The 250,504-nt window shown below is 44.7% G+C and overlaps 2 protein-coding genes and 1 long non-coding RNA gene across 5 annotated transcripts; 2 read left to right on the top strand and 1 right to left on the bottom strand.

The window, feature by feature from the left end:
• Positions 1-16,072: 16,072 nt before the first annotated feature.
• LOC143783455 (uncharacterized) lies at positions 16,073-75,039 on the top strand. Of its 2 annotated transcripts, none has more exons than XR_013217181.1 (4): positions 16,073-16,368; positions 68,732-68,843; positions 69,070-69,203; positions 74,859-75,039. It is a non-coding gene; the product is annotated as an uncharacterized LOC143783455 (long non-coding RNA). The 2 variants fall into 2 exon arrangements; XR_013217182.1 differs by having other exon boundaries at positions 68,692-68,843.
• A 38,645-nt stretch (positions 75,040-113,684) lies between these two features.
• Positions 113,685-205,828, bottom strand: TTC21A (tetratricopeptide repeat domain 21A). 2 transcript variants are annotated; one of them, XM_077268677.1, is made up of 29 exons: positions 205,693-205,828; positions 203,631-203,760; positions 203,043-203,153; positions 202,445-202,611; positions 202,239-202,355; positions 195,650-195,807; positions 195,429-195,513; positions 194,144-194,242; positions 192,692-192,884; positions 178,523-178,620; positions 175,533-175,733; positions 167,502-167,631; positions 164,092-164,249; positions 152,465-152,680; positions 148,643-148,881; positions 147,050-147,122; positions 144,136-144,246; positions 139,404-139,542; positions 133,284-133,387; positions 132,406-132,594; positions 128,626-128,736; positions 128,169-128,250; positions 126,816-126,966; positions 123,311-123,472; positions 122,911-123,106; positions 122,106-122,330; positions 119,738-119,858; positions 113,957-114,024; positions 113,685-113,873 (listed from the first exon to the last, which is right to left on the bottom strand). In XM_077268677.1, exons 2-29 carry the CDS (start codon positions 203,716-203,718, stop codon positions 113,796-113,798), a joined length of 3,870 nt encoding a protein of 1,289 aa, XP_077124792.1. In that variant the 5' UTR covers positions 203,719-203,760; positions 205,693-205,828; the 3' UTR covers positions 113,685-113,795. The 2 variants fall into 2 exon arrangements, with proteins under 2 accessions (XP_077124792.1, XP_077124791.1); XM_077268676.1 differs by having other exon boundaries at positions 205,467-205,724.
• Positions 205,748-247,880, top strand: GORASP1 (golgi reassembly stacking protein 1). Its single transcript, XM_077268678.1, has 9 exons — positions 205,748-205,936; positions 239,069-239,149; positions 241,838-242,041; positions 242,576-242,662; positions 243,163-243,293; positions 243,635-243,770; positions 243,963-244,101; positions 244,535-244,684; positions 245,945-247,880. The coding sequence occupies exons 1-9, from the start codon at positions 205,874-205,876 to the stop codon at positions 246,184-246,186; spliced, it is 1,233 nt and encodes a 410-aa protein (XP_077124793.1). The 5' UTR covers positions 205,748-205,873; the 3' UTR covers positions 246,187-247,880.
• Positions 247,881-250,504: the final 2,624 nt, after the last annotated feature.

Here is a 250,504-nt window from a genome sequence, read left to right as displayed (position 1 = left end):
TGTCCAGCATTGCCCCCAGTGTTTCCAGCAATCTGCCCCAGTGTCCAGCATTGCCCCAGTGTCCAGCATTGCCCCAGTGTACAGCACTGCCCCCAGTGTGACCAGCAATCTGCCCCAGTGTCCAGCATTGCCCCCAGTGTGTCCAGCAATCTATCTGCCCCATTGTCCAGCAATCTGCCCCAGTGTCCAGCATTGCCCCAGTGTCCAGCATTGCCCCCAGTGTGACCAGCAATCTGCCCCAGTGTCCAGCAATCTGCCCCAGTGTCCAGCATTGCCCCCAGTGTGACCAGCAATCTGCCCCAGTGTCCAGCATTGCCCCAGTGTACAGCACTGCCCCCAGTGTGACCAGCAATCTTCCCCAGACTTACCCCCACCCGCCGCCGCCGGCTTATGTCCTCCTTCAGCCCCCAGTACCCCCGTCCTCATACTCACCTGTCCCACACACTGCACTGCCGTGCCGACATCCCTCGCGCTCTGTCCCGACTCCCGGCGGCGGCGCAGCATCGCATCTGCTTCCTGCTTGTGCGGTCATGTGATACTGTCATTAAGGTCATGAATATGCGCATATTCATGGCCTTAATGAGCGGTACCACGTGACCGCACAAGCAGGACGAGCTGCAGTGCAGACGCCGAGACCATCGCTGGAGCAGGGTCCTGGTGAGTATAGTCTTCAAGGGGGGGCTTCGGGGGGGCCCTGGAGCAGTGGGGGCCCTACCAGCAGGTGTCTGTGCCTGGGCCCACCGGAGGATCCTCCGGTTCTCCGGTGGGCCAGTCCGAGCCTGTCCGTGTCTCACATGTGGAAACCAAGCTGTGGCGCCGGCACTCCAGAGCGGAGCGTGCGGCCGCATAGGAACACATGGAGGTGCACGCTCCGCTCCCAAGTGCCGGCGCCAGAGCTTGGTTTCCACATGCGAGACACGGACGTGTTTCTCGCAAGTGGAAACAAGCCCTTAGGCTTAGTTCACACGAATATATAAAAAAAATTGTCTCCGATTTTCATTCACAAAAAAAATAAAAATTTTGCCTGTAAAGTCAAACCATATAACATCCGTTTATATGTTGTCAGGGAATAAAATGTACAAGACAAAAACAGTGTCCTAATAATGGCAATGCATTCGTAAAATTGGTGCTATGTGGTTTATCTGTATAGAATCTGGTATTTTTCTGTGCACCCATAGGCTCCGATCCATGGCAGTGTTCATGCCGGTCTTGATGAGGGGCATGATGGAGTCAGATGAGCCTAGTTCATTAAAAGGCACATGCCTCTTAGGCTTCTTTCACACTTCTGTTTTTACAATCTGCACAGGATCCGTCAAAATGTTGAAATTACGGATCCTGTGCAGATTGTAAAAAACGGGTGCACTGGGCCCGTTTTTCTGATGGACCCGTCGAGGCTATGTGCACCTGTTGTGTATGCATCTTCGCAACGGTTTTCCGCTGTGAAAACGCATACACAACAAAACCCAGGTTAAAAATAATAATAACAATTAAAAAAAAAATAGCAATATTCTCACCTTCCGGCATCCCACGCAGCATTAGTGATGCTCCCGGCAGCTAGCGTCCCCGGAAGGTGAGAATATTGCTAGTTTTTTTTATTATTTTTAACCTGGGTTTTGTTGTGTATGCGTTTTCACAGCGGAAAACCGTTGCGAAGATGCATACACAACAGGTGCACATAGCCTCGACGGGACCGTAAGGTAAGAGTATTGCGATTTTTTTTATTTTTAACATTATATCTTGTTACTATTGATGCTGCATAGGCAGCATCAATAGTAAAAAGAGAGAGATCAAGCGAGAGAGAATTTCCCTGACTGGAAATTCTTCCGCGCATGCTGAGTTTCAAAAGACGGAACCTGTTGCTGGAGTCCCGCTTTTGACAGTCAGTGACGGAAACACGACACAACTTCTGAATTTATCACCCACTCCTGGTTTTGGCTCACAAATACTGATATCAAATACTGAATGTGTGAACATGGCCGAAAGGGAGTCACTTTATACTCTTGTCTAACTCCATCACTCCGAGCAGGAAGGAGTTGTGTCGTAACTCTTTAACAAGCGTAAGAAGAGCTCGCCCTGAACAACATTAAAATAAACTAATGTGTGTGCATGAGATTTCGGAAATCTCATAGACTTTGCTGGTACTATATAAAACGCAGTTTTAAATTTGCATTAAAAAATGCACTAAAAACAGAACGTGTGAACATAGCCTAAGGCTACTTTGGTAAGTTTTTTTAAGTAACAAATTTTCTTCAGTATTTTTGTACCTATTAGGTAAATTAGGTTACTTGCCTTTTTTCCATTGTGTTTTTGTGTGCATTTTTATCACATTTTTGACTGCGTTTTTTGTCTCTTTTTGGTATGTCAGGTTTTCAATTAAGCTGCTTTGTTTTTGATATTTCCTGCTTTATTGATAGTCACACGTGATGATTTGCCTGTGGATTTTCCGCATATAAGGCTACATTCCCACGATGAGCTCTTGGTGAATTTTTGAAGTTGCAGAATTTCTGCACCTATCATTTAAATTACGTTATTTGCGGTTTTCCATTGCGTTTAGGTGACTTAGGAGGACTAATCCTACTAACAGATTTCCTTTAAAAGAAAGCTATTGTCAAAAAAGGCCTATTGTTTTAATCAGTTTTTTTTGTGTTAAATGTGAGTATTTTTTAGTTTTTGGCTATGTTTTCCCCAATATCACCATTTGTATTAAATTTTCACATATGTCACTGGAGGACACTAACCTCCTATTGTTTCACAAAACTCACATCTACATTAGCAGCAATGAAAATTCTCAGACCCTATCTTTTGTATTGAATCATCTAATGAGCATGTGCAAAGGAGAGTGTAAATTGAGGGGAAGCAGGGTCAGCTGTTCCATCACCTATTGTGATTGGTGGATCCTCTGTTATCAGCTGTGTATGGAGAGATTACCTCTAATTGTAATCCTGCCTCTGGTGATAAAGACCAATGTAGACCATATATGTAACCATCAATAAACAAAAGCCAGACAGATCAAAAGCCTAGTCCCCAAATCTTTGGCACAATATTGAAATAGGACACTCCTTGGACACCTTGAGGAATCGAATGCGAAACGCGCGTCGGTGGCGGCTTGGCACATGTTCTGCAGTAACGGCACATGGGTAAGCACCTTTAGGATATGGGGGTTTTTAGACCCAGGGTCTTCATACACACTATGTATACACATACAATGAAAATATTGATATCCACTTTACTTATTCCCAGTTGAAATAAGCAGTAAGCGCTTTACTATGTATTTGCCTGTTATAACTAGAACACTTGTGCCACTTTCTACCTGAGCCTGCTGCTTTATGTGTCTCTTGTACAGTTTATATATAATTGTTTTGATTTATGTAATCACTTTTTTGTACAAGTATATGTCAAATAAATGTATACTTTTGTATTAATTTTTGGGACTCGGTATTACAATTTTTTTCTGTTTAGTTCTCTGGTGATAAAGAGCCTGCTGAAAACTCTTCATGAAAGAGCCCCAGTGACCAGTGTAAAATTTGCAAGTTTGCTAATTTTATTCTGTATTAAAGATCAAAATTTGAGAAAAAAAAACAAACAATTTTTTTCTTTTAAATACATGTAAGAGAAAAAAACATATTTAAGCAATAGGTCATTTTCTGATGAAACTTTCCCTTTCTAGTAAATTCAGCTGTGGAATGTATTAATGATAATAAATATGCAACAAAACACATTATTCATGAAATGTCCATACATTACACACGATATAGTGTATCCAATGTATGATGTGTCATTTGAAAACATATTGCAATTTACATATTACTAGTAGATGAATCAGACATTTTGAACTATTCCAAAATTGCAGAAAAATACCTAAGTAGCTAAATTATGCAGGACAACTGCCAAACACAGGGCATTGTTCAAGAGCGCATTTTTGGATGAATTCCCACTTTGCACTAAGAAGGCAGCTTTACTCCAGGTGCAGTGGGGGAAGGGAAAGGTACAATAAAGGATTTACCAGTAATTATTCACCAGTAATTCACAGAAAACAAAGGAAGTATTCCCACAGCTCATAGAGGAAGTGTTCTAGTAGATGTCTGGTTCAATAGTCACTTACTGATGTGCACTTGATAAATAACACTTGACTGCTAATGTGTAAATGCCATTTCTGTCCTCACCAAGTACGGCCTTAACCCCGTCGGGATCATGTCCAGCTGGCCTTATGTGATTTAGACCACTTTCACATAAGCATAACATGGGCACATCTTTGTGCCGCTATTACCGTCACAAGTCCTGACCTAACCACAGTCTAATAATTGGAAGTAATAGTCCACATGATGCTGTTAGTTTGGGTCGGGCCACGACTTTCAGTCCTAATATAGATGCAAAAATATGCCTGTATTATGCTTGTGTCAAATTGGCTTTAAAGTTGAAACAGATCCAGAACTAGACACACTAAATTATGTAAATTGCAGCCCTTATCCTGGTTTTCTGAGTATTAGTTCAAGTTTCACTTGACATAAAACCACACAACACATAAGTCGTGCAAAGGATACTTGTATGTTCTGGTATTTTTTAGACCTTCAAGGAGTCGCATTTCTGTTATATTTTCCATTGCTTTGTTACAGGTGAGTGTGACTGCTACTTGATGACTGCCTCTTGGTGACTGCCCCTTAGTGACTGCGGCTTAGTAACTCCTCCTTGGTGACTTCCCTTTAGTTACTGCCTTTTGGTGACTGCCCATTAGTGACTCCTCCTTGGTGATTGCCCCTTCGTGACTCCTCCTTGGTGATTGCCCCTTTGTGACTCCCCCTTGGTGATTGCCCCTTCATGACTCCTCCTTGGTGATTGCCCCTTCATGACTCCTCCTTGGTGATTACCCCTTCATGACTCCTCCTCGGTGATTGCCCCATTGTGACTCCTCCTTGGTGATTTCCCCTTAGTAACTCCTCCTTGGTGATTGCCCCTTCGTGACTCCTCCTTGGTGATTGCCCCGTCGTGACTCCTCCTTGGTGATTGCCCCTTCGTGACTCCTCCTTGGTGATTGCCCCTTTGTGACTCCTCCTTGGTGATGGCCACTTCATGACTCCTCCTTGGTGATTGCCATTTCGTGACTTCTCGTTGGTGACTGCCTCTTCATGACTCCTCCTTCTTGATTGCTACTTCAAGACTCCTCTTTCTTGATTGCCCCTTCGTGACTACTCCTTGGTGATTGTCCCTTCGTGACTCGTCATTGGTTATTGCTTAGCGACTCTTCACTGGTCTGTATGCTGTATAAGGTATTTCAGCTTAACCACATTTATCTGAAAGGTTTGTTCAACTAAATTGGGCTCAAAAATAGTAAAAGTCTGAAAATGTCTTCATTCTCCTGTTTAGTGGCCCCAGCAGTCAGACCTCTACTGATGCCCCTACTTTCTAATTTACATAAAAAGGTTCATAATAAGTGAGAGAACAGATAGAAGGGAGTAAATAGGCCCACAATTGGTCAAACAAGTGATCATAAGAACATTCATTCCCAATTTTTAGCCTTTGTAAGCATGCTGGCAAAACTTTTGTTTATTGGCTAATTGGATTGTTTTTATGAGCCTAAAATGCATCCTTATTGGCAAGACTGCATACAAATTGCATTGATCCATGTGAAAGGGCCTTAACTGGTTAACAACCTATAAAGAACATTTTCGTCATAGGTCATTAAGCCAAGTATGAGGCCAGCTCAGGAGCTGATCACGCTACATAACAGGCATATGCTGGCTGTCTTACATAGACCTAGTAACATCTGACTGTAAATACAGAGGTCATAGCTTGCTCCAATCTCTCCAGTTATGCCAGAGCCAGTGTGTGCACACAGTAGTTCCCTTCTGCCCACCATGACGTAATCACGGGGAACTGATGGGTGAACCTGCCACCAGGGTATACTGTGGTATTGAAATAAACAGTATTAGCGATCGCAGGTACAAGTTCCAAAAAAAGAACTAAAAATATGAGTACAAATAAAATATTTTAAAAACTATTAAATAAAATAAATGTTTATATCCCCCCCCCCCATTTCTCATTTCAAAAATAAAGAAAGTAAAAAAAAATCAATATGGTTAATATGGTATCATCATTTCCAAAAAAGTCAGATTTGGCAAAATATAAATGTTTGTAAACCATTTGTTAAATGTCCAAAATCATAACGCAATAATAACCATTTTTTAGTTGCGGCTCTTCTATAAAAAAAAAGCAATAAGAAGTGAAGTGATCAAAATCTCATATGTACCCCAAAATAAATATTAAACAAAACATTGGCTCAGGGCGCCAAAATGCAAAGCATTGCACCGCTTTCTCGTCGGAAAAATTAAAAAGTTACATTTACATTTTTTTTTTCACCAATCACCACCTAAAGTAAGATTGTACAAACTTAATATTGCCTTATAGGCACTGACCTAGAAAATCATGTTGCCAGGTCATTTTTCTCACATCATGAACACTGTAAAAACAAACTAAAAAAACAATGGCGTAATTTTGGTGAGATTTTCACCGCACTTGCAATTTTTTTCCCTTTAGCTAATATATTGTATAGAAAAAAGTGATGTGTCGATCAAAACTACAACCCTAATATGGTTATTTCAAGCAAAAGCTGTTGCTCTTGGAATGGGAGAAAAGGAAAGAAAGGAAAAAATTAAATTGCAAAATAAAAACATTCACTGGTCATTAAAGAGCACTGTTCAATTATTTACACAGTAGATTAGCACTTAATATGGGTAGAAATCTGCTCGTACAAGCCTTAGGGTACTGTCACACACTGCAATTTTGATCGCTACGACGGCACGATCCGTGACGTCGCAGCGATCGTATGATTATCGCTCCAGCGTCGTAGACTGCGGTCACACGTTGCAATCACGGCGCTGGAGCGATGCCGAAGTCCCCGGGTAACCAGGGTAAACATCGGGTTACTAAGCGCAGGGCCGCGCTTAGTAACCCGATGTTTACCCTGGTTACCAGCGTAAACGTAAAAAAAACAAACAGTACATACTTACATTCCGGTGTCTGTCCCCCGGCGTTCTGCTTCTCTCCACTGTGTAAGCACCATAGCCGGAAAGCACAGCGGTGACGTCAGACGTCACCGCTGTGCTCGCTTTCCGGCCGGCGCTCACAGTGCAGAGAAGCTGAGACGCCGGAGGACAGACACCGGAATGTAAGTATGTACTGTTTGTTTTTTTTTACTTTTACGCTGGTAACCACGGTAAACATCGGGTTACTAAGCGCGGCCCTGCGCTTAGTTACCCGATGTTTACCCTGGTTACAAGCGAACACATCGCTGGATCGCTGTCACACACAACGATCCAGCAATGTCAGCGGGTGATCAAGCGACGAAAGAAAGTTCCAAACGATCTGCTACGACGTACGATTCTCAGCAGGATCCCTGATCGCTGCTGCGTGTCAGACACTGCGATATCGTAACGATATCGCTAGAACGTCACGAATCGTACCGTCGTAGCGATCGAAATTGCAGTGTGTGACAGTACCCTTAGGGTTCTCTCACACTGCCTTATAACATGGCCAAGTGCTCTCTGATGGTTTATCGGACAACATTTGGCCCAATGTTATTCTATGGGGCAGTGCAGATATGCAATAATTTTCTCATGCCGATTCGTCATGAGAAAACAATCACAGCATGCTGTGAGTGGCTCCAATATTTGGATCACACGCACTCATACTAGTCTGTGGTGCGTGTGAAACATTCGATGTCATCCAAGTGCAGTCAGATGAACTCACACAGAGACAATGGAGAAGATGAAAATAAATTACGTTCTCCATCTTCTTCACACCTGTGTTGTGAATCTTTCATGTAAGAGAATCGGTTCACAGTAAGATTATGCTCGGATCACACTCACACAGAATTTGAGCCAAGTGTCATTAGCATAATTGCCTCAATTCTCTCGCATGATGTAGGGGATGTGAAAGTATTGTTGTTCCCTCTTCTCCCCAATCCCTTTAAGAATGAAAATGTTGTATATTATTGTGTTCGTACACGGTGGTACTGCCACAGATAAAGTGTATTACCACCGTGTACAAGAGTACTGCTACACGTCACAAATGTATTGCTCTGTATATTTGATTGTTTACATGTTTTACACATTGGCACACTTTGGGATAGGGAAAGTTTGTCCCCGGGCCCAGCATAGTGATAGGGGTGTAGTGACCATAGTTGGCCATTAGAAGGGGACACTTTAGTGTATAGTTAGAGGAGCAGGGGCACAGTGGCATAAGAATAGTTAGGCTTCCTGGTTTTAGTCAGTCAGGGCCTGGGTGCCTGTGCAGCTCACTGGGCTGCCTGGCCAGGAGTCACTGTGCCCCACAAAGTTACAAGAGAAGGGGCCCAGCATAGAACAGCCACACAAAGAATTCCTCTAGGAGGAAAAGAGCATGGGAACACTGCGGACGCAGCTGAAGGAATCTGTCCCCATAGAGAGAGAAGTTTGTTCAGCCGGGCAGCACAAGCAAGATGTGGCTGGTCTTTGCCTGGGTGGCAGTACTTAGATCCAGGGCGAAGCGGTGTAGGACTCCAACATGTGAGGCGAGAATTCCGAATGAAATAGATTCTGCAGGACCGGAAGATACGGTCCGACCCGGGGCTGAGCATAGTGAAGAAAGGGACAGAAAGGAACAAATCAACTGTGATACCCGAAGTGCCTGTATTTGAACAAGTTGTGCTGAGTAAAAGAGTTAACATTTAAGTTGAGCCGGAGTGTGTCTCCTTTATTTTGGAACCATCTGTACCAGGCAAGTCCAGATGTCGCAGAGAATCAGCACACAGGTAACGCAGCAGGGAGATGCGAGCTTATGGGGTCCAGGGAGTGATACAGGGATTGCTGTCGGCCATGGCTACCTCCCTGGTTCCCCCCTCCTACATACTCTTAAGACGCAACTGCAGAATTCGCCTTTTTGGGACAGATGGGCTCAAGCAATTCGATTGAAATGTGCACTAAACCACACCAATATAGCAAGAAAGCGATTTAAAGTTTATATGTATAACATAGCACACTTTCTTAGCGCATTTGTTTCACTTTGTTTGCATGTGCTGCTTAACTTATTTTTTGGGAGACACATGGATTTAGCTGCGTACACAAATGTGAAAGATAATATATTTTTAGTAAATTTTAGGGCAAAATTGCTATAATTTGTTATTGTACGTCATTAAAATTGCTTCAATTTCAACACTTTTCCATGTATGCTATACACTCCATGATTAAAGGTTACCTCTTCTTTTAGCAATCTATTGGCAGGTCATTCATTAACGGGACTTGCTATGCAAATATAACTTGACTGACATTTATGATGCTTCCTGGTTGAAGGACTTTGTGACTATTATTTATTTATTTATTATGCTTTGCTTATATAACGCCATTAATTCCACAGTCCTTTACATACATTATCATCACTGTCCAAAATGGGGCTCACAATCTAAATTCCCTATCAGTATGTCTTTGAAGTGTGGGAGGAAACCGGAGAACCCAGAGGAAATCCACGAAAACACATGGAGAACATACAAACTCCTTGCAAATGTTGTCCTTGGTTGGATCCAGGACCCCAGCGCTGTAAGGCTACAGTGCTAACCACTGAGCCACCATGCTGCCCATCACTTAATAATCACTTAGAGTCTGACCTGTAAAGCTGACCAAACACATAAACAGGAGCGCTCTCTCAGCCAAGCGCTCCTGTGTTCTCTATGAAGAAGCAATCAGCCGACACATCAGCCGGCGACTCACAGTGCCTTGCGAAAGTATTCGGCCCCCTGGAACTTTTCAACCTTTTCCCTCATATCATGCTTCAAACATAAAGATACCAAATGTAAATTTTTGGTGAAGAATCAACAAGTGGAACACAATTGTGAAGTTGAACAAAATTTATTGGTTATTTTTAATTTTTGTGGAAATTCAAAAACTGAGAAGTGGGGCGTGTAATATTATTCGGCCCCTTTAACTTAATACTTTGTTGTGCCACCTTTTGCTGCGATTACAGCTGCAAGTCGCTTGGGGTATGTCTCTATCAGTTTTGTACATCGAGAGACTGAAATTCTTGCCCATTCTTTTTTGGCAAACAGCTCGAGCTCAGTGAGGTTTGATGGAGATCGTTTGTGAACAGCAGTTTTTAGCTCTTTCCACAGATTCTCGATTGGATTGAGGTCTGGACTTTGACTTGGCCATTCTAACACCTGGATACGTTTATTTGTGAACCATTCCATTGTAGATTTTGCTTTATGCTTGGGATCATTGTCTTGTTGGAAGACAAATCTCCATCCCAGTCTCAGGTCTTTTGCAGACTGCAACAGGTTTTCTTCAAGAATGGTCCTGTATTTGGCTCCATCCATCTTCCCATCAATTTTAACCATCTTCTCTGTCCCTGCTGAAGCAAAGCAGGCCCAAACTATGATGCTGCCACCACCGTGTTTGACAGTGGGGATGGTGTGTTCAGGGTGATGAGCTGTGTTGCCTTTAAGCCAAACATATTGATGCCAAAAAGTTCAATTTTGGTTTCATCTGATCAGAGCACCTTCTTCCACATGTTTGGTGTGTCTCACAGGTGGCTTGTTGCAAACTTTAAATGACACTTTTTATGGATATCTTTGAGAAATGGCTTTCTTCTTGCCACTCTTCCATAAAGGCCAGATTTGTGCAGTGTAGTGTCCTATGGACAGACTGACCCACCTCAGCTGTACATCTCTGCAGTTCATCCAGAGGGATCATGGGCCTCTTGGCTGCATCTCTGATCAGTCTTCTCCTGCCGGGTCTGGGTAGTTTTGCAGTGGTATGATACTCCTTCCATTTCAATATGATCGCTTGCACAATGCTCCTTGGGATGTTTAAAGTTTTGGAAATCATTATCCAAATCCGGCTTTAACCGCCTTCACGTTACGGGTATCGGAAAATGGCGCAATGTTTTGGGTTTTTTTAGCAAAGTTTGGAAAAAATTTTCACCACTTAGATAAAAAATATTCTAGACATGTTTGGTGTCTATGAACTCGTAATAACGTGGAGAATCAAAATCGCAGGTCAGTTTTGTGGGATTGCACTTTTTTTGCAATTTCACCACACTTGGAATTTTTTTCCCGCTTTCTAGTACAAGACATGGTAAAACCAATGGTGTCGTTCAAAAGTACAACTCGTCCCACATAAAATAAGCCCTCACATGGCCATATTGAGGGAAAAATAAAAAACTTATGGCTCTGAGAAGGAGAGAAGCGAAAAACGAAAACACAAAAATGAAAAAGGGCTGCATCTTGAAGGGGTTAAACTTCTCCACCACAGTATCACGGACCTGACTGTTGTGTTCCTTGGTCTTCATGATGCTCTCTGTGTTTCAAACAGAACCCTGCGACTATCACAGAGCAGGTGCATTTATACGGAGACTTGGTTACACACAGGTGGATTATATTTATCATCATTAGGCATTTAGGGCAACATTGGATCATTCAGAGATCCACAATGAACTTCTGGAGTGACTTTGCTGCATTGAAAGTAAAGGGGCCGAATAATATTGCACGCCCCACTTTTCTGTTTTTGAATTTCCACAAAAATTAAAAATAACCAATAAATTTTGTTCAACTTCACAATTGTGTTCCACTTGTTGTTGATTCTTCACCAAAAATTTACATTTGGTATCTTTATGTTTGAAGTATGATATGTGGGAAAAGGTTGAAAAGTCCCAGGGGGCCGAATACTTTCACAAGGCACTGTATCTGCAAGAGAACAATGTGGTCAGCAGTCCAAAATCGGACACATGTGTGTGATCCACATATCTCTCCCGACCATATCCCGACAGGCGCCCCATATGTATTAGACCATAAGCCAAACCCATCAATATCTGCAAGTTTGGCTGACGTGTGTAGGGGGCCCTCAAGATGATTGCAAAATTCTTTTCAGATGACTACTTTATACACCAGACCTGAGCAAAGCGAGGCTCGTGTACCACATCTAGCCCCATGGCTGTCCACTCTGGCCTGCAGACCGAGACAGGCAAAGGGCTTAAACAGTGGCCCACGGGTTGCAACACGCCCTCCCCATCCGCGGCTGACACAGCTCTCAGGATGCATACAGGATGGATACATTGGTGGAGGACAGAACCACTGGCTCCATCTTCCATCAATCAGCGTGTGATATGACAGACACGATTACGTCATTTCATTGCATCAGCTGTGCACTGCAGAAAGTCAATGCATCAGGGAGACAGAGCGCCATGGAAGCGGGAACAAGGAGAGTATGTATTGTTGTTTTTTCATGCGTATGGGATATTTGTATGTATATATGATTCTTTTTTGTTGACTCAAAAAAGAATCTTGGGGGTCTTCAATACCAAGATAGGTTCCTATACTTGGGGCTATTTAGTTTGGAAAAATGAAGACTAAGGGGTGATCTTATGTTAATGTATAAATATATGAGGGGACAGTACAAAGACCTTTCTGATGATCTTTTTAATCATAGACCTGAGACAGGGACAAGGGGGCATCCTCTACGTCTGGCAGAAAGAAGGTTTAAGCATATTAACAGATTATTTCTGTTAATCTGCGGATTCTTTACTGTAAGAGCAGTGAGACTATGGAACTCTCTGCCGCATGATGTTGTAATGAGTGATTCGTTACTTAAATTTAAGAGGGGACTGGATACCTTTCTTGAAAAATATAATGTTACAGGGTATATACACTAGATTCCTTGATAGGGCGTTGATCCAGGGAACTAGTCTGATTGCCGTATGTGGAAAAGGGGAAGGAATTTTTTTCCCCAAAGTGGAGCTTACTATTTGCCACGTTTTTTTTGCCTTCCTCTGGATCAACATGTTAGGGCATGTTAGGCTATGGGGTGAACTAGATGGACTTAAAGTCTTCCTTCAACCTTAATAACTATGTTACTATGTTACCACCACTGTTCTCTCTTTTTTGCTTGGCATATCCTCTTTATGGTCACCTCATATACATGTTTTTTGTTTTGTTTACATGACTTTTAATTTTTGTTCAACAAACTTTATTGATTTTATTTTTGAGTAATATGGGGCACATGTTGTATATCAGAGGCTATGTGGGGTGCATGCTGTATATCAGAGGCTATGTGTGGCTCATGCTGTACATGTGGGGACTCACACTGTATAGAGAGAAGCTATGTGGGGCTCATTCTGTATATTGGGAAGTTATGTCTTGACGCACGCAGTATATAGAGAGGCTATGTAGGGATCATACTATATATATAGGAGAGTATGTGGGGCTCATACTGTTAATAGGAGGATATGTGGGTCTCACCCTGTATATATGGAGGCCATGTAAGGCTCATGCTGCATATAGGAGTCAGTGTGGGGCTCATGCTGTATATAGGAGGCTATGTGGAGGCTTATACTGTGTATAAGAGGCTATGTGGAGACATATACTGTATATAGGAGGCTATGAGGGACTCATCTTGTATATAGGAGGCTATGTGGGTGTCATACTGTATATAGGAGGCTATGTGGGGGCTCATACTGTCTATAGAAGGCTATGTGGGGGCACACAGTGTACATAGAGGCTATGTGGGGCTTGTACTGTATATAGGCAACTATGTTGGAGCTCATACTGTATATAGGAGGCTATGTGGTGGCTCATACTTGTATATAGTGGGCTGTGTGTGGGCTCTTATTGTATATAGGGGTTGTCTGTGGGCTCATACAATATATAGGGGTATGTCAGCCTACTTAATGCTGATCGATATTAATTGATACAATTAATATTAATATAAAATAAATATAGTTAATATGTTAATATTGAATATTGAGCAGAATTAATTAAAGCCTATTGGTTCAGCCCTCCACAACAGTTACGATCTCTCATGTGGTTCCTTGGGAACATTAATTGCCCACTCCTGGTATAGACCATAGTTGCCCTTTGTTGTGGTACCAGTTCATACCAAGAGAGTTACATTGTTCTGTCGGTATGACTTGTGCTGTAATATCTGGAAAACATTAAAATCTCCTCAATAGTTGTCATAAGGTGCATATAATCATGGCGAGAATTGTTGAAAAAATCATTGCATTTGTAAGTACGCCCGTTACCAATTATGACTCCATTTAAGCATGCCGACATTCACCTGATGAATGAGCACAAGATTCATTAGTGATCAGATCATTTCTGCTGGTAAAAAAAAAAAATTATTGGCAGCACAACGCTGCATATGAACAAGGGATGAGCTGCCAATATCATGATGCGGTATGGGGACTTAGCCCTAAGTATTGGTGTAGCAATGAAAAAGAAGAAAATGAGGGCACTCACCAATCTTTCACGTTCTTAGTCCTTTATTGCAACACGATCCAGTTAAAACACATGGCCGGGGAAGAGAGAGAGCCGAAGCCCGTGTGAGCAGGCGAGAGACGACAGCTGTTTCGCGCTGTGCTTTGCGCTTCTACAGGTCAGCTTGTGCATAGGTGAAACAGTGGAAATGTAGTGCCGGCCATGACACCACCCACCACTGTGTCCCCTCCCACAAACCAAATGATACATACATATACTTTAAAAAGCACACTTAAAACCATTAACACAACCTTAGTTGGTAACAAAACCTTTTGGCAGAGCAGACAATTGGAGACATTTAAAGTTATTCTAGGAACCACAGTTAATCTTTAGAAAGCATAAAGGGTTAATCTTTAGAAAGCATAAAGGGTTAAACCCTCGCCGCTACCAACAGCGCACAAGACACTGCAGAATGCACAACTTCTGCCATAATATTCACAAAATTACCCCCCAACATCGGTATAAACATCAGCAAAAAGCAAAGAAACAAAAAAAAAAACAAAAAAAAAATTTATTTTCAAAAAAATTCTTTAACCCCTTCACCCCCGGAGCTTTTTCCGTTTTTCCGTTTTCGTTTTTCGCTCCCCTCCTTCCCAGAGCCATAACTTTTTTATTTTTCCGTCAATTTGGCCATGTGAGGGCTTATTTTTTGCGGGACGAGTTGTACTTTTGAACGACATCATTGGTTTTAGCATGTCGTGTACTAGAAAACGGGAAAAAAATTCCAAGTGCAGTGAAATTGCAAAAAAAGTGCAATCCCACACTTGTTTTTTGCTTGCCTATTTTGCTATGTTCACTAAATGCTAAAACTGCCATTATGATTCTCCAGGTCACTACGAGTTCATAGACACCTAACATGACTAGGTTATTTTTCACCTAAGTGGTGAAAAAAAATTCCAAACTTTGCAAAAAACAAAACAAAACAAAATTGCGCCATTTTCCGATACTCGTAGCGTCTCCATTTTTCGTGATCTGGGGTCAGGTGAGGGCTTATTTTTTGCGTGCCGAGCTGGCATTTTTAATGATAGCATTTTGGTGCAGATACGTTCTTTTGATCGCCCGTTATTGCATTTTAATGCAATGTCGTGGCGACCAAAAAAACGTAAATCTGGCGTTTCTAATTTTTTTCTCATTACGCCATTTAGCGATCAGGTTAATGCTTTTTTTATTGATAGATTGGGCGATTCTGAACGCGGCGATACCAAATATGTGTAGGTTGGGGTTTTTTTTTATTGATTTATTTTGATTGGGGCGAAAGGGGGGTGATTTAAACTTTTATATTTTTTTTATTTTTTTCACATTTTTAAAAACTTTTTTTTTTTACTTTTGCCATGCTTCTATAGCCTCCATGGGAGACTAGAAGCAGGCACAGCCCGATTGGCTCTGCTACATAACAGCGATCATCAGATCGCTGTTATGTAGGAGAATTGCAGGTGTGCTGTGAGCGCCGACCACAGGGTGGCGCTCACAGCCACCGGCGATCAGTAACCATAGAGGTCTCAAGGACCTCAAGGATAAATTTGTTTTGTTTTTTTTTGTTTTGTTTTTTAAAGAATTTTTTTGAAAAGAATTTTTTTTTTTTTTTTTGTTTCTTTGCTTTTTGCTGACGTTTATACCGATGTTGGGGGGTAATTTTGTGAATATTATGGCAGAAGTTGTGCATTCTGCAGTGTCTTGTGCGCTGTTGGTAGCGGCGAGGGTTTAACCCTTTATGCTTTCTAAAGATTAACCCTATATGCTTTCTAAAGATTAACTGTGGTTCCTAGAATAACTTTAAATGTCTCCAATTGTCTGCTCTGCCAAAAGGTTTTGTTACCAACTAAGGTTGTGTTAATGGTTTTAAGTGTGCTTTTTAAAGTATATGTATGTATCGTTTGGTTTGTGGGAGGGGACACAGTGGTGGGCGGTGTCATGGCCGGCACTACATTTCCACTGTTTCACCTATGCACAAGCTGACCTGTAGAAGCGCAAAGCACAGCACGAAACAGCTGTCGTCTCTCGCCTGCTCACACGGGCTTCGGCTCTCTCTCTTCCCCGGCCATGTGTTTTAACTGGATCGTGTTGCAATAAAGGACTAAGAACGCGAAAGATTGGTGAGTGCCCTCATTTTCTTCTTTTTCATTGCTACATATTTATGGACACATTTTCATTGAGGTGCACCACCAAGTCACCACTGTATGGTTTGTCCATCCGAAGTCTGCACAAATGCACCTTGACTAGAGCCTATGAGAAGTCGTTAAGACACATGCAGTGCCGCTCTTCTCCTTTTTTCTTTTGATTTTGGATATTTTGCCTAAGTATTGGTGTGTTCCCATCAGTTTTCATCGTTCCATAAAAATAGGCCAGTAAACTAGCTCCGATTTACTTATGTATAAGTGGCGCAACATTGGCCCCCTGATTCATCAAGCCTGGGGTTTTTCATGCTGGTCCTGATGAGGAGGCGTGGTGTTAAAGTAAGATTTGTGGAGTAAGGACTGTCACAGCTCGTCATGAATTAGACAAGCAGTGTCGTCATGCCCCGGTAGCGCCCTAGCTCCACCCATATTGGCGAAGATGGGCGCAACTGTTCTGAAAATGACAAAAGTCGCAAACCTTTTTTTGCTTTGTACCAAAATTTTGTGATTGTTCAATGTAATTTCTGCCAGTTTTCTGGTGAAAAAACATTGATGAATCAGGGCCTATGACAATGATATGAAAAACCATAGACCCCAAGATTTCCCATAGATTTACTGTGTGCATGGACCATACTGATGATAGTGTTATGAATTGTTGCAAGTATCTTAAGCTTTTACAATAAGCAGCTTTACAAAACCTGTAAGAAACAAAATAAGCAAAAACCCTGCTGTAACTAAATAAAATAAAATATATAAAAGCAAAAGTGCATCTAAATAATACAGGGTTCTTAGTAATACTGTTTTTGATCAAAAATAGCATAAAAGCCGTCCCACAGTTGCCCTTATTTACACACTGAGGTCAACTCTGACACATGGTAAGGTTTTTAATATTAGACATCGCAGGACCGTCCCGATCAGGGTCCCCTTGTTGACAGTGGGATGGCTTTTATTTTTTATCAAAAACAGTATTACTAAGAACCCTGTATTATTTAAATGCACTTTTGCTTTTTACTTATTTAGTTACAGCAGCATTTTTGCTCATTTTGCTTCTTGTAGGTTTTGTATGCTTTATGGCCAATGTCAACATGCATTTATGTGTTACATGGATACCAACATAAACCAAGCTCAATTTTTGTGGTTTTTTTTAATATGCAGCTTTAATTTATGGGAAAAGGGAAGTACAATGTCTAAATTCACAGTCCCATGTTTTAGGGTTTTTTAGTTCCTATTTTATTTTATGCATTTTAATGTTTACAACGTTAACTCACATGATTTCTATCTTGCTACCACAATCATCACAATACGGCCAAGTACTATGTGAGAAAGTGCAGCGCCCCAGAGTCCTGGTCGTTGCAGTACTGTGGCTCCGCCACTATGGGGAGCTATGGTGCGTCTGATGGCACTGAAGGGGTTCATCTGATCAGGTATCACAGACACCAATACATTTCACAGCTGGGCCTCCGGGGGGAGCTAAGGGTGCTATTCATTAGGCCACTCCCCACCATAGTGGGTAAACTGGGGGTCAGGCAGGAAGTTAGATCAGAAAGCTGACTGGGTTGGAACCAGGCAACACCTTGTGGCAGAGGGTGTTGTAGGGGAAGATACGGTAGGGTCTCTGTCAGGGGTGGGATCCTGACAGGGGCTTGGCAACAAGAACGAACGTAACGGGACCGTGCCTGCTCCGGGTAGCGGCGGTGCCCAAGAAAGGATTAGAAGAGAGATAGATTGTGCTGAGTGAGAAACGAGATCACGCAAAGGAGAAATACCAGTAGGAGTCGTGCTGTAAGACCGAAGCAACATCCTACTGAGGCGCACTACCGGTGGCCGGAACGCCGAGGGAGTAGAATAACATTCAGCTTCAAGCAATACTCCAAACAGCGGCAGGACAGTCAGTTTAAGGCGGGCTGTCTAACACATATCACCTATGCAGTCTTGGGGGGCAACTTGTGGAGAGGGGCGACTCTAGGGTCCCGGAAGAGCTCCGAGCCTACCCGTCAAACGGGTGCCGTCCCAACCAGAACACCAGGGAGGGACGGAGGATTAGCAGAACATCATCTAATTGAGTTGTGAGGGAACTTAAGAAACAGACACAACAGTTGTGAGGGACTTTCCGTAAGCACAGCAGGGAAGGACCACAACACATAGCGCTAGTAGGAAGGCACCGATTTCCACCTGTGAAGAGAACTCTGGAGGTGCCATTGGACCGGCCGGACTTGCGTAGCCTGGTGAACCGTGTTCCGGACTGAGGACTCAGAGATCTTCAGTAAAGAGGTAAAGAGACTGCAACCTGGTGTCCTCGTTATTTACCGCACTGCACCACTACAGCGTCACCACCATCATCCACACCTGTTATTCACTGAGCGCCCCACGGCAGGGTCACGGACCGGGGCCTAGCCGCCGTGACAACCCCAGAGCAGAGACTCAGAGGCCCGGTACCGGGTACCCCTCGGCCCTGCGGCGGTGGGGGCGCCGCAACTTGGCGTCACGAAAAGGATCTACTTAAGCCTGAAGAATCAGGTCATGTGTGCCTAGGAACTGTGATTTACTGTACTTTATTGAGAGACTGTGTGCTGCGCCATTTACCGCCAAAAATCCGCCGCCATTGCAGCGCTGAGGAGAGCGCAGGAGAAGAGGAGGGGCGTGAAGTGGGCGTAGGCAAGCTGGAGAGCGCGAACAGCAATGGCCGCCCAGTCTAAATATTTCTGTGTCCTGAGGACGTGTCCGTCAGCAGCTGAGGTCCGCCTCCTGATCCTATTATGGAGGGTGGAGACCATGGAGACGGGGCCGCCCACGAAAGAGACCGCGGGAAGAAGGCATTGGAGAGGAGATAAAGATGGCGACGCCGGAAGCACCGCACGGGAATGGTCGAACCCGGAGAGAGGCTGGACAGCCCGAGGTGGCCCAGGGTACGCCGTCACTGCGAGAGCTGACCCTTACAGAGCCAACGATGGGCCGACCTCCCCGGCCGCCGTCGGAAGAGTGTATGGCCGCGGCCGAAGCCCGGCGGATCGCTGCCCGCCTGGAGGCCGATGCCCGCGTGATCGCTCAGCTGGGCCAGCCCACGGAGGTCTGCTTGTCTCCAGTGTCCCCTGCTCCTCCCAACCCGGTCGCGGCTGAAAGTGCGCTGCAGATACAGGGCCTGAAGCTCATGCCTGAGGCCGAACACCTGCGGCGCTTGATGGCTGCATGGCGAGCCCGACCACAACCGGCAACCCAGGTGGATCTAACCACCGTTGCGGAGCTCCCCTTGTCCCACTGGGGTGTAGTGGTCTCCTTCAACCCTCAATATGGACGCGGGGTTATACAAGAGATTGGAGAGCCGCTACAAGTCCATGTGGACCGGGAGGAGGTGGAGCCCTGCGAAGGAAGATTCCCTCGCGACCTGGAGCCAGGTGACGCGGTAACTTATACCAGATGGAGGAGAGCCACGGGAGAGGCTGGCTGGATGGCGCGGGGCGTCCAGCGGTGCGTCGCACTACAAGCCACTGCCCGAACACCGGAGGATAAGTCTCCTACTGAAAAAGCCGCTGAACCTGGCCCTGAAGAACAGCGGAGCACCCGGACTCACCATGTACCTTGGGGGCGTGCCGGAGCTTCGGTGAAAAGAACATCCCGGCGAGGGATCCTGTCGTTGTTGGGGCGGGACCCGATCCTTGAACCAGCCGGACGACCCGTTGGTCTGGTGAGGCCCGGGAGGAAACCACCTTCTTCCCCGAAGAACGAGTAAGCATAATGCTTTAAAGATGTACATAGTTCTTAACTGTTTGTTTCCTGATTTTTGCTGCTGAACCCGTCCAGGGTTAACTCTTAAGGGGATCCTTCTGTGGACCTGGGATCCCTATTGTTTTGCTTTTGTTTGATCTTTCCAAGTTTTTGCACAAAGTTTCCAGAACTGCTGAAATCATGAACAGTGCATGATCCGAACTTCTTGTATATAGTTTGCACCTTATTAAAGGCGCCCCCTACTGGTTTTACTTAAAGAAGGACTCTTTGTAAAGATACCACACTGGAACCTTTGCTGAGTATGGACTGGTAGCTTGAGAAGGCGTGCTACCTCATAGAGACTTGGTCCCCTCTTAAAGGGGATGTTCATCTGTTACGCTTAAACCGTGATATTGCTTTAAGATAGGAAGCAATAATGTCTTGACCAAAGAAAGTGATGATAATGTTTACATGAGTGAGTTATATGTATTTGACTAGTTAAATTGTGAAGAAATACTGATGATGTTCTCTGAGAAGAAAAAGATGAAAGATAGAAGAAGGATGCAGTGGGCCCGTAGGGATAGACGTGGTGTCCAGCATGCATGATAGAAAGAAAGATAATGAGAAGGCTTAATGTTCAACAGAAAATGTTTTGATAATGTTGATAGATAGTTAGGATAGAAGGTAAACCCTGAGTCCTCATAGGAGCCATGTAGAGACGGCTCAGTGCTCTTAAACTGAAAGTAATGTTATGTTCTATACTGTGTATAGTAGTTGAAAAGGCAGTAGGCCCTGGCTGAACGGGGCGGTCCTGTAACCGAAAGGAGAGGCAGAAGGTCTGGTGCCGATAGGACAGGCGGTCCTGCAGATTTAAAGAAGGAGAATGAAAAAGTTAAATTACCTTATAATGTGATTATAGGAAGGTCTTTAGTGGATTCGGAGTGTATGTCCTTAAAGGCAATGTTAAATTATTGTTCAACAATTTTGCACTTAGTAGAATACCCGGTTGGGTAAGAAGAGTTATTTATAGCATGTTGCTATGAAATTTAACCATGTTTGTAACGTTCAAGTGTCCTTACCTCCCATAAAGGGAAGCCTGTTCAAGTATACTTATTGTTATTGCACTCAACAAAATTGTATGTCTTTTTGCTAACTTGTATTGTTGTTTTCTTCCCAGTCCCGGAGTACTGTGTTTAACCAGGGGGGAGTGCAGCGCCCCAGAGTCCTGGTCGTTGCAGTACTGTGGCTCCGCCACTATGGGGAGCTATGGTGCGTCTGATGGCACTGAAGGGGTTCATCTGATCAGGTATCACAGACACCAATACATTTCACAGCTGGGCCTCCGGGGGGAGCTAAGGGTGCTATTCATTAGGCCACTCCCCACCATAGTGGGTAAACTGGGGGTCAGGCAGGAAGTTAGATCAGAAAGCTGACTGGGTTGGAACCAGGCAACACCTTGTGGAAGAGGGTGTTGTAGGGGAAGATACAGTAGGGTCTCTGTCAGGGGTGGGATCCTTACAGGGGCTTGGCAACAAGAACGAACGTAACGGGACCGTGCCTGCTCCGGGTAGCGGCGGTGCCCAAGAAAGGATTAGAAGAGAGATAGATTGTGCTGAGTGAGAAACGAGATCACGCAAAGGAGAAATACCAGTAGGAGTCGTGCTGTAAGACCGAAGCAACATCCTACTGAGGCGCACTACCGGTGGCCGGAACGCCGAGGGAGTAGAATAACATTCAGCTTCAAGCAATACTCCAAACAGCGGCAGGACAGTCAGTTTAAGGCGGGCTGTCTAACACATATCACCTATGCAGTCTTGGGGGGCAACTTGTGGAGAGGGGCGACTCTAGGGTCCCGGAAGAGCTCCGAGCCTACCCGTCAAACGGGTGCCGTCCCAACCAGAACACCAGGACGGAGGATTAGCAGAACATCATCTAATTGAGTTGTGAGGGAACTTAAGAAACAGACACAACAGTTGTGAGGGACTTTCCGTAAGCACAGCAGGGAAGGACCACAACACATAGCGCTAGTAGGAAGTGTCATGGTTTCCAATGGCAAGGGAACGTAAGAAACATATAAGTAACGAACGAGCTCTCGGGTGATGGAAACTCGAGTTGACCGTGAGCTAAATCTACCACACAACTAACAGTAGCCAGGGAGCATACCTACGGCTTCCTATATGCCACGCGCCAGCCGGAGGACTAACTACGCCTGGTAGAGGAAGAAACAGACCTGGCTTACCTCTAGGGAAATACCCCAAAAGATGATAGCAGCCCCCCACATGTAATAACGGTGAATTAAGAGGAAAAGACATACACAGTATGAAAGTAGATTTAGCAAAGAGAGGTCCACTTACTAGATAGCAGAAGGATACAAAAGAGGACTTCACGGTCAACTAAAAACCCTTTCAAAAACCATCCTGAAATTACTTTAAGACTCCTGTGTCAACTCATGACACAGGAGTGGCAATTTCAGCCCGCAAGAGCTTCCAGCTACAGAGAATTACAAAAACTGCAAACTGGACAAAAGGTACAAAACAAAAGGACAAAGTCCACTTAGCTGATCAGCAGACTAGTAGCAGGAACATGCAACCGAAGGCTCTGGTTACAATGATGACCGGCAAGGAAATGACTGGAGAGCAAGGCTAAATAGGAAACTCCCAAACACTGATGGAAGCAGGTGAACAGAAGAAGCAAAGTGCAAACAAGTCACCAGTACCACCAGCAACCACCAGGGGAGCCCAAAAAGCGGATACACAACAAGGAAGGCACCGATTTCCACCTGTGAAGAGAACTCTGGAGGTGCCATTGGACCGGCCGGACTTGCGTAGCCTGGTGAACCGTGTTCCGGACTGAGGACTCAGAGATCTTCAGTAAAGAGGTAAAGAGACTGCAACCTGGTGTCCTCGTTATTTACCGCACTGCACCACTACAGCGTCACCACCATCATCCACACCTGTTATTCACTGAGCGCCCCACGGCAGGGTCACGGACCGGGGCCTAGCCGCCGTGACAACCCCAGAGCAGAGACTCAGAGGCCCGGTACCGGGTACCCCTCGGCCCTGCGGCGGTGGGGGCGCCGCAAAAACATCGCAAAGCACTCGGCCCAGTGTCAACCTATGGGGCAGCTCACATCAGCATTTATTTTCCCAGGCGTATTCAGCGTGCGTGTAACATGCTGCCATTGGCACCGAGGCTCGCCAATGCAAGCCTATGGGTGTGAGAAAAAAATCAAACAGCACTCACACCATGCGAGGGCTGTCCAATTTTTATGCACCAATGTCCTTTGAAAAGCCAGTAATTCATCTGCCGCATACAGTAAGATCACAGAGTGACAGGTTAGAATAGAATAAATAGAATAGATATATACACATAGAATACATATATAGATGTCAGTGACACACACACATATATATATGTATATCCAGCTCTGGCAAAAATGAAGAGACCACCACATCAAAACCCTGTCATGCGCAGCCCAATCTCCAGACCTGAACCCCATTGAAAACCTCTGGAATGTAATCAAGAGGATGATGGATAGTCACAAGCCATCAAACAAAGAAGAACTGCTTACATTTTTGCGCCAGGAGCAGTGTGAAAGACTGGTGGAAAGCATGCCAAGACGCATGAAAGCTGTAATTAAAAATCATGGTTATTCCACAAAATATTGATTTCTGAACTCTTCTTAAGTTAAAACATTAGTATTGTTGTTTCTAAATGATTATGAACTTGTTTTCTTTGCATTATTTGAGGTCTGAAAGCACTGGTTTTTTTTTCAATTTTGACCATTTTTCTTTTTCAGAAAAAAAAATACAAAATGTTTCGCTTGGAAATTCGGAGATATGTTGTCAGAAGTTTATAGAATAAATGAACAATTTACATTTTACTCAAAAATATACCTATAAAGAGAAAAATCAGACAGCCTGAACATTTTGCAGTGGTCTCTTAATTTTTGCCAGAGCTGTATATTACATAGATAGAAGAAAAGCTGGCAATTCAGCAGCCGCGTAGTGTAAAATCACAGTAGGAGTCGACAGCATAGAATAAATGAATTACAAACAGTGTATACACATAGAATAGATAGATATACAGATGACAGGGACATATACAATTTGTATAGTGTGTGTGCAGCTTACTGTACATGTATTTAATTAATAAAAGATTTATTTTTATGAAAAAAATGTTGTGGGCTGATATTAATAGCCTATGAATGGGCCGTGGATACTGCCCCACCAGGCTAAAAACATCAGCTCTCAGCCGCCCCACAAAAGGCACATCTATAAGATGTGCCAATACTGGCACTTGGCCTCACACTTCCCACTTGCGCCGGAGGTGGTGGCAAGTGGTGTGATAGTTGAGGGGGTTGATGTGTCCTTTATATTGTCAGGAAACATCAAGCCTTGAGGTTAGTAATGGAGAGCTGTCCATAAGACACCCCATTACTAACCCCATAGTCATATCGAATAAAAACACAAACATTCAGAAAAAAGTCCTTTAATTGAAAGAATGACACAGACTCCTTTAATAAATCTTAGGCTACTTTCACACATCAGGTTTTTTGCTTCAGGCACAATCCGGCAAGTTTTGAAAAAAACGGATCCATTTTTTTTACGCCAAATCCGTTTTTTTCTCATAGAGTTGTATTAACGCCGGATTGCGCCTGATGGTCAGACGTTTCATCCATTTTTTTCCAGAGCCGTCCAAATAGTCGTTTCCGGCGGATGGAGAAAACGTCCAGAGGAACGTTTTTTTGTCCGGCAAAAAAATGCACAGTGACGGAGCTGGCAAAACGTATGAAACGGACATGTGAAACGAAGAATCCGGCCTCCGGATGCAGTTTTTCATTCAAATCGTGCACACTTTCTCTCTCTCTCTCTCTCTCTCTCTCTCTCTCTCTCTCTCTCTCTCTCTCTCTCTCTCATCCCCGGGTTAAAAAACAAAAACCGGATCCAGCAGAAAAATGGATCCGGCACATCAGTTTTTCACTATTTGCGACGGATCCGTTTTTTAAAAAATTTGCCGGATTCTGCCTCAAACCAAAAAACTGATGTGTGAAAGTAGCCTTAATTAAACCATACTTACAACCTCACCCATTCCACCGATGCTCTTGTCTTCTGCAAAAGAATTTAGAAAAAAACAACAATATTCCTCAACTTTCCACAGAGATGATGATAATGCATTTGTCCCATGATGGGTCTAGCGCTGCTACATCTAGATGCCAGGCTGCATGGTTACATGATGTGACCATACACCCTTCCATCCAGCAGAGACACTGAGAGGCGTGAGAAAACTGTCAGTACACGTACCGGAGACACTGACGTGTGAAAGAGGCCTTACTGTGATCCAATTCTCTTGCATGCTAGAATCGTATCACAGGTGCCAAGAAGATGGAGAACTTAATTTCTCCATCTTCTCCATTGTCTGAGTCCGCGGATGTCCGACTGCACTCGAATGTTTCACAAGCACCTGTAGACTTTCATGGATGCGCGTGATTCGAATTCTGGAGCCACTCACAACAGGGCTGTGATTTTTTCCGCAGACCGATTCAGTATGTAGAAAAAAAAAATCACAGATCTGCACATCCCCATAGTATAACATGGATCCGAGTGCTATCTGATAAAGCATCTCATTGGATGTGATAGTGTTATACGTTAGTGTGAGAGTGCTCTCAATATCATCTCATTGGGAAAACGTATTTATTTAAGCACTAGTTAGCATAATAGTCAAAGGCTATGCAAAAAAAAAGCAAGAATGGCCATAATATTACAGAGGCTGGTGGAGCAGTGCAGAATTCTGAGTGCTATAATTGGTGGGTTGCCATGTCTCCAGCTGGAAAACCACTCAACAAATAGGTCTGCAATGTACTGTACATTACCCAGAATTACCAGTCACTCACAGATTCAAAGATAGTCCATCAAAATTGTAGACATTTTGTATTAAAGGTGTCCTTGCCTTGGTCATTATTTAAATGTTGGGGTTATTTAAAAAGAACATACAAATAGGTTATTTGGCTTCCCATAAAGGTGGTCCTAGTATGTGTTCACATATGTTTGATTTAAAGGGAACTTGTTATGCTGTATATGCAACCCGATCTGTGGACTGATGGTTATAAAGAAGGAGAAGCTGAGTAGAATGATTTATGGGTTTGTTGAAATGATTCAGTATAACTTGCATTTTATTTATTGAAATCCCTGGTGTTTGTACGTATATGGGTCTAGTGGGTGGTTCTGCACAGAAATTGACAGTCATACTGGGAAGTTTGTCAGTCACTAGTAGAACCACCCACTGGACTATGCGTATAGAGACCAGGAATTTCAATGAATAAAATACAATATTTAGGGAAACATTTCCCAAAAAAACATCTATCAGCCTGGTCAGCTCCTACAGCTCTATAACATCCTGCCTGCAGATCAGGTACCATTTTCTGCATTGAAATCTCATCCAATCCGGTGACAATCTCATTCTATATACTCAACCGATTTCCACGGGTTCTGTATGGTGTATCCCCATTGACATCACACCATCAATGGCAGAAATGTAATGCTAACATGCATGAGATTGTGTCTATGTGTCTAGAAAGGAAGATAGATGTCAAATCCCACTGGTAACTAGGAGTAATGCGTACAGCACTGCAGAAGCCACAGCTAATAAAATCATTCAATTGTCCATCCACCGGTATTCGCTGATTACATTACTACCTGTCCAAACCTTGGTTTACCCAGAAATGAGCAACTAATAACAAAACTGACAGCTCTTCCATTGATATAGTATATATGTGCAGTTCAGCCAATTAAGTCAGGGTAATATATTGTCGAGACAATAACAATGCCCCAGTGCATTAATGGCGTACCTGTGGCATGCATGCCGAAAGCAGCACTCTAATGTTTTGAGTCTAATAGAAATACGTCACCACTTCTGTATTTATCACCCACTCCTGATTTTGGCTTAGAAATACTGATGTAAAATACTGACCAAATACTGAACGTGTGAACGTGGCCTTAGAAATAGCATCATGCCTACAATAACATGGGCATACTGCAATTTAGGGGTGGATTTATTGGTGCAATATGTGCAGCCGCGCAGGGGCCCAAGAGGTAAGAGGACCACTTCCACCTCCAAAGAAGATGGACGTCTGCATTTTGGTTATCTATTGGACCACGCATTGTTCTGGCACTGGTGCCCACTCTCTTCTGTGTTCACCACTGCTACGATTACATCCTAAAAAGTCCAGATTCTCCATGCTCCATTCTCCCGCATGTTATTGTAAATCTGTGGTGTCTCAATAGAGTGAGAAGGTACTGACATTATGTTATGGGGTGCTTACCTACACAGTTCCCTCATTCAAGGGGCTCCATATAGTCATACTATGGGCCCAATTCATCATTGCCTTTGTGCGTTTTTTGGTTTTGTTTTGTACATTTTTTGCCTGTTTTTTTTATTTGAGCCATATTAACCTTTTGAACATTTATGTTTTAAAGTCACTTTTTTAGGTGTTTGTTTGTTAGAGGTTTTTTTTATAGTTTGTCATTGTGGGTAGGGTTTAGGTTTTCCAGATGTTTCCACCTGATTCATTACTTGCAACTTTTCATAAAGTTGTAAAATTGTCACATGTAAAGCGGCATGGAATAAATGGCGATTTAGTAATAAATCATAATATAATATATTTGCACTCCAGCCCCCACCCCCATCTCCCCCAAGTGATTTTATGTACAACAGGAATTTTTGTGCAGTTTTTGCAACACGTATAGCTTCTTGCACTAAAAAGTAGCAAAAAAAGTATAAAGACCATTTTGACATTACATGAACCGTGTGGAATATTTTGAAGAATTAAACGAATACTGCAAGAAAAAAAAAAAAAGAAAAAGTGCAAATGATGAATCATGGATGTCACAGACGTAGCTGGGGTTTCCTTTCCAGATCCTTGTCCTCGTCTGCACTCTTTGTACCTGGCCAAGCAGACTGGCTTGCTGGCACTGCTCCCTGGCACGCAGAATCCAGGGCACAAGGTCCGTCATCCCGACTTACCATGGCTAATTTTTTAGTATATTGAGGTATCGAACTGTATTTGTTTGTCAGTCATTTAAAACATAAAGGGCAAATCTACCGAGCTGTCTCCAGGGCTGATCTTTTCCACAGAAAAAAAAAAAGAGATATTATTATTCTGCCGACATTGCAGATAACAGACTCCTACTCAGCTGCAGAAGGAAGTTACAGTCTGTGGTTATAACACCTGCTTATGAATTAATAGACTGTGTTTTCAGTTTCAAGTGACAGACGCTATACATCTCTACAACATGGCACATTTCCAGAAGCTGTCTCTATGCTTTTCTTCTAGGCAGTTATTAAAAAAAAAAAAAAAAGTAGAAAAACCTGAAGTCTGTAGTAGAGCTCAAATATTGAGACTGGGCCATTACTAGTCCATAGGATAATTAATACATATCATGTAATGAGGAAAGACAGATTTTATTCTGTGAAAATGTCCTATCTAGTTCCTGCTGCAAATGACACTAAGTCTAAGTTCACACAGGGCATTTTTGTGTCTTTTTTATGCTAATTTTCAGCTGCTTTTACAGTACCAGCTATGTCTATGAGATTTCAAAAATCTTGTGCACACAGCTTGTTTTTTTTATCAGTATTTTGTGCATTGCTTGTTTTTTTTTGGACATAGAGCATGTCACTTCTTTCAGTGTTTTTTTTTTTCAGCATTTATCACACATTGAATTGAATGGAAAAAAAACCGCACCATAAACAAGCAAAAAAAATGCAACAAAACCTGCGTTTTTGCCGCAGCTTCTTTCCTGTCAAGCACTCAGGTTTTGCTGCAGAAAAAAAAGCAGCAAATACTCCCAGCGTGAACTTAGGCTTAAGGCCCCGTCTCACTAAGCGATTTACCAACGATCACGACCAGCGATACGACCTGGCCGTGATCGTTGGTAAGTCGCTGTGTGGTCGCTGGGGAGCTGTCACACAGACAGCTCTCCCCAGCGACCAACGATCAGGGGAACGACTTCGGCATCGTTGAAACTGTCTTCAACGATGCCGAAGTCCCCCTGCAGCACCCGGGTAACCAGGGTAAACATCGGGTTACTAAGCGCAGGGCCGCGCTTAGTAACCCGATGTTTACCCTGGTTACCAAAAAAAACAAACAGTACATACTCGCCTTTCGGTGTCCCTTGCCGTCTGCTTCCTGCTCTGACTGAGATCCGGCCGTACAGCGAGAGCGCAGCAGTGACGTCACTGCTGTGCTCTCACTTCTCACTGTACGGCCGGGAGTCAGTGAGAGCAGGAAGCAGACGGCAAGGGACACCGAAAGGCGAGTATGTACTGTTTGTTTTTTTTGGTAACCAGGGTAAACATCGGGTTACTAAGCGCGGCCCTGCGCTTAGTAACCCGATGTTTACCCTGGTTACCAGTGAAGACATCGCTGGATCGGTGTCACACACACCGATTCAGCGATGTCAGCGGGGCCTCAACGACCAAAAAAAGGTCCAGGCCATTCTGACACGACCAGCGATCTCGCAGCAGGGGCCTGATCGCTGGTACGTGTCACACATAGCGAGATCGCTATGGAGGTCGCTGTTGCGTCACAAAACTTGTGACTCAGCAGCGATCTCGCTAGCGATCTCGCTATGTGAGACGGGGCCTTTAGGCTCATTCATATTGACGCTTTTAAATGCAGTAGTCCTGTGCCACCAGTTCGAGCTTCACACTGGTTCCCAGCACAATAACTTAACCACAATGGTACAGGGTTGCTGAGGTTAAAACCTGCAGCATGGCCGCTGCGTGTGAACAGAGTCTTATGGTACTAAGGTGAAGGGTCACTTTAAATGTTTCAATTTTGCTTGAAGTGTTCCTTTAAATTGAATCTATCAGCAGAAATTGACACCCAAAACTGTTCATTTGCACATGGAGCTCTTTCAAAGAGAAGTCCATGGCATCAAGATGGCTCAGTGATTAGCACTGGATCCCACCAAAGAAAACATCTGCAAAGAGTTTGTATGTTCTCCCCGTGTTTGCATGGGCTTCCTCTGGGTTTCCTTCCACACTCCAAATATATACACTGCTCAAAAAAATAAAGGGAACACTAAAATACCACATACTAGATATCTCTATAATCCTATAAGCTTGCCAAGAGCATAATGCCCCATAAATAGACATAACGTCATCAATTTCATATAAAGTGTATAAACTTTATTAATGTGATACAAGAGATAAGTAAAACACCAATGTCAAACAGTATAAATGATGAGGATCGATAGATGAATAATAGACACCTACAGCATAAAAACACACACATTTAACAAATGTGAGGGTGCAGCCCAAAACAGCACATGAGTACTCGATTATATGGGACGGAAAAGGTGTGCACTCACTATAAAGAAATAGGAGGGGGTACTTGGATTCTAAGCTAATAGCTAATAGCAAATAGAAATAAAGGCAAATGTGCCATATCCTATTGTGACCCACCCCTATTGCACTAAGCCCATAAAATAAAAATCTATCTAGGTAAAGTGCCGTGGGTTATGCTTACCCATGTGTGGTTTCCTGCTGGGGATGCCAATCAAATAACCCCGACGCGCGTTTCGTGTGCTGAGCTTCTCTGAATGAAATATTCCAGTTGCAAATTTGTATTCATTGCATAGTGGAATGTGTTCAGAACAATAAAACATAACAGTTATCAATGTAAATCAAAATGAATATCCTATGGAAGTCTGGATTTGGAATTATACTCAAAATCAAAGTGGAAAATCAAATTACAGGCTGATCCAACTTCAGTGGAAATGCCTCATGACAAGGAAAAGATGCTCAGTAGTGTGTGTGACCTCCACGTGCCTGTATGACCTCCCTACTGTATAACGCCTGGGCATGCTCCTGATGAGGCGGCGGATGGTCTCCTGAGGGATCTCCTCCCAGACCTGGACTAAAGCATCCACCAACTCCTGGACAGTCTGTGGTGCAACGTGACGTTGGTGGATGGAGACATGATGTCCCAGATGTGCTCAATCGTATTCAGGTCTGGGGAACGGGCGGGCCAGTCCATAGCTTCAATGCCTTCATCTTGCAGGAACCGCTGACACACTACAGTCACATGAGGTCTGGCATTGTCCTGCATTAGGAGGAACCCAGGGCCAACCGCACCAGTATATGGTCTCACAAGGGGTTTGAGGATCTCATCTCGGTACCTAATGGCAGTTAGGCTACCTCTGGGGAGCACATGAAGGGCTCTGCGGCCCTCCAAAGAAATGCCACCCCATACCATTACTGACCCACTGCCAAACCGATCATGCTGAGGGATGATGCAGGCAGCAGATCGCTCTCCACGGCGTCTCCAGACTCTGTCACATCTGTCACATCTGCTTAGTGTGAACCTACTTTCATCTGTGAAGAGCACAGGGCCCCAGTGGCGAAATTGCAAATCCTGGTGTTCTGTGGCAAATGCCAAGCGTCCTGCATGGTGTTGGGCTGTGAGCATAACCCCCATCTGTGGGCGTCAGGCTCTCAGACCATCCTCATGGAGTCGGTTTCTAACCGTTTGTGCAGACACATGTGTGGCGCCCAAGGGTCCTGGTCGTCACAGTAATGTTGCTTTCCTCACGGGGAGAGTGATGTTACGTTTGGAGGCAACGAATGAGAACTTTTTGTCAGGTAACACAATGCATGCAACATGTTCACACTCCAGACCAGAAGGGGGAGCTCTAAGCCTGTTTAAGGTGAACTCCCCTATAAGAACATCCTGATCTGGAGGGAAAGGGTTCAATTCCTGTCAGAGAGACCGAGGGAAAGAAAGCAGAGGAGCCTGAAGTGCTACAGCTCCTGGAAGAAGACATATCAGAAAGCAGAATACGTTGCCAGGTCCAGTGTTCACAGGGGGATGTCAAGGTGGCTGTGACCCAGTCTGTGGCCCAGGGCGCCCATGTAAAGGGGAAATGTTTTAAAGGGAATAGAGTTTATGTTTGTGACGCCACCTGTGGCATTCGGTCAGGGTGACCGACGCTGCTTTAAGGGGTCCGCTGGGATGATGTTATGGCAGCTAGATGGTATACCTTCCCACAGGTGAAGTATATCCCCAGGGCTTCCCAGTTTGTAGATAGTAGAATGGTGAGAGGTGCAGTGAAGAACGAAGACACAGGATTGCAGTCTCTTTACCTTGTTTACTGTTGGTTTCAGCAGCCACAGTCCAGAGCACCAGATCACAGGGCAGGTAGGGTCTGGCCGGTTTGGAGGCAAGTCCAGAGACCCCTTGTCCAGGTGGAAATCAATAGCCTTCCCTTGCGCTGCAGTGGTGTAGTCCCTTACTGCTAAGCCTCTCGTAAGGTCCTCACAGATGTGGTGTCTCTCTCTCTGTCCCCCGTATAGGATAGGACAAAACCCGTATGACTGGTGACTTGAGCCTGTTTATTGGCTCTCTTAGATAACCCAGCTCTGTGTGGTGTCACCGTGCCTCCTGGGTGTAAGTGCGGACAGATAACGATAGCCAGTCTCTGAAGTAAGACATAGAGGTCCTTACTACCTCTGTGTTCCGGCTACCGGTTATCTGCACCTCAGAAGGAGGCAGTCTGCTCGGGGCTGGTCCCCCTCTGGTCTCCTCTCCCGTGCTTTGCTTTCCTGCACGCTCACTGCAACGTATTCGGCTTCCTATTTGTCTCTTTCCTGGGAGCTGCAGCTCTTAGAGCATGCACAGCTCCGTGAACCCTATATCCTCCTCAGACGGCTGTCTGGAACTGATTGACTTTCCCTGCCGACTACCAGTTATATATATATATGGGGAGTCACCTAGTAAATAGGATCAAAAGCTTCCCCTGGTGGCCTGGAGTGTGAATGTGTTGCATGTTTGTGGTACCTGGCGACAGTTATCCTTTCTTGCCTCCAAATATAACATCACTCTCCCCGTGAGGAAAGCGACATTACTGTGACAACCAGGACCCTGGGGCGCCACACCAGCTTTCTCCATGAGGCTTTAAGAATATTGGCCTTCTTGCTGAGTCCCTGTTGAACAAACGAAAGGAGGTTTCATAATCCCAGGCCAAATAACAAATGTTTGGCATGAAATTATTTATCCAATATTCTTCTATTCTTCACAAACAGTATTTGCAAGACTAAATACATTTTCTTCTATTTAGAGCTGCAATGTACCTGTAAAAAATGGAAATCTTTGGCTTGGCATGTCAATGTGAGGAGGCTTATAAGCCATGCAATGCTCCTCTGGGAAATTAAATATGCAAAAAAAGCACTATACAATTCAGAATGTATCAAAAGATCCTACCAAAAGTCTGAGAACATAGCATAAGCAGGAATTTTAAAACATAATTTTTAATGTGTTGTAAGTAAAGTAAGTAAAGTAAAATATCAAAAATGACATCACCAAAAAAGATTTTTTTTAAAAAAAAGTACTACATGGTGCAACCTATCAAAGGATCAAAGAGACATAGAGACCTGCCACCCTCTATGCTACGCCTCTGCTGCAGAGGCATAGAGGGTGGCAGGTCTCTATGTCTCTTTACATAGCAATATGTTGTGAATTAGACTTTTTGGCTCCCTCTTGTGGTTACTTGTGATTTTACTCTGGGATTGTCTTTCCTCAGTTTGGCACCCACCTGGGTCGTTAGTCCAGGGGTGTTGCTATATAAGCTTCCTGGATCCTTAGTCCAGTGCCTGGCATTGTTGTAATCAGATCCTTTCTGTTTGCTCCTGTCTGCTGGTCTTGGTTCGTGCTAAATTAAGCTAAGTCCTGCTTCTTTGTTTTTTGGTTATTTGCTTTGCTCTTATTTTTGTCCAGCTTGTACTAAATGTGATTCCTGACTTTGCTGGAAGCTCTAGGGGGCTGGTGTTCTCCCCCCGGGCCGTTAGACGGTTCGGGGGTTCTTGAATATCCAGCGTGGATATTTTGATAGGGTTTTTGCTGACCATATAAGTCATCTTACTTATTCTGCTATTAGCTAGTGGGCCTCTCTTTGCTAAATACCTAGCTCATTCTTACGTTTGTCTTTTCCTCTTACCTCACCGTTATTATTTGTTGGGGGCTTGTATCCAACTTTTGGGGTCTTTTCTCTGGAGGCAAGAAAGGTCTTTCTTTTCCCTTCTAGGGTTAGTTAGTTCTCCGGCTGGCGCGAGACGTCTAGAACCAACGTAGGCACGTTCCCCGGCTGCTGCTATTTGTGGTGCTAGGATTAGATATATGGTCAGCTCAGTTACCACTGCCCTATGAGCTGGTTTTTTGTGTTTGCAGACTTAGTAATTATTTCTGAGACCCTCTGCCATTGGGGTCATAACAGTATGCCAGGCCCAACATTGAATGTTTAATGCATTGCAGAAGTGGGATAATAAGAAAGGAAATTCTGAGTTTTTTTTTTTTTTCCTCTCTTCCTCCCCTTTACCTCTGAGTGGCTTGTGCTTGCTGCAGACATGAATGTCCAGACCTTGATTACAAGTGTAGACCAGCTTGCTGCTCGTGTGCAGGGCATACAAGATTTTGTTACCAGTAGTCCAATGTCTGAACCTAAAATACCTATTCCTGAACTGTTTTCTGGAGACCGATTTAAGTTTAGGAATTTTAGGAATAATTGTAAATTGTTTCTATCTCTGAGACCCCGTTCATCTGGAGATTCAGCTCAGCAAGTTAAAATTGTTATCTCTTTTTTACGGGGCGACCCTCAGGATTGGGCTTTCTCGCTAGCGCCAGGAGATCCGGCATTGGCAAATATTGATGCGTTTTTTCTGGCGCTCGGATTGCTTTACGAGGAAACCAATCTTGAAGTTCAGGCAGAAAAAGCCTTGCTGGCTATTTCTCAGGGCCAGGATGAAGCTGAAGTGTATTGCCAAAAATTTCGGAAATGGTCCGTGCTTATTCAGTGGAATGAGTGTGCTCTGGCCGCAAATTTCAGAAATGTCCTTTCGGAAGCCATTAAGAATGTGATGGTGGGTTTCCCCATTCCTACAAGTCTGAATGATTCCATGGCGCTGGCTATTCAAATTGACCGGCGTTTGCGGGAGCGCAAAACCGCTAATCCTCTGGTGGTGTTGTCTGAACAAACACCTGATTTAATGCAATGTGATAGAATTCAGACTAGAAATGAGCGGAAAAATCATAGACGTCAGTTGTGTTTTTGTGTGGGTTGTGTTTTTACTGTGGTGATTCTACACATGTTATATCAGCATGCTCTAAACGCCTAACAAGGGTTGTTAGTCCTGTCGCCATTGGTAATTTGCAACCTAAATTTATTTTGTCTGTGACTTTAATTTGCTCATTGTCTTCTTACCCTGTTATGGCGTTTGTGGATTCAGGTGCTGCCCTGAGTCTTATGGATCTGTCATTTGCCAAGCGCTGTGGTTTTTTTCTTGAACCGTTGGTAAATCCTATTCCTCTTAGAGGTATTGATGCTACGCCATTGGTGGAAAATAAACCGCAGTTTTGGACACAGGTAACCATGTGCATGACTCCTGAACATCGGGAGGTGATTCGTTTTCTTGTTCTGCATAAAATGCATGATTTGGTCGTTTTGGGTCTGCCATGGTTACAGACCCACAATCCAGTCTTGGATTGGAAGGCAATGTCTGTGTCAAGTTGGGGCTGTCAGGGAATTCATGCTGATTCCCCGCCGGTGTCTATTGCTTCCTCTACTCCTTCGGAAGTTCCTGAGTATTTGTCTGATTATCAGGATGTATTCAGCGAGTCCAGGTCCAGTGCTCTGCCTCCTCATAGGGACTGTGACTGCGCCATAGATTTGATTCCAGGTAGTAAATTTCCTAAGGGAAGACTGTTTAATCTGTCTGTACCTGAGCATGCCGCAATGCGTTCGTATATCAAGGAGTCTCTGGAGAAGGGGCATATCCGTCCATCCTCTTCCCCTCTTGGTGCGGGATTCTTTTTTGTGGCCAAGAAGGACGGATCTTTGAGACCTTGTATTGACTATCGGCTTCTGAATAAAATCACTGTTAAATTTCAGTATCCTTTGCCTCTGTTGTCGGACTTGTTTGCCCGGATTAAAGGTGCCAAGTGGTTCACCAAGATAGACCTTCGTGGTGCGTACAACCTTGTGCGCATTAAGCAAGGAGATGAATGGAAGACAGCATTTAATACGCCCGAAGGTCATTTTGAGTACTTGGTGATGCCTTTTGGGCTCTCTAATGCTCCCTCAGTGTTTCAGTCCTTTATGCATGATATTTTCCGGAAGTATCTGGATAAATTTATGATTGTTTATCTGGATGATATTCTGGTTTTCTCTGAAGATTGGGACTCACATGTGGAGCAGGTCAGGATGGTGTTTCAGGTTTTGCGTGAGAATGCTTTGTTTGTTAAGGGCTCAAAGTGTCTCTTTGGAGTACAGAAGGTTCCCTTTTTGGGGTTTATTTTTTCCCCTTCTGCTGTGGAGATGGACCCAGTCAAGGTCCGAGCTATTCATGATTGGACTCAACCCACGTCAGTTAAGAGTCTTCAGAAGTTCTTGGGTTTTGCTAACTTCTACCGTCGTTTTATCGCTAATTTTTCTAGCGTTGTTAAACCTTTGACGGATATGACCAAGAAAGGTTCGGATGTTGCTAACTGGGCTCCTGCAGCCGTGGAGGCGTTCCAAGAGTTGAAGCGCCGGTTTACTTCGGCGCCTGTTTTGTGCCAGCCTGATGTCTCACTTCCCTTTCAGGTCGAAGTGGATGCTTCTGAGATTGGGGCAGGGGCCGTTTTGTCGCAGAGAGGCCCTGGTTGCTCTGTAATGAGACCATGTGCTTTCTTCTCTAGGAAGTTTTCGCCTGCTGAGCGGAATTATGATGTTGGCAATCGGGAGTTGCTGGCCATGAAGTGGGCATTTGAGGAGTGGCGTCTGTTGTGAATTTGGATTCTGGGCTCCCCCGGTGGCTACTGGTGGAATTGAACTGGTGTTGTCATCTTCTCTGTTCACCTGTTCCCATCAAGATGTGGGAGTCGCTATATAACCTTGCTGCTCTGTTAGTTGCTTGCCGGTCAACAATGTTATCAGAAGCCTCTCTGTGCTTGTTCCTGCTCCTAGACAACTACTAGATAAGTTGGACTCTTGTCCATGTTTGTTTTTGCATTTTTGTTCCAGTCACAGCTGTAGTTTCGTTACTGTGTCTGGAAAGCTCTTGTGAACAGGAATTGCCACTCTGGTGTTATGAGTTAATGCCAGAGTTTTAAAGTAATTTCTGGATGGTGTTTTGATAGGGTTTTCAGCTGACCATGAAAGTGCTCTTTCTGTCTTCTGCTATGTAGTAAGTGGACCTCAAATTTGCTAAACCTATTTTCATACTACGTTTGTTATTTCATCTTGATTCACCGCCAATATATGTGGGGGGCCTCTGTCTCCTTTCGGGGTATTTCTCTAGAGGTGAGCTAGGACTAATATTTCCCTCTGCTAGCATTATTTAGTCCTCCGGCTGGTGCTGGGCATCTAGAATCAACGTAGGCATGCTACCCGGCCACTGCTAGTTGTGTGTTAGGTTTAGTTCATGGTCAGCTCAGTTCCCATCTTCCAAGAGCTAGTTCCTATATATGCTTATGCTATGTTCTCTTGCCATTGAGAACATGACAGTTTGACCGGCCTACTAAAGGGTTAAAATCCTTGGCTGAGAAAGGAGAGAAATAAGAAGTCTGCTGAGAATTTTTTTTTTTTTTTTTTTTTTCCTCCTTCTAATCTTTGAATGGCTCTGTGTCCACCTGTTTGTAATGGATCTTCAGAGTGTAACTGCAGGTTTGAATAAACTCGCCACGAAGGTACAAAATTTGCAAGACTTTGTTTGTCATGCACCTGTATCTGAGCCGAGAATTCCTTTGCCGGAATTTTTCTCGGGGAATAGATCTGGGTTTCAGAATTTTCGAAATAATTGCAAATTATTTTTGTCCCTGAAATTTCGCTCAGCCGGAGACCCTGCACAGCAGGTCAGGATTGTGATTTCCTTGCTCCGGGGCGACCCTCAAGACTGGGCTTTTTCATTGACACCAGGGGATCCTGCGTTGCTCAATGTGGATGCGTTTTTTCTGGCCTTGGGGTTGCTTTATGACGAACCTCATTTGGAGCTTCAGGCAGAAAAAACTTTGATGTCCCTATCTCAGGGGCAAGATGAAGTGGAAATTTACTGTCAAAGATTCCGTAAATGGTCTGTGCTTACTCAGTGGAATGAGTGCGCCCTGGTGGCGACTTTCAGAGAGGGTCTCTCTGATGCCATTAAGGATGTTATGGTGGGGTTCCCTGTGCCTGCGGGTCTGAATGAGTCCATGACAATGGCTATTCAGATCGATAGGCGTTTGCGGGAGCGCAAACCAGTGCACCATCTGGCGGTGTCCACTGAGAAGTCGCCAGAGAGTATGCAGTGTGATAGAATTCTGTCCCGAAGCGAGCGCCAGAATTTTAGACGGAAAAATGGGTTGTGTTTCTATTGTGGTGATTCTACTCATGTTATATCAGCATGCTCTAAGCGCACTAAAAAGCTTGATAAATCTGTTTCCATTTGCACCTTACCGTCTAAGTTTATTCTATCTGTGACCCTGATTTGCTCTTTGTCATCTATTACCACGGACGCCTATGTCGACTCTGGCGCCGCTTTGAGTCTTATGGATTGGTCCTTTGCCAAACGCTGTGGGTATGATTTAGAGCCTTTGGAGACTCTTATTCCTCTGAAGGGGATTGACTCCACCCCATTGGCTAATAATAAACCACAATACTGGACACAAGTAACTATGCGTATTAATCCGGATCACCAGGAGATTATTCGCTTTCTGGTGCTGCATAATCTACATGATGATTTGGTGCTAGGATTGCCTTGGCTGCAATCTCACAACCCAGTCCTCGACTGGAAAGCTATGTCTGTGTTGAGCTGGGGATGTAAGGGGGCTCATGGGGAGGTACCTGTGGTTTCCATTTCATCATCTATTCCCTCTGAAATTCCTGAGTTCCTGTCTGACTATCGTGACGTCTTTGAAGAATCCAAGCTTGGTTCATTACCTCCGCACCGAGAGTGCGATTGTGCCATAGATTTAATCCCGGGTAGTAAATACCCAAAGGGTCGTTTATTTAATCTGTCTGTGCCTGAACATGCTGCTATGCGAGAATATATAAAGGAGTCCTTGGAAAAGGGACATATTCGTCCATCGTCATCTCCCTTAGGAGCCGGTTTTTTCTTTGTGTCAAAAAAAGACGGCTCTTTGAGACCATGTATCGATTATCGGCTTTTGAATAAAATCACTGTAAAATATCAATACCCATTGCCGTTGCTGACTGATTTGTTTGCTCGCATAAAGGGGGCCAAGTGGTTCTCTAAGATTGACCTTCGTGGGGCGTATAATTTGGTGCGAATCAGGCAGGGGGATGAGTGGAAAACCGCATTTAATACGCCCGAGGGCCACTTTGAGTATTTAGTGATGCCTTTTGGTCTTTCAAATGCTCCGTCAGTTTTCCAGTCCTTTATGCATGATATTTTTCGCGATTATTTGGATAAATTTATGATTGTGTATCTGGATGATATTCTGATTTTTTCGGAGGACTGGGACTCTCATGTCCAGCAAGTCAGGAGGGTTTTCCAGGTTTTGCGGTCTAATTCTTTGTGTGTGAAGGGTTCTAAGTGTGTTTTTGGGGTACAGAGGATTTCCTTTTTGGGATATATTTTTTCTCCCTCTTCCATTGAAATGGATCCTGTCAAGGTTCAAGCTATTTGTGATTGGACGCAGCCCTCTTCTCTTAAGAGTCTTCAGAAATTTTTGGGCTTTGCTAACTTTTATCGTCGATTTATTGCTGGTTTTTCGGATATTGCTAAGCCGTTGACCGATTTGACTAAGAAGGGTGCTGATGTTGCTGATTGGTCCCCTGACGCTGTGGAGGCCTTTCGGGAGCTTAAGCGCCGTTTTTCCTCTGCCCCTGTGTTGCGTCAGCCTGATGTTGCTCTACCTTTTCAGGTTGAGGTCGACGCTTCTGAGATTGGAGCTGGGGCAGTGTTGTCGCAGAAAAGTTCTGACTGCTCCGTGATGAGGCCTTGTGCCTTCTTTTCCCGTAAATTTTCGCCCGCTGAGCGGAATTATGATGTTGGGAATCGGGAGCTTTTGGCCATGAAGTGGGCTTTTGAGGAGTGGCGCCATTGGCTTGAGGGGGCCAGACATCAGGTGGTGGTATTGACTGACCACAAAAACTTGATTTATCTTGAGACCGCCAGGCGCCTGAATCCTAGACAGGCGCGCTGGTCATTATTTTTCTCTCGGTTTAATTTTGTGGTGTCATACCTACCGGGTTCTAAGAATGTTAAGGCGGATGCCCTTTCTAGGAGTTTTGAGCCTGACTCGCCTGGTAACTCTGAGCCCACAGGTATCCTTAAGGATGGAGTGGTATTGTCAGCCGTTTCTCCAGACCTGCGGCGGGCCTTGCAGGAGTTTCAGGCGGATAGACCGGATCGTTGCCCACCTGATAAACTGTTTGTTCCTGATGATTGGACCAGTAGAGTCATCTCTGAGGTTCATTCTTCTGCGTTGGCAGGTCATCCTGGCATTTTTGGTACCAGGGATTTGGTGGCAAGGTCCTTCTGGTGGCCTTCCCTGTCACGAGATGTGCGAGGCTTTGTGCAGTCTTGTGACGTTTGTGCTCGGGCCAAGCCTTGTTGCTCTCGGGCTAGTGGATTATTGTTGCCCTTGCCTATTCCTAAGAGGCCTTGGACGCACATCTCGATGGATTTTATTTCAGATCTGCCTGTTTCTCAGAAGATGTCTGTCATCTGGGTGGTGTGTGACCGTTTCTCTAAGATGGTCCATTTGGTTCCTCTGCCCAAGTTGCCTTCTTCTTCCGAGTTGGTTCCTCTGTTTTTTCAAAATGTTGTTCGTTTGCATGGTATTCCTGAGAATATCATTTCTGACAGAGGGACCCAATTCGTGTCTAGATTTTGGCGGGCATTCTGTGCTAGGATGGGCATAGATTTATCTTTTTCGTCCGCTTTCCATCCTCAGACGAATGGCCAGACCGAGCGGACTAATCAGACCCTGGAGACATATCTGAGGTGTTTTGTGTCTGCTGACCAGGATGATTGGGTTGCTTTTTTGCCATTGGCGGAGTTCGCTCTCAATAATCGGGCCAGCTCTGCCACTTTGGTGTCCCCGTTTTTCTGTAATTCGGGGTTTCATCCTCGATTTTCCTCTGGTCAGGTGGAAACTTCGGATTGTCCTGGAGTGGATGCTGTGGTGGAGAGATTGCATCAGATCTGGGGGCAGGTGGTGGACAATTTGAGGTTGTCCCAGGAGAAGACTCAGCTTTTTGCCAACCGCCACCGTCGTGTTGGTCCTCGGCTTTGTGTTGGGGATTTGGTGTGGTTGTCTTCTCGTTTTGTCCCTATGAGGGTCTCTTCTCCTAAGTTTAAGCCTCGGTTCATCGGCCCGTATAAGATATTGGAGATTCTTAACCCTGTTTCCTTCCGTTTGGACCTCCCTGCATCCTTTTCTATTCATAACGTTTTTCATCGGTCGTTATTGCGCAGGTATGAGGTACCGGTTGTGCCTTCCGTTGAGCCTCCTGCTCCGGTGTTGGTTGAGGGTGAGTTGGAGTACGTTGTGGAGAAAATCTTAGACTCTCGTGTTTCCAGACGGAGACTCCAGTATCTGGTCAAGTGGAAGGGATACGGCCAGGAGGATAATTCTTGGGTGAATGCATCTGATGTTCATGCCTCTGATCTGGTTCGTGCCTTTCATAGGGCCCATCCTGATCGCCCTGGTGGTTCTGGTGAGGGTTCGGTGCCCCCTCCTTGAGGGGGGGGTACTGTTGTGAATTTGGATTCTGGGCTCCCCCGGTGGCTACTGGTGGAATTGAACTGGTGTTGTCATCTTCTCTGTTCACCTGTTCCCATCAAGATGTGGGAGTCGCTATATAACCTTGCTGCTCTGTTAGTTGCTTGCCGGTCAACAATGTTATCAGAAGCCTCTCTGTGCTTGTTCCTGCTCCTAGACAACTACTAGATAAGTTGGACTCTTGTCCATGTTTGTTTTTGCATTTTTGTTCCAGTCACAGCTGTAGTTTCGTTACTGTGTCTGGAAAGCTCTTGTGAACAGGAATTGCCACTCTGGTGTTATGAGTTAATGCCAGAGTTTTAAAGTAATTTCTGGATGGTGTTTTGATAGGGTTTTCAGCTGACCATGAAAGTGCTCTTTCTGTCTTCTGCTATGTAGTAAGTGGACCTCAAATTTGCTAAACCTATTTTCATACTACGTTTGTTATTTCATCTTGATTCACCGCCAATATATGTGGGGGGCCTCTGTCTCCTTTCGGGGTATTTCTCTAGAGGTGAGCTAGGACTAATATTTCCCTCTGCTAGCATTATTTAGTCCTCCGGCTGGTGCTGGGCATCTAGAATCAACGTAGGCATGCTACCCGGCCACTGCTAGTTGTGTGTTAGGTTTAGTTCATGGTCAGCTCAGTTCCCATCTTCCAAGAGCTAGTTCCTATATATGCTTATGCTATGTTCTCTTGCCATTGAGAACATGACAGGCGTCATTGGCTCGAGGGTGCTAAGCATCGTGTGGTGGTCTTGACTGATCACAAAAATTTGATGTATCTCGAGTCTGCTAAACGCCTGAATCCTAGACAGGCCCGCTGGTCATTGTTTTTCTCCCGTTTTGACTTTGTGGTCTCGTATTTACCAGGTTCAAAGAATGTGAAGGCTGATGCTCTTTCAAGGAGCTTTGTGCCTGACTCTCCTGGAGTCGCAGAACCAGTTGGTATTCTTAAGGAGGGAGTTATCTTGTCGGCCATTTCTCCTGATTTGCGACGTGTTTTGCAGAGATTTCAGGCTGGTAGACCTGACTCTTGTCCACCTGACAGACTGTTTGTTCCTGATAAGTGGACCAGCAGAGTCATTTCCGAGGTTCATTCCTCGGTGTTGGCAGGGCATCCGGGAATTTTTGGCACCAGAGATCTGGTGGCTAGGTCCTTTTGGTGGCCTTCCTTGTCACGGGATGTGCGGTCATTTGTGCAGTCCTGTGGGACTTGTGCTCGAGCTAAGCCTTGCTGTTCTCGTGCCAGCGGGTTGCTCTTGCCCTTGCCTGTCCCGAAGAGGCCTTGGACACACATTTCCATGGATTTCATTTCAGATCTCCCGGTGTCTCAGGGCATGTCTGTCATCTGGGTGGTATGCGATCGCTTTTCTAAAATGGTCCATTTGGTGCCTTTGCCTAAGCTGCCTTCCTCTTCCGATCTGGTTCCTGTGTTCTTTCAGAATGTGGTTCGTTTACACGGCATTCCTGAGAATATTGTGTCTGACAGAGGATCCCAGTTTGTTTCCAGGTTCTGGCGATCCTTTTGTGCTAGGATGGGCATTGATTTGTCGTTTTCGTCTGCCTTTCATCCTCAGACTAATGGACAAACGGAGCGAACTAATCAGACTCTGGAGGCTTATTTGAGGTGTTTTGTTTCGGCAGATCAGGATGATTGGGTGACCTTCTTGCCGTTGGCTGAGTTTGCCCTTAATAATCGGGCTAGTTCCGCTACTTTGGTTTCGCCATTTTTCTGCAACTCTGGTTTCCATCCTCGTTTTTCCTCGGGACATGTGGAGCCTTCTGACTGTCCTGGGGTAGATTCTGTGGTGGATAGGTTGCAGCAGATCTGGAATCATGTGGTGGACAACTTAAAGTTGTCACAGGAGAAGGCTCAGCGTTTTGCCAACCGCCGCCGCGGTGTGGGTCCCCGACTTCGTGTTGGGGATTTGGTATGGCTGTCTTCTCGATTTGTTCCTATGAAGGTCTCCTCTCCTAAATTTAAGCCTCGCTTCATTGGTCCTTACAAGATATTGGAAATCCTTAATCCTGTGTCCTTTCGCTTGGATCTTCCGGTGTCGTTTGCCATTCACAACGTGTTCCATAGGTCTTTGTTGCGGCGGTACGTTGTACCTGTGGTTCCTTCTGTTGAGCCTCCTGCTCCGGTGTTGGTTGAGGGCGAGTTGGAGTACGTGGTGGAGAAGATCTTGGATTCTCGTCTCTCCAGACGGAGGCTTCAGTATCTGGTCAAGTGGAAGGGCTATGGTCAGGAGGATAATTCCTGGGTGGTTGCTTCTGATGTGCATGCGGCCGATTTAGTTCGTGCCTTTCACGCTGCTCATCCTGATCGCCCTGGTGGTCTTGGTGAGAGTTCGGTGACCCCTCCTTAAGGGGGGGGTACTGTTGTGAATTAGACTTTTTGGCTCCCTCTTGTGGTTACTTGTAATTTTACTCTGGGATTGTCTTTCCTCAGTTTGGCACCCACCTGGGTCGTTAGTCCAGGGGTGTTGCTATATAAGCTTCCTGGATCCTTAGTCCAGTGCCTGGCATCATTGTAATCAGATCCTTTCTGTTTGCTCCTGTCTGCTGGTCTTGGTTCGTGCTAAATTAAGCTAAGTCCTGCTTCTTTGTTTTTTGGTTATTTGCTTTGCTCTTATTTTTGTCCAGCTTGTACTAAATGTGATTCCTGACTTTGCTGGAAGCTCTAGGAGGCTGGTGTTCTCCCCCCGGGCCGTTAGACGGTTCGGGGGTTCTTGAATATCCAGCGTGGATATTTTGATAGGGTTTTTGCTGACCATATAAGTCATCTTACTTATTCTGCTATTAGCTAGTGGGCCTCTCTTTGCTAAATACCTAGCTCATTCTTACGTTTGTCTTTTCCTCTTACCTCACCGTTATTATTTGTTGGGGGCTTGTATCCAACTTTTGGGGTCTTTTCTCTGGAGGCAAGAAAGGTCTTTCTTTTCCCTTCTAGGGTTAGTTAGTTCTCCGGCTGGCGCGAGACGTCTAGAACCAACGTAGGCACGTTCCCCGGCTGCTGCTATTTGTGGTGCTAGGATTAGATATATGGTCAGCTCAGTTACCACTGCCCTATGAGCTGTTTTTTTGTGTTTGCAGACTTAGTAATTATTTCTGAGACCCTCTGCCATTGGGGTCATAACAGCAATAGCACTTATGCACTTTATCTCCCACGCAAGCTAGTCCCCTGATGATCCAGCTTGAAAGAAACGCGTTGGGACATCCAAATGGGGAGAGTGCAGGGCATGTTATAACTTAAGGGTAGATGTGGACTGCCCTTGTAAGGGCGGGAGCTTGGGGATTCAGCCTTATTGATAGCCCCTTAGGGATTAACAGGGCATTGTCTCCCGACGCTGTTGTGTAATGGACTCTTTCACTCCAGCAAGCTCCGGCTCCACCTTACCTGTCTACGGCAATTGGTGAGATTGTTCCAATTTTTGATATATTTGTGATACACTTGTTATCTTACCATTTGACCCTTTTTTTCATTTCTTATGATACCTGCTGATATTTATGCTACCAAGGTTACTTGTTTATTTGTTTTTGCACCTTAGAAGTGCCGTTGCATGTATGCATCAATATATAAGGTACCTTGTGATTGAGTGATAACACACTGGGCCACTGAAAGTGTTGTCCTCATTAAGCCCTTAGGAGCACTAATGTGGATATGGTGCATCCTTTGATAGGTTGCACCATGTAGTACTTTTTAAAAAAAAAAATCTTTTTTGGTGACGTCATTTTTGATATTTTACTTTACAGCACATTAAAAGTTATGTTTTAAAATTCCTGCTTATGCTATGTTCTGAAATTAAATATGCAAATTTCCTCTCCAGAGAGTAAAGGCCCCGTCTCACACAGCGACGCTGCAGCGATACAGACAACGATGCTGATCGCTGCAGCGTCGCTGTTTTGTCGCTGTGTGGTCGCTGGGGAGCTGTCACACAGACAGCTCTCTCCAGCGACCAACGATCAGGGGAACGACTTCGGCATCGTTGAAACTGTCTTCGACGATGCCGAAGTCCCCCTGCAGCACCCGGGTAACCAGGGTAAACATCGGGTTACTAAGCGCAGGGCCGCGCTTAGTAACCCGATGTTTACCCTGGTTACCAAAAAAAACAAACAGTACATACTCACCATCTGTTGCCCGTCAGGTCCCTTGGCGTCTGCTTCCCGCTCTGTGTGCCGCCGTACAGTGAGAGCAGATCACAGCGGTGACGTCACTGCTGTGCTCTCACTTTACGGCGGCAGTCAGAGCAGGAAGCAGACGCCAAGGGACCTGACGGGCAACAGATGGTGAGTATGTACTGTTTGTTTTTTTTGGTAACCAGGGTAAACATCGGGTTACTAAGCACGGCCCTGCGCTTAGTAACCCGATGTTTACCCTGGTTACCAGTGAAGACATCGCTGGATCGGTGTCACACACACCGATTCAGCGATGTCAGCGGGACCTCAACGACCAAAAAAAGGTCCAGGCCATTCCGACACGACCAGCGATCTCGCAGCAGGGGCCTGATCGCTGGTACGTGTCACACATAGCGAGATCGCTACTGAGGTCGCTGTTGCGTCACAAAACTTGTGACTCAGCAGCGATCTCGCTAGCGATCTCGCTATGTGAGACGGGGCCTTAAGAGAACTTGAACTCTAGTGTAACTTATTGGAAGTAGCAATCCTTAAAGTCAATATTGACCCTTTGTCGAGCCTCGTCATATGACAGGATAAAATCCAAACCAGAATCTAGATTAATGGACACAGTGTTTCGGGGTGCCGTCCCTCGTCAGTGCAAAATATGAGATCTGATTTGCCTGGGTGAGAGGCTCTTAAAGGGTCGATATTGACATTTAGGATCGCTACATCCAATTGGTGAAAAGGCAATTTTCATATTTAATTTCACAGATGAGCATTTCATGGCTTATGAGCCTCCTTACACTGAGATAGCATAGCAGAAAATGTCACTTTCCTCAAGGAGAAACGTTACCCCTTAGATCCCAGTCTTAAAGCCTCTTATAATTGCGGATGTCATACTTTTCCCTGATGAGAGTCAACACCCTGAAACATTGTCGCTGCAAATTGAGATTCTGGTTTAGCTTTTATCCTAAGTCATGTGTCAACTCTCTTTAACCCCTTTCTGACATTGGACGTACTATCCCGTCGAGGTGGGGTGGGCCCGTATGACCACCGACGGGATAGTACGTCCAGCGCGATCGCGGCCGGGTGTCAGCTGACTATCGCAGCTGACATCCGGCACTATGTGCCAGGAGCGGTCACGGACCGCCCCCGGCACATTAACTCCCGGTACACCGCGATCAAACATGATCGCGGTGTGCCGGCGGTACAGGGAAGCATCGCGCAGGGAGGGGGCTCCCTGCGTGCTTCCCTGAGACCCCCGGAGCAACGCGATGTGATTGCGTTGCTCCGAGGGTCTCTTACCTCCTCTCCCTGCAGTCCCCGGATCCAAAATGGCCATGGCATCTGGGTCCTGCAGGGAGGGAGGTGGCTTACCGAGTGCCTGCTCAGAGCAGGCGCTGGTAAGCCTGCAGCACTGTAAGTCAGATCACCGATCTGACAGAGTGCTATGCAAACTGTCAGATCAGTGATCTGTGATGTCCCCCCCGGGACAAAGTAAAAATGGAAAAAAAAAAATTTCCACATGTGTAAAAAAAAATAAAAATTCCTAAATAAAGAAAAAAATATATATATATTATTCCCATAAATACATTTCTTTATCTAAATAAAAAAAAAACAATAAAAGTACACATATTTAGTATCGCCGCGTCCATAACAACCCAACCTATAAAACTGTCCCACTAGTTAACCCCTTCAGTGAACACCGTAGGAAAAACAAAAAAACAAAACGAGGCAAAAAACAACGCTTTATTATCATACCGCCGAACAAAAAGTGGAATAATACGCGATCAAAAAGACGGATATAAAAAACCATGGTACCGCTGAAAACATCATCTTGTCCCGCAAAAAACGAGCTGCCATACAGCGTCATCAAAGAAAAAATAAAAAAGTTATAGTCCTCAGAATAAAGCGATGCCAAAATAATTATTTATTCTATAAAATAGTTTTTATCGTATAAAAGCGCCAAAACATTAAAAAATGATATAAATGAGATATCGCTGTAATCGTACTGACCCGAAGAATAAAACTGCTTAATCAATTTTACCAAACGTGGAACGGTATAAACGCCTCCCCCAAAAGAAATTCATGAATAGCTGTTTTTTTGTCATTCTGCCTCACAAAAATCAGAATAAAAAGCGATCAAAAACTGTCACGTGTCTGAAAATGCTACCAATAGAAATGTAAACTCGTCCCGCAAAAAACAAGACCTCACATGACTCTGTGGACCAAAATATGGAAAAATTATAGGTCTCAAAATGTGGAGATGCAAAAACTTTTTTGCTATAAAAAGCGTCTTTTAGTGTGTGACGGCTGCCAATCATAAAAATCCGCCAAAAAAAATGCTAGAAAAGTAATTGAAACCCCCATTCATCACCCCCTTAGTTAGGGAAAAATAATAAAATTAATAAAATGTATTTATTTCCATTTTTCCATTAGGGTTAGGGCTAGGGTTAGGGTTAGGGCTAGGTTTAGGGTTAGGGCTAGGGTTAGGGCTAGGGTTAGGGCTAGGGTTAGGGTTAGGGTTAGGGCTAGGGTTAGGGCTAGGGTTAGGGTTGGGGCTAGGGTTGGAGCTAAAGTTAGGGTTAGGGTTGGGGCTAAAGTTAGGGTTAGGGTTGGGGCTAAAGTTAGGGTTAGGGTTTGGATTACATTTACGGTTGGGATTAGGGTTGGGATTAGAGTTAGGGGTGTGTCAGGGTTAGGCGTGTGGTTATGGTTACCGTTGGGATTAGGGTTAGGGGTGTGTTTGGATTAGGGTTTCAGTTAGAATTGGGGAGTTTCCACTGTTTAGGCACATCAGGGGCTCTCCAAACGCAACATGGCGTCCGATCTCAATTCCAGCCAATTCTGCATTGAAAAAGAAAAACAGTGCTCCTTCCCTTCCGAGCTTTCCCGTGCCCCAAACAGGGGTTTACCCCAATATATGGGGCATCAGCGTACTCGGGACAAATTGGACAACTTTTGGGGTCCAAGTTCTCTTGTTACCCTTGGGAAAATATAAATTTGGGGGGCTAAAAATCATTTTTGTGGGAAAAAAAAGGATTTTTTATTTTCACGGCTCTGCGAGGTAAACTGTAGTGAAACACTTGGGGGTTCAAAGTTCTCACAACACATCTATGGGAGGTCTAGTTTCCAATATGGGGTCACTTTTGGGGGTTTCTACTGTTTGGGTACATCAGGGGCTCTGCAAATGCAACGTGACGCCTGCAGACCAATCCATCTAAGTCTGCATTCCAAATGGCGCTCCTTCCCTTCCGAGCTCTGCCATGTGCCCAAACAGTGGTTCCCCCCCCCACATATAGGGTATCAGCATACTCAGGACAAATTGGACAACAACTTTTGGGGTCCAATTTATCCTGTTACCCTTGTGAAAATACAAAACTGGGGGCTAAAAAATCATTTTTGTGAAAAAAAAGGAATTTTTATTTTCACGGCTCTGCGTTATAAACTGTAGTGAAACACTTGGGGGATCAAAGCTCTCAAAACACATCTAGATAAGTTCCTTAGGGGGTCTACTTTCCAAAATGGTGTCACTTGTGGGGGGTTTAATGTTTAGGCACATCAGGGGCTCTCCAAACGCGACATGGTGTCCCAGCTCAATTCCAGTCAATTTTGCGTTGAAAAGTCAAACGGCGCTCCTTCCCTTCCGAGCTCTGCCATGCGCCAAACAGTCGTTTACCTCCACATATCGGGTATCAGCGTACTCAGGTCAAATTGCACAACAACTTTTGGGGTCCAATTTCTTCTCTTACCCTTGGGAAAAAAAAATTCGGGGCGAAAAGATCATTTTTGTGAAAAAATATGATTTTTTATTTTTACGGCTCTGCATTATAAACTTCTGTGAAGCACTTGTTGGGTCAAAGTGCTCACCACACATCTAGATAAGTTCCCTAAGGGGTCTACTTTCCAAAATGGTGTCACTTGTGGGGGGTTTCAATGATTAGGCACATCAGGGGCTCTCCAAATGCAACATGGCATCCCATCTTAATTCCAGTCAATTTTGCATTGAAAAGTCAAACGGCACTCCTTCCCTTCCGAGCTCTGGTATGCACCCAAACAGTAGTTTACCCCCACATATGGGGTATCGGCGTACTCAGCACAAATTGTAAAACAACTTTTGGGGTCCAATTTCTTCTCTTACCCTTGGGAAAATAAAAAATTGGGGGCGAAAAGATAATTTTTGTGAAAAAATATGATTTTTTATTTTTACGGCTCTGCATTATAAACTTCTGTGAAGCACTTGGTGGGTCAAAGTGCTCACCACACATCTAGATAAGTTCCTTAGGGGGTCTACTTTCCAAAATGGTGTCACTTGTGGGGGGTTTCAATGTTTAGGCACATCGGGGGCTCTCCAAACGCAACATGGCGTTCCATCTCAATTCCAGTCAATTTTGCATTGAAAAGTCAAATGGCGCTCCTTCCCTTCCGAGCTCTGCCATGCGCCCAAACAGTGGTTTACCCCCACATATGTGGTATCAGCGTACTCAGCACAAATTGTACAACAACTTTTGGGGTCCATTTTCTCCTGTTACCCTTGATAAAATAAAACAAATTGGAGCTAAAATAAATTTTGTGTAAAAAAAAGTTAAATGTTAATTTTTATTTAAACATTCCAAAAATTCCTGTGAAACACCTGAAGGGTTAATAAACTTCTTGAATGTGGTTTTGAGCACCTTGAGGGGTGCAGTTTTTAGAATGGTGTCACACTTGGGTATTTTCTATCATATAGACCCCTCAAAATGACTTCAAATGAGATGTGGTCCCTAAAAAAAAATGGTGTTGTAAAAATGAGAAATTGCTGGTCAACTTTTAACCCTAAGGCTATGTCTCCACGCTCAGGATGGCCAGCGGTATCGCCACAGCGGCGAAGCCGCTCGGCGCTAAGCCCCGCCCCCTTTCTGGGACGCGATGGTGCCGGATGTGTACAGTACACATCCGGGATCATCGCACCCCTCGCCATAGCGCCCTGTGATATGCCTTGCGGGGACGCTGCGTCCCCGCAAGGTGTACGGACATGCTGCGATCTGAAAAGACGCGCAGCATGTCCGGAGTCGCAGGGCCGCCGCGTGCGGGTTTCCACGCATAGTGGAGACGGGATTTCATAAAATCCCCTCCACTATGCTGGAACATCTGGACGCTGCTTGTTTGACGCTGCAGCGTCAAACAAGCAGCGTTTACTTACCGTGGAAACATACCCTTATAACTCCCTAACAAAAAAAAATGTGGGTTCCTAAATTGTGCTGATGTGAAGTGGACATGTGGGAAATGTTACCTATTAAGTATTTTGTGTGACATATCTCTGTGATTTAAGGGCATAAAAATTCAAAGTTGGAAAATTGTGAAATTTTCAAAATTTTTGCCAAATTTCCATTTTTTTTCACAAATAAACGCAAGTTATATCGAAGAAATTTTACCACTATCATGAAGTACAATATGTCACGAGAAAACATTGTCAGAATCGCCAAGATCCGTTGAAGCGTTCCAGAGTTATAACCTCATAAAGGGACAGTGGTCAGAATTGTAAAAATTGGCCGGTCATTAACGTGCAAACCACCCTTGGGGGTAAAGGGGTTAAAGGGTTGATATTGACTTTTAGGATCCAATAGGTGGCGCTATAGTACAAGTCCAATTTGCAGCTATTAAAAAAAACTGATGCTATATTGATGATCTGTATGAAATGTGTTTTTTTACTGTGCACCGATAGATTTGAATAGGCGAGTTTCAGCTGACATTCGAAAGAGACTAGTGCATGCTGCGATCTTTATGACGTGCAGATTTGGTCAGTTAGGCTACGTTCCCACAATGTGTTTTTGATGTTGCAGATTTTCTGCACCATTTCTGCACATATAAGGCTAAAGGTATGTGTCCACGGTCAGTTAACGCTGCGTGTTTGACGCTGCGTGGGGCCGCAGCGTCAAACACGCAGTGTCCAGATGTTCCAGCATAGTGGAGGGGATTTTTTGAAATCGTCGCCGCAAGGAATATCACAGGGCCCTATGCGAGGAGTGCGATGATCCCGGATGTGTACAATTAACACATCCGGCATCATCGCGTCCCAGAAGGGGGCGGGGCTTAGCACCGAGCGGCTTTGCCGCTCCGACGATACCGCCGGCCATCCTGAACGTGGACACGCACCCTAAGGGTATGTGTCCACGGTCAGAAAACGCTGCGTGTTTGACGCTGCGCAGAGCTGCAGCGTCAAACACGCAGCGTCCAGATGTTCCAGCATAGCGGAGGGGATTTTATGAAATCCCGTGTCCACTATGCGTGGAAACACGCATCCGACTTCCCTGCGACTCCGGACATGCTGCGCGTCTTTTCAGATCGCAGCATGTCCGTGCTACCTGCGGCGACGCTGCGTCGCCGCAAGTAATATCACAGGGCGCTATGCGAGGGTGCGATGATCCCGGATGTGTACAGTTAACACATCCGGCATCATCGCGTCCCAGAAAGGGGGCGGGGCTTAGCGCCGAGCGGCTTCGCCGCTCCGGCAATACCGCCGGCCATCCTGACCGTGGACACGTACCCATACCCTTAGTTCACACTAGGCGTTTTTGCAGCGTGTTTTTTTTATGCTAATTTTCAGCAGTGTTTATGCAGCGCCCCAGAGTCCTGGTCGTTGCAGTACTGTGGCTCCGCCACTATGGGGAGCCATGGTGCGTTCGATGGCACTGAAGGAGTTCATCTGATCAGGTATCACAGACACCAATACATTTCACCGCAGGGCCTCCGGGGGGAGCTAAGGGTGCTATTCATTAGGCCACTCCCCACCATAGTGGGTAAACCGGGGGTCAGGCAGGAAGTTAGATCAGAAAGCTGACTGGATTGAACGAAGCAACACCTTGTGGCAGAGGGTGTTGTGGAGGAAGAGACAGTAGGGTCTCTGCCAGGGGTGGGATCCTGGCAGAGGCTTGGCATTGGAAAGAACGTAACGGGACCGTGCCTGCTCAGAATAGCGGCGGTGCCCTAAGAAAGGACTAGAAGCGAGATAGATTGTGCTGAGTGAGAAACGAGATCAAGCAATAGGAGAATTCCAGTAGGGGTCGTGCTGTAAGACTGAAGCAACACCCTACTGAGGCGCACTACCGGTGGCCAGAACGCCGAGGGAGTAGAATAACATTCAGCTTCAAGCAATACTCCAAACAGCGGCAGGACAGTCAGTTTAAGGCGGGCTGTCTAACACATATCACCTATGAAGTCTTGGGAGGCAATTGCGGGAGAGGGGCGTCTCTAGGGTCCCGGAAGAACTCCAGGCCTACCCGACAAACGGGTGCCGTCCTAACCGTAACATCAGGGAGGGACGGACGATTAGAAGAACATCATTTAATCGAGTTGTGAGGGAACTTAAGAAACAGACACAACAGTTGTGGGGTACTTTCCGTAAGCACAGCAGGGGAGGACTACAACACATAGCGCTAAGAAGGAAGGCACCGATTTCCACCTGTGAAGAGAACTCTGGAAGTGCCATTGGACCGGCCGGACTTGCGCAGCCTGGTGAACCGTATTCTGGACTGAGGACTCAGAGATCTCCAGTAAAGAGGTAAAGAGACTGCAACCTGGTGTCCTCGTTATTTACCGCGACCTGCACCCCACAACTGCACCGACATCCACACCGATCATTCACTGTGCGCCCCACGGCAGGGTCACGGACCGGGGCCTAGCCGCCGTGACAACCCCAGAAGCAGAGACTCAGAGGCCCGGTACCGGGTACCCCTCGGCCCTGCGGCAGTGGGGGCGCTACAAACTTGGCGTCACGAACAGGATCTACTTAAGCCTGAAGAACCAGGTCATGTGTGCCTAGAGACTGTGATTTGTTGTGCTTGGACTGTACTTTATTGAGAGGACTGTGTGTTGTGCCATTTGCCGCCAAACTCCGCCGCCATTGTAGCGCTGAGGAGAGCGCAGGAAGAGAAGAGGGGCGTGAAGGGGGCGTAGGCAAGCTGGAGAGCGCGAACAGCAATGGCCGCCCAGTCTAAGTATTTCTGTGTCCTGAGGACGTGCCCGTCAACAGCCGAGGTCCGCCTCCTGATCCTGGTCGGAGGGTGGAGACCATGGGGACGGGGCCGCCCACGAAAGAGACCGCGGGAAGAAGACACCGCAGAAGGAGCAAAGATGGCGACACCAAGAATCCCGCGGGGGACTGATCCGATTCAGCCTGAGGCTGCACCGTCTGACACAGCCTCAGATGCACCAGCGTTGTGGGGACTGACCCTCACGGAGCTACCAATGGGCCGACCCCCCTTGCCACCATCGGAGGAGTGTGTAGCCGCAGCCGAGGCCCGCCAGATAGCGCGCCGCATGGAGGTCGATGCCCGCGTGCTTGCTCGGCTGGGTCGGCCCACGGAAGTCCACCTATCTCCGGTGTCCCCTGCTCCTTCCCACCCGGCCGCGGCTGAAGGTACGCTGCAGACACCGGGCATGAAGATCCTGCCAGAGGCTGAGCACCTGCGGCGCTTGATGGCTGCATGGCGGAACCGACCACAACCGGCAGCCCAGATCGAATTAACCGCCGTTGCGGAGCCCCCCTTGTCTCATTGGGGTGTGGTGGTCTCTTTCAACCCTCAACATGGACGCGGGGTCATCCAGGAGATTGGGGAGCCGCTGCAAATCCATGTGGAACGGGAAGAAGTGGAGCCCTGCAGCGGAAGATTTCCCCGCGACCTGGAGCCAGGTGATGCGGTGACGTACACCCGATGGAGGAGGGCTACGGGAGAAGCTGGCTGGGTGGCGCGAGGTGTTCAGCGGTGCATCGCCCTTCAGGCTGCTGCTGAAGCACCGGAAGAAGGTGATCCCAAGGGAAAAGCAGCGGAGCCCGGCCCCGCGGAACCACAAGAAACCCGACCCCGCCGTGCCCCGGAGGAACGTGTGCGCCTGCCAGTAAGAAGGGCCTCCCGGCGAGGGATTTTATCACTGCTGGGACCGGAACGGCGTCCTGGCTCACCAGTGCGATCTGTTGGCCTGGTGAGGCCGGATAGGAGACCACCTTCCGCTTCACCACAGTAAGGTTTTACTGTTTCTTTTGAAAATGTAAATAGTTCTCCTTTTAACTGTTTGTTTACTGTTTGCTGCTAAACCCGTCCAGGGTTAACTTTTTATGGATCCCTTAGTTGACCCGGGATCCTTATTGTTTGTTTTTCTACAAGTTTTACAAACTGAGAAATCATGAACAGTGCATGATCCAAACTTTCTTGTAAATAGTTTGCACCTTATTAAAGGCGCTTCCTACTGGTTTTATTTAAAGACTCTTTGCGAAGATACCGTTCTGGAACCTTTGCTGAACAAAGACTGGTAGGCTGAGAAGACGAGCTACCTCAGAAAGACTTGATCCTCTTTTAAAGGGGATGTCCAACAGCGTACTTACGAGAGATACTGTTTTAAGAACAGTAATGCCATGGTAATGTTGGAATGAGAAAAGTTGTATGTGTTTTAACTAGTTAAATGTGAAGAAATGCTGATGATGATGCTCTGGAAGAAATGTAACTGCTTTGCATATAGGAAAGTTATGTGTGTTCAATTTGTTTAAGATGTGAAACCTAGATAATGTTCTTTAAAAGGAAAGATGCAGAAAGCCCGTAGGGGTAGATTTAGAGTTCTGCTTAAGTGAAAGTAAGAAAGTAATAATGAAGGTGAGGATAGAAGGTAAACCCTGAGTCCCCATAGAAAGTTAGAAATGTGTTACTAAGGACAGAAAGTGGACCCGTAGGGGTTAGTGAGTGAGTCCTAATAGGAGCCAAGTAGAGCCGGCTCCATGTTCTCTAATTGAAAGGAATGTTATGTCTATACCATGTATAGTAGAGAAAGGCAGTAGGCCCTGGCTGAACGGGGCGGTCCTGTAAAAGAAAGGAGAGGCAGTAGGTCTGGTGCCATAGGGACAGGCGGTCCTGCAGATTCAAAGTAGGAGAATGTAAAAGTTAAAATACCTTATAATGTGATTATAGGAAGGTCTTTAGCGGATTAAGAGTGTATATCCTCAAAGGCAAAGTTAAATTATTGGTCAATAATGTTTGCACTTAGTAGAATACCCGGTTGGGTAAGAAAAGCTAATTATAGCATGTTGCTATGATATTTAATTATGTTTGTAACGTTAAAGTGTCCTCACCTCCCATAAAGGGAAGCCTGTTCAAGTATACTTATTGTTTTGCACTCAACAAAATTGTATGTCTTTTTGCTAACTTGTATTGTTGTTTTCTTCCCAGTCCCGGAGTACTGTGTTTAACCAGGGGGGAGTGCAGCGCCCCAGAGTCCTGGTCATTGCAGTACTGTGGCTCCGCCACTATGGGGAGCCATGGTGCGTTCGATGGCACTGAAGGAGTTCATCTGATCAGGTATCACAGACACCAATACATTTCACCGCAGGGCCTCCGGGGGGAGCTAAGGGTGCTATTCATTAGGCCACTCCCCACCATAGTGGGTAAACCGGGGGTCAGGCAGGAAGTTAGATCAGAAAGCTGACTGGATTGAACGAAGCAACACCTTGTGGCAGAGGGTGTTGTGGAGGAAGAGACAGTAGGGTCTCTGCCAGGGGTGGGATCCTGGCAGAGGCTTGGCATTGGAAAGAACGTAACGGGACCGTGCCTGCTCAGAATAGCGGCGGTGCCCTAAGAAAGGACTAGAAGCGAGATAGATTGTGCTGAGTGAGAAACGAGATCAAGCAATAGGAGAATTCCAGTAGGGGTCGTGCTGTAAGACCGAAGCAACACCCTACTGAGGCGCACTACCGGTGGCCGGAACGCCGAGGGAGTAGAATAACATTCAGCTTCAAGCAATACTCCAAACAGCGGCAGGACAGTCAGTTTAAGGCGGGCTGTCTAACACATATCACCTATGAAGTCTTGGGAGGCAATTGCGGGAGAGGGGCGTCTCTAGGGTCCCGGAAGAACTCCAGGCCTACCCGTCAAACGGGTGCCGTCCTAACCGTAACATCAGGGAGGGACGGACGATTAGAAGAACATCATTTAATCGAGTTGTGAGGGAACTTAAGAAACAGACACAACAGTTGTGGGGTACTTTCCGTAAGCACAGCAGGGGAGGACTACAACACATAGCGCTAAGAAGGAAGGCACCGATTTCCACCTGTGAAGAGAACTCTGGAAGTGCCATTGGACCGACCGGACTTGCGCAGCCTGGTGAACCGTATTCTGGACTGAGGACTCAGAGATCTCCAGTAAAGAGGTAAAGAGACTGCTACCTGGTGTCCTCGTTATTTACCGCGACCTGCACCCCACAACTGCACCGACATCCACACCGATCATTCACTGTGCGCCCCACGGCAGGGTCACGGACCGGGGCCTAGCCGCCGTGACAACCCCAGAAGCAGAGACTCAGAGGCCCGGTACCGGGTACCCCTCGGCCCTGCGGCAGTGGGGGCGCTACATTTACAGTACCAGCAAAGTCTATGAGATTTCAGAAATCTCATGCACACACATTGGTTTTTTTGTCATCAGGATTTTGGGCTTCTCGTGTTTTTTTGCACAATGAAGCGTGTCACTTCTTTCAGTGTTTTTTCAGTGTTTTTCACCCATTGAAATGAATGGGTGGTGAAAAAACACTGTCCATATACTTATATCTTCCCGGTATCATATACTCGGGGCAGCCGAGCTACTGAACTGCTGGACACGTCACTCTTGTAAGAGGCTGTAAGCCGATACTGCAGCACACGACAATGCTGCTACAGTAACTGTGACTACGTCCTCTGGTATTAAAGTGCGTCAAGAGCAAGTTGTTTGAAGAAACCGGGCATTTTTTACGCCATCATCACACAAGTTTATTCTTCCGAAAGGGATTACACAGATTAGCAGGGGACTCACTGAGAGAGAATGACTAGCAGCAATTACCTAGGTGTGTGTGCATGATGTGCTGCACGACATGGAAGGCGATAAAGGGTGGATCTTCTTTAAACTATCCTAAAAACACATTTTTTTTTATTATAAGGAGGTAATGATAGTATATTAATTGAGGATCTCCTCCTTTGTTATTAACAAGTGTGATTCAGGTCAGGGAGTGGAGTTTCATTGTGGAGCTTTGGAACAATCAAATAAAGCCAGGACAAATAACCTGTGTAAAAAAATAATAGGTAAAATACACAACATATATTAATCTTATCAAACCAATAATCGAAAGTGCAGTTATTGATCCAGAATTTGTTTATAATACATTGACCTCTAGGTGTCGCTCTACTCATAATTTCTACTCCAATTGCTATACATTTTATTAAAAAATAGAATATATTATACATAGGAGAGGATTTATCATCTGTTTTGCACTAATATTTTAGTGTTAAATGGAATCTGTCACTAACATAAACCCTCCAAACTGCATATATGGTCATGCTCTATGGACCCTAAATCCAACAACACCTTTATAACTTTTATCTGTTGCTGCATTCCCAAGAAATCAGCATTTTAATTTATATGCAAGTGAGGCATTAAGTGCTCTGGGTATGACAGAGCACTTAATAATCCTCTGGCTTCCGAGGTTGTTTCCCCACCTGGCATCAGTCTCTTTTGCTCGTTTGATAGCTCATTGTCTGTGTATTAACAGGAGCCAGGCAAGGAAATCAGTCAGTGAGCTGTCAGTCAAGCTAAAGAGGCTGATGCTGGGCGAGGAAACGACCCGGGAAGGCAGTGGCTCCTTAAGTGCTTTGGCAGAGCACTTAATGCCTAATTTGTATATGAATTACAATGCTGATTACTTGGAAATGTAGTTACAGATAGACGATATAAAGTGTCCATGGATTTACACTTCTAAGACCTGTAGACCCATATAGGCGGTTTGGGGGGGTGGTTGATCTTACTTACTGGTTGATCTTAATCTTAACAGCGCCATGGAATAAATGAGCGCTATAATAATAAATAATAATAATTATCATTCACAATTTGTCACTTTTTGAAAGCGAGGAAAGTTATTCCCAGTAGAAAATGTGCACGTTCAGTATTTGCTCAGTATTTCACAGCAGTATCTATAAGGCCGGCGTCACACTCAGCGTATGTAAATAAGGTCCGTTTTTTAAGGCCGTAATACGCAGAAAAGTCCCCAAAATAGTGATGCGTATGTCATCCGTAGGCAGGGTGTGTCAGCGTATTTTGCGCATGGCATCCTCCGTATGTAATCCGTATGGCATCCGTACTGCGAGATTTTCTCACAGGCTTGCAAAACCGACATCTAATGGATTTATGTGCTCAAATGTTCGTTAAAACATATATACAGTATATATATATATATATATATATATATATATATATATATATATATATATATATATATGTCATTGAGACACATATATATATATTCTGTATTTATATTTAATTCAGCGCGATATATGTGAAAAGCCGGTAATTCAATTGCCGGCTTTTCATTTCTCCTTCACAAACCCGACATGATATGAGACATGGTTTACATACAGTAAACCATCTCATATCCCTTTTTTTTTTTGCATATTCCACACTACCAATGTTAGTAGTGTGTATGTGCAAAATTTGGGTGCTGTAGCTGCTAAAATAAAGGGTTAAATCGCGTAAAAAAATTGGCGTGGGCTCCCGCGCAATTTTCTCTGCCAGAGTGGTAAAGCCAGTGACTGAGGGCAGATATTAATAGCCTAGAGAGGGTCCATGGTTATTGGCCCCCCTGGCTAAAAACATCTGCCCACAGCCAACTTTTCCAAGGCTCCAGTTCAGGAGGACATCCAGCAGAGGGCGCATCACCGCAACTCAAGGTAACTACAGATCACCCAGCTTTCCTTTCAGTACCCGGGGGTTTACAGGCATGAGCGAGTGCATTAGCGCAGCTCCTGGCTGTAAAATGATTTAACCCCTTCAGATGGATTTACATCGTGGGACATAACAACCGAAGGTATGGAATATTGTTGTTTGTTTTTTTTACTTTGTTTCAGGACGATGGTCTTCAGGTGGATTAAGAGTCTAATAAAATATTACAACAACATGTGTCTTTATTTCATTAAAATACTTTGTAATAATGTGTGTGTGTTTTATTAACCATTTCGTACTATTGGATTAATAATGGATAGGTGTCATAATTGACGCCTCTCCATTATTAATCTGGTTTAATGTCACCTTACAATAGCAAGGTGACATTAACCCTTCATTACCCCATATCCCACTGCTACAGGGAGTGGGAAGAGAGTGGCCAAGTGCCAGAATAGGCGCATCTTCCAGATGTCACTGGCTTTACCACTCTGGCGGAGAAAATTGCGCGGGAGCCCAAGCCAATTTTTTCCGCAATTTAACCCTTTATTTTATTATTATTAGTAGTGTGGAATATGCAAAAAAAACGGGGATATGAGATGGTTTACTGTATGTAAACCATGTCTCATATCCTGTCGGGTTTGTGCAGGAGAAATGAAAAGCCGGGAATTGAATTACCGGCTTTTCTCTCTAACACCGGTGCGTATTTCTCGCAGGTCACACTGCTGGTCCGTGTGTAATCCGTATTTTTCTCGCCCCCATAGACTTTCATTGACGATTTTTTTGCGCAATACGGTGACAAACGCAGCATGCTGCGATTTTGTACGGCCGTACAAGACCGTATAATACGGATCAGTAAAATACGGCTGATAGGAGCTGGGACATAGGGAATCATTGGGCCATGTGTTATGCGTATTTTACGGACATAGTTTATGCGCTCATACGTCCGTAAAACTCGCTAGTGTGACGCCGGCCTAAGCCAAAACCAGGAGTAGAACAATCAGAGTAAAAGTATAATAGAATAGTGTACTCGTTGCTTGGGTTTTCCTGAGCACGCTCGGGTGTCATCCGAGTATTTGTTAGTGCTCGGAGATTTAGTTTTCCTCAGTGCAGCTGCATGATTTATGGCTGCTGGACAGGCTGAATCAGCGTCGGACTGGAGCACCTTGGGCCCACCAGAGAAAATCATTCTTGGGGCCCACTATGTAGCTACATAGAAATAGATACAAGACCACCAATTGTGCGGTAAAAATCGCTAATATCAGGGTATAATATAAGGTAGTTCACGTCTTAATTATGTAGCAAGGGTTGGAGTAGCCCCTTCATAGAATATAATGTAGCCCCCTCATAAAATATAATGCGGCCCGCTCTCATAGAATATAATGCAGCACCCCACAAAATATAATGCAACCCCCTCAGGTATGACGCAGTCCCCACCATAGAATATAATGTAGCACCCCCATAGGGCATAATGCAGCCCCCCTGATATAGTATAATGCAACCCACCACAGAATATAATGTAGTCCCCTGAGAGAATGCAGTTCCACCACAGAATATAATGCAGCCCCCCATAGAGTATACTGTAGCCCCCTCATATAATATGATGTAGCCCCCCATAATATAATGTAGTCCCCTGAGAGAATAATGCAGCGCCACCACAGAATATAATGCAGCCCCCCATAGAGTATACTGTAACCCCTCATATAGTATGATGTAGTCCCCCATAATATAATGTAGCACCCTGAGTATAATGCAGTCCCCCCACAGACTATAATGTAGCCCCCCCAGGGGCATATTTAGGGTTTCTGCTGCCCTAGGCACTTTTAGTGCTGCCTCCCCCTTTGGTGAGTATGACACTATCGGCAGTGACTTTGGCAATAATCGCTGATGTGAAAGTCGCCTTTTGCAGCAGATCCGGCAGTTTTTCTGTATGTGCCGCGTAATGGATCACTTACAGCAACACTGTGTTCGGCCTCATTCATTCCCTATGGGATTTGCGGCACTTGCCGTGATCTGGCAAATGCGGTACCATACCTCCCAACTTTTGAAGAAGGGAAGGAGAAACAAATTTTAGGCCACACCTCTGACCACACCCATTTCACAACTAGTCACACCCATATCCACATCCCAACCACAGCCATTTAGCACTGCTGATCACACTGTTTTATATACAATAATTATAACCAAAAAAAAATATGGCCACACAGTGCTCCATACTGTATAATGGCCACACATGATACTCAATACTGTATAATGGCCACACATGATGCTCAATACTGTATAATGGCCACACACATGATGCTCCATACTGTATAATGGCCACACACAGTTCTCCATACTGTATAATGGCCACACATGATGCTCAATACTGTGTAATGGCCACACATGATGCTCCATAGTGTATAATGGCCACACATGATGCTCCACAATGTATAATGGCACACAGTGCTCCATACTGTATAATGGCCACACAGTGCTCAATACTGTTTAATGGCCACAAATGATGCTCCTTACTGTATAACAGCCACACACAGTTCTCCATACTGTATAATGATCCCACATGATGCTCAATACTGTATAATGGCCACACATGATGCTCCATACTGTATAATGGCCACACATGATGCTCCATACTGTATAATGGCCACACATGATGCTCCATACTGTATAATGGCCACACATGATGCTCCATACTGTATAATGGCCACACATGATGCTCCATACTGTATAATGGCCACACATGATGCTCCATACTGTATAATGTCCATTGGCCACACATGATGCTCCATACTGTATAACGGCCACACATGATGCTCCATACTGTATAACGGCCACACATGATGCTCAATACTGTATAATGGCCACACACAGTTTTCCATACTGTATAATGATCCCACATGATGCTCAATACTGTATAATGACCCCCCCTCCTGTATGCATGGCTCATCTTCTTCCCATCCCATATGCATGGCTTATATTCCCCCCCCCCTGTATGCATGGCTCATATTCCCCCCCTGTATGCATGGCTCATATTCCTCCCTGTATGCATGGCTCATATCCCCCCTGTATGCATGGCTCATATTCCCCCCTGTATACATGGCTCATATCCCCCCTGCATGCATGGCTCATATTCCCCCCTGTATGCATGGCTCATATTCCCCCCCTGTATGCATGGCTCATATCCCCCCCTGTATGCATGGCTCATATTCCCCCCCTCCTGTATGCATGGCTCATACCCCCCCCTGTATGCATGGCTCATATTCCCCCCCTCCTGTATGCATGGCTCATATTCCCCCCCCCTGTATGCATGGCTCATATTCCCCCCCCCCTCCTGTATGCATGGCTCATATTCCCCCCCTGTATGCATGGCTCATATCCCCCCTGTATGCATGGCTCATATTCCCCCCTGTATGCATGGCTCATTCCCCCCCCCTGTATGCGTGGCTCATATTCCCCCCTCCTGTATGCATGGCTCATATTCCCCCCCGTATGCATGGCTCATATTTCCCCCCCCCCCCGTATGCATGGCTCATATTCCCCCCCCCTGTATGCATGGCTCATATTCTCCCCCCCTGTATGCATGGCTCATATTCCCCCCTGTATGCATGGCTCATATCCCCCCTGTATGCATGGCTCATATTCCCCCCCTGTATGCATGGCTCATATTCCCCCTCCCTGTATGCATGGCTCATATTCCCCCTCCCTGTATGCATGGCTCATATTCCCCCCTGTATGCATGGCTCATATCCCCCCCTGTATGCATGGCTCATATTCCCCCCCTCCTGTATGCATGGCTCATATCCCCCCCTGTATGCATGGCTCATATTCCCCCCCCTCCTGTATGCATGGCTCATATTCCCCCCCTGTATGCATGGCTCATATCTCCCCTGTATGCATGGCTCATATTCCCCCCTGTATGCATGGCTCATTTCCCCCCCCTGTATGCGTGGCTCATATTCCCCCCTCCTGTATGCATGGCTCATATTCCCCCCCGTATGCATGGCTCATATCCCCCCCCCGTATGCATGGCTCATATTCCCCCCCTGTATGCATGGCTCATATTCTCCCCCCCTGTATGCATGGCTCATATTCCCCCCTGTATGCATGGCTCATATCCCCCCTGTATGCATGGCTCATATTCCCCCCCTGTATGCATGGCTCATATTCCCCCCCTGTATGCATGGCTCATATTCCCCCCTGTATGCATGGCTCATATTCCCCCCCCCGAATGCATGGCTCATATCCCCCCCCAGTATGCATGGCTCATATTCCCCCCCTGAATGCATGGCTCATAGTCCCCCCCCTGAATGCATGGCTTATCTCTCCACCCCCCCCGCTCCTGCTTTCGCTCCCGCTCCTGCTCCCATCTTGCATAGCACGCCGGCTTATGTCCTCCTTCATCCACCGTCCCTCATACTCACCTGTCCCACACTGCACTGCCGTGCCGACATCCCTCTCGCTCTGTCCCAACTCCCGACGCAGCACCTTCTTCCTGCGTGAGCTGTCATGTGATACCACTCATTAAGGTCATGAATATGTGCATATTCATGACCTTAATGAGCGGTACCACGTGACCGCTTATTCAGGACGAGCTGCAGACGAGACCAGGCATCGCTGGAGCAGGGTGAGTATCGTCTTCAAGGAGGGTGGGTGGGGGGTGGCCGGGGGGGCCCATGGAGCAGTGGGGGCCCAAGGCAGCTGCTGGCCAGTATGCCAGCAGGTGTCAGTGCCAGGGCCCACCGGATAATCCTCCGGTTCTCCGGTGGGCCAGTCTGAGCCTGCGCTGAATACATGTGAGGAATGCCTGTTTGTTAGGGAATTCCCACATGTATTCAGTCTGTCCAGCAGCCGTAAATCATGCAGCTGCACTGAGGAAAACTAAATCTCCGAGCACTAACAAATACTCGGAGATCACCCGAGCAATGAGTATACTCGCTCGTCACTAGTCACCACTTCTGTATTTATCACCCACTCCAGGTTTGGGCTTACAAATACTGATGTAAAATACTGACCAAATACTGGTAGTGTGACTGCAGCCTAAGACAACCTGATATCATTGGATAGATAATTAGTTCTACACAGTGGTTTATGGGAGATTTTAAAGGAACACTCCAGATAAACGTCATACATGTTGCCATAGGTTTTGTCCTGATGAAGAGGTCCTGTGTATGACTTCGAAACGCGTTGACCTGAAACCTGCTCAATAAATCTTTTGAAAATATATTGATTATCTGACTATATTCATCAGCGCGCATCTACTGACACTTCACCCGGATTCCATTGGATAGATAATGTGATAAGTAGACAATCTGAAAATCACTTTATTAAAAAAAATACTGTTGTTTCACTCCTTTAAAAAATCCTTCCAAAGTGGAGGGTGCTAGATGCCTTCCATCTGTCTAAATTGTAGTCCACTGAGTGTTGTCAAGATTAATCTCCTTCTGGTTATAGGGACACAAGACAGATTCAGCAGTAGAGGACGGTCTGTGTCTCTGTCTCTGCTCTCCTGTCAAACTTCATATGGCATAACAGATGGCTGAGGTCTCTCTGTTCAGGTCAGGCAAGTCATTGGAGAATGGAAGGTGCTGGTAAGCGAGGCAAAGTTCAGGAACCCATAGTGCTGGCAGAATGAGGATTAGGATGATTCGACCCTAGTGTAAAAGATTAGGTAGCAGGATTCAAAGCAGAGGGATTAGGATAATTCGTGGGAATATTAGACAGGTTTATGTACCAAAAGTAGTTGTTTAATCTAACAGTGGTTCCCCCCACAGTTCTGGACATGATATTGTGGCACTTAATACAGAAGTATCCCAGACTCTCCTCCTGCATTTATTAGTACAGCCTTCCTCACAGACTGCTCTCCTTTCTTGTCCGCAAAATGACTGCTGGTGGAGAACATGTGACCAGATTAGCCTATCAGCCTCCTCCAATCAAAAAGCAGCTTTCCAATATGCAGTGCTTTTCAATTGGAGGAGGCTGATGGACAGGTGTGGTCACATGATCCTCCATCAGTGACCTGTGCAGTCTAAGTGAAAGGTCGCCGGTGGAGAAGCTGTAATACATATAAACACTGCTCAAAAAATAAAGGAACACTTAAACAACAGAATATAACTCCAAGTAAATCAAACTTCTGTGAAATCAAACTGTCCACTTAGGAAGCAACACTGTTTGACAATCAATGTCACATGCTGTTGTGCACATGGAATAGACAACAGATGGAAATTATTGGCAATTATCAAGACATACTCAGTAAAGGAGTGGTTCTGTAGGTGGGGACCACAGACCACATCTCAGTACCAATGCTTTCTGGTTGATGTTTTGGTCACTTTTGAATGCTGGTTGTGCTTTCACACTCGTGGTAGCATGAGACGGACTCTACAATCCACACAAGTGGCTCAGGTAGTGCAGCTCATCCAGGATGGCACATCAATGCAAGCTGTGGCAAGAAGGTTTGCTGTGTCTGTCAGCATAGTGTCCAGAGGCTTGAGGTACTACCAGAAGACAGGCCAGTGTACCAGGAGATGTGGAGGGGTCCATAGGAGGGCAATAACCCAGCAGCAGGACCGCTACCTCAGCCTTTGTGCATGGAGGAGCAGGAGGAGCACTGCCAGAGCCCTGCAAAATGACCTCTAGCAAGCCACAAATGTTCATGTGTCTGCACAAACGGTTAGAAACTGACTCCATGCGGATGGTCTGAGTGCCCGAAGTCCACAGATGGGGGTTGTGCTCACAACCCAACACCGTACAGGACACTTGGCATTTGCCACAGAACACCAGGATTAGCAAATGCGCCACTGGTGCCCTGTGTTCTTCACAGATGAAAGCAGGTTCATACTGAGCTCATGTGACAGACGTGACAGAGTCTGGAGACGCCGTGGAGAGCGATCTGCTGCCTGCAACATCCTTCAGCATGACCGGTTTGGCAGTGGGTCAGAAATGGTGTGGGGTGGCATTTCTTTGGAGGGCCGCACAGCCCTCCATGTGCTCACCAGAGGTAGACTGACTGTCATTAGGTACCGAGATGAGATCCTCAGACCCCTTGTGAGACCATATGCTGGTACGGTTGGCCCTGGGTTCCTCCTAATGCAGGACAATGCTAGACCTCATGTCACGTTGCACCACAGACTGTCCAGGAGTTGGTGGATGCTTTAGTCCAGGTCTGGGAGGAGATCCCTCAGGAGATCATCCGCCGCCTCATCAGGAGCATGCCCAGGCATTGTACAGTAGGGAGGTCATACAGGCACGTGGAGGCCACATACAATACTGAGCATCTTTTCCTTGTCATGAGGCATTTCCACTGAAGTTGGATCAGCCTGTCATTTGATTTTCCACTTAGATTTTGAGCATCATTCCAAATCCAGACCTCCATGGGATATTCATTTTGATTTACATTGATAATTGTTATCTTTTATTGTTCTGAACACATTCCACTATGCAATGAATACAAATTTGCAACTGGAATATTTAATTCAGAGATATCTAGGATGTGGCATTTTAGTGTTCCCTTTATTATTTTGAGCAGTGTATTAGTCATGTCCCCTACACATTTTCTAAGCAAAAGATAAAGTGACCAATACCTTTAAATCTTCAATCCAAAGTGGAACTTATTAACAGTTTCCAAACTGGAGCTTTTGGGATGCTGTTTGCCACTTCAACTCTGCTTATAAATTGGGCATTCGGACGGCCACATTCATTGCTGCTGAGTTTGAGGGTTGCACCGGTTACATGTTAAGGTCCTCGTGTTAGTGTTACCCACTTTGGACACCGTACAGACGAGCCTGGTTCTTTGATAAGTCTTTTTTATCCTCCTTTCTGAGATCTGTTCTTGCTTTTCTTTTAAGAATAAAAAAAAATAATTTGAATGATTAATGACACAAAGATCGGGTCTGAGGATGGCAAAGCAAAGAATGTTTGACCGCTAATATTGCAAGAGGGAAAGATGAACATCTGGTCCTTAGAGAGTTAAGGTGCTCAGCTTAATAATACCTCAGCACATCTCATCTATTTCCTACAACATTTTTCTGTGTTAGGGCTGTCCCACACGTCCAGATAATTCCGGTACCGGAATAAATCGGTACCGGAGTTATCCGTGTCCGTGTGCCTGGGAACTCACGGAGGCCATACGTGCGGCACACGTGTGCCGCCCGTATGGCGAGTGGGTACCACACGGAGCGTGTGGTACCCACTCTGCATGGTGCTGAAGCTGCGATTCATATCATCCCTGCAGCAACGTTTGCTGTAGAGAAAATATGAAGAATAGTGTTTAAAATAAAGATCTATGTGTCCGCCGCCCCCCCACCCCCTGTGCGCCCCCCCCGCTGGTCAGAAAATACTTACCCGGGTCCCCCGTCGGCTGTCGCTCCTTCCTGGTCTGGCCGCGGCTTCTCCTGCATGCGGTCACGTGGGCCCGATCATTTACAGTCATGAATATGTGGCTCCACCTCCCATAGGGGCGGAGCCGACTATTCATGATTGTAAATGATCGGCCCCACGTGACCGCATACAGTAGGAGGCGCGGCCAGACCAGGAAGGAGCGAGGGAGCGGGTAAGTATTTTCTGACCAGCGGGGGGGTGCACAGGGGGTGGGGGGGGCGGCGGACACATAGATCTTTATTTTTAACACTATTCTTCATATTTTCTCTATAGCAAACGCTGCTACAGGGAAGATATGAATACCGGCTTCAGCACCATGTGGGGGGGACAGCGCTTACTGTAGCGCTGTCTCCGGCACGCACACGGACCCCAGACGGAGAATGTCCGTGTGAGGTCCGTGTTTTACGCGGACCCATTGACTCTATTGGGTCCGTGTAAAACGTGCGCTCCCACGAACACTGACATGTCTCCGTGTTTGGCACACGGAGACACGGTCCGCAAAAAATCAATGACATCTGAACAGATGCATTGATTTTTATGGGTCTACGTGTGTCAGTGGCTCCGGTACGTGAGGAAACTGTCACCTCACGTACCGGAGCCACTGACGTGTGAAACCGGCCTTAGATGCATTCACCTACATTTTAATTTTATTTTTTCTTTATTTAGGCCAATATCACATTGTTTCATCATTCTATCTGCATTTCAGTCAATTAGGACTTGCTAATGGAAATCCGCTCTACAGTGATCCTGGGAACAGGCTGTACTGCGATGAAGGGGCGACGCAGCAGCACTGACTGACGTCTGGAGGGTCCTTCTAGGTAACCATCACTGTAAATACAGCCGTGAAGTAGGTCATCTTCTGAATGAAGCCGCTATTTACCGTCATTTTCACTTGTTATTACTTATTAAGTGGAACAGACTGTGGAGAACTTGGGAAATATGTCATCACTTCTCGAGGAGCGACCTGGTTTTCAATGAGAATGTCACACATGAAGTCAGTAATTATTTTATGATGGTGATTGCTGACGTCTTGTCTTATTATAGGATTGAAGAGGCTCAGAGAAGATCCAGTCCCCTGCTATCTATGGGCTACGTAAGAGAACAGCTGGCTTATAAGTCTACTGAGCAGAGAAAATGGCATCCCTGATTGGAGGGATCCCGGTATATCCAGTGTACAGGTAGATGTCTCATTATTTGTAGCTTATGTAGATAAATAATGTAATGTGGTAAAATGGTGCTTAGATGGTGGGACCAGACATTACATACTCATGGCCGATTCTGTTCAGTTATTGGCACCCTCAATTGTTTATGGTAAAAAATCCAATATCTTCAATGGCTATGGACCAACCGTGCATCACTAGAATATTTTAATACTGTGTCCATATAGTGTACATTCCGAAAAAAGGTAAGCCATCACCATACATCTAGTATGTAGTATAGCATATGACATGGACAAGATTAAAAGCTCTGATGGGTGAGATGTCATCACTCCCGGTCCCAGTGGAAACCAACAGAGCTGCGGAAGTGGTAAGTAATACTTATCTCTTAAATTGTGAAGTTTCTGGAAATCCATTTCGCATGATGTTGTAATGGTTGTTGCACTAAAAAAGTACAAGGAGGTCCTGGATTCTTTCTTGCTAAATACCATATAATATAACAGGTTGTGGATACTAGATTCTGTTGTTGAACGCTGATCAGGAAATAGTCTGATTGCCGTATGTGGTGTTGGGAAGAATTTTTTTACCTAAAGGCACCTAAAAATGTCCATATTTTTGGTCCGAGTACAATCCGTCAAAATATCAGAACGCCCTAGGAGAATCAATGTTATTCTATGGGGCCGTGCACATGTCCGATTTTTTTCCTCAGACCGCGCCGGTTCGAGGAAAAAGATTGCAGCATGTCTGAGTTGGATCCAATTATCAGATCGCACTGGGTAATGCAAGTCAAGTCCACGGAAAATATCAGACTGCACTTGGATGACATCTGAATGCAGACTAATTTTCACAAACTGACAGAATGGAGAAGATGGAGACTTTTTTTTATAAAATCCGATCACACTATGGTCACTCTAGCATAATCTGCCCGATTCTCTCAGATGACAGAAAGTATGGTGGTGTAAACCTAGCCTAATATGGGGCAATTAGCATCGGCCCCATGGGGTTTTTGCCTTCCTTTGGATCCACATTTTAAGTTGTAGGTTGAACTCGAAGGACTTATTTCTATCTTCAGCCATAAAACCTATAAACTACAGATCCATTCTGCATAGATCTGTAAAATGATGGCCATAGATTTCAATTGTCCTCTACTTTGCTTCTGGTTTTATGTGGAAATGCATTGAGGCCGAGTCATCAAGATTGGCGTAGCGCAGAATAGCGTATTTTAAGGATATTTGGTAGGCATCTTTTGGAGCGGACACATTCTAAAAAAACCTCTGCGTGAACATATACAGTATAATATAATATTGATTTTTTTTAAGGTAAACTAGGAATGATCTGGCCAGTAGTACAACAATAATTATTGTCATATCTATGATAATCCATTAGGCCATCATATCAATCAGCCCAAACTGTACTTAGTAAAATTAGTAAATCATAGCTATACATGGAACCACCTACAGTAAAACTGAATTGATCTGGAATCCAATAGTCCAGCGATTGTTTCCAGCAGAAAGTAAGAAGATAGTCTACAATCTAAAGACATAACAATTATTATTACAGGGTGTTAGTCCATTATGAGTTATCACTTTAGCTTGGGCTGTTCCTAGAGATTCTACTAGCAGTTCCATTTAAGCGAGTGGGACAACACTGCAACATTCAGCACAGCCGCCACAATGTAGATGATATGCAAGGAATTAAGCAGAAAAGGCTGCCCTATCAACTCAATATTGATAGACACTTCTAAGGATAGAACATCAATATTCTGAACCACAAGCTGCCTTTTAATTGGACATTAGACAGATTAAAGGGGTTCTCCACTACTTTGACAGCCCCTTCTTGATCTTAATGTTTGGCCCTGCTAAAATAAAAAAGCCTATACTCACCTCCCGTGCCGGCGGCATTCCAGCGGTGTCGGCACTCTTGGTACCGGGGCTCTCATGCTCTCATGTTGTTGTGACACGTGACCCTGGCGCCCAATCAGCTCTGGCGTCACTTTCTCCATCTTTTGTCGAATTGAACATGAAGAGGATGTCCGGGCTGCAACTGATCCTTGACATCCTATCCATGTTCAATTCGACAGAAGGTGGGGACAGTTTGGGCGCCGGGCTCATGTGTCAGAACAACAGCACACAAGCCCCGGGGAGAGTGAGTGCTGACACCGCGGGAATGGCGCCAACATGGGTGGGGAGTATAGGCTGTTATATTTTATTTTAACTTCTTTAATGTTCTAGCCATTTCCCTTGGGATTAGAAGGCAATTTTTTTTTTAGTAGAATTGAATTCTGCTAAAATTTTACGAAAATATACATTGCGGAGGAAATGTACATTTTGTAAATCGCTCAGGGCCATCTTGCTGAACAATAGGTTGAAAGGAAAAACAAAACATCAAAAATCTCCCTACTCACCTCTCTCCGGCCTCTCCTGTTGTTCTCTGCCCGCTGTCCGGTTCTTCACACCGCCATCATGTCACATCTGTGTCTCAGTGTTCACTCTAGGCCAGGGCTTCCAGCCACTAGTGAGGCCTGGAGATGACTACTCTTGCTCTGGGGCCTACTCTCTGTTGGAAGCCCTAACACTGGACCAGATGCAACGAAACAGAGGAGGACCGGACAGCAGGAAGATATTAGCGAGGGCAGCCGGAGAGGTGGGCAGTGAGGTGAGTTTAAGTATTATGTTTTATTACATCTTATGATTATTATACTTTGGGGCCCGAAGAGACCTCAGATCATAATAAGGGACATTAAAAAAAGTTCGGCAAATCAAATTTCTTCATAAAATCTATGGAAGTTCAAATTTTGCTTGATAAGGTCATACCTACCTGGGATATAGTAAAGACTTCAGTAAACCCTATATAGATATATTTTAACATCTGGGAAGTCATGTAAAAACACAATATTGCTCAAATTAACCATTTTTCCATTGTGATATTCTTTATATGTCTCTTCACAAAATACTTGTACAGGGTTCTCATGGTAAAGTTAATAAGTCAGAGGTTACCTTTCTACCTAGACCTTCTATCTAGAGACACAAGGAAATTAGGTTTGTTTTAAGAGTGAACAGCCATCATTTCGATATGTCATCCTTGTATCAAGGTGCCTGTATATCTAATGATTCCGCTGCTTGGCTTTGCTTTTTCTCTTCATTATGGTGCCCTTAAGCTCCTAACAAACCTAATTATGTACCTCTGCCCTTCAGTTCTCAGTTATGTCTAAGAGGGGGGAATTCAAGTTGGGCCGTGGGCCATTGGTTGCAATAAAATTTATGACCTATGTCTACAAGTCTCCTTCCCATGGCCTGAGTACAAGTCATTTAAATAATGGCAAAATCTGTGCTTGAAAACAATGAGAGGAAATTAAAAGTAGGAGTAGAGTCTTTACGCTTGAAGTATAATAACTGTGTACAGTAAATGGCGGATGTCATCTCATCCTGACCACTGTGCAATATTTCCTTTTCATTCATAAGACAATTTCTTAAAAAGAAGTATTTACAATCAGTGACAGACTGAGAATTACAGAAAATGCAGAATGGAATGAAGAAATTCTGTTTTCGTCTTAGGGCTCATTCAGACATCACTTTTTCTGGTATGCGTGTTTTTCACAGATACCATTCATATCTATGACAGTCTATAGGGTAGTTAACACGTTCAATTTTGTTCCGTGGATCGAGTGATCCGCACAAATGCACAGACTTATCGAATATTAATCTGAGTTTCGGATTAATTTCTCCAATACAAGTCTATGAATGCTTGAAAAAATTGGAACGTTGTGTTGTGCGTTTTTTACGAACTGTTTGATAGGAGAAGCTTAAGAAACCTCCATCAGTTTTCTTTTTCTTCTGTGAAAAACTGACCAAACGCTGATGGTAAAAAACGACACTGATGATGTTCTGATCAGAAGCGTTGATGAAACGTGGACCTTTTTTCTCTTGCGTAACGAAAAATCGCTGACGCGTGGAGGAGCCTTCAAACTGAAGTTCATTATTAAATTGAAGATGTTCTCATGCCGTCTAATAAATTTGCTACATTTTGTACTGTTCTAAAGACAAAAAATGAAATCTTCTCCTGCTTTAAGCTACGAGCAGGCAAATATTTGTACTACAGATCTCGAAAATCTTTGACTTTGGTGACGATAAATCTATCTAATACTTGTTGGATCCACCGTTCTAGGTTATCCTATTCAATTTTCTTTACGTTTTTCCAAAAGTAACAAGAAGAAAGAAAAGCGTCAAATTTTAGCACAAATGTATGCCAAAATACTGGCGCAAAGCCATCGATAACTTTCAATGACATACACATTAACTGCAACCCCAAATAATGGCTAGTCCTAATCTCAACAGCCAACCTGTTCCCCATAAACAGTGCCAGATTTAGTCCATATACAGTAATGGACTGTGACTTCCTTTTTAAGACAGTCTAGCCAAAGAATGTGCACGTAAAATAGTGCATCAAAAGAGTGTTCACATAAAAAATGACTGTCAGAGAGTGGTGCCATAAAACAGTACAAGTTATAGGGTTTCCCCACAAGTAGTGCCAGCCAAAGTGTAAACTCACAAACAGTCCTACCAGAGACGGCATCCATAAAATAGAGTAAACTACGGAGCGTCACACAAGCAGTTGTAGCCATCAAGTGTCCCATAAACAGTGCGAACCATAGAGGGCATCCATAAAATAGTGTGAGCAACACAGAACGACCCAAATGCAGTGCCATTAAGAAAGTGCCCCATAAACAGTTCAGACTATAAAATAGTGTAACCTAGACAGGGTCCCATAAGCAGTGAAGTTAAGGAGTGCCCCAATAAACAGTATTGACTGGTGAGTGCTTCCATAAAATATTGTGAAATAGTGAGTGGCTCCAAAAGCCATGCCAGTGAGAGAGTGTCTCATTAATATTCTTCACCAGAGAGTGCCCCATAAATAGTGCCAGACTATAAAATAGTGTAAGCTCGGAAGTGGCCCATAATCAGTGCCAGTCATGGAGTTCACCATAAACAATGCCTATCATGCAGTGCTTCCATGAACAAATATAAGCTCTAGAGTTTGCCACCAAAAGCAGTGCCGGTTAGAGAGTAACTATAAACCGCATCAACTAGAGAGTATGTCCATAATATACTGTTAGCTAGAGAGTATTCCCAAATACAGTGTCTGACTATAATATTCATTCACTGTTTGAAGTGGGGGCCATTTCAGGAATTTTAATCTAAAACTCTTCTTTTGAGAAATTCGGAACAAAATATAGAGCGCTTGTATTAGGATTAATCTCCATGTGAAATAGAGTATGTACTGCACCTTTAAATGTGGAGACTTAATATTTAGTGATGAGTGAATGTGCTTGGATAAGGTGTTATCTGAGAATGCTTAAGTGCTAATAGAGTGTCTTCGGAGTGCTCAAATACTATGTTCAAGTCGACGCGGCTGCATGTCTCGTGGCTGTTCAACAGACGCCACACATGCAGGGATCGCCTGTTTGTTATCCGAGCACGCTTGCTCATCACTATTAATATTGCAGTGTTCATTACTGTGTGATCCATGAGTCCTTATCACATCTCCCTTTATCGCGTCTTTAGCTGTCACGAGCGCCTGGTACTTTGCATAGCAATAAATGTAAGGGAAAAATGTCTAGCTATAAGTAAAATGTCATACACTTTAGATCGCATTAAACAAGATGAGTTTCTCTACAAGGGTTGTGTATAAAGATCATCTCATCAGCATCAGCAGAATCTGGTATCTCGAACAGCGGAACAAGGCATATCAACACCACAGGTATGAGATGAAGTGACTGGTCCATCTTACAGCCGGCTCTGTACCGCTGTCACATCCGCTGATAAAGAGACACTAATTAATCTTTGAGGAATTGGGAGCACCTGTGAAGATGATTGGGAACGTCACTATGTAGGTGCAGGGAGCGAGAATTCAAAGGGACTTTGAAATCTGAAAAATGTAAATTTAATTTATTTTGGGTCTTGTGACTGTACCCTGTATGTGATATATGAATAGTGAATTATGTCATTAACCCATTCTTTCTCCTAGAGGATTGTTCACCCCATTAATGCACATATAACATAAGGCTACATAATATGATGTTTACAATATATTTAAAAGACAAAAACTTTGATGGGAGTGCTTTTTTTAATGATTTCTGACTGTAGGTGATGCTGTAAGTGTGACACCCCAGGGTCCTGGTCGTCACAGTGGCATTGCTTGTGATGTCACGCTTGGAAGCAAAGGAAGATCTCTTTTATCAGGTAATCACAAGCACACAACATGTTCACACACCGGGCCAGAAGGGGGAGCTCTGAACCTGCTTATGGGTGGCTCCCCTATATATAAATTCTGGTCTGGAGGGAAAGTTAGTTAGTTAATGCCAGACAGCAGACTGGAAAAGTCTGAGGCAGAAGGACGTGTGAGGGGCCGTGCAGCCACGAGAAGGTGCTGCAGCTCCTGGATCGTGATATACCGAAGGAAGAGCAGTGTTTAGTAAGCGTGCAGGAGAGCGAAGCACAGGTGAGTAGCAACAGGGGAGGACAGCTGCAACTGGGCTACCTCCCTGGAGAGCGCAGATACCGGTAGCCGGAAGACCGAGGTTGTGTCGGAGTCTAAGTGACACAGCAGAAACCGGAAGGACCTCAGACTACACATAACCTGCCTGTCATAACACCCAGGAGACACAGTGGCATATAGAGCCCGGGTCGTAAAAGAGACCCTACAAAAAGACTCGAGCCACCTGTCATACGGGTTTGTGTCCCACTTCTATGAAGGACAGAAAGAGAACTGTGAGGACCTTGCCAGAAGCCACAGGCAGTAAGGGACTACAACATCACCGTGCTAATAGGAAGGCTTCTTACTCCTCCTGGTAAAGGGGACTCTGAATTTGCTTCCAAGCCAGCCGGACCCTGCCTGTACCTGTGATCTGGTGCCCTGGACTGCGGTTGCCTGAAACCTATAGTCAACCAGGTAAAGAGACTGCAAACCTGTGTCCTCCGTTCGTTACTGCACCATTCACCATCTCCATCTACACATGGGCTCCCAGGGCCACGGACCGGGTCGTCACCACCGTGACATCCCCCTTTGAGCCTACCGGACCCGGTACCGAGTACCCCACGGCCCTGGCGGGCGACTCATACGCAATGTAGTGTCACAGGTTTACCTTGACAGAATGGAGCCAGAAGACTACGCTGTCTGATTTCTCCTACTTCTGCACTAATTAGAAGCATTTAAAATTCATATTAAATGGTGCAGGTTTCTTCTAGCCGTACAGGGATTCATCTGCTCAGTTGAGAGCTTCTAGAAACTTGCTTGTACTGATCCTCTCAGCTGTTCAGTGTTGGCCTCTCTCCTCTCCTATTTAAACTGGTGTCTGGCATTCAGGAAGTGCCAGAGTTAGCTTCATGCTGCATGGTTCAGGAGTTTGGATGAGTTTGGTTGTTTGAGGAGGTTTTTGGTGGATATATCTTGTGACTGTTGCTTGGCTTTGATTGTGTGCTAATCCATTCTTCTCCTCCTTTAATTTATTTTTCCCTTCCATCATTGCTCGGTGTATCCATTTGTTGTTTGTGTGAGCTTATTTGCATGAATCGTATTTTCCTTTATCCCTGTACGTATTCCCTTGTTAGTCTGGTTGGTGTATTTCCATACACTACTACTCTACGCTTCCCTGGCTATGGAACAGACTAAGGGCAGATTCAGGAGCTCAGCAATGTTCATGGCCCTCGAGTCTTCACCATCAGAAGTAATCTGAGGAACAGGAATAGATAGGGTGCCCCCTAGAGCTAGGGACAGGGTAGGAGCCCCTGCCCAGGATACCTGACAACAGAGTTGTGACATGTAGGTGTAGTGCCCCAGAGTCCTGGTCGTTGCAGTAATGTCATTCTTTCACCAAGGGGAGTGATGTTACGTCTGAAGGCAACAAAGGAGATCTCTTTACCAGGTATCACAAACCACACAACACACTTCACACTCCAGGCCGCCAGGGGGAGCTACGCTCCTATCTATTAGGGCACTCCTCACAATTAGGTAAAACTGGTGGTCTGGACAGGAAGTTAGGCAGAAGCGAGCTGGGCGTCACCCAGTAAGCTGCTATCTGAGCTCCTCTCAGTAAAGACAAGGAATACAAAACAAGCAAAGTCCAGTAAAACCTCTCCTCATGATGACTAATTGTAATGTATATATATATATGAGAGGCAACTAGTACTTGTAGGATGTCAAAGGACACACGAAAAAATTGCTAAACCAAAAACTACCAAAAAAAATGGGTGCAAATACGTCCAAATTAAATAACAATCTTTATTGAATGAATAAATATTACTACAAGGCAAAAAGAAACAGTGGGTTAGGAACCAGATAATATGCACAGTACGCATGTAGACAGACCACGGCACCCCACACCGGCAGACAGGCAAGACACAGTGAAAAGATGTTCATAGCTCACTGGCAGCTCCATCATAGAGATCAATACCCATGTTACGTATGTACTTCAGGAGCACGCAACAGTGAATGCCCAAAAAGGCAACAATTTAAGATGCATTGTGAAAAGATCTTACCAACTGCCAGTGCGGGGAGAGCGTCCGCTACAGACCCACCCCGACACGTGTTTCGGCGGTATCCTTCCTCAGGGGGCGTGTCAAGTCAGCTAACACAGTGGGTTTAAATAATAATCCCGGTCATGAATAGCCAATGCACAGGAGGACACCACAATGCGGGTGCCAGACCGGCATCGGAAGGCACGGGCCCATGCGATCAGATCCCGGGCCGCGACCCGGAAGTGCAACGGTAACCTCCTGCGCATGACCGGAAGTATAATCGCGGCCATGATGAAACAAAGAACGCCGCAATGTAGGTAATGTATTACCTTAAAAGACCGGAAATAGAAGCGCGGCCATATTACAAAAGGGAAACAATGCCCAATAGATAAAACAGATAACAGAATACATGACAACATGTGTGTGCACCAAAACAAAAAAGAATGTAAATAAACAGCCCCAAATGTTAACATAAATAGTAGTGGTAGTAAATAACAATAGTAAATAGTAACAAATGACGCTGCATTTAACATGTATGTATGCACAATTAAAATTACAACAAATAAACACCCATAGTATATGGCATATCCCACAGTACCGCCATAATCACAGTATAATTAACTCTATTTCCCATATAATATAGTATATATATCACCTATAATAAATAAAACACATATATACATATACATATGTAGATACATACACCTGTATCCCAAAACAAAGAATGACACCATGTATAAATTAATTAATTGGGATACTAAAAAAAGGGGGCAAAGTGGGAAGACTAACATACATCGATAATACAGGGGTAACAGGAATTAATGCATATAACAACACATATAATAACACATATAATAAATACATCCTTTATAGATATAGGTGCACATAAAAGATGGTAAACATAAAGGTGTCATAATTCATGAAGGCCGCACAGATAGTTGGTCCAACGATCTTCAAACACCACACCGAAACTGGATAGCAAATAGATGACAAGACAACAAGCGTAATAATGCTATAAAGAATAAAAAAAGGAGATAAAAAGTCAATTACAGATATATAAAAAAGATTAAAAAGCCGACTGTACAGAAAACCATGATTGTAGCCCCACCCATGCCAGCCAATTCATAGAAAAGGGACGAAAGAGAGAATTTCATTGAGGCCATGTGGATGTATTGTATTCAATCGCCAAATCCATCTGGCCTCCATCTGACTAAGACGTCTAGATAGATTTCCACCACGTATATTGATTTTAATACAATCAATGCCCCGTACTCGAAGAAGAGCACTATTCGCCCTCACTCACAACTTTTTTACATTTAAGGGGTGTTTCTACCTACAGCTCCAGGGGACCGCCATGGGGGCGGCCTTTGCGCCGTCCTATGCCGGTCTCTTCCTGGGGCTGTGGGAGAGGGACCTCTTCCTGTCAGACAAATTGGGGTCGATTGAGCGTGTCCTGTTATGGACACACTACATCGACGATATCTTCTTTGTCTGGCAGGGCACTCCGTTTGACCTTGCGCAGTTCATTGAGGTACTTAATAGCAACGACCGTAATATTCATTTGACATTTTCTTCAAGTGATAATACACTTGATTTTTTAGATGTGACTATAAGTCGGGATCCCTGGGGCATGATACAGTCAGATGTATTTAGAAAGAAAACTGCTACAAATACTCTGCTTCATGCCACATCGGGTCACCCTAGGCACATGATTAGGTCAGTCCCCATCAGCCAATTTCTCCGCATCAGGAGGATTTGTTCCACCGATGCTGATTTCGAATATAGGGCTGAGGAACTAAAACAACGTTTCCTCGCAAGGGGATATAGCCGTCGGGTGCTTAAAAGGGCGTATCATAGGGCTAAACACTCTTCTAGACATGACCTTCTCTATAATAATTCAAGTCTCCAACCCTCTCTCAATAAACAAGTGACACGTTTTGTTACTACCTTCAATTCCCAGTCGGACAGGATTTATTCCGCCATTTTAAATGCTTGGCCTATACTCAAAGTGGATGCAACTCTCACCAAAATTATTCCGGACAAACCATCGGTGGCATATAGACGGGGCAAGAATTTGCGTAACCTTCTGGTCTCTAGTCATTATGATAAATACCACAAAATGACATTTCTGGATAGATTTCCAAAAAGGGTTGGCTGTGTTCCGTGTGGTGGCTGCGTCGCCTGCCCGAACGTGGACCGGGCTGATACGTTCAGTGATGCTGATGGCACTAGGACCTACAAAATCAATCATCACATAACCTGTACCACAAGGTATGTGGTATATTATGCCACATGTCCTTGTGGTCTGATTTATGTTGGCCTTACATCAAGACAGTTTAAAGTCCGTGTCAGGGAACACGTTTTGGGCATAGAGGCGGCGGCCACTCACGCGGAGCCAGCCACCCTCAAAACCATCCCCCGCCACTTTAAGCTTTTACACAATTGCAATAGTGCTCTTCTTCGAGTACGGGGCATTGATTGTATTAAAATCAATATACGTGGTGGAAATCTATCTAGACGTCTTAGTCAGATGGAGGCCAGATGGATTTGGCGATTGAATACAATACATCCACATGGCCTCAATGAAAGTCTCTCTTTCGTCCCTTTTCTATGAATTGGCTGGCATGGGTGGGGCTACAATCATGGTTTTCTGTACAGTCGGCTTTTTAATCTTTTTTATATATCTGTAATTGACTTTTTATCTCCTTTTTTTATTCTTTATAGCATTATTACGCTTGTTGTCTTGTCATCTATTTGCTATCCAGTTTCGGTGTGGTGTTTGAAGATCGTTGGACCAACTATCTGTGCGGCCTTCATGAATTATGACACCTTTATGTTTACCATCTTTTATGTGCACCTATATCTATAAAGGATGTATTTATTATATGTGTTATTATATGTGTTGTTATATGCATTAATTCCTGTTACCCCTGTATTATCGATGTATGTTAGTCTTCCCACTTTGCCCCCTTTTTTTAGTATCCCAATTAATTAATTTATACATGGTGTCATTCTTTGTTTTGGGATACAGGTGTATGTATCTACATATGTATATGTATATATGTGTTTTATTTATTATAGGTGATATATATACTATATTATATGGGAAATAGAGTTAATTATACTGTGATTATGGCGGTACTGTGGGATATGCCATATACTATGGGTGTTTATTTGTTGTAATTTTAATTGTGCATACATACATGTTAAATGCAGCGTCATTTGTTACTATTTACTATTGTTATTTACTACCACTACTATTTATGTTAACATTTGGGGCTGTTTATTTACATTCTTTTTTGTTTTGGTGCACACACATGTTGTCATTTATTCTGTTATCTGTTTTATCTATTGGGCATTGTTTCCCTTTTGTAATATGGCCGCGCTTCTATTTCCGGTCTTTTAAGGTAATACATTACCTACATTGCGGCGTTCTTTGTTTCATCATGGCCGCGATTATACTTCCGGTCATGCGCAGGAGGTTACCGTTGCACTTCCGGGTCGCGGCTCGGGATCTGATCGCATGGGCCCGTGCCTTCCGATGCCGGTCTGGCGCCCGCATTGTGGTGTCCTCCTGTGCATTGGCTATTCATGACCGGGATTATTATTTAAACCCACTGTGTTAGCTGACTTGACACGCCCCCTGAGGAAGGATACCGCCAAAACACGTGTCGGGGTGGGTCTGTAGCGGACGCTCTCCCCGCACTGGCAGTTGGTAAGATCTTTTCACAATGCATCTTAAATTGTTGCCTTTTTGGGCATTCACTGTTGCGTGCTCCTGAAGTACATACGTAACATGGGTATTGATCTCTATGATGGCGCTGCCAGTGAGCTATGAACATCTTTTCACTGTGTCTTGCCTGTCTGCCGGTGTGGGGTGCCGTGGTCTGTCTACATGCGTACTGTGCATATTATCTGGTTCCTAACCCACTGTTTCTTTTTGCCTTGTAGTAATATTTATTCATTCAATAAAGATTGTTATTTAATTTGGACGTATTTGCACCCATTTTTTTGGTAGTTTTTGGTTTAGCTCCTCTCAGGTAGCGGGTCTCCGACAGGGGTGGGATCCTGTCAGATGCCTAGACAGAAGTCCACAGAGCTGTGCCTGCCCCACGTGCGGCAGCATCCTAAGAAAGAGACATTAGAAGGGAATTGTCTTGTAGCGAGTGAGAAACGAAGTCATAGCAAAAAGGAGAGGAATCCAGAAGGAGTTCTGCCCTGCAAAAGGCTGCCTCCTTTCTGAGACGCAGGAATCCGGTAGCCAGAATACCGAGAGAGTAAGGATCTCTAACGCTTTACTTCAGAGACTGGCAGGACAGTTAATTCCACGTTAGCTGCCCGACCCATACCTAGGAGGCACGGTGGCAACTTGTGGAGGCTGGGGCGTGCTAGAGTCCCTGTAAAAAGTCTCAGGCCATCAGTCATATGGGTGTTGTCCTATCCATTCCATCTGGGGGACAGAGAGAAAGAGAGATAACATCTAGAACACCAACATCAGTTGTGAGGATCCTTACCGAGAAGCTCAGCAGGAAGGTACTACAACACCCAGGCGCTAGAGGAAGGCTACTGATTTCCAGCTGGATAACGGGACTCTGGATTTGCCTTCAGACCGGCCGGACTCTGCCTACCCTGTGGTCTGTACCCTGGACTGTGGATGCTGAAGCCTTCAGTAAAGGTAAAGAGACTGCAAACCTTGTGTCCTCATTCTTCACTGCGCCTCACATCATTCACCATCTACACTCTGGGAAGCCCTGGGGATACACCTCACCTGTGGGAAGGTATACCATCTAGCTGCCATCACATCACCCCAGCGGACCCCTAAGCAGCGTCGGTCACCCTGACTGAATACCACAGGTGGCGTCACGAACATTATCCCTTTAAAGACCTTTCTCCCATTTACAACGGACGTCCCTAGGGCCACGGACTGGGTCAGCCACCGTGACATCCCCACTGAGAACCGAAGGACCCGGTACCGAGTACCCCATTGCCCTACTGGGGGCGCTCCATAGGCTCTCTGCTCATGTGTGGCAATGCACTAACATGGTGCCACATATGCTCCTTTAGGATGGAGCTATGCTTTTTATTGAAGGGCTTTGGCATGCTGTCCATATTTTTCAGTGAACCTGCTGCACCAGCCTGGGAAGAGAGTGTGATCATCGCCCTGCAGCGTCGGACCGGGGCCGCCGCAGAATCGCTCGACTCCTGCTGCCGCCACAGTATTTGTACGTATATTCCGACTATAAGGCGCACCCCCATTTTCCCCCAAAATTTTTTTTGGGAAAAAGTGCATCTTAATGAAGAGCACCCTTTAAGGACCATATTCATTGTCTAAAGCAACCAGCAGAAATGTCTGCAAGTGGCGATTATGCAGATGCTCAGTACTTTTTTTTTCTTTTTGAGTTAAAAACGCTTTAGAATTCTCTACTCATTGAAATCTGCAGCAAAATGCATGATATGCGGCTAATCCAAGGCACTGGTCAAATTAGTCCTTATTCACAGGTCAGTATTTTTCATCCATGTCCTGTCTGTGTTTTCCACAGACACGTTGACCCACATTTTGCTTATTCCAATTTTTCCAGTAAACCAAGTACCAAAAAGTCACACAAAAAATGCAAAAAGTTGTAAAATTTTCAATTTTTGAACTATGCTGGTCAAAATGTGGAAAGGTTGGCATGGTGTACCAGTAGATGAGCTTTTTGAATGACATTTAGACAGATTTTTTTTTTTTTTTACACTTTTCCCCAAAAGAAATCTACATCTGCTTATAGGTGATGTAGACTTATTTTTCTGACTTTAGGACAGCCTAAGGCTTTGTTTTTGAGTTTTTTTATGTACGTAAAACACAGATGGATGCATGGACAGAAGGATAGATGGATAATAAAAATGGACTCACAGAAAGCACAGGGTACAATACTGACCATGACACAGATTTTTGGCAGAGTTTCTTTGCAGCTTGTGGATGAGATTATGTAAAATCTCATACAAAATGCCGGGAATGTAAATATGCAGCAGAATATCCATATGGAAAATCCACTGAGTATATATCAACCTAGTGTGCACATAGCTACAAAGTCACCCACTTGAGGGACTAGAATTTGGAGGCACTGATCATAAAAAAACATTTTCCAACAATTGAAAAAAAGTAAAGAATTAATTTCATTATTTTTTTTTTAAATGTTTACATTTTTTAATGGCTTAAAATATGAAAAAGTATTAAAACGTTTTGATATTTGCAACCTTTAAACACTAGGGGGAGTAGCTGCTACTAGCTCACATTACTGCTTCGGTGTTCTCCGATCAGTCCATTTTAACTAGAGGAACAATATAAAAGGGTCAATGAAGCTGCTTTGGCAGTGGCAGCCTGCAAGAACCTTCCAGTGAAAATTTCCATGTCTTGATTTACATTAATACTACGTTCTCCTGTTAATAGTAACTGAATATGGCATGGATAACTATGATCAGCCTCAGTAGAACAACTGCAGAATGCAGAAACCAGTGGCTTTTATTATATTTATTTATTTCTCTCTCCTGGGCTTGCACTAGAATACACTGGATATATAAGCTCCGCGCCAATGTTTGCTATATCAATCTCACTATCATCTGCGCTGCTGAGGGAACAGAGATTAACCCCCTCTGGCACAGGGCTTATTCCGGACTTTGCTTGTGCAGACATGTTGAGCCAGATTTGCTAGGGAGCTAATTAACCTGTTTGTATAGGTAAATGACTTTAATAAATGAAGTTACAGTACATGTTTAATACCTGCTCCACGGCTGGATCACTCGTGTTACCCATGACACAAGGTAAATGTAAGGGGCACAGGGTGGGAGCGGTGGGCGAGCTGCTGCTTCTCCACACCCTGGCACCCCACAAATAAACAGTGTCCCAGTCCATCAATGTTGTGCTGTGTACAAGTCAGTGTACTTACTTTTAGGCCAGAGGCCTTCGCTGAATCCATGCCCTCAGCTCCTGGATCAGCCGCACACATTTCAGAGATCTCCTGGTCCGTTATAGCAAGGTCATCTTTACTGGACAGTTCAGATACATCAGTCTTTAATGCACAGTTTCGGATACAGCACCCTCCGGTTCCAGTTTCATCAACACTGTACATTTCAAGCCTCTGCATACGCTCAGCTTGGACTATCCCTACGCTTGATCCTCTTGTCAGCCCTGGGGACTTCCTGTCCAATACCACAGCACTCCCGAGATCCTTTACATTTCCCTCATGCGTTTGCCAGTCTGGCTTCCTCTATGTGGAAGGGATTAAGGCACACTTCCCAGTGCCTAGTTCGGTCATTAGGCCCAGGACGTAGCAGGAATTTCTGAAGGAAATCTGACATGAACATTATGCTGCCAGAACGATATGTCCTCAGTGCCTCCAGCGCACTGCAGCTTGAACCTGAAATTCACACAAACCTCACACTAACTCTGACTACCTAAACCAGGAAGTAGTCCCCTTTCTTTTACTGACCATAACCCTTCCCACTATGGGCTAAACCAAACACTTAAATATATCTGTTCCTGCAGTCTGTTGCTGGAAAGATCTAACCTTTCACCTCTACTCCAGCACACAGCTTGCATCACTTTCTTACATTAACACTATACGGACAATACTTATACTATACCTATCACTTACACACTAATGAGGCCCACTATTGCCTCTCTGCCCTAGTGTTCCTACCTATCATTAACTAAGCCCTAAACTATGTTCTATACTTTCCCTATACCTGAGCTGAGCGTACCATGTTACCTTAGGCATTACCAACACAGCACCCACACAGCAACCTCAGTACCTATAACATTCTATGCATTTTACATTTCTATATTACCCAATAAAACACGGACAGCACACGGATGCCACATGGATGGTATGCAGCGCCCCAGAGTCCTGGTCGTTGCAGTAATGTCGCTCTTCCACCAGGGGGAGTGATATTACGTCTGATGGTACTAAAGGAGTTCACCTGACCAGGTATCACAGTCTCACACTACACTTCACACTCCAGTCCACCAGGGGGAGCAAAGGTTCTATGTACTAGGCCACTCCTCACTCACGGGTAAAACTGGTGGGTTGGATAGGAAGTTAGTCAGAAGCTACCTGGGTTTGACCCAGAGAGGCCCTGTCAGGCAGACAGGGGGAGAAGGAGGAACATCTGAGCTGCAGACAGAGGGTCCCTGTCAGGGGTGGGATCCTGACAGAGACCAAGCACGAGATAGAATGTTACGGAGCTGCGCCTGCACCCATTGCGGCAGCATCCTAAGAAAGGACACGAAGCGAATTGTATTGTGGAGAGTAAGAAATGAAGTCACAGCACAAGGAGATAATACCGGGAGGAGTTCTGCCCCAAGATCGGCAGCCTCCTTTTGAGGCGCGTAGCCGGTGGCCGGAACATCGAGGGAGTAATAGGCTCTACGCATTACTTCAGAGACCGGCAGGACAGTTGATTCCAAGTTGGCTGCCCGACCTTAATACCTATGAAGACACGGAGGCAAAATTGTGGGAGAGGGGCATCGCTAGGGTCCCTATAAAATAGCTCCAGGCCTTCCCCGTCATACGGGTTGTCCTATCCATATCATCTGGGGGACAGAGAGAGAACATCAGAAACATCCACGAAAGTTGTGAGGACTATCCCGTGGTGCTCAGCAGGGAGGTACTACAACACACAGGCGCTAGTAGGAAGGCTACTGATTTTCACCTCGATAAGGGAACTCTGGATGTGCCTTCGGACCGGCCGGACTCAGCCTGCCCTGTGAACGGTACTCTGGACTGTGGACGCTGAAGTCTTCAGTAAAAGGTAAAGAGACTGCAACCTTTGTGTCCTCGTTATTCATTGCGCCTTAAAACGTCCACCATCACCACCTACACATCTAGGAAGCCCTGGGGATATACTTCACCTGTGGGAAGGTATACCATCTAGCTGCCATTCCATCACCCCAGCGGACCCCTAGCAGCGTCGGTCATCCTGACCGAATACCACAGGTGGCGTCACGAACACCGTACAAACTACTTCACCTTTAATTGGACACCCCTCAGAAGGGCCACGGACCGGGCCGGGCCACCGGGACATCCCCAGAACCGAGAAAGATAGACCTGGTACCGAGTACCCCATTGCCCTACACGTGGGGGCGATCCATCTTGGCGTCACGAACAGGATCTACTTAAGCCTGAAAAATTGGGTCATGTGTGCCCAAGAACTGTGCCAGAACTGTATTGGAACTGTGATTTGCTGAAAGACTGTGTATTGTCATTTGCCGCCAAAATTGCCGCCATTACCGCGCCACGAGGAGCGCAGGAAAAGAAGAAGGGCGTGGAGTTGTGGGCGTGAAGGAACTGAGAAGCGCGAAAAATAATGGCCGCCCAGTCTAAATATTCCTGTATCCTGAGGACGTGTTCGTCAGCAACCAAGGTCCGCCTCCTGATTCTCCATGGCGGGCGGAGACCAAAGAAACAAAACTATTCTCCAGAAGGGGAAAGAATGGAGCTGGAGACCAGAGGGGATCCTCGAAAAAGAATGGCGCCGCACAGACCCCCGTCAACGGTGGATTACTCCAATATGCCGCCACTAGAAAGCCTGGACCCTTGGGATCTGTCTATGGAGACCCCGCTGTCTGCACCGCCACCAACCCCGGCGCCTTCCCAGGAGGAGTGGAGTGGTGCCGAAAAAGTCATCCCTAGTGCAGGTACTCGGTGCCATGGCGTCTCGGGGGTCCGCCGTCCTTCCGCATCTGCTCCATTCACCACCACGACAGCTGGAGCCCCGGCGTCCCTGTCACCAGACCCCAGACTACCAGGAGGGCATGACCTTGGCCCCTTTCCCAGGGGAGAGTATAGGCAGCATCTAATAGCAGAATACCAGAGGGAAGTGGTGCGGGAGGCACGAGGCGAAATGGAGGACGACTCTCTACCAAAGTGGGGTGTTGTGGAGGTATACCAACCTCACAGAGAGAAGGGGTTCATCCAGGAGATCGGGTCGTTGGTGAGAGTCCACGTTCACTGGGACGAGGTGGAGTCCTGCCTGTGCGGAGACGGCGCGGACTCCATCCTGAAACCTGGAGATGCTGTGACCTACCGCCGGTACCAAAAGGAAAACAGCTGGTGGGCCCGGGATGTGCAGAAATGCACAGCCCTCTTGGCAGTATCCAGGACCCTGGAAGAAGACCTTACCGCTGAAGCGGCTGCGGCAGCCCCCGCTGTAATGTGCATCATCCATCAGACCACCCAGACCTTTATTGCGGCGCACGACCTGACCGTGCATGAGAAACGAACTCACGGAGTGTACCCGACGCCGGGAGTGAGCTTGGACGCGAACTATCCCAAACCACAGAGGGCTACCTGTCAGGTAAAGCCCTGGTGGAGGCCGCCAGAATAAACCTCGGAGAACCGAAAACTGTACATAGTTAACTGTTTGTTTTCCTGTTTCCTGCTGCTTAAAACCCGTAGGGGTTAGAGAGTCCTCTAGGGAGCCATAGATAGATGGTTAGTAGACTTTGCACTTAGAGAAAGAAAAATGTTAAATTATTGTTATAGCACTTAGTAGATAGAATACCTGTATGGGTGATTGGTTTTATAGCTAGATAATAACTGTTTTCAATTTGCTTTTGCACAATGTAAATATGTCCTTGTTTGTAACGTTCAAGTGTCCTCATCTCCCATAAAGGGAAGCATTGTTAAATTAACTTGTTTACAGCATTCCAAAAATTTTGCATGTCTTTTGCTAACATGTATTGTTTTTCTTCTTTTCGCAGTCCGGGAGTACTGGATTTAACGGGGGGGGGGGGGGGGGAGTGCAGCACCCCAGAGTCCTGGTCGTTGCAGCAATGTCGCTCTTCCACCAGGGGCGGTGATATTACGTCTGATGGTACTAAAGGAGTTCACCTGACCAGGTATCACAGTCACACACTACACTTCACACTCTGACAGAGATCCAACTGGTGGGTTGGATAGGAAGTTAGTCAGAAGCTACCTGGGTTTGACCCAGAGAGGACCTGTCAGGCAGACAGGGGAAGAAGGAGGAACATCCGAGCTGCAGACAGAGGGTCCCTGTCAGGGGTGGGATCCTGACAGAGACCAAGCACGAGATAGAACGTTACGGAGCTGCGCCTGCACCCATTGCGGCAGCATCCTAAGAAAGGACACGAAGCGAATTGTATTGTGGAGAGTGAGAAACGTAGTCACAGCACAAGGAGATAATACCGGGAGGAGTTCTGCCCCAAGATCAGCAGCCTCCTTCTGAGGCGCATAGCCGGTGGCCGGAACACCGAGGGAGTAATAGGCTCTACGCATTACTTCAGAGACCGGCAGGACAGTTGATTCCAAGTTGGCTGCCCGACCTTATTACCTATGAAGACACGGAGGCAAAATTGTGGGAGAGGGGCATCGCTAGGGTCCCTATAAAATAGCTCCAGGCCTTCCCCGTCATACGGGTTGTCCTATCCATATCATCTGGGGGACAGACAGAGAACATCAGAAACATCCACGAAAGTTGTGAGGACTATCCCGTGGTGCTCAGCAGGGAGGTACTACAACACACAGGCGCTAGTAGGAAGGCTACTGATTTTCACCTGGATAAGGGAACTCTGGATGTGCTTTCGGACCGGCCGGACTCAGCCTGCCCTGTGAACGGTACTCTGGACTGTGGATGCTAAAGTCTTCAGTAAAAGGTAAAGAGACTGCAACCTTTGTGTCCTCGTTATTCATTGCCACCTACACATCTGGGAAGCCCTGGGGATATACTTCACCTGTGGGAAGGTATACCATCTAGCTGCCATTCCATCACCCCAGCGGACCCCTAGCAGCGTCGGTCATCCTGACAGAATACCACAGGTGGCGTCACGAACACCGTACAAACTACTTCACCTTTAATTGGACGCCCCTCAGAAGGGCCACGGACCGGGTCGGGCCACCGGGACATCCCCAGAACCGAGAGAGATAGACCTGGTACCGAGTACCCCATTGCCCTACACGTGGGGGCGATCCATCTTGGCGTCACGAACAGGATCTACTTAAGCCTGAAAAATTGGGTCATGTGTGCCTAAGAACTGTGCCAGAACTGTATTGGAACTGTGATTTGCTGAAAGACTGTGTATTGTCATTTGCCGCCAAAATTGCCGCCATTACCGTGCCACGAGGAGCGCAGGAAAAGAAGAAGGGCGTGGAGTTGTGGGCGTGAAGGAACTGAGAAGCGCGAAAAATAATGGCCGCCCAGTCTAAATGTTTCTGTATCCTGAGGACGTGTTCGTCAGCAACCAAGGTCCGCCTCCTGATTCTCCATGGCGGGCGGAGACCAAAGAAACAAAACTATTCTCCAGAAGGGGAAAGAATGGAGCTGGAGACCAGAGGGGATCCTCGAAAAAGAATGGCCCCGCACAGACCCCCGTCACCGGTGGATTACTCCAATATGCCGCCACTGGAAAGCCTGGACCCTTGGGAGCTGTCTATGGAGACCCCGCTGTCTGCACCGCCACCAACCCCGGCGCCTTCCCAGGAGGAGTGGAGTGGTGCCGAAAGAGTAATCCCTAGTGCAGGTACTCGGTGCCATGGCGTCTCGGGGGTCCGCCGTCCTTCCGCATCTGCTCCATTCACCACCACGATTGCTGGAGCCCCGGCATCCCCGTCACCAGACCCCAGACTACTAGGAGGGCATGACCTTGGCCCCTTTCCCAGGGGAGAGTATAGGCAGCATCTAATAGCAGAATACCAGAGGGAAGTGGTGCGGGAGGCACGAGGCGAAATGGAGGACGACTCTCTACCAAAGTGGGGTGTTGTGGAGGTATACCAACCTCACAGAGAGAAGGGGTTCATCCAGGAGATCGGGTCGTTGGTGAGAGTCCACGTTCACTGGGACGAGGTGGAGTCCTGCCTGTGCGGAGACGGCGCGGACTCCATCCTGAAACCTGGAGATGCTGTGACCTACCGCCGGTACCAAAAGGAAAACAGCTGGTGGGCCCGGGATGTGCAGAAATGCACAGCCCTCTTGGCATTATCCAGGACCCTGGAAGAAGACCTTACCGCTGAAGCGGCTGCGGCAGCCCCCGCTGTAATGTGCATCATCCATCAGACCACCCAGACCTTTATTGCGGCGCACGACCTGACCGTGCATGAGAAACGAACTCACGGAGTGTACCCGGCGCCGGGAGTGAGCTTGGACGCGAACTATCCCAAACCACAGAGGGCTACCTGTCAGGTAAAGCCCTGGTGGAGGCCGCCAGAATAAACCTCGGAGAACCGAAAACTGTACATAGTTAACTGTTTGTTTTCCTGTTTCCTGCTGCTTAAAACCCGTAGGGGTTAGAGAGTCCTCTAGGGAGCCATAGATAGATGGTTAGTAGACTTTGCACTTAGAGAAAGAAAAATGTTAAATTATTGTTATAGCACTTAGTAGATAGAATACCTGTATGGGTGATTGGTTTTATAGCTAGATAATAACTGTTTCCAATTTGCTTTTGCACAATGTAAATATGTCCTTGTTTGTAACGTTCAAGTGTCCTCATCTCCCATAAAGGGAAGCATTGTTAAATTAACTTGTTTACAGCATTCCAAAAATTTTGCATGTCTTTTGCTAACATGTATTGTTTTTCTTCTTTTCGCAGTCTGGGAGTACTGGATTTAATGGGGGGGGGGAGTGCAGCACCCCAGAATCCTGGTCGTTGCAGTAATGTCGCTCTTCCACCAGGGGGGGGTGATATTACGTCTGATGGTACTAAAGGAGTTCACCTGACCAGGTATCACAGTCACACACTACACTTCACACTCTGACAGAGATCCAACTGGTGGGTTGGATAGGAAGTTAGTCAGAAGCTACCTGGGTTTGACCCAGAGAGGACCTGTCAGGCAGACAGGGGAAGAAGGAGGAACATCTGAGCTGCAGACAGAGGGTCCCTGTCAGGGGTGGGATCCTGACAGAGACCAAGCACGAGATAGAACGTTACGGAGCTGCGCCTGCACCCATTGCGGCAGCATCCTAAGAAAGGACACGAAGCGAATTGTATTGTGGAGAGTGAGAAACGAAGTCACAGCACAAGGAGATAATACCGGGAGGAGTTCTGCCCCAAGATCGGCAGCCTCCTTCTGAGGCGCGTAGCCGGTGGCCGGAACACCGAGGGAGTAATAGGCTCTACGCATTACTTCAGAGACCGGCAGGACCGTTGATTCCAAGTTGGCTGCCCGACCTTAATACCTATGAAGACACGGAGGCAAAATTGTGGGAGAGGGGCGTCACTAGGGTCCCTATAAAATAGCTCCAGGCCTACCCCGTCATACGGGTTGTCCTATCCATATCATCTGGGGGACAGAGAGAGAGAACATCAGAAACATCCACGAAAGTTGTGAGGACTATCCCGTGGTGCTCAGCAGGGAGGTACTACAACACACAGGCGCTAGTAGGAAGGCTACTGATTTCCACCTGGATAAGGGAACTTTGGATGTGCCTTCGGACCGGCCGGACTCAGCCTGCCCTGTGAACGGTACTCTGGACTGTGGACGCTGAAGTCTTCAGTAAAAGGTAAAGAGGCTGCAACCTTGTGTCCTCGTTATTTACCGCGCCTTCACCATCACCATCTACACATCTGGGAAGCCCTGGGGACATACTTCACCTGTGGGAAGGTATACCATCTAGCTGCCATTCCATCACCCCAGCGGACCACTAGCAGCGTCGGTCACTCTGACCGAATACCACAGGTGGCGTCACGAACACCGTACAAACTACTTCACCTTTAATTGGACGCCCCTCAGAAGGGCCACGGACCGGGTGACCACCGTGACATCCCCAGAACCGAGAGAGATAGACCCGGTACCGAGTACCCCATTGCCCTACACGTGGGGGCAATCCATCTACACACGGATAGCACACAGATGCCACATGGATGGTACACACGGAAACACGGATAGCACACAGATGCCACACGGATGTGACAAACAGACACGGATATCTCCGATACCAGTTTATCCGGTACCGAAAATATCAGGATGTGTGAAACCGGCCTAAATGTGTGATGGCAATATGTTAGCATTTGGGGACCCACTTTTAACTTTAGCTCAGGGCCCCACTTTGTCTAAAATCAGCTATGGTGCTTTGTATATGATAAAGTTAAAAATTCCCAACCCGGCATAGGGGTAGAGTTGTTACTGGGCTCATTGATCCTCATTACGGAGTTGTTTTAACAGTTTCCTGTTAGATGAGAATAGAGATGACTAAGAAGCAATTACTACAGAACAGGAAATGTCAGACGATGAGGAGTTTAGTCGCCTGAGCAAGAATTGGAAGAATTTACCATATTTTGTGTATAGTTATATGGAAAAATAAAAAATAAAAAAAATCACCTAAACAGATGGTTATCATAAACTTGATTTAATTTTTCAGTCATTATATGATAACCAATTCCCTTTTTTTAAAAAAATAGTCTCGTCTCCAAACCTTTTTTTCTGAAAACACCAGAGTGGTGGATATGAGGAGGGTGAGTACACTGATTTTATTATTTTTCCCTCTGTAAACTTATGTATAGAAAGTATTTAAATCCTGTAAATCCCTTTAAAGGATATCTCAATAATCAAGATAATTAGTCGATAATTTTTATAGTTACTATTGTATGTAATTAGTTTTTTGCAGTTTCTTTCCTGGTGTAAATGTAAAGCCTTGATGCTAAGTGCAAAATTCCTCCAACGCCTTTCCAGCAATTCACCAGTGATATTTTATAACTTTATCAAACGCGTCTTCTCGTCATATAATCCCGGCTATTATCAGCGCCAGTGATGAAAACAATTTTGTTTTAGTTGAACGGTCTCTATAGAAACCACTTATATTTGCTGATTCTGTTTCTCTGGCAAATCCCTGGACTCCTGCCAACTTTTCCTGTAAATTTTTTTTTTTCTTATAAAGACACACCCGACTTCTCCTTAAAGATTTGTGATCATTGGAGGGATAAGAGGGGAAAAAAAGAGATGTTTTGTAAAGAAATCCAGTAAGTAATAGCAGATGTGTTTTTTTTCCGCTAAGCTTTTCAGTTTGACTAAATTTATAAGCAGTGACAAAGAAGACTTCCTGGAACATTGCAGCTGATCTCAATGAGATGAGAGCAGGGATGCACTGTGTGAAAAGTTACAAGAGGTCAAACATGAAAGAATAGGACACTCGTGCCATCTAGTGGTAAATATTGTGTACTGCAATTTATTATTGACAAGATCTGGATCGTATCATCAATAAGAATGGAACATTTCATCAATATGTCGCAGAAATGTCTTATAGCTGGTTTTATATTAGTTCAGAACTTGCTCTTATGCTATATAGAAGCCAGAGGGGTGAATTACATAGCGTCAAAAATGTTAAAGGGAACCTGTCACCTGAATTTGGCGGGACCGGTTTTGGGTCATATGGGCGGGGTTTTGGGGTGTTTGATTCACCCTTTCCTTACCCGCTGGCTGCATGCCGGCTGCAATATTGGATTGGAGTTCATTCTCTGTCCTCCGGAGTACACCCCAGCGCAAGGCAATATTGCCTTGCGCTGGCGTGTACTCCGGAGGACACAGCATGAACTTCAATCCAATATTGCAGCCAGCATGCAGCCAGCGGGTAAGGAAAGGGTGAATCAAACACCCCAAAACCCCGCCCATATGACCCAAAACCGGTCCCGCCAAATTCAGGTGACAGGTTCCCTTTAAGCTGAATGAAGAGTAACCCTAATTTGGGTGGGGCTGCACAGACTTTTTAGGGTATGTGCACACGTTGTGGATTTGGCTGCAGATCCGCAGCAGGTTTGGCCCTGTGGATCCGCAGCAGTTTTCCATGCGGTGTACAGTACCGTGTAAACCTATGGAAAACCAAATCCGCAGTGCACATGCTGCGGAAAATACCGTGCGGAAACACTGCGGTTTATATTCCGCAGCATGTCAATTCTTTGCGCGGATTCCACAGCGTTTTACACCTGTTCCATAATTGGAATCCACAGGTGTGAAAACACATGTGAAATCCGCACAAAAACCGCTGTAAATCCGCAGGTAATCCGCTCGTAAAACGCGTCTTACCTGCGGATTTTTCAGAAGCTGCGCGGAAAAATCCGCAACATGTGTACATACATTTATAAGGCAAGAAATCCCACTTATTAAACCTGACAGGGCACACCTTTGAAGTGAAAACCATTCTCAGTGACTACCTCTTGAAGCTCATCAAGAGAATGCCAAGAGTGTGCAAAGCAGTCATCAAAGCAAAAGGTGGCTACTTTGAAGAACCTAGAATATTCGCCACTGGAGTCCTGTGCTCTTCACAGATGAAAGCAGGTTCACACTGAGCACATGTGACAGACGTGACACAGTCTGGAGACGCCGTGGAGAGCGATCTGCTGCCTGCAACATCCTTTAGCATGACCGGTTTGGCAGTGGGTCAGTAATAGTGTGGGGTGGCATTTCTTTGGAGGGCTGCACAGCCCTTCATGTGCTCACCAGAGGTAGCCTGACTGCCATTAGGTACCGAGATGAGATCCTCAGACCCCTTGTGAGACCATATGCTGGTGTGGTTGGCCCTGGGTTCCTCCTAATGCAGGACAATGCCAGACCTCATGTGGCTGGAGTGTGTCAGCAGTTCCTGCAAGATGAAGGCATTGAAGCTATGGACTGGCCCGCTCGTTCCCCAGACCTGAATCCGATTGAACACATCTGGGACATCATGTCTCGCACCATCCACCAACGTTACGTTGCACCACAGACTGTCCAGGAGTTGGCGGATGCTTTAGTCCAGGTCTGGGAGATCCCTCAGGAGACCATCCGCCGCCCCATCAGGAGCATGCCCAGGAGATGTAGGGAGGTCATACAGGCACGTGGAAGCCACACACACTACTGAGCATCACTTCCTTGTCTTGAGGCATTTCCATTGAAGTTGGATCAGCCTGTAACTTCATTTTCCACTTTGATTTTGTGCATCATTCCAACTCCAGACCTCCGTGGGATATTAGTTGTGATTTACGTTGATAATTTTTAGGTTTTATTGTTCTCAACACATTCCACTATGTAATGAATAAAGATGTACAACTGGAATATTTCATTCAGTGATATCTAGGATGCGGGATTTTAGTGCTCCCATAATTTTTTTTCCGAGCAGTATATATATATATATATATATATATATATATATATATATATATATATCTTGGTCGCCATAAAAGGAGGGGGGGCCCAGACACATTTCTTGCACAGGGGCCCCAAGCTGTCAGTGTAAGCCCCTGGCAAATCCTTACTCTCCAAGCAACGTGGATGTGATTTCATGAAAACTCCCACCCCTATACATCTAAATATGTTGTTTAACAGTGCGGTTGTGCGCTTTTCTCCTCTACAAGCTTCTAATAGGAAAACTAAAAACATTGGCAAGCACACTTGTTAGTATAAGTGTAATATGGGGGTGAACGTTTACACTGTGGTCATTAACAAACAAATATAACTTAGAATAAAAAACAATGTGTAGCCACACTGCAGAGGGTAAATAATTAGTAGCACATGTCAAAACATAGGATACTTAGTTGAATTTTTTATAAAAAAGCGTAAAAGCCATGACAATGTTTACCAGATCCGGATGGTCCATAACTCTACTATTTTGCCTCACTATGTGCCATTCAGGCCTCAAAATAGATGGGGTGGGGCCTGAAAAAAAACGCTTGTAAAAATATGCTGTGTCATTTTTAAGTGCAGAATCAAAGGTTTTCTGTACTATAAAAAAGCATTAAAAACTCTGGGATAAAGATATGAGGGTTTTTTCAGAAGCTGGCTAAGGCATCTCCAATGAATGCTTATGCCTCAGCAACAAGACATTCTAGACAATGGTAGTTGTCTGTCCGCACAAAGTCCTGACCACATCTGTTGTGAAATTGGATTCTGGGCTCCCCCGGTGGCCACTTGTGGAATTGTACTTGTGTGCATCATCCTCTCTGTTCACCTGTTCCCATCAGGATGTGGGAGTCTCTATATAACCTTGCTCCTCTGTCAGTTTCATGCCGGTCAACAATGTAATCAGAAGCCTTTCTTTGCATGTTCCTGCTACTAGACAACTCCCAGCTAAGTTGGACTTTCGTCCTTGTTTGTTTTTGCATTTTGTTCCAGTTCACAGCTGCTGTTTCGTTACTGTGTCTGGAAAGCTCTTGTGATCTGAAATTGCCACTCTGGTGTTATGAGTTAATACTAGAGTCTTAAAGTAATTTCTGGATGGTGTTTTGATAGGGTTTTCAGCTGACCATGAAAGTGCCCTTTCTGTCTTCCTGCTATCTAGTAAGCGGACCTCGATTTTGCTAAACCTATTTTCATACTACGTTTGTCATTTCATCTAAAATCACCGCCAATATATGTGGGGGCCTCTGTCTGCCTTTTGGGGAAATTTCTCTAGAGGTGAGCCAGGACTGTATTTTCCTCTGCTAGGATTAGTTAGTCCTCCGGCTGGCGCTGGGCGTCTAGGGATAAAACGTAGGCACGCTACCCGGCCACTGTTAATTGTGCGGCAGGTTTAGTTCATGGTCAGTTTAGATTCCATCTTCCAAGAGCTAGTTCTTATATATGCTGGGCTATGTTCTCTCGCCATTGAGAATCATGACAGTTTGACCGGCCCAAAAGGGTTAAATTATTGGCTGAGAAAGGAGAGAAAAAAGAAGTCTGCTGAAAAATTTTTTTTTTTTTTCTCTAGTTCTGAGTGTGCTCATAATTGAATCACTATATTGAATCACTGCCTATACTGCAGCCTTCCTCTCTTTCTCTCCTTCTAATCCTTGAATGGCTCTGTGTTCACCTGTTTGAAATGGATCTTCAGAGTGTAGCTACAGGTTTGAATAATCTAGCCACGAAGGTACAAAATTTGCAAGATTTTGTTGTTCATGCACCTATGTCTGAACCTAGAATTCCTTTGCCTGAATTTTTTTCAGGGAATAGATCTTGCTTTCAAAATTTTAAAAATAATTGCAAATTGTTTTTGTCCCTGAAGTCTCGCTCTGCCGGAGATCCTGCACAGCAGGTCAGGATTGTAATTTCCTTGCTCCGGGGCGACCCTCAAGATTGGGCTTTTGCATTGACACCAGGGGATCCTGCGTTGCTCAATGTGGATGCGTTTTTTCTGGCCTTGGGGTTGCTTTATGAGGAACCTCATTTAGAGCTTCAGGCGGAAAAAGCTTTGATGTCCCTATCTCAGGGGCAAGATGAAGCTGAAATATACTGCCAAAAATTCCGAAAATGGTCTGTGCTTACTCAGTGGAATGAGTGCGCCCTGGCGGCGATTTTCAGAGAAGGTCTCTCTGATGCCATTAAGGATGTTATGGTGGGGTTCCCTGTGCCTGCGGGTCTGAATGAGTCCATGACAATGGCTATTCAGATCGATAGGCGTCTGCGGGAGCGCAAACCTGTGCACCATTTGGCGGTGTCTACTGAGAAGACGCCAGAAAATATGCAATGTGATAGAATTCTGTCCAGAAGCGAGCGGCAGAATTTTAGACGAAAAAATGGGTTGTGCTTCTATTGTGGTGATTCAACTCATGTTATATCAGCATGCTCTAAGCGTACTAAGAAGCTTGACAAGTCTGTTTCAATTAGCACTTTACAGTCTAAGTTTATTCTATCTGTGACCCTGATTTGTTCTTTATCATCTATTACCGCGGACGCCTATGTCGACTCTGGCGCCGCTTTGAGTCTTATGGATTGGTCCTTTGCCAAACGCTGTGGGTATGATTTGGAGCCTTTGGAAGCTCCTATACCTCTGAAGGGGATTGACTCCACCCCATTGGCTAGTAATAAACCACAATACTGGACACAAGTAACTATGCGTATTAATCCGGATCACCAGGAGATTATTCGCTTTCTGGTGCTGTATAATCTACATGATGTTTTGGTGCTAGGATTGCCATGGCTGCAATCTCATAACCCAGTCCTCGACTGGAAAGCTATGTCTGTGTTAAGCTGGGGATGTAAAGGGACTCATGGGGACGTACCTTTGGTTTCCATTTCATCATCTATTCCCTCTGAGATTCCTGAATTCTTGTCTGACTATCGTGACGTTTTTGAAGAACCCAAGCTTGGTTCACTACCTCCGCACCGGGAGTGCGATTGTGCCATAGATTTGATCCCGGGTAGTAAATACCCTAAGGGTTGTTTATTTAATCTGTCTGTGCCTGAACACGCTGCTATGCGAGAATATATAAAGGAGTCCTTGGAAAAGGGACATATTCGTCCTTCGTCATCTCCCTTAGGAGCCGGTTTTTTCTTTGTGTCTAAGAAAGATGGCTCTTTGAGGCCGTGTATTGATTATCGGCTTTTGAATAAAATCACGGTTAAATATCAATATCCGTTACCACTGCTGACTGATTTGTTTGCTCGTATAAAGGGGGCCAAGTGGTTCTCTAAGATTGATCTCCGTGGGGCGTATAATTTGGTGCGAATCAAGCAGGGGGATGAGTGGAAAACCGCATTTAATACGCCCGAGGGCCACTTTGAGTATTTGGTGATGCCTTTTGGTCTTTCAAATGCCCCTTCAGTCTTCCAGTCCTTTATGCATGACATTTTCCGCGATTATTTGGATAAATTTATGATTGTGTATCTGGATGATATTCTGATTTTTTCGGATGACTGGGACTCTCATGTCCAGCAGGTCAGGAGGGTTTTTCAGGTTTTGCGGTCTAATTCCTTGTGTGTGAAGGGTTCTAAGTGCGTTTTTGGGGTTCAAAAGATTTCCTTCTTGGGATACATTTTTTCCCCCTCTTCCATCGAGATGGATCCTGTCAAGGTTCAGGCTATTTGTGATTGGACGCAACCCTCTTCTCTTAAGAGTCTTCAGAAATTTTTGGGCTTTGCTAACTTTTATCGTCGATTTATTGCTGGTTTTTCTGATGTTGTTAAACCATTGAGTGATTTGACTAAGAAGGGTGCTGATGTTGCTGATTGGTCCCCTGATGCTGTGGAGGCCTTTCGGGAGCTTAAGCGCCGCTTTTCTTCCGCCCCTGTGTTGCGTCAGCCTGATGTTGCTCTTCCTTTTCAGGTTGAGGTCGACGCTTCTGAAATCGGAGCTGGGGCGGTGTTGTCGCAGAGAAGTTCCGACTGCCCCGTGATGAGACCTTGTGCTTTTTTTTCCCGTAAATTTTCGCCCGCCGAGCGGAATTATGATATTGGGAATCGGGAGCTTTTGGCCATGAAGTGGGCTTTTGAGGAGTGGCGTCACTGGCTTGAGGGGGCCAGACATCAGGTGGTGGTATTGACTGACCACAAAAATTTAATTTACCTTGAGTCTGCCAGGCGCCTGAATCCTAGACAGGCGCGCTGGTCGTTGTTTTTCTCTCGGTTTAATTTTGTGGTGTCATACCTACCGGGTTCTAAGAATGTTAAGGCGGATGCCCTTTCTAGGAGTTTTGAGCCTGACTCCCCTGGTAATTCTGAGCCCACAGGTATCCTTAAGGATGGAGTGATATTGTCTGCCGTTTCTCCAGACCTGCGGCGGGCCTTGCAGGAGTTTCAGGCGGATAGACCGGATCGTTGCCCACCTGGTAGACTGTTTGTTCCTGATGATTGGACCAGTAGAGTCATCTCTGAGGTTCATTCTTCTGCGTTGGCAGGTCATCCTGGAATCTTTGGTACCAGGGATTTGGTGGCAAGGTCCTTCTGGTGGCCTTCCCTGTCACGAGATGTGCGAGGCTTTGTGCAGTCTTGTGACGTTTGTGCTCGGGCCAAGCCTTGTTGTTCTCGGGCTAGTGGATTGTTGTTGCCCTTGCCTATTCCGAAGAGGCCTTGGACGCACATCTCGATGGATTTTATTTCGGATCTGCCTGTTTCTCAGAAGATGTCTGTCATCTGGGTGGTGTGTGACCGTTTCTCTAAGATGGTCCATTTGGTTCCCTTGCCTAAGTTGCCTTCTTCTTCCGAGTTGGTTCCTCTGTTTTTTCAAAATGTTGTTCGTTTGCATGGTATTCCGGAGAATATCGTTTCTGACAGAGGGACCCAATTCGTGTCTAGATTTTGGCGGGCATTCTGTGCTAGGATGGGCATAGATTTGTCTTTTTCGTCTTCTTTCCATCCTCAGACTAATGGCCAGACCGAGCGGACTAATCAGACCTTGGAGACATATTTGAGGTGTTTTGTGTCTGCGGATCAGGATGATTGGGTTGCTTTTTTGCCATTGGCGGAGTTCGCCCTCAATAATCGGGCCAGCTCTGCCACCTTGGTGTCCCCGTTTTTCTGTAATTCGGGGTTTCATCCTCGATTTTCCTCCGGTCAGGTGGAATCTTCGGATTGTCCTGGAGTGGATGCTGTGGTGGAGAGGTTGCATCAGATTTGGGGGCAGGTAGTGGACAATTTGAAGTTGTCCCAGGAGAAGACTCAGCTTTTTGCCAACCGCCGGCGTCGGGTTGGTCCTCGGCTTTGTGTTGGGGACTTGGTGTGGTTGTCTTCTCGTTTTGTCCCTATGAGGGTTTCTTCTCCCAAGTTTAAGCCTCGGTTCATCGGCCCGTACAAGATATTGGAGATTCTTAACCCTGTGTCCTTCCGTTTGGACCTCCCTGCATCTTTTTCTATTCATAATGTTTTTCATCGGTCATTATTGCGCAGGTATGAGGTACCGGTTGTGCCTTCCGTTGAGCCTCCTGCTCCGGTGTTGGTTGAGGGTGAGTTGGAGTACGTTGTGGAAAAGATCTTAGACTCCCGTGTTTCCAGACGGAAACTCCAGTATCTGGTCAAATGGAAGGGATACGGTCAGGAGGATAATTCTTGGGTGACTGCCTCTGATGTTCATGCCTCCGATCTTGTCCGTGCCTTTCATAGGGCTCATCCTGATCGCCCTGGTGGTTCTGGTGAGGGTTCGGTGCCCCCTCCTTGAGGGGGGGGTACTGTTGTGAAATTGGATTCTGGGCTCCCCCGGTGGCCACTGGTGGAATTGAACTTGTGTGCATCATCCTCTCTGTTCACCTGTTCCCATCATGATGTGGGAGTCTCTATATAACCTTGCTCCTCTGTCAGTTTCATGCCGGTCAACAATGTAATCAGAAGCCTTTCTTTGCATGTTCCTGCTACTAGACAACTCCCAGCTAAGTTGGACTTTCGTCCTTGTTTGTTTTTGCATTTTGTTCCAGTTCACAGCTGCTGTTTCGTTACTGTGTCTGGAAAGCTCTTGTGATCTGAAATTGCCACTCTGGTGTTATGAGTTAATACTAGAGTCTTAAAGTAATTTCTGGATGGTGTTTTGATAGGGTTTTCAGCTGACCATGAAAGTGCCCTTTCTGTCTTCCTGCTATCTAGTAAGCGGACCTCGATTTTGCTAAACCTATTTTCATACTACGTTTGTCATTTCATCTAAAATCACCGCCAATATATGTGGGGGCCTCTGTCTGCCTTTTGGGGAAATTTCTCTAGAGGTGAGCCAGGACTGTATTTTCCTCTGCTAGGAATAGTGTTATGACCCCAATGGCGAGGGTCTTAGAGGAACGTGGAAGTCTGCAGAATACAAAAATCCAGCTCATAGGGCAGTGGTAACTGGGTTGACCATATATCTACTCCTAACGCCAACACTAGAAGTAGCCGGGGATCATTCCTACGTTGATTCTAGATGACACGCGCCAGCCGGAGAATCTAGCTACCCCTAGTAGAGGAAAACAAAGACCTTTCTTGCCTCCAGAGAAGGGGACCCCAAAGCTGGATAGAAGCCCCCCACAAATAATGACGGTGAGGTAAGAGGAAATGACAAACACAGAAATGAACCAGGTTTAGCACAGAGAGGCCCGCTTACTAATAGCAGAATAAAGAAAGGTAACTTATATGGTCAACAAAAACCCTATCAAAATCCACACTGGAAATTCAAGAACCCCCGAACCGTCTAACGGTCCGGGGGGAGAACACCAGCCCCCTAGAGCTTCCAGCAAAGGTCAGGATATAGATTTGCAACAAGCTGGACAAAAATACAAAACCAAAACAAATAGCAAAAAGCAAAAGGCAGACTTAGCTAATATAACTGGAACCAGGATCAGTAGACAAGAGCACAGCAGACTAGCTCTGATAACTACGTTGCCAGGCATTGAACTGAAGGTCCAGGGAGCTTATATAGCAACACCCCTAACTAACGACCCAGGTGCGGATAAAAGGAATGACAGAAAAACCAGAGTCAAAAAACTAGTAACCACTAGAGGGAGCAAAAAGCAAATTCACAACAGTACCCCCCCCTTAGTGAGGGGTCACCGAACCCTCACCACGACCACCAGGGCGATCAGGATGAGCGGCATGAAAGGCACGAACTAAATCGGCCGCATGAACATCCGAGGCGACCACCCAGGAATTATCCTCCTGACCATAGCCCTTCCACTTGACCAGGTACTGAAGCCTCCGCCTGGAGAGGCGAGAATCCAAGATCTTCTCCACCACGTACTCCAACTCGCCCTCAACCAACACCGGAGCAGGAGGCTCAGCAGAAGGAACTACAGGCACAATGTACCGCCGCAACAAGGACCTATGAAATACATTGTGAATAGCAAACGACACAGGAAGATCCAGACGAAAAGATACAGGATTAAGGATTTCCAATATCTTGTAAGGCCCAATAAAACGAGGTTTAAATTTGGGAGAGGAGACCTTCATAGGAACAAAGCGGGAAGAAAGCCACACCAAATCCCCAACGCGTAGTCGGGGACCCACACCGCAGCGGCGGTTGGCAAAGCGCTGAGCCTTCTCCTGTGACAACTTCAAGTTGTCCACCACATGATTCCAGATCTGCTGCAACCTATCCACCACAGAATCCACCCCAGGACAGTCAGAAGGCTCCACATGACCCAAAGAAAAGCGAGGATGGAAACCAGAGTTGCAGAAAAAAGGCGAAACCAAGGTGGCGGAACTAGCCCGATTATTAAGGGCAAACTCAGCCAACGGCAAGAATGTCACCCAATCGTCCTGATCAGCAGAGACAAAACACCTCAAATAAGCCTCCAAAGTCTGATTGGTTCGCTCTGTCTGTCCATTAGTCTGAGGATGGAAAGCAGACGAAAACGACAAATCAATGCCCATCCTACTACAAAAGGATCGCCAGAACCTGGAAACGAACTGGGATCCTCTGTCTGACACAATATTCTCAGGGATGCCGTGCAAACGAACCACGTTCTGGAAAAACACAGGAACCAGATCGGAAGAGGAAGGCAGCTTAGGCAAAGGAACCAAATGGACCATCTTGGAGAAGCGATCACATATCACCCAGATAACGGACATGCCCTGAGATAGCGGAAGATCAGAAATGAAATCCATGGAGATATGTGTCCAAGGTCTCTTCGGGACAGGCAAGGGCAAGAGCAAACCGCTGGCACGAGAACAGCAAGGCTTAGCTCGAGCACAAGTCCCACAGGACTGCACAAATGACCGCACATCCCTTGACAAGGAAGGCCACCAAAAGGACCTGGCCACCAGATCTCTGGTGCCAAAAATTCCCGGGTGACCTGCCAACACCGAGGAATGAACCTCGGAAATGACTCTGCTGGTCCACTTATCCGGGACAAACAGTCTGTCAGGTGGACAAGACTCAGGCCTATCAGCCTGAAATCTCTGCAACACACGTCGCAGATCCGGAGAAATGGCTGACAAGATAACTCCATCTTTAAGAATACCAACAGGATCAGCGACTCCAGGAGCATCAGGCACAAAGCTCCTAGAAAGAGCATCGGCCTTCACATTCTTTGAACCTGGTAAATACGAGACAACAAAATCAAAGCGGGAGAAAAACAATGACCAGCGGGCCTGTCTCGGATTAAGGCGTTTAGCAGACTCGAGATACATCAGATTTTTGTGATCAGTCAAGACCACCACACGATGCTTAGCACCCTCGAGCCAATGACGCCACTCCTCAAATGCCCATTTCATGGCCAACAACTCCCGATTGCCCACATCATAATTTCGCTCAGCAGGCGAAAACTTCCTAGAGAAAAAGGCACAAGGTTTCATAACAGAGCAACCAGGGCCTCTCTGCGACAAAACGGCCCCTGCCCCAATTTCCGAAGCATCCACCTCAACCTGAAAGGGAAGTGAGACGTCAGGCTGGCACAAAACAGGCGCCGAAGTAAACCGGCGTTTCAACTCCTGGAAAGCCTCCACGGCAGCAGGAGCCCAGTTAGCTACATCGGAGCCCTTCTTGGTCATATCCGTCAAAGGTTTCACAATGCTAGAAAAATTAGCGATAAAACGACGGTAGAAGTTAGCGAAGCCCAAGAACTTCTGAAGACTCTTAACTGACGAGGGCTGAGTCCAATCAAGAATAGCTCGGACCTTGACTGGGTCCATCTCCACAGCAGAAGGGGAAAAAATGAACCCCAAAAAGGGAACCTTCTGTACACCAAAGAGACACTTTGAGCCCTTGACAAACAAAGAATTTTCACGCAAAATTTTAAAGACCAATCTGACCTGCTCCACATGCGAATCCCAATTATCAGAAAAAACCAAAATATCATCCAGATAAACAATCAAAAATTTATCCAGATACTTCCGGAAAATGTCATGCATAAAGGACTGAAAAACTGAAGGCGCATTGGAGAGCCCAAAAGGCATCACCAAGTACTCAAAATGACCTTCGGGCGTATTGAATGCGGTTTTCCATTCATCACCTTGCTTAATGCGCACAAGGTTGTACGCACCACGAAGGTCTATCTTGGTGAACCACTTGGCACCCTTAATCCGGGCAAACAAGTCAGACAACAGCGGTAAAGGATACTGAAATTTGACAGTGATCTTATTTAAAAGCCGATAATCAATACAAGGTCTCAAAGATCCGTCCTTTTTTGCCACAAAAAAGAATCCCGCACCAAGAGGGGAAGAAGACGGACGAATATGTCCTTTTTCCAGAGACTCCTTGATATATGAACGCATAGCGGTATGTTCAGGTACCGACAGATTAAACAGTCTTCCCTTAGGAAATTTACTGCCTGGGATCAAATCTATAGCACAGTCACAGTCCCTATGAGGAGGCAGTGCACTGGACTCAGACTCACTGAAGACATCCTGATAATCAGACAAATACTCCGGAACTTCCGAAGGCGTAGAAGAAGCAATAGACACAGGCAGGGAATCCTCATGAATACCACGACAGCCCCAACTTGAGACTGACATAGCCTTCCAGTCCAGGACTGGATTATGGGTCTGTAACCATGGCAGCCCTAAAACGACCAAATCATGCATTTTATGTAAAACCAGGAAACGTATCACCTCGCGGTGTTCAGGAGTCATGCACATGGTAACCTGAGTCCAATACTGCGGTTTATTTGCTGCCAATGGTGTAGCATCAATACCCCTAAGAGGAATAGGATTTTCTAATGGTTCAAGAGTAAATCCACAGCGCTTAGCAAATGAGAGATCCATGAGACTCAGGGCAGCACCTGAATCTACAAACGCCATGACAGGATAAGATGACAGTGAGCAAATCAAAGTTACAGACAGAATAAATTTAGGTTGCAAATTACCAACGGTGACAGGACTAACAACCTTAGCTATACGTTTAGAGCATGCTGAGATAACATGTGTAGAATCACCACAGTAGTAGCACAAGCCATTCCGGCGTCTATGAATTTTCCGCTCATTTCTAGTCAGGATTCTATCACATTGCATTAAATCAGGTGTCTGTTCAGACAACACCATGAGGGAATTAGCGGTTTTTCTATCACATTGCACCGAATTAGGTGTCTGTTCAGACAACACCATGAGGGAATTTGCGGTTTTGCGCTCCCGCAACCGCCGGTCAATTTGAATAGCCAGTGCCATAGTATCATTCAGACCTGTGGGAATGGGAAAACCCACCATAACATTCTTAATGGCTTCAGAAAGGCCATTTCTAAAATTAGCGGCCAGTGCACACTCGTTCCAATGTGTCAGCACGGACCATTTCCGAAATTTTTGGCAATACACTTCAGCCTCGTCCTGCCCCTGAGACATAGACAGCAAGGCTTTTTCTGCCTGAATCTCAAGATTGGGTTCCTCATAAAGTAAACCGAGCGCCAGAAAAAACGCATCAAGATCAGCCAATGCCGGATCTCCTGGCGCCAGCGAAAAAGCCCAATCCTGAGGGTCGCCCCGTAAGAACGAAATAACAATTTTTACTTGCTGAGCAGAATCTCCTGATGAACAGGGTCTCAGGGACAAAAACAATTTACAATTATTCACGAAATTCCTAAACTTAAACCTGTCTCCGGAAAACAGTTCAGGAATCGGTATTTTAGGTTCTGACCTAGGATTTCTGATAACATAGTCTTGTATGCCCTGCACACGAGTAGCCAGCTGGTCCACACTTGTAATCAAGGTCTGGACATTCATGTCTGCAGCAAGCATAGCCACTCTGAGGTAAAGGGGAAGAAGAAAAAAAAAAAAAAAACTCTGAATCTTCTTTCTTATAATCCCTCTTCTGCAATGCATTAAACATTTAATACTGGCCTGGCAAACTGTTATGACCCCAATGGCGAGGGTCTCAGAGGAACGTGGAAGTCTGCAGAATACAAAAATCCAGCTCATAGGGCAGTGGTAACTGGGTTGACCATATATCTACTCCTAACGCCAACACTAGAAGTAGCCGGGGATCATTCCTACGTTGATTCTAGATGACACGCGCCAGCCGGAGAATCTAGCTACCCCTAGTAGAGGAAAACAAAGACCTTTCTTGCCTCCAGAGAAGGGGACCCCAAAGCTGGATAGAAGCCCCCCACAAATAATGACGGTGAGGTAAGAGGAAATGACAAACACAGAAATGAACCAGGTTTAGCACAGAGAGGCCCGCTTACTAATAGCAGAATAAAGAAAGGTAACTTATATGGTCAACAAAAACCCTATCAAAATCCACACTGGAAATTCAAGAACCCCCGAACCGTCTAACGGTCCAGGGGGAGAACACCAGCCCCCTAGAGCTTCCAGCAAAGGTCAGGATATAGATTTGCAACAAGCTGGACAAAAATACAAAACCAAAACAAATAGCAAAAAGCAAAAGGCAGACTTAGCTAATATAACTGGAACCAGGATCAGTAGACAAGAGCACAGCAGACTAGCTCTGATAACTACGTTGCCAGGCATTGAACTGAAGGTCCAGGGAGCTTATATAGCAACACCCCTAACTAACGACCCAGGTGCGGATAAAAGGAATGACAGAAAAACCAGAGTCAAAAAACTAGTAACCACTAGAGGGAGCAAAAAGCAAATTCACAACAGATTAGTTAGTCCTCCGGCTGGCGCTGGGCGTCTAGGGATAAAACGTAGGCACGCTACCCGGCCACTGTTAATTGTGCGGCAGGTTTAGTTCATGGTCAGTTTAGATTCCATCTTCCAAGAGCTAGTTCTTATATATGCTGGGCTATGTTCTCTCGCCATTGAGAATCATGACACACATCCCTACTGGAAACATGTGGAATGAACTAGAATGGGGATTGCGAATCCGGTCCTCTCATCCAACATCAGGATCTGACCTCACACTGGGGCACCTGTAGACCTCTCCTCCTGCTTCTTTCATTCCAGCACTTTCTCCCTCTGTCTTAGTACTACTTGGCCCTTTGCAGGGCTGGCATTAGGAGCAGGCAAACTAGGCAGCTGCCTAGGGTCCCCACTAATAGCAGCACACCACGCGGACGCTATGGAGCCTGTGAGTCAGAGGGGCCCTGCCACTGCATTCATCTGTATCATTATCATAGATGCTCATAGAGTTGAAAGCAATAATGGAGAAGAGAGTATATACATTATACTCTATGAGGGGGCTATATTATACTCTATGGAGGCTGCATTATATTGTAAGGAGGCTACAATATATTCTATAGGGGCTACATTATACTATATGGGGGCTGCATTATACATATTTTATGGGGGGCTGCATTATACTATATGGGGGCTGTATTATACTCTGAGGGGGGCTACATTATATTCTATGAGGGGAGCTGCATTATAGTCTTTGGGGTGGCTGCATTCAGGGCTGCAATTTTAGGGCCCCATACAGGTAAAATTTTTGGGCCCCCTTGAGACTTCATTCATTCTCCACCCCAGCCCCCTTCCACCCCTCAAACCCTCCACAGTCCCACCGTCCACTCTTGAAAAAACTCCACTTTTACACCACATCCTCACCAATCACACATTAACAGTTCCCATCAGTAGATCACATACATAGCAGCTTTTGATTTGGCCAAAAGATTTTTAAGCCGCCACTATGACTAGGTAGACTCTTTTGGCCGGGCCCTACTCTACTACAACTTATTAAGCATTTGTTAAAATATCCAATACTCTTTAAGTGTATTTTTATTTATTTTTAAATTTTTAAAATTACCAGTAATATTATATACAAGGGACAAATACCACTATACCATGGCCGAACCACATATTAACCACCACAATGACCGAATAATACCACATACAAGGGACAACTACCACCGCACCATGACCAGATCACATATTACCACCACAGAGTGACCGAATAATACCACATACAAGGAACAAATACCACCACACCATGACCAGATCACATATTACCAACCACAGTGACCGAATAATACCACATACAAGGGACAAATATCACCACACCATGACCGGATCACATATTACCAACCACAGTGACCGAATAGTACCACATACAAGGAACAAATATCACCACACCATGACCAGATCACATATTACGAACCACAGTGACCGAATAGTACCACATACAAGGGATAAATACCACCACACCAAGATACTAAATTATACCAATTATTACACCAATTATACTAAACAAGCAAAATGCTGCCTATTCATCGATTTATTGGATTGTTTATGCCTGAACAAAAATAATTGTTCTCAGCAGCACATCGCCCGGAGAACTCTGCAGATTCGCTGCTGATAACATGATATTATATGGGGACAGATTGATCTATTAGTGATCGTTCTGTCTCCATGATTGTTCTGCAGCCAGTGTAAAGAGGCCGGGAAACAAGCATCGAACGACTTCAATATTGTCGATCACACTCATTTAACGGCCTGAACTCAACGCATGTAAATACAACAGAAATGATTCTGTTTGATGGTGCAATATGTTATCATTTGGGGCCCCATTTGAAACTTTTGCCCAAGGCCCCTTTTTGCCTAAAACCGGCCCTGGCCTTTTGTTCAGATCGTGAGACCACCAGTCCTTAATACAAGCTGAACTTACACAACTATTGGTTTCCAGATACAACAGTCTCTCTCAGACTTGTCAGTCTGTATTGACGTTCCCTCTCAGTGGTCCAAACTAATAGTCCAGACACTAGGTCTTTTCGACAACTACACGAGTCACATGGCTTTGCGACGTCCACCGCTAGGTCAGCACAAGGCAATGTAGCAATGACCCCCTGCTGACAGACACCACTTCACCCTACGGGACTATGTGGCGATAGGTAAAACCCTACGGGATTGTAGCCTGGAGCCCCATTTATTGGGCCATCAACTAGTACAGGAAGTGACAGTGTAGGGAGACAATGGCTCACTAGATCTTACTCTGTGATAGCGGTACATGCCATACTGCGTGGTACATAATATTTCTTTTTCACAAAACTCACTTTCAGTTCACCCCTTTATAAGGTGGTATAATAGGATGATCATCTATTATATTTTAAGATTTCCCAACCCTTCTTCTGTATTGCAGAGTGTTCCGCTGATTTCAGGATAATGGAATGTGGTTTAGAGTCCAGGCGGATATCCGAATTCTTGTAATGGTGCAGATTTAAAGCAACGACGATGACATTCAAGCCAATTAACTACACACACGCATCTCTCTAACCTCTGTGGCTCTTTTCATCTCACAGTTCACCTGAACAATAAGGTTAATTCAATCTTATTAATAGAATTGTTAGTGCAAGGTTTTCCTATCTTTTGTGTTTGGCTGGTGGAGCTGAAAGCTTGACGTGAGCGCGAAATATGACGTATTAGGGTATGTGCACACATCTGGAATGCATGCAGAATTTTCCTGAGATAAACCTGAGGTTTTCCGCAGGAATTCTGCATGCGTATTTTTCGCGTTTTTTTGCGCTGATTTTGTGTGTTTTGTTTGCAGATTATATGCGGATTTTTTGCGTTTTTTTCCGGACACTCCAAAACAATGGGAAATCTACATAAAATCCGCAAAAATAATGAACATGATGCTTCTTTTCCCGCAATGCATTTTTTTTTGAGGAAAAAAACGCATCATGTGCACAAAAATTGCGGAATGCATTCTAAATGATAGGATGCATATGTATGCGTTTTTATAGCATTTTTATCGCGAAAAAATGCGCAAAAATGCGAAAATTCCTGAACGTGTGCACACACCCTAAGCTATATAATAGAGTACAAATCATTTTACTTTTTGGGATGAAGATTTCTCAGGAGGACTCAACAATGTCCTACAATTTTAGAATTAAAGAATAGATAGTAAAGTCAGGGGCGTACCTAGAAATCATGGGGCCCCATAGCAAAAGTCTGAATGCCCCCAGCCCCCCCCCCCCAAAAAAAAATGAAATAAAAAAATAAATAAAATAATCAACAGGTGCTCTTCACTCCAAGCATGCATGTTATAGATATAGGCCAAACACTGTCCAAGAAAGAGATTGCCTTGAAATAGAAGACATATACACAGATACGTGCACATACAGACATACATACATATTTGAACACTGCCATACACACTGACATACACAGATATTCACGTCATACATGCGCACACACACACATTAGAAATATTTTAATATGGGGATTGGGGAAGTTTGCAATAATATTACCAGCAGAGTAGGCAAAATACTATATAAAACATAACCTTTAATAATACTCTAAAAAGGCCTTAAGCCACGATGCATATTGGACAACAAAACATACATAAAGTGCAAGTGCTCCAAATAACCATGCTCTAGATAAAAAAAAACTGGGGCAATATCACCAATGTAGAACCCCCTTTGTCCTGTATATTTCTATTGCTTCATATTCAGAAATATCTTCAATTCAGACAATAAAGAAGGAGGTTCTACATTGGTGAGATTGCCCCGTTTTTTTTTTTTTTTATCTATAGCACGGTTATTTGGAGCACTTGCAATTTATGTACGTTTTGTTCTCTAATATGCATCGTGGCTTAAGGCCTTTTTAGAGTATTATTAAAGGTTATGTTTTATATAGTTTTTTGCCTACTCTGCTGGTAACATTGGTCTTCAATTGAGGAGGTATTGGAACTCAGAATAATATCTGACGTTTAAATTGCTATAATATAAGCTTGCAACAAGCCTCGCTCACCTGCCCCCAGCCTGTGTGTCCCGTCCAGCTCCTCAGGCATGTGGTAGTGCAGGACCGCCACAGTCACAGACACGGCCCTGGACCATCAGAGGGGCCCACTTGCCGTCGGGGCCCGGGCCGTTCCCCCCCGTGTTTGAGTGCGGTCACTTCAACATCCTCACTAGCAGCAGAACAGGAGCCAGGAGTCATTAGCATATCACATTGGATGTGATATGCTAGTGTGACCCCGACATAGAAATATATGAAGCTGTCATGCTCGGGTCGGGAGACCCACGGCCAATCTGTATATTGCGGTCCAATCTCTATGACCGATTTGTACAGACATCTGAATAAGCCCTAATGCTGTCACTGACTGTCCACGTGTACAGTGTCCATATTAATGATTTAATTATCATAAATATCACAGTAATTTAGTGTCAAATATGATAATATAATTTGAACCAAATCACTGATGCCCTGACACTGGCTTGTTTTGTGGGACGTGAAAAATTGGTTACATTTACATGTCTTTCATTCAGCATTCGCCCTGTTGTGAAGTTACAGAAGATGCACAAGTCTTTGTTTCACACACAGTAGATTTGATCTGAAATCTATTTTCACTAGTTGGATGAGATCTTCACATCACACATTGGACCTTTTCATGCAAATGTATGTCTGCAACTATCTGTTTTTTTTCTTCTACTGATCTCCATTCAAATCTTATAACAATTCTTCCACAATTCTCATCTCATCTTTGTGTCCAAAATAACAAAATATACCATGAAAACACACTCCTATACAGTGGGGAAAATAAATATTTGATACACTGCCAATTTAGCAAAGTTTTCCCATCTAAAAAGAATGGAGAAACTGTTATTTTTATCGGAGGTACACTTCAATTATGAGTGACAGAATCTAAAAACGCCCCCCTGCTCATGCCAGCACACATTCGGGTCTGTTTGAAGTTCGTCAATGACTATCTGGATGATCCAGGAGAGGCAAGGGAGAAGGTCAAGTGGTCTTATGAGACCAAAATAGAACTTTTTGGCATCAACTCCACTCACCGTGTTTGAAGGAAGAAGAAGAATGAGCACAATCCCAAGAACATTGTCCCAACTGTGAAGCATGATGGAGAAAACATCATACTTTGGGGGAGCTTTTCTGCAAAGGGGTCAAGACGACTGCACCATATTGAAAAGGGAGGATCAATGGGTCATGTATTGCGTGATTTTGGCTATCAACATCCTAAGAGCATTGAAGATGGGTCGTCCAGCATGACAATCGAATGTCTGTAATATATTCTTCAGAACACATTGGCTGCCATTGTTTGCAGCAGCACAGGTCCTGTTTACGAAGGTCAATGTGTGCTGTTGAGAACGGTGATCTGTTGGCCAAACCAAAAGATAATTTCACCGAACGAATGAGCATTTTCCCCATTTACTGGGTCATCGGAATCCTATTTAGACTAAAAGTTTATCGTGAAATGAAAATTCCTAGCAACACTTGGTCATGATGCATGACTTGGTCATGACATCCTTCAGTCTTAATTATAAAAATGTGAGAGGTCTAACTCTTCCAGGCATAATGTAAGACCGGTAGTGTGTGCTCTGAGCCACTTGAATTGCTGTTAGACTGGTCAAATACATTCGAAATTCATGGTTTGCGTATGACCTGCCTGACAAAAACTGAATTTCCTCATTTATGCCTATAGTGCTCTTCATTTTGGGTCAGGAGATTGGTGGCCAGTCCAGACATCATGGTCTGCACTCAGACTGTGAATAACGGTCAAGTGAAACTGACCTAAGAGTTCACAAGAAACAATCAACTCATTAAATAGACAACACCCTTTTATTTCTGATATCAATTCTTTGGGAACAATAACATAAAAGGAACACTGTGGTAATAGTACATATGACAGATATGGCTGTAAGGCCGCCGTCTTATGGCTTGAGATTGGCTTGAGCTTTTTCCAATATTTCCTTTTTCATTTTTGGATAAGTAGGGTGGGCTTTAAGTACCTAGAAAACAATATCTTACAGTTAATATATGTTAGGAAGACTGGATGTTAAAGTAACAATATAAATATCCAATCACTATTTACCTTATGGCAAATATCTATGGCATCCACATACTTCTTGTCTTTCAGATAGTTGAATGCAAGTCTGAAACCTGGAACAATGAGCGAAATATCAAACACATATTTTTCCTCTTCACTTCAATCCATTTCTTGTAATACTTTTTTTTTCTACCACTTATATTATTATAACAATAATCACACTGCTCTCTATTTCTTTTTTATATCCATAGTCTGAAATAAATCTAAAAAAAATTATATATACATAGTGTATACTATTTAATATAGACCCAGAGAATATACACATATAAAAACATTTCCTTATTGTTATTAATTAAAACCTAATGTTGGCTTTGTAATATAATATCTCAAATATCCCCAAAACGTGTGAAAAACGGAAAAAATATAATAAAATAGTCTATGTCGGGTGGTGTAAAGTATATTATAGGGGAGTCACCCTGTTATGCCATCTATTCTCGTTCCTACTTGGCCGCGGAGGTTGGCACACTACAAACACGCAAATGGCGCCCCGGCTCCTCGTCGACTCACCCTGGTAGTCCCTGTAAAGCCCTATGGAGATGATAGCTTAAATATTCAACTGTTCAATTACATGGATGCATAATGCTGCAAACAAGCCCTATTAAAGAATATAGGCGATAACGCCCCACCGACGGTTCAGCAACCCATAGGGAGCTCAATGGATCAAGTCGCTGCTTACCATGGTGTGAACCGTCAAAATCCACAGTGAAGGCTATATTGAGCTATATAAAGGTAGGACTATTATACACAGAGAACCATAATCAATCAGGACTTTATTAGTTAATTATCTTTTGGTAGATTGGTAGATCTCATTGGTGTGGGGGGGGGACATAGCCTAATCATCCAATCATGTGGTAAGGCGATTGGAACAAACAAAATGCGCATGTGCAAAGATGGCCACGATGGACGTCATCCCAGCAGCGTCCTCCATTGTTGACCATGGACTGAAAGTGAGGCTTAGAATATTTTGTTTTGGAGTACACTTGCTTTCCAGTTTAGCCTTATCACTTGACTGCATAATTAGGCTATGTCCCCTCCCACACCTATGTGATACAGGTGTGGGTTGAATGGCAATTGATGTAATGAACATATATTTAATGGTGCTAAAAGGCTAATCATTTGGCATGCTGCATCATGGGAACTATGTTGTCAACTGCTATTGAGCGGTATTTCCAGCCACCTGAACATCACAGCCGTATTATGCACTTTACTGAGGGGATCAGTACCACTACACTCAGAAGCTAAGTGCTAGGAGGAAATCTATAGGAACTTACTCAGTGTGTACTCCTTATGAGCCTATTTGAGGGGAAATGCGGCGAGTGAAGCATACTTTGTACATTTTTTATTATACTGTTTTTTATACTACCTAGTGGGTTCTATATATTAGAATGGGGCACATGACTTACTTTTTGAATCCAATATATTTTGCACATGAATGTTATGGGCTTAATGTGATTTTATAATGACTTAAGATCCGATACCATCTTTTGCTTATGTACTGTATATATTTGGTTGGCAAATTCTGTGGTGATATTATTACCTCTAGTATTTTGGAGCTTACTAGGTGAATTGTTTCCAGCTGCTTAACTAATAAAGTCCAGATTGGTTATGGTTCTCTTTGTATAATAGTCCTATATTTAGATAGTCCAGTATAGCCTTCACTTTGGCTTTTGACGGTTCACACCATTGAGCTCACTATGAGTTGTTGAACCGTCGGTGGGGTATTATCACCTATACTTTTAATGGGGCTTGGTTGGAGCAGTAAGCATCTAATGCTATCATCTCCATAGGGCTTGACAGGGACTACCAGGGTGAGCCAATGAGGAGCGAGGGCGCCATTTGCATGTTTGTAGGATGCCAACCTCCACGGCCACGTAGGAACCAGAATAGATGGCATAACAAGGTGACTGCCCTATAATATACTTTACCCAACCCAACATATATTATTTTATTATATTTTTTTAGTCTTGGTTTTTCACTTTGGGGATATTTGAGATATTATATTAGAGTCTTTATATCCATAGTCTCCAGGGAGGAAGTTATTATACAGGGGATGAGGATTGACAATTTATTTGTTCAAACAGATGTCTCTCACAAGTCTGTTACATTGAATAACATTGCTGATTTTTAAAGGCGATCTCTGGGAATAGAAGGTAAATAATTTAAAATATGAATAGAAATACATTTCTAAATAACTAGGGAGGTAATCACTATAGACCATTAATATGTCCGCTGATAGAAACTTGTTGTACATTATTAAAAGGACAAGTGCTTCTTCTCACACTGCTGTCCACCCTGTTTATCTGATCTAATACTGGAGATAACAGGGGCGCTGAGATAAAAGAGGCTGCACACACTGATGTCCACCCAGTGTATATGATCTAATACTGGAGATACCAGGGTGCTGAGGTAAGAAGAGGCTGCTCACACTGCAGTCCATCCCATATTTTGTATCTAATACTGGAGAAACCAGGGGTGCTGAGGTAAGAAGAGGCTGCTCACACTGCTGTCCACCGTTTATCTAATCTAATACTAGAGATAACAGGGGTGATGAGGTAAGAAGAGGCTGCTCACACTGCTGTCCACCGTTTATCTAATCTAATACTAGAGATAACAGGGGTGATGAGGTAAGAAGAGGCTGCTCACACTGCTGTCCATCCCACATTTTGTATCTAATACTGGAGAAACCAGGAGTGCTGAGGTAAGAGGAGGCTGCTCACACTGCTGTCTACTCTGACTTTTCTGATCTAACATTTGATCTGAAAATGCGCATTATCTCCTAATCCCAATCACCTCTCTCTAGCCCCATTGAGTGTTATTATTAAACAGTTTCTTGGAGTTTGCAGTAGCCCAAAAGCAGCTGTACATTGCTGCTCACCTCCCCCTGTTGACTTATAAGCTGGACCAGTTCAAATCAGTGCTGCCCAGGTTAATTCAGCACTGTTCACATCCAGGCCAGCAGCATGACAATATATAATGTACCAACACAAACACAGGAAGAAAAAAAACAATCTGGACATTATTTGTTAAACCTTGTCAATAGTGTGTGTTCCTATACAGTTGCGTACATCTCAGCATTTGTAAATTGCCAGTTTGTAGGAGCATGTCCCACTGATGAGATAAATGCCAACACCCAGCTGTCAATTTAATTGTACATTTCCAGGAGGAAATAACAGTAACAGAATAACACAAAATTGTAAGAAAGGATATTCTGGATTTGGAATATAAATAGTTACCAAAAAGAAATGCCAGGAGAACAGACAGAACTCTGTACTGATATTACTCTTTTACATGTTCAATATAAACGTTTTCCTATATGATGACCCTTACCCACGAATGAAGAGGTCACCATGAAATCTTACATAGCAATATACAACAATCACAGGAAATGCGGACACATAGTGTGCTTCTCACAAAATTAGAATATCAATAAAAAAGTTAATTTATTTCAGTTCTTCAATACAAAAAGTAAAACTCATACTGTATATTATATAGAGTTATTACAAACAGAGTGATCTTTTCACGTGTTTATTTCTGTTAATGTTGATGATTATGGCTTACAGCCAAAGAAAACCCAAAAGTCATTATCTCAGTAAATTAGAATACTTTATAACACCAGCTTGAAAAAGGATTTTAAAATCCAAAATGTTGGCCTACTGAAATGTATGTTCAGTAAATGGACTCAATACTTGGTCGGGGCTCCGTTTGCATCAATTACTGCATCAATGCGGCGTGAAATAGAGGCGATCAGCCTGTGGTACTGCTGAGGGGTTATTTGGAAGCCCAGGTTGCTTTGATAGCAGCCTTCATCTCATCTGCATTGTTGGGTCTGGTGTCTCATCTTCCTCTTGACATTACCCCATAGATTCTCTATGGGGTTAAGGTCAGGTGAGTTTGCTGGCCATTCGAGCACAGTGATACTGTTGTTTTTAAACCAGGTATTGGTACTTTTGGCAGTGTGGACAGGTGTCAAGTGCTGCTGGAGAATGACATTTCCATCTCCGAAAAGCTTGTCAGCAGAGGGAAGCATGAAGTGCTCTAAAATTTCCTGGTAGATGGCGGCGCTGACTTTGGTCTTGATAAAACACAGTGGACCAACACCAGCAGATGACATGGCTCCCCAAACTATCACTGATTGTAAAAACTTCATGCTAGACCACAAGCAGCTTGGATTGTGGCCTCTCCACTCTTCCTCCAGACTCCGGGACCTTGATTTCCAAATGAAATGCAACATTTTCTTTCATCTGAAAACAACACCTTGGACCACTGAGCAACAGTCCAGTTCTTTTTCTCCTTGGCCCAGGTAAGACGCTTCTGGCGTTGTCCATTGGTCATGAGTGGCTTGACACAAGGAATGTGACACTTGTAGCCCATGTCCTGGATACGTCTGTGTGTGTTGGCTCTTGAAGCAACGACTCCAGCAGCAGTCCACTCCTTGTGAATCTCCTCCAAATTTTTGAATGGCCTTTTCTTAACAATCCTTTCCGGGCTGTGGTTATCCCGGTTGCTTGTGCACCTTTTTCTACCACACTTTTTCCTTCCACTCAACTTTCCAATAATATACTTGGATACAGCACTCTGTGATCAGCCAGCTTCTTTAGCAATGCCATTTTGTGGCTTACCCTCCTTGTGGAGTGTGTCAGTGACTGTCTTGTGGACAACTGTCAAGTCAGCAGTCTTCTGTTGTGAATTAGACTTTTTGGCTCCCTCTTGTGGTCACTAGTGGTATGACTCTGGGATTGTCTTTTTTCTGTTTGGCACTCACCTGGGTCGTTAGTCCAGGGGTGTCGCTATATTAACTTCCTGGATCCTTAGTCCAGTGCCTGGCACCGTTGTAATCAGATCCTTCTGTTGCTCCTGTCTGCTGTTCCTGGCTCTTGCTAAATTAAGCTAAGTCTTGCTTCTTTGTTTTTTGAGTTACTTGCTTTGCTACTATTTTTGCCCAGCTTGTACTAAATGTGATTTCTGACCTTGCTGGAAGCTCTAGGGGGCTGGTGTTCTTCCCCCGGCCGTTAGACGGTTCGGGGGTTCTTGAATATCCAGCGTGGATATTTTTATAGGGTTTTTGCTGACCATATAAGTCATCTTACTATATTCTGCTATTAGCTAGTGGGCCTCTCTTTGCTAAATTCCTAGCTCATTCTTATGTTTGTCTTTTCCTCTTACCTCACCGTTATTATTTGTTGGGGGCTTGTATCCAACTTTTGGGGTCTTTTCTCTGGAGGCAAGAAAGGTCTTTCTTTTCCCTTCTAGGGTTAGTTAGTTCTCCGGCTGGCGCGAGACGTCTAGAACCAACGTAGGCACGTTCCCCGGCTACTTCTATTTGTGGTGCTAGGATTAGATATATGGTCAGCCCAGTTACCACTGCCCTATGAGCTGTTTTTTTGTGTTTGCAGACTTGGTATTTATTCCTGAGACCCTCTGCCATTGGGGTCATAACAGTCTTCCCCATGATTGTGAAGCCCATTGAAACAGAGTAAGGGACCTTTTTAAATGCTTAGGAAGCCTTTTCAGGTGTTTTTTTTGTTAATTATTCTAATTTACTCAGATCATGACTTTAGGGTTTTTATTGGGTGTAAGCCATATTCATCAACATTAATAGAAATAAACATTTGAAGTAGATCACTCTGTTTGTAATTACTCTATATAATATGAGTTTCACTTTTTGTATTGAATAACTGAATTAAATTAACTTTTTGATGATATTCTAATTTTGTGAGAAGCACCTGTAATATCATCCATACATCTCATTCTGTATAGAATACATACCTACAGCCGGGCTGGACTGACTGCTGTATTCCCAGGCGAGTCTGTAGTTCTCTGCAGCATCTTTATATGACTGTTCCTTCTCCATAATGAACCCAAGATATTCATAAGCTTTACAACAAGACTGGAATAAGTTACATAAAAAAAATTAGTTCCTTTCAAACTACCAGGCCCAGATGATCTTATTGTTTCTTTATGATAATTAAAAGTTTATGTACATAGATCCACACTTTAAAACAGAAGCATCCAGTGGCTGTATCTCAAGATCCATAGAAGAAAACTGCACATTATTCCGGATTGCATGCAGCATGTGTGCTACGAGGGGAACTTGGAAAGAGTAGTCTTATTATGGTTAGACCCAAAGTGCTACCTAGTCAGGATGAAAACTGAAGCAGAGCCCTCAGAGTCAGAGTTTAAATGGAGTTTCCCACTATGTTTGAAAAATATAGAGGGTAAGGATTTGTAAAAAGAAAAAAGTAATACTTGCTAATGGGTTTCTCCCCAACGCTCCAGTAATGCCGCTCTAATGTTCTCCACTGGGACTGGAACTCATGATGCCCCTGAGCATGCAGTCAATCAGAGCAGGTGGCATTGTATTGGTAAGTATTGCATCTTTCTCATATAAGGATCTCTATCCTTTTTAAAAACTAGAGGACAAGCTCCTTTACAGCACCACTCCAGCTTTTTTTTTTATTACGGCGCTGGAGCCACAAGTATTATACTTACCCGCCATTGTCTTCAGCTGTTCCTGGCACCGTTACGGTCCCGTTCCACCATCCAACACCAGACTGCAAGTTCTGATTGACCAGAACTCAGAGGTTATCAGCTCTCAATGTAAGTCAATGAGAACCTCGTTCTGGCTCCCTTAGGCCTCCTTCAAATGTCCGTGGAAAACTGGTTCCAGAAAAAACAGCACTGGTGTCATCAGTAATTTGGATCAGTATGCCATCCGCGTTTTTCCAGAATAAAATTACAAAGCTTCTCATATACTTTGCAATGTTAAACATGTACAGAACACGGATGGCACAAGGATGCCATCCGTGTGCTGTACATGTTTTTCACGGACCCACAGATTTGTACTGGCCCTTGTAACTGTGTTGTAGGAAAGAAGCGGACATCTCCATGTGATTCACACAGACATGTGCACAGAAGCATAGGTTAGAATGGGTATATGTGGCATCCATGAAAAAAACAGATGCCACTCGTACTGCAAACACGACATGTGAAGGGGGCCTTAGACTTACTTGAAAAGTGATCTCCGGCTCACCAACAAATCACTGGAGAGATCTGGCAGGTCACAAACTGCAGAAGGCTGACGCTGACCGGCGCAGAGTCAATAACAGATGAAGACAGCGGCTGGTGAATGTAATGCTAGTGGCAGGGAACTTATATTAGTGATGCCACTCCAGTGGTGAAATAAAAAAAAAAGTGGAGTGGTGTATGCATCACATAGAAGACGCCGGGGCTGGTGTTTATATATCACATAGGAGACGCTGGGCCTGGAGCATATATATCACAAAGGAGATGCTGGGGCTGGTATATAAATATCACATAGGAGATGCTGGGGCTGGTGTGTATACATCACACAGGAGACACTAAGAGTGGTGTATACATCACAAAGGATACACTGAGACTCCAGTATATACATCATATAGGGGACACTGAGACTGCTGTATATAAAGGACATAGGAGACACTGGGGCTGGCGTATATGTATCACAGGAGACACATATATACATCACTCCCTGTACTGTAAATACACTAGTCCCTATCACATAAGAGACACTGGGGGTGGTGTACATACATTACAAAGGATGCACAAGCTGCTGCATTTATTACATAGGAAACACTGCGATGGCTTCCATCATAGTGGGGACAGAATCACATGGCGCTCCCTCCTCCCACAAGGAACATCATGATGCTGACACTGACCAGCGTCAGGATGAAATCATTCATTGCGTGCATGCAATCAGTCAAGGGAGGAATTAAAGGGCAGGCTGGTAAAACACTGTTCTCCGGAAATCTGCTTGAGGGGCCGAAAGAAATGGCCAAAGGCTGCCCAACTTTAGTGTAACAGGACGGGAGCCATTTTAATTCTACATTGATTACCGCAGTGGAAAAATGATTGGGATTTGCTATTAAATGTATTTAGGGATTTAATGACATTTCATTTAGTTTTTTTTTTCTATAACAGGAAACCCCTTTAAATTCCAAAGTAGGATACTCATTCATGTTGCAAGGTTCAGATGTGGTAGATTTCTTCGCACATTTTTAGAAAGAAAATCAGCATTTAATACTTGCTAGCTATTATCTGTATTGTTCGCAGGAACCTGTCTATCATAAGGACCCTGCATTTATTATTTCCCTCTTACCTTATTGTATTTAAGGCATCGCTTTAGCAAATCTGTTGCTATGTCGTATTTTCCTGATTTGATATAAATGTCTGCAAGCAGCAACCAACTTTTTTCAAGATCTTCAGCATCTTCTAAGGTCCAGTGGGCTTTGGACAATCTCTTTAGCTGGTTTCTTGCCCTGGGAGTTTGCTTCAGGATCATGTAAGCTTGAGCTACGGCCAGGAGCACGGAGGTATTCTCCTTCTACAACCATAAGTCAACAAACATCAATTTAGGGCATTGAAACTTTGTCCATTTATTTGAAAAATTGGGGTTCGGTATTGTGTGACCGAATTTTACAATATTGATAAAAGATTAAGCCATATCGGTTGTCATTTTTCAATAAGATTCCTCATTCTTGCACATTTATGGCATATCCATAACACATGCCATGAACGTATATATGATAGATGGCAATCCCGCTATCCTGAGAATGTGGACCATTGCGAGAATCTCCATTCCATAGTAACTCTGAAAATTGGGGAGCTGATAGGAAAAATCCCGGTTTGTTACTTATTTTGCATGTTGTCAGAATACTAAATTGATGTTTTTTTAAGACACTAATTGATTCTTTTTTAAAAAGCAACATGGCTGTATCTCCTGTTACTTTTACAAACATGGCCATCACAATAAAATGGAAATAGGCAAATTTCCACCACTGTGCATCAACCATCATAGCTTAGTCCATTGGTGAAATAACAGTTTACCCATTCCCATAAGTAAATTATAGAATTCAGCATAATATTAACACAATTACAGAAATTCCAAACCTATATATTGTTACCTCTGTGGTGGCCATATCTGTGAATGTGCTCAGCGCAGTTTCAATGTTGCCTTTGTCTCTGGTGGCCATAAGGCAATAACCCTGCAGCATGGCTAGCCGGTTCTGTCCATGTGCAGTACGAGGGTGGAACTTCTTCAGTAACTTCTCCGCTGTCCGAACTCCCAATTTCTCAGAATCCCTCTTTTCCCCTACGAGACTAAATCAGACATTGACCTAATGCAAAAATGCATTCATGGAAAATGCAGCCATATTGACACCGCACTATAATGTGAACCGTCTCCTTATACCTGGCCAAGCTGATGCCTGTATCTATTTCATCTAGATGTCCTGCAGTATCTGTGGTTCATTACCTTGTAAGTTATTGGTAAAATGGAAAAATCAAATCATAGAAAAACGTTACCTGTTCTCATCTTCCAAGTTGTCAAACACCTCTCCACCAACAATCTCATTGTCTGGATTAAGACAGATCTGGATCATGTTGGTGATGGCTCTTTGACCCCAGTCATTATCTTTCCGCGCCTTATTAAAATATTTCAGTGCCTCGTTAGGTTGCCCTATGTGCCTGGAAGAGAAAATGCAAAAATTGTATAGTTTCTTGGGTATATAAAAAAAGGTGTTCTAGATCCCTCAGGTTACAAAAGAGACATTTAAGTCATTGCTATAAAGATCCTTTTTAATACCTGAATGGACAAAGTTGCCACTGGCAATCTTCAATAATGAGATTGTTATATCTCATTGGACATCATGTACATAGGTGTACCCCACCAGAGAGAGAGTAGACTAGTGGGGAAGGGAAAAAAGAGTGAAGGAGAATGGGAATAAAAATTAACTTTTATTTCACAATCAATAAAAAAGTGATATTATAATAGAAGGAGTATTGTATATTAAATAGGATTCTTGACCACAGCGGCACGCCTGCCATCAGTAGGTGTTAGCTGCTATATATGAGCCGCAACAGTGGAATCAAACTACTGCTATACTATATATAGTATATATATTACACCAGCCATATACAGATCAGAAGTTTTTGATTTGATATATCAATAAATACAAATATTAATTGGCTGCTGCTGTATAGCAGTCAGCGTAGACCTCTTTACCCCATTACAATGAAAAATAGGGTTACACTTGATAAATCCTGTAAGGTTCTTTTTATGATGACCTGTCAATATGGATATTAATCTATCTGACCAATAATTAATCAGGGACTTTGGTCAAGAATCCTATGTAAAATACAATACTCCTTACATCCTTGTATCCCATTGGCATTTAGTGGATCACAGCTATGATCACAATCTTTATAGCTGTGATCCTATGTACATACATATATGGATGTATGTGGATTCTATTATAATATCACTTTTTTCTTGATTACGAAATAAAAGTTAATTTTTATTCACATTCTCACATTCTCTTAGCTGCATTACCCCTCCCCCACACTGGCTTATACAGTAGGTTAGACCAGGAGGTCAGAGCTGTATCATTACATCTCATACACTGAGACACCTGCTCTAAGCTACGGTGGGGGCGTGTTCTTCTTTCCTTTGAGTGTTGCTACCTGCTTATGATTGGTCAGAATCATACAGGTAGAAAAAGTAGGTGCCCCCTCCAGTGAAAACTGTCTGATAACTTTTAAAGTCCAAGTGAATGCTAACTCATTACATGATAAATACTTCAAATACTTTAATTGCTAATATTTCCACAAGGGAGGCAAAAAAAAAAATTATATACGGTATATACAGTGGGGCAAAAAAGTATTTAGTCAGTCAGCAATAGTGCAAGTTCCACCACTTAAAAAGATGAGAGGCGTCTGTAATTTACATCATAGGTAGACCTCAACTATGGGAGACAAACTGAGAAAATAAAATCCAGAAAATCACATTGTCTGTTTTTTTATCATTTTATTTGCATATTATGGTGGAAAATAAGTATTTGGTCAGAAACAAAATTTCATCTCAATACTTTGTAATATATCCTTTGTTGGCAATGACAGAGGTCAAACGTTTTCTGTAAGTCTTCACAAGGTTGCCACACACTGTTGGTGGTATGTTGGCCCATTCCTCCATGCAGATCTCATCTAGAGCAGTGATGTTTTTGGCTTTTCGCTTGGCAACACGGACTTTCAACTCCCTCCAAAGGTTTTCTATAGGGTTGAGATCTGGAGACTGGCTAGGCCACCCCAGGACCTTGAAATGCTTCTTACGAAGCCACTCCTTCGTTGCCCTGGCGGTGTGCTTTGGATCATTGTCATGTTGAAAGACCCAGCCACGTTTCATCTTCAATGCCCTTGCTGATGGAAGGAGGTTTGCACTCAAAATCTCACGATACATGGCCCCATTCATTCTTTCATGTACCCGGATCAGTCGTCCTGGCCCCTTTGCAGAGAAACAGCCCCAAAGCATGATGTTTCCACCACCATGCTTTACAGTAGGTATGGTGTTGGATGGATGCAACTCAGTATTCTTTTTCCTCCAAACACGACAAGTTGTGTTTCTACCAAACAGTTCCAGTTTGGTTTCATCAGACCATAGGACATTCTCCCAAAACTCTTCTGGATCATCCAAATGCTCTCTAGCAAACTTCAGACGGGCCCGGACATGTACTGGCTTAAGCAGTGGGACACGTCTGGCACTGCAGGATCTGAGTCCATGGTGGCGTAGTGTGTTACTTATGGTAGGCCTTGTTACATTGGTCCCAGCTCTCTGCAGTTCATTCACTAGGTCCCCCCGCGTGGTTCTGGGATTTTTGCTCACCGTTCTTGTGATCATTCTGACCCCACGGGGTGGGATTTTGCGTGGAGCCCCAGATCGAGGGTGATTATCAGTGGTCTTGAATGTCTTCCATTTTCTAATTATTGCTCCCACTGTTGATTTCTTCACTCCAAGCTGGTTGGCTATTGCAGATTCAGTCTTCCCAGCCTGGTGCAGGGCTACAATTGTGTTTCTGGTGTCCTTTGACAGCTCTTTGGTCTTCACCATAGTGGAGTTTGGAGTCAGACTGTTTGAGGGTGTGCACAGGTGTCTTTTTATACTGATAACAAGTTTAAACAGGTGCCATTACTACAGGTAATGAGTGGAGGAAAGAGGAGACTCTTAAAGAAGAAGTTACAGGTCTGTGAGAGCCAGAAATCTTGATTGTTTGTTTCTGACCAAATACCTATTTTCCACCATAATATGCAAATAAAATGATAAAAAAACAGACAATGTGATTTTCTGGATTTTATTTTCTCAGTTTGTCTCCCATAGTTGAGGTCTACCTATGATGTAAATTACAGACGCCTCTCATCTTTTTAAGTGGTGGAACTTGCACTATTGCTGACTGACTAAATACCCCACTGTATATATATATATAATAAAGGAGCAACACTAGCAGATAGCAGACGTAGGGCCCTCTATGCAATATCAAACCTCAACTTATTTTCAAAAAGATGAACCCAGCACGCCAAAGTCCAATTTTCAGTGATTTATTGACCCATGGTAAGAAGGCAACGCTTCGTTTTTGAGAAAGTTCCACAGTTGGAATGAAACGATGCCTTGTTACCATGGGTCAATAAACCACTGAAAATTGGACTTTGGCGTGCTGGGTTCATCTTTTTGAAAATACATATAAAGAAAAAAAAAAAAAAGAGAAGCAGCAAGGTTCAATTGAGAACTTTGCTTGAAAAAGCTTCTGCTCTGCAGCCACCATTACATCCTGCTTCAACATGAAAAATTTGATGGAAGGTCCTCTTTAAGTACATGATAATGGTGGCAAAATCTGGAGGACTCAACGTGGCAATGGCATGTAATTCCTCATTTACAGTGTGTTGGTGCTGAAAGAATATTAACCACTTGTGGTCAGTTCCCTCCTAGTGTGAACAGAGTTTTAATCTGTATTTTTCAGGGGTTTTTTTTGTTCTTCCTTACCAGCAATAGATGCCTTTACAAAAATTATATCCTGGTTCAAGTGTAGTTCTTGCAGATTGTTCTAATGCCATACCAAAGTATCGTAGGGCTTCTGTGAGTTTTCCACTTCTTCTTAGAAGATCAACGAATTTGCTCAGAGCTGGAAAATTTTCTAGATTCAAAAACAGACATAAAAACACACCATTTATATATCAGCGGTGCTAAAATATTCATCCCTGCCCCATTGGTTGAACACTTATTTGCAGAGCTTACCATTCATGATGGATAAAATCAGTAGCTCAAAAAGCATCTGAAAACATGGAAAGGGGATTCTTTCTGTTTAAAGTCATCTTTACACTTTAGAAATTCATCATAAATTGATAAATCTTCGTTCAAATTGGTTACATATGGCTGAAATAAGCAACACTAAAATGTGCATTTCCTAAAGCTGGCCATACACAATATATACAGTGGTTGTGGAGCGAACTATTTTTTGACCGACCGCTATCTCTCCCGATGCACCCATGTACAGGAATGTTCAGCTATGGGTTCCAGCGTTGTCTATGAGAGGGTCACTGCCGATCCTTTTGTACTGCCTCATAAATAGAAGGATCGGGGATTACATTGAAACCATCCAATCATTCTGTCCCCCAACATAATCTGTATGAGGTCTTAAAAGTTCAAGTTAATCACATTTAAACCACCAAAGAACCCAGTCATCATTGAAGATTGGTTTAGATGAACCGCGAAGGGTCCTGGTCTTGTGGTTATAATGCAAAATGCTAGAATGAGACCACACTACAGCCATGCCGTGGCATTGAGACCTCTCCCAAATATTTTACCAGCAGGCATCATCTATCAAAATGGTCTTCTTTTAAATAAACTAACCTTGCTGTCCATAACAGCCAATTATTGGCAATAGGCAACAAGGTCCATTATTAACTAACATCACTATTAGTGATGAGCGAGTATACTCATTGCTCGGGTTTTCCCGAGCATGCTCGGGTGGTCTCCGAGTATTTGTTAGTGTTCGGAGATTTAGTTTTCATCTCCGCAGCTGAATGATTTACAGCTGCTAGCCAGCCTGAGTACATGCGGGGGTTGCCTGGTTGCTAGGGAATCCCCACATGTACTCAGGCTGGCTAGTAGCTGTAAATCATTCAGCTGCGGCGATGAAAACTAAATCTCCGAGCAGTCATAAATACTCGGAGACCACCTAGGCGTGCTCATGAAAACCCAAGCAACAAGTACACTCGCTCATCACTAATCACTATATTTTATAGCTTTTATTTACCTGGGTAAATATTTTATTCTTAACTGTGCAATTATGAATTCCAACATTTCTGACACACAGATCAAGAATAACATTCTCACCTGGCGTCTTTTCCAGAACCTGATGAAAATATTCTATCGCTTTCTCATATTCCTGCTTCTGAAACATGATATCTGCCATCACCTGTCAGACAGTAGAAAATAAAATACTAAATGACCCATAGGTAACATTATCATTCTCATGATCCCAATCACTTGCATCATCTGAGGTCAGTGATTGGCTGCAGTGGTCAGGTGACTGATGGATATGAAATCATCAGTTCCCAGTACTGCAGTGGTGCTGGGATAGTGAGGAATTTGAGGTGAAGTTTTATATATTTCATTATTTTAGAACATGCTCTACGCGTCGCACAATTTAAAAAAAATTCTGAAAAAAAAACCTTTAAGAAGCTCAAAAGTCTACATTATAGTCTAAGCTTACATTAAAGATGTATAAGTCTGTGACTCAAACTAAAAAGCATTTTATTATAAATCACAACTCAAAAAATAAGGAATTTACCATTGTAGCCTCGTCCTTATATCTCTCGTCCTGAAGTAGGTCTTTACATTGTGCTTGGCAGGAATCCAGGTCATCCATTATCAAGAAAAGATGTGTCATCTTCAACAATATCTGACAAATGGAAGAGAGAAAGCTCTAGACATGTGCTTTAGTGGTCAATGTTGCAGCCAGAATCTCAGTTCCACAACTCAGGCCCCGTAGAAAAAGGCAGTACTCTTGTCACGCTCAGAGTATTGGTGATCACCAAGTATATCGCTAGTCATAGGGTCACACAACCCGTTCTCTCCACCCGAAAAAAACGGTCTGATTATTCTAAGCATACTCTGATCAGAGTTTGATCAGAGTGAGATCGATCTGATTTTCTCAGAGGTGGAGAAAAAAAAATAACATTCTCCACCTTCTCCATTATATCAGACTGCAAAAATCAGACCACACTAGTATGTCATTTTTTTTGCGGACCTATAGACCTTGAATGGCGAGGCCCATCTGAAAAAAAAAATTCCAAGTGCGGTGAAATTGTGAGAAAAAAAACACAATTCTGACATTGTTTTTTGGGAATTGTTTTTGCCCTGTAAATTTTGTGATAAAAATGACTATGCAGTACGATTACGCTGATACCAAACATGTCAAGTTTTTTATTTTATTTTAGTAATGAAAAAAATCTGAAGTTTGCAAAAAAAAAATTTGGGGAGCTGTGTCACCATTTTCTGAGACTGCAACATTTGTATTTTTGATCCGATGGAGATGTATGATAGATTGTTTCTTTGAGGAGCGAGACTTAGTTTTTATTTGTACGATTTTGGGATATATGTCACTTTTTATTGCTTGTTAAAGCATTTTTTGTGAAATTGTGGCAATCAAAAAACATAATTTTGACATTCTTGAATTTTTTCCTTTCCGATCAGTTTAACTGTTTTTATATTTTGATAGACTGGACTTTTCTGAATGCGGTGATACCAAATATATGAATTACTTTCTACTGATTTTGTTATCCCCCCCCCGCTTAAGGGGTTTGAAGATGCGATCATCAGAACACGTGTGCTATGTGCAGCGATGCTGAAGCATATAGCAGAAATCTACTTTGAAGGCAGAGTTTTAGAGAAGTTCTGTAATGACAGTGACGGGAGTCATCAGCTGACCCCCGGGTGGAGTTTAATCAGGGCTATGAGATATTACCCACCAAACACACCGACAACGCCTGTATGGACCTTGCTTTGTGCACAGTGGCGCAGTAACGCTCAAACAGAAAAGAGCCTTCCCCAAACTGAAACTGTTCCCACAAAGTTGTTTGCATATAAATGCTCAAAATTTCTTCTATGCTGAATCATTAAGATTTCCACTCACTGGAACGAAAAGGTCTTGGCCAATCCCTAAAAAGCAAATCCCTTAGACACAATAATGGACACGGACCACACACTGATGACACACTGATGACACACTGATGGTAAAAATGGACACACGGACCATACACTGATGACACACTGATGGTAAAAATGGACACACAGACCACACACTGATGACACAGACCACACACTGATGACACACTGTTCTAAAACAGGGATGACACCGCTACCATTTTTTCACCTAAGTGTTTAAACACTTGAATGAGGCCTAAATGAAAAAAAAATAAAAATACTAAGTAAAGCAAAAATTAAAAAAAAGTTCATTGCCAGTTGGTTGTTACTACCACTGTAAGAAGAAAAAAACAACAACAAAAACACATGTCCAATATATAAAAATAGTGGTTATGGAAAGGGAAATCCAATTTAAAATATATTTTGATGGTCCTTTGTGGGCGTAAAAGAAATCTGTAAATTTTTCTTTATCTTTACCTCATATTGCAGCAAAAAAAAAAAAATTATATATATATATATATATATATACACAAAAATGACATAACAATTAGGCCTCACTTATCAAAAAGGAGAAAAAATATTTTAAATATTAGTTTGAAAAAAAAAACTAGAGCTCTTAAAACCACATTTATGAAAAAGCCTGGTCATGATTGGGGGAAAATGTCCCAGTTATGGTTAATGATGTCAGACGGCCGAAGAATGTTGTAGTTTGTTTTGCAGTGTATAATGGCAATTAAAGGGGTATTCCCATTGCCAAGATTCTATCCCAATATGTAGTAGGTGTAATAATAATAATAATATTAACCTAGTATCAGGAGAACTACACTACATTTCTAATTGATGGTATTTGCGAATATTATTATTATTACACCTACTATATATCGGGATAGGGTCTTGACGATGGGAATACCCATTCAAAGCTGCTTGTTTACAGTTTTATAGCAAATCCATCCACGGCCCGTTTGTAGTGATAACATATGACTTCTATTTTAAGAAGATCAATGAGGCAGCTCAAAGAAGTGCAGAAAGGATGCGGCAGCTTCTCCGAACCTTTAACTCCAAACTGTGAGCCTCATTAATCAAAACGGTCTAAAAGAGAAACTGCCTTTGTTTCCAATAGCAACCAATCACAGCACAGCTTACATTTCTTAAACTGCTCTGTTAAAATGAAAGCTGTGCTGTCATTGGTTGCTATGGGCAACAAGGACAGTTTTGATCAATGAGGCCCACTGTGCGGCTCAAAGCCTTCCTAGAGTGTGAGCGCACATAATATGCACAGAAGTCCTTGTCTCGCTTCAGCCCAATGTTATTTTCAGAACTAATGAATAACATTTCCAGCTACTGTATGTGACTGTGCCAGCTCTGCGAGACTCACTTTTGTTGCTGCCAATTTTATTGACCTCATCTGAAAATGTGCTGACGAAATGTAACATAACAAGGTCACCGCCAGCCTCCTCTCAGCACCAGCAGGCTTCTTCAGTTTATTTTGCAGCATTTCTTTTAGGTTTGGAAAATACGCTTTTTTTAAAAAAATTAATTTTTCATTCAGATTTTTTTTTCCAAGCATTTTTTTTTATTCATATACATTTAAAAAAAGCACCACAGATCATAAGGCTTTTTATGCAGGGCAACATTGGAGAAGGCGCAGGGAGCATAGCCAAATATTGCTGTGTGCCACCGCTGCATTGTGGCATAATGCAAGTGAATGGGGCTCGAGGGGCACCAAGACTGAGACAACCGAGTAGCCAAGAGTCAGAGTCAGCTGGGGATTTAGCGATCTGCTTGCCGCACAGTTGCAATATTCCCCCATACACTTGCATTATGCTGGGATGTAGCAGTGGCATACAGTGATATTTCTCTGCAAGCCTTGTGTCACAGCCAAAGTTGAAGTGTAGCACACAAGAAAAAAAATGCACCAAAATTGCAACAAAAAAAAAAAATGTGATGGAAAAAAATGTTATGCTTCTTTGAAAAACCCACTGTAAAAACAATACTTTTTTTCACACTAGCAGTATTTGGTCAGTATTTTACATCAGTATTTGTAAGCCAAAACCAGGAGGGGAACAAATAGAGGAAAAGTATAATAGAAACATATGCACCACTTCTGGTTTTGGCTTACAAATACTGATGTAAGATACTGACCAAATACTGCTAGTGTGACGGCAGCCTTAAAAATGCCCTGAAATCACTATAAAAAATATGTAAAAAGAGAAAAAGAGGACTTGAACTCTATAGCGCCACCTGTTGGAAGTAGCGATCCAACAAGTCACAATCAACCCTTTAGCGAGTCTTGCAATATGACTTAGGATGAAAGCCAAATCAGTATCTCAATTCACAGACAAGAAAGACAAACAAATTTATTACATTTCTGGAAAAGTGATTCCATCAGCTAATGCATTATAACGTCCAAATCACAAACACTGACCTGGTTATCTGTGTCAGAGTAGGATATAGATTCCTTGTAGTATTTTAGAGCATTAGGGTAATCCTTTTCCTCTACGTAATAGTCAGCAAGTTGCACACAAATCTTAGAAGCCACTTGCTGCTGTCGAGGATTCATATCTGGTTGCTCAAGAGGAAGGCGCTTTAGTATCCGGCTCTGGATATCCAGGGCCTGTAAGAAGAATGTCACCGGTCAGGAGGAGGATTATTATGTCCTAAGTAAAGCTCTTTTATAACCTATTCAATTGTAAAATTTCTTACAAGCAAGTTATATCAAGGGCATAAAATAATGGCAATTATGCTTTCTCCATAGTGAAGAGTGCCTGCTCTTCAATCATACTCACTTTTATAAACCCAACATTATAAGTTATTCCTCTGCTAGACAGCAATGTCTACCATTAGTCACTCATGTGACATAATAACGCTTGGCAATTACCTCCTCCTGGACCCGTCAGAGTGGTCGGTAGAAGGGGGGTCATTATCTCTTGTATTTTGCTAATTATTATTATTTATTATTATAGCGCCATTTCTTCCATAGTGCTTTACATGTGAGGAGGGGTATACATAATAAAAACAGTACAATAATCTTATACAATACAGATCACAACTGGTACAGGAGTAGAGAGGACCCTGCCCGCGAGGGCTCACAATCTACAAGGGATGGGTGAGAATACAGTGGGTGAGGATAGAGCTGGTCGTGCAGCGGTTTGTAAAATTGGTGGTTACTGCAGGTTTTAGGCTTGTCGGAAGAGGTGGGTCTTCAGGTTCTTTTTGAAGGTTTCGATGTTAGGCGAGAGTCTGATGTGTTGTGGTAGAGAGTTCCAGAGTAGGGGTGATACACGAGAGAAATAATAACATTACCTTGTTTAAAGTTTCAACCAGAAGTTCCTTTTTGGAGTTTTTATATGTTTGTCCAAGTAGCATTAGAAACTTGACATCATTAATCATAGAAGGCAATTCTGAAACTGATATAAGAAAGTAAAATGATTCATCCTGTAGAAAGCCAACACATTATCTGTACTGATATTGGCACTTACACCTCATGGACACATCAAAGGCGCGTGCAGAAGGCTAAACAATGGCACATGTACTCTCCTGTAGCGCTGTACTGCTGTACTATGGAATCAGAGGGACTCCATGTGCTGCTCTATGGTGCTTTGTCAGATGAAGCAGATGCTGCTCTATGGTGCTTTGTCAGGCACCAGATATGCTGCTCTATGGTGCTTTGTCAGGTGCAGGATGTGCTGCTCTGTGGTGCTTTGTCAGGTGCAGGATGTGCTGCTCTATGGTGCTTTGTCAGGTGCAGGATGTGCTGCTCTATGGTGCTTTGTCAGGTGCAGGATGTGCTGCTCTATGGTGCTTTGTCAGGTGCAGGATGTGCTGCTCTATGGTGCTTTGTCAGGTGCAGGATGTGCTGCTCTATGGTGCTTTGTCAGGTGCAGGATGTACTGCTCTATGGTGCTTTGTCAGGTGCAGGATGTGCTGCTCTATGGTGCTTTGTCAGGTGCAGGATGTGCTGCTCTTTGATGCTTTGTCAGGTGCAGGATGTGCTGCTCTGTGGTGCTTTGTCAGGTGCAGGATGTGATGCTCTATGGTGCTTTGTCAGGTGCAGGATGTGCTGCTCTATGATGCTTTGTCAGGTGCAGGATGTGATGCTCTATGGTGCTTTGTCAGGTGCTCAATGTGTTGCTCTATGGTGCTTTGATAGGTGAACAATGTGTTGCTCTATGGTGCTTTGTCAGGTGCACAATGTATTGCAGATGAGCACTAATCCAGTGAATAACATTAGTCAGAATACAATCTGATTTTTTATCAGATCACACTCGTCCGGTTTATACACAGATGAGTATGAGCCCTAACTCCTTTATCAATACACAAATGAGATTACCCACTTTGCCAAATAGCCACAATCCAATGGTTGAGTAGCATTATATGCTCATGTCAGGGTTGCGAACCTAAAGTTTTTTTCTTTTCTTTTTTTTTTTTTTACAAGTGTTGCACATTTTGTAAAAACAAATGTTGACAATGTTGCTTGCTTTACTTCATATGACAATTTTTATTTAAAAAAAAAATAGTAATCTTGCAATTCTCACACTGACCACTTGGGTTATTTTACACTCACACTTCCCGTCCGTTTAGAAAAAGTTTTCAGCAGTCTCATTACAGTCAGAGGTAGCATTACAATGACAGGTAAGGCTACTTTCACACTAGCGTTAACTGCAATACGTCGCAAATGCGTCGTTTTGCCGAAAAAACGCATCCTGCAAAAGTGCTTGCAGGATGCGTTTTTTCTGCATTGACTAACATTAGCGACGCATTTGCGACGCATTGCCACATGTCGCAACCGTCGTGCGACGGTTGCGCCGTGCTGTGGCGGACCGTCGGGAGCAAAAAACGTTACATGTAACGTTTTTTGCTCCCGACGGTCCGCTTTTTCCGACCGCGCATGCGCAGCCGGAACTCCGCCCCCACCTCCCCGCACTTCCCCGCACCTCACAATGGGGCAGCGGATGCGCTGGAAAAATGCATCCGCTGCCCCCGTTGTGCGGCGGAGACAACGCTAGCGTCAGGGACCTCGGCCCGACGCACCGCGACGGGCCGAGCCCGACGCTAGTGTGAAAGTAGCCTAAGGCTACTTTCCCAAGATGAGTATTTAGTGAGTTTGAGATGTTGCAGATTTGGTGCACGAGTTCTGTACATATTAGGTAACATGCTTTTTTTCTTTCATTGCATTTTTGTGAGGTTTTTTTTTACATGTGTTTTTATACCTGTAGATTTTACACATGTAACGCAATTTTATGGGAAAAACCCACACATAAAACTCAGCATACTGGCAAGAAAAATTGACATATTGCAGATTTCAAACACGTACCACAAGTCAGTTTACCCAGTGTATAAAAAAAAACAAAAAAACACAGTGGGCATGAGATTTCTATAAACCTCATCCACTTTGCTGGAACTGTAAGACACAGTGTCAAAAACTCACCAAAAAACTCATTGGGTGATCTTAGCCTAACACCTCTATACACAGCTGATAACACAGGATCTGTGTTACCAACTGTCCGTAAATTTATAGATAGTCAACAAAATCAACACAGCGAAATACTTCCGGGACAGTGCGTGGGCGCATGCGCAATAATGCTTTTCGGCTTTGCCTGCAGTTGGGCAAAGCATACTGAGTGTGCGCCACCGAAGATTGCATTGCGCACGCGCCAACTATGGCACACACATACTCTAATTCACTAACATATTGCGGAAAACAGGGACGGATGGGGTGGATAAATGATGAGGAAACGCCGCCCATCTGACCGGTAAAAACTCATTTTAATATCCCTCCAATTTGAGGTGACAGGTTCTCTTTAAAACCTGTGACCATATATTTTTTAGGAAAGTCCCATGCGCTACAAGGCAACTTCACTGCAAACTTGGCTTGACCAAACACACAGATAGAGAAACAAATAGTGTCCAAGCTTTTCTTTTTTTTTGCAAAGTTCATATTTTTTTAACCACTACAATATAAAAAAATATCACTCTAGTAGTATCACTTTATTTCTAATGACCTAAAGAATCAAGATGCCAGGTCAATTTTACAGCACACTGACCATTGTAAAAATGAAGCTAAAAAAACAATGGCAAAATTGCGTTTTTATCACCATTTCACCCAACTTGAACTTTTCTCGTTTTTCAGTACTTTGTATGGTAACATTAGTAGTGTCACTAAGTACTACAACTCGTTTCACAATAAACAAGTTTCAGTATGGATAATGAAAAAGTTATGGATCTTGGAAGTAGGGAGGAACAAAAAAAAAAGGCAAAAATGGCCTGAAGTTCTCGTTCATCTTCTATTTTGATACTTTTAGGTACTTTTTATTAAAGGGTGGTAGGCTGAAACCATATACCGTAATTCTGACATGAAATTATTTTACCTTTAGTTTTTTTAAAATTATTTTTATAAATCTACTATATAATTGTCTAAGGGGTACTTCCGTCTGTCTGTCTGTCCTTCTGTCTGTCGCGGTAATTCGTTCGCTGATTGGTCTCGGCAGCTGCCTGTCATGGCTGCCGCGACCAATCAGCGATGTGCACAGTCCGGAAGAAAATGGCCGCTCTTTACTCCCCGCACTCACTGCCCGGCGCCCGCATTCTCCCCTCCGCTCACCGCTCAAACAGGGTTAATCGCAGCGGTAACGGACCGCGTTATGCCGCGGGTAACGCACTCTGTAACCGCTGCTATTAACCCTGTGTGTCCCCAATGTTTTACTATTGATGCTGCCTATGCGGCATCAATAGTAAATAAATGTAATGTTAAAAATAATAAAAAAACAAAAAACCTGCTATACTTACCCTCCGTAGTTCGCCGAGCCGCTGGCGCCGGCCGCCATCTTCCGTTCCCGGCGATGTATTGCGAAATTACCCAGAAGACTTAGAGGTCTTGCCAGACCGCTAAGTCTTCTGGGTAATTTCGCAAAGCGGCCTGGGAAAGGAAGATGGCGGCCGGCGCGAGCGGCTCGGCGGAGCTTCGGTGGATCCCAAGCGTCGGTAACTTCTTCCTGGATTCAGGCGCCAACGGAAGGTGAGTATATAACTATTTTTTATTTTAATTCTTTTTTTTTTTAACAGGGATATCATGCCCACATTGCTATATACTACGTGGCCTGCGCAATATACTACATGGGCTGGGCAATATACTATGTGGGCTGCGCAATATACTAAGTGGGCTGCGCAATATACAGCGGGCTGCGCAATATACAACGTAGGCTGGGAAATATACTGCGTGGGCTGTGCAATATACTACGTGGACTGCGCAATATACTACATGGGCTGGGCAATATACAACATGGGCTGCGCAATGTACTGCGTGGGCTGCGCAATGTACTGCGTGGGCTGCGCAATGTACTGCGTGGGCTGCGCAATGTACTGCATGGGCTGCGCAATGTACTGCGTGGGCTGCGCAATGTACTGCGTGGGCTGCGCAATACACTACACATACATATTCTAGAATACCCGATGCGTTAGAATCGGGCCACCATCTAGTATTAACATAAATGATGTGGGTGACTAGCTTGTCTGGAAAGCTGGTGTTTGTAGTCATAGTTGTCTCTATAGGGTTTTAGGCTATAAAAACGTATGCCCTTGATATGTCAGCTAATGGTTAAAGTGACAAATGATTACAGTTGTGGCCAAAAGTATTGACACCCCTGCAATTCTGTCAGATAATACTCAGTTTCTTCCTGAAAATGATTGCAAACACAAATTCTTTGTTATTATTATCTTCATTTAATTTGTCTTAAATGAAAAAACACAAAAATAAATTGTCCTAAAGCCAAATTGGATATAATTCCACACCAAACATAAAAAGGGGGTGGACAAAAGTATTGGCATTGTTCGAAAAATCATGTGATGCTTCTCTAATTAGTGTAATTAACAGCACCTGTAACTTACCTGTGGCACCTAACAGGTGTTGGCAATAACTAAATCACATTTGCAGCCAGTTGACATGGATTAAAGTTGACTCAACCTCTGTCCTGTGTCCTTGTGTGTACCACATTGAGCATGGAGAAAAGAAAGAAGACCAAAGAACTGTCTGAGGACTTGAGAAACCAAATTGTGAGGAAGCATGAGCAATCTCAAGGCTACAAGTCCATCTCCAAAGACCTGAATGTTCCTGTGTCTACCGTGCGCAGTGTCATCAAGAAGTTTAAAGCCCATGGCACTGTGACTAACCTCCCTAGATGTGGACGGAAAAGAAAAATTGACAAGAGATTTCAACGCAAGATTGTGCGGATGTTGGATAAAGAACCTCGACTAACATCCAAACAAGTTCAAGCTGCCCTGCAGTCCGAGGGTACAACAGTGTCAACCCGTACTATCCGTCAGAATGAAAAGGGACGTATGGTAGGAAACCCAGGAAGACCCCACTTCTTACCCCGAGACATAAAAAAGCCAGGCTGGAGTTTGCCAAAACTTACATGAAAAGCCTAAAACGTTTTGGAAAAATGTTCACTGGTCAGATGAGACAAAAGTAGAGCTTTTTGGGCAAAGGCATCAACATAGAGTCTACAGGAGAAAAAAAGAGGCATTCAAAGAAAAGAACACGGTCCCTACAGTCAAACATGGCAGAGGTTCCCTGATGTTTTGGGGTTGCTTTGCTGCCTCTGGCACTGGACTGCTTGACCGTGTGCATGGCATTATGAAGTCTGAAGACTACCAACAAATTTTGCAGCATAATGTAGGGCCCAGTGTGAGAAAGCTGGGTCTTCCTCAGAGGTCATGGGTCTTCCAGCAGGACAATGACCCAAAACACACTTCAAAAAGCACTAGAAAATGGTTTGAGAGAAAGCACTGGAGACTTCTAAGGTGGCCAGCAATGAGTCCAGACCTGAATCCCATAGTACACCTGTGGAGAGATCTAAAAATGGCAGTTTGGAGAAGGCACCCTTCAAATATCAGGGACCTGGAGCAGTTTGCCAAAGAAGAATGGTCTAAAATTCCAGCAGAGCATTGTAAGAAACTCATTGATGGTTACCGGAAGCGGTTGGTCACAGTTATTTTGGCTAAAGGTTGTGCAACCAAGTATTAGGCTGAGGGTGCCAATACTTTTGTCTGGCCCATTTTTGGAGTTTTGTGTGAAATGATCAATGTTTTGCTTTTTGCTTCGTTCTCTTTTGTGTTTTTTCATTTAAGACAAATTAAATGAAGATAATAATACCAAAGAATTTGTGTTTGCAATCATTTTCAGGAAGAAACTAAGTATTATCTGACAGAATTGCAGGGGTGTCAATACTTTTGGCCACAACTGTATATGTAGGAAACATTTTTATATCTGTCTATATATCAAAAAATTATCATTCAAAAGACATATAAGCACAATATATACCGTAGTTTTCTGTGTGTCAAATACACTGCCTGAAATTACATATAAGCAATGTCCCCTTCCATTATGTACAGAACAGTATGGGAATAGCATATAAAGAAACCTACCTGGCTCATGATCTAGCGCGCGCTGGAGAAGACTTTCTGCCTTGCTGTAATTTTTGAGTTTAAGGAAAAGTTCTGCCAGATCACTAAATAAGAAATCTTCGGGACTCATCTTTAGAGCAGCTTCATAATAGTTTATTGCCTGCAGCAGGATAAAGTCATTGTAAGCATCAGAAATAAAACACAATATCACTGTTAACACAAATTACTTTTCTAACATGAAGTCTGGTGATAATGACAAAAATAAAATACTTGCGTGTACTATTATATGCACAGTTGCACCATTTGTACTAAACACTTGGTAAAAGTATCAGGTATGAACATGACTTCTCTTAGTGGTAACTGTCAATCTGTTACATATTAATTATTCTTCAATGTTTGGCTTGAACTCAACACCTTCTTATATGCCTGAGAAAAACATATGTGACTTTGGTCATAAACGGGGTTGTCCCACGAAAAAAGTTAATTTTAATCAATAGATGTTGGAATAAAAAGGAGTTCCACAATTTGAAGTGTTACAAAAAAATCTTCCTGTGCTGAGATAATCTTATGATGTACCCCTGCTGTGTACTGTGTAATGGCTGTGTCTGACTGTGTACAGCTGCTCCAGTTCATGGTTGGCACATACAAAAGCTCCTGGATGGGGGTGTGTGGGTAAGCACAAGTCACTTATGATAATTGGGTATACAGATGAAACAGCAAGGGCTTGATGCTGCTGCTTTCTGTGGTAACACATTTCTCTGTCTGAGGAAACACATTTCCCTGTCTGTTTTATCATAGAAGTGACTATTTCTGCAACATCAACAGTTATGTGAGCTTATCATACATGGTGACATATGAACTCAGCGGCCACCGACGTCACTGACTGAAAATGTTTCAGAAATGCTCACTCCTGTGATAAAACAGGCTGACACACATGGACTGGGAGACACACACAAACCAACTACAAACAGATATCTCCTTAAACAACTCCAAGTGCCAGCAACTTTCTCATGTTAACTCCTCCAGATCCAAACCAGGCAGTTGCAAGCTATCACTGGCAACAACTGGAGCTGAGAGCATTTAAACCAGAGGGAAATGATGAACTCAGAACAGCTGAGACAACTCAGGCCAGAGAGCTTCAAGAGACAAACAGGACTGTATAACCCTTCCAAGAACAGAGCAAGGAAAACCTGTATTGCTAATAGGAAGGTGAAGCAGTTCTAACCAGCACAGATGTACGTGTAACCAGACGCCACGATCTTATACTTTGTTCATGGGACAATAATCCTTGTTTCCTATGCGTTTCGAACGCTAAGCATACTTAGTCACAGGAAATGACTTGCCAAGACTAAGGATGCTTAGTGTTCGAAATGAGTGCTGGACTGTGCATGTCTCCCTATAATTCTGCAGTGTCAATCACGACTTTAGCCAGGTATATAATCTGAAATGCTCCGGTGTTTCACAGATTATATCGTTGGAAGATCCAGGCAGAGATGATAACATAACCAGAGATAAGACCAGTCCAGCACCAGCCCCGGCAGCTTTTGCCATGTGATTTACATGTCTCTTGCTACAGATCTGTTAAATATATTTTCTCTGAATATTTTAAAGAAAAATATACATAGCTGCAATCGTGCAGCCAGGTTCTAATTTATGCGTCCGTGGCCTGAGCAGCATGAATCGTGTGACAGGGTTTTTCTTTTAGCAAAACGAAAAGCCCAGTCAGAAAACAGACATCCCTAAATCTTTGTGCACATTAGTTCCCTTTATTCTCCACACTCCGCTGCTGCAGCAGCAGCCGTGTAATGGCTCTTTCTTCCTTGTCTGAGTTCTGCTGCTTCTCGAATGAGATAGGCCGGCCAGATAAAGATTCAGTCATTTTCATCACTCACTGCTACCTACTTGTTAGTGTGTGCACTGTGATAACACGACTAGTGATGGGCAAACCCAAAGAGTAAAGTTCAGGGTGTGTACCAAACACCCACTGTTCGGGCACGGACCCTGAACACGGACTCTGATCGGCGGTAAGATTACTGCCGGTCAGAGCGCCAGCAGCTGTGACCGTTGGTAAAAAGTTTACCTCCGGTCACAGAAGCGTTGGCCGATGGGAGTACCAATTTGTTTTAAATTATTTATATAAATAATGTAAAAAACAACAGCCTGGGGTCCCCCCATTTTTGACAACCAGCCAAGCTACAGCAGACAGCTGGGGGTTGGTATTCTCAGGCTGCTAAGGGGCCATGGATATTGGCACCCCCTAGCCTAAAAATAGCAGCCTGCAGCTGCTCCCAAAAATGTGCATCTCCTTCAGAAACACTTTGTATCCGGACATATACAGATACTGGCTGGTACCAGACTCATGCAGCTTTACATTAATACCCTTATTGTAAAGGTGACTGAACCATATACAATAAGCACTTTTTTCCTTTTGTGTCACCCCTAATTCCTCATAGATTGTAAACTTGTGAGCAAGTTCTTCACTCCTTTTGTTAGAATTGCTAAATTATGTAATGAACGTTGATTATTGGTTGTACATTAGTGCTGCAGAATATGTTAGTGCTAAATAAATCTAATTATTATTTGAATATAAATGGACTATAAACCCTGCCATGGTTTCAGTATGGATTGAACTAACTGAAACTGTATCTATGCCATTAAAATACGAAACTATGTTCCTATGCCACTGTAAACCTGGATTACAAAATATTGGATGCTTTACCCTGGGTCATTAGGAACTAGTCAAACTGAGTCAACATGAAATTATGTTGTACCCCTGGGTCAGAATCTGCTGGATACCATTACATAACCCAGAGCTGGATATTATTGCATTGAATAACCAGGTATAATGTTAAAGCACCACTCCAGTGTTTTTTTTTATTGCAGTGCTGGAATGATGTAACTAATATAAGTTCCTTGCTCTAGTACTATACTTTCCAGCCACCGTCTTGTTCTGTTATCGGCGCCGCTCCGGTTGGTCTTCTACAGATTGTGACCTTGGATCGCTCCATTGTTTGCTGGGGAAGGCAGAAGTCACTACTCAATGTAAGTCTATGAGAGACAGAATGAGGCCAGACCAAGGGTCTCATAGACTGACACTGAGAGCTTGTGATCACTACCTCTGACTTCTGGTCAGTCAGAAATTGCAGTCACAAGGTGGAGGCGCGAGAATGGAGAGGTGCTGGGAACAGCTGAAGATGGGGTTGGGTAAGTATATCACTAGGGTCAAGTGTCACGAGGTTACCGCAACGGAGTGGAGCCAGAAGACCGCAGCGGCTGCTTGCTCCTAATCCACCGATGAGAAGAAGCACTTCTCCGGTTTATTAAATGTGTTTATTTCTTCCAGCAGAACAGGGGTTAATCAGCCATGTTGAAAATTCCTGTATACAGCTGTGCTGGGTGAGGCACTCCTTTTCCATATAAAATCTGGGATCTATTACCTAATCCTTGTCAGAGTTAGCACTTGCTTCATGACTAAAGGAGGGAGAGAAGTTGGTGTGAGAAGGAATGTTGGAGGAGTTAGAAGCGACTGTTTGGTTTGTACGCTTGGTAATTCCTTATCCTTCCCTGTTTTGCTTTCTTCCCCTTCCCGCACACTCTGGTGGATTCATCTGTTATATGTGATTGAATATTTTGTGTGTCTGGAGTTTTCAGTTTACCTTTGTCTTTGTTGCCATGTTTGTCGGGTTGGTGTACTGCAGTGCACAGTAGCGCCCCCGCTTCCCTAGTTGGGGGAAGGGGACAGACGAAGGGCTAACTTAGGAGATAAGGCAAGGGCGGAGGCCCCGGCGTCTTCACCATCTGAAGTATCCCGAGGAACAGGGTGAACTAGGGCACCCCCTAGTGGGCCAGGAAAGGAGCCCCTGGTCCCAGGTCAATCGACAGCTGTTTAGTGACATCAAGTAACTTAGATTGATTATACCACTTCAGCGCTGAAATGAATAAAAAAAAACACTGGAGTGGTACTTTAAAAGTTATATAATATACCGATAACACACCTGCGCTAATGGGGAAGGAATACTACGTACACTTCAGCGCTGCCTGCTGTGAGGGAAAAGCGGAGCCAATTGCGCTCTGATTAGTGAAGTAGGTCCGGTATGCAGAAAAATGTCCAAGTGCTGTGATTACAGCGGGATGGCGATTTACCCGCTAGACGCTGCCAGTCATGCGCTAGACGCTGACAGTCATATGGCTCCCTTCTGTATTTACATTCATACATATGCACTTACTAGATGTAGGCGTGAAGATGGTTGTGGAGGTCGGTAGATGGCCAAGTCCCTTCTGCTGATGAGCCGGGCTGGACCGTGTACCTCTAGGGAAATCCGGAGCCGACTGTGCCCAGGTGGGAGGTTGAACGCTGGGCGTCTAGCAAGGACATGAACCGCTCACTCCTAGCGTGCCCCGGCCGGAAGCAACGTCGGAGCAGTAGCGGTGTAAAAGGGGGCGTGGCTAAGGTAGTGACGTCACAAGTTGGGCGGGTGCTTGTCAGGACAACCAACCAACGCGTTTCGAAGGAGGTGCTCCTTCTTCATCAGGGTAACTTTAAAAGTTACCTACATTGTAAAGAGATTTCTAAACAACACCTGATGGCTCTTCTGAGTGGTTGTTTGTTTTACCACCCTGGAGATAGACAGACCCGTAGGTCACAGGAAAAGAAGTGGCACAGTTCTTCGATAGAATCATTGATGAATCAAGACATTCTGAAAGTTCTATAAATGAGTGGACAACATAAAAAAAAAATGAAACTTGCAAAAACCTTTTTGTACTGATGAGTTTTGACAAGGGACAGGCCAACTCTTTTCACCAGTGTTGCATCATTGGGCTTCTTCCGTTGAGCTTGATCATACACCTCCAAAGCCTTCTCTGGCTAATAAAATATAAAATTATTTTTATTCAGGACATAAATAATTATTACTGATATCATAGGATAATTAAAATCTATAGATAAATGCTCTGTAAGGGCACATCCACACAGGACTTAACTGCAGTTAAATCCTCAACGGAAAGAACTGCACCAAACTGTGAAATGATTTGCTGTATCGTAGAGGGTGAAATCCACAATGTCAATTCACAGCAAAATTGACATCAGTTCTGTAAAGCCAGTTCATTTCTGCTGTACATTTGCACACAGTGAATGAATGACATTTCTTACAATGTCATCACCAGTTCTGGTACTGTATGCAATGAATTTTTTTGCATGCAAATTTGTGGCAGAAAATCTGCACTCTGGAACGCTTCAACGAATCCCACTGATTCTGAGATTGTTTTCTCATGACATATTGTACTACATGATAGTGGTAAAACTTGTTCGATATGACTTATGTGTTTATTTGTGGAAAAATCAAAAATGTTGAAAAAATTTGGAACATTTTGCAATTTTCAAACCTATAATTTTTATGCCTTTAAACCAGAGAGTTATGTCACACAAAGTAGTTAATAGATAAAATTTCTCACATGTCTACTTTACATCAGCACAATTTATGAAATATATTTTTTGTTAGGAAGTTATAAGGGTTAAAAGTTGACCAGCAATTTCTCATTTTTCCAACAAAATTTACAAAACCATTTATTTTATAGGGACCACATCACATTTAAAGTAACTTTGAGGGACCTATATGACAGAAAATATCCAAAAGTGACAAGATTCTAAAAACTGAACCCCCTCAAGGTGCTCAAAACCACATTCATTTTTTAACCCTTCCGGGGCTTCATGGGAATTAATGGAACGTGGAAGGAAACAATGAACATTTAATTTTTTTCCAAAGTGTTTACTTTAGACCGCATTTTTTTTTATATTTAACAAGGGTAACAGGAAAAAATGGACCCCAATATTTATTGTGCAAATTCTCCCGAGTACGTCGATATCCCATATATGGGGGAAAACTACTGTTTGGCCACACGACAGGGCTCGGAAGGGAAGCAAGGCCATTGGACTTTAGCTGGAATCATTAGCGGATGCCATGTCACGTTTTGAGAGCTCCCGATGCACCTAAACAGTGGAACCCCCCCACAAGTGACCCCATTATGGAAACTAGACCCCTCAAGAAATATATCTAGATGTATAATAATTACCTTGAACTGCCAGGGGCTTCAGAGAAGTTTATAACGTAGAGCCGTGAAAGTAGAAAATCACATTGTTCCAACAAAAATTTTATTTTAGCCTCAATTTTTATATTTTCATAAGGGGAACAGGGGAAATTGCTCCCTACAATTTGTTGAGCAATTTCTCCTGAGAAGAATTGGATTTATTTGTTTTTTGTGCCGTTCCTCGCGTGGTGTAAGTGATTAGATTACTTTATTCTTTGGGTCGGTGCGATTTACAGCGACGCCAGATTTATATTGAGTTTTTATGTTTGGCAGATGTCATACACTAAAACGCTTTTTTTTTTGCAAATGCATCGCCATATTTGAGAACTAAAATTTTTCCATATTTTGGCCAACAGTCATGTAAGGGCTTGTTTTTTGCCGGACGAGATAACGTTTTTTATTGATACAATTTTTTAAGGGCATATGACATTTTTATTCTGTTTTTGGGAGGCAGAATGAACAAAAAACAGCAATTCAGGAATTAAAATTTTTTTTTGTTTTTTTTTTATGCTGTTCCACATGTGCCTTTAGGAGGCAAATATGCCCCTCAAAGTCACTTCAAATGTGATGTGGTCCCTAAAAAAATGGTTTTGTAAATGTTGTTGGAAAATGAGAAATCGCTGGTCAACTTTTATCCCTTATAACTTCCTAACCAAAAAAAAAATGTTTAAAAAATTGTGCTGATTTAAAGTAGGCATGTGGAAAATGTTATTTATTATCTATTTTGTGTGACAAATCTCTCTTGTTTAAGGGCATAAAAATTAAAAGTTTGAAAATTGCAAAAATTTTGATATTTTTGCTAAATGTCCGATTTTTTATAAATAAACGCAAGTCATATCAAACAAATTTTACCACTACCATGAAGTACAATATATTACAAAAAAACAATCTCCGAATTAGTGGGATCTTCCTGTGAAGCGCTCCAGAGTTATTACCACATAAAGTGACAGTGGTCAGAATTGTAAAATTTGCCCTGGTCGGGAAGATGAAAACAGGCTTGGGGGGAAGGGGTTAATGCTGCTGTCAGATTTTGATGATCAGATCGCCTGTATGTAGCAGAATTACTCACTTGCCATAAGTGCCGTCCACCGGGCAGCGTTCACAGCAATCTAGCAGTGACAATCAGAGGTCTGCAGGAGACCTCTGGTTGTCATGCCAACCCATCAGTGACAGGGGTCACCGATGGGCGGATTTCCGGCGCGATTGCCTGAAGTGCATGTTAAATGCCGCTGTCACGGTTTGACAGCATTTTACGGGATAACAGCCGTGGGAGAATCATGATTCCTCCTGCGGCTGTTAGGGGCACATGTCAGCTGATCTTCGCCGGAGCCCACATCAAACAGGGGGAGGCGTTCAATGACGGATATGTCCGTCATTGGACGTTAAGGGGTTAAGCTATACATACACTGCAGTAATTTTATATCTCACTGGCATGTCATACGGATGTCATGCAGATACTATTTGAGAAAAATCACATTGTACTGGAATGACACTCCTACTTTTCAGGAAAAACATCGTAGCGCTTTTATTTACACTGAGAAGTGTGAGCCCTTAGCCAAATTTACTGCAAGATTAGGAAGTACCTCTTGAATGTTCATGTAGGCATCTCCCAGGAGAATACTTGTCTGTGCGCCGGGAAGCTGCTCACTTAGCTCCCTGTCAAGAGAATAGATAGCTCACTGGTTTCCATAGGTTTACTGTAAAGTATGAAAAAATACAGCAGAAATGATAGAAGCAGAATTCTATAAAGACAGAACTGTCTAATGTGTCTCCATGTTAGTTTGATCAAAGATGGGAAACAAGGCGAATTCCGATAATGAATAATTCACATATAATAGTCCAGCCACATGAAGGATCTGGAACACATTGAATTCCATGTAAAGCACGGCAATAGTCTATTCTACCTACATGGATGTATGCGGTGACAGTCATTGCCACTATTCTAATGAAACCTATATAATCTAGGATTAATATTTGGCCTTTATTACAGCTGAAATATAATCCTGATCACACCATATATATCCCTTATTTCTAAAATCCTCTTTTGGTTAATCCAGAACCACCATCATCTTTTGTCCACATGGGTTCATTAAAGGGGTATTCCCATCTCAAATAATGTTGGTATAATGCTAGGATGCACATTATAATCAATGGTTGTCCAGCCTCTAAATCTGCGCCGTGGCACCTTCACAGTAGATTTAAGTGAATGGGGCACAGCCCAGGGTGGAGTACCCCTTTAAGGGGTTGGTCCACATTATGAAACAAAGATGGTATTTTTTGTTGTTGCACTAATAGCCATTTACATGAGTTGTGTCCAGTGCTGCATCTCACCCCCTATTTAAAGGGAATCTGTCACCTTTTTGAGCTATTAATATGGGCATACAGGTTGTATAGAGGTGACATTCGCCATACCTGTATGCCTCATATCAGATGCTTTGTTCAGTAATAATCATATTTTATAGTTTTGATCTTCCAGGCTACGGGGCGTATGCTGCCTGGAAGATAAGACTGCCTCCGGTCTTCATTATACAAGATTTCTTCACCCCGTCTCTTCAGTGTCCCTTTGACGTTATGTGCATGGCAGGGAATCCTGTGCCTGCGCATTCTGCCGGCCGTCGCTTCTCTGCACTGTGGTGAATTCACCTTTACTGTGCCGGAGATCACTGGGAGCGGAAGTTACAGGGACTCTCTGGCGCCTACGCACATCAAAATTGAAGACAGCGCCCACAAAAGGGGGGAACAGAGCAGAGAAGAGACGGCAGGCAGAAAGTGCAGGCGCAGGATTTCCAGCCACACACATGACGTCAAAGGGGCACTGAAGAAAAGGGGAGAAGATAACTTGTATAATGAAGCCTGGAGGCAGTCTTATCTTCTGGGCAGCGTATGCCCCGCAGCATGGAATAGTGAAGCTATAAAAGATGATTTTTACTGAACAAGGCATCATCCAGGAGGCATACAGGTATGACTAATTTCAGCTGTATACAACCTGTATGCCCATATTAATAACTCGAAAAGCTCAAACGGGCGACAGATTCTCTCTAAGTGAATGATAATGCTAACAGATGGAGCCTATGAATAAAAAGGCCATTACTTTGTCTATGATTTAAAAGAAAGGGTCTGATTTTTGTTTTACAATCAGTCATCAGCCATTACAGACAGTCTTACTGGATTTTTACCTATAACACCCAACATATAACTTTTTATCCATTCGAACTTTGAGATAGATGTCGGCCATCTTTTTCTTGACCTCAATGTAATAGGGCTGGTTTGGAGTGACGTCTCTCAGCATGCTTAGAGCCATTTCCACATCGCCTTTACTGAGGCACATATCTGCATTGGCCACAACGATTCTGACCTCTTCTGGGGTACCACGAAACGCATGAATGGCGTCTTGTATTATCTTTGTAGCTTCATGCTGCAACAGAAAATCTGTGTTTCAGCAATTCTATTTCATGAAAAGTAATGTGATTTGTGGTATTGCCCCAAACTTTGCTCTGGATTTTATCTATTACAAAATAATGGATGAAATCTGTGGCACTGAAATTCGCACCATGCTGTGGATCTGAGATTCTGCTCTTTGCCTTCCAACCCACGCCTTAACTTTATCTCTATTAGGAATCCAAGAAGTATCTATCTACTTGCAGAGATTGACATGCTAAGCATGCCGAGATGAGGAGACTTAAAGGGAACCTATCACCCCCAAAATGGCTGGTGATGTAAGCTCACCGGCATCAGGGGCTTATCTACAGCATTCTGTAATGCTGTAGATAAGCCCCCGATGTTACCTGAAAGAGGAGAAAAAGATGTTAGATTATACTCACCCAGGGGCGGTCCCGGTGCGGTCAGGTCGGATGGGTGTCTCCGGTCCGCTACGGCGCCTCCCATCTTCATTCCATGACGTCCTCTTCGGGTCTTTATGCCGCGGCTCTGGCGCAGGCGTACTTTGTCTGCCCTGTTCAGGGCAGAGCAAAGTACTGCAGTGCGCAGGCGCCGGGCCTCTCTGACCTTTCCGGCGCCTGCGCACTGCAGTACTTTGCTGTGCCCTCAACAGGGCAGACAAAGTACGCCTGCGCCGGAGCCGCGGCGTAAAGACCCGAAGAGGACGTCATGGAATGAACATGGGAGGCGCCGGAGCGGACCGGAGACACCCATCCGACCGGACCGCAGCGGGACCGCCCCTGGGTGAGTATAATCTAACATCTTTTTCTCCTCTTTCAGGTAACATCGGGGGCTTATCTACAGCATTACAGAATGCTGTAGATAAGCCCCTGATGCCGGTGAGCTTACCTCACCAGCCATTTTGGGGGTGATAGGTTCCCTTTAAAGCCGGAATGCTCCTCTGGGAAATATGCTAATTATGCAATTTGTCTCTTCAGAGAGGAAGAGAACTAGAACTATAGTGCCACCTATTGGAAGGCAGTACCCCGAAACACACTGTCTGCAAATTGAGATTCTGATTTGGCTATTATCCTAAGTCATGTGACAAGGATCGTTAAAGGGTCAACATTGACTTGTAGGATTGCTACCTTCCAATAGGTGGCACTAGAGTTCTAGTTCTCTTCCTCTCTGAAGAGACAATTCTCTATTAGGAAAAAAGATATACTGGCACAGTGGTATATACTGAGTATATTGGTGCTGATCATTTGGGGACACAGAGCTATACTCTTCTTTCTTCTTATGATGGCAACTATCTGATGAAGGTCTAGGTCTGATTTTTAAGACTAAAAAGTTACTTATTCTTAGATGGCATCTCTACTAAACCATTATCTTCCTTTTGCACACTTAGGAGTGCAGGAATCCTTTTTTTTTTCTTTAGCTTCTTTAGCTTTGTTCATTAGTTTTGTGTTGTATTTTACTGAATTTTCTGTGGTTTCTACGTAATACACTGTATTAATATATTTTTACTTTGATGGACTCATAATGAAGAATCATAGCAAACCACCGGATTCTGTGTGATTTTTCTTGCCATTTCTGACTTCCATACAATAATAGTGATCGGCAGTTGTAGTCGTCCATCCTACATGGTTCCATTTTTATTTTGTATTTGTAATAAAAAGGGTTTTCCGGATCTACAGAAACACTCACAGATTATATTCTATTTCACTTTTTACAAGTCAGGTTCTTTTTTGCTGACTGATAATCCACATAAAAAAGGGAGATACGGTGACATGTAAAAGTTTGAGCACTCCTGGTCAAAATTACTGTTATTGTGAACAGTTAAGCAAGTTGAAGATGAAATGATCTGTAAAAGGTCTAAAGTTAAAGACACGTTTCCTTTGTATTTTAGGCAAAAAATATATATTGATGCAAAAGTTAGTACCTAGTAGCACCCCCTTTTGAAACTATCAGTTTGTAAACGCTTTTTGCAGCAAGCCAAGAGTCTTTCAATTCTTGTTTGAGGGATTTTCATCCATTCTTCCTTAGAAAATTGTTCCAGATCAATGAGAATCCTGGGTGGTCTTGCATGCACTGCTATTTTGAGGTATCGCCACAGATTTTCAATGATATTCAGATCAAGGAACTGAGAGGGCAATTGTAAAACCTTCAGCTTGCACCTTTTGATGTGGATTTTGACATGTGATTAAGATCAGTATCCATTTGTAGAAGCCATCCTCTTTGAAACTTCAGCTTTTTTTTACAGATTGTTTTATGTTTGCATTAAGAATTTGTTGAAATTTCATTGAACCCATTCTTCTCTCTACCCGTGAAATGTTCGGTGTGCCACTGGCTACAACACAACCCCAAAGCATGACTGGTCCACCCCCATGCTTAATTATTGGCGAGATGTTCTTTTCCTGAAATACTGTGCCCTTTTAGCTCCACCTTTACCTTTCATCATTGTGCGCAAAGAGTTCCATTTTAACCTCATCAGTCCACAGGACTTGTTTCCAAAATGCATCAGGCTTGTTTAGATGTTCCTTTGCATACTTCTGAAGCTGAATTTTATGGTGAGGACGCAGAAGAGTTTTTCTTCTGATAACTCTTCCATGAAGGCCATATTTGTGCAGCTGTCTCTGAACAGTAGAACAATATACAACAACTCCAGAGTCTGCTAAATCTTTCTGAAGGTCTTTTGCAGTCAAGTGGGGGGGTTCTGATTTGCCTCTGTAGCAATCCTAAGAGCAGCTCACACGGGAATTTTGCTTGGTCTTCCAGACCTTATCTTCACCTCCACTGTTCCTGTTAATTGCCATTTCTTAATTACATTTCGAACTGAGGAAAGGGCTACTTGAAAACACTTTGCTATCTTCTTATAGCCTTCTCCTGCTTTGTGGGCCTCCACCATTTTCAGAGTGCTAGGCAGCTGCTTAGAAGAACCCATTACTACTGTTTTTTGGCACAAGGTTAGAGCTTTTAATAAAGCTGGGAAATTTGCATCACCTGGCCTTTACTACCGATGATATTGAACAAGCCATAACCCTAACAGGCTAATCAAGGTCTGAAACCTTTGTCAAAATTATCTGAGCACACAAATGTTCAAGGATACTCAAACTTTTGCATCAACCAATTTTCCTTTTTGTAATTTATAAAATGAAAAAAAACACAATTTTTTTTTGTCTAATATACAAACGGAATGCTTCATCTTTAACTTCAGGCCTTTTAGAGATAATTTCATCTCCAACTTGCTTAACTCTTCACAATAACAGTAATTTTGACCAGGGGTGCCCAAACTTTTACATGCCGCTGTATGTCTAATTTTGCTCTGTTTTGCTAACTTAACTTGCCCATTCTTGTTAGGCTACGTTCCCACAATGAGCTTTTGGTGATTTTTTTGAAGCTGCATAATTTCTGCACCTATTATTTAAAGTATTGCAGCCATGTCCTGCCGCTAACAATCGTGGGTGTATAGCGGAGCTCTGCCCGCAATATATATTTAAGGCTAATATCACACATGTAGCTTTTGAGGTATACTCGGCATAGGGCAAAAAAACCTCTAATTTAACACACTCACAAATATAATAAAACATTGTCTATTTTTGGAAAAGTCGCTGCCTTACCTGTTCTCCATTTAGACGAAGAAGTTCTGCAAGTTCCAGATAAACAGAGACGCGCTCACTAACGCTGAGAGTGTCTGCTTTTCCTCTTCTGGCTGCTCCTCTCTTCATTTCGGGCAGGCTCATACACATCCTTAACATCTGAGTGGCGTCTGATACTTTCCCTGTTTGCTTTAAGACTCTTGCTTTAATCAGGTGGTAAAATGGATGTTCTCTCATCTACAAAACACAGTAAAATAAATAAAATAATAAATAATGTGTGTCCATATATATGTATATACAGTACTGTGCAAAAGTATTAGGCAGGTGTGGTAAAATGCTGCAAAGTAAGACAGCTTTCAAAACTAGAAGCGCTAATAGTTCATTTCTATAAGTTAACAAAATGCTAAAGATAAATCAAAATTAAAATCAATATATGGTGTGACCACACTTTACCTTCAAAACAACATCAAAGCATCAATTCTTCTAGGTACACTTGCACAGTCATGGATTTTGTAGGGTTATAGTCAGGTGGATGAGTAACCAATTATACCAAACAGGTGATAATGATCATCATTTTCTCATGTAGGTTGAAACAGTAATTATCTGAAACAGAGACAGCTGTGTAGGAGGCTTATAACTGGATGAAGAACAGCCAAGCTCTGCTATAAACGTGAGGTTGTGGACGACATGTCACAGATGAGCAAAGGCAAGACTGAGCACAGCAACAAGACACAAGGTAGTTATACTGTATCAGTAGGGAATCTCCCAGGCAAATATTTAAAAGCAGACTGGACTTTCAAGATGTGCTGTTCAAGCTCTTTTGAAGAAGCACCAAGAAATGGGCAATGTTGAGGACCATAGTGGAAGTGGTTGGCTAAGGAAACTTACTGCAGCAGATGAAAGACACATCATGCTTACTTCTCTTCGAAGTCGGAAGATGTCTAGCAGTGTCTGCAGCTCAGAACTGGCAGCAACCAGTTACACCCACCTACTGTTCAGAAAAGTCTGGTCAAAACTGGTCTTCACCGAAGAATAGAGGACAAAAAAACATGCTTTGGACATAGCCAAGTGACTCAGCTATGCACAAAAAATAGGACCTGTGGTTCAAAGAAATGGTAGCAGATGCGCTGGACTAATATGAAATATGTGGCTGTAACAGAAAGAATTTTTTTTTTACAGAAGGGCTGTGAGCGGTACAACGAGTGACTGCAAGAAGAGTGAAGCATGGTGGAGGGTGCTTGTCAGTTTGGGACTGCATTTCTGCAAACTGAGATGTGGATTTGCTCAGGATGATAAGAAATACAGGCAGCTACATATCCATCATATAATACTAGCAGGGAGGCGTCAGATTGGCTCCAAATTTATTCTGCAGCAAGACAAAGACCCCAATCATGCAGCCAATGGTATTAAGAACGGTCTTCAGAACAATGATTCCTGGAAGTGATGATATGGCCCCACAGCCGTATCTCAACATCGAGTCTTTCTGAGATTACATAAAGAGAAAGAAGCATTTGTACAAGCGACATCCATGGAACATCTGTGGTTAATCCGCCAAGTTTTTAGAAGAACTTTCCTTACAAGCTCCTTCAAAAACGTAGTACAAGTAACTAGGAGAATTGATGCAGTTTTTACGGCACAGGTTAACGACACAAAATACTGATTCGGATTAAGACTTCTCTTCTGTTCTTTCACTTTGCATTTTTGTTAAAAATAATTTACTAGTAACCCTACTTTATAAAGCATTCTTAATTTGCATTAGCACATTTTTTCTAATGACCATGCATGTAATACATAGATAGCCCTGTGATAGAAATATATATATCATGTAGATCTCACTTGCATGTATACTCCTCTATAATCAAATATATACTTATATGCTCACATCTAATATATACATTATAATCAATGGTTTAAAATGGCTGACAAACTGATATAACCCAGACAGATCATATGGGGTTTTCCATCCCTAAAAGCAGAACTCAGGTTTAGTTGCTTAATCAGCAGTCATATGAGCATTAATCACAATATTCCATATATGTTTAGATAACCAATGACAGAGGAGCTAGACAATATGGTAATTAACTAACCACCCCTGACAACCCCTAACCACTCCTTTATATGTGAAAATATAAAACTATGTATGTACAATAAAGTATCAGTATTGATGGAATGTTGTTCTGTCACAGTTGTGTACAGTCCATTCTTGATGAGCGCTCAAAATACTCAATCTAATTGGGAGCGGCCACAGCACACACAGGGATATATTTATCCAACCCTAATATTTCCATAACAGAATGGCGCCCAACGGCCCGGATAGCTCAGTCGGTAGAGCATCAGACTTTTTATCTGAGGATCCGTATCTGTATCCCCCCTTGGGAGTGGGAGTAGAGTGGACGGGTTGAGGACTGTGCATCTGGAGATGGTGACATTGTCGGGCAGGAGTAGAGAGCACTGGAGGCGAAGATGCGTGGCGGTGAAGAGATGTTTTAGCTGGGTTTGGTTGAGGATTGCTGAGATGTCATGCAGAACCAGGATTTCCAATGGTTTTTTCCACTGATGTCAGTAGTCCTGTCCAGGAGGGCGTGTGCTGCAACTGCTGCTCTCATGCGGGAGGAAGAGGCTTCCCTTGCAACTGGATCCAGGCAAGCTGAAAAGTAGTCCGAAAGTCTCTGCTTTCCCCCCTGAAGCTGTGTCAGGACTCCAGTAGCAAGGCCTTCTTTTCTCATCAAGTAGAGACGGAATGGCTTCTCGTAGTCAGATGGGCCTAGTGCTGGCTCTGAGACTACTGTGCCTTTTAACTTCTTGAACGAACTGAAGGCTGCATCTGTCAGGAGGAACGGGGTCACGCTGACGTATTCACACAGAGGCTGCATTAGGACGGAAGCATCAGGGATCCAGGCTCTGCAATACGAAACTAGACCAAGGAAGGCCTGTAGCACCTTTGCAGTTGTCGGAGGGACCATCTTCTCCACTGCGGTCTTCCGGTCATCTGTCAGGTGTTTCGCCTGGTGAGCAATACAGTGTCTCTGGAACGTAACTTGCTTCAGACACCACTGGACTTTGTTCTTTGAGATCTTGCAGTGCTGCTCCACCAGGTAGAGTAGGAGATACAAGGAATGGGCTTTACACGTGTCAAAGTCAATTGCACAAAGGAGTAGATTGTCCATGTATTGTAGCAGGGTCACTTCTGCATGTTCTGCGACCCAGTTGGTGAGGACTGTGGACATTGCTTTGGTGAACCGTGAAGGGCTGTTCTGGGCCCACTGTGGCATCACTGTCCATGTGTGTTGTCCCCCCTGGTGCATTAAGGCAAACAGGAACTGGTCTTCCGGATTAACTGGAACACTGGAGAAAATGTTTGCCAGGTTGTTCACTGTGAACACTTTTGCTGTGGCAGGCACATTTGAGAGCAGAGTGTGTGGATTCGGCATAATTGCAGTTTCAAACACCGTGGCGTCATTCACAGCTCTCAGGTTGTATACCATTCTGAACTTGGCAGGCTCTCCTTTTACAGTCTCTTCTGTTCTTTCACTTTGCATTTTTGTTAAAAATAATTTACTAGTAACCCTACTTTATAAAGCATTCTTAATTTGCATTAGCACATTTTTTCTAATGACCATGCATGTAATACATAGATAGCCCTGTGATAGAAATATATATATCATGTAGATCTCACTTGCATGTATACTCCTCTATAATCAAATATATACTTATATGCTCACATCTAATATATACATTATAATCAATGGTTTAAAATGGCTGACAAACTGATATAACCCAGACAGATCATATGGGGTTTTCCATCCCTAAAAGCAGAACTCAGGTTTAGTTGCTTAATCAGCAGTCATATGAGCATTAATCACAATATTCCATATATGTTTAGATAACCAATGACAGAGGAGCTAGACAATATGGTAATTAACTAACCACCCCTGACAACCCCTAACCACTCCTTTATATGTGAAAATATAAAACTATGTATGTACAATAAAGTATCAGTATTGATGGAATGTTGTTCTGTCACAGTTGTGTACAGTCCATTCTTGATGAGCGCTCAAAATACTCAATCTAATTGGGAGCGGCCACAGCACACACAGGGATATATTTATCCAACCCTAATATTTCCATAACAGAATGGCGCCCAACGGCCCGGATAGCTCAGTCGGTAGAGCATCAGACTTTTTATCTGAGGATCCGTATCTGTATCCCCCCTTGGGAGTGGGAGTAGAGTGGACGGGTTGAGGACTGTGCATCTGGAGATGGTGACATTGTCGGGCAGGAGTAGAGAGAGAGCTTACATCGTTTAGGTGGTACAGAAAGTTATGTGAGCAAACCAGGAAGTGATTTTTGTGGGTATGAGACGGGAGAATCTGCGCAGTCTGCTTTTAGCAGAATCCATGGTATAGGTAGTTATTTTTGCACAGTATGTGGTGCGCCCCGTCTCTCCCTACAGGGAGAAGGCATAATTGCTCCTCTCTATTATTCTTGTTGTTCTCATCTATCCTCTTTATTTTTATTTATTTTTTTTTTCTTTTTTCTCTCTGTCAGTCTTTTCTCTCCGTATTCTCTCTCTCCTTTCCTCTCCTCTTCCTCCACATTTTTTTTCTCTTCTCTCTTCTCCTCTCTTCACCACTCCTCTCTCTCCACATTCTCTCTCTCTCTCTCTCTTCCCCTCTCTATCTCTCTCCTCCATACCCTCCATCTTCTCCTCCCTCCTTCTCCACTCCCCCACCACACCTTTCTCCTCTCTCTCTCTCCTCCCTCTTCTCCTCACCCTCTCACTCCCCTCCTTCTCTCTCCTCTCTTCTCCTCCCTCTCTCTCCACATTCTCTCTCCCCTCCTACTATTCTTTTGTCTCACTCCTCAACCCCTCCCTCTTCTTCTTCCTCTTTTTTCCTCCTTGTTGCCGGCTGGGCCAACGCCCAATTCAAACAATATGGTGCTTACAGCACAAGGTTCCCTTTCCATGTCCCTGGCACAGTCTAGCCATTGCCATTTGTGATATCGGGGAAAGAAGGTGAAAGCCCCCCCTACAGTGGGCAGCCCCAGACATATCAGGCAGCAGTCAGCTCAGCCCTGGGTGCAGAGGGGGGAGGCATGATATCAGAACGAGCTCACTGACAGATCCTCCGTTACCTCATTTCACAGTCAACAATATTGTAACCCTTAAGGTTTTACATGAACATTGATATCACTATGTATTGATAATGTACAGCTTCAGCACCGGTCAGAGCTGCCTACATTCACACCAACATGAAACTATAATCCTAATCCATCACAGCTTCAGCAAGGGGGGAGACATCCTCACATAAAAAAGCAACTTCTAAGTCCAATATCAGTCAGTGTATGACCCCAGTACAAGCTATCACAACTATTCCTCTGATGAAGATGAAGAGGGAACATCATACATGCTGTCCAGTACTAGAGAGGAAACCCACAGGCACCAAGAATGCAGGGGCAGATAGAGGCACCACCATTACACTATGTGCACTGCACTTCAAGTCAGGTGACAATAGTCCAGACCCAGGGATGCATCCCATGCCATTTTACCGAAGAATGTAGCAGAAGCAGCAAACATATGCAGCCAGCTGGAATGATCTCTGGGCCATGAATGAAAATAGAAGCAGGTGATGCACTCTGGCCAATCATGAAGGAACAATTCAAACCTCCAGCAGAATCAGACGTACACGCTTGGGAGTCAGAGCCACAGCTAATTGAACAGCTCAGAGAGTGGGCCAAAGGCAGATTGGCAGGACAAGCCATGACATGAGCCAAGATAAGACAGAGTCTGTAAAGAAGTTTCATTGCAGAGTAATGCAAGTATTCCAAGACTTGGGCTTCACCATTCATGACCAGATACACAGGCAAATGTTGACACAGGTCTTTGTGCATGGACTGAGACAGCCAATCAGGAAACCACTGATAGTGGCTAGGCCTGAGAACAGGTCAATAGCAGTGGACTGACCCAGCAAAATGTTTTATGTGCGCCTAGGAGACTGTTTATTGCCGATTGTCACCAAAATTGCCACCATTATAGCACCACAAAAGAGCACAAAGAAGGAAAAGGGTGCCGTGCTGCTGAGAACACCAGAAGGGGAGCCAGAGGTGAAGACGCTGCAAAGTGCCGACCAACACACCAGAAGAACCGCTGCAGACTCCAGAGAGGAGACACCGACCTCAATAAGGTTAGCAAAGGGGAGAAGCTATGTCAGACCAGGGGTAAGAAGTGACGGCAGATGCAGCCGCAGCCCCTGTAATGCCCCAAGACCTTGGGTTGGATGCAGCCGCCAGTCTCATGGCACCCCCGGGCCTCGCCACGAATGCACCTGCAGGCCCCATCTTACCACCGCAGCCACAGCCAGCAGGCCGGACCCCGCTGCCGCTACAGTACCCATCATGCCGTTGTCCACAGTAGCCAAAGGGATTGAGTCTCAACCAGGGGTGCAGAAGACAGCCCCTCTCATGGTGACCACTGACCTGGAAGAGCAACCACCCTACAAAGACAGAAAAAGTGTCAAGTGTTACATCTGTGGCAAGTTTGGCCATTACCAGAACCAGTGCAAAAGCACCCATGCCCCCGAAGAGACTGGACCCATGCAATCCAAGAGTTGGTCCAGAGAAACAGGTCAAGGAGGAAGTGCAGAAAGCAGTGAAGTACCCCGTCCATAGGACAGAGGCAAGCAAGCCAGGTCCGCAAGACACTACGCTCCTGACATGTAAAACTTCATCTGCAAGACCAGTACCTCAAATTACCCTTAAAATGGATGGCGTTGTCAGATCCAAAGTGGTGCAGCCAGAAGTGTGATGACACCTGTGGAACTCGCTGATCCCACCTGCCTATCAGAATTCTCTGTGTCTCGCATGGGCATTGATGGTCAAGTCAGACATTCTCAGCTTACAAAGCCACTGAGCGTGTGCACTCAGCCAGGACACTCTATCCTGTCCCAGTTTGTGGTGTAAAGGACCTGCCACTCAACCTGCTGGGAGCGAACCTACTGCAGAAGCTGAAGGCAACCACAGTGTTCCAGGAAGATGGGACAGTGACACTTTCTTCATCCCTGACCCGAGAAGAGTCATGCTGGCGGCCCTACAAGAACATTAAACAATCGATGAGGCCTACCCAAGGAGGTACTGGATGTAGTACCAGAAAGTCTATGGTCTAAGGGACCCCAGCACGTGAGAAAACCTCAAGTTGCCCCAGTACGGGTGTCACTCAAGCCATGTACCCCGTACCCTCGTAAGGCCCAGGCCAGGCCTAGAGTCAAGCTGCCTCTGACCAACTGAAGGTCTACCTGGAAATAGGAATCATTGTTCCTCGCACATCGCCTTGCAATACCCCGCTTTTCCCCATCAAGAAAAAGACTGTAAAAGGAGAGCCTGCCAAGTTCAGAATGGTATACAACCTGAGAGCTGTGAATGACGCCACGGTGTTTGAAACTGCAATTATGCCGAATCCACACACTCTGCTCTCAAATGTGCCTGCCACAGCAAAAGTGTTCACAGTGAACAACCTGGCAAACATTTTCTCCAGTGTTCCAGTTAATCCGGAAGACCAGTTCCTGTTTGCCTTAATGCACCAGGGGGGACAACACACATGGACAGTGATGCCACAGTGGGCCCAGAACAGCCCTTCACGGTTCACCAAAGCAATGTCCACAGTCCTCACCAACTGGGTCGCAGAACATGCAGAAGTGACCCTGCTACAATACATGGACAATCTACTCCTTTGTGCAATTGACTTTGACACGTGTAAAGCCCATTCCTTGTATCTCCTACTCTACCTGGTGGAGCAGCACTGCAAGATCTCAAAGAACAAAGTCCAGTGGTGTCTGAAGCAAGTTACGTTCCAGAGACACTGTATTGCTCACCAGGCGAAACACCTGACAGATGACCGGAAGACCGCAGTGGAGAAGATGGTCCCTCCGACAACTGCAAAGGTGCTACAGGCCTTCCTTGGTCTAGTTTCGTATTGCAGAGCCTGGATCCCTGATGCTTCCGTCCTAATGCAGCCTCTGTGTGAATACGTCAGCGTGACCCCGTTCCTCCTGACAGATGCAGCCTTCAGTTCGTTCAAGAAGTTAAAAGGCACAGTAGTCTCAGAGCCAGCACTAGGCCCATCTGACTACGAGAAGCCATTCCGTCTCTACTTGATGAGAAAAGAAGGCCTTGCTACTGGAGTCCTGACACAGCTTCAGGGGGGAAAGCAGAGACTTTCGGACTACTTTTCAGCTTGCCTGGATCCAGTTGCAAGGGAAGCCTCTTCCTCCCGCATGAGAGCAGCAGTTGCAGCACACGCCCTCCTGGACAGGACTACTGACATCAGTGGAAAAAACCATTGGAAATCCTGGTTCTGCATGACATCTCAGCAATCCTCAACCAAACCCAGCTAAAACATCTCTTCACCGCCACGCATCTTCGCCTCCAGTGCTCTCTACTCCTGCCCGACAATGTCACCATCTCCAGATGCACAGTCCTCAACCCGTCCACTCTACTCCCACTCCCAAGGGGGGATACAGATACGGATCCTCAGATAAAAAGTCTGATCAAAATCTGCATGATACCTTCTGCAGGGATCTGAATTTGCTCCGGACGGATGACCATGATTGCTTCAGCATCATGCAACAGAAAACAGCAGGACTACCCAAGGTGGCAGAAGAGCCACTGACCAACCCAGAGTTGATCCTCTCTGTGGATGACTCCAGATTTGCAGATGATGAAGGAAGATTCCACACGGGAGGTGCAGCGACCAGCAATCAAGAGATCCTGTGGTCCAGAAGTCTGCCGCCCAGTCTGTCAGCCCAGGAAGCAGAACTGATAGCGCGGATGAAGGCCTACCAGATGGCAGAAGACAAGACTGAGAAAATGTATACCGATTCAAGGTACTTGCATGGCATAGTACACGACTTTGGACCCATCTGGGCTGCAAGGGACTTCATAACAGCCAGCGGAACAACCGTGAAGCATCAATGGAGCCATTAAGGACCTGCTGAACACACTTCAACTTCCAAAAGTGGTGACAATGCTAAAAGTCAAAGCGCATGGAAAACTGAACACAGTAGGGGCACGAGGCAACAACATGGCGGATATGGCAGCCAAAGAAACAGTCAAGGGAAGACAATATGGACAAGTGGAAGAGGTCGTAGAGCCGGACGGCTACTACAGGACGGCTGAAGACAGGAAACCTGACAAGATGACATCCTGGGATCTGCTCAAAAAAGTTGCAAGAGCAAGCCCCAAAGGACAAGAAGGAATGCTGGATGCAGAAGTGAGCAACACATGAAGAAGGAAGGGTATACTAAATGGACTACAAACCCTGTTTACCCCGAAGCATGTACCCTATCCAGTGGGCACATGGGCCCACACACAGATTAAAGACACAGATGAATGATCCGATTGGTACTTACTGGTTCGCTCCAGAAATCTCCACCCTAACAGCCAAGTTCATAAACAGCTGTCTGACCTGTGGCAAATGCAACCCTGGAAGAATGAAGAAAGATCCCACACATCATCTTGCCAGACCACTGTACCCCCTTCCAGAGGATCCAGATAGACCACATCCAGATGCCGCCAAGTGGAGGATTCGAATATGCCCTTGTGGTCGTGGACGTGTTCTCAGGATGGCCAGAAGCTTTCCCAGTGAGGAACCAGTCAGCAAAGACTACTGCAAAGAAGCTACTCTCAGAGACGAGATATGCAGCTATGGGGTCCCAGAAGTGATAGAGAGTGACCAGGGACCTGCATTCACAGCAAACCTCACATGAGAGATCTAGTCAGCAGTAGGGTCAGACTTAGGCCTACACACTCCCAATCACACTACTCAGTGTTCAGGCACACTCCCAGAGGCCCAGGAAAGCTGTTACCATATGAAATTTTGTTTGTGTCTAGTCCCAGGTTAGGGGTATCCTTTCCCTTAGCAGCTGATTATGTAATATGATACTTTGTCTGCTTATGTAATTGAAATCACCAAGAAACTTGCTAACATCCATTCTCGAGTTTTTTCTTCATTGCCAGATCCAGATTCATTGTCCGGTATGCACTCCTAGAAGCCAGGAGACTGGGTGTTGGTGGAAAAGTTTGAAAGGAGAACACCACTCGATCCCAGATTTGATGGTCCTGCTCAAGTGCTGCTGATGACACCAAACTCTGTGAAACTGGAGGGAAGACTCGCTTGGATCCACTCATCGCATTGCAAGAAAGCTCCCCTACCAGAAGATGACACCCAAGCCAGAATGATGTTGCGGCCTGACTGAAAAAGATGACCTCCCTGATAAAGACTACACATCGCTCACTACACATGCTATTGACTAAGAGACTGATTGCAATGAACCCCCGTTAGGGACAGATCTCCTGACCGCCCATTTGCGAAAAGTCTGTATGGAGTGGGGCACAGGCGTTAGGCTTGTGTCAGTTCGCCGACAGCACAAAAGAGTTGCAGCGCTTTGGGACAGGAGGCTAGGATTAGGGCAAGTGATATCTAAGGGGGGCTTGTGATAGAAATATATATATCATGTAGATCTCACTTGCATGTATACTCCTCTATAATCAAATATATACTTATATGCTCACATCTAATATATACATTATAATCAATGGTTTAAAATGGCTGACAAACTGATATAACCCAGACAGATCATATGGGGTTTTCCATCCCTAAAAGCAGAACTCAGGTTTAGTTGCTTAATCAGCAGTCATATGAGCATTAATCACAATATTCCATATATGTTTAGATAACCAATGACAGAGGAGCTAGACAATATGGTAATTAACTAACCACCCCTGACAACCCCTAACCACTCCTTTCTATGTGAAAATATAAAACTATGTATGTACAATAAAGTATCAGTATTGATGGAATGTTGTTCTGTCACAGTTGTGTACAGTCCATTCTTGATGAGCGCTCAAAATACTCAATCTAATTGGGAGCGGCCACAGCACACACAGGGATATATTTATCCAACCCTAATATTTCCATAACAGCCCTCACGTGCTGCTGCTTGCTCTCCACTGTGGCTAACAGAGGCGCCCCAAGCAGGGGTGGCTTCCTTCTTTATTATATTAATAGGCTCTAATAAAGACGATTGACAGGGGTACTCGAATGGCAAAATTGTTAAAAATCTACAATGGTAATACTTAAAAGAGCTTTAATGGTTTAAGATAATATAGTTATGGCCTATCTCCCAGAATCAGCACTGATCAGTAGAAGAAAGAGGCGGCTAGCTTCACTACATTGGCTGGCACAGAAACAGCTATGCAAGTAAGGCTGTGCAAGATAAGGAAGTTCAACCATGTCTAGGCTTGTTCTCTCAAATGGCTTAAATCACTGTACGAGACACAGACACATGGGTATATGGGTATAGGGATGTCACTGTGGCGGGTACTGCAGTGTCCCTACATCCTGCTGAGCAGTGGGGGTTCCCGAGGTCCTAAGGACAGACCATGTTCTTAGGATAGTCATATCATGGAAATCCCCTTTAATACAATTTCTTCTGTGTTGTAAGCATGTTATTACATTATTCCGTTCTTCCATGCCTGACATATAATGGCTGCCATACAAACAACCCCCATTTTTCATAAGTTCCCATATTTGTAAAATGAACTATCAAACACATATAAGTGCTATAATCATGTACTAGATTATCGAGATTTACCTTAAAATTATGGCTGACTCCGGTCTCTAGAGAGTGTGAGCACTCAGTATATTGTCCCTGTGACAAGCATATCTGTGCCATGAGAAGGTGCGCGTCAGACCAGTCAGGGCTCAGCTCGATGCAGCGCTGCAAGGTGCCTTGTGCGCCATCAAAATTTCCTGCAAAGCACAGACAGAAGCTTCATGATGCTTCTCCGATCGTACAGGAACACACCAAAGTACTAAAGGCATATGGAGTTTTAGTCATATGAATTTGGTTTTGTGATCAGTGCCAACAACTAAAAGCAAAACATCTCCAGTTGTCTGTAATGGGAAGGAATTTTTGTTTGCTTTGTTTTTACATTTTTGTTGCATTTTTGCTTTACATTTTCACAATAAAAGAAAAAAAATATATAACACTAAAATAGAAAATTGACATTGCAACAAACAAGTACAAGAATAACGGGTATGAGAACATCATGGGTTGAGAGAGAATACTGGTAAATCTATGGAGATGGAGGATGTCAGTGGATCAAGCTGGAACTTAACGGTGTGTTCACATAAGACGCATTTACTGCGGAATTACCACAGCGGAAATTCATCAGAAAATTCGCAGTGACAAGATCTGCAGAAGACTTTCCATGCGACTGACGTACGAGAGTCGTGCTGGGTTTTCGACAGGTTTCCAGAGCAAATACAAGTCAGAGCTTTCCACATGAACATTCTCTGTGTGCACATGCTCCAGGTCTGGGCAGAAGAAAAGAAGGAAAACCCCTGAGCAGAGATACACAGGAGATATAACATGGACATAGATCAGTTTGTGAATATTGTGTATAACCGCGGTCAGGGCCGTATTGTGGATAACCGCGGTCAGGGCCGTATTGTGGATAACCGCGGTCAGGGCCGTATTGTGGATAACTGCGGTCAGGGCCGTATTGTGGATAACCGCGGTCAGGGCCGTATTGTGGATAACCGCGGTCAGGGCCGTATTGTGGATAACTGCGGTCAGGGCCGTATTGTGGATAACTGCGGTCAGGGCCGTATTGTGGATAACCGCGGTCAGGGCCGTATTGTGTACTACTGCAGTCAGGGTCGTATTGTGGATAACCGCGGTCAGGGCCGTATTGTGGATAACCGCGGTCAGGGCCGTATTGTGGATAACCGCGGTCAGGGCCGTATTGTGGATAACTGCGGTCAGGGCCGTATTGTGGATAACCGCGGTCAGGGCCGTATTGTGGATAACCGCGGTCAGGGCCGTATTGTGGATAACTGCGGTCAGGGCCGTATTGTGGATAACTGCGGTCAGGGCCGTATTGTGGATAACCGCGGTCAGGGCCGTATTGTGGATAACCGCGGTCAGGGCCGTATTGTGGATAACCACTGCGGTCAGGGCCATATTGTGGATAACCGCGGTCAGGGCCGTATTGTGGATAACAGCGGTCAGGGCCGTATTGTGTATAACTGCGGTCAGGGCCGTATTGTGGATAACCGCGGTCAGGGCCGTATTGTGGATAACCGCGGTCAGGGCCGTATTGTGGATAACAGCGGTCAGGGCCGTATTGTGGATAACTGCGGTCAGGGCCGTATTGTGGATAATCGCTGTCAGGGCCGTATTGTGGATAATCGCTGTCAGGGCCGTATTGTGGATAACCACGGTCAGGGCCGTATTGTGGATAACCGTGGTCAGGGCCGTATTGTGTACTACTGCAGTCAGGGTCGTATTGTGGATAACCGTGGTCAGGGCCGTATTGTGGATAACCGCGGCCAGGGCCGTATTGTGGATAACCACGGTCAGGGCCGTATTGTGGATAACTGCGGTCAGGGCCGTATTGTGGATAATCGCTGTCAGGGCCGTATTGTGGATAACCGCGGCCAGGGCCGTATTGTGGATAACCACGGTCAGGGCCGTATTGTGGATAACTGCGGTCAGGGCCGTATTGTGTATAACTGCGGTCAGGGCCGTATTGTGGATAACCGCGGTCAGGGCCGTATTGTGTATAACCGCGGTCAGGGCCGTATTGTGGATAATCGCTGTCAGGGCCGTATTGTGGATAACCATGGTCCGGGCCGTATTGTGGATAACCACGGTCAGGGCCGTATTGTGGATAACCGCGGTCAGGGCCGTATTGTGTATAACCACAGTAAGGACGGTATTTTGTATAACCGCGGTCAGGGCCGTATTGTGGATAACCGTGGTCAGGGCCGTATTGTGGATAACGCGGTCAGGGCCGTATTGTGGATAACCACGGTCAGGACGGTATTTTGTATAACCGCGGTCAGGGCCGTATTGTGGATAACCGCGGTCAGGGCCGTATTGTGGATAACCGCGGTCAGGGCCGTATTTTGTATACTATGGTCAGGGCTGTATTGTGGGTAGCTGTGGTTATCCCTGTATTTTGTAGTTTTGAGCAGTTTCTAAAGTCTGACTACAAATGAATGAAAATTTTGTCTGATTGGCTTCTAGGAGAGGATCCCTCAGTAATCGGACATCATTTCTGCTCTCATAGACTAAGTACAAATCTATATACTCAAAAAACCTGGGAGCGGCATATTCATATCCCTGTATAGGAAAAGATTCAAGCAACAATTAATATCTTTTTTTAATCAAATAATACGGTACATAAACACCAAATCTAAAATGACAGGAAAAGCCTCCAAAAGGACACAAAAATGCCTGAGAAATAGTGATGAGCGAGTGTACTCGTTGCTCGGGTTTTCCTGAGCACGCTCGTGTGGTCTCCGTGTATTTGTTAGTGCTCAGAGATTTAGTTTTCATCGCCGCAGCTGAATGATTTACAGCTCTTAGCCAGGCTGAGTACATGTGGGGTTGCCTGGTTGCTAGGGAGTCCCCACATGTAATCAAGCTGGCTAGTAGCTGTAAATCATTCAGCTGAGGCGATGAAAACTAAATCTCCGAGCACTAACAAATACACGAAGACCACACGAGCATGCTCAGGAAAACCCGAACAACGAGTATACTCGCTCATCACTACTGAGAAACCAATAATATAAAGCAGAGGTCCACAAAAAAGATAGCCACAGGTATTAAGCCATAAAATGCAAGTGCTGAGCTATAGTATAGGGGATTATTAATCCTACCCATAGAGCTTAATCTAATGTGATCCCCAGGTTCCATATTAACCTCAGAGTAGCATACTAATAAATAAATACATTTAAGAAGGTAAATTACCTGTAATAAATGCGCCACCTAAGAGGTCCCAGGCTCAGTGTCCCACTACCACAACATCATTTCACCTCATTTCTTCCGGGGCCGTTGGGGTAGTCGGACACTGAGCCTGGGACCTCTTATATATCTGTCGTGAAGTGTCTTGCATGATATGTGAATTTTTGGGACTATTAGGCTTTCAGTACAAGTTACACCTTGGCCAGAGATGTCATCTTCCTATATACAAGCTGCTTCATGTGACATACCTGACAAATAGATGACCTGAGACATGAAGTACAGGGGCTCTGGTAGACTGGGGGCCACTGTAATCACTGGTGCCAAAATAGCAGCAGCTTTTTCCAGAACAGGAGAAGCAGACTGGCCAGGACCTAAGGGCTAGAAAAAAGACAGAAAATGTTTTACAGTCAGAAATGTGGTGATGTAAAAGTGTTTTTTTTCCCACTTTTTTTATTATTATTATGACAAAATTAATTGCATAAAACTGCCATAGTCTATAATTCTTTTTTCGCTGTAAAGGTGCATGGTTCAGATCTGCTAAGTGTCACCAAAACAGATTCTGAAAAGTACAGCTCATATATACTGATCAGCCAGAATACTAAACCACAAGCTTACTATTGTGTAGGTCGACCTATGTCACCGAAATAGCTCTGAGCCGTTGAGTCATGGTCTCTAAAGATGCTAACCATTAACTTTTACAGCAATTTGTGCTACATTAGCCCTTCTGTGGGATCAGATCAGACGAGATAACCTTCGCCCCAACCTGCTTCAATAAGCCTTGGGCAACAGTGAGGACCACATATTAGAAGTCATTAGGGTCCATTGGATGTACATCATATGAAGGATCCACCATAAGGGCAGAGACAGACTGCCGAATTTCTCGTGCGAGTATCGTATCGTAAAACTCGTACTGGCTGTTGGCTCTCCTGACCTGAGCTTGACAGCTGCATAGTAATCCATCATGCTGTCTTGGTCAGGTCAGGAGAGGTGCCGGCCAGTCCGTGCAGTGCGATGCGATTCTTGCACGAGAAATACGGCGGTCTCTCTCTGCCCTAACATTGTGGCTTCCATTCTAAACCGAAGCCACAAGACAGAGCGCAGAAAGAGCCTTAGATGGCTAAAGACAAACAAAGATTGTTAGGGGTATGAAGAAGACCTTGCACAAACTAAGAGACCCCATTCACATGAAAGTTGGCTTCATGGGACCAGTTTTCCTAATGAAAACATATGAATGCTCAGCTGATGTTACAACCGCCACTCTCCTGCGGCGCGGTTCTCACCTCTCCAGCGTTGCGCCTGGTACAACCGCCACTCTCCTGCGTTCTCATTCCACCTCTGCTGCGTCCCGGTTTGCACGCTCCTCTGCCTTCCCGGCACTTCCGGTCTCCAGGTCCTCGGCTGGTGTCCTGTCTCAATGCAGGCGCTCTAGCTTCCCTCCTGGACGCAGGTACAGCCTCTCGGCCACCGCCCCCTGAGGTCATGGGGTCTCTCTCATCCTATCCTGTTCTTGCTCCTGCTACAAAAGGCTGCTTCACCTGTTCCTCTGTGCCTGATTGTCATTAGCTTTTGCTTGTGCATCTGGCCCCTTCCGCTACTGTGCTGTGTACCTACTCCGTTTGGTTCCTCGTCTAGTCTCACCATTGCCCTCCTTTCCCTTCCAGTACCCGCTCCTTCCTTCCCTTGTCTTTGTTCCTTTGTTTCTTTCCATCAAGTCTCCCTGCTCCGGTTTCCAGCCTTTCAAAACACCTTCAGCCTTGTTCTCCTCCAGCCTCTCCCGTCTTCCTTCCTGGAGCCGTCCCTCTTGGTACTCCACCGTGGGTAAGAGACCTCTGGGCTTGCTCCTAAACGATCCCTGTATAGGGGTTGGTTTCCTATCTAGGTCCGCTCGCCCAGGGGTAGTTCCCCCACGGTCCAGAGGGTCCACTCTTGTTTCGTTCCTGCTCGTAATAGTACAATCAGGCCATGGACCCCGCAGGTACCGCTTTTTCGGCCCAGAAGGAACTGGCCCATTTACGTGACAACCAGCAGCGTATCATGGCTTTTATGAAAACTATGGAGTCACGCTTATCCGCTCTGCAAGCTGCTGATCCCGTAAATGCCGCTCAGCTTACTAGCCTCCAACAGGAGCTCTCGCAGCAGCGAGATACTCAGTCCCGCATGCTTAGCTACATGGCGTCGATTGATGACCGCCTCTTTAATTTACAGTCCGCTCCCACTGCCTCTGCTCAGAATGACTCCAGTCCTTCGGGTACCCCTCATCCCCCTCCTCGTCTGGGAAAACCTCCTAGGTACGGTGGCGACCCTAAGCTCTGCAGAGGGTTCTTGAACCAATGCCGCCTCCATTTTGAGCTTCTGCCCCAGCAGTACCCATCCGATCGAGCCAAAGTGGCATTTATTGTATCTCATTTGGAAGGAGAGGCCCTAGCTTGGATTAATCCTTTGTGGGAACGTGATGATCCCGTTGTTTCCCACTTAGAGAATTTTCTCGAGACCTTTCGCAAGGTCTTTGACGAACCCGGACGTTTGGCCTCTACCACGGAGTCCCTCTTTAATTTACGCCAGGGACCCTTATCCGTCGGACAATATGCCATACGTTTTCGTACTTTGGCTTCAGAGCTTGGGTGGAACAATGAGGCTCTAGTGGGTGCCTTCTGGCGGGGTTTGTCCAGCCGAATTAAAGATGAGCTTGCCGGGCGTGACACTCCGACCACTCTAGAGGATCTTATCTCCCTCGCCACTCGGATTGATCTCCGCTTCCAAGAGCGGTCTCGTGAGTCCGCAAGAGAGAAGAGACCTAATTCCTCTGCTTCCACCTTTCGCCAGCCTAGTAGTCCTCGTGCTCCCGTCTCTCCCTCTTCTACCCCTCCTGCTTCTGAACCCATGCAAGTAGATCGAGTAAAGATGGCAGAGCAGCGCCGTAAGGAGAGATGTACCCAGGGTCTCTGTTTTTACTGTGGTAGTGCCGCTCATTTGCTTCGCAGTTGTCCTGATAGGCCGGAAAACTCCTCCGCCTAGGGCAGGTAAGAGAGGCCTCCCTAGGTGATCCTGTTTCCTCTCTACCTTTGACTCTTTCAGTTTTACTTGTTTCCAACCAGGATCGGTTCTCCGAGGTCGCGTATGTGGATTCGGGCGCGGCAGGCAATTTTATCAGTCTTGAGGCGGTTCGGAGGCTTCGCATCCCAGTAATCTCGTTGGACTTCCCTCGCCTGGTTGCATCGGTGGACGGAAGACCGCTACAGGAGACTATTTCGTTAGTCACTGAAGAAGTCGAGCTACAGATCGGCGCTCTTCATCAAGAGAAAATTGCCTTTTATGTTTTACCAAGTCTTTCCCACGCCTTTTTGCTTGGTCTTCCGTGGCTCAGACTTCATGAGCCCACTCTCAATTGGCAGTCCGGAGATGTTCTACGATGGGGTCCTTCTTGCCATGATCGTTGTCTTCGGTCGGTGCGTCCTGTGCTCCTTACTCAATCCACTAGTGTTCCGGTTGGTTTACCTTCACCCTATTGGTCGTATGCTGATGTCTTCGACAAGAAAGAAGCAGAGAGTCTCCCGCCACATCGCTCCTACGACTGTCCGATTGATCTCCTCCCTGGCTGCTCTCCTCCAAGAGGAAGAATTTACCCTCTCTCTGCTGTAGAAACTAAGTCCATGTCCGAGTATATTCAAGAAAATCTTACAAAAGGATTTATCCGAAAGTCTTCCTCCCCTGCAGGAGCAGGTTTTTTCTTTGTAAAGAAAAAAGATGGTTCTCTACGACCTTGTATAGACTATCGTGGGCTAAACAACATCACAGTCAAGAATAGGTATCCTCTGCCTCTGATACCCGAGCTCTTTGACCGCCTTCGAGGAGCCCGCATCTTTACTAAACTTGACTTGCGTGGAGCTTACAATTTAGTCCGAATCCGCTCCGGCGACGAGTGGAAAACCGCCTTTAACACTCGGGATGGACACTACGAGTACTTGGTCATGCCTTTCGGCCTGTGTAACGCTCCCGCGGTTTTTCAGGAATTCGTTAACGATATCTTCCGAGACCTCCTCTACATATGTGTAGTGGTTTATTTGGATGACATTCTTGTATTTTCTCCAGACCTTCCATCTCATCGAAGGAGTGTGCGCAAAGTTCTGCAACGTCTGCGAGATAACCGCCTGTATGCTAAGTACGAGAAATGCGTCTTCGAGCAAACTTCCTTGCCTTTTCTTGGATACATCGTTTCGGATTCTGGTCTCAAGATGGATCCCGAGAAGGTGAATGCCATTCTCAACTGGCCACAACCCTGCGGAGTAAAAGCCATCCAACGCTTTATTGGTTTCGCTAACTACTACCGGCAATTCATTCCGCATTTCTCTTCAATCATCAGACCTCTTTCTGCTCTCACTCGAAAAAACTCCAGCTCCAAGAAGTGGTCACCAGAAGCTGAAAAGTCTTTTCTGTTGCTTAAAAAATCTTTTTCTTCCGCTCCAGTTTTGCATCACCCGGAGGTAAACAAGCCCTTCGTCCTGGAAGTAGACGCCTCTTCTTCAGGTGCTGGAGCTGTGCTCTCTCAGAGGACTTCCGAAGGTCAAATGGTTCCCTGCGGTTTCTTCTCTAAGGTCTTTTCGACTTCAGAACGGAACTATACTATAGGAGATCGAGAATTGTTAGCCATCAAGTTGGCCTTGGAGGAATGGAGATATCTTCTTGAAGGATCTGTACATCCGTTCGTAATCTATTCCGATCATAAGAACCTTGCTTATCTGCAAACTGCGCAAAGATTAAACCCCCGACAAGCCAGATGGTCCCTGTTTTTCGCCCGTTTCGAGTTTGAGCTGCGCTTCCGGCCTGGCTGTAAGAACATTAGAGCGGATGCTCTGTCAAGGTCTTTTCAGCCACCTGATACTGAGGAGGAACCTTCATACATCATAGATCCTTCTAAGGTCTTAACTGTTGCTCCTGTACAGTTGATTCACCCCCCACCGGGAAAAACCTTAGTCTCGGAAGCAGACACAAGAAGAGTGTTAACTTGGGGTCATTCTTCTAAACTGGCGGGGCATGCTGGTTCCAAAAAGACTTTTCTCCTTATCTCTCGGTACTACTGGTGGCCTACTCTGCGTCAAGACGTCAAAGAATTTGTCGCTTCTTGTCCCTCGTGTGCCAGAAACAAGGTGCCAAGACAACTACCATTTGGAAATCTGCTTCCTCTTCCTGTGCCATCAGCACCTTGGCTACACATTGCCATGGATTTCATTACCGACTTACCCACCTCTTCCGGATGTACAGTCATACTTGTTGTGGTGGACAGATTTTCGAAGATGGCTCACTTTATTCCGCTGCCCGGTTTACCCTCTGCTCCTGACTTGGCGGATATTTTCATCCTGAACATCTTTAAACTACATGGTCTACCACTACACATTGTGTCTGACAGAGGTGTACAATTTACTTCCCGTTTCTGGAGAGCTATGTGCAAACTTCTAGGAGTGACTCTGGACTTTTCTTCCGCGTATCACCCTCAGACTAACGGTCAAGTTGAACGGACCAATCAGACTCTAGCCGCCTATCTACGACATTTCACTAATGCTCATCATAACGACTGGGTAAACCTTCTTCCTTGGGCTGAGTTTGCCTACAATAACCATTCCAGCGAAGCCTCTGCGAGAACTCCCTTCTTCATTGTATTCGGACAACATCCTGGTGTGCCTCTACCAGTTTCCTCTACCTCCGGTGTTCCGGCAGCCGATTCTCTGGTCTGCGAGTTTTCCACTATCTGGAATGAAGTCAAGGAAACGCTCGACAAAGCATCTTTAAGAATGAAAAGGCAAGCAGACAAAAGGCGTTTAGATCCACCTTCTTTTCTACCAGGTGACAAGGTCTGGCTCTCCTCAAGGTACATCAGACTCAAGATTCCGTCCTACAAACTTGGGCCACGTTTTATAGGTCCTTTCGAGATTCTGCGTCGAGTCAACGAAGTCGCTTACAAGCTGAAATTGCCTGCCTCGCTCCGTATACCCAATACTTTTCATGTCTCTCTTCTCAAACCCACTGTCTTTAACCGCTTTCATCCCTCATCTCGCACGTCCCCTCTACCAGTTAGCTCTGACAACGTCTTTGAGGTAAAGGATATTTTGGCTGTTAAAAAGGTTCGGGGTAAAGAGTTTTTTCTGGTGGATTGGAAGGGGTTTGGTCCAGAGGAGAGGTCCTGGGAGCCCTTGGAGAACATTGATGCCCCCCGTATTCTTAATAAATTCCTTGCTACTCTTCGTAAAGGGGGGCGTAAGAAGGGGGGTACTGTTACAACCGCCACTCTCCTGCGGCGCGGTTCTCACCTCTCCAGCGTTGCGCCTGTTACAACCGCCACTCTCCTGCGTTCTCATTCCACCTCTGCTGCTTCCCGGTTTGCACGCTCCTCTGCCTTCCCGGCACTTCCGGTCTCCAGGTCCTCGGCTGGTGTCCTGTCTCAATGCAGGCGCTCTAGCTTCCCTCCTGGACGCAGGTACAGCCTCTCGGCCACCGCCCCCTGAGGTCATGGGGTCTCTCTCATCCTATCCTGTTCTTGCTCCTGCTACAAAAGGCTGCTTCACCTGTTCCTCTGTGCCTGATTGTCATTAGCTTTTGCTTGTGCATCTGGCCCCTTCCGCTACTGTGCTGTGTACCTACTCCGTTTGGTTCCTCGTCTAGTCTCACCATTGCCCTCCTTTCCCTTCCAGTACCCGCTCCTTCCTTCCCTTGTCTTTGTTCCTTTGTTTCTTTCCATCAAGTCTCCCTGCTCCGGTTTCCAGCCTTTCAAAACACCTTCAGCCTTGTTCTCCTCCAGCCTCTCCCGTCTTCCTTCCTGGAGCCGTCCCTCTTGGTACTCCACCGTGGGTAAGAGACCTCTGGGCTTGCTCCTAAACGATCCCTGTATAGGGGTTGGTTTCCTATCTAGGTCCGCTCGCCCAGGGGTAGTTCCCCCACGGTCCAGAGGGTCCACTCTTGTTTCGTTCCTGCTCGTAATAGCTGAATGTTCACTGTATGGGGCAGTTGGGGTAGCGGTTGGGTGTGTAGCCAACAGCAACCAAAGGTGTATTGGCACCTTAAGGCTCTAGCATCATAGCCTTCGTCCCAGGTCCATCAGTCACATCCGTCTACCACTTGCGACATCTCTGTAACCTCTTCGGACAAGTAGGCCACCGTAACGTCATGAGTGTCACTCTGCAATGCAATGACATTGAGGTGGCCTATTGATCGGAAGATGTGCTGGGAATGTCGCAGGTAATCGGAGGTTTACAGTGCTTTGATCCAGCAATCATACACTACCGACATGGCCTCTGGACCACGGTCCTGCAAGTCTTTTTCCTCAATTCTAGTCCTACCATATCTCAAGAATCCATTATGAATACGATGAATCGGTTTGGATCCACTGTCAAGGTGATCCTCAGAATGGTTCTGCCAGGTTTGTTTGGGGGTTGTAATTTTTTATATATTCTTTTTCCGTAATATCTGGTACGTTATGCCACTAGTCATGCAGCAGATAACAGCAAAATGTAGAACAAAACCTCCATGGCAGAATAAGGTTCTACAAGAATAATGAGTGAAAAACATTATTCCCTGCACCACCACTAATCATGTAAAGAAATGTAGGATCCCTCTATAGTAGGAGTGAGCACACTGCAGACCCCACATCTGTGATCCTGGCATATAATAATTTACAAAGTCTGAGACGACGTTGTGCTTTGGAGCAAAACTATATGATGGTGTGGCAATATGCAAACACTCAAGTATTTGTGACAGATATTTCCTTGTGGCTAGGATTACACGACTGCGTATTCTCTCTGCCAAGAAAATCGGGCCAATTATGCTAATCACTATCTGTTCAGAAGGTGATTATAATGTGATCTGATTTTCTCGGATGTGGAGACAGAATGGAGAAATGTTTTTATTTTACACTGTCAGTCCATGAAAATCGGACCGCACTCAGATGTCATCCAAGAGGGGTGCGATTTTTTTTTTTTGACGAACCCATTGACTTGAAAGGCCGAGTGCGGTCCGCTATATAGATGAAGATCGGGCATGCTGTGATTTTTTTTTCCAGGGATAGACTCGGTCCAAGGAAAAAAATCAGAAATGTGCACAGCCCCATAGAATAACATTGGTCCAAGAGCAATCCATTGTTTTGTCAGTTAGCAACCGGAACGAAAATACAGTCGTCTGCATAAGCCCTAAAAGGCAGTGATGAGTCTATACCATCATGGCTGATCGGAGGGATAAGAACATATACATACATTATATATAACAATAAGAGAGGGGAGATGCCCATTTCTTACCTGCTTAGGACAATATACTAAATACTCTTTGACAACATTAACAATAAATGTAGGATTGAGCTTTTCTAAATATTCCACTCCGAGGGGGAGGCCGTTTATTGCTGCAAAATGCATTTCCACAGCTTCATTTAAAAAACTGACAACTACTTTCTCCTCCTTATCCGTCTTTGAAGCAAGAATGGCCTCCACAAAGCATAGTTCCTGCAACACGAAAACAATCAGAGCAGACTGGTCAGATGTGAATACATACTTATGTCCCAAAAACACCTGAGAGGTGAGGAAGCATTGGCCTCTCTGAAGTGTATGACCAATCTAAGTGCCATTGAGGAGTATGAATGGATTATACCCCTGTGGGAGCTGTTATACTGATTGACATCCATCTTTTCTACACATAGGCACCTAAAGTAAAGAGATAGGAATTATGGGGGGGAGGGGGCGGAAGTTCAAAAATGGCTAAAACTGCAACATGATTGAAACAACAAGAAATTTCTCAACTTATTCTTATTAAAATCATCTCTATAATAGAGGAATTTTACATTTTATAGTGTACAGCGTATTGCCCAGGTCCCGGCCACCCTGCGGTCTGAAAGTGGTCGGTCACCTAGGCAAGGAGTGCATTTTTTATGTTCTTTTTAGTGCAGGAACTCTATGATCCTGCACTAAAAAACACAATCTTTTTTTGTGTATTTTTACAGGCTCCTACCCACCCAGAAAAATGCACAGTTCAACAGCATCTTCAAACGAACAGTGAGCATGAGTTTTCATGAAATTACATCCATTTTTTAAGAGATGCTAAGTGCAGCTGATTTTCTGTTCAAAAACACTTTACACTACATGGGAACATGGCCTAAGGGTGTCTTTACGCATTTTGTTAAAATCACTGCAAGGTCAAACATAAGGGAGGAATGGCTGGGGCTTTTACCTTTATATATGAAAAGCTATTAGATGAAATTGTATAATGATGGAATTGCTGTGTTCATGTTTAAAATATCAATCCAGAGATTTTTTTTTTATATCTTCTAGTTTCTTAGCAATAGTTATTATTATGTGCACAATGCACGTAGTAATATAATTACCAATTGCTACCTGCTCCTCTTCCAGTCCTATTCTGCACCGTGATCAGCAAAGTGACTACCTAGATAACACAATTACTTCTATATGGACTAAAACACATTTTCCCAGTTTAAGCCTATGAGACTATTCTGACTCCATAACTGGGGATCGAGTTTGGGGTTCTCGAGACAGTGTTTCTAAGGCTGTCTGTATGAACCAGTACTCACACGAAGTGATTTCATCAGATAGCTTCAACTCGACTGCCGAGGCATGTATGGAGATTCCAGAGGAAGGTTTATTTCCAAACTGAACTCTTGTATTATACACAATAACAGTAGCGTCAGTAACAGTAGGTAAAAAGAAAATTCGGAAGCAGAGATGTATACAGATGATCCTCAAATGATAATGGCTGACAAACACTGACACAAAAGTAAGAAAGGACAGGTAACTGACATCAGAGCCAGGCTACAGGGAGAGGGGGAGGAAAAACTTCTAAAAAGGGCAAACCTGGTTGAATAGCAGTGTAAGGCCGGGGTCACACTTGCGAGTCCAATGCGAGAAACTCGCGCATCAAGTCCCGGCACTGCCGCAGGCACTTGGGACCGGAGTGTGCAGATGCATGTATTTTTATCCTGCTGAACGCTCTGGTCCCGAGTGCCGGCGGCAGTGCCGGGACTTGATGTGCGAGTTTCTCGCATTAAACTCGCAAGTGTGACCCCGGCCTTACAGCAATAACCCAATGACAATATAATACTGTATGATTCCCAAGTCGTGGGACATGATAAGACTAAAATATACTGTATGCATAGAAATACCTTTGGTACACAGAGAAGACAATGTCCTCAATTCATCAAAGCAATTTCGCCAAAATTCTGACATAAATGGCTTTAAAAAGTCTCAAATATTTTTATTCAATGAAACAGCACAGCTCACCTTGAAATAATCAGGCTGGGGCATTATACCCCCATCCCACCGCAGCTCTGCCCATTGAGGCAAAGCTGGATGAAACTAGAATGAAAACGCTAAAAAAAAATTGCAAAATATTTAGAATTGAGAGTCCTCAGTGGTTGATACCTTTAAAGGGAACCTGTCACCCCCAAAATCGATAGTGAGGTAAGCTCACCGGCATCAGGGGCTTATCTACAGCATTCTGTAATGATGTAGATAAGCCCCCGATGTATCCTGAAAGATGAGAAAAAGAGGTTAGATTATACTCACCTGGGGGGGTGATCCGATCCGATGGGCGTCGCGGTCCGGCCCGGGGCCTCTCATCTTCTTATGATGACGTCCTCCTCTTGTCTTCATGCTGCGGCTCCGGCGCAGGCGTACTTTGTCTGCCCTGTTGAGGGCAGAGCAAAGTACTGCAGTGTGCAGGGGCCAGGCCTCTCTGTCCTTTCCCGGCACCTGCGCACTGCAGTACTTTGCTCTGCCTCAACAGGCCAGACAAAGTACGCCTGCGCCGAAGCCGCAGCGTGAAGACAAGAAGAGGACGTCATCGTAAGAAGATGGGAGACCCCGGTCCGGACCGCCCCTGGATGTGTATAATCTAACCTCTTTTTCACATCTTTCAGGATACATCGGGGGCTTATCTACAGCATTCCAGAATACTGTAGATAAGCCCCAATGCCGGTGGGCTTAGCTCACCTTCGATTTTGGGAGTGACAGGTTCCCTTTACAGGCTAACTGAAAAGATGGTAACAAATTGCAGACTTTGGAGACTAGTCATCAGGCATAGACTAATGCAAAATCTGAAGAATCACATACAGTATTTATGCACAACGCATCACAGAAATAATGCCATAGATAAGACAGTTGACGTGAAGCAGAACTACCATTATGGGAGAGTGATAAACAGCAACATGGACAAGATGGACATGGTCAACTCCTTTAAGTTATTGGTAAGTGTCGTATAAATGGACTATATTGTAAATCATCACCTTTGATTTTCCCAGGGACTGCTGTACTTCACGAAGGAAGTCAAGTTGCTGCTCTGCTTCTTCCAGGTTGTCTTGTAGTACCTGGCACCATATGATTCCTAACAACAAATACAAAAAAAATAATCTTCTAAAGTGACTTATCCACATCACCCTACCAAAAAAAAAAAAAAAATCAATAAAACCATTACATTATTTTGTAGGGTTAATTAAAATGCTTTTCAATTTTGGACATTCCCTTTAATTCCACAGAAGAAAAGGACATAAATGAATGTCAGCGCTGGCATTTGTGTGTGTGGAAGGGGCTTAGGAGTTGAGCTCTCTCAATACCGGGTAGATGCAGGCTATGTTACACCATTCGCATCTATCTCATAACAGCTGCACTCCAATCATGGCTGTTAACCATTTATATGTTGCCATTAACTATTCAGATGCTGCCGTCAGTCTATAACAGCGGCACTTAAAAGTGCTGTTCCACGAACAACAGTACATTTTAATCAACAGACCTTGGAATAAAAATAATTTCTACAAATGGATGCGTTTAGAAAAAATGTTCCTGTCCCAAGTGTCACGCTTGCGCCCTGACTGGTAGGCGTGAGCTCGGGGGCTTTGTGGCCCCACTGTGCCACGAACCAGACTACCCTGGAAGGGGCGTGACTATGACAGCTGCCTTGGTCTTCACAGGCAGCTGCCAAGTGCTACTCCAGGGTGGTGTCTGGCTGTGGCTGCTGATCCCACTTGGGAAACAGGAACACCAGGATTGGTGCGGGCAGGACTAGCAGATGAGCACGGATGAAACTCAGACGAGTAGGCTGGCACGGCTGAGACACAGAGCTGGCAGAGACACAAGACTGGCAGGAAAGGCAGAGACACAGGGCTGGCAGGCACGGCAGAGACACAGGGTTCGCAGGTACGGCAGAGACACAGGGCTGGCAGGCATGGCAGAGACACAGGGCTGGCAGGCACGGCAGAGACACAGGGCTGGCAGGCACGGCAGAGACACAGGGCTGGCAGGTACGGCAGAGAAACAGGGCTAGCAGGTACGGCAGAGACACAGGGCTGGCAGATACGGCAGAGACACAGGGCTGGCAGATACGGCAGAGACACAGGAGGTTACATAGTTACATAGTTATTAAGGTTGAAGGAAGACTTAAAGTCCATCTAGTTCAACCCATAGCCTAACCTAACATGGCCTAACATGTTGATCCAGGGGAAGGCAAAAAAAACCCATGTGGCAAAGAGTAAGCTCCACATTGGGGAAAAAAATTCCTTCCCGACTCCACATACGGCAGTCAGACTAGTTCCCTGGATCAACGCCCTATCAAGGAATCTAGTGTATATACCCTGTAACATTATACTTTTCAAGAAAGGCATCCAGTCCCCTCTTAAATTTAAGTAATGAATCACTCATTACAACATCATACGGCAGAGAGTTCCATAGTCTCACTGCTCTTACAGTAAAGAAGCCGCATCTCTTAATATGCTTAAACCTTCTTTCCTCCAGACGTAGAGGATGCCCCCTTGTCCCTGTCTCAGGTCTATGATTAAAAAGATCATCAGAAAGGTCCCCTCATATATTTATACATTAAAATAAGATCACCCCTTAGTCTTCGTTTTTCCAAACTAAACAGCCCCAAGTGTAATAACCTATCTTGGTATTGCAGACCCCCCAGTCCTCTAATAACCTTGGTCGCTCTTCTCTGTACCCGCTCTAGTTCAGCTATGTCTTTCTTATACACCGGAGACCAGAACTGTGCACAGTATTCTAAGTGTGGTCGAACTAGTGACTTGTATAGAGGTAAAATTATGTTCTCCTCATGAGCATCTATGCCTCTTTTAATACATCCCATTATTTTATTTGCCTTTGTAGCAGCTGCCTGACACTGGCCACTAAATGTGAGTTCGTCATCCACCCATACACCCAGGTCTTTTTCATTGACGGTTTTGCCCAGAGTTTTAGAATTAAGCACATAGTTATACATCTTATTACTTCTACCCAAGTGCATGACCTTACATTTATCCCCATTAAAGCTCATTTGCCATTTATCAGCCCAAGCTTCTAGTTACATAAATCATCCTGTAATATAAAATTGTCCTCCCCTGTATTGATTACCCTGCAGAGTTTAGCGTCATCTGCAAATATTGAAATTCTACTCTGAATGCCCCCTACAAGGTCATTAATAAATATGTTAAAAGGAAGAGGGCCCAATACTGACCCCTGTGGTACCCCCACTGCTAACCGCGACCCAGTCCGAGTGTGCTCCATTAATAACCACCCTTTGTTTCCTATCCCTGAGCCAGCTCTCAACCCACTTACACATATTTTCCCCTATCCCCATTATTTTCATTTTATGTATCAACCTTTTGTGTTGCACCGTACCAAAAGATTTTGAAAAGTCCATATACACTACATCTACTGGGTTCCCTTGGTCCAGTCCGGAACTTACCTCTTCATAGAAGCTGATCAAATTAGTCTGACATGAACGGTCCCTAGTAAACCCGTGCTGATACTGGGTCATGAGGTTATTCCTCTTCAGATACTCCAGTATAGCATCCCTTAGAATGCCCTCCAGGATTTTCCCCACAGTAGAGGTTAAGCTTACTGGCCTATAATTTCCGAGTTCAGTTTTTGTCCCCTTTTTGAATATTGGCACCACATTTGCTATACGCCAGTCCTGTGGTACAGGTAAGGCTACTTTCACACTAGCGTTAACTGCATTACGTCGCAAATCCGTTTTTTGCCAAAAAAACGGATGCGTCAAAAAAAGTGAAAAACGTATGCAACGCATACAGAATTTCGACGGATCCGTCGCAAATCCGCTAAACGTTTCCGTCGAAAATACTGGATGCGTTGCATACGTTGCATCTGTTTTTACCATCCGTTGCATCCGTTTTTACGACAGATCAGTTTTTAAAATGGGAGGCTCCCAAATTTGATTGGCTACTGGAAAATATGGAAAACTATATAGTTACTGTTTTTACAGCCCATCTTTGAGGGTTTTAGTTTTGTGGCAGCGATGGAAGGTGTTCTTGTGAGGATTGCTAGTTTGGTTACCGACGTTATCTTTGAGACGAATCGCCTGGATATCATAGTGCGGGAGAAGGAGGCGGCAGCGGAAAGGCGTAGGATGCTTCTGCAGCAACGGAGACGGAGACGACTGTGGATTCATCCGATTAATGAACTACGGATGATGATAAAGGGATCCAAACCCTAACCCTACCCCTAACCTCACACCTAACCGTTTAATGAACATTTTCTGACAGTCATAGTGCCACGTATTTCAGTGCCACGTACTATAAATACTATAACTACGTGGTTATACGTGGCACTGAAATATCGTGGCACTGAAATATCGTGGCACTTATATACGTGGCACTTATATACGTGGCACTTATATACGTGGCACTTATATACGTGGCACTTATATACGTGGCACTTATATACGTGGCCATATATGTGGGGTTGAAGGCCCAGGCCAGGTTTATATAGATTTGGGGGTGTCTGTCCAATTGGCAACAAAATCCAGCTTCTGAGCATGCTCAGTGTAAAAAAACGTATTGCAGCGCTGCATTGCATCGTATGACGTGTCCCGACGCATCCGTCGCTCATAGGCTTCCATTGTAGCCAACGACGCATGCCGCAGGATGCGTCGCAACACGTTTTTTAGGCGGAGACAAAAAACGCTACAAGCAACGTTTTTTGCCGACGACGTATCGCCAAATTTCGACGCATCCGTCGTAAAACGTACACGACGTATGTCAATCCGTCGCAATACGTCGCCAATACAAGTCTATGAGGAAAAAACGCATCCAGCAAAAACTTTTGCTGGATGCGTTTTTTCGAAAAAAAGACGTTTTGAGACGTAATGCAGTTAACGCTAGTGTGAAAGTAGCCTAAGGAAACAAGCAGGAGGAAAGGAGAATGAAGGAACAGGTTGAAGCCTGTTCATACAGGAAGAGAACCGCAAGGCTGTGGATAGGAGCGGTAGAGAAGCAAGAGATAGCGCAGCAACAAAAAGCTAAGCAGAGCGGAACCGCAAGGAATGCGGAGAGGAACTGCAGCAAGAGATTTCTGCAGAGCGGAGCAGAGTAGAATGGAGCAGAACCACAGGAGTGCGGAGCAGAGGCAAAGCCGCAGAGAGACAAGGGTAGAATCACAAAGTGCAGAGCCAAGAGCAGAGTGAAGGCGCAGAGCCAAGAGCAGAGTGAAGGCACAGAGTGCAGAGTCAAGAGCAGAGTGAAGGCACAGAGTGCATAGCAAAGTCACAGGTTGCAGTTAAGAAGCAAAGCAGGGTCACAGAGTGCGGAGCTGAGAGCAGAGCAGACAAGGAGACAGAAGTAGGACAAAGTTCAGACAAGGTAATGGAACAAGACAAGGTATAAGAACAAAGACACAGGGATCAGGATATTCTGCCTCCTGGAGGGCAGACAGACTAAAACAAGGCAAATCAAGGACACAGACACTGAGACCAGGATATACAGCCTCCTGGAGGGCAGACCAAGAAGAACAAGGCAAAGCTAAGGAGTAGAGCCTCCAGAGAAGGAGAAACACAGAGAAAGGCCTGGCAGCTCAGAAGCAAAATACTAACTGAGTTAAAACATTGCACAGGCCCAGGCCACTGGGTGAAGCTGCACTAAATACTGGAGGCTTCTTGGTAATTAGTCAGGAACAAATTAGACAGATGCACCTGATTCCTATAAGAACCAGAGTTCAGGCGCCGCCCCCCTATGCACACAGCCAGGAAGCATGCAGGGAGCAGAGGCACAGAATATGGAGCTGGCAAGAAACAGAAACCACAACATGACCTGGAGCAGTGGGTAAGATAGTGTGAGAGATGAGAGGCCATGCCGTTATGCCAGCAGAGTTGTTACACCAAGATAATCTTATAAATGTGCCCCTGTGTAATGGCTGTATCTGACCATGCAGGAACAGGTCGGATATACCACAGCTACTGGCTACTTAGAGCATGGGGGTCACAGCTAATTCATTCTTTGAGGTAAAATATTGTTTATGAAAACCTCTAAAATTATATATTTTTATTAATTACTTATTTAACACGGGAAGGATAATTATCCCAAACAGACATAACACACATATAATACATATCAATAAGGATAGAAGAAAAAAGTGTAGATTCGCTATCAAAGCCCTCATGAGGGCATGTTCTCAATTCCTGCCTACCAGCGGAGGTTGGTGCCCTACACACAATGACAGTGGCGCCCCCTCTCCTCAGTGGCTGTCCATGATATCCCTATTGCGCATTATGATAGAAGGAAAGAGCAAGAGGTGAAAAACAAGTCCTATCCTAGTTGACCATCAGTTTTGACCACAATTTATCTGTCATAATAGTGAGATCGGTGTGTATTGTTGGTAACCACCAAAAGGCCAATAGCAAAAAGAGATATCCCAAATCAATCAATGCAATACCATGATGATCTATGGTGGCATGGGAGGTGCACCCAGGTGGTCATTATTGGTTACACAGTAACTGTCATCTCTTTAGAACAGTCATTAGCGTTATCTTAAGATCTGTCACATTTCTATTATACGGGGTACTGTTGTTAGGGCTGTCTAGGGTTAATCAGGGACAGCCTGCGCTGAGCGGTGGCGCCACTTCGTTGGGATATAGGGTGCCAGCCTTCAGAGGTATGAATCAGGGTATGGTAGTCTACCTTGACAGACTTATATTGTTTTGAAAAATTATTGTTTGCTATTCAGGCTCTTTTACTTTATCTCTTGCGATTCTTATAGGATCATTTTTTGCTTTTATATCCCTAAAATCACAGCATTATGGTATTGGATTGATTTGGGATATCTCTTTTGTTATTGGACTTTTGATGGTTACCAACAATACACACCAATCTCACTATTATGACCGATAAATTGCAGTCAAAACTGAGGGTCAAAGGACAAAGAAAAAAAAAAACCGTGGGCAAAGGAACATCAACATCTTTGGAGATGGACTTGTAACCTTGAGATTGATAATATTGTTCAACAATTTTGATTCTCAAATCCTCACAGTTCTCTTCTCCTCTTTCTGTTCTCCATGCTTAGTGTGGCACACACAGACACACAATGCAAAGATTTAGCCAACTTCTCCCACTTTTATCTGGTTTCAGTTGTGATTTTCATATTGCTGACACCTGTTACTTGCCACAGGTGAGTTTGAATGAGCATCACATGCTTGAGTTACCCACAATTTTGGAAAGGTATCAACAATTTTGTTGGACTCATGTTTGGGTTTTTGTGAAATGATGTCCAATTTGCCTTTTTTTTCCATTTTTTTGTGTTGTTCCAATACACACAAAGGAAATAAACATGTGCATAACAAAACATGTTGAAATACTGGGAGAAATACTTCACTTTCTGGAACAATTTCAAGGGTGCCAACACCCAACAGCCCTGCTAAAATTATGTTTTTTGGCAACCACATCTTCTTAAGGCTGGTTTCACACATCCTGATATTTCCAGTACTGGAAAAACCAGTACCGGAGATATCCGTGTGTCATAAATGAATTAAAAACCCGACATGGGTTCCCCCCTATTTTCTTGAACCAACCAGACAAAACTCACAGCTGGGGGCTGCAACCCTCAGCTGTCAGCTTCAGCAAGGCTGGTTATCAAGAATAGAGGGGTCCTCATGCTGTTTTTTATAAATTATTTAAATAAATAATTAAAAAAAAAAGGCGTGGGGTCCCCCCCATTTTTGACAACCAGCCTTGCTCACACCTGGGGGTTGGTATTCTTAAGCTAGTAAGGGGCCATTGATATAGGCCCCCCAGCCTAAAAACAGCAGCCCGCAGCTGCTCAGAAAAGGTGCATCTATTAGATGCGCCTTTTTTGGAGCTTTGCTCGGCTCTTCCCACTTGCCCTGTAGCAGTGGCAAGTGGGGTTCATATTTGTGGAGTATATGTCACCTCTGTAATGTCAGGTGACATCAAGCCCACGGCTTAGTGATGGAGAAGCGTCTATAAGACACCTATCCATTACTAATCCTACAGTTATATGTTAAATAAAGACACAGCCAGAATAATATCCTTTATTTGAAAAAAATTACACCGACTCCCTTAATATTCTAAATTAAACCATGCTTACTGCAACGCCTAATTTCCCGATGCCCTCCATCTCCTGTAATAAAAAAAAAAAAAAAAAAACAACAATATACCATACCTGTCCGTCGTGTCCCACGCCGTAAACCATGTCTGGGGGCTAAATAGTTTTCAACCTGGATGGCACCAAGATGCGACCGTCTCGGCTGAAAACCACTGGTGAATGAGCTGCTGAGGGCGCAGCATCATTGACCAGCGGTGACATCATCAAGGCCGGGCTGAACTGCAGTGACCTCAGGACCATGGGTAAAAGCCAGTGATGTTGTCACCACTGGTGAATGATGCTGCGCTCTCAGCATCTTGGCATCGTCCTGGTTGAAAACTATGTAGCCCACAGACATGTGAGCTTTAGCAAGGTTGGTTGTCAAAAATGGGGGGTACCCCATGCCATTTTATTTAATTATTTATTTAAATAATTTTAAAAAAACCAGTGTGGGGACTCCTTTATTCTTGAGAACCAACCTTGCAGAAGCTGACAGTTGAGGGTTGCAGCCCCCAGCTGTGAGTTTTACCTGATTTGTTCTAGAAAATAGGGGAGAACCCACGCTGGGTTTTTCATTCATTTATTTAGTTAGATCACGGGCGGCAGCGGGTGAGGAATACCCAGATCATCCGCTCCTGCTGTCACTGATTTTAGAGGCAGCAGGTGTCGGATGATGGGAGTAAGAGTCCCAAAATCCCCACCTGCTGTCATCGTTCGGACTTTTAGATAACATAGTAACATAGTTATTAAGGTTGAAGGAAGACTAAGTCCATCTAGTCCAACCCATAGCCTAACCTAACATGCCCTCACATGTTGATCCAGAGGAAGGCAAAAAGAACCCATGTGGCAAAGAGTAAGCTCCACATTGGGGAAAAAATTCCTTCCCGACCCCACATACGGCAATCAGACTAGTTCCCTGGATCAACGCCCTATCAAGGAATCTAGTGTATATACCCTGTAACATTATACTTATCAAGAAAGGCATCCAGTCCCCTCTTAAATTTAAGTAATGAATCACTCATTACAACATCATACGGCAGAGAGTTCCACAGTCTCACTGCTCTTACAGTAAAGAATCCGCGTCTGCTATTATGCTTAAACCTTCTTTCCTCCAGACGTAGAGGATGCCCCCTTGTCCCTGTCACCGGTCTATGATTAAAAAGATCAGCAGAAAGGTCTTTGTACTGTCCCCTCATATATTTATACATTAAAATAAGATCACCCCTTAGCCTTCGTTTTTCCAAACTAAATAGCCCCAAGTGTAATAACCTATCTTGGTATAGCAGACCCCCCAGTCTTCTAATAACCTTGGTCGCTCTTCTCTGCACCCGCTCCAGTTCAGCTATGTCTTTCTTATACACCGGAGACCAGAACTGTGCACAGTATTCTAAGTGTGGTCGAACTAGTGACTTGTATAGAGGTAAAATTATGTTCTCCTCATGAGCATCTATGCCTCTTTTAATATATCCCATTATTTTATTTGCCTTTGTAGCAGCTGCCTGACGCTGGCCACTGAATATGAGTTTGTCATCCACCCATACTCCCAGGTCTTTTTCATTGACGGTTTTGCCCAGAGTTTTAGAATTAAGCACATAGTTATACATCTTATTACTTCTACCCAAGTGCGTGACCTTACATTGATCCCCATTAAAGCTCATTTGCCATTTATCAGCCCAAGCTTCTAGTTTACATAAATCATCCTGTAATATAAAATTGTCCTCCTCTGTATTGATTACCCTGCAGAGTTTAGTGTCATCTGCAAAAATTGAAATTCTACTCTGAATGCCCCCTACAAGGTCATTAATAAATATGTTAAAAAGAAGAGGGCCCAATACTGACCCCTGTGGTACCCCACTGCTAACCGTGACCCAGTCCGAGTGTGCTCCATTAATAACCACCCTTTGTTTCCTATCCCTGAGCCAGCTCTCAACCCACTTACACATATTTTTCCCTATCCCCATTATTCTCATTTTATGTATCAACCTTTTGTGTGCACCGTATCAAAAGCTTTTGAAAAGTCCATATACACCACGTCCACTGCGTTCCCTTGGTCCAGTCCGGAACTTACCTCTTCATACAAACTGATCAGATTAGTCTGACAGGAATGGTCCCTAGTAAACCCATGTTGATATTGGGTCATGAGCAGGGCCGGACTGGCCATAGGGCACTTCTGGCAAATGCCAGAAGGGCCGGTGCCAGTGGTGGGCCGCTCAATCCGCCGCCCCCGCCGTCGCATTCAACTATACCGGCGTATAGACGCCGGTACAGTTGAATGCAATGATGGAGGAGAGAGCGTCTACAGACGTTCCTCTCCCATCATTCCCCGCTCTGCCTCTGACACTGCGGGTGCGCGATGATGTCATATCATCGCGCACCTGCTGTGTCCCGGGCAGACTGCAGCTGCTGAGACAGGAGCAGGAACCAGGAAGCAACGCTGGGCACGAGGAGAGGTGAGGAGAGTTTTTTTTTTTTCTGGACTGTGGGGCCATTCTCGGAGGAGGTGAGGGGAGGAAGAGAAGAGATGTGGGCTGTATATAGTTCTCTGTGGGCTGTGCTCTGTGCTGTATACTGCTGTGGGCTGTATATAGTTCTCTGTGGGCTGTGCTCTCTGCTGTATACTGCTGTGGGCTGTATATAGTTCTCTGTGGGCTGTGCTCTGTGCTGTATACTACTGTGGGCTGTATATAGTTCTCTGTGGGCTGTGCTCTGTGCTGTATACTGCTGTGGGCTGTATATAGCTCTCTGTGGGCTGTGCTCTGTGCTGTATACTACTGTGGGCTGTATATAGTTCTCTGTGGGCTGTGCTCTGTGCTGTATACTGCTGTGGGCTGTATATAGCTCTCTGTGGGCTGTGCTCTGTGCTGTATACTACTGTGTGCTCTGTGCTATATATAGTTCTCTGTGGGCTGTGCTCTGTGCTGTATACTGCTGTGGGCTGTATATAGTTCTCTGTGGGCTGTGCTCTGTGCTGTATACTACTGTGGGCTGTATATAGTTCTCTGTGGGCTGTGCTCTGTGCTGTATACTGCTGTGGGCTGTATATAGCTCTCTGTGGGCTGTGCTCTGTGCTGTATACTACTGTGTGCTCTGTGCTATATATAGTTCTCTGTGGGCTGTGCTCTGTGCTGTATACTGCTGTGGGCTGTATATAGTTCTCTGTGGGCTGTGCTCTGTGCTGTATACTGCTGTGGGCTGTATATAGTTCTCTGTGGGCTGTGCTCTGTGCTGTATACTACTGTGGGCTGTATATAGTTCTCTGTGGGCTGTGCTCTGTGCTGTATACTGCTGTGGGCTGTATATAGCTCTCTGTGGGCTGTGCTCTGTGCTGTATACTACTGTGTGCTCTGTGCTATATATAGTTCTCTGTGGGCTGTGCTCTGTGCTGTATACTGCTGTGGGCTGTATATAGTTCTCTGTGGGCTGTGCTCTGTGCTGTATACTGCTGTGGGCTGTATATAGTTCTCTGTGGGCTGTGCTCTGTGCTGTATACTACTGTGTGCTCTGTGCTATATATAGTTCTCTGTGGGCTGTGCTCTGTGCTGTATACTGCTGTGGGCTGTATATAGTTCTCTGTGGGCTGTGCTCTGTGCTGTATACTGCTGTGGGCTGTATATAGTTCTCTGTGGGCTGTGCTCTGTGCTGTATACTACTGTGGGCTGTATATAGCTCTCTGTGGGCTGTGCTCTGTGCTGTATACTACTGTGGGCTGTATATAGTTCTCTGTGGGCTGTGCTCTGTGCTGTATACTGCTGTGGGCTGTATATAGTTCTCTGTGGGCTGTGCTCTGTGCTGTATACTACTGTGGGCTGTATATAGTTCTCTGTGGGCTGTGCTCTGTGCTGTATACTGCTGTGGGCTGTATATAGCTCTCTGTGGGCTGTGCTCTGTGCTGTATACTACTGTGTGGTCTGTGCTATATATAGTTCTCTGTGGGCTGTGCTCTGTGCTGTATACTGCTGTGGGCTGTATATAGTTCTCTGTGGGCTGTGCTCTGTGCTGTATACTGCTGTGGGCTGTATATAGCTCTCTGTGGGCTGTGCTCTGTGCTGTATACTACTGTGTGCTCTGTGCTATATATAGTTCTCTGTGGGCTGTGCTCTGTGCTGTATACTGCTGTGGGCTGTATATAGTTCTCTGTGGGCTGTGCTCTGTGCTGTATACTGCTGTGGGCTGTATATAGTTCTCTGTGGGCTGTGCTCTGTGCTGTATACTACTGTGGGCTGTATATAGCTCTCTGTGGGCTGTGCTCTGTGCTGTATACTACTGTGGGCTGTATATAGTTCTCTGTGGGCTGTGCTCTGTGCTGTATACTACTGTGTGCTGTATATAGTTCTCTGTGGGCTGTGCTGTATATAGTACTCTGTGGGCTGTGCTGTATATAGTACTCTCTGGGCTGTGCTTTATATAGTACTCTGGGCTGTGCTGTATATAGTACTCTGGGCTGTGCTTTATATAGTTCTCTGTGGGCTGTGCTGTATATAGTTCTCTGTGGGCTGTGCTGTATATAGTTCTCTGTGGGCTGTGCTGTATATATTACTTTGTGGGCTGTGCTGTATATATTACTTTGTGGGCTGTGCTGCATATATTACTCTGTGGGCTGTGCTGTATACTACTGTGTGGACTGTGCTGTATACTTCTACGTGGGCTGTGCTGTATACTACTGTGTGGTCTGTGCTGTATACTACTGTGTGGTCTGTGCTGAATACTGCTGTGTGGGCTGTGTTATCTACTACGCGAGCTGTGCTATAGTATGCAGGCTGTGCTGTATACTATGCGGTTTGTGCTATATAATATGCGGGCTTTGCTATATACTATGGGGAGTATATTATATTCTATGGGGGAGGCCATGTTATGTACTATGTGGCTGTGTTATATACTATTGTGGGGGTATATTATATTCTATGGGGGAGGCTGCGTTATATACTATGGGGGCCTGCATTATATTCTATGGGGGGCTACATTATATATTATGGGGAGGTGGGCTGTATTATATTCTATGGGGGTTACATACTCTGGGGTGGCTGCATTATACTCTGTGGGGTGGCTGCATTATACTCTGGGGTGGCTGCATTATACTCTGGGGTGGCTGCATTATACTCTGGGGTGGCTGCATTATACTATATGTGGGCTGCATTATACTGTATCGAGGACTATGGGGAATACGTTATACTATATGAAGAACTATGGGGTGCATTATACTATGGGAAGTGAATTGTACTACATGGATGACTGTGGCGGTGCATTATACTATATGGAGCACTATGAGGATTGTATTATGCTATATGGAGGACTATGAGGATTGTATTATGCTATATGGAGGACTATGAGGAGTGTATTATACTATGTGGAGGACTGAGCAGTGTATTTTAATATATGGAGGACTATAGGGAGTGTATTATACTATATGGAGGACTATGGAGCACATTATAATATATGGAGGACTATGGGGTGTATTTTACTAAACAAGTAAAATGCTGCATATTCGGATTGTTTTTGCTGGAACAAAAAGCCTTGTTGTCAGCAGCACATTGCCAGTGTAAACTGTAGATGTGCTGCTGAAAACATGATACTGTATGGTGATCTATTAGTGATCGTTCTGTCTCATCATTATTCCTCAGCTGGTGGAAAGAGGCCGGGAAACAAGCGTTGAACAACTTCAGTATTGTCGATCAAACTCGTTTAGCGGCCTGAACTCAGCGCACGTAAATACAACAGAAAGGCTTCTGTGTGATGTGCAATATGTTAGCATTTTGGGCCCCATTTTAAACTTTGCCTAGGGCCCCACTTTGCCTAAAACCGGCCCTGCCTACAAGTGTACAAAGATATTATACAGTCACCATGTGACAAGTGGGCCTGTGTAACTTCAAATGCCAGGGCTGAATTTTAGTCCCAGTCCGGCCCTGGTCATGAGGTTATTCCTCTTCAGATACTCCAGTATAGCATCCCTTAGAATGCCCTCCAGGATTTTCCCCACAGTAGAGGTTAAGCTTACTGGCCTATAATTTCCGAGTTCAGTTTTTGTCCCCTTTTTGAATATTGGCACCACATTTGCTATACGCCAGTCCTGTGGTACAGACCCTGTTATTATGGACTCTTTAAAGATTAAAAATAATGGTCTATCAATGACTGTACTTAATTCCTGCAGTACTCCTCATTCTCCTATGCTCGCGCCGATCGCAGGCAGAGCAGGGGAGAATGATGAGAGCTGTCTTCAGTACCTGCCGCCGGGGAAGAGCGCTTACTGTAACGCTTCTTCCCCGGCGGCAGTCCGTGTGATACTGATGCATCACATGGACGGCATCCGTGTGCGGTACGTGTTTACACAGAGCCATTGACTTGAATGGGTCCGTGTGATCCGTGCAGCTGCACAAAAACAAACATGTCTATGTGTAGGTCACTCGGACACACGGTCCGTGAAAAAACACAGATATGTGCACAGACCGATTCATTTGAATGGGTCTACGTGTGTCAGGGTCTCCGGGACATGTGAAAACTGTCACCACACGTACTGGAGACACTGACATGTGAAAGAGGCCTAAAGAAAATGCAACAAATAAGAAACCTACAAAGAAGTCATATACACCCAAAATTGGCATCAATAAAACCATCGACTCACCTGGCAAAAAACAAGCCCTTGTGCAGCTCCATCAACCAATCCATCAACCAATACTGGTCTCAGAGAATGGTGACATAAATCTACATTTTTTTCATCAATTAAACATGTAAGTTTGGTATCGCTGTAATTGTACGGACCTGGATAATCATAATTCCAGGTCATTTTGACCATGCAATGAATACCATAACAAAAATGTCCAAAACACAATGGCAACATTTTTTTCATGATTCATCCCACTTGGAGGTTTTTTTTTTCAACATTTTTGAGTACATTTTATGGGAAAAGAATTGTGTCATTCAAAAGTAAAATCCATTTTGCAAAAAACAAGTCTTCATATAGCTATATTGATGGTAAAATAAAAGGTTACAGCTCTTGTACTAAGAGAAGGGAAAAATGCAAACGTAAAAAGGAAAATGGACGGTGAACGTAAGGGGTTAAATGTGAAATCCAGGAACATACGGACCTATAAGAGCTTCCACATGATTCCCATCTAGCGCCATGGCGGATGAATACCAGCTGGCGGCTTTAGCCACATTGCCCAGATACAGCAGCTGGTTGCCCAGTTCTGTAGCAAGCGCTGCCTCCTCAGGAGAAACCCGGTATGTGCGCTCACAGAAACCAAAGATCTCTTGCAGGATTGACTTGTGCCTTCCACACTTAAAGGAAAATTGGGGAACAAAAGAAAAAGTTTAGGATGAATGCAACTTATTATTTTTACCATTATACAATATCTCTCGTTGCAGGATCTTTAGGACATACTAAGGGTATGTTCCCACGGTCAGGAACCGGCAGCATTTTGGAAGCAGCACATGTCCGCTCCGTCCAAAGTGCTGCCGGCTATTGAACGCAGGTGATTCCGCATGTGTTCATTGAACCGTGCAGAATCACCGCGCCCAATACATTGGACAGGAACATTTATCTTGTGGAGACTGAGCGTCTCCGCAAGATAAATTGACATGCTGCAGTCTCGAAAGACGCGTCGCGTGTCCGTCTCCGCAGGGAAGCTGGAGGCGTCCGTGCACGCATAGTGGAGATGAGATTTCTTCAAATCCCATCCACTATGCTGCAACATCAATCCCATCCACTATGCTGCAACATCTGGCCGCTGCGGATGGATTGATAACTGCGGATGTACGCAGCGTCCAACCCGCAGCGTTTCCTGACCGAGGGAACATACCCTAAATCCCTGTTCTGCACAGTTGGTCTATAAGGCTGTGTGCACTGAGGTTTTTTGCTGCACATATATTCAGTCTTTTGAGCATTTTTTTTTTCTGCTTCGGGTTTTGAAAAACACCTGGTGGAAAAAAAAGAAGGTGCAGGTCACTTATTTGAAGTTATTTCTGATGGAATCAGCTCTAAACTAGGCAAAAGGCTTAAAAAAAAAACCTCTTCAAAAAAAAAACTGCAAAAATTATTTAAAAATTCCTGAAGGGGTTTCCACTAGAAAGAACCTCAGTGTACACATACCTTTAAAAGGAGTATTCATGTCCAAGATCCAAGCCCAATATGTAGTAGGTGTAATAATAATAGTATTAGCAAATACCTCCAATTAGAAATGTAGTGTAGTTCTTCTGATTCTCTTTCCTCATCTGTAGGCATCGGAGGACCTTAGGTATTCATGGTTACGTCCACTGATCTAGTGACAGTTAGCTGGTTGTCAGTGGCCATAACCATGGATACCTAAGGTCCTAAGCTATTATTGCACCTATCTTCAATTTCTGTGGTGAATGATTAGTTATGTAATAATTACTGACACCTATTTCAAAAGAACTTTATGCGAGTGCGGCTGATTTTTTTTCTTATTTTGTTATACCGTAGTCTTCCAGCTCAGTCTGAACCCCCTGGAGAGTTGAGTGCACATATTACTTTTTGTCACTTAAACAACTAACATACCATAAAGTAAAGGCATTCTTACCAAATTGCAAAGTACAAGGAGTTTTTGGAAATGCAGCACGGAGTTCCGAGGTTCAGATGTATCAAGGGCGCTGATCAATTCTTTCACATAGTCAAGTGCCTGTAGTGTGACAAATATATTAGGGTCTGTGGGAGAAGACTTTGCCCCAAGAAGAAGCCGTCGGGCGAAACCCAGGGTTGTGGGGAAGCTGTCATGGTGCATGTTTGATATACATAAAAATAGGTTTGTAACTCATTTATTCTTGTGAGTATAACACCCCAGTTGGAAGCAAATTTTCCAAAAGTGAGATGCTCTATGTCCAGTTGTTCCATAAGGGGAAACTCCAGTATTGTTGGCAGTGATCGCTTGTGGAACTACTAGCCTCAGCAGGACTGATAACATCATTGGATGAATTACACCCACACTGGAAGTTTGACAGAGAGGATCCTGGATGATGTGGATGTTGCTCTAAAGATCGTAGAAGCAGGAATGTTATATTTTATCTGACTTTACTCTGTCTTGTGCCGGCTAAATAACGATAGTGTTACAGAAGAACGCCTGTGCATCACAGGTAGTCAGACGCTGGCTTCACATTAAATAGAGGTTGTCTTTGTCAGATAACTCCTTTAACTTTTATTTTTTTCCTCCTCTTAATCTAACATCCGTAACTTTTTTTTCATGTTTTCAACATATCAATATGAGGGTTTGTTTTTGCAGGATGAATTATAGTTTTGAATGCAGTTTCGATATTACCATACAATGCACTGAAAAATGGACAAAAAAAATCTAAGTGAGATAAAAATGGTGAAAAATAAAAAACAGCAATTCTTTTATCGGTTCCGTTTTTACATATATTATTTTGCGGAGAAAATAGATTGGCGGCCTGATTCTCCAAGTCAGTACGATTACAGAAATACCATAAAATTAAATTAATAGTGTACAAAAATTCTGAACTTACAATAAAAAAAGTGTTTGATATCACCATTTTCTTAGATCCATCCCTTTTAGATTTTTTTTATTGATGGAGCTGCGTCAGGGCTTGTTTTTTGTGCTAAGCTGTTGTTTTTATGGGCACCGCTTTGGGGTACATTCTGCATTTTGCTTTTTTTTGGGAGAGATGCAGTGACCGAAAAACGGCTTTTTGATTTTTACTTACCTTATTGGTTAAATAATTTTACATTTTGATAGATGGGGCTTTTACAGATGCAGGAATATTTAGGTGCACCCTCCCTAAAACATAATATTACATCCCGAAGAGTGAAGACATTAAAGAAGCATTTGAAGATAATCAATGGATAACACTAACCTTTGCTCCATCTCCTTCTCTTGTGAGACAATAAAAGGCCGTCATCTGAAGAGCGTCAATGTTATTCCTCTGTATTGTGAGGAGTCTTCATCATCATGTAATAAAGATATAGGTATGTAAGCCATGATCTATACTGCAGATACGCCACTTACATGGTACATTTGCCCGATATTCGCATTTCCTATTTCTCTTTTCCATCACTTGCTCATTTTTGCTCTTACCGCTGGGCTATCTCCAGACTTTGATCCCAGTCCTGCATGGCTAGAACATATTTCATCTTTAATACAAGTGCAGCTGTAAATTTAGGAAAACTAACAATAGTTTGGTTAATCACATCCAAAGCACCTGAATAATTTTTTTGCATCATCAGACATTCTGCCTGTAAAAAAAAAAAGAAAAGACATACGTATGACTAAATAAGACAAAGCAAGAAAGTCTGTACAGCACTGGATAAACATATGCGGCCTCCTTTTCATCCCAATAGGAATATTTCATTGTTCCATTGAAACACATTTATCACTTATCCACAAAAAAATTATAAATGTCTGTTCACGGGCAGTCCCATCACTAAGAGTTATCGGGTTATTACTTCATCACTGCTCACAGTCAAACATGAAGTCACATTGTGCATGTAAGATCTTGCACCAACTTAAAGGGGTTGCACCAAGTTTTGAATTTATCCCCTATCCATTCTCTATGGCAGTGGTCCTCATTCAGGTTTACCTTGAGAATGGTAGAATGATATAATGTTAGAGTTGGAAGGGACCTCCAGGGTCATCGTGTCCAACCCGCTGCTCAATGCAGGATTCAATAAACCATCTCAGACAGATGTCTGTCCAGCCTCTGTTTGAAGACTTCCATTGAAGGAGAACTCACCATCTCTCACAGTTAAAGTTTTTGCTAATATCTAATCTGTATCTTCTCCATTTCAGTTTCATTCCATTGATTCTCGTGTTTCCATGTGCAAATGAGAGTAGGGATGATCCCTCTACACCGTCACAGCCTTCAGATCAGATAATTGTAAACAGCTATTAAGTCTCCTCTTAGCCTTCTTTTTTGCGAGCTAAAACATTCCCAGATACTTTAACCATTCCTCGTAGGACATACTTTGCAGTCCGCTCACCATCATGGCAGCTCTTCTCTGAACCTTCTCCAGTTTTTCAATGTTATTTTTAAAATATGGGGCCCAGAACCAAATACAGTATTCCAGATGAGGCCTGACCAAGGAGGAGTAGAGGGGGATAATTACTTCACGTGATCTAGGCTCTTTACTTCTCTGAATACATCCCAGAGATCTGTTTGCCTTTTTTCTGCTGCATCACACTGGTGACTCATGTGCAGTCTGTGATCTATAAGTACACCTAAGGCTGCCGTCACACTATCAGTATTTGGTCAGTATTTCACATCAGTATTTGTAAGCCAAAACCAGGAGTGGGTGATAAATGCAGAAGTGGTGCATATGTTTCTATTATACTTTTCCTCTATTTGTTCCACTCCTGGTTTTGGCTTACAAATACTGATGTAAAATACTGACCAAATACTGCTAGTGTGACGGCAGCCTAAGTCTTTTTCACATGTGCTGTTGCTTAGTTCTATTTCTCCCATTTTATAGATGTAATTTTCATTTTTCTTGCACAGATTTAGAATCTTGCATTTCTCCCAATTAAATACCATCTAGTGCTAACCATCCCTCCTAGCTTTGCATCGTCTGCAACTTTGATTAGTTTACCTTCAGTTTCCTTATCTAGATCATTTATAAAAATGTTGAACTGCACTGGGGCCAGGACAAAGCCTTGTGGTACCCCACTTGAAACAATCTTCCAATAGGATGTGCAAACAGTTATTACCATTCTTTGAGTATGATCACTGAGCCAGTTGTGAGTCCACCTAACCGTACACTTGTCAATCCCATATATGGTCATTTTTTTCAATAAGAATAGTATGAGATACCTTGTCAAATACTTTGCTGAAGTCGAGATATACTATATCTACCACATTTCCCAGATCCACCCATTCAGTGATTCCATCATAGAAGGAAATTAGATTAGACCAGCATGACTTGTTTGCTACAAACCCATGCTGACTCTGGTTAATTACTGTATTCTTATTCAAGTACTTACATACATGCTGTTTAATAATTTGTTCAAAGATATTTCCTGGTATAGAAGTAAGGCTCACTGGTGTCATGACTCAGGATGGGGTGGTTCTGGCTCCGCCCTGGTCAGGTCAGGGTTAAGTCTGTCCGCCTCTCTTTGGTTTTGGGGCGGCTATTTAATGTTGGTAGTTCCTGGGTCCAGTGTCGGTGATACTTCTGTTTACTTGGTTTGTGGTCGCTGACCCAGGTTACTCTCTGTATCGTTGTTCCTCTGTGTGTGTGAGTTTGCTGTGTATGACCTGGTTTTGTCCCTTGACTATTGTCTCTGTCTTTCTGCTCGGTACTGATTCGTCACTCCTGGTATTCTGAACCCTTTGCTTGCCTCTGGTTTCTCGTCTGTCTTGCCCCTGGTTATCTCGTTCCTGTCTGGCTTCTGACCCTTGGCTTTGCTCTCTATGTTATTGGTTTTGTCCTTTGTATTCTGTGCGGTCAGCCGGCTCCCCTTCCTCGCATGCGGTAGATCCGCCCCTGGCGATCATGTGATCAGCTAGCTCCGCCCCGTGTGGTCATGTGACCAGCTAAGCTCAGGTCCTGTGCGCACTGCGCTCCTCGGTCTCTGCTCACCCTGTGTATTGGCGCGCGTCCCCTGTTAGCGCCACCAGGCTTAAACCTGGTGACACTGTCCCCATGTCATTACAACTGGCCTGTAATTTCCTGGTTCCATCTTCTTTCTTTTTTTGAAGATAGGGACAACATTTGCCATTCTCCAATCTTCTGGGACTTCTCCTGTTCACCAAGATTTTTCAAAGATTCTGGCTAGTGGTTCTGCAATTTGCTTTGCTATCTCTTTCGGTACCCTAGGATGTAATTCATCTGGACCAGGAGATTCAAATTAATTTGAGTTAGCTAAGTGTTCCCTCACCATCTCTCTGTTTATAGATAGTGTGAATTATTTTATTCCTTTAAGAACACCATGAAGATCAGTTGATGTTACAATTGCTTTCTTAGAGAACACAGATGCAAAATAGTATTTTAAACGTTAGGCCTCCTCAACATCACTTTTAACCACTTCACCCTTTTCATCCTGTAAAAATCCTATAGCATCTTTGACTTTCTTTTGCTTTCGACATACCCCCAAAATGTTTTTTTACTGCTTTTCATCTCTCTTGCAAACCTCGCTTCATTACTGGCTTGAGCTCTTCTAACGCTTGCCCTGCATTCCCTGCAGACAGCATTATATTCTTCTTTAAATATGCCCCTCTCTTTCCATTTAATATACATTTCTCTTTTTTCTTAATTAAGTAAATTTTTATTAATTTTATAACAGTTACACATACACAAATAACATTCTCAACCAAAGGTGATTCCCCCTCCCCCATACCCTGAACACCCCCCCCCCCCCAAACATTTGTTATTCAGAATACCATATCCTGGTCTCTTTAAAATGCTTCTAATTCTTCCTTCTTCTCGGATTGTTACTGACTGTGCAGTGAGAATTTCATTTAGCAAAATCTCCCAACGTTCTTGAACATTTCTGTCCTTCAGAACATCCACCCATTGGACCTTTCCTACCCTCTTCCTGAGTCCATTAAAATCTGCCTTTCTGAAGTCCAAACTTAAAGTCTGAGTGAATGCTGGTCTTCCTCCTCTTGTGATCCAAAATTTGAGGATAGCATAACCGCTGCCTCCTAAGTTCCCAGCCACGTTTACTTCATCAACTATTTCCTCCATGAGAGTCACATTCAGCTCTGTAAGAGGGTCACCAGCTACATCCAAAGGCCTCTTCCCCACTGTAGTGACACCCAGATCCCAAGGGCTTGGGTAATGACAGCTAAAGGTTCCCCACAAATAGTGCACAGATATCATCCTAGCCACCCCCTCTTGAGTATATGGACATTCAAAGCTGATTTTTCTGTACAAGACTACACACAAAAGTCACCACTTAGAGACCTTCTCTTTATAGCTTTTTGCTAGACCTGATGCTAATGTACTAAGCTTGCAGACAGCTGTGAACAACACATCGTGCGCCACAGATCGGGCACCCCTGCTATATGGGATTATTGGAGGTAGCCGAGAGCAGCGTTCATCTGGTCTTTGGCACTCACATTAAGAATCAATGGAGCAGAGGTGGCATGATCGACCACGGATCTATTCACATGGGGCTCTTCATAGCAGGGCAGACCACATAGCCGATACGGTGCCTTTGAGTCTGGGGGAAACTAGTGGCAGGGTCGGGCCCCCACCCGGCATCTCAGTTTAGACTGTATCTGTATCCTAGGTGCAATTACAGTTGAAAGCAATAATGGAACAGAGAGCTGTTATACTGTTTGAAGGGCTATGTGGGGGCCATTATACTTTTTGAGGGCTATGTGGATGCCATTAAAATTACTTGAAGGGCTTTATAGGGCCATTATACTGTTTGGAAGGCTTTGTGGATGCAGTTATACTGTTTTCAGTACTATGTGGGAGTCATTATATTGTTTAAAGTGCTATTATATTAATTGAAGGGCTATGTAGGGTCATTATTCTGTGTGGAAGGCTATATGGGGGCCATTAGACTGTTTGGAGATTGTAGGGGGACATTATACTGTTTGTAGTATTTACAGCTGTGGCCAAAAGTATTTACACCCCTGCAATTCTGTCAGATAATACTCAGTTTCTTCCTGAAAATGATTGCAAACACAAATTCTTTGGTATTATTATCTTCATTTAATTTGTCTTAAATGAAAAAACAGAAAAAGAATTGTCCTAAAGCCAAATTGGATATAATTCCACACCAAACATAAAAAAGGGGGTGGACAAAAGTATTGGCACTGTTTGAAAAATCATGTGATGCTTCTCTAATTGTGTAATTAACAGCACCTGTAACTTACCTGTGGCATCTAACAGGTGTTGGCAATAACTAAATCACACTTGCAGCCAGTTGACAAGGATTAAAGTTGACTCAACCTCTGTCCCGTGTCCTTGTGTGTACCACATTGAGCATGGAGAAAAGAAAGAAGACCAAAGAACTGTCTGAGGACTTGAGAAACCAAATTGTGGGGAAGCATGAGCAATCTCAAGGCTACAAGTCCATCTCCAAAGACCTGAATGTTCCGGTGTCTACCGTGCGCAGTGTCATCAAGAAGTTTAAAGCCCATGGCACTGTGGCTAACCTCCCAAGATGTGGACGGAAAAGAAAAATTGACAAGCGATTTCAATGCAAGATTGTGCGGATGTTGGATAAAAAACTTCGACTAACATCCAAACAAGTTCAAGCTGCCCTGCAGTCCGAGGGTACGACAGTGTCAACCCGTACTATCCGTCGGCGTCTGAATGAAAAGGGACTGTATGGCAGGAGACCCAGGAAGACCCCACTTCTTACCCCGAGACATAAAAAAGTCAGGCTGGAGTTTGCCAAAACTTACCTGAAAAAGCCTAAAACGTTTTGGAAGAATGTTCTCTGGTCAGATGAGTCAAAAATAGAGCTTTTTGGGCAAAGGCATCAACATAGAGTTTACAGAAGAAAAAAAAGAGGCATTCAAAGAAAAGAACACGGTCCCTACAGTAAAACATGGTGGAGGTTCCCTGATATTTTGGGGTTGCTTTGCTGCCTCTGGCACTGGACTGCTTGACCGTGTGCATGGCATTATGAAGTCAGAAGACTACCAACAAATTTTGCAGCATAATGTAGGGCCCAGTGTGAGAAAGCTGGGTCTCCCTCAGAGGTCATGGGTCTTCCAGCAGGACAATGACCCAAAACACACTTCAAAAAGCACTAGAAAATGGTTTGAGAGAAAGCACTGGAGACTTCTAAGGTGGCCAGCAATGAGTCCAGACCTGAATCCCATAGAACACCTGTGGAGAGATCTATAAAGGTCAGTTTGGAGAAGGCACCCTTCAAATATCAGGGACCTGGAGCAGTTTGGCAAAGAAGAATGGTCTAAAATTCTAGCATAGCATTGTAAGAAACTCATTGATGGTTACCGGATGCAGTTGGTCGCAGTTATTTTGGCTAAAGGTTGCGCAACCAAGTATTAGACTGAGGGTGCCAATACTTTTGTCTGGCCCATTTTGGGAGTTTTGTGTGAAATGATCAATGTTTTGCTTTTTGCTTCATTCTCTTTTGTGTTTTTTCATTTAAGACAAATTAAATGAAGATAATAATACCAAACAACGTGTTTGCAATCATTTTCAGGAAGAAACTGAGTATTATCTGACAGAATTGCAGGGGTGTCAATACTTTTGGCCACAACTGTATACTGTAATCCCTGCCAGACCCTAGCGGTAAGCCCTGCTTAAGGAATAAAGGGGTGAACGCTGGTTGAACCCCACTAACACTAAAGGCAGCTAGGATAGACAAAACAAGGGGGACACTTAGCATGAGTAGACTCAGAGAGAAACACCAACGTCCTCCAAACTCCAAAGAGGACAATAGCAGAATGCAAGAGCTCCAAGCCTCAACAGGAAAGAGCAAATAGAAAATATCACCAGCAGCTCCTAACAGGAAGTTGGGAGTTATAAACACCCAGATCCAGGAGTGACCATTAGAGCCGGGGGAAGGCTGCCACTGGGTCCTAGAGTCAGAAGGACCAGGCAGAAGTCTGCAAAGCAAACTACTGAGACCCTCTGCAGCCAGATGCAGTGCAATGGTGTGCAGTTCCTGACACATCCGTGACAATAAGCTTCAAAGAGACATAATGATCAGACTGACAGATCAGAACACGACCACTCACCTTTCCAACAATTCCAAATAAATCCTTATTGCCTTGAATTCCTTCATCAAAGTATTTAAGGCACTTTGCTACCGATGTCCCAGGAGTTAAATTCAGCCATCCTTTCAACACCAAGCCCTATAAGAATATCAGCCATGATGGAAATAAAGGTAATGTTGAAGAAACATGTCTTCCCACAGGAAACCTTTCACTGTTCCATTACTTACCTCCCCGGACCGGTTAGACATCTTTAGCATCCTGTCCACATACTCCTGTGCCTTATCACTTCTGCCAAGCAGCCATAGAATCAAGCCTGCAAAGTACAGTGCTTTCGCTCCTGCTGATCTGCGGGTTTCTTTTAAGTTTGCCTCTAACTCAGAAACTGCATCACGATCTGTAAGAAATATTACATTTTAAAATATTTCAAGAGAAACTAAACCTTTCTGCATTTTTTTTACATTTAGCAGGCACTTTACATGCCTGCAGATTAGTGGAGGTCTGGGTTCTGAGACCCCCGATTGCTTGAAAGTTGGCAGAGCGGAGTGCAGCTTGGGAGCAAGGAGACCACATGCTCTGCTTGAGCACACATAAAAAGTGGAGTATGGATACAACAATAATAATTGTAATAACCATGATGCCTTTGACTCTCTATTGTATCCACATTCTGTACTGTGTGAGCGCCCCTGCCACATGAGCTGCACATTTCTCTGCTGTCTCTCAGGCTCCGGACCCCACTGATCTGCAGGTATGTAAAACGCATGCAAAATATAAAAAGTGCCGGAATTTCTGTGCACCTGTAGTTTATACTGATGACAAAACTCTTACCAACAATTTCACTTTTTTTGTGTGCATACATCAGTAACATGACGGCACATAAGGAGACTTCAGGGGCATCTTTGATGGACTCCAGCTCTCGGATGGCTTCCTGCACACGATCTGTTATAAAATAAAATAGAAGAATATAATTATAATTTCTTTATCAGGCACATTATATACACAGTATATGGCAGAACTGACATAACATATGTGAACAAAAAGGCAAAATAAGCCAGATGTCCTAATCTGTGCTGCAGTCCCTGAGATTTCTGGTCAGGGGCTGTATGAGAGCATGCCAATAAAAATTACATAAAGCCTAAAAACAAGTAAACGGATACAAAGACATATTTCCATCTAAGGGCACATTCAGATGGATGTATAAATTGGACCATGATCGTAATGCAATGTACAGACTGGTCGGCGCCCTCCTGACCACAGCATGGCAGCTTCATGTATTTCTATGCTGTGGTCATAGAGCCGCCGGCCAGTCCGAGCATTACCTTCTGATCTCAGTCCGATTTATATGGCCCTCTGACTGCGCCCTTACAAACTAACATAAATCAGTACTTTAATGAATATTGCATCTCCTAAAATTACCTTCCATAAGGATACTATATGCCTTGAAAAACAGAAGCACTGGGTCATGGTGATACTTCTGCAGGCCTTCTCTTATGATGTGCTGCATGTGGCGGTAGTATTTATTATTACAGTTGAAAATGATGGAAGTCTATAAGAAAGAAAAATTAATACAGAGACGTAAGATTATTCTGAGACTTTAGACAGAATCTGTGGCCAAGCTAATGTCCGTGAGGCAGATAATTCTGTGCCATCTGTACAGCGTAACCTGACTGATGCTATAATGCTTGGCACGCCATCGCTAATTGATCACTAAATTGCATCGCTAATCAATTGTGCAATAAATTACCGCCACTACCTCCCCAGCGCCCCCTGCTGTCACCTAGCCTCTATTCAATACTGACAATCCGTTCTGTCAGATGAAGGTCCAGGGACCAAGAATGTGTCCCAAATGTGTGTCATTCTGGATAGCACAAGAATAAAAACCTGCAATTATTTCACTTATTGGAGGGCCGAGTTATTCATGTGTGATCTGTCTTCAGGAGAGGTCCCCAATGTCAGATGGGTGGGGGTCCGACACCTGGATGATATTGAGATGGAAGCTTACCACCCTGTGAATAACCCTGTACAGGCGAGACTCTCCCACATCTACTATTGTAGGGCCGAGCTATTCATGTGTGATCTATCTTCAGGAGAGGCCCCCAATGTCAGATAGGTGGGGGCTGACACCCGGATGATATCAAGATGGCAGCTTACCACCCTGGGAATAACCCTGTACAATGGAGACATTCCCCACATCTAATATTGTAGGGCCGAGCTATTCATGTGTGATCTATCTTCAGGAGAGGCCCCCAATGTCAGATAGGTGGGGGCCGACACCCGGATGATATCGAGATGGCAGCTTACCACCCTGGGAATAACCCTGTACAATGGAGACATTCCCCACATCTAATATTGTAGGGCCGAGTTATTCATGTGTGATCTATCTCCAGATTTCCCCAATGTCAGATCGGTGGGGGTCCGACACCCGGATGATATCGAGATGGCAGCTTACCACCCTGGGAATAACCCTGTACAGGTGAGACGTTCCCACATCTACTATTGCAGGGCCGAGTTATTCATGTGTGATCTATCTCCAGGAGAGGTCCCCAATGTCAGATCGGTGGGGGTCCGACACCCGGATGATATCGAGATGGCAGCTTACCACCCTGGGAATAACCCTGTACAGGTGAGACGTTCCCACATCTACTATTGCAGGGCCGAGTTATTCATGTGTGATCTATCTCCAGGAGAGGTCCCCAATGTCAGATCGGTGGGGGTCCGACACCCGGATGATATCGAGATGGCAGCTTACCACCCTGGGAATAACCCTGTACAGGTGAGACGTTCCCACATCTACTATTGCAGGGCCGAGTTATTCATGTGTGATCTGTCTTCAGGAGAGGCCCCCAATGTCAGATCGGTGGGGTCCGACACTCCAATGATATTGAGATGGCAGCTTACCACCCTGGGAATAACCCTGTACAGGTGAGACGTTCCCACATCTACTATTGCAGGGCTGAGTTATTCATGTGTGATCTGTCTTCAGGAGAGGCCCCCAATGTCAGATCGGTGGGGTCCGACACTCCAATGATATTGAGATGGCAGCTTACCACCCTGGGAATAACCCTGTACAATGGAGACATTCCCCACATCTACTATTGGAGGGTCCGATCAACTATTAGGTGACAGACAAGATGTGCTCTGAAAACACAACTCAGGGGTCAGCAACCTGCAGCTGGGGGGAACTACAACTCCCAGCATGCTGCAGGCTGCCTCCCTGACCAGTGATAATGATGTATGCTACAAAGTGCTCACCATCATCTCAGGATCTGTATCCGCCATCTCCTTCCTTCCAGTTGTCAGCTATTATTAGGCTGGGGTCCCTCCCGCAGGCTCTGGTGCATGCACGATCCCTGCCTGTATAATGTACGGTGGGATTATGACTCCCCCTATATACTGCGCCTGCTGTGACCCCCTCAGACTACAAGCTCCTCTCCACAGCCCCCGTAGAGTGCAGCGCTCTGTGCGCGTCCTTAGTTACCAGCCCGCTTCCTGTTGTCACGTGACGTCACTACCCGCCAGACGTTGCAGTCGATCCCAGATTGTCTCCACCCTGCCCCATCGGCGCTTGATTAGCAGGCCTGGCGAGCGTGTAGTCGTGCAGTGCGTGTCCCCGGCTCGGGTTGTGCTCCTGTCCCGGCAGTTACCGTCCGCTCCACGACATGGGGCTGTCACTGAGCTCGGAGCCCGCGGATGGAGGCAATGAGGGCTACCACGTCCACGGGGTGAGTCCTCGTCACTGCATAGGTGCATGTACCGGGAAGTTACACGCTGCAGGCAGGTGACGTGGGGTCGGATTACAACTCCCAGCTTCTGTTCCTGCAGCTGCATACTGGGAGTACCCTGCGGGCAGTGGCTCCCCAGCAGCAGCAGAAGGGCTCACTGCAGGGGCATGATGTGTGTAATAGGGGGACAGGGACCCTCTGATCACCGGAGTGTGCAGCGAGGGCTGTGAGGCTCTGTTCACATCATGCAGATTTGCTGCAGAAAGTTCTGCCTCCATCCCAATTATCAACCCCATTCAGGTGCAGTGAGAATACTTACAAAGGACTGAGCAACAGAATCTGCAGCAAATACGCCAGGTGTGGCACTGCCCACACAGGGTCTCTGGCCACACAGGGTCTCTGGCCACACAGGGTCTCTGGCCACACAGGGTCTCTGGCCACACAGGGTCTCTGGCCACACAGGGTCTCTGGCCACACAGGGTCTCTGGCCACACAGGGTCTCTGGCCACACAGGGTCTCTGGCCACACAGGGTCTCTGCCCACACAGGGTCTCTGCCCACACAGGGTCTCTGGCCACACAGGGTCTCAGCCTGGCAGTGCACAACTCTGCTGGAGATCAGGCCCTGCAGCCGGGGATTAGGAGAGGAGGAGTCCGAACAAGCCTCTGTAACCTAAAACTGTAGATATTGCTGTGCCGACCCCAGGGGGCTTCTGCTGGAAACACTGTTAGGCCAAGTTCACACCTTCAGTATTCGGTCAGTATTTTACCTCAGTGTTTGTAAGCCAAAACCAGAAGTGGTTGTAGACTGTGAGCCCTCGCGGGTAGGGGCCTCTCTCCTCCTGTACCATTGTGACTTGTATTGTTTGATTACTGTACTTTTTTTTTTATTATTATTATTTATACCACATTTAAAGCGCCATGGAATAAATGGCGCTGTAATAACAAATAATAATAAAGTGGTGTCATGTCTCTGTTTTACTTTTTGTCTGATTGTTCGTTCCCCTCCTGGTTCTGGCTTACACATACTGATGTAAAATACTGACCAAATACTGAACGTGGCCACAGTTTGGGTCGTTACTAAAGTCCTGGGAAACCACAGCAACAGGGTAATCCCGTCAGAGCACATTCCCACAGGTCATAAATGCTTTGGATTTTCTAGAAAATCTGGATGGACAATCCACTGATGTCTGCAGTTACCGAGCATTGTGTGTTAGACTTTGAAGTCTCATGTACGCGCTGCCGAGCTTCTCTGCTTGTTAGGTTACCTGGGCTGCAGATCTGACATTCCCAGCATGTCCATTCATGCTGCAGATATTGCCCAATTAAAGTATATGGACAACTTTGGGACTTTTTCTTTTTTTTATCTTTCATGTATTTTGGGCTGCCCACAACATTTGCTGATGGGTTTCATTAAGATGTTTGGCTTCTGTAGCCTCTGTGTTTCACATTCTATTCCTGGCTGCAGAATTGGCTAACTGGGTTATCCAGCGTAAACCAGAGCCACGCAGTGTAGTCATAAGGGATCTGTGCAGCCGATGTTGTGACCCCACACACCCTCGGAGATGCTGTATCTGACGATCATGTACACATCATGGCTGATCTCTCCTGGGATGGAAGGATTGGGCATGGGTGCTCCTGACATGGTCTGCTTCAGAAGTCAGCAGACTTAGCAGTCATTAATCTGAGGCTAGTGGCTGGACAAGTAGCTCAGTGTTCTTGTACCCAGGATGGGTCAGACCTCGGCCTCCATGAACTATTGAGTTGCATTGGATTTGATGTGACCGTGTTCACATGATTGGAATTGCTAGAGGATAGACACTTACTGGATTGGGTAACGGGTATATTTTTGACCGGACCAAGACAAGTGAATCTCAAGTACTAACTGATGTTCAGAATATGAGGTCCTCTATGGATAGAAAGATCCGGCTTGTCCTTTAGATGTACCATGTAGTGTTTATTCCTGGATTTAAAGAACTAAAAAGGCTATAATAATAAGGCTTGATTCACACACAACCATCACTCATTGCTGAGCTCTGCATCATGGTTTCCATTGGAATGCCCCCAAAAAACAGAATTTCAATGCAAAGCCCTACAGAGATGGAGACGCTCACTGTTTTTGAGGCCGGCGGAGTCTCTTTAGACTCTGGCCTCTGTCTTGATATTGTCTGTATTTTTCAGACATACACAAGTCTATAGTAATAGTACTATTAATTGCCTACCACACTTGTGAATATCTGTCAGTGTAGAGCATGTATGGCAGCCTAGCCTAAGTGCAGATCTGTCCTATCAGCTTTTCAAGAAGAAACACTCACCATTTTTTTTTGTCCTTATTCTGTCACTCTCCATGTAATGTAGTAAAGGTGCATTAATATTCTTATCCATCAACGTCTTCCCTAGTTTCCTGATCCGTTCCGCTCTTCTAAGTCATGTAATCCTGCCTGAAGGAGAAGTGTCTGTGCTCTGAAAGCTGGAAAATATAATGTTTCTAGTCAGCCAATAAAGGTATCACTCCTAGAATACTTTTGTCATTTTGTGGCATACAAGTATTTATATCAAAGTCACATGACTTACAGAGGTTGTCCACTACTTTTTCACTTATGACCTATCTTCAAAATAGGCCGCGGTCCAACACCCGGAATTCCAGCTAATCAGTTGTTATAGTTGTCGGGGGGCCGCTGGATGGAAATACTCACGGAGCTGGCTGTCTTCTGGTAGTGGCTGCAACTTGGTACTACGCATCCACCTCCTACTCAAATCAATATGAGGCGGATGTGTAATACCCTGTAGTGGAGCTAAACAGTAGACGTATCGGCTCAGCAAGTGAGTACTTCCATTGCCGATAACAGCTGATCGGCAGTGGTGATGGGTTAAAGACCCCGGATGATCAGACATTGATGACCTATCCTAAGGAAACGTCATCAATGAAAAAGTAGTGGACAACCTCTAAATTCTGACTTTTGGACCACAAAAGGGTTCATGTGTGGATTGGCAGTTGTTGTAAGTCTATGGAGCCTCATTCTAAGGCCGGGTCACACTTGCGAGTGTGATGCGAGAAACTCGCATCAATACACGGCACATAGAAAAACATGCAGCTGCACGCTCCGGCCTGAGTGCAGGGTATTGATGTGAGACTCGCATGAGTTTCTCACATCACACTCGCAAGTGTGTCCCCGGCCTAAGACTGAACAGGCCTACATTGTGAAATAGCCCCTCTCCAAAGTAAGGTCCTTGTATGACTCTGGGGAGGGGGGAGAGTGGAAGATGGCTATTGGTAAGTATTAGTGATAAGCGAACGTGCTCAGATAAGGTGTTATCCAAGTATCTTGGGCATGCTCGAATAATATGTTCAAGTCCCTGCAGCTGCATGATTCATAGCTGTTGGACAGCCTGATGCCTGTTTGTTAGGCAATCCCCGCATGTGTTGCGGCTCTGTAACAGCTGTAGGGACTCAAACTTATTTTTCGATCACGTCCAAGATACTCGGATAACACAATATCTGAGCATGTTCTCCATGGATACGAAGTGTATTAATGTACCTACAGTGCATGGACTGGTTCAGGGAATAAGTCGCTGGGAGTGCTTCTCATAGAAGTGGCAATAAAAAGTGCAAAAATGTTTCTTAGGCCACTTTCACACATCAGTTTTTTGCCATCAGGCAGGATCCGGCGAGTTTTTGGAACTTGCAAATTGTGAAAGACTGATGCAACGGATCCGATTTTTTTTGCTGGATCCGTTTTTTTTTTAAAAAACCCGGGGATGGAGTTTGGGAGAGAGTGGGAGAGCAAGAGAATAGCATTTCTGGGCATGTGCAGTTGAATCCGTCATAGGCTTCCATTGTAGAAAAAGCCAGACAGCATGGTTTTTGCCAAAGCCAGACACAAAAAACGTTCATCTGTCTGTTTTGTCCGGCCGCCGGATCCGGTGAAAAACTGACAAAATGGAAGGCCATCAGGCACAATCCGGTGCTAATACAAGTCTATGGGAAAAAACGGATCGATTTTTTTCAAAACTCGCCGGATTGTGCCTGATGGCAAAAACCTGATGTGTGAAAGTAGCCTTATTGGGAAATATTGAGGTTGCAGTAATTCTGATACTTTATTGGCAACAATTTGCAGTAAATTACTAAGATTGGCTTTTTATATGCTGGTTTTAGTCTGCGGCATACTCTATAAAATTAGACATTTATAACAATGTATAGACCTTCTAATAAACGTATTACTTTTTTTTTTCTCTGTCCACCGTTGTGGGCTCAGCCTGATCTCGCCTTCATATTCGTCTATTATGTAGGGGTCTATAGAAAAGCTATGTCCTCTATACCTGATGTGATTCTCAATTTTTTTTTTTTTTAATCAACTTGTATTAGCCGTCGTGGTCTGATTAATCTCTGTGACTGCAGATGGCCGCCTGTAGTTGGTGGTTATAAGAAGTGGCAGTGGGTTCTGCTGTGATCACGTAAGTCCGCTCCGTTCCTAAAACTCAGCATTTTACCAATACAAATCTGTGACTTGTTCTGAAAGTGTATTTGTGTGAAGCTCCAGATAACTGCGGTGCTGCGATCAGTGGTCATGTTTGTACACGCCGCCTCTCCTGTGTTATGTCTGCATGCCTGATTGCTTAGAAAAGCTCCACCGCTCACCAGATTAGTGTCTGAAATCCTTCATAGGGGACAGGGTTTTGGAGCTGACTTATGTAAACTAGATTTAAAAAAAATAAATAAAAAGAAATTAGTAAATAAAAAACGAGTATTCTGGGACCCATATAACCCCCTGGAATGGGTCAGTTACACAGTAAGGCTAGGGTCACTGGAGCGGTTTTTCTTTTTTGTTTGTTTTAAACTGATACTTTTCATTTGTTTGTGTTGTAATATATTACAACACAAACAAAGTATCAGGTTAAACCAAAAAACGCTCTGGTGACCATAGCCTTATATAACATAAAGCAAAAAAATGAATGCAAATGGATTCAAAAGGAAATCTGAATAGTAAACTCTGGAGTTTTTCCATTAACATCAGGACCTGTCACCCATGAAATGCCGTCCGATCTGAGGGCACCATGTTATAGAGCATGGGGGGTGCTGAGAGCATTGATACTTCGGTTTGTGAAGATAGGGTCACTATAACCTGTGTTTTTAAGCATTTTCAGCCCAGTGGGTGGTCCTACCAGTGACTGACAGCCATCTCTATACACACGGTTACACAATGAAAGCTGTCAGTCACTGGTAGAACCACTATCCCAGAAATAGAGGGTTAAAGGGGTTGTCCTTTCCAAATTGATAGTCTGCAGTCACTATGTGTGACTTTCTGAGTCAGGACTGGAGAGTATGTGTGAGTTATACTCCTGGCCAGTGGGCGCAGCCACGCTTTCCATACACTTGAATACTGCGCCCATTAGACCGGCTCTGGCCGGGAGAATGTTTAACACATACTTACCCTCCACTAAATCCCCACAGTGTGTGTGCTGGGGGGATTCATAAGTCTGCAGTCGCACAGCGTGACTGCAGACTTAGGCCATGTGCACACGCTGCGGATTTTGTTGCGGATCCGCAGCGGATTTGACGCTGCGGATCCGCAGCAGTTTTCCCTAAGTTTACAGTACCATGTAAACCTATGGGGAAAAAAAAAACGCTGTGCACATGCTGCGGAAAAATCCGCGCGGAAACACTGCGGATTATTTTCCGCAGCATGTCACTTCTTTCTGCGGAATCCGCAGCAGTTTTCAACCTGCACCAATAGGAAAGTGCTGTTGAAAACCCGCAGAGGAATCCGCAGAAGAAACCGCGTGAAAATCCGCAGTGAAAACCGCAGTGGTTTTGCACTGCGGATTTTCCAAATCCGCTGCGGAAAAATCCGCAGCAAAATCTGCAACGTGGGCACATACCCTTATTGATTTGGACCAGACAACCTCTTTAAATGATGAAATCACAGGTTATACGGAGTCTTTGGTATTTTTATTTTCCCCGGAAAAATTAATCTGCTCTGATCCCCCTGCTCTATAAGGCTGGGTTCACATTGTGTCAATGGCAATGCGCTGACGGCTTCCGTTACATAGCGGCACTAACGCTATGTAACGGATGCGTTAGCGCACTCATTGACTGCCATTATGTAGCGCATCGCTAACGCATGTCATAATCGGCATGCGTTAGCGATGTGCTGTCATTCTGTGACGGACCCTCGGATGCGGTCTACAGCGCTTCGGGGTCCGTCACCGCTAGTGCAGATGGAGCATCTGAGCTAGCGCGATCGCTTAACGCGATATTTGAAAGGCACTTGTGTTGTGCAGTCCGTTGTACACAATGTTAACCTGGCCTAACGTGCCTGCAGACTGGACGTCATTTTCTTGGTGACAGGTTCCCTTTAACTAAAGTTGTCTGTTTGTTTCATTCAGTTTGCTTTTTTCTATACTGAATTAAGTGCGATATTTTTTCTGTTTAAAATAAAACGTAACAGACCTGAAGTGCCATAGAGAGGACATTGGGACAATCTTCAGAATCACACATTCAGTTTTCTTCTGAATTGGAAGCAAGAAACAAAATCTAAAAACACTAGTGGGAACTCGGCACATGGTCCAGGAGACAAAACCTGGCAGCCGATAATGCAGTCTGATCCCCAGGTGGGGCAGCCGATAGTGCAGTCTGATCCCCAGGTGGGGCAGCCGATACTGCAGTCTGATCCCCAGGTGGGGCAGCCGATACTGCAGTCTGATCCCCAGGAGGGGCAGCTGATAATGCAGTCTGATCCCCAGGAGGGGCAGCTGATAATGCAGTCTGATCCCCAGGAGGGGCAGCTGATACTGCAGTCTGATCCCCAGGAGGGGCAGCTGATACTGCAGTCTGATCCCCAGGAGGGGCAGCTGATACTGCAGTCTGATCCCCAGGAGGGGCAGCTGATAATGCAGTCTGATCCCCAGGAGGGGCAGCTGATACTGCAGTCTGATCCCCAGGAGGGGCAGCTGATACTGCAGTCTGATCCCCAGGAGGGGCAGCTGATACTGCAGTCTGATCCCCAGGAGGGGCAGCTGATACTGCAGTCTGATCCCCAGGAGGGGCAGCTGATACTGCAGTCTGATCCCCAGGAGGGGCAGCTGATACTGCAGTCTGATCCCCAGGAGGGGCAGCTGATACTGCAGTCTGATCCCCAGGAGGGGCAGCTGATACTGCAGTCTGATCCCCAGGAGGGGCAGCTGATACTGCAGTCTGATCCCCAGGAGGGGCAGCTGATACTGCAGTCTGATCCCCAGGAGGGGCAGCTGATACTGCAGTCTGATCCCCAGGAGGGGCAGCTGATACTGCAGTCTGATCCCCAGGAGGGGCAGCTGATACTGCAGTCTGATCCCCAGGAGGGGCAGCTGATACTGCAGTCTGATCCCCAGGAGGGGCAGCTGATACTGCAGTCTGATCCCCAGGAGGGGCAGCTGATACTGCAGTCTGATCCCCAGGAGGGGCAGCTGATACTGCAGTCTGATCCCCAGGAGGGGCAGCTGATACTGCAGTCTGATCCCCAGGAGGGGCAGCTGATACTGCAGTCTGATCCCCAGGAGGGGCAGCTGATACTGCAGTCTGATCCCCAGGAGGGGCAGCTGATACTGCAGTCTGATCCCCAGGAGGGGCAGCTGATACTGCAGTCTGATCCCCAGGAGGGGCAGCTGATACTGCAGTCTGATCCCCAGGAGGGGCAGCTGATACTGCAGTCTGATCCCCAGGAGGGGCAGCTGATACTGCAGTCTGATCCCCAGGAGGGGCAGCTGATACTGCAGTCTGATCCCCAGGAGGGGCAGCTGATACTGCAGTCTGATCCCCAGGTGGGGCAGCTGATAATGCAGTCTGATCCCCAGGAGGGGCAGCTGCCGGGCAACGGTCAGGTGAGTGACATAGCCCCCGGACCGGTATGTCTCTGAAATGTTGCAACATATCGGACAATCATACCTAGCTGAAATGAAAGAAGCCAGTATCTGATTCATGCTGCCCATGGTTCGGGTTAAATGCATCAGCCGTTTCCCAATTCATACTTGCTAACGTCACTCAATATTTCCCGTGCAGTGATCTTATATTGTCGGTCAGTGATGATGGTGGTGCCTAGAGCAGATGCTGGAAACTGTGCTACAGAGACTTAGCCTGGCATCAGCGCTGTGCAGACTCAGTTTTTCCAGACTGGGACGTCAGGTTAGTGTACTGGGTGTAACACATCAGGCACTGGCGTGGCTCTTGACAAACAAGTAATGTGTCTCCTCCCTTGTAAATGAGTCTGTAAAAGGTTGAAGAGTCTTGTATTTTTAACTCTTTTTGATCTAGAACATCAATTGTGCACTAAGTTACACTGGTCTTCTGAGATCATTAACAGGGTAAAATACTGATTCATCAAGGCTGCTGTTTTGTACGCCAGTAATGTGTGCCAGACTCAGAGTAGCTAAACTTTCACCATTATTCATTTTCATATTTTGCAGGCACTTTAATCGCCTGCAGATTGGTGGAGTCTAGGAACTAAGATCTCCACTGATCAATCAATAGAGCGGTGCGCAGATCAGGAGGCAGAAGCGCACAGCTCATGTCTGAGCGGAGTACAGATTCGATAGGAAGCATAGACTTTGTAGCTCTGTACTCTGCTCTGAGCTGCACACTTCTCGGGGATCTATGGAGCGATCTGTAGGGATGTACAAACTCGGACCGTCGCTCGTCTGCAGGCGATTTAAGTGTCTTTAAATGGAATCTGTCAAGTAAAAAAATATATATATATATACCGTTAAGTCCATATATATTTGGACAGACAACATTTTTCTAATTTGGTTATAGACATTACCACAATGAATTTTAAACAAAACAATTCAGATGCTGTTGAAGTTCAGACTTTCAGCTTTCATTTGAGGGTATCCACATTAAAATTGGATGAAGGGTTTAGGAGTTTCAGCTCCTTAACATGTGCCACCCTGTTTTTAAAGGGACCAAAAGTAATTGGACAGATGAAATAATTTTAAATAAAATGTTCATTTCTAGTACTTGGTTGAAAACCCTTTGTTGGCAATGACTGCCTGAAGTCTTGAACTCATGGACATCACCAGACCCTGTGTTTCCTCCTTTTTGATGCTCTGCCAGGCCTTCACTGGGGTGGTTTTCAGTTGCGGTTTGTTTGTGGGCCTTTCTGTCTGAAGTTTAGTCTTTAACAAGTGAAATGCATGCTCAATTGGGTTGAGATCGGGTGACTGACTTGGCCATTCAAGAATATTCCACTTCTTTGCTTCAATAAACTCCTGGGTTGCTTTGGCTTTATGTTTTGGGTCATTGTCCATCTGTAGTATGAAACGACGACCAATCAGCTTGGCTGCATTTGGCTGGATCTGAGCACACAGTTTGGCTCTGAATACCTCAGAATTCATTCGGCTGCTTCTGTCCTGTGTCACATCATCAATAAACACTAGTGACCCAGTGCCACTGCCAGCCATGCATGCCCAAGCCATCACACTGCCTCCGCCGTGTTTTACAGATGATGTGGTATGCTTTGGATCATGAGCTGTACCACGCCTTCGCCATACTTTTCTCTTTCCATCATTCTGGTAGAGGTTGATCTTGGTTTCTTCTGTCCAAAGAATGTTCTTCCAGAACTGTGCTGGCTTTATAGATGTTTTTTAGCAAAGTCCAGTCTAGCCTTTTTATTCTTGATGCTTATGAGTGGCTTGCACCGTGCAGTGAACCCTCTGTATTTACTTTCATGCAGTCTTCTCTTTATGGTAGATTTGGATATTGATACGCCGACCTCCTGGAGAGTGTTGGTCACTTGGTTGGCTGTTGTGAAGGGGTTTCTCGTCACCATGGAGATTATTCTGCGATCACCCACCACTGTTGTCTTCCGTGGGCGCCCAGGTCTCTTTGCATTGATGAGTTCACCAGTGCTTTCTTTCTTTCTCAGGATGGACCAAACTGTAGATTTTGCCACTCCTAATATTGTAGCAATTTCTCTGACAGGTTTTTTCTGTTTTCGCAGCTTAAGGATGGCTTGTTTCACCTGCATGGAGAGCTCCTTTGACCGCATGTTTACTTCACAGCAAAACCTTCCAAATGCAAGCACCACACTTCAAATCAACTCCAGGCCCTTTATCTGCTTAATTGAGAATGACATAACGAAGGGATTGCCCACACCTGTCCATGAAATAGCCTTGGAGTCAATTGTCCAATTAATTTTGGTCCCTTTAAAAACAGGGTGGCACATGTTAAGCAGCTGAAACTCCTAAACCCTTCATCCAATTTTAATGTGGATACCCTCAAATGAAAGCTGAAAGTCTGAACTTCAACTGCATCTGAATTGTTTTGTTTAAAATTCATTGTGGTAATGTCTATAACCAAAATTAGAAAAATGTTGTCTCTGTCCAAATATATATGGACTTAACTGTATATATAAATAGGGTTAATCTACAGGTCAATAGAGGTACCTTCACACTCAGCAACTTTACAACGAGAACGGCAACGATCCGTGACGTTGCAGCGTCCTGGATAGTGATCTTGTTGTGTTTGACACGCAGCAGCGATCTGGATCCCACTGTGATATCGCTGGTCAGAGCTAGAAGTCCAGAACTTTATTTTGTCGCTGATGACCCCCTGTCATCACTGGATCGGCGTGTGTGACACCGATCCAGCGACGTGTTCACTTGTAACCAGGGTAAATATCGGGTTACTAAGCGCAGGGCCGCGCTTAGTAACCCGATATTTACCCTGGTTACCATTGTAAAAGTTAAAAAAAAAAAAGTACATACTCACATTCTGATGTCTGTCACGTCCCCCGGCGTCCACAGGGTTAAAACTGCTTTCGGCAGGAGCGCTGCTAATGCCGCGCTGCCGAGAGCTTCCCTGCACTGACTGTCAGCGCCGGACGTAAAGCGCCGGCCGTAAAGCAGAGCTGACTGCCGGCGCTGACACATTCAGTGCAGGGAAGCTCTCGGCAGCAGCGCGCCATCAGAATGTGAGTATGTAGTGTTTTTTTTGTTTTTTTTTACTTTTACAATGGTAGCCAGGGTAAATATCGGGTTACTAAGCGCGGCCCTGCACTTAGTAACCCGATGTTTACCCTGGTTACCCAGGTGCTGCAGGGGGACTTCGGCATCGTTGGTTGCTGGAGAGAGCTGTCTGTGTCACAGCTCCCCAGCGACCACACAACGACTTACCAACGATCACGGACAGGTCGTATCGCTGGTCGTGATGGTTGGTAAGTCGTTTAGTGTAACAGTACCTTAAGGTTCTGAACCTGTCCTGCGCCTTCACTCACATCCCCCGCTGCCAGGAGTAAATTAACTTTATGCTTTCTGACCAGCTGAGGCTTTCAGTCGTAGGGGTTGGCTGACGCAGCTTCAGTCACTGCTCAGTCACAGTGAGTGGTGGCTGTAAGGCTACGTTCACATTTGCGTTGCGTCGGGCGCAGGTTCGGCGACGCATAGCGACGCATGCGTCATGCGCCCCTATATTTAACATTGGGGCGCATGGACATGCGTTGTCTAGCGTTTTGTGACACATGCTTCATTTTTGGCGCAACTGTCAGGGAGCAGACGACGCTGCATGATGCAGTTTTTTTGCGCCAAAAATCATGCCAAAATTGAACGCATGCGTCACAAAACGCTGCGTTGTGCATGCGTTTTGTATGCGTTTTGCGTTGCGTCGCCGGCGCTGCGCCCAACAATGCAAATGTGAACGTAGCCTAACCGCGCCCCTGCACTGACTGACAGCCGGCGCTAATGCTGAACCAGCTGTCAGTCACTGCGGTTACAGCCACCACTCACCATGACTGAATGTTCGAGCCTGCCAGGAAGAATAAAGCTCCTTTCTTCCCAAAAGCGGGGCTCTCTGTGTGGGTATCGGGCAGATGCAGAACTCTATTAATCTGCAGGTTAACCCCATATTTTCAGGTTATAAGCTTTTTTTTACATGACTTTTGTTTTTGTTGTTGTTTTTTGTGCAACTGAGTTGTGCAAAAGTGCTGCAACATTTTAATCAGTTTTATTGGAGAATTTGGGGGGAAAACTATTTGATGAATCGGCACCTATGTTACTTTAAAGTGGTTATCAATATTCAGCCCGGGCTTAGCAGTGGGCAAATGAAGTACTTGTATACATTATGGCAAGTGGTTTTCCAAAATATTTAAAAAGCCTCCCCCAGCCACCAAACACGGGTAACGTAATCCCCGCTATCCACCGCCACATATCTGATTCTCCATGTTCGTCAATCATTGCCCTTAGTGATATATGGCACAAGACCACCCAGGAGTTATGTGGTTGCTGCTGTCATCATGGGGTGTAAGGTTTGACACCGCTGCAACAAGGGTAAATGGGAGGGACCGGGACGCGGTGCTGCAATGGTGGAGAACAAATTGGTGCATATACATGATTTACTTTCAGCTAATTGGTGACTGAGAGCAGCGTATTAATTAACTTGAAAAACCTCTTTCAATCTCTAGCACCGAGAGATCATCAATGTGACGGGACCCGTCGGTCAGGTCTGGTCTCCTGCTTCTCCACTAGCGGCCATTCTGAGGACATGAGCTGTGCAGTCGGTGAGGAAGACTGCTCTAAGTGCAGGAGGAGAACCTGAAATACTTTATATTAGTGACACAAAATCATGTCCTCAGCATGTATAGTAATATAAAGGTAAAATGTTCACCCTGTGCATGTGTCTCTTATGATGGAGCCCTCCTAGGACGACCGTACGTATTAATTTGTACTCCAAACCTTTAACATCATTGTTAGGCTGCGTTCACAAAGCGTCTTCTCCTACGGTCATTGTCTCCTTTGGGGCTCATGTCTAAAACCCCCGCAGATTTGGGTGTGTACGCTGACGGGAATTGAATTTAATGATGTAGACAGTCACCATGTGCTCTGTTGTGCGTCATTTTCGTCTGTTGAAGTGGGCATCAAGACGTAGTCGGCCATGTCTTCCCATCTCCAATAGGCGTATGTGGTCTAAAATGATACATTCACAGCAGCTGCTGAATACAACTCCCATCATTGTCTCCTGGTCGCATTGATCTCAGCACCGCCAGGAGACAATGATGAGAGCTGCCTTCAGCAGCCGGTACCTGGGAACAGCGCAAACTGTCCCACTTTTTCCGGTACGTGTGACGCTGATGGATATTGTCCTTGTGTCATCAGTGCGTGCTAGTGCGGCACGCATTCTGTCCATACTGATTAAAAAACAACAAAACCTGACATGTCTGAGGGATTTTCACATGGACCATGTCAATAACCTGACGTGAGCACCACCATTGAATACATTGGGTGTGTTTGTCTGTATTCGTGGTCCTTAAAAAAGGCACAAAACGGCCATGTGAAGGAGACCTAAGATGGCAGGTTTAGTGCCCATTTAGATAGGCCGACTACGAGCATTAGCCGTTACTGTCGAGCTTTCCCTTAGCACATCGTGTTCTCGGCAGCACATGTGCTGTTTACACAGGACGATAATTTTAAAGCTTGCTTACAGATATCATGTCAAGTGACGTACATGCATCTTGGTCATTCTTCTGGTGATTGCCATTCAGAGAAGCTGATAATCGGGACATTCACTCCTAATTATAGGTCTGTGTACATGGGCCCAGAATGGATTCATGATTCAGAGGTCATTGTGAAGGTCGTATCGTCGCTCCCCTGGACTTGTCATTAAACCCCACGGCTATGCCCTCCAGCAGTCACAACCAGATGACACAGCTTTGAGCCACTTCAGTCCTCAGGAGACTAAATAAGTAAATGTCCAAAGTCCCTTACCAGGTATTTGTCTTATGCGGTAAAGGCACCTCTTAAAGGGAATGTACTATTGTTTAAATCAGATATTTGTGTTTATTTTTAAATACCACCAATTATAGGAAGTAGCAATCCTTAAAGGCAATATTGACCCTTTAACTTGCCTTTCCACTTGATTTAGGATAAGAAGTGAAACCTAACACACCATTCACAGACACATGTTTCAGGGTGTTTGCCCCACATTAGCGCAAAGCAACAAGCCTGATTTGGCTAAGAGGCTATTTGCATATTTTATCTCCCAGAGGAGCATCGCATGGCCTACAAGTATTTGTGCCACAGCTTGGCACTCTCTACAAGGAGAAAGATTTCCCTTAGGATTACCGTGACAGGAGGCACCTCTATACGGGATTTCCTGATGGTGGCTTCCCTTTCATATCTATCTAACCTTTTATTGATTGTGTAGATGATTGTGACACGTAGCATTAGGGGTGGAGGATCACTTTGCTGTGCTCCTATTTAGATCTTTGTTTAATAATTTCCATTGTTCTGATCCATTATAATAAAACGACGAAAGATCCGAGTTCCTCTCCCAATGGAAACCAGTAATTCCCGATGGTCTCCAGTGACTAAAGTGGGATCCTTTTGGTTTCCATCCCAGTGGCTGGCAGTTTACCTATCAAAGTATTTTTATCCAAATCTGAACACAGCCTAAGAAATACAGCACCGAGGGTCAGTTATATTTAGTGCTAATTAGTGTCCCCATAAAGTTCTTCTTGTAGATGACGGCGGTTCTGGAAGTGTTAGCAGTCCCGGCCTCTTGTGTCAGCTTGTGACCTTGTTTACTCTGAACCTTCAGGAGCTGTCAGCTGTCCAGCCACCGACACAACAGATGTCTCAAGTCTCTGGACTTTTTCCCTTTCTATTTTTAATGTCCTGTGTGTGTTTAAATGAGATAAGTCAATAACCACATTATGTTTCTGTAATTTATTACTTGCAATGTTTTCAGCCCCGTAAGTATCTGCTGCTTAAAGAGGTTGTCCGACCCCAAAATCCAAACTTTTTTTCTTCTTAAGCTACTCTGCGCTATTTTCTAATGTAGCATACCCCTATAAATTTAGTGTTTTGTTTTGTTCCTCCGGAATTTCACTTTTCTCAGTCGCCCATGACAGCACTACCAGAGAGAGGGAATCAGGGACAGGAAACCTACAGGATAAAAAGGGCGGTACCTCTCTCCTGCGTCAGTTTTGTTTCCTGTCCCTGACAGGGAACCCTCAAGGCTATTCGTTCCCTAGACTGGTGGTTAGATTCCAACAATCTATCAAAGGGGGTTCCGTGGGTGATAGATATACATCGAGTAGTTACCACGGATGCCAGTCCCACGGGGTGGGGAGCTCACCTGGACAACAGTGTTACTCAGGGGGTCTGGACAGATCAAGAATACAAGGTATCCTCAAATCAAAAAGAACTTTGCGCAGTGAGCCATGCCCTGTCATTTTTTCTTCCCAACCTGCGGGGGCATCATGTCCAGGTTTTTTCGGACAATCAGGTAGTGGTAGCCTACCTGAACCACCAGGGGGGGACCAGATCCCAAGCCCTAATGAAGACCACTTCCCAAATCTTCACCTTAGCCGAAGACCACTTCCTATCCCTCTCGGCATTACATATAAAGGGCGTAGAGAACCAAAAAGCAGACTTCTTAAGCCGTACCCAGCTAAAACAGGGGGAATGGGCTCTGAACCAAGGCATCTTCGATCAGATTACCAAACTCTGGGGGGTCCCGGTAATAGACCTTTTTGCCAGTATAGAAAACAGAAAAGTAAGGGAATTTTGCTCTCTGAACCCCAGAGGTAACGCCCGGGCACTGGATGCATTCTCGATTCCCTGGACTCAGGGTCTTGCATATGCCTTTCCCCCTCATATACTTATCCCGGCAGTTCTGCGGAAGATAAGACAGGGCGAGAATCATCTTAATAGCCCCCTTCTGGCCCAAAAGGGCTTGGTTTTCCTGGCTGAGGATGCTATCGGTCACCGATCCCTGGGTTCTCCCGGACCTTCCGGACCTCTTATCACAGGGACCGGTGCTCCACCCTCGGTCAGCAAATCTCCACTTGACAGCGTGGAACTTGAGAGGTCACTGCTATGGGCAAAGGGCTTCTCAGATAATTTAGTGTCCACACTATTAAAAAGTAGAAAGACAGTAACAACTAAAATCTACGGTAAAACCTGGAAAAAGTTTCTGTCCACCTCTGGGGTAAAACTACAAGATGGGGTCCCAGTGGTCAAAATATTAGAGTTTCTACAGAAAGGCTTAGATATGGGCCTCTCGGTGAGCACCTTAAAAGTGCAGGTAGCGGCCTTAGGGGCATTATACAATGATAGTATTGTCACTAACCCATGGGTAACAAGGTTCATTAAAGCCGCTGTACGTTCTAGGCCCATAAAAATCAAAAGTCCTCCATCCTGGGACTTAAATTTATTCGGACTCCCATGACAGCACCACGAGAGAGGGGATCCGCCCCTTTAGGAACAGGAAACCCACAGATACAAAAGGGCGGCACCTCTCCCACGCATCAGTTGGTTTCCTGTTCTTAATGGGACGGGATCCTACAGAATTTACAAAAGGATCCCAGGCCGGCCGACTCAGGTAGCGAGGGGGTCTCCTACCTCGGCCGGTGCGGAATTCCTGGATGATGCCACGATGGTCCTGGTAGGGCTGCATGGCGGTGGCATTCCAGCAGGGAGCGGTCGCCGGTGGTGTCCTGTCTCCAAGCCAGCGCCGGGTGAGTATTTCCCCGGGGTCTCCTCCTGCTGAGGTGGCTGGGGTCTCTGTGTATGGCGGCGCTTGGGGGCGCAACCCGGGGTGCTGCGGCTCTGTCCGGCGTCCTCGCCGCTCTGCGCGCTGATGGTAAAGCGCTGGGAGCCCGGGTGACGTCGGGGGAGGAGTCGACAGTCACTTCCGGGTTTCCAGGGTCCTGCGCATGCGCAGTGTATCCAAGATGGCGGCGCCCACCGGTATAGCGTCGCCGGCGTTCTCAGCCCTAGAGAAAACCGCCTGCACCAGGGGGAGGCCGGAAAGATCAATCAGGGGAGCGCTAGGCACAGCTGCTGACCGGAGGAGGGGCTATAAAAAGAACTCTGGATCATGATCCCTTGCTTCTGGCCTCATATCTGGTAAAGATGGAGGACGAGCACGTGCAGCTTCGGGAAGAGGTGTCCCAGAAGTCTAAAGAGAAGGATCGCGACAAAAGGAGTAGTGAATCTGGCCACAAAAGCACCTCCAGACAGGGGTCTGGAACGTCAGCCAGGAGAAATCCCCCTCGTATTCCGGTACTTTTTTCTTTGGGCAGCGCTGGTAAGTGATCTCCGTGAAAGTTCACTCAGTGACAGGATTCCCCTCATATGTTCCATTTTAGGGGAAGAAATGTGCCGGGAAGGCGAAACACAGGGAATGTGGAATCTGCGGGGTTCCCCTACCTGATTCGTGCCCTAAAAAGTTGTGTGGCCCCTGTATACAGCAGACGGTGAGGTCTCAGGAAAGGGGAGAGGGGGAGAGCATTATATCTACAGGGATTAGATTGCTTTACTTACCCCCCTCAGGTGGCGGAGGAATCCCTTACTATGACCACCAGCTTAAAGGAGATGATCAGAATGGAGGTCAGACAATCCTTAAAGGGTTTTGCTCAAGGAGGAAGCTCTAAATCCAAAGCTCCGTTACTCTCCAATTCTTCAGTAGAAGAGGATAAGGAGGAAGTTTTCTCCGGTTCGGCTGCGTCATCCTCTTCCTCGGATGAGGACACCGCCCGCTTCTGTCTACCCCTCGAACGAGTAGATAAGCTGGTCAAGGCGGTCAGAGGAACGATGGGCATAACGGAACCGAGACCCCAACTTTCCAAGGAGGAAATTATGTTCAGTGGGTTGGAGCAGAAAAAACGCAGAGTCTTCCCGCTCAATGAAAAAATCCAGGCTCTTATCAATAAAGAGTGGAAAAAACCTGAGAGAAAGGGTTCCTTACCTCCAGCGCAGAAGCGCAGATATCCGTTTGATGATCCTGCAGTCACCAACTGGGAAAAGGCCCCTAAGTTGGATGCGGCAATAGCCAAGGTGGCCAAACGGGCCTCTCTCCCCTTTGAGGACATGGGGACCCTTAAGGACCCCCTTGATAGAAAAGCGGATACCTTTCTAAAAAGTACCTGGGAGATGGCGGCCGGTTCTTTAAGGCCTGCGGTGGCTTCAACCTGTACAGCCAGATCAATGATGGTCTGGTTGGAACAATTAGAGACTCAGTTAAAAGAAGGTGCATCAAGGGATTCTATCCTGACTGCCTTACCACTGATCCAAGAAGCAGCTGCTTTCTTATCAGATGCGTCTATTGACTCTGTCAAAATGGCTGCTAGGGCAGCAGGTCTCTCGAATGCGGCCAGAAGGGCTCTTTGGCTGAAATGTTGGCCAGGCGATATACAGTCAAAATCAAAACTCTGCATCATTCCATGTAAAGGGGAGTACCTATTCGGGCCCACCTTAGATGATCTCCTAGAGAAAGCGGGAGATGACAAAAAGAAGTTCCCCAACCTGCTGGGGTCCTACCGTCGTCCCTTTAATAAAAGAAGGTTCGGTCGCGGAGGGAAGCGTACCTTTTCACCTTCAAGGGATCGGTCTAGGTGGGACGACAGACGTAGACGAGGTACGGGATATATGTTCCGTCGTTCCTCAAAAGAAAGGAAGAAGGAGGACAAATGACTAGGAGCCCCGGTGGGGGGCAGACTTTTACATTTTGGTTCAGAATGGTCAGAGATCACGAATAGTGTCTGGGTGCAAGATACTATTTCTCGAGGTCTTACTCTTGAGTTTTGCCATACCCCACGGGATAAATTTATGTTAACGCCCTTACGTTCTAATCCCCTAGAACAATCTGCTCTAGAAGAAGAAGTTTGGTCTCTCTGTTCTAAAAATGTTCTTACACAGGTTCCAGAGACTGATCGAGGGAAAGGATTCTATTCTCCCTTGTTTCTTATTAAAAAACCTGATAACTCGTATAGAACCATTATAAATCTCAGACATCTTAATAGTTTTTTGGTTAAGCATACCTTTAAGATGGAGTCCATCAGCTCAACAATAAAGATACTGTTCAAAAACTGCTTTATGGTGGTAGTCGACTTAAAGGATGCCTATTACCACGTACCTATTCATGTGGATTTCCAGCAGTTCTTGAGGGTAGCAGTATTAATGGAAGGGGTTGTTTATCATTTTCAGTACAGAGCTCTTCCTTTCGGTATAACATCAGCCCCTAGAGTATTCACAAAAATAGTGGCAGAGGTGATGGCTCACTTGCGGGAATCTAATGTCCTTATTGTCCCATACCTGGACGATTTCCTCATAATAGGTAACTCGGTAGAACACTGTTTGTCCCAACTAGAACTAACTAGGGTTAAGTTGGAACGCCTGGGCTGGATAATTAATTTTGAAAAATCTCGATTACAGCCTCAAAAAATTCAAAAGTTTCTGGGCTTAGTACTAGATTCAACTACACAACAGTGTTATCTTCCGGAAAACAAACTATCTCAGATTCAGCATCAGGTACTGAAAGCAGTAAATACACCCTCTATGACCCTGCGGCAAGCTATGTCCCTGTTGGGGTCCCTCACATCGTGCATTCCAGCGGTAAGGTGGGCACACTTTCACACTAGATCCCTCCAGAAAGAGATTTTGGTTAAGGATAGGATCTTGAGGGGTGTATTAGAGGAAAAAATAACGCTAGAACCAGCGACTCTCAAATCCCTAAGTTGGTGGCTGGATAGGGATAATTTGTCAGCAGGTGTTCCCTGGATGATAGACGTGTCCCGGGTTGTGACTACGGATGCCAGCTCCTCAGGTTGGGGGGCTCACATGAATGACATTGTAGTGCAAGGCCAATGGGAACCATACTCAACATCCTCTTCCAATCAGAGAGAATTATTAGCAATCGAATTGTCAGTTAAAAACCTCCTCATGTATCTGCAGGGCCACCACGTCAGGATCCTCTCAGACAACCGGGTGGCAGTCTCCTATATAAATCATCAAGGAGGGACACACTCCGAGGCTCTGATGCAGATCACAGATCGTCTCCTCCGGATGGCAGAAGAGAATTTACAATCTTTGACTGCTCTGCACATCACAGGAAAAGACAACATAAAAGCGGACTTTCTCAGCCGCAATGTTCTAAAGCAAGGAGAATGGTCTCTAAACGGAGACATCTTCAAACAGATTGTACGCTTGTGGGGTCAACCGGTGGTGGACCTATTTGCCACAAGAGAAAACAAAAAAGTAAAAAACTTTTGTTCCCTAAACCCCAGGGAAAATCCACTGGCAGTGGACGCATTCCTCATAAAATGGGATTTTTCTCTGGCCTACGCCTTCCCGCCACTGAACCTACTACCTCTAGTGGTGAGGAAGGTCAGAGAAGATTGTGCGAGACTCATTCTGATTGCTCCCTTTTGGCCCAGGAGAACCTGGTTTTCATGGCTCAGGACGATGTCAGTGGGCGATCCCTGGGTACTTCCAGACATCCCAAATTTACTCTCCCAGGGGCCGATACTCCATCCACAAGTGAAGGGACTTCATTTGACGGCTTGGAGTTTGAGCGGTCATTGTTAGAAAATAAAGGCTTCTCTCCTAAATTAGTCGATACCCTTTTAAGAAGTAGAAAGCCAATAACAACAAGAATCTACTCCAGAACCTGGAGAAAGTTCTTAACTTCCTCAGAATTTAATATTAATGATGGTGTACCAATACGTCAAATATTGGAATTTTTGCAAAGAGGGTTAGAGTTTAAAACTCTCCACAAGCACATTAAAAGTACAAGTTTCTGCACTTGGGGCCCTGTTCTCATGTAATATTGCGGGAAACTACTGGGTGTCGAGATTCATTAAGGCGGTCGGTAGAATTAGACCACTTTATAGAAACAAAATGGTACCATGGGATTTAAATCTTGTCCTTTCTTCTTTGACAAAGCCCCCTTTTGAGCCGTTGAATGAAGCCTCAGTCAGGATGTCTCTCAAAACAGCTTTCCTAGTAGCTATAACATCAGCTCGCAGGATAGGAGACATCCAGGCACTCTCTAGACTTCCCCCGTATACAGAATTTCTCCAGGATAGAGTTATCCTTAGACCGGACCCAGCCTACTTACCAAAAGTAGTATCCCAGTTTCACAGATCGCAGGAGATAGTTTTACCTTCGTTTATCCCTAATCCTTCTAACCCTAAAGAAAGGGAGCTCCATACCTTAGATGTCAGGAGATGCCTTCTTCAATATATCTCGGTCACTAATGATTGGAAGAAGGATAATGCACTATTCCTGTCCTTCCAAGGTCCAAGGAAAGGGGCTAGACTGCAGGGGTGGGGAACCTCGGCTCTCCAGCTGTTATAAAACTACAACTCCCAGCATGCCCTAGCAACTTGCAGCAGTTGAGGCATGCTGGGAATTGTAGTTCTCCCACAGCTGGAGGGCCAAGGTTCCTGACCCCTGGGCTAGAGCATCAAAATACATACTTGCTAAGTGGATTAGGGAGGCTATCTCTCTTGCTTACACGACAGGTGGGGGTCCAGCTCCGCAGAATCTGAGGGCACATTCCACCCGAGCCATGGCGTCATCCTGGGCAGAGAGGTCTGGAGTGTCGGTCGACCAGATATGTAAGGCGGCCACATGGTCATCCCCTTCCACCTTTTTTAAACACTATAGGTTGGACTTGGGGTTCTCCTCAGATCTCACCTTCGGGTTAAGGGTGCTACAGGCTGTGGTCCCTCCCTAAAAATGGCTTACATCTCTGTAAATCTCTCGTGGTGCTGTCATGGGAGTCCGAATAAAGCATTAAGCTACTTACGGGTAGCGGCATTTTTCGGAGGCCCATGACAGCACCCTTAGTTCCCTCCCTTTTCACATGGGGTTGCACATCCTGGGTTTATAATCAACTAAATAATTTAAAGAAGAAATGTTATCTTCTCACGTGTGTTACTTTATTAAAGTCATTGTGTTTAATTGTATACAATATTGTGTTTGCTTGTCATTAACTGCGGTAGTCCTCTCAGGCTCTGTAATCCAACTGATGCGTGGGAGAGGTGCCGCCCTTTTGTATCTGTGGGTTTCCTGTTCCTAAAGGGGCGGATCCCCTCTCTCGTGGTGCTGTCATGGGCCTCCGAAAAATGCCGCTACCCGTAAGTAGCTTAATGCTTTAGTATTATCAGCTCTGACAGAACCACCGTTTGAGCCCATAGATTCGATACCACTTAAAATCTTATCTCACAAAACGGCCCTTCTTACAGCCCTAACGTCTGCCTGTAGAATTAGTGACCTCCAGGCTCTGTCTGCGAATCCTCCCTTCACGCAAATCATGGAGGATAGGGTAATATTGAGAACAGACCCTGCTTATCTACCCAAAGTTGCTTCCAATTTCCATAGGTCCCAGGAAATAATCCTTACTACTTCTGCCCAAACCCGAGAAATCAAAAAAAGAAAAAATTCCACACATTAGATGTGAGAAGGTGTTTAATACATTACCTAGAATCCTCCCAACAGTGTAGGAAGGAAGGCTGTCTTTTTGTCTGTTTTCAGGGACCTAGAAAAGGACTCAAAGCCTCCAAAAGCACTATAGCTCATTGGGTAACTGATGCGATAGCCCTGGCATACTCATCCACGGGAAACGCAGTGCCGGAAGGGCTCAAGGCACACTCTACAAGGGCTATGGCGACCTCCTGGGCCGAAAGGTCGGAGGTACCAATAGATAAAATCTGTAAAGCGGCCACCTGGTCATCACCTTCAACCTTCTTTAGGCACTATCGCTTAGACCTGGCCTCTTCGTCTGACTTAACCTTCGGAAGAAGGGTCTTGCAGGCTGTGGTCCCTCCCTAAAGCAATAATCTCTGCAATTCTCTCTGGTAGTGCTGTCATGGGCGACTGAGAATAGTGTAGTTACTTACCGATAACGGTATTTATTCGGACTCCCATGACAGCACCACGAGAGAGGGGATCCGCCCCTTTAGGAACAGGAAACCCACAGATACAAAAGGGCGGCACCTCTCCCACGCATCAGTTGGTTTCCTGTTCCTAATGGGACGGGATCCTACAGAATTTACAAGAGGATCCCAGGCCGGCCGGCCGACTCAGGTAGCGAGGGGGTCTCCTACCTCGGCCGGTGCGGAATTCCTGGATGATGCCACGATGGTCCTGGTAGGGCTGCATGGCGGTGGCATTTCAGCAGGGAGCGGTCGCCGGTGGTGTCCTGTCTCCAAGCCAGCGCCGGGTGAGTATTTCCCTGGGGTCTCCTCCTGCTGAAGGTGGCTGGGGTCTCTGTGTGCGGCGGCGCTTGGGGGCGCAACCCGGGGTGCTGCGGCTCTGTCCGGCGTCCTCGCCGCTCTGCGCGCTGATGGTAAAGCGCCGGGAGCCCGGGTGACGTCGGGGGAGGAGTCGGCAGTCACTTCCGGGTTTCCAGGGTCCTGCGCATGCGCAGTGTATCCAAGATGGCGGCGCCCACCGGTATAGCGTCGCCGGCGCTCTCAGCCCTAGAGAAAACCGCCTGCACCAGGGGGAGGCCGGAAAGATCAATCAGGGGAGCGCTAGGCACAGCTGCTGACCGGAGGAGGGGCTATAAAAAGAACTCCGGATCGTGATCCCTTGCTTCTGGCCTCATATCTGGTAAAGATGGAGGACGAGCACGTGCAGCTTCAGGAAGAGGTGTCCCAGAAGCCTAAAGAGAAGGATCGCGACAGAAGGAGCAGTGAGTCTGGCCACAAAAGCACCTCCAGACAGGGGTCTGGAACGTCAGCCAGGAGAAATCCCCCTCGTATTCCGGTACTTTTTCTTTGGGCAGCGCTGGTAAGTGATCTTCGTGAAAGTTCACTCAGTGACATGATTCCCCTCATATGTTCCATTATAGGGGAAGAAATGTGCCGGGAAGGCGAAACACAGGGAATGTGGAATCTGCGGGGTTCCCCTACCTGATTCGTGCCCTAAAAAGTTATGTGGCCCCTGTATACAGCAGACGGTGAGGTCTCAGAAAAGGGGAGAGGGGGAGAGCATTATATATACAGGGATTAGATTGCTTTACTTACCCCCCTCAGGTGGCGGAGGAATCCCTTACTATGACCACCAGCTTAAAGGAGATGATCAGAATGGAGGTCAGACAATCCTTAAAGGGTTTTGCTCAAGGAGGAAGCTCTAAATCCAAAGCTCCGTTACTCTCCGATTCTTCAGTAGAAGAGGATAAGGAGGAAGTTTTCTCCGGTTCAGCTGCGTCATCCTCTTCCTCGGATGAGGACACCGCCCGTTTCTGTCTACCCCTCGAACGAGTAGATAAGCTGGTCAAGGCGGTCAGAGGGACGATGGGCATAACGGAACCGAGACCCCAACTTTCCAAGGAGGAAATTATGTTCAGTGGGTTGGAGCAGAAAAAACGCAGAGTCTTCCCGCTCAATGAAAAAATCCAGGCTCTTATCAATAAAGAGTGGAAAAAACCTGAGAGAAAGGGTTCGTTACCTCCAGCGCAGAAACGCAGATATCCGTTTGATGATCCTGCAGTCACCAACTGGGAAAAAGCCCCTAAGTTGGATGCGGCAATAGCCAAAGTGGCCAAACGGGCCTCTCTCCCCTTTGAGGACATGGGGACCCTTAAGGACCCCCTTGATAGAAAAGCGGATACCTTTCTAAAAAGTACCTGGGAGATGGCGGCCGGTTCTTTAAGGCCTGCGGTGGCTTCAACCTGTACAGCCAGATCAATGATGGTCTGGTTGGAACAATTAGAGACTCAGTTAAAAGAAGGTGCATCAAGGGATTCTATCCTGACTGCCTTACCACTGATCCAAGAAGCAGCTGCTTTCTTATCAGATGCGTCTATTGACTCTGTCAAAATGGCTGCTAGGGCAGCAGGTCTCTCGAATGCGGCCAGAAGGGCTCTTTGGCTGAAATGTTGGCCAGGCGATATACAGTCAAAATCAAAACTCTGCATCATTCCATGTAAAGGGGAGTATCTATTCGGGCCCACCTTAGATGATCTCCTAGAGAAAGCAGGAGATGACAAAAAGAAGTTCCCCAACCTGCTGGGGTCCTACCGTCGTCCCTTTAATAAAAGAAGGTTCGGTCGCGGAGGGAAGCGTACCTTTTCACCTTCAAGGGATCGGTCTAGGTGGGACGACAGACGTAGACGAGGTACGGGATATATGTTCCGTCGTTCCTCAAAAGAAAGGAAGAAGGAGGACAAATGACTAGAAGCCCCGGTGGGGGGCAGACTTTTACATTTTGGTTCAGAATGGTCCGAGATCACGAATAGTGTCTGGGTGCAAGATACTATTTCTCGAGGTCTTACTCTTGAGTTTTGCCATACCCCACGGGATAAATTTATGTTAACGCCCTTACGTTCTAATCCCCTAGAACAATCTGCTCTAGAAGAAGAAGTTTGGTCTCTCTGTTCTAAAAATGTTCTTACACAGGTTCCAGAGACTGATAGAGGGAAGGGATTCTATTCTCCCTTGTTTCTCATTAAAAAACCTGATAACTCGTATAGAACCATTATAAATCTCAGACATCTTAATAGTTTTTTGGTTAAGCATACCTTTAAGATGGAGTCCATCAGCTCGACAATAAAGATACTGTTTAAAAACTGCTTTATGGTGGTAGTCGACTTAAAGGATGCCTATTACCACGTACCTATTCATGTGGATTTCCAGCAGTTCTTGAGGGTAGCAGTATTAATGGAAGGGGTTGTTTATCATTTTCAGTACAGAGCTCTTCCTTTCGGTATAACATCAGCCCCCAGAGTATTCACAAAAATAGTGGCAGAGGTGATGGCTCACTTGCGAGAATCTAATGTCCTTATTGTCCCATACCTGGACGATTTCCTCATAATAGGTAACTCGGTAGAACACTGTTTGTCCCAACTAGAACTCACTAGGGTTAAGTTGGAACGCCTGGGCTGGATAATTAATTTTGAAAAATCTCGATTACAGCCTCAAAAAATTCAGAAGTTTCTGGGCTTAGTACTAGATTCAACTACACAACAGTGTTATCTTCCGGAAAACAAACTATCTCAGATTCAGCATCAGGTACTGAAAGCAGTAAATACACCCTCTATGACCCTGCGGCAAGCTATGTCCCTGTTGGGGTCCCTCACATCGTGCATTCCAGCGGTAAGGTGGGCACACTTTCACACTAGATCCCTCCAGAAAGAGATTTTGGTTAAGGATAGGATCTTGAGGGGTGTATTAGAGGAAAAAATAACGCTAGAACCAGCGACTCTCAAATCCCTAAGTTGGTGGCTGGATAGGGATAATTTGTCAGCAGGTGTTCCCTGGATGATAGACGTGTCCCGGGTTGTGACTACGGATGCCAGCTCCTCAGGTTGGGGGGCTCACATGAATGACATTGTAGTGCAAGGCCAATGGGAACCATACTCAACATCCTCTTCCAATCAGAGAGAATTATTAGCAATCGAATTGTCAGTTAAAAACCTCCTCATGTATCTGCATGGCCACCACGTCAGGATCCTCTCAGACAACCGGGTGGCAGTCTCCTATATAAATCATCAGGGAGGGACACACTCCGAGGCTCTGATGCAGATCACAGATCGTCTCCTCCGGATGGCAGAAGGGAATTTACAATCTTTGACTGCTCTGCACATCACAGGAAAAGACAACATAAAAGCGGACTTTCTCAGCCGCAATGTTCTAAAGCAAGGAGAATTGTCTTTAAACGGAGACATCTTCAAACAGATTGTTCGCTTATGGGGTCAACCGGTAGTGGACCTATTTGCCACAAGAGAAAACAAAAAAGTAAAAAACTTTTGTTCCCTAAATCCCAGGGAAAATCCACTGGCAGTGGACGCATTCCTCATAAAATGGGATTTTTTTCTGGCCTACGCCTTCCCGCCACTGAACCTACTACCTCTAGTGGTGAGGAAGGTCAGAGAAGATCGTGCGAGACTCATTCTGATTGCTCCCTTTTGGCCCAGGAGAACCTGGTTTTCATGGCTCAGGACGATGTCAGTGGGCGATCCCTGGGTACTTCCAGACATCCCAAATTTACTCTCCCAGGGGCCGATACTCCATCCACAAGTGAAGGGACTTCATTTGACGGCTTGGAGTTTGAGCGGTCATTGTTAGAAAATAAAGGCTTCTCTCCTAAATTGGTCGATACCCTTTTAAGAAGTAGAAAGCCAATAACAACAAGAATCTACTCCAGAACCTGGAGAAAGTTCTTAACTTCCTCAGAATTTAATGTTAATGATGGTGTACCAATACGTCAAATATTGGAATTTTTGCAAAGAGGGTTAGAGTTAAAACTCTCCACAAGCACATTAAAAGTACAAGTTTCTGCACTTGGGGCCCTGTTCTCATGTAATATTGCGGGAAACTACTGGGTGTCGAGATTCATTAAGGCGGTCGGTAGAATTAGACCACTTTATAGAAACAAAATGGTACCATGGGATTTAAATCTTGTCCTTTCTTCTTTGACAAAACCCCCTTTTGAGCCGTTGAATGAAGCCTCAGTCAGGATGTTGTCTCTTAAAACAGCTTTCCTAGTAGCTATAACATCAGCTCGCAGGATAGGAGACATCCAGGCACTCTCTAGACTTCCCCCGTATATAGAATTTCTCCAGGATAGAGTTATCCTTAGACCGGACCCAGCCTACTTACCAAAAGTAGTATCCCAGTTTCACAGGTCGCAGGAGATAGTTTTACCTTCGTTTGTCCCTAATCCTTCTAACCCTAAAGAAAGGGATCTCCATACCTTAGATGTCAGGAGATGCCTTCTTCAATATATTTCGGTCACTAATGATTGGAAGAAGGATAATGCACTATTCCTGTCCTTCCAAGGTCCAAGGAAAGGGGCTAGAGCATCTAAATACATACTAGCTAAATGGATTAGGGAGGCTATCTCTCTTGCTTACACGACAGGTGGGGGTCCGGCTCCGCAGAATCTGAGGGCACATTCCACCCGAGCCATGGCGTCATCCTGGGCAGAGAGGTCTGGAGTGTCGGTCGACCAGATATGTAAGGCGGCCACATGGTCATCCCCTTCCACCTTTTTCAAACACTATAGATTGGACTTGGGGTTCTCCTCAGATCTCACCTTCGGGTTAAGGGTGCTGCAGGCTGTGGTCCCTCCCTAAAAATGGCTTACATCTCTGTAAATCTCTCGTGGTGCTGTCATGGGAGTCCGAATAAAGCATTAAGCTACTTACGGGTAGCGGCATTTTTCGGAGGCCCATGACAGCACCCTTAGTTCCCTCCCTTTTCACATGGGGTTGCACATCTTGGAGTTATAAATAACTAAATAATTTAAAGAAGAAATGTTATCTTCTCACGTGTGTTACTTTATTAAAGTCATTGTGTTTAATTGTATGCAATATTGTGTTTGCTTGTCATTAACTGCGGTAGTCCTCTCAGGCTCTGTAATCCAACTGATGCGTGGGAGAGGTGCCGCCCTTTTGTATCTGTGGGTTTCCTGTTCCTAAAGGGGCGGATCCCCTCTCTCGTGGTGCTGTCATGGGCCTCCGAAAAATGCCGCTACCCGTAAGTAGCTTAATGCTTTCTCAGAGCCCATGACAGCACCTGCTTATTCCCCCCCTTATCACGTGTGCGGTGAGCACCTTATTATACGAAGTGTGTGTTTGATTTAGACACGGTGTAATCTTCTTAAGTATTTTGCTAAAAATGTATATTTCCTGTTGTCACTAACCTGGAGGACCTCTGATGCTCTGTAAACCAAACTGACGCAGGAGAGAGGTACCGCCCTTTTTATCCTGTAGGTTTCCTGTCCCTGAAGGGCGGATTCCCTCTCTGTGGTAGTGCTGTCATGGGCTCTGAGAAATACCGGTATCGGTAAGTAACTACACTATTTTTGTCTGATTACTGTATTTTTCGCATTATAAGATGCTTTTGTTTCCCCAAAAATTTGGGAGGAAAGTGGGGGGTGCATCTTATGGTGCGAACGCAGGCTGCCCGCAGTGTTACGGCAGCGGATTCGGCGGCGGTGGCACCTGAGCAGGGTCCCTTCTTCAGGATGCAGGCAGCAGAAATGTGTCCATGCTGCTGTCCGGTGTCCATGCCGCTGTCCGGTGTCTATGCCGCTGTCCACGCCGCGGCCCGGTGTCAACGGTGAGCACATCACTGGTTTCCCTGCGGCCATCTTTCTGAAGCTGTGGGCCGCCGGAAGATTCAGGAAAATGGTCGCAGGAGGCCACGCGTGCACAGATTGAGATCTCGGCGGCACTCGGCTTCAGGAAAATGGCCGCCGAGATCTCAATCTGCGCACGCGCGGCCTCCGGCGGCCATTTTCCTAAAGCCTCCAGCGGCCCACGGCTTCAGGAAGATGGCCGCATGGAAAAAGATTTTTATGAGATGGGGTCCGTCTTATTGTCCGAATTTAAGGTACCTGAGGGCCATTGGTGGTACAATGGGGTCACAGAAAGCATGGTCCCTTCTTCAGGTAGCCAGCGGCGGCAGAAGTGGGGCAATGCTGCAGTCCTGGGGTGCGATGCTGCGAATCCGGTGTTGGCGGTGAGGCAGAGCACCAGAGTAGGGTCCATTCCTCAGGATGCAGAAATGTGTCCACGGCGAGCGCATCACCGTTTTTTCTGCTATTTTCCACCCCAAAATTTGGGGTGCGTCTTATAGTCAGAAAAATTATTCTGCTCTTGGTTAGGCAGCTTCTGGGGCTTTCTCCAACCAAACCCATGATGCATTTCACTGTCCTCACAGCCAGAAGTAGCTCCGCCACAACCTAAGTATCTAGCCCCGCCCTGTGCTTGTCCACTGCACACTCATTGGCTGTTTGTATCTGCCGTCTGCCTGCCCGCTGCATACTCATTGGCTGTTAGTATCTGCCCCAGCCCCGCCCTCTGCCTGCACGCTCATTGGCTGTTAGTATCTGCCCCGCCCTATGCCTGCACGCTCATTGGCTGTTAGTATCTGCCCTGCTCTCTGCCTACACGCTCATTGGCTGTTAGTATCTGCCGCGCCCTCTGCCTGCATGCTCATTGGCTGTTAGTATCTGCCCCGCCCTCTGCCTGCATGCTCATTGGCTGTTAGTATCTGCCGCGCCCTCTGCCTGCATGCTCATTGGCTGTTAGTATCTGCCCCGCCCTCTGCCTGCATGCTCATTGGCTGTTAGTACCTGCCCCATCCCTGCCATTCATTCGAACATTAGAAGTGACAGAGCAGTGACCACCTCCATCTCACATCACAAGTATAATTATAATAAAGGGGTTACATGTCCTCAGACTACCCCTATATACATACAAATATATGCTACATGTCCATCTACAGTTTATGTATAATCTTTTATCTCATATATCTGGCCTAGGAGCAATCCAATGTAACATTAGAAAATTCCAAGGATGCAGATGGACTAGTGTATGCTCACAAAAAGCACTAAACAATGTGAATACTGAATTAAATAACCAGACAAAAAGCCTTAGCAGGTATATGTAAAAACAGCCAAGTGGCTCATGCACCTAAGTGAACAGTGTAAAGGTTAGAATGCAGTTTATAGGTACATGGGCTCATAGAAGTCCACATACAAATCAAGCACTACGAAATAGTAACCAGGAGCTCACTGATGTAACATAGACATAACATGGGAAAAAACCTAACCTGCAAAATAGTGCAGATGAAGTACATATGTCTTGTTAGACTATTTATAGCAGCATAATACATGGTGCAAGGTTTGATCCAAAAATGAATAAATAGCAATAGTAAGTCCTTACAGATAAGTGCAAAATAGAAAAAGAGCAGCACAGTAGTATATAACAAGAAGGGGGTATACGACCTGGGAATGCAGCACAGAGCCCGCGCGTTTCACTTCTTGCTTCTTCCTGGGGGATTAGTATCATACTAATTGATGTGGGCTGCTATTTTTATGCTAGGGGGCACTATCAATGGCCCCTTACGAGCCAGAGAATACCAGCCCCCAGCTGCCTGCTTTATCAAAAATGGGACCAAACATCGTTGTTTTTTATTTATTTTTATTTACTTAATTTATTAATAATAATTTTAAAAAACTGCATGCGGACCGCTCTATTCTTGATAATCGGCCTTGCTAATGCCAACAGTTGAGGGTTGCAGCCTGCAGCTGTCAGTTTTTCCTGGCTGGTTATCAAAAATACAAAGGAAACCAGGTCTTTTTTTTGTAATTTATTTATAGCACAGGCTGATGAATACTCCCATCAGCCACCGCCATCTCTCGCCGTTATTAGCAGCAGCAGGCATAGGCTGATGGGAGTCGTAGTTCCATCAGTTGACGCCTGTGATTGGAGGTAAACTTTTTACCTCTGGTCACATCTGCATGCTCACTCGGTCATCTGACAGCGTGGGAGCTGTGGCTCTCTGCCCGGTGGTATTGATCTTGCCGCCGATGTTTCTTGTGCTGCCATGCAGATGACAGCGTGAGAAACACCCGGCGTTCCGGGGCCGATCCCGAACAGTAACACGGGCTTCCTGGTGAAGTTTGTGTTCGGGGTCTGTGCCTGAATGGTAGGCGTTTGGTACGGACCTCGAACTTTACTGCCATCTCTAGTAGCAGTCTGTCTTCTCTGAATACAGATTTTACTGGAAATTGAGAACTTTGATAATGAAAGATCAGTACAGGAGGAGAAAGAAGCAGCTTTCTCTGATAATATATAACAAAGTTGCTTGTTTTATTGATGTATTAAATAAAAATTAAAATGACAGTTAGGGTACCGTCACACATTGAAATTTCCATCGCTACGACGTTACGATTCGTGACGTTCTAGCGATATCGTTACGATATCGCTGTGTCTGACACGCAGCAGCGATCAGACACCCTGCTGAGAATCGTACGTCGTAGCAGATCGTTTGGAACTTTCTTTCGTCGCTTGATCACCCGCTGACATCGCTGGATCGTTGTGTGTGACAGCGATCCAGCGATGTCTTCGCTTGTAACCAGGGTAAACATCGGGTAACTAAGCGCAGGGCCGCGGTTAGTAACCCGATGTTTACCCTGGTTACAAGCGTAAACGTAAAAAAACAAACCGTACATACTCACCCGTCGGTGTCCTTCAGGTCCCTTGCCGTCTGCTTCCTGCTCTGAGTGCCGTCCGGAAAGTGAGAGCAGATCACAGCGGTGCTGCGCTCTGCTCTCACTGTACGGCTGCACTCAGAGCAGGAAGCAGACGGCAAGGGACCTGAAGGACACCGACGGGTGAGTATGTACTGTTTGTTTTTTTACGTTTACGCTGGTAACCAGGGTAAACATCGGGTTACTAAGCGCGGCCCTGCGCTTAGTTACCCGATGTTTACCCTGGTTACCCGGGGACTTCGGCATCGCTCCAGCGCCGTGATTGCAACGTGTGACCGCAGTATACGACGCTGGAGCGATGATTATACGACGCTGCGACGTCACGAATCGTGCCGTCGCAGCGATGAAAATTTCAATGTGTGACGGTACCCTTACTCTTTATAGTCTCCTGTAATTACAGACCTCTGTATCTCCTTTTATAGACATTGTGCCAAATGGACAATCTGAAAATCACTATATTAAATTATATAGTCTTAGTCTGAAAAATGACTCCTAATGTGCCAGTCACTAAGAACCCGATTCAGTAAGACTAGCGTTGTGTACGTCAGGCTTAGTAATGTGCGTGCAGGAATAAGATGTGACTAATGCATTAAGAGGCGCACAACGCGTAATACATTGTGCCCATCTTATTCCTGCCATGTGTCAGGGATTGGAGTAACATTTCTGGCATAAGTTACACCGCAGCTTTTGATGAATTTTTCAGGGGAGCTTGGCTGTGTCCTGTCCCACCCAGGGTCCTCCCACTCTGGTGGAGTTGGCCGAAACAGAAGACCACAAAAGTTTTGCGTTTTATAGATATATATATATATATTTTCTTTTCTCCAAAGACCTTTATCCCCAGAAATATGGGAAAAATAATTTATTTGGGGCCGTTGTGTCTTCCTTTAGTCTAACTTTAGTGTAATTAATCTCTAGCAGGGGAGACAGGTTACAGGAATTGGGGGAAGTCTTTGTCTCTCTGCTCCTGCTCTCCTTACTGGCAAAGTACACATAAGGCCAGGATCGCACGGCAGTATAAAGAATCGATCCCAATCTCATCCAGAAAAGTGCGATTTTATTTATTATTTTTCTCTTCTCCTTACCCCCCCCCCCCCCCCCCCCATCATCCTCGTGCAGTCCATGTCCAAGCTGTAGCACCTATTAATCATTTTACAGGGCCATTTATATGCAGAAGAAATGTCGAATAACGGGACCCTTATCATCGGACATGGCTGTATCAGTGAGCTGACTTATTGTAGTATTACAGCTGGCTAAGTATCCGTTTGCCATTAGTACAGCTCATCCTTTACAGTACGTCTGTTTTTCTATACAACATATTGTAAATTAATGTAATCATATTTTTTTTTCTTTTTTCTTTTTTTTTTAAGGTGCAAGAAAATTCTCCTGCACAGAAAGCGGGACTTGAGCCTTTCTTTGATTTTGTTATTGCCATTGGACATTCCCGGCTGGTAGGTTATTTCTCATGCTATAAGCATTTACATCTCTGCTTTCTTGGGGTTGTACGTTTTAAAACTATTTGAAAGTGGTTCTCTACTTTGGAGAAGAGAGGAAACCTGATGGCAGAAAGTCAGCGGAAACTCATGAAATGGGGGGGAAAAAAGTACAGGATAGAAGCTGTGCTGCTCTATAAGCTGATGTAGCACCCTGGATACACACAGCTTACAGTCAGACTGTATTACTGAGAGAGACATTCTCATAATCAGAAACTTAGATCATCTTGCAAACTGCATATTTTAGGGTCAGAAAATGAATGAAGATTGCAGGCTGAAACTAAAGCTTTTAAAGGTATGTTCACACTTTGGTGTTCTTGCAGTGTATTTTATCTGCAGGAAAAAAGTGTGTTGGCAGGGAAAAACCTGCTTAAAATCCGCATTTTTTTGCAATGTTTGCCTTTTTTATTTTATTTTTTTCTCTGTTCATTAAAATTGGTCAAAAACTATGAGCGCATTGACATGCTGCAGAATTTTTTTCTGCAGCAAAATAAAAGCTGCAAAAACGCCATGTGTGAACATACGCTAAGTATCCTGCTGTTAGCAATCCACTTTAGTTTATTAGGAAACCTAGCAGTAAGTGTTAAATTTCCCTGCAGCACCACCACTGAAGAAATTAAGAATTATACAGTACACGTGAGAATTTATAAGTTTTCTGTGTAATACCGAGTAAGACCTCCAGAGTAGGAGACTTTGTTTTTTTTTTTTCTAATATTGTGGGGGGTTGGAATAAGAGAAGGGTGAAATATCTTGAACTGAAAGTGCAATTTCAACAAAATTTGCCTAAGGGAGGGGGAAATTAGTGTGGAGCAGGGAGAGGAAACAAGCAGAGGGAGATGTGGAAAGATTAAGGCGAGCTTTCAAACAAGTCATTTACCTCACTCCAGAGCTTCTCCACATCCAGATAGCTTAGCTTAGTTTTGTTGTATAATATCCTTCAAGTCCTATTATGGCCAGATATTATATTCTTTATGTGCACACATGACCACTTATTCTGAAATGTTGCTTGAAATTAATGTTGCCCATTAAATTATGGTTTAGACAAATCCAAACTTACACCATGTAAATGTATATTTATTAATCATGCTTTGCTTATACAGCGCCATTAATTCCACAGCACTTTACAGATATTGTCATCGCTGTCCCCGATGGGACTCACAATCTACATTCCCTATCAGTATGTTTTTGGAATGTGGGAGGAAATCTGAGAACCCCGAGGAAACCCACACAAACGCGGGGAGAACATACAAACTCCTTGCAGATGTTGTCCTCGGTGGGAATTTAACCCAGGACTCCAGCGCTGCAAGGCTGCACGCTGCAGTGCTAACCACTGAGCCACCGTGCTGCCCATAATGTATATTACATGTTCATTAAAAGGAAGGATACATTTATATCATAGAGACCTATAGTAACAGTCGTGTGTTTAATTTTTCATGAAAATCCAAATATAAGTGAAATCTTCAGCAAGAATAAATCTACTGTCAGATGTATATCACCAATTTTTTTCTCCTCTTTTGTAAATTCATTGTATGCTAAACTGTAGTTTCCCTTAATCTCTTAAAGGGACATGTTACTATAAAGACAAAAAAAACAAGTTGTCTATAAACATTTTTTATTTTTTTTTTTAAATTGTCATTTGCCTGCACCATTAAAGGGGTCTTTCATTGTCATGTTTCTTCATTCCATAGGGTTGCGCTAGCTAAAAATAATAAAATCCACATTACTCACCTTTTTCTTATTTTATTTTGAAAACCAACCAGGTGAATGCAGGAACAGGGCTCCTGGCTGATCCTGGTTTCTAACCACTATCCACTAATTTGCTGTGATTTTAGTACATATAATCCTCCTTAGAGACTAATTGCCGGGTACTCAGCGCTGGCATAGAACATGCCCAGTGAGTGACTGCCAGCAGGAAACTGAAAACTTGGCAGCGACTCTGTGTTGTGTGCACATATTTATGGAGCAAGTGTTACGGATAGAAACGGGAGAAGAACAGGAGGCCTTTGATATCTTAAGTAAAGTTACACCTCGGGCCTTCGCTTTACTGGTCAGTTATGTAACATTTATACCGTTTTCGTCAGTCGTTGTTATTAGTAATATTGCTCATCACAGAACTGAAAATGGATCTCCACCTAGAGAATTATTATGGGTAAAATCAATCCTTTAAAATCACTGCTACTTCACTTCAGCCTGCGCAGAAGAACAATTCTATTACCTGTATGTCCATATTAATAGATTTAAACGTCCCAGGGGTGACAGATTCCCTTTAATGGTCACTGTCATTTTAACCACGTTTGCATAGATCAATAGTACAAGTGAATACATGAAACAAGTTGGACGGCCAGCTCAGTGAGGGATCAGATTACAGTTGTCTATTGACTTCTATGGAGGGGAGGAGCACAGACGTGCTGCTGCTTTTTAGAAAGTGCTTACTGTAGCCCAGATATGGACTAACAGCTACCCTGCTCAGTACTGTATATTGTCCTTTTTCTGACCATTTGTTGCATAGTGTAGCAGGAATCCCTCATGTCTGTGTATGGGAGATATATCCACATACAATCAAGTTTTGATTTTTTTTCCCCACTTTTCTGAGCAGTGAATATTCTGTCCTGTTCAATTTTACTTATTTTATTTATTTATGTTTAGATCAAAGAGAACAGCATGTTCAAAGATCTCCTGAAAGCAAACATGGAGAAGCCTGTGAAGCTGGAGGTTTACAACACAAAGACCCTGAAAGTGCGAGAGGTGGAGGTCACCCCCAGTAACATGTGGGGAGGCCAGGGGCTTCTGGGGGCCAGTGTCAGATTCTGCAGCTTCCAAGGAGCTAATGAACATGTGTGGCATGTGCTGGTATGTAATACCTCAGTTATTTCCTAATTGTGGGTAAGATTAACTGACGTCATGGCCTCCCTATTAGAGGTGTTGTCCGCTACTGTACACCCCATTTTGGATCCCTACGTTTGCCCCCCAGTAGAATAATAACACTTCTATTCGCCTCCGTTGCCTTTCCAGCAATGTCAACACTGGCTGTCCCAGGGATCGTGTGACATTGTTACGTCACGCAATCCCTGCTGCCAATCAATGGCTGCTTCACTGTCCCCACCGTTAATTGTGTGTGTTTTTATTTAGTTTTATTTACACACATCATCACTGTCCCCATTTTCACTCACAATCTACATTCCCTATCAGTATGTCTTGAGTGCACTATGGAGTGTGGGAGGAAACCGGAGTACCCGCAAACACGAGGAGAACATACAAACTCCTTGCAGATGTTGCAAAGTAACAGTGCTAACCACTGAGCTACCATTCCGTCCTAACCACTGAGCCATTGTTTGTATCTTACAGTTACAAGGATGACTTGAATGATTTTCTATTGCCTTTTAGGATGTGGAACCAAACTCACCCGCAGCTCTGGCCGGTCTACATGCTCATATAGATTATATTGTGGGGTCGGATCAGATTTTGCAAGAGGTACGCTCCAAATCTTTAAATCAATTCTTCAATTTTTTATTTTTAAATCCAATGTTTGTTGTTTTTTTTTTATTGAAATGTTCCAATTTAGAAACGGTACAAAACAATAAAATACAATCACAAACCTCATCCCTCCCATACCAAGAAAGTACAACAAAGTGTAACTTAGCGCAGGTTCCATAAAGAAAGGAGGAACGTATTTGGTTGTATTCAGTGTAACAAAGTGTATGATGAGTTTTACGTTACTGATGTAATGTGAGGGAGGTACCACAACGTGTGCGACCACAAGTCTTACAGCTTTAGGAGTTCAAAATAGACCCGAGCGCTATGTTTGCAGCTCCCGCGATGACAAACCGGATCCGTTTTTTTTTCTAATTTAGTTACTGCATTTGTAAATAAATACCTTTTTCCGTCGTGAGCTCCTTGTTTCCTGGCCTACAAAGCCCCAGACAAACATAAAATATTTCTCATAATTTTTATTTTTTTATCTTTATATCTAGTCAGAAGATTTCTATGCTTTGATCGAGTCGCACGAAGGAAAACCTCTGAAGCTGCTGGTTTATAACACCGAGACAGACTCGTGTCGGGAGGTGTATGTAACCCCTAATGGAGCATGGGGCGGCGAGGGAAGGTACAGTGACTTGTCCAGTCTACACACATTTACACACAGTTTTGACAGCTAGAACAGTGCAGCGTATAAGAACAATGTTTGCAGTCGAAATTAAGGCATCCAGAAGGACCCCATCGTAAGTCTATGGTCCGTCTGGACATTTGGGATCCATCTTATAGCAGCTCTGGCACGTTATTTAGCTTTCTGTTATAAACTGAAGCCACATCACACATGTATGTAGAGTTTATCGTCCTTCTTTCTAAATAACGGTGTACACGTGTCTCCAATACATAAACCAGTTCATGAAAGCACTGTGTAAATGCAGCCGACAATGTCTGACGCTGTGCCTTGTGTCCTTCTAGCTTGGGATGTGGTATTGGGTACGGATACTTACATCGCATTCCCTCACAGCCTGTTACCCCAAACAAAAATGATGAGATAAAGCCCCCGTTACCGGCTGAAGAACACCCTGTGCATCCGACCAATGGATATAATGAGGTATGAGGCAGACTCGTGAAATTAAGATGATATAACAAATGTTCGTGGTGGGTTTTTTGTTTTTTTTTAGTTCCTACAAATGTTATTTAGAGACATTACTTAATATTATTACTGTATTATTAAATTGTTTGGTTTCGAAAATCTATTGATGAAATTACTTCTTCTGCAAACATCCCATTTTTGTGTTGGCAGGCTCCTCTTTTGGCCCCAGAACCCCACGTGGACCCAGTGGAGGAAGCTCTACATTTGGAAGAGACGCAGAATACACCTGTGCATCCAGGAGAGGCTGCACTTGTTCTTCCCCCGCCGGTACAAAGAGTTGTGAACCCAGGTACCAAAACAGGAAACCCCACCCTGCCTGTGCGTGTATCGGTCATGTGGCCAGTTACCATCACGAGAGGGAGTAAGACCTGCCAGGAGAGATCCTCCACCTCGGACCCTTACCTGATCGCTGTCTTCCCCAGTTTCCAGCGCTGCTCTCCGGTCATTCTCATTCATGTTACTTTCATTCAGACTTGCCAGGTGACACTGCAGGTAGGAGAAAATCAGAAGTATTTTTTAAAGACTTAGATTGGAAAAACGATCTGACAAGTTGGAATAGTAGTCACATGAGTGAGAAGAGGACCGGGGGAGCGCTGGAATCTGAGGTAGAGTGCAATCGGTAATTATAGACACATACGTAGGCTACTTATATATTTACACCGGCTTAGGCAGTAAAATGTTTGGTTGGAGCTTCTTTATATTGATATGTTTTTCTATAATAGGATTTCCAGACAGTTCTGACATTCTGATGCCCGAGGTTCCAGATCTTACACAACTGCTGGATGTGACCTCTCCTCCTCTCAATGTTACGCCGGATCCCTCCACTGTCGGAGACAAGATCATGACTGCCGAGGAACTGAATGCTTATATTGGTATGTGCATTATTTAAACTAATGGCTATGTCCCAACACCGCAGATTAATGGTGAGCCGGCCATTATGTATTCTTGCCTTCTGGAAATTTCCACGGCAATTCTGTAACTCCCTGCCGTGGGAAATACGCATGCAGAATTGGCATGCGTATTCCTGCTAAACACTAGTGTTTTACAAGCTTAATTAGCTTGCAGAATGCTAGCGTTTTCCAAGCAATCTGTAGCATCGCTTGGAAAACTGATTGACAGGTTGGTCACTCTTGTCATAGTGTTTGGTAAGTGTGACCAACTTTTTACTATTGATGCTGCCTATGCAGCATCAATAGTAAAAAGATATAATGTTTTCAGCATTTTTATCACGCTTTTTGCAGCTTTTGTGGTGTGAGTTACATGTGTGCTTTATCTACAGTACATGTTTTCTTCACCAAAAATGCAGCCAAAAAAAAAATTACGTTTTTTACAGCATTTTTTCACTTTAATTTGCTTTTTATGGGTGGAAAAAAGTCTGCAAACCCCCTGAAAGAATTGGCATGATGCAGATTTTAAAATAAATAAATAAAACTAAAAAAAAAACCCGCTGCAGTTCTCAAATTCAGTCGGGAAACAACCATTGATTGCATGTGATTTCTGAAGTCTCATGGCTTTTGCAGTTACTGTAAAAAGCAGCTTTTAATTTGCACAAAATACGTTGCAAAAATGCAATGCGTGAACACGGCCTTAAGCAGCTCCAGGGTTGTCACTAATGGGTTCCTTTGCAGGTGCCTCATAATTACCTATATTGGCACATATTACTGGAGGGGGCATCGCCTACTAAGGTCTGGGACTTTTTGCCTGCGTTTGTGTCTTTTTAGTTGTTCTATAAATTCCATGGATGTTCGTTTTCTTCTGTTTAATTTCATCATTGTAGCTAAACTTATTTTGTTTTTTGTACTTTATAATATCTTTTCCTTTTGGCAAACTTTTTCTTATTGAACATATTAGGATAGGTCATGAATGTGGTTGGTGGGTTTCTGTCCTCGAGCCCCCCACCGTGGTGCTCACTTCCCTTTACATTTGTAGCTGATCATTGCTGCTGCTGTCGTCCATGTGGCTGTGTCTGATCCCTGAAAGTGTGGAGCCGGATACTATTTCTTGTTGATCCGTGGGGTCACTGGAGGACGGACACCACCTTGCCATGGACTGACGATCTGTCTAGTGGTGTTCAGTGTTTTATTTTGTAAACGATTGTATTCCTCATGATTATTTTTCTCCTCTTTTTCCAGAACACGTGACTGTGTCAGAAGCGCCTCCTCTCGATTTCCCCACGTCACCCTCCGGCTTGGATCATGCCCTTGCTGAACAGAACTCTTTAATCGCCTTTGAGGATCCGGTGAGCGACCCTTCAGAAGCCGCTCCAGCGAGCGAGTCTCTGGCTGACGTGGACAATGCTGCAGTTTCCACCATAACTGACGAGAAAATCACTGAAGACTCTTCCACAGAACCTCCTGAAAAGAAGGAAGAATAGGAAGAAAGGAAAAGACGATCAATCCTGTTTGGTCTCGCTGATCATTGAAATGCTAAATGCACGACGGCTGACCAGAAAATGGTTCAAGTTTTTATTTGTATTTTTTTTTATTTTAAGCAAAACTACAAGCTTTTTATGCAGATGATTTTACATTTTACCTAAATGTCTTTTTAGAACCATAGACTATTTTTAATCTGATAGACTACTTCTTAAGCTATATATATATATGTCTTATATTGCCAAAGTTTGCACGGCCAGGTGGCTCATGTAGAGTATTGTTTTCTAACCTTAGGCTACCCATCTGGAGCACAACACATACCTTCCAGCATGTTCTGATAGCACCGAGCTGTTGGTTAATTCTGGGAGTAGTCATTTTCTACCAATACCGAGACATGTGCGGGAGACCAATGATGTACACGTTAAGGATGGGTCTCCTAGGATCCTCCAGGGTAGCGATCTTTAACCTGTGGCCCTGGAGTTGGATGTAGCTCCCCAGGTGTTGGCAGATGCAGGTACTATTGGCACCCTGGCATTGCATTAATACTTGATCAAAACAATATTGTTGCAATTAAAGAGAGTCTATCAGTGAAAAATGACTTTTCAAATCATGCCCAGGCGAGTGGTGCACCCTTGACATGGTCAAACCGCTAAGTGCACGTTGCCACCTACTTGTTTTCCATTTTTCTCCATTCTCTCCTGGTCCCATAAACCCAGAACTAGGGAGGAGAAACAAAGGGAGTCCAGTAGATGGGGGGCACAGAACTGTTTTGCTACGTTGGGGTTGTATAGAGCACCAGTGTTTGTTTTGATCTGTCATTTTGTGCTGACAGAATGCCTATAATGATAGAGGAAATTCCATATCATTAGGTGACATTTTTAATGGTCTCTTCTGTTCTGCATTGGCTGCGGACCTACAATGTAGGCAGTGGAGGACATAGTGTTGTGGCTTCTTTTACAAAGAGCTTGAGTAAAATTGTCCTATTGTTTAAAGGATCCGTGGAGCACTAGAAGCATATAAGGTTTATAGCACATCGCTAGCGAACACAGAAGAGGCCCCTGTGCAAGAGGAGTATATGGGCCCTTTGCAGTCTTGTCATAATGCACTTTGGAGGTCAAAATGGACCCTTTTTCCTTTTGGGCCTATGTGGCTGCACATGTTGGCCCCTGTAGGCCATGGTACATCTTGCTCCATATTCACATTACTAATGAAGTATGCCCCTGTGTGACTCACAACACCGAAGATCTGGATCTGTGCACATGAAAAATGTGGTGAGACGCAATGCTCCTTAATCTGCTTGGTACATGCCCAGTGCCCAGATAAAGGGCCGAATCTCTGCACCCCAGTGTATACCTGCTGCATGGTCGGGAGATCCACACTGGCATGGTACCCTTCATTGTTATGTGACCCATGATATATTAACCCTAAGAGCACAAGGTAACGGTTCCTATATGAGATAGTATCCGGATCTGGACACTTATTTTCGATGACTACATATGATTTGATTTGTAAGCTGATTTTAAATTGAAATCACAGTCTAATGTTAAATGTGAGATGATTTGTTCATTTTGCTTTTTCTGTTTTTTACTTTTAGAGAACGGGGGTTGTCCACTGTATGATAATTCTCAGAAAGGTGCTGGAAATGGCACGATGAGCCAATCTGCACCAATTTCTTTCTTTGTAAAGTGCGTTCCGTTACTGATCTGCAGTCTTAAAGTGACTCTGTCACGTCAGTTTGGTGGGATATTAAAATGAGTTGTTACCGGTCAAATGGGCAGCGTATCCTCGTAATTTCGCCACCCCGTCCGTCCCTTTTTTCTGCAATAGTTTAGTGCATAAGAGTATGCGCGCACCATAGTTGGCGCGTGCGCCTTCAGTCTTCGGTGGCGCACGCGCAGTATGATTTGCCCTACTGCGGGCAAAGCCAAAAAGCATTACTGCGCATGCGCCGCGCACTATGTTCCGGAAGTATTTCGCTGTGTTCCGGGACATAGTACGCGGGCGCATGCGCAGTAATGTTTTCGGCTTTGCCCGCAGTAGGGCAAAGCATACTGCGCGTGCGCCACCGAAGACTGCAGGCGCACGCGCCAACTATGGCTCACGCATACTCTTATGCACTAAACTATTGCGGGAAAAAAGGGACTGACTGGGTGGAGAAATTACGAGGACACGCCGCCCATCTGACCGGTAACAACTCATTTTAATATCCCGCCAAATTGTCTGAGGTGACAGAGTCCCTTTAAATGCTGCCCATCGCTAGGTCCCCACACAGTGTGTCTGTAATGGAAGGGCAGGTAAACCGGCCTCTGTCAGCCGACATGTTCAAGCCTCCATTGCCCTGCAGTCCTTGATGAAGACCGTATTCTACAAGGAGGCAACGCTTTCCGATGGAAGAAATCTGCACATATCTGCTTATACCTATTTATCAACAAGTGGCTTCTGCTGGGTGTTGTGGGGCTCATAATATACTGGGGGGATTATTGTATTATTTGTAAGCCATTAGTCCATGTTATTTTATTCTTTTTAATTGAAAGTGCAGACAGAATTTACACTGCAACACTAAAGACATTATTGCGATAGTATTAAGGACATCATGTGCCTGTAACCAGGACCTTAGCAGATATCGTCATTTCTACTTTTTGGATTGGCATATCATGAGTCATTATTTATGTAGAATGAGTCTCTTGCGTCCATTTTAGTTACGTTTTTTTTATATAATTTCCTTTTTAATTTTTGCAAAACAATTGTCGGTCAACCTGGTATCCATGATTGCTAATGAATTACAGCGACCCTGCCTGCCGCTGCCTATGTGCGATGTGTGAGCCTTCGTTACCTTCATGCTGCATTTGGCCTATTAAAAACCTACCTTTGTTGTCATGTACTTGAAGGAAAAACGAATTTTACTACTGGGGAGAGGTTCTAAAACCGCAGTAATTATCTGGGCGGTTCTGCAGTGGGGATTAGTCGCAGTTAGCGGGCCCATTCTGCAATTAAAGGAGTTACCCACCTCTGGGAACAATACTTTCTTTTTTTTTTTTTCTGTTATATAGGTGTATTTTTGTCTAGAAATAATTATTGCAACTCGGTTTTATTAATGATTTTACATCACTTGACCTTTTACAGGCTTTGTTTCCCTGCACATTGAAATGCGATGGGGCCTATAGTCCTCAATCACCTCAGAAGAGCTCAGAAGGACTGAGGCGGAAACTCTTCCATTCCCCTGACTGAGCTCACTAGCAGATTCTCAGCCATCAAAAGGGGGGCAGACAGAGCCTATCGGGGTCAAGTGGTACCAAACTTCTAATGAAGCCCAAGTACAAATATAATTCTTATCCAAATTACTCATTAAGGAAGAAAAAAAAAAGATCCCTAAATGTTGACAACCAATTGCTATCTCACACACTAGCTGTACTGGACGGGACATCAATCAAGCCCCAGTGGGTATGCCAAGATCGCAGACACCAGGACTAGTCTCTACAGTATTACCGCCCAGATGAGTATTGTGGCGCAGTCAGACGACCGTATAAATCAGACCGCAATGCTCGGACTGGCCGGCAGCTCTCCTGGCCCAAGCGTGACCGCTTGATAGACATATATGAAGCTGCCATGTTTGAGTCAGGAGATTTTCTGGCCAGTCCGTGCATTGCGGTCGGATTTATATGGGCGTCTGAGTGCTCTCTTAGGGTATGTGTCCACGTTCAGGATTGCATCAGGATTTGGTCAGGATTTTTCATCAGTATTTGTAAGCCAAAACCAGGAGTGGGTGATAAATACAGAAGTGGTGCATATGTTTCTATTATACTTTTCCTCTAATTGTTCCACTCCTGGTTTTGGCTTACAAATACTGATGGAAAATCCTGACCAAATCCAGCAGCGCTCCCCACTATACTAACTGCAGTAAGACTATGCTAAATCCTTTCAGCTGCCTGTTTCATGGACCTAAAAAAAAATCCCACAGGTTTATTAATATCGTGGGCTATTTTTCGTAAACTATTAGCTTTAGTCTGTGCTTTTATGGCAGCAAATAGTTTTAGACGTCCAGTTATATGTTGTTTCTCCACCACATCTCATCATGGTGATTTTAAAAACCAAAGTGGAGTGTCCGGTGTCTTTGGCATTTTCAGTGGTGATGTCTCCACGGTTGCATTTTTAATAATTTCTCTTGAGTGGAAAAAAAATATTAATTAAAATGAATGTCATTAGAAAACCATCTATTGTTTTTTAAATCTTATTTTTTCCTTTTCCATGTCACTAAACATTAACCCCGTTCATGACCTTTGATGTAAATGTCATCAGTTGTGTCCCTGCCTTTGATGCGGA

This window comes from Ranitomeya variabilis, chromosome 6 (genome assembly GCF_051348905.1).
Source record: "Ranitomeya variabilis isolate aRanVar5 chromosome 6, aRanVar5.hap1, whole genome shotgun sequence".
In the NCBI taxonomy this organism is placed as follows: Eukaryota; Metazoa; Chordata; class Amphibia; order Anura; family Dendrobatidae; genus Ranitomeya; species Ranitomeya variabilis.
This window is presented reverse-complemented; position numbering and strand designations above follow the sequence as displayed.

Excerpts from the sequence above, each read along its gene's own strand:
- GORASP1 (XM_077268678.1), top strand. The coding sequence starts at position 205,874 with ATGGGGCTGTCACTGAGCTCGGAGCCCGCGGATGGAGGCAATGAGGGC. Across the intron at positions 242,042-242,575 it reads AACATGTGTGGCATGTGCTG|GATGTGGAACCAAACTCACC; the intron begins GTATGTAATACC and ends ATTGCCTTTTAG. Across the intron at positions 242,663-243,162 it reads CGGATCAGATTTTGCAAGAG|TCAGAAGATTTCTATGCTTT; the intron begins GTACGCTCCAAA and ends CTTTATATCTAG.
- TTC21A (XM_077268676.1), bottom strand. The coding sequence starts at position 205,493 with ATGGCGGATACAGATCCTGAGATGATG. Across the intron at positions 203,154-203,630 it reads ATATAGTATCCTTATGGAAG|ATCGTGTGCAGGAAGCCATC; the intron begins GTAATTTTAGGA and ends ATTTTATAACAG. Across the intron at positions 167,632-175,532 it reads TAGTATATTGTCCTAAGCAG|CCCTTAGGTCCTGGCCAGTC; the intron begins GTAAGAAATGGG and ends TCTTTTTTCTAG.